This window comes from Hippichthys cyanospilos, chromosome 5 (assembly GCF_059441005.1).
Source record: "Hippichthys cyanospilos isolate Australia breed blue-spotted pipefish chromosome 5, RoL_Hcya_1.0, whole genome shotgun sequence".
In the NCBI taxonomy this organism is placed as follows: Eukaryota; Metazoa; Chordata; class Actinopteri; order Syngnathiformes; family Syngnathidae; genus Hippichthys; species Hippichthys cyanospilos.
Window position 1 is genome coordinate 18057804 of NC_142373.1, and position 208989 is coordinate 18266792.

General features: G+C 38.8%; 8 protein-coding genes and 1 non-coding gene across 15 annotated transcripts in view; 4 read left to right on the forward strand and 5 right to left on the reverse strand.

Annotated features, from left to right (window-relative positions):
- Positions 1-2394: 2394 nt before the first annotated feature.
- LOC148423848 (UPF0524 protein C3orf70 homolog B-like) lies at positions 2395-16709 on the reverse strand. Its single transcript, XM_088414246.1, has 2 exons — positions 15776-16709; positions 2395-3960 (listed from the first exon to the last, which is right to left on the reverse strand). The coding sequence occupies exons 1-2, from the start codon at positions 15957-15959 to the stop codon at positions 3338-3340; spliced, it is 807 nt and encodes a 268-aa protein (XP_088270372.1). The 5' UTR covers positions 15960-16709; the 3' UTR covers positions 2395-3337.
- Positions 16710-17429: 720 nt separating this feature from the next.
- On the reverse strand, positions 17430-27899 carry ehhadh (enoyl-CoA, hydratase/3-hydroxyacyl CoA dehydrogenase). Of its 2 annotated transcripts, none has more exons than XM_088416168.1 (7): positions 27682-27899; positions 27352-27455; positions 26616-26785; positions 26223-26334; positions 24933-25037; positions 21084-21425; positions 17430-19804 (listed from the first exon to the last, which is right to left on the reverse strand). In XM_088416168.1, the coding sequence occupies exons 1-7, from the start codon at positions 27753-27755 to the stop codon at positions 18570-18572; spliced, it is 2142 nt and encodes a 713-aa protein (XP_088272294.1). In that variant the 5' UTR covers positions 27756-27899; the 3' UTR covers positions 17430-18569. The 2 variants fall into 2 exon arrangements, with proteins under 2 accessions (XP_088272294.1, XP_088272295.1); XM_088416169.1 differs by having other exon boundaries at positions 27352-27450; positions 27682-27843.
- A 417-nt stretch (positions 27900-28316) lies between these two features.
- On the forward strand, positions 28317-33405 carry tmem41aa (transmembrane protein 41aa). Its single transcript, XM_088415319.1, has 5 exons — positions 28317-28574; positions 29337-29487; positions 29562-29723; positions 30118-30256; positions 31029-33405. Exons 1-5 carry the CDS (start codon positions 28393-28395, stop codon positions 31250-31252), a joined length of 858 nt encoding a protein of 285 aa, XP_088271445.1. The 5' UTR covers positions 28317-28392; the 3' UTR covers positions 31253-33405.
- Positions 33406-36258: 2853 nt separating this feature from the next.
- igf2bp2a (insulin-like growth factor 2 mRNA binding protein 2a) lies at positions 36259-87760 on the reverse strand. Of its 2 annotated transcripts, XM_088415317.1 has the most exons (16): positions 87411-87760; positions 86455-86515; positions 52891-52939; positions 51781-51832; positions 51452-51515; positions 51006-51299; positions 49736-49870; positions 47395-47517; positions 45634-45769; positions 43887-44024; positions 42189-42257; positions 40147-40263; positions 39993-40067; positions 39275-39406; positions 39074-39187; positions 36259-38091 (listed from the first exon to the last, which is right to left on the reverse strand). In XM_088415317.1, exons 1-16 carry the CDS (start codon positions 87583-87585, stop codon positions 37993-37995), a joined length of 1833 nt encoding a protein of 610 aa, XP_088271443.1. In that variant the 5' UTR covers positions 87586-87760; the 3' UTR covers positions 36259-37992. The 2 variants fall into 2 exon arrangements, with proteins under 2 accessions (XP_088271443.1, XP_088271444.1); XM_088415318.1 differs by lacking the exon at positions 42189-42257.
- A 4450-nt stretch (positions 87761-92210) lies between these two features.
- trnak-uuu (transfer RNA lysine (anticodon UUU)) lies at positions 92211-92283 on the reverse strand. Its single transcript has one exon. It is a non-coding gene; the product is annotated as a tRNA-Lys (tRNA).
- Positions 92284-92648: 365 nt separating this feature from the next.
- ankzf1 (ankyrin repeat and zinc finger peptidyl tRNA hydrolase 1) lies at positions 92649-101513 on the forward strand. Of its 3 annotated transcripts, none has more exons than XM_088415082.1 (16): positions 92649-92693; positions 93247-93382; positions 93466-93560; positions 94505-94607; positions 94683-94894; positions 94960-95069; positions 95634-95787; positions 96327-96549; positions 96651-96749; positions 97004-97177; positions 97242-97349; positions 97658-97931; positions 98040-98151; positions 98228-98395; positions 98464-98534; positions 98635-101512. In XM_088415082.1, exons 2-16 carry the CDS (start codon positions 93256-93258, stop codon positions 98759-98761), a joined length of 2157 nt encoding a protein of 718 aa, XP_088271208.1. In that variant the 5' UTR covers positions 92649-92693; positions 93247-93255; the 3' UTR covers positions 98762-101512. The 3 variants fall into 3 exon arrangements, with proteins under 3 accessions (XP_088271208.1, XP_088271207.1, XP_088271209.1); XM_088415081.1 differs by having other exon boundaries at positions 97001-97177; positions 98635-101511; XM_088415083.1 differs by lacking the exon at positions 92649-92693 and having other exon boundaries at positions 93251-93382; positions 98635-101513.
- glb1l (galactosidase, beta 1-like) lies at positions 96840-104967 on the reverse strand. Of its 2 annotated transcripts, none has more exons than XM_088415085.1 (16): positions 104757-104967; positions 104268-104382; positions 104029-104179; positions 103391-103451; positions 103214-103308; positions 102947-103127; positions 102809-102867; positions 102600-102721; positions 102024-102064; positions 101817-101935; positions 101671-101745; positions 101004-101090; positions 100817-100930; positions 100601-100732; positions 100184-100402; positions 96840-100109 (listed from the first exon to the last, which is right to left on the reverse strand). In XM_088415085.1, the coding sequence occupies exons 2-16, from the start codon at positions 104297-104299 to the stop codon at positions 99906-99908; spliced, it is 1692 nt and encodes a 563-aa protein (XP_088271211.1). In that variant the 5' UTR covers positions 104300-104382; positions 104757-104967; the 3' UTR covers positions 96840-99905. The 2 variants fall into 2 exon arrangements, with proteins under 2 accessions (XP_088271211.1, XP_088271210.1); XM_088415084.1 differs by having other exon boundaries at positions 104268-104434.
- A 73-nt stretch (positions 104968-105040) lies between these two features.
- Positions 105041-129074, forward strand: il7r (interleukin 7 receptor). The gene is made up of 10 exons (XM_088415086.1): positions 105041-105164; positions 106497-106627; positions 122818-123061; positions 123991-124114; positions 124240-124394; positions 124748-124899; positions 124974-125127; positions 125199-125304; positions 125377-125449; positions 126858-129074. Exons 3-10 carry the CDS (start codon positions 122929-122931, stop codon positions 127182-127184), a joined length of 1224 nt encoding a protein of 407 aa, XP_088271212.1. The 5' UTR covers positions 105041-105164; positions 106497-106627; positions 122818-122928; the 3' UTR covers positions 127185-129074.
- Positions 129075-164128: 35054 nt separating this feature from the next.
- The window catches only part of LOC148423856 (partitioning defective 3 homolog B-like), a 118281-nt gene continuing 73420 nt past the window's right edge, over positions 164129-208989 (forward strand). For both annotated transcript variants that reach the window (XM_088415659.1, XM_088415658.1), the window contains exons 1-14: positions 164129-164387; positions 165617-165822; positions 172591-172692; positions 181627-181780; positions 184936-185030; positions 188431-188483; positions 192983-193066; positions 193597-193722; positions 194411-194663; positions 194818-194926; positions 197239-197378; positions 197447-197575; positions 205988-206179; positions 206406-206564. In XM_088415659.1, the coding sequence (XP_088271785.1) occupies positions 165706-165822; positions 172591-172692; positions 181627-181780; positions 184936-185030; positions 188431-188483; positions 192983-193066; positions 193597-193722; positions 194411-194663; positions 194818-194926; positions 197239-197378; positions 197447-197575; positions 205988-206179; positions 206406-206564 (1713 nt within the window). In that variant the 5' untranslated portion in view covers positions 164129-164387; positions 165617-165705. The remainder of the gene's footprint in view (positions 164388-165616; positions 165823-172590; positions 172693-181626; positions 181781-184935; positions 185031-188430; positions 188484-192982; positions 193067-193596; positions 193723-194410; positions 194664-194817; positions 194927-197238; positions 197379-197446; positions 197576-205987; positions 206180-206405; positions 206565-208989) is intronic.

Consider the following 208989-nt stretch of genomic DNA (forward strand, 5'->3'; position numbering starts at 1 on the left):
TGTATGAATGTTTTTAGGGCAACAGTACATCTTTTATTTGCACTAGTTACAGTTCATTTTATAGTGTTTATAGGAACGTTTGCTGGAGCATCAGTTCCTTAACTGCAGTATTTCTGAAAAGGAAGCCTCATGAAGCACTTGTGTTATTTTTACACTCCTCTAGATGGTGCTCTTGGTTAAAAGATAAAAACTAATGCAGTGCAAATCTCACAAGTGGTTCATGAAGCTTTATTTGTCCATCACCAGTATACTTGATGCTGTAAATTAATTACAATGAAGTCATTTAATTACAGTAGGTTGTTAAATCCATTATTTCTGAAATGTCTTTTGCCTGACAGAAGTTTCTCCTTGTCTTGCCAGTTCTTGAATACTTTAAAAAGGTATATGATTTTTACCTGTGCTTCACTCACATTTGATCAGTACCATCATTCCCAAAATATAAGACAAGCCTGTGCCTGTGTTTACATGATCCTCTCCGTTTTTGTAATATTCCCTTGGGTGAACAAGGTCAGACTCGGACGTTGGTTGAGTCTGCTCGCTTCTTTTATTTGAAATAATGCCGTAACAATTTCAAGTAACATGAGCTGCTGTTAGCTTTTGGCCTTAATTTTTAGGAAAAAAAAAGTGAGCCTCCTGGGGGGGGAATTTACGGTATATGCTGTAAATAAGTCATTAAAATAGGCATATATCCATCTCTTGTGATCGGCTCAGTGAGTTATTTCTCAACTTGCTGATCGACGATCGTGGTGTATTCAGTGGAAAAAATGCTCAAGTACTTTGACAAAGCATTGATAAACCAAAGATATGATCATGCCAGTGCAGATGTTATCCCGGCCTCAATTATATTAAACTAAATCTCTTATTTTGAGGCAGATGTGCAGACCACTAGCGCACCATGCTGTCTTAAAAAGGAAAATATAACTGTACATTCTGATCACAAAAGACAAAATGGAAGAAAAAGGTAGTTTTATTAATATTTATTGATAAGAAAATAATATAAGCATAAGACCATAAAACTCCATTCAACTGTGGTATTGGCAGAAACCCAATTCACGTGAAAAGTAGTTTCTCCTATCCCCTTTACTTTGTGACTAACATAACATTATGTTAAGTGATTATTTTTCAGGTAAATATAGACATGCAAATTTTTATTTTTGATGTCACCAAGTTTTTTTCAAAAATAATTTCAAACAAATCCAATAAACTGAACAATTTACCAACTGTTTTTATTTAACTAAGAGGTCCACCCTGTTCATGTTATATATTGAACCCTAATATCATATGCATCACATAACTGTATCCAGAATCATATTAATCTCTTTAAATTGTGCACCGATTCACATTTTGCACGGTTCCATAGCACAAAGTAACATCAGCACTAGCCTAGCCTAGCCTAGCCTAGCCTTGCCTTGCTTGGTCTGGATGCCATAATCACAATCCTCACGATACGTTTTTGCTCCAAAGCTCAAAAAGCAAATGACAATGTTTCATTCTAATACAACTTTGTAATGTTTGGAGTGTCCAACCCTCCGGTCCGGCTGAGAATCGTCAGCGTTGTTTCATTTCTTCGTAGCTGATGAAGCTCAGAACAAGTCGTGTTTTGATTTAAGCCCTATTTTTCAAAGTGGGCCAGGTGAACTGGAGTGAAGACGGCGTGAGTCTTTTAAGAGAACATCCTAGGTCCTCGTTGGCAGGCACAGCGTAGGAATGTGCTTGTGTGTAAACTCCTTGATTGTCGAACACGGACCTCTCTGCCTAAATGGTCGTTAGCGTGTCGGGGTGGGTAAAGTGCGCACAAACGCGGCCCGGAAGGCTCAGCGTGAGAGGTAGCCGGCCTCGTCCTTACAATATGGAGAATTTTTCATCTTTGTGTGCGTGGGGTCGAGCAAAAGCTTTGGTCACAAGACAAGGAAGGACACCTTGAAGGATGCTCAAGTACTCATTTTCATCCAGGGACGCTCGGAATTGTTGCTGAGCACAAACAACATCCTTCATGAGTAGTGGGGGCCACACTGAAAAGAAACTATTATTAATGTGAAAGTAAAGACAATTCAATCCTATGATTATGGCCCTTTAAATATCGGCAAAAATACTGTAATAGGTTCAATGATTATTTTAACTTTTTCCAAACCATACACATCAATTGTATACAAATAAATCTATTGTCATGAGTCCATGTTCCATGTTTGTTCGGAAAAATACACAGTGCAATGTAAACTAAGCATAAATGTGTTAAATATCTGTATATATTTTATTTTGTAGTTCCAATGACATTACTTATATATATATATATATATATATATATATATATATATATATATATGTATATTACTTATATATATATATATATATATATATATATATATATATATATATATATATATATATATATATATATATATATTATATATATATATATATAGGCCAACTCGTGAGCATTGAAATTCCACCTATGATTGACACACACTGGGAGGAAACCAATGCTATTTTATTTACGATTATTTTTTTAAATTAATCAGTTGATTAATCAGTAATTGGTATTTTTTTCTGCTAAAATTGGCATCAGCGTAACATTTTTTTTTTCATTCGGCCCCTAGAATAAACTTGTTTTTTTTCCCCATTAGGTTTATGTGAAAATGTTTGAGGATAAAATGTAATTTTACTGTTATATCATTGTTGATAATGGTCACTATTTCATGAGAAATAAATTGTAATTTTCCGTGAAAAAAGTTGAATAGGTAAAAGTTGACATGTATTGCAGAGTAAAAAAAACAACAAACTCTACTACCCCTAAAATAACCTTTCGTAATAAAAAAAAAAAAATAAATCCAGCAAAAATGTAGTAAGTAATAGTACAGTTGTTTCTTTATAAACTCAACTAAATTACCATGAAAGTTAAGTATTGGTAGCATAAACCTGTATTCAAATAGTTGAGAACAGTTTGTGATTGTGTAAACATTTGCGTGTGTCCCTGAGAAAGAACTACACACACTCAACTCTGGTCCACTAGATGTGTTATTTTTCCCTAAAATATTGAATGATATCACATTGTTTAAACTGGTGTCGGAACTTGAACCTTGAAAAATCTTGAAAATCTAATCCTTTCCTCTTTCCAGTGTGGCCCCGACACGTTTTCCTTGCGACTGTCCTTCCTTTTTTCCGTCATGTGCTTGACGCTCTTGTGCTTCATTTTTGTGTCCTATCTGGTAGAAAGGTAGAGAAATTCACTCCATGCAGGGAATGTGAATAGAGGGCGTGACGTGGAAAAGAGGCAAAGCCCCCGTGCCTCACATTGGGGTGTTGACGGTGCAGGCTCATCTAAGGTAATTCCTCAGCGTCAGACGGTTGTTTCGATTTTCTCGATGATTTCAATGGTGGACTTGGAGGGCGAGAGCAGGGAGCCGTCGTCCTGATCCCACAGGCTTCCGGGACTGGAGTTTCCATCCGTACTCAGCTCGTCGTCCTCCCGCTCGCTCTCGTCCTCGCACGATTCCATACAGTGCAGGCCCAGCGCGTTGATGCCGGAGTCCTCGGAGCTGGACGGGGACGAGCAGTGCTCCATTTTGGGCCCCTTGACTTTGTCCAAGGGCGAGGCCGTTTTTTTGTGTTCGGCGTGGGCTCGCTGAGCCGGCGCCGCCTTGGCGACGGGTTGCGGCCGAGGTGTCGGGGGAGCGGGGGGTTGCGGCGGTTCGGGCAGCGCTGGGGGCAGGGGGCGCTGCACGTAGCACATCTTCCCGTTGATGCGCTTCACCACGTAGTCGTCCACAAAGAGGTCGGCGATCACGCAGTACCTGGGAGATTCTAGGTGAGGAGGCGAGCGGAAGCAGGGCGCGAGCTTGAGGAAGCGCTCGGCCAGGGAGACGGACAGGTCCATGGTGCCGCTGTAGTCCGCCGCCCCCGAGGGCACCGCCGTGCTGGGCAGCTGGCACACGTTGGTCATGGGCTGGTACACGTATTTACCTGGAGGAGGACGAACGGGATGTTCGTTAGTGACGTCCGCGTTGTATGTATTTTAAAAATGTACAAAGAAAAAAAAAATCTTACACTGCAAAAGAAAAACGTCACCGTTTCAAAAGGAAGGCGTATTTTTACAAACAAAGGGGGCAAAAATGTCCCTTCTAATTAGCATCACGAGCCTCCTCAAACTTTTATCAGATGGCCTATTTAACGAAAATCACTATGCTGTTTGGTGACCATAAACATGGAGCGGAGGATGCAAAGAGAGAGAGTTGTCTCAGGAGATCAGAAAGAAAATCATAGACGCACATGTTAAAAGTAAAGGTTAAGGTTGCACCCACAGTAAATCCATTCTTTACTTGCTGTCTAATGGCGGAATAATTGCGACAGCTCGTGCACTCATAATAACGGTCGTCACGTTATGGCTGCCGAATGTTCTGTATAGCTGCAGAATGTTCGCTCTACTGAAGGCTCTAAATTGCCCTGAAGTGCCAATGTGTGTCTCTATGGAGCTACGGGCCTATAGAAAATGAACGGAGGGGCCTGCGGTGATGCCTGTCAGGCGTGCGGCCGGGAGACCGGGAGACATTTTGTTTAAGTGGCTCCCAGGAGGGGACCAGACAACTCAAGCTGACCAGCTCATACATCGCTTTCTTTCACATTGTATGTAAGCTACGCTGGCTAGAAAAGGTCTCCAACACCCCTTTTCCAATGCCAGGCCTTTTTGGTATTAGAAATGAGAGAAATATAAATAATTTAAAAACATCCTGCGGAATTTTGACCATTTTTGGGTCATTAAATTGATCATTCTCGCAGTATTTTAGCCAAGAGATAGCACGCTCCTGGTAGTGTGCTAACTAAGTGGTCATGGAACCCCTCCACAATAAGTTAGAAATTGCGAAGTACCGTCACCCACCCCCTGACAGAATTTTCATGCATATATATGTGGGTACCTGTTTTTGTAAAAAGTGCTTTACATATTAAAGACAAATATTACTGCAGTACACATATTTAATTTTTAAACTATTAAACCGTATACACGAACTGTATGTTATCCATTCGCTTCCCATCCCTTTGGCTGTAGTTTCACGCGTTTATGTTAGCGGCGCCCGGAAGTCTAATTAGAGTGAAGCATGTAGCTGACCGAACATGATGACAATCAAAATTCCAATTTATTATAAAAGAAATGAAGGTAAGAGATTTACAACTGCTCTCTCCTAGTCACCTTCGCGTCTCCCTAACAAGCATGTGTGAGTTTCATGAGGGAGACGGGTTTCATTGATTGATTATCTTAGTGAACCTACAAACACATTGAACATAATTCAGGGCTCAAGTCATGAGAAAAAAGTTGTGTCCTCTAGTTAAAAAAGTACCATATCTGTCAAATTCCCTCCAACTTGCCCCAGTTAAACATAAACAACGCCAATTCCTGGCTCTTAAGGGTAAAGTAGTTCAGCAGAACAGCAGGTTTATCGAAACTGGGGTATGTCTGGATTTCCGCAGCAGATTAATACACATATGGTTTAGCTCGAGTATTTTTGGTAGGAACTCAGCGTGCATGTGGGACCGAATCAAAACAGATGACAGCGTCCTTAGTCACATCACACACACGGCAGCCTCTACTCTTTATATCCTAATACGAACACCATAGGCATACATTTATCGAGCCATTATAACCTAAAGTTTCAAAATCAGTAGCTATTGTGCGGCCAACACAATGTCACAAGTGCCGGAGCGTGGCCAACGGTCTTCAACACCTCCTGTGTGTTTTGCAAGGCCGCGTTAACCGTAAAACAAAGGTCGCAGCCCGTATTGCCCGACTTGAGGGCCTTTCATCACATTTTTAAATGCCAGCGCCTGAAAGCAACACGATCACAAGAGGAGGATGATGAAAGGAATTGTGGGGGATGTAGGAAATGTAAATGAGGCACACGGAAGAAAAAAAAGAGGGAAATTACAGCTTCTCATTACAAAAATCTAATCACGATGCAGGATGCATAAAAGCTAAGGAGGTGACTTGTTCCCGAGGTAATGAACCTTGTCAGCGGGGGAGGAAAAAGAAAACAAAGATATGACAACAAAGAGACACAAGGTAATCACGATATTTATGAAGCGACTAGAATTCATTCAGTACTTTGTGTACTTCAGGTAGGTTTGGGATGGGAAATTAATATGATTTTTTTTTCTGAAGAAAAAAGTTCTCACTGAATGTTCTGAACTCATCTTTCTAATGTGCAAACTCTTATAGAGTGTTTTTATTATTTTTATTAAATAAAAATCTTAAATACTTAAGTCATCACAATTATGAAAAAATACAGTTATTGGTGAACTAAAATGTGGTCAAAATAAATCTATTACGCTGTCGTTGTAGGATACAACACAAGTCTCCAATGCTAGCGCTAGCCGCTAACTATGTATGTGGCGCATTCAGAAGCTGTCGGACATTTCAAACTCATAAAAAAATGGGTCAATGCATTGAACGTTTATTAACTGCAAATGTCTAAATAAAGCAACTTTGTATCAATCTTTAAAAGCTGACGTGTATCAAGAAGAATGATGCGGTGAAATTGCATCAAATTGCATTGAACATATAGTTCAATAGTTCATCTAGTGGATGCGTAATGCAACCCAAGCCACTACTGTAGCTTCTATTCTATGCACCTCATAATGTGGTTTGTCCTATATATGAAAAAAGTCTTAAAATAGGCTATACATTGATGGTGTGCCTTAAAATCCGCCTTATAGGGCGGAAAATACAGTATAAGTCTATTATTTATTTTATTTTGTATTTGATTTATTGAACATATGAACACATTGCAATTGGAAACAAAATAAAAAAAAAAAAACTAAAATTAAAGACGGAAAAAAGCATAGACGTTCAAGGAATTATTGGGTTCTGCCCCTTGTTTTCTCTGAAATTTTGCATGGTATTTACATACAAGGTAAATTATACATAGTAAAACAATGTGATATGTCAAAAAATATACAACAAAAATACTGACTTCTTAATTAATCATTTTCTACATAATATCAAGTTTTGTACATGATTCACATGCTTAAGTAACACTGTTTTTAAATGATTTTTCTTTGCTGCACATTCTTTTAGATTTATTCCATAAATTAACACCTTTCACAGAGACATTCGCTTTTTGTTGATTCTCTTCTTTAAAATCACTTGCGCCCCTCAGACTATAACATCCCTCTTTTTTTTCCAAAAAACACTTCTCAACTTCTTATTAATGTCAAAAAAAAAAAAAAGATTGCTTTTGGCCAAATAAAAACCCACAGCCTAGTGAGTTGAAGAATTAGCTTTCTCCATATCACATTCTTTGTCTGCTCTCTTCTGAGCACTGGCAGAGTATCGAAGAGGAAAAGCGCTACTGCGAATAACATGAGAGCACTCTTTCATCTCCCAGAGCGTCACGCCGGCCATGTTTGCGCTTGCCCTAAAAGAATGCAACCGGACGGAAAACGCTGGGCTCAGATTGTCCATTCAAATTGTTCTTGCTTCGAAGCGAAAAAATGAGTCTTGGGCAAAGCAGACTGAGAGTGACAAAGCCTCGTTGAGCAGAAACAAACATTTCACCCGATGATGTCACATTTCACACTAAAGCGCTGGCCTCAGCTCATTCTCTCGTGCGTTGTGAATGTCTTGCAGCTGGGCCAACACAGAGGTTCAGATTTCAGCAAAGGGGAAGGTCTGAGGCAGCGTCATGTGTAACAACGCCTTTCCTGTCTCATGACTTCGGCCCACGTCGACAGAATACGCGCACGGACTGTCAGAATCGTTCCTAATGGCACCCCCACACGCTGAAGGAAAACAAAAAGGAGCCTTTGTCACTTTGAACAAAGAAGGGGAAAAAATTGCTCGCTGCTCTGCTGATCTGCAAATCTCTTTTTTTGGGGGGAGACTTGCAACAGCAGGAAAAACATTGGCAGGAATTACAATAATAACACGAGCTGTAGCTTTGCTTTGTTCCGGCGTCTGGACCACTATGATAAATTAAGAAAGACTTAAGCGGCCTCGCCATCGGCTACAAGAACTGCCACATTATGGAATGTACTATGCACTTTCAAGTGCAGGCAATAACAGACATTTTAAAATCATTTCTGTGAAATACACAGAACATTAGTCAGAGTCTAACACTACTGTATTGATCTTTTTATAGTGGCTGAGGCTTTATATGATGGAGCTGCACAGTGGCAATTCTGCAAAGATCAATCTGATAAGCTTGCCTTGGGATTTATTCACGTCGACTATGAAGGTAACATTTTAGAACGGCGCTCACAACAGAGACATTGCATATCATTGGTGTTCTTTTTCTTTTTTTTTTTACATAATCAATACTCCATGCACTTTTAGTAGTATATAGTCAGAGGTGCTCAAAGCATCTGGTATTATCTGCTAGCTAGCAACACTCCACAACCCCCAAGACCAGTTGGATTGCAGTAGAATAGTTCACTATATATATATATATATATATATATATATATATATATATATATATATATATATATATATACACCGCACCCTCAATTAATTACATAGTTTAAAAGTTTTTCCAATCACAATACAGTAATACTCAAATTAATAACAACAATAATAATAACAATAATAACTCAAATACTCTAAATTCTTTATACCATAATAACTCAATGTCAATATGAACCAACCTTGTTCAAATGTAAACACAATCCCAATCTCAATATTGATCCATATATAAGGCACACCTGATTATAAGGCGCACCATCAGCTTTTTAAAAAGAATAAGGCTTTTAGGTGTGCCTTATAGTGCGGAAAATACAGTATATATATATATATATATATATATATATATATATATATATATATGAACTGTGTATTTCTTACTATGTAGCCAAATGCATGTTCCATAACTCCATGTTTAGAACAACTGTTCCCGTTAACATTTTCGGTGCCTTAGTTTTCATAAAAAATAATGATCAATCCTGATTAGAAAACGCTGACGTCCGCATTGTGAGTTAGATAAAGCGTAATCAAAACGCTTATTACTTTGCAGGCAGTTTAGTATCAAGTCGCTTAATGATGCATTGACACAAGTTCACCCTAATCAAGTGCACATCTGGGCATTTCAAATTATCTCCTCGGTTTGACAAAAGTATAAAAATTAGAGATGAAGGAGCTTACTGAGAGGACTGCTACTCATTAGGACTTTGATTTTCAGCTTAATGAGTAATTACCTTGCCTGGTGATTGTAATCAGTTAGCGAAGGGGAAAAAAACGGCCTTGGCATCCGTTGCTTTTTATTGGTGCTTGGAGCGACGTCTCTCACCGGACACGACATATTGGCGGGGACACTAAGCACAGCTAATTATGACTAATGAGAAGCTCGGACTGATGTTGTCAGCAGCTGCTGAACGGTCGCGTTCACCTCCATCCGATTTGACTCTACCTCATTTTCTGGGTGTTGAGCTACAAGCGTGAAGACAGCTGTGTGCATCAGAGAAACAAAACACGAGCTTTTGCTGTTTACATGAGTAAGTGTCTTTGGTGAACAATTCTTGTCATGCCAGTTTAGAAAGAACTTTGTGATTATATATATATATATATACACAAATTTGAAGCATTTCTCTTTTCCTCGATTATTACTTGTCAAAGGGAAGGTATTGTATGCAGCTCTACTTTTCTCCCCGGGTGTCCTGGTTCTGCCTGATACAATCATCTAAGCTGGTTTAGTCCCACTGTCGTGCGCGATTGTGCTGAGAGACTGAAATCCATTAGGTGCGTCGTTTTAGGTTTGGTTCTTTTGATTTTGTTCAGAAGGACTAGCCCAAAATAAATGATGGCTCCAAGGCTGTTTGTGGAAACAGAGCAGCACCACGTTAGCAACCGATTAATATTTGAATGCAAAAAGGAGGGCAAGGCAATGTTTACCGAAAAAAAAAGAACAGAAATGCCAGGAAATAATTCATTACGGGCGTGGCTTGAGCTAAACACAGAAAGGGGATTCTTAAATCCCCCGCCATGATCAGATGATTTCAAATCACAATGCAGGCACATCCTGAACCTCGCGATCCCGAAGATTACACCGCGCGCATATTAAGCCCCGCCGAGTAGATAGTGATTGTGCTCCGCGTTGATCTGTGGATTTCCGAGGCAGCCGGAGACGGGATAAAGCGCGGCGCGCCCGAGGAGAAGGACAACCTGTCAGGTTGGAGCTCAGCCGCGGTGATTCCTGCGGCGGTGTCAAAGTGTCAGGTCGGGAATGGAGTAAGAATCTGAGGAACGAGGGGAGTGAAAATATCCCCTGACATTTCTATACGAGCGAGAGAAAAACACTGACCTTTAAACGGAATGCTGCGCCCCGTCAATAAAAGATATCGCATGACCCTCGATGCTTGTCAGAAAAGATGCATCCTGCCTGAAAAATTGAGCTTTGAACTTCTAATGCCAGATTTCCTTCTAAATAGGCTTCCGCTGCAAAAAACACCATTGGGACTGCAGCCATCGAGTAATTTTGGTATTCGAAAAAAAAAAAAATTCTTCAATTTAAACTTAGCGAGACACTAGTTTCTTCCTCCAAAACACTCCCCATAATTTTTGGTCAATGAGATTCATTTACCGGCTGAAAGAGCGCACTTGAGTCGCCATGGTTTGTTAAAAAGTGATCAGTAGGAACAGCATCAAAGTGTGCAGTTTTCTTTACATCAATCACAGCAGAGTACTTATAGAGTACTTGTATGCTGCTAGCTCAAAGCTAATTCATGCTAGGTGCAGATGTAACTGAGTTTGAACCACTGGGAAACATTGGCAACAAGTCCTAAATGTCAATGTCAGCATAATTATCGTAATTCTTCTTCTTCTTCTTCTTCTTACTTTTGAGGTCAAATTCTGGTATTTTCTATGTTACCGTGTATAAGATGCACCAAATCTTTGGTAACAATGTAAAAACTATAGCAAAACAGAATAAATCTCATCTTTTGTAAACTATTCATACTTTCTTGTGTTCATAGCAGTAAGTTCGATATTTTTTTGCATATTTCAGATGTCCCACATTGTGAGTGGTCAGTGAACGCCTCGCCACTGTAATGTTGAATGCGCTCGAAGCAGTTGTTTTTCCTTTTTCTCGCGACACGGTTCGAGGTTATTTTACCATAAATACTTGAAATTGAGCAGCATCCGTGTTTCATCGAGTCAAATGGAATTCAAATGGAGTTCTCTAGCCAGTGCACGCAGAATTCCTTGCCACTCTTACATAAATCAGCTGGAGACAACATAACTTTTACACGATCCTCTCCGTTTTAGTAATATTCCTGTGTGTGAGCAAGAACGGGCTCTGACGTTGGTTCAGTCTGCTAATTTCTTTTATTGAAAATCATGCAGTAACCACCTCAGCTAACAGGCAGCAACAGGCACTGGCTGCTCACAGCCACTGACGTCCGCCCTCGAACCCGTCCCGTTACGGTAATTATTGTAAGTAAAAATACGGCCGATATGAAAATGCACATCTGTGCGTCAAAACTCAGCTTAAGTGGCTGACATATTAATCTTTAAATGACCATTTACAGGACGCACCCATACTTTTGGCCTCATTCTTGGGAATAAAAAGTACATCCTACAGTATATTTGAGGAAATATGGTATGTGTCCTGTGATTGGCTGGGGACCGCAGTGTACGATCCACCCGGAACTCTTTGATCTCACATGGTTAAAAACCCGCAGCCACAATATGAGAAGATGAGGGAAATTATTCAAGTGCAAAGCATGCAGTGAGACACATTCACGGCAAACAGTTATAAAAACAAGTCAAATGGAGTTTAAGTGCGCTGCAGAGCCCAAAATAGCTCGTGTAAACTCTACTCTAATTGAGGAACTAGCCGTCCTTGTCAAGGACTACTTTGGCGTGCGTAATGATACATGCTTTGCTGTGTTATTCTACCGTGCGTCTGCGTAGGTGGGACTGACTCAAACTGCAGCGAAATGAGAGAATGACTTGTGACTGACTGGGAGGCTTACTTTGAAGCAACTAACCACACGGAATTCTTTTGGAATGGCTGCGCTTGTGTTTGACACACTTTAAAAAAAAAAAAGAGTATTATTTATTCATAAGCGTGAGTTATAAAACGATTGGTCGTGAAGGATGGCGAGGATAGTTCCTCTCTAAACAAGCACATTTTGCTTCTGGATTCCCTCACGCATGCAAAAGCACATTCAGTGTTGTTCTGTCTAGTGGGAAAAGGTTGTTTTGAACCTATCAACCTTTCTATAAAAACGGCCTCAATCTGTCGAAGTATGAAAAAAAATGTGAGTAGTTATTACTCAAAATGTGAACGTTCTATATAAAACCAAAATGAGGATCACTTAAAATAGTTGAATAATTGTGGGGGTTGTCTTTTTAAAATATGGGAGCGTCCTCAGATTATGAGAGCGCAACATGACTTTTTAAAATAACAAACGGAGCACAATGAACTGCTTTGAGCTTCTCCTTTGTCAAAATAATCGAGCTCAATTGCATGGTCGTGCTATTCGCAAGTCGCTATGGAATTCAAAATGTGCATTTTTTAGCTTGCTCGCTGAGATGAAAATGATTGCGACTACATGCGCATGACATCACAAATACAGTGGGAGCCAATCAAATGTGATGTTAAACCTGAAGCCTTTGGGGAGTGGTGGGGAGGTTAACAGTATGAAATGAAATGAAATTCATAATGAAATGGGGGGGGGGTGGGGATCTTTTCACATTCTGCATATATACACACAAAAAAAAAAGATGATTGTATTACTACATTCAAAAGGATTCTATTATGGATCAAAGCAATTCCGAATTCTGTGATCTTGAGCCGTCCAGGAGTGGCGTTCATTGAACTAGATCTTACGTTCATTTTTTACAATATATATAGCTGTCTCACATCATAATACCAAATATTTTGCATTATATAGGGCACTGTTGATGTCCAGGCTCGCAAATCTTTGTTTTCTGTATCCCACAGTTGAGGCTCCCTTGAGCAAAGCACTTCACTCCCCAGACACTAATTAAGTTAGCCCACTGCTCCAGTGTCACTGTTTTTGCTTGTAAATAATGATGAGAAAACACAAAAATGTAAGTGTTTGGTGAAAACAACAAGCACAATAACAAACAGACGTCCATCTTTGAAAGCGCCATTGTCATTGGCATTAAATGTCTTGGGTAAAACTAACTGAAACGGCCCTCTTAAGTTTGTAAAACTTACAAAACAACAACGTAGTTTTGCAGCAAAAATGTCACGTTTTCATGTTAATCAATGATATTATACATTACATAAGTTTTTAGAGATCATAATAAATGTACAGTATATGGTGTTTGAGAATTATTGTTTGCTTTACTCTGCAATTCTTAATGAACTTTTTGTCAATCTTGCAACAGTAGGACTGAAACAAGGCCTCGGATAATTTGCGTTCCTTGGTTCTCGATTACACGTTATAAAAAATGTTGAGTCAATCGCAGCTACAACTGTTATTGCCTCGCACACCCAAAGGTCAACTTCAAAATAAACTTCTACCAATATAATAAGGACACAAACGTCTTGGCATGCTTTTATTTTGTAGTTGTGTCCGGCAACTGTTGCGCCTGACTCAAAATACAAACAACATCAATTCAAAAACCTAATAAATGACGTCATTACGCTGACATTGACTCTTATGCCTAATCTAGCACAAATTAGCCACTAGCTAGCAGCGCTCGAGTGCTCCATATAGGCTGGCAAGATAGACGTAAATGACTGCACACACTGATGGAAAGTAGTATGTTGCCAAACATCTAGTTTTTGTTTTGTTTTATCCGAATACTTAATATTTGTTTAAAATTTTCTCTAGGATAGCTGATTACCAAAAATACTCAATAGCCGCAGCCCTTCCCAGCATATTTAAAAAAAATAAAATAAAAAAAAAATAAACCCATATTAAAGAATCATAAAAACTTCCGCAATCCCCCCCAATTTAAGACGCGCCCTCAATTTTGGGGTAGAAATTCTGGTATTTTCTACTGTGTATAAGACGCACCAACACTTTGGCAACAATGTAACAAATCTCATCTTCCTAAACTCTTCATAGTTGCTTGTGTTTCGATCCGTAAATTATATATTTGTTGTGGGTTAAGTATGTTTGAGATTTCCCACATTGTGAGCGGTCGGTGAACGCTTTGCCAGTATAACGTTGAATTTGCTCAAAGCAGACGATTTTCCTTTTCCGAGCGACGCAGCTCGCAAATATAATTCCTTTCTAGGGAATACTTTCTGTATTTGGAAAGTGACAGTGACTCGATTTGGAATGTGCAAGGTAGCCGGTGTACCCAGAGAAAACCCACATCAATAGGAGAGGGCCCAGATTTCAATCGGCTGAGGCAGACGTGCCAACGCTGCTCTTCCAGCACAATCCAATAAGATGTTAGACTGAGACAATCTGGTTGGTAATATAAGAATATGTCTCTTGCAAACTCCACACTGGATGCACCTCTCGACTGTGATGCAGGCGTGCTACCCACTTGATCACTGTGCTGCCTCATCATTAAAATATTAATCATTTTTTATAGGTCAGCTCGGTTTCCTTTGAGAAGGTTAACCTGATTGTTTTGTGGAGCTTATATGGTACGTATGCACGCACCGTGTACACTTTCACTTGCGTGCAAAGCTGAAGGATTCTCTGTGGGATAGTCATGTTTATCTAGAACAGTGCTTCTCAATTATATTTTGCAAAAACCCCCTCTAGGAAAGAGAAAATCTTTTGCGCTCCCCTCCCCCACTCATCGCACTGACTATAAATTGTATACCTCAAACTGCGTCCTTTTGAACATTATCAAAAGAAACAGAGCAATACAAATCAACAATTATTCTTACAGACGTTATGCAGGTTACAGGTTAGTCTGAAACTGAAAAAAGTGCATCAAAATGCCTGGAAAAAAATTAAAAAGCTGCCAATCCGTATTTTATTGTAATTAAACTTCACATGACAAAAGCAAAATCGTCATTGCCTTATACTGCCCTCAAGAGACCCGCCCCACTATTTGAGAAGGACCGATCTGGAACAAAGTGACCAAGAGACATTACTGTACTTTCGTTGTTTATTAATCATGCTGCTGTACTCAAAATTAGCTAAGTGTGTGATGAACTCACACAAAATTTATTCATCTTATTTTCTCAATTGTCGGTTCTATCGTTGATTCCATCTAATGATGGGTTCAGATTTTACTGTGCCTTGAATCATCGGTGTCAAACTCAAGGCCCGATCCAGCCTGTAGCATCAATTTATGTGGCCCGCCAAATGCTGATTTGACTTCAAGTTAAAAAGCTAAAATACCAAACTTTGCAAGTTCTCTTCAACTTTTAATAGTTTTGGGTGAAAAAAAAACAAACATTTTTTTGTCCACAATCTCTCTTTTGCTTTCACCTGCCTCTAATCTCAAAACTAACAGTGTGTGACACATTCAAAAAGTATTTAACTTGACACTTGTTCCCTCCGTCTGGCAGAAACTATAAATACAATGTGGCTCCTGATAAAAATGATTTTGACACCCCTGCCTTAAATTATCTACCATGAAAGAAAACTGCGGAAAAGCTATGATTTCTAAATGAAAACAAATAATAAACTCCATTGGTAGCATTTGTTGTATTTCGTTCATATACTGCAGTAACACAAGCACATTGAAATCGTTTTCTGAATTGGGCATCTTAGAGCAAACGAAACACCGTGAAACATGCAGACCGATTGGCAGCAAAGCTTCATGAAGCTTCGTTTGGCCTTTGCTGGTTAAAACCTCAACAAAGGCAATGTTTGCACGAACAAAATGAAGCCACGAGCAACTCACAGTGGCACCATCCCAGGTGGCAGCACCAGTGCAGCTTGAAGCACTTTCCGTGGCTGTGCGTGGCGCAGATGGAGAGTCCGTCACACGGCAGGAAGTCTGGTCTCCCCGCGCAGTTTTTGGCCAAAGCTTGCGCCTCGTCCAACTTCTCACTCTTTGCACACTTTGGAACACCGGAGGCGGCCATAACAGCATCGCCCGAACTTCACTAACCCAACGCCGCCTCCCACCAAAAAAAAAAAAAAAAAATCAAGAACGACAATTTAGGAGAAAACAACTACAACATGACCGCGACCGAACACCGCGGCGGTCGGGCGAGGTTCCACGACGATCGCCTTCACTTTAAAAGCGACATGATCCGTTAAAAAAAAAAAAAAAAAGAAAAAAAGTGTGAATTGATTCTCGGCGGGCGAGGGCTGTTCTCGTGCTCAAAGGCTCCCGCGGTGGCGTTGCACAGCTGCCCCCATCGTGACATCCAGTCGACATCCAGCTCCACTCCTGCGTGTGTGTGTGTCAGCTCCTCACTCACATCTCAACTTCATCTCACGGCGGGAGGAGTCAGAAATACACGAAGGCAGCTGCCTACTCGAGAAAAAAAAAACAAAAAAAAAACACCACCGCTGCAAAAAAAAAAAAGAAAAAGAGAGAGAGAGAAAACGCGAGAAAGAAATAAGCCCTCCCACACGTTGAACATCTTACACAACAATCACACTCGTTGAGGAAGGCTGTGAATGGAAAAGGAGCGTTTTGAACGGCGGAGTACTAAAATAGTAAGATGCTGTAGTTCCGGTTGTGGAGGCTGCGGCCGCTAGGCGGCAGCACTCACCGCTTGCGCCTCCGAGGTGGGCGTGGGATTGGAGTCACACTTTTTTTTTATAAAAGGAGTTCCTGGCCAGCTGAGTCAGCGCAAACATCGGACTTGTATTCCCATTGATGTTACTATTTATAGAATAAACAGATGGGATGATAGATTCTAATTAGTGCTTTGAGCTGGAGCCATATTCAATGTTCTTCAATCCTGCATACAAGTGGCAGCACTTGAGATTTAGGAACAGGGGCGTCACAACAAAATATGGGCCTATATGAGTAATTTGGGGGGAAATAAAACAGATTATTCCAAACAAACTATCTGAAATTTGCTGCATGCGGTAACAGTATAGTGTCAAATACAAAAGCGTGTTTGTGACGTTTAAGAAATAGCAGTTGAATATAATGACAATATTGAATTGGTTTACAGTCAAACTATTGGATTGAACAGTTCTCAAATTGTAAGGCGGGCCCCTGTGGGGAGGCACGGGTGACCCCAGAGAAATTTTTTTATTTTTGCCATGTGAAGTTTTTTTTTTTTTCAGGCACTTTGATGCACTTTTTTTTCAGTTTAAGACTAACCTGTATCCTGTGAAAACATATAAAAAGTAGATGTTGAAAGTTGATTGACATTGTTTTTTTTTCTTGTGTTAACATTAAAAAGGTTTTATTTATAAAGGTACTAATACATTTTTTATAGATAATAAATCTTATTTATAGTCGCCGCAGTGAGTGGGGTGCACGAGGAAGGCTTTCTCTTTCCTGGGGGGGGTTTGCAAAATATAATTGAGACACACTGGATTAGATGGTGGAGCCATAAAAATTAAACATGCATGATTGAAGCCTAGCATCATATTAATTCAACAAGGTTTAATGTAGCTTACTATATCTGGAATGTGGGAAATTCTTACAAGATCAAATTGCAGATCGTATCCTGAGGGGTTATTCCAGGCCAGAGTTGCAGTAGATTTTTCGTTTTCAAACATGACTGCATGTGAGTTTGACATTTTTAATCAACTCAGACTGAACTTGAGCAGATACCGTGCTGCTCTTTCAACGGGCACCCACTCCTGCGCCAGTCAGACGGGGCTTACGCTGCGCCAACTGCATACGTCACAATTGTAATCTTTGCGGTGTAATCGTCGGATTTAGATGCCCGCCTCCATTCCCAATGAGATAAAAGTCAACGAAACACCATTTACAATGACATAATACATGCAAAGGCTCTAAATCCTCACGATTAGGAAAGAAAAGGGGGATTCATTTCTGCAAGAAAAATGTGCAGAAAACAATAAAATGGATACAAAAACAAAAATGATCTTTGGGGCAACCAATCTGGAACTGTAGCCATGTTTGGGGGTGGGTTTTTTTTTGTCCAGTGGAACATTTAGATTTAATTCACATTGGAAGAAAAAGACTGAAATTGCCCTATTCAACAAGCCGTAATTACCATATTTTTGAAACTATAAGCCACAACCTTTTACTCATGATTTGAGTCCTGTGGTTTATAGTCCAGTGCAGCTTACTGCATTTTATTTTTATTTTTTGCTAGCCACCAGGACACAATCCACCGCTAACGCAAATGTGTGTATATGTTCAAGCTGTCAATTTATGGATCAACTATGAAACAGAACTGAAAAGATGTAAATCAATGTCCATGCTCAAAAAGATGATTGTATATATGAATTGTGCGCTATGTGTTTATATTTTACTAACAATCAATCAATGAAATGAATCAATGAAATGAAATAGAAGAAGATGCTATGGGAGTATTGATTTTGAGTTTGAACTGTTATTGAACTCCGGAGTATTCTGTCGGTGTTATGTTGAAAATATCCATCCATTTTCAACAAATACACTGGTACTGGTGTGGGCATGTTCAGTCTGCTCAAGATTGTTGCCGTAAGCAGGCAATTCTAGTGCCTTATAGTGGGAAATTACGGTAATTTATAAGAAATCAGTCCGTTGCGGTGGTGATGACAAAATCTATCTAGAGGTGGCTTTGAGTGGTCTTGATGACGTCTCTCCACTTGTGGAGCGGCGGACTGCCGCCGGCCACCAGCCTGCGGAGCAGACTGCACGGCTGCCAGTAAGGTACATCGGGGTGGGCCCGCTGGTAGTGCTCCAACCGCTCCAAGACCTCGGTCAGGCCCACCATACTGGCGTAGAACATGGGACCGCCGCGGTGCTTGGGCCAGCCGTAGCCCAGCGCGTAGATGACATCGATGTCTTCGGCTCTAGCTGCTATTCCTTCCTCTAGGATGCGGAAGCCCTCGTTGATTAGGGCATACAGGCAGCGCTCCAGAACCTCCTGGGGTTGGACACGGCGTGCGGTCAGACCGTGCCGGGTTCGATAGTCCTCCAGAAAGCTGTGCAGCCACGGGTCGGGCTTGGCTTCGCGGCTGTCGTCATAGCGATACCACCCACGGCCCGTTTTTTGCCCGTAGCGTCCTCGCTCGTAGAGAAGATCTCCGAGGGGGCTGTACCTGCGGCCTTGTCGGACTCGAACGGCGCTGCCAGGCCGCGCCAGACCTTCTTCCTTCCTAACCCTCCATCCCACATCAATCCCAGAGAGGTCGGAGGTTTTGAAGAGCCCCATGGCAAAACCAAACTCCTCCAGCGCTCCATCCACCAACTCCGGCGTGGCTCCCTCTTCCAACAAGAACAAGCCTTGTTCCATGTACGGCTTCAGCATGCGGTTGCCCACAAAGCCGCGGCAGTTCCCCACAGCCACGCCCACCTTGCCCACGCCTTTGCCCAGATTCATGGCGGTGGCAACGGCTTCGGGAGAAGAGCGCGAGCCATACACCACCTCCAGCAGCTTCATGACGTGAGCCGGGGCAAAGAAATGCATCCCGACCACCTGCTCCGGATGGCGGCACTGCGAGGCCAGGAGGTCGATGTCCAACGTCGACGTGTTGCTGCACAGGAACGCTTCTGGCTTACAAACGGCGGACAGGTTCCGGAAGACTTGCTTCTTCAGGGCCAGGTCTTCAAACACGGCCTCGATGACAAGGTCAACGTCAGCTACCGCCCGGAGGTTCTGACTATAGGCGATGAGGTCAAATGCGGGGGCCACGCCACGTCTCTTGGCCCCCCGCTGTAGCATCCCCGATATGGCCCGCTTTGCCTCATTCAGCGGCTTCTCCTGGGCCTCCACGGCAACCACGGACAACCCCGCCTGAGCGAGGGAGACTGTGATGCCCCTCCCCATTGTACCAAGACCTACAAAGAGCAAAAATGTCAAATGCAAGGTGATTTAAGTCATTTATATTGTGCAAAGTTGGCTTCACACTACTTAGATGGCTTCCTGTTTCAATCTAGTACAGCACATACCGACCTTCTTTAGTTTGTTTTTACAACACTCAATATTTTTTTTTTTGCCTTGAAGCAGATTGTGGGGTTGCTTCCAAGTCTGCAATTTTAATGCGCAATCTGCAAAAGCTCAAAAAGAAAAACTCCCCGAAGGGAGGAAACTTTGACTTCTACCAGGTGGGCCAAAAAGGGTTCACATTACAGTACTTCTTTTTTGTTATTTTCCTTTTAATTAGGATTATTTTTATTATAATTATTACAACCCGCATAAAAAGTGTTTATCAAGCTAGTAGTTAATATTATTATAACTTCAATACAGCATTAGCGCAGGTTAGTGATAGAGACTAGTGTTATGACTGAATAAAAAATCAGGGTATGTGTGTCATAGGAATGGTACAGTGAATCAAGGTCCTGTTGTGCAGTATCCTAAACAGATATAAAAATACAATGAGTATGCATTTTTCCGACAAATGGCCAGAGTCACTTTAACACAGTTTAGCAGTAGGTTGCCTCATGTTCCAAATAATTTGCTTTCATTTTGAAAAGAAAAGTACCATATGGTTTCTTCCAGTGCATTAATAAGCATTATATTTGCTGGTAACTACAGTAACTCCGTTAAAACAGCGATGCCCATATAAGACATTTTGATGTTAAAACAGCACACGATGAACTCTACATGTTTTCAAGTCACTGTTATGTATGCTATTAATGACCTAGAAGTCTTTTTCATTCAAATTATTTTCATCAAGAGGGATTTACGACAACAGCATAGGTTAGCCCAGGTTAGTGTTTTGGCTAAAAGAGTTAGGTCTGAACCGACGACCATTCAAAAAGCTCAACAAGTCTATGATTACACATCTACTTGAGCGATGAGTGGTTTCCTCACCATATGGTGCTATCTTGACACACTTGGAAGCCTTTGTTACCAGGCCCAAGACAGAATAGGGCAGAGTGGTTATTTTGCCAACAGAAATGTCGCGAACAAGTAGGATCTAGGCAAATCTAATCAGGGCTTTAAATATTTGCTGAAGGGCTATTTTATATGCAAAAACCCTCGGAGGTTTCAAGCCTCAGGCTGTTCCGCTTTCTTTTTTGCTAAGACAGCTATTGTTCGACTGCTTAAATACAACCATACAAAATGAGGAGAAAAAGTCAGTTAATATGTTAATACTTAATGTTCTAATCTCACCTATGACCGCAGTTTTACGGATGAGCCTGGGCTTGCTGCTGTCCCAGCGTGCTCCACTGGGCATGCTCCACCTGGCCGCGGCTCTTTGAGCGAAAAAACTGTACTGCAGAGCTCGAGCTTGGCCCGAGGTGAACAGCGTGGCCATTAGCTCCTTTTCCCGCTCCATGCCCCGGGTGTAGGGTAGGGTGGCGGCTGCCTGCAGCGCCTGGACGCAAGCCACTGGCGCCATGGCTCCACGGGCGCTCCGGCGTACCTTCTGCATCGCTGCCTCAAATAGGGCATCCAAATCGGGCGGGCAAGGGCACGGGCGGGTGCTGAGACGCCGAGTGTCCACAGATCGTTCTGAAAGTACCAAAAAAAAAAAAAAAAAAAACGACTCGTATATATATATATATATATATATATATATATATATATATATATATATATATATATATATATATATATATATATATATATATATATATATATATATATATATATATATATAAAAGTACCTGAGATTGAAGGACTGAACTCTTAAAAACGTAAATTTACATATTTGGGATTGAATGAACTCTTTTGATAACTAAAAGGCAGATCAAGCATGCCAACGTCCACGGTGATCATTATGAAATTTGTTAGAGAACATTCAAAACAAAGCAAATCTTAATTTTTACAAGCAATAATTTGGTGTGCAATTCAAGGAAGTCGTGCAAAGTATCACCATTTTACACACAACCTAAAGTCCCAGTTTGTTTTTATAAAAAATTATAAGATACATTAGCGCAAGATTAATTCAGCATAATCATGTTAAATGACACCCATTCAACGACTAGCAACACAAACACATGGCCTGGATGAATATCCTTATTCTGTCATAAATTGTGCCATGCAATGCATTCTCTAACCCCAAAATTGATTTTTTATTGAGTAATAGTTCATGAGTAATAGTTACCAAGTCAGCTCATGAATGGTAAAAATCTGCATATAATTGACAGCTATTGGGTGGAAACAGATGCTATTCATTATCATTTTTAAATCCAAACAGCCATTGGATTGATTTCAACCAAAAATCAGCGTCAGTTCCAAAAAAAATCCATATTGGCCAGGCTCAAATATAGACAAAACGGCCCTCCAATAGAAACTGTAACAACAAGCGAAAAAAATGTGTTTCTTATCCTTTTTAGAGCACACATCGGGGTGAATTGACAGTTCCAGGGCAAAATTTGTCCCCAAGTTGAAGTCATATGCAGACTGCTAACATTTTTAATCCCAAAACTTGATGAAATCAGGAGGACAGTGATTATGTTAATATCCTGAAGTATAGTGGAACTATCAGTATTTTAAAATAGTAAGCAATCTTTAAAAAAACTGTATTTTGTTCATTTAATTTTCATTTGTTGAGTTAATGTTAAATACACGGGATGTGAATGACACTGTTGTAAGGTTTTTTAAAATTGTTCTATTAAAATGGATGCATGTGTTTTCAAGACATCCTACATTTTTTTTCTCTTATAAGGTAGATTATCAAAACACTCCATCCTCCTATTGGTAATGCCTTTTTGTCAAATTTTAGAAACCCCAAAGTAAAAATGTTTGCCCATCCATGTCGGAATGACACTTCTCAGTGGTGAATCAAATTTAAAAGACAAATACTCTACTTAGTGCATTCTTCAATAAGTAGTCACTGTGTGTCATTGCAAGCCCTCTTTTAATTTAGAAGCAAATTTCTTGGTGAGGGCTCAATATTACAAATAGGTCCAGTGTCTGTGCTGGTTTCAATTTAGGGGATATTTGCAAGGAAAAAAATCAACTCAATTTCTGATTTCTACCTCTCGACATGATTACACAAGAAAGCGATTCAAATCTTTGACAGTGGCGGTGAATTACACTGAGCTCCAGAAACTGGGTCACCATGGCAAAGATTAAACGGTGGCTCATCCACTCTCTCCAATTTGATCCAATAAGCAAATAAAACGACTATCAATCGATTTCTGGTTTTCATGTTTACATCCAGTCAACATTTAGCTGCTGGAATATGACCACAAGAGAACGTTACTTGATTCAGCCATTCATGTGTGAATGGATTTTTTTTTTTTTTTTTGTGCGGCCAGAGGTTTGTCCCGACAGATGTGACGGGCAGATGTCAGAACCGCTGCGCTAAAACACTTAATCCTGTCAGCGTGCGCATGTGTGGGCTGCATCAGCAACACGTGCGACCATTCAAATGCACACGCTTGGACTTTGACACACGGACGCTCTTCACGCCTTTCTTCACAAGCTCACTGGCTTCATGGTGGCTTTGTCATGTAAATTCCGTTTTTCTCGCGACCCCGCCAATTAAATCAAGGCGGGGGCATCCGTCCGAATAAACAAAGATTTCAGTTTGATGGACTCTCATCCTTGTTCTGCTTGTCTGTACCGTTCTGCCTGACTTGCGTCCTCAATTCGAGTTATATTTACAAGCAATCGGTACCTGTCAGAACAGAATATGTTATGTTATTTTTTTAGAATAAACAAATGAATACTGTCCAGTCACTTGCTTTATATATATATATATATATATATATATATATATATATATATATATATATATATATATATATATATATATATATATATATTTTTTTTTTTTTTTTTTACTTATTTCTACACTTATGATTAATAGTTGCCAATGTTGGGATGTGAGAGGTGTTGCTGGACTTTACAATTTAAACCTAACTGTCACCTGACAAGTAAAACGAACTTGAAAGCTGAATATTGTAAATGATTCAAGTACGTTATGAAATACTGTATGTTGCTAAACTTTATAGAATTGATTACATTTTTCAAATGGTTGTATAAAATGAAAACATCTGGAGTCATATACATTGCTTACGTTGTCATATATCGGAACATGCTTTTCTCGGGGGACTACTGAATCAACATAGTTGTCACAGGAAATTGGACAAGCTCCTACAGGAGAACTCATGCAATATTAATGTGGATTTTCCTTGTGTGTTCATTAAACATGGCAACACGTGAAGCGCTTCTGGACGCAGCATCGCTTCCTACGTCATCAATGACGTCAGGAATGAATCACGCTCCCGTTATGAGCTTCAGAAATTCCATCTTGGATTACTGGACACGCTTTGAAGCCTGGGCACACTTTAACCCATGACTAGTACACCTGTGTCAAGATGATGACTGACTGCGTGGCCTTTTCTCAGCTAAGTGAGCATAGGGGCAAATGTTTGATAATGTCCGTTTGCGTCCGGTGCTTTATTCTTTTTGTCTAAAGAGATGAAAATTAAAAATCAAGCTTATCAGTAGCAATGGACAAATGAAGCTTCGTGATGAACTTGAGAAATTTTTGGACTCTTCTAGATGGCACCGCTGGGCCAAGATGTGAGGGGTGTAAAAAGAAATAACGCAAGTGCTTCGTGAAGCTTCATTTTGTTTAAGAGAAAAACATTGAAATTGTGTAGTATTGGACAAAGGATGCTTCATGGAGAACTTGTGAAATTTTTGGACTCCTCTAGATGGCCCTGTTGGTTCAAAGGTGTTAAAGAGAGGTGTTAAAATATACGAGAAGTACTTTATGAAGTTTCATTTTGCCTAAAAACTTATTAGGTTTTGCCCACTCTGAATAAGAGAGCAAAAGGTTCAAAGACATCAGAGCACATCTCACATGGGCATCAAACATTCATGGCCGCGGCTGAGTATTCTCATCCCTTCACTTCATCAACAATTGACGAGGTCATTCTCCACGAATATATTGTCTTGTTTAAAAAAAAAAAAAAAAAAAAAAAAAAAACTATGCCACCACAGAGGGAATAGATATCATGTGAGTGGAAGTCAAATTGTCAGCTTTGCTTTATGTCTCACCTGCAACATTCTTGGCAAACTTGACAGCTGCATCCACGCCATTCTGATCAGTAAGATGATCCACTATTGAGAGTTTCAGCGCTTCGGCGGCAGAGATGTGACGACCTGAGACAAACGGAAAAGTTGCTTGGAAAACATACGTGACAAGAAAAAAAAAACTTGTTCAAATGTTCAAAATATTCTGTCCTTTTCTCCCACACTCACAAAAAAAAAAAAGTGGTGTAAAATTACACTTCTGGTGCAGGTACCATCGGTACAGCTCACACTGTAATAAGTATGGATAGTAAGTTTCCTCAGTATTTGTATTTTTTTGATTAAATAGATATAATCATTTTTAATTTTTAAAAATGTATAATTATGGAAAGAAAAAAAACGCTTATAACAAATCAGTAATTATGAATTTCCATGACATGGGTTACCTTAACTTTTTGTTCTTTAAAATTCTAAATAACAGCTTTGATCAATAATATCTTTGAAATAAATTAGTTAAAAATTCTCAAAGAAATCCCTTTTTCAAACCCAACTAAAAATTAAAGACTTTTCAGAAAGATAATGGCGTCTTGATCATATGCTTATTTTTATTGGAATAATGACTAGTTAAAAAATATGTAACCACAGCTAGATATTTGGCTACCAACAAAGTAAAAAAGGTATGATGAAAGAGTTTTCTAACTAGGTTTTCTCACAGCGGTTCAAAAATACCTTAATGTTTTGGATATTTGTAAATGAAGTCTATATTAAAACTATTGGCCAAAACACAAATGTGAAAAATGCAGAAGATACTATATTTGAGTGCTTTTCACCGTTTTGCAGTACAGTATAGGTTTATTTGTCTTGTATCTTTCCCTGGCAGGTGTTTCTTTATGTTTTTGTGTTCTTCGTTTAAAAAAAAGGCACGAAAATACACACTAAAAATCCTGTTAAAGACTGACATCTGCTGGCCATTTGAGGAACCACATTTACTTCAATTATTTTTTTGAGCAAAGTTTAAAAACAAAGTTTGAGGAGTTTAAGATAACATTTTGTACTGTAAAAAAATCTCTATGGAGCGTGTCCTTGTTGAGGTCCCAGGAATATTGGAGACTATCCCAGATAACTTTCCCCACCAATTGCAGGACACATAGACAACCATTCACACTGATGGGCATTCATCCATCCATTTTCTTGATTTATCATATTTCATATATTCACCCAGGGAGACCATATGCAAAAAAAGGTTTGCAAAATTAAGTCTTAGGGTTTAAAAACAGTCAATTGTGCACAGCAAGTAAAAGGCATGCTTATTGTTACCAGTGGTGATGAGATCTATTGCTGCCGGCAGTCCTGTGAGCCTCGGTAAACGTTGGGTTCCCCCTGCAGCAGGTAGCAGACCCAGAGTTACCTCTGGAAGTCCTAGTTTAGCCTGAAATTGAGCCCCGAGGTGTGGATGAATGGATAACATCAAACAAACCTTTGTTATTGCTGCTTATTGCACAAATTCTTGTATACTGTATAAACATCGGTTTTAGAGCTCTGCAATGATTCGTCAATGGGGAATTATTACCTTTTAATCATTACCAAGGTGGTGGAAAGCTTACCTTATATTAACAAAATAGTGGTTGTGATTCTGTATTCTGAGTGTGTTGTACTTTGAGAGGCCTGAGAATTGTATTTACAGTACTGAGATCTAAAAATGCAACTAACCTTGGAGTGCGCTATTCGATAGTGGCAGCCAAGCGCCAACTCAAGGCCTCCACCCAGAGCAACCCCCTCAATGGCTGCCACCACAGGCTTGTCTGCCGCTTCTATGGCGTGGATCATTGGCACCAGCGGAGGCCCACTCATGGGGGTCCCAAACTCTCTGATGTCTGCTCCTGTTCATAAAGACACACAGCGTTCTGTCCCTGCAATATTGTCTTGTTAAAAGGGTGTATGGATATTCTGCGATGTAAACTTGCCAAATTCTACAAGAGGTTCAGTTTAATGTGAAGCAGGAGTATTTCGACTTTTATTTCAACGTCGCGTATCGAAATGAAGTAGATATATTACCGCCTTCCCTCCCCTTTCAGAATTGTGCAGATAAAAGATTGACCTGTTTTGCGTACTTTTTAACCGAATGGCTGGGCAGACACACCAGAGAATTAACCATGTGCATACAAGGAATTTTCCATAAAAAGTCACCTTATAACCTTGTACAGTATTTGGATCATTTTTGTCCACATAATTCTTGCAGTATTTAAGCCAAAGCATGCCACACTCCTGGTAATGGTTGCGCCATGTTGAACTTTGACAACTTGTTGCTACCAAATGGGTGAAATTTCAGCTCCCTCGTGTATTATTTCAAGGCTGTCCCTTTGATGTAAATTGCCTTTGATGTTAAAAATCAAACGACAGGATAAAATGCACAAGAGTTAATATGATCTACAGCAAATATACTTACCACCACAAAACACTCCATTCTGTCCACATATGACAACAGATTTCACCTCAGGATCACTCAGTGCTTTCTTTACAGTGTCCACAATGCCCTGGCGTACCACTGCGCTGCAAAATACACGCATAATTTATTTATTTTTATTATACGACTGTCAAGTCATTTATTATTATTGTTGTTGTCAAGAAAGGATGAGTAAACTCAAATAAGGAAGATTTGATGAATGAATGCAAGCTCTAATGAATAAATAACACATATTGGGACACATTACGTTGCGCAGATAAAAAACAAAAAAAAATATCAGGGCCAAGAAGGAAAAAATGCTGCACAACTCACCTTAGTGCATTTACAGGAGGATTTTGAAGAGTAATCAAGCCAACAGCTCCCGAAACGCGAGTATATTGCGCCATTTTTGCGACACGAGCAATTCACTCTTTTTTTTATTGCGCGAGGTGAACTTTGTCACTTAAATGTTTTTGCTGGCGAAGCTACTTCAACTTTAGCACACTTTCGTCGACTTGTAGCCATGATAGCGTCCAGCGGTAAACAGCTGGGTTTTCATCGCTCATTTCAAATGTAGTACAATACGGAGCGTTCGGGAGCTTTAGCCTCCTCTACCGGGCATGGGTGAAAAAAGAAACGCATTTTATTTTTTTATTCACATAAAAATTATCCTACCATGTATGGTATATTTTTTGCTAAAATATTTGAACACTGGTGAAAAAAAGTACATCTTTGGACTGATATATGACCAACTTTAACGAGCATTGTTTGGGAAGTGACGTCATGATCGTCTACATAGTCTGTTTCCTGTTACACTATACATGATATATAACACAAGTATGATATATAATATGTAAGTAATGATTCAAATTAATGATTTTTGTTCAACCTCGCATTTTGTTTAATTTTAGGGTCAAAAGACAACAGTATACACGCGTTGTTTGGGAAGTGACGTCACATAGTAGCGTTCTGTGCTTGTCACGTGACTCGGCTGTCTCTTAACTGCGTAAAAATCAAACAAACAAAACAAGGCGAGTGGGGAATATGCGATCACTTGTCGGACTTGTGTCCGTGGTCGTCGTTGCAACAGTGTACCTTTATTTACTGTCTTTGTACTTGCCCCCCGGACCTCCGACACCAGCTGATATCGCTGCCGATACCGAACATGCCGCCGGAGATGAAGGCTCACAAGTGGGCGCTGAGAGCACAGAGGACAAAAGGAGCAGGTTGGAGCCTTTTTAAAACAAAAGTAATCATCATATCCTCCAGAGACTTAGTCTAATAATTTGTATCCACTGTAGAGGACATTGTGTCTCAGATGAATGTAGTGTTACATAAGCATATTAGTTATCAGTTAGTTAGTTGGTAACCAGTTATAATGATGCCATATTATACATTTTCCTTCTCTGATTATTGAGTTTATTGTTTTGAGATCATAACGTTAGCCCATTGGCAGAATGACTTCATTTTTGGAATACAGTATTACCTTGTTTATCGCGGGGGTTACGTTCCCCAAAATATGCGCAGTAGCTATAATCCGTGAAGTACAAAGTGAATTGTTTTGTAGCTTTTATTTTGTGGCCATTAGAACAACACCTCTCACACAACAGGTGTTGGTAGAGGACCATATTGTCTTATTATTTTATTTGTTGAAATAACTTGTGATGGACATTGATGTTTAGGTTGGCTTCTTTTGTTAAAAACTTACAAATTAATAATGCTATTGTTATCAGTAAAACACGACTGAACAGTTTGAATATTTTTTGCTTTACTTCCCCTTTTAAGTTTGTTACAAAAAAACAAGACAAAGCAAACAAACAAACAAAAAATAGTGTGCTAAACCTGCAATTAAAAAAAAAACATGGTCATAAAAGAAAATCAAGAAGAAAATGTATATAATGTAAATCCTTTTTTAAATCCCTGGCCCAGTCTACGCAACAAGTACCTACATTTCCTGCCATTAGGGTTTTTTATTTATTGGTTTATAGGTTGAAGTTTCCCTCCAACTTGGAGGATCTACGAGAGTTGTCGGAGCTTCTTCAATTCTACAAGACCGAGCACACGGCTTACGTTTTGCTGCTCTTCTGCAGCGCCTACCTGTACAAGCAGTCCTTTGCCATCCCCGGCTCCTCCTTCCTGGTAAGATCAGAACACAAATGCACGTGTGGTGTTTTCCCAACAATGCAGATTTTTTTTTTTTTTGCATTACATAGAACATCTTAGCGGGAGCCATCTTTGGCTTATACCAGGGTCTGCTGCTAGCTTGCGTGCTGACCACGGTGGGCTCCACCGCCTGCTACCTTCTGTCTCAGGCTTTTGGGAAACGCTACATTGTCAGCCTCTTCCCAGATAAGGTGGCCATGCTCCAAAGGAAGGTGAATGTCAAATACTCTTCAATCATTTTACATTCCATTTATTTATTATCCCTTTTCTTTCACATCATTCTTGAAATATTTTTGGCAGTGTGATAACAAAGTGGTCGTGCTGTTGTCACCATCTGAGTGAAATTTCAGTTCCCTAGTGTCATCTTTCAATGGCTTCCTTTTGATGTGAGATGACTTCAATCAAAGAATTGGACAAAGTACTGTCCAAGGGTTGAAAGCATGGAACGGATTAAGGGGATTTCCATTCATTTCTGTGGGAAAAGATGATTTGAGATTTGCATTTAAGTCGCAAATGTTGTCAGTGAATGACTAAAACTTGTAAGTCAAGGCACCACTGTCCTGTATGTCCTTTTGACTTCTATGTTGCTGTGTCCTTCCTCCCCAGGTGGAGGACAACAAAGACTGCCTGTTCTTCTTCCTTCTCTTCTTGAGGTTCTTCCCCATGACACCCAACTGGTTCCTCAACATGTCCGCCCCCGTCGTCAACATCCCCGTCACCTTCTTCTTCTGCTCCGTCTTCATCGGTACGCGCCGCAGCTGATAGACGGCTGTCATGGCATCATGTACGATCGTGGAGTGCTTATGTCATGATTTAGCTACTATTTAGAATTCATCACTAGCTTGATTGTAACTTGATGTTTTTAAGTTTGTTTTTTTTAATTGCGTGGATGAGATTTTGCCTCTTGCTGTCAATAAAAAATGGCATTGTTGCTCAGGGCTCAAATAACAACCAATCACAGCTCAGCTTGCAAAGGTCTCATGACCAAATCCCCCAAACAGTTTGGTGAGCAATTTTTAGCCTTTAAAAAATTAAATGAAATTTGTTTTCAAAATTGCCTTTAGGTGTGTAAAGGATGTTGATACCAACTCCTGATCCGACTTTCCTTTGTGGGGTTTGCATGTTTTCCCCATGCCTGTTCAGGTTCTCTCTGAGCACTCATCCTCCTCCCACATTCCAAAAACATGCATGACAGGTGTATTGGACACACTAAATTGTCCTTAGGTGTGATTGGGTGCGTGAGGGGTTGTTCGTCCCTCTGTGCCCTGTGATTGGTTGGCAACCAGTTCAGGGTGTCCCCCACCTACTGCCCGAAGTCAGCTGGGATAGGCACCAGCAAGCCTGCGACCCTTGCGAAGATAAGTGGCTACAGAAAATGGATGGATGCGCTAATCAAAACTTTCTGTATTATCAGAACGAGCATCGATACTTGGTATCGTTTTGGTGAATACTCGAGTGATTACTCAATACTGGTATCAGTCTGGAAACAATGATGCCTTTTTTCACATGTCTCTTAGGTCTGCTGCCCTACAACTTCATCTGCGTGCAGACGGGCGTCATGTTGGCCGAAGTGTCCTCCTTGGACCACTTGTTCACCTGGCAGCGTCTCGCCCAGCTTCTGGCCACGGCGTGCGTTGCGCTGCTGCCCGGCGCCCTCATCCGCCGCTACGGTCAACGCCACCTCAAGGGGACCACGACGCATGAGCCCAACGGTCTCCCTGACAGCAAGAAGGTCCACTGACACATTGTGCGGATCGCTCCAATTGGACTGGCGCCCCCTGTCAGTAAAATCCATGACAGTTTGCCTTTGTGGACATATAAAGACGACGCAACTTTGGATTGTTTCAATTACCTACCTCGGATCAGTATTGGAATACTCCTGTTTTGACAAGGCAGGCTTCAAAGGATGCATTTTATTCGGAACCAAGTACAAACTAGCATTTGTAAAATCTAAGTACAAGTTTTAGTGTTGCATTGAAAAATCCAGGGTGTAACCTGCTTCTTGCCAAAGTCATGGAGGACGGGCCTCGGATCACACGCTGCCTCAATCGCTATACGTGTTTTGAAAAGCAAATGTCTGGATGGATGTTATGTTTCATTTTTTGAGAATGTAAACTTTACCCAGGTAGCAAAAACACCTTCAATTATTCATACAATCCTCACTTCATGTTGAAAGATGCAAGAGACTGCCAAGACAGTGTTTTGATCGAGACTAAAAGACCACAATATGAGAAATATCTGCACAAGGCCAAAACGCCCTTTGCAAAGATGATAACTGCTGTACTAGTGCGTCAAAAAGAGTGCTCTTATGTTTGTGGAATTACGGTATTTGTAATTTTGAATGCACTCCCAAACAACACTACCTTTATATGGACTATTTAAAAAAAGGCCCTGTTGATGCATTGCAAAATGATATGAAATGCAGGAAACCCATTTTAGGAGACTTACTATAGGACCTAAAAGCAATTTATAGCGGTATTGACCCCCACCTCTCCCCAAAATAAAAATGGAAACAAAGGCGCGTCTTTGAAATGGTGTTTATTGCTCAGATCCAGATTTGCTCAGCAATACATTTCACTGACAAGTCAAACAAGAGTACGCGGGGGGACCGAAAGGCACGGGTCCGCCACAAAAGCCTCGAAACGCGGATCCCACACATCATCCGTGACATTTTGATGCGTTTGAGACCTTTCGGCCTTGTGGGACATTGGAGGGTTTTCACTTGTCGAACACATACACACACACGCTTTCACGCACGCACGCACACACATACACGAGGAATCTCCCAAATGGTGAGATGTGTAAAACCAACTAGTAGAAGTTTTAGTGCTATATGAGGCATCTGGCATCCAAACGTCATTGAACAAAACACTGCTGCAGTCGTACTCATCCGAATGCCCTTTGCTCTACCGTGTCCTAATGTTCTATTCTTACACACCTGAATCCTCTTGTCAATCTCTTTTTGTTTCCTCAATACCTCCGCCAAGGAAGCTCATGCGGTCTTTCGTCCGTCAAAAATGACACGATACCAATGACACTGTTGAGGCCACGCTGAAGAGAAAGAATAATTAGAAAATAATTATACGCGAAAGAAAAAAAAAAGTTGTTTCTACCTTGACTTAAGAGCTCATTTTGCTAAGGGATCACACTCGTAACTCAAAACACAACTCCTCTTCATGTCATTACGGTCGGAAGTAAAGATTGTTAGTAATAGAAAAATGCAATCATCAGAAATACAAAAAAAGTACAATCCTATATTATGATTCTTTTCATAGTTTAATGTGTCAGAAAAATCGGCAAAAACGTTGATCATTGAGCAAGCAAGTTTTAATGACGAAGATAATTGATGCACTTTCATGGAGGACTACAGAAATTGGGTTGTATTTCTTAAGTTCTGACAATTTGAAATAAACAAAGGCTTTACATGATTGACAAAAGTGACGATTTTATGTCATTTTCTTCATATTTTTTAAAGATTTTGTGTAGTATGTTTTTTGTTAATATTTTCACTTTTGTTGTACAGTATTCCAACATGTTTTTTTAACCACTTTCATACTAATGCTTTTATTGTTAAACACTTTTTTTCCTTGCACACTGACTTTTCTATACTTTCTTCTTGAAGTGTTTCAACCTAATTCCTTTAATTTTTGTGTTTTTTTTTCTCGTTATAACCTGAATACTTTTTGTAAAAACAATCATTTTATTATTTTTTTGCATTACAATTGTCTTGTAATATTTCGTTTTTTTTTATTATTATTTTTTGTAATACTATTTGAAAAGTAACCATGTTTTTTTTCGTTTTTGTCCTGTTTCTAAAAATTTCCCACCTTTTTCCTCATAATTTCTTATCTTACTGTAGTATCTTACTATTGAAAATACATTTAAAATCTTTTGCATTTTGTCATTTTTTTAAAGGACAACTGTATAATTGTAATTTATTAGCTATATTGACGAGAATTTTACTTATTATTTTTAGTACTACTTTAAAAGACGAAAATTCTCGTCCATGACACTGAAGGAGTTAAAATGGGCAATTTAAATTCATGGAATTTCTTTGAAGACTTTAGTTTTGATGTAACCTTTTCAAGTATGGTCTTTATATTCTTTTATGGAAATTGGGCTCCTTAATGTAAAAACGATGTTCTCATAGTGTTATTTTCTCCCTTCAGGGTGGCCTTGACTTTCCAAACATTGAAAAAAAAAGTTAAACACTGAATTTTTGAAGACGTCTTGACAAAACACCGCAATGTTCTTTTTTTCTTTCTTTCTTTATTTTGCCTTGGCGGAGGTCCATACTGAACGTCCATTTTTGACCCGGACGTCGACTCGAGTAGTCGAAAGCCACGGCGGCGCAGCCAAGTCTCGGCAGCAGTCTAACCGAAATGAAACTTAAAGCTAAGAATCATCATCAAAACAGTGTCGGCGACGAGAAAACGCGATCGACAGAAGACCTAAGAAACCGAGAAGGACCAAAGAAAAACGACAACTATCCAACCACCATTTGTGTTGTGCCTAAAAATCGCTAATTAAACATCCTCAGTGACGTGTGTTAAGTGTGGTTTTCATGTATTGAATATTAAAAGTCTAGCAACGCCCCCAAAAACCTTAGCGCAATCGAAACTCGGCGCGGAAAAGCCGCACTTAAAAGAGCCCCGAAAAGGTTGCAGATGGGAGTCAAAAACGGGCTCGACTAGCAGAGCGCCCTCTACTGGCAGTGCTGCGCTTACCAGCTGAGATCGAGCGGAGGAGGAGGCGGCCTCAGGCATTGTGGGAGCTTACTGTTACTGTTACTGCGCGTGTTCACCGGGACTCCGTCGTGGTCGCCGGACGACCAACGACCGCTGGAGGAACTACAACAAAAAAGTCAGCCTTTGATTCAGAGAGGTAATTCTCAAAATGTACACAGCACAAAATTTAAGAAGAAAAAAATAAAGGATGAGGGCGAACGGCGGTGACGCTCGACTCACAACAGGAAACAGGATATGCGTGAGACGCTTTTTCTACACTTCTATCGTCTCGCAGCCACTAGTGTCACCAGCTACAAGTTCTACATTCTACGCATTTTTTATTTGTACACCATATTCAAGAGTCAGTGTTGTTTTTGCAGCTTTGCGTGTATTTTTGTCTTTTAAAAAATTACCAATGGAGAATTAGCCCATCGGTGTGTTACAAAATGTATTGTTCACAGGTGAATTTGCCCCCCCAGAGGAACAGTCAGGGGGGAGAAAAAATTGAAACAAAAAAATTGGGAAATTAAGACTGGTTTGGTTGTACTTCTTTAACTTCTGGAAAGCCTTTTAAATTCCCTTTAAATTTAAAAGCTTCATCAAAGAAGCCACCACAGGGGACGACTGCTTAGCAAATCTGCTTGAATCATCTCGCAGTATTACTGTACACAACAAACTGACGGCTTAGTAGATTTGAAATCAGAAGTGTGCGACTTTGTTGCAGATTGTCGCAACAAAAGCAACCAAAATATGAGCAAAATCCCAACATTATTCATCAGGCATTACAATTTAAAATGTTGGAATTGAGTTTAGCAAGGGCCATAAAAGTTGGCATTTGTGGGCCACAAAATGATGTGGCGGGCCGGATCTGACCCCCGGGCCTTCAGTTTGACACCTGTATACTCTCCATGGTGCTCAAACAACACTTTCTATGAGACTACTATTCAGTTTTAAGCCATAAAATGAAAACTATTTTGAGGTACATTTTAACTGAGCTACTGGATTTACTGGCGTTAGTGCAAGTGACAGCACATAGTCCTAACAAACAAGGCACCGATGAAAAAGGAATTCAAAAAGCTTTCCAAAGGAACAAGAAGCATCATCAGACCAACACAAATCACCAATGTTTGTTTCACATTTAGGAGGTACACTGGGTTTATTTCTATCGTCAGATTCGCATTTACTTTCCTCCATCGGTTTAGCGACGACATGGCCTCAAATCTATCCCACTTTACTCGAAACCGTTTCGAAACTCAGCAAAGATGGCGCACGGCAAAGACTACGTTTTACAAGAGACTGCATCTTGCTCTGCTTCATTTTTTTGTTTTGTAAATTCATTAAAAAAAACGAAAAGGGATCAAAAATCATCAGTTAACAAGGCATACAAAATGTCAAAAAAAAAGGGAGTGAAGGGGATATGAAAGATTGGACTGAGGTACCCTGAAGCCTGAGGTAGATCACAATACTGACATGCGCACTGTATACATCCTGCGGTGGTTCACTAGTACATGTTCTCCCATATTTTTATATTTTTTTTAAAATCATTTTCTCTTTATATTCATTTCCAAGAAAATAAACACTTCCCTTCAAAATAATATGGCAGTGTCCCACTGTGGGCAAAAAAAAAAGAAAAAAAAAAGAAAATAAGAGGACTTTTCATTTTCTTTTGTTTCATATCAATAGCTCTAATCACAAAATAGGAAAAAATAGATTCATAAATATTACTCTCTCTTTTTATATATATATATATATATATATTTACACACATACACACACACACACATACACACGCGGAGGAAGGTGTGGCAATAACCTTTGCGATGAAAAGTGATAAAATAAGGCTTTAGCGGGACCAGCATTAGAAATAAAACTCAAGGTCGCTGGCTGGCTGAAAAAAGGCGAGGGCTGCTTTGTTGTCTTTGTTTAGAATTTAAGTATGGAAAAAAGGCTGCATTTGATACATTCACAGCTGTCACCAAGCCCCCCCACCCCCCCTTTTTTGAAACAAAGCTTCCCGAACCCTGAGAGGGTTTAACACCAGCCCGCACAGGTTGTGCCATTGAGGGGCGGCCCCTGCCTTCACATTTGCCTCCAAAACCACAAAACACACACACACACACTCACACGACACCCTCTTAAGGCCGAGTGTGTGCACATTCAAATACGGTTTCACTGGGATGTCACTTCACTTCCTGGAGTGCCGCTTCGGTTTCAGCGACCTGGATTTGCTAATGGAACATGACAGAAAAGAGTGCCTCGTTGTTAGCCATGAGTGCATGGAAAAAAAAGCAGAAAACGTTCGATTGAAAAAGTCAGCCTGTGAACACCGGCTTAGCATTTGCACGACTGAGTTAGAGCGCCTCGTTGTCATAACAAGGTCAGATATATTTCAAGGATATGTCATCTACTTTTTTGCTATTCATATGTTTTTGTATTATTCCATTAGAAAACTCAGGAAGTGGAAGTGACATCACGTGAAAAGGTTCAACAGAAAAGTGGGACTAACAATTTTTAGCCCATTTGTTTGTTATGCTCTGTAAAAGTATTTAATAATAGGACCACGATTCTTTTAATGCTTGCGCAAACAGGTGCATCTCAGTCAATTAGAATATAAGCGAAAACTTCATTTGTTTTAGTTCTTCGATTCAAAAAGTGAAATTTGTTATATAAATTTTCATTATACAATCAGCCGAGCCCTCATAATTAATCAATGAATCAACAACTAATTATTAAATGAATCCAAAAATGTTTTAGTTTAGATTATACTGTAAAAATATAAAAAAAAACTAGTTTGCATTTTAAAAATGAAAAAATAAACTAAACAAAATAAAAATAAATAACAGAAACTATTAAAAAAATTAAAATAAAGAGTTATACCTATGAAAACAATGAACCATTACCGGTTCAAAAAAAGTCAATCCAATTCGTGTGATCGTTGGTCATTTTGTTATCACCGAGAAATGACAAATAATCAAAGTCAAAAGTAATATGGTGAAAAAAAACGTTTTGATTTCTACTACTGTGGTCACTGAAATTCTAGTTGACTGAAATGCGTATTTTGTATGTAGCACAGAACAGGCGAGAGGGGAATTTCACACGTTCAAATATTCTTTATCCTCCTAAAATAACTGACTAATGAGAGAGTGATAAAAAGGGAAAATAATTGATGAGAAGCATTGGCACACACACACACACACACACACACATTCACACACAGAGGCTTGTTACAAAAACACATTCAGCATATTTGCAAATAGGGCTTTTTGATTTTTTTTTTTTTTTCCAAAGTAGGGGAACTGCTCAGTGTGGTTGCTCTTGTAAATGTCAATAAAGTTGTCTACCCTGTGTTAATACTGCTAAGGATAGTTCATCTCCATCTTGTTTTTAATGGTGTGGTTAATACAGTCGCTTGATCCGCGTTAGGCCTACGGTATGTTAATCCAACTAAAGAGAACAAATACGCAGTGACATTTCCTGTTTTACCTGGTGAAGACGACGCTTCTCCGCCTTCTCGCGATATCCCGCTGTGTGTGCTGTGGCAGGGCTGGCAGTGCACACGAACGCCACTCGCCGCCTTTGGCTCTCGCTCGCTTGCCCTCCTCCATCAAGTTCTTTGGTAATTTATTTATTTATTTATTTTGATCCCGCCGCTGCTGGTCTGCCCTGCGCGTCCCTCTCGGGCCGCGGCCGTTGTCTGACTAGAGGTCTCTGTTCGTTTCGGGGAGGGCTACATTCATTGGCCGGCGCCCGCTGGTCACTTGGAGTGTTGCGGTGAACTGGCGGCGCCTCGCTGGTGTTTGTGTTCCTGCTGTTTGACCTGCTGAATGATCTCCCGGATCTTCCTCTGTGCAGTCTGGTAAGGAGAGCGGCGCATGCGGGTAAGGTCACTGAGGTCAGGTCAATGCCTTCATGGACATGCACTACACCGGTGCTTCTCAATTTCCGTCATTTCCCAACTAAAGGATGCAACTGTGTATCGGACGCAACCTTAGTTTTAGGGCCCACTTTGAGGAGCGCTGCTCTAACCGCTCTTAATTGAATCAGTTGGAGACGTCATAACCTTTACGTAATCCTCACGGTTTTCGTAATATTAGTGTGCGTGAACAAGGATGGACTCGGACGGTGGTTCAGTCTGCTCGCTTCTTTTATTGAAAATAATGCTGTAAGAATCTCAGCTAACACGAGTTGCTGTTAGCTGCAACATGCACTGGCTGGTACCGTTACGTTTATTGTCGTAAGTAAGAATACGGCCTATATAAAAATGCGTCAAAACTCGGCTTATGTGGCTGAAGGATCAATTTTCCTCGAATGGTGTTTTCGAGCTGCTTCCACAACCGATGAAAATCCACAAAGCTGAGAGACGACTCACTTTTTTTGCACTTCACTTCTTCACTACTTTTTAAACCCATGCAAACCTAAAACTGGGGGTGTGGGATTAATTTCAATCAGTTAATTACAATCATAGTTAAACTGTAATATTTTTAACAGTGTTATCTAACCTAATCTCTAACTTTATACTTTCTGTATGTTGATTAGATACATTTTAAACAAAGGTCAATCACAACCTAAAGTGGACACTGTTTGGATGTCATTGTGTTTGGCATTACCAGATGAGTGAGCTCATTCAGTTACTATTGTGTTGTTGCAGTATTCTAACAATCCCAGTGTGTTTGCGTTATGCTGAAAATATGTTGGCATTGCTCTTATTTCAAAACGTGCAGGCATGTTCAGTCTGTGAAGTGATGAAAACTCAATTTGGGTCAAACCGAAATGTCTTGATGAACGTTTAATGAGCACTGGAGGAAAAAAAAAGTGTTGATGACGTGTTAGCGTACCTGACTGGCGAAAAAATGCCCACTGATCTTCACAAACACTTCGTCGTTCTCATCTGGAGTTTGGTCCCGCGGTACGATGACCTCAGCGCTCGTAAGGTTCTGAAGCTCATTCACCTGAAATCAAAACCGTAGTCAACCACATCCCTTTTGCGAAACAGAAAACGGACGTATTGTCGGATGACAAATTGCCAGCGGGCTCACCGTCTTGCCACCTTTCCCGATGACCCTTCCGGCTGCCGTAGAGGGGACTTTGATGTGCGTCTCCAGTTTGACTTCCTCCTTCCCAGAGAAGAAATTCTCCTCTTTCAGTTTGCCAAATATTCGTCCTTGCGCCTGGATATCGGAGGATGACATGAGGTTCGTTTGATGACGCCATGAAGACCAATTGAGGAACTCAATTAAGTGAGTTTAGAATGCTTTAATATTAGAATTCTATCATGGGTTAGACTGCGGTGATTCAGGGCTATATAAATAAACTTGATTTGACTATGAAGTGAGAAAAAAAAACCTAACAGAAGTTTTATTAAAACTGGTTATGTGATATCAGATTAGATTGATTTGATCGATTAAAGAGCTTAATTATTTAACATTTTTGTCAGCGCAACTGCTAATCATATCTATCATGTCAAATTTGCACCCAAAAATCATCCAGTTAACCTATCTTTTGGAGTATTGTTTAAAAAAAAAAAACTTGAAGCAATATAATCATGCACAGCTTCAACATCTTGAGTCGGTTGGAAATTTGTGGCTATATGAACTATGTGTGACCCTGTTGACACAGACTTGAAACCCACAAAGAAATCTTATGAACATTAGCCAACGCTGACTTTTCTCAAGATATTTGCTAATGCCTAAATTCATGACAAACTGAACATATTTGCCAGAGAGGCCCGGTTTTCATATTCTTTGGTGTTTTTACCTTAAACTGAGCCTCTGGCGTCCCGGTAATAATCACCATTCTCTCGGTGACATCAGGGCTATCGGCTGGAGCGATCTGGATGCAAATCAGAGAAGAGAAGTTGGAGCGTCCATTTGATTCCAGCTAAAGTTATAGATTAAGTTCTTTGTGGAACCTTGATGGAGGCTCCAGCGAAGTGGGCCAGCTGCTTGATGTGCTGGCCCTTCTTGCCGATGAGAGCTCCCACTGCCTGAGTTGGAATAAAGAGGTAGACAACCTCCTGTTCTGGAGCCTGTCGATGGAAACAAAGACGCTTTAAAACAGACAAGAACAACTCAAACTTTTTATTTTTTTTTAACTTCTCTGGGAGGGAGACAAGCAACGATGACAGAGCGTGAACTCAACACATGAACCGAGTCTGGAGGCAAGACAGGCAAAAACTACAACAACAAAAAAAAAGTTGCTGTCAAAATTTCCACCAGAAGAAAGAAATCATGTAAAAGTTGCTTTCAGGAGAAGAAGTGTGTACTTCAGACAATAGTTAACTTTTGAGTTTCGCTTAATAGAAGTGCAAAGGCAGCAGAACAAAGTATATCGTACTTACAAATTTGAGATATTATTCTATTCATCATATTATTGGATGAAAAATTGCATTAAAAGTGTATTTTCTCATTGAAGGATTTTACTAATTGTTTTTTTTATATTTTGTATTGTTTGGTGATCAAAACAACAATTCAAGGCTGTACAACTAAAATGTAATATTTGATTTGGTTAAAACAAAATTAATACAAGAAGTTTATTTGAAAAACTAAATGAAAATCAAACATCATAATGCAGAATTTTTGAAGAAAATTAATAATAACACATTTCATTGAGTAACAATTTACAAATAAGCTATTTTAGTATTAAACAAACTAGTTCACATGAGCAACCTTTTTGCCTGCTTTGTCAACAACTGACAGGAACCATCTGTTGGATTTCAAAACGCAATCGCGAATGTTTGCCTTTACATGAAGCCGAGGTGTCCATCAAGTGGAACAATCCTGTAGGTTCTGACCCGCCGCCTGTCAAATCAAACACGGATTTGAGCATTTTGCCGTCTGAGCTCATGTATTTGTGTACTTGAGTGGATTTAATGAGCCCTAGTTTAACTGAGCTGGAATTCTCAATCCAGACATATTTGTGGTGTTCTGGTGGCGGTGGTGATGCTGCAATGCTGATGAGGGTCTCTTTTGGAATTTTTTGAGGCTTTTCTCCTTCCAAAAGCGCTCGCTAAAATGAGGTTTTGCCACACAGCAGAAAATGGCATGCTCTTTTGTGTTCACTTCAACTCTTGGAAGTAAATCCACTCATGGGCCACGACATTAGGTTGTCAGTGGTGTACAAGTGCACAGCATCATAACTGAGATGTTTGTTTACACGAGTGTTTATTCTTCGACCAAGAACACCATCTTGAGGAGTAAAAAAAAATATCACTTAATGAAGCTGCATTTTCCCACTTCTGCAAAACTAATGATTATGTCTCTTTTAATTATAATGTCAATCATAGTACCGTAAATATTTAGATTAGCTTAGCTAGCTTAGCTAGCAGCTCATGTTAGAGAACACAGAAAGGTATTTCGTTTGACTCGTTTACTAATTGCGTTTTTTTTTTTGGCACATGCACACAATCATAAACTTGATGTGGGAAAACTATTCTTAACTTACAACACATATACAACTTACGGATATGAACGCATGAAAATATGAAGAATTTACAAAAGATGAGCTCTATTCTGTTTTGCTAGAATTTATACATTGTTGCCAAACTCGGCCTTTACACTGCAACACAGAAAATACCAGAATTTGACCCAAAATTAAGGGTGCGTCCTATATTTGGGAGAATTACGGTCAATCGATTGTTACTAGTTAGGTGTGACATCTCTTAAGCTGAAGTTCGTGATCGATATCAATTTACTTTGTGGAAATTACACGAAATTTTCCACATCATCATGAAAACAAAAGTCAATTTTGCCTTCCGATATCCCCCAATAAATACCTGATACCCTCTGCAATGAATAAAAGAAATGCCCCTGGCCAAGAAATTAGGAAAGGGAATTAGGAACACATCTCAGCTTGATGCAGCTCACTTGGCCATCATTGCAAACAACCCAGTGTTGTGACCGGGCGTCGCCATGGCAACGGTCAGTGTGGTGCAGCTTTTTTTGGAGGACATACTGAGTGCTGGTGGGGGATGGCACTTGCTGGAGGAACCCCGTACAGGCCACTGAGATGTGAAGAGTGACTCTGCAAGTGAAGTGACAAGCAGGCGGATCAGGATGGTGCGCGTACGCACACATTCCCAGAAACACTCACACAGGCTCCCACCCGGGAGGAGCGGGGTGGGGTGGGAGGGGGGGTTTTTCGAGGCGTGAAGTCACAGCGAATCGCGCTCGAAGAAGCCCACCGATACGTTCGGGCCCGTTGGGTCTCACGCCGCTCGGCTCAGGATGCCGCCAATGAGTGAGGACTTTGTTTCGCACACACTGACTCATTTCTAGAGATTGTTTCTGTGCACACTGACTCATCTCTGGAGATTGAGGTGGGGTGCCGGGGGGTTCAAACTGCGTACCGCAAGGCTATCCTTTTATCGCAGAGAAGCAAAGCCTATCAGGGATGTCTGGTGCGCTGAACTATGACTTTGAGAACCTACAATCAGCAACTAGAATGAATAATATTTGAAGGCCTGAACAAACGTGACTGAACTGGACAAATCGGCGACTCCCGCCTGCACACCTGATGGCTTGACCCTTGTGGACATACAAAAGTACTTACTTGTGACCCCTGGCATGCTTATTCTTAAGTTTCAAGCAGCCACGTTAATAATATTATAAAATTGTTGTTTTGTTTTGTTTTTTTTTTTTGGGGGGGGGGGGTACAAGCTGCAGTTGTCAAGGAAAAAAAATACTGGGGCCGATCGATTAATCAGACAGTTAGGGCCCTTCGAACATCAACCAAAATAATTGGCCAAATGGCCAATATATGATGGTTATTTTAACTTTTTATCTTTATGTGCTCTAACCATTGATAGCAGTTGTATACACGTAAAGCATAGTCATGTATCACCCATAAATCCATACCATAACCTTGTATCCTTAAAAAAAAAAAAAATATATATATATATATATATATATATATATATATATATATATATATATATATATATATATATATATGAATTTGTTAAAGGGATAATGTGTAAGATTCAGATCGTTTTTTCATTAAAAAGGAATAAATTAAATGGTTATAAATTTCAAATGCTTGCAAATAAATGTGTTCTAAACGACCAACAGTAGGTTTTAAATATAATTGTACGTCTAGTTATCATTAAAAGATATTATATGGGGGGTGGCACTCACCGCTGCCATGTATGTTATAGCTACGGACAATGGTAAATGCTGTCCGTAATGAAAAATGGTCAAAATTTTAGACATTGTCCCTTTAAGGTCATTCTGCAGACCTGTCATTCAAAACCAGCATATTTGGATTTTTAAAGCAATGATTAGGTGAGCAATGTAAAAAAGTTGTGAAAAAATAATTGAAATGCAATCTTAAGTCATAGTTGTTGTTTTTTTAAATGACATAAAAAACAGAGCATCATAAATTAAGCATGAATGTATTAAATATAACACCCATTCAACTACTAACAGGGGTGTTTATACTTTTTAATCTTCACTGTAATTACTGTTACCTTGTTTTTGTGTGTGTGTGTGAAATCTTTGAATCACAGCAGATTGAAGCATCCGAAATGGATTTTATTTGTTATGACATAACAGGGTGGGTCGATCTCTGGCGTTTTGCAGGTTCCCCACCTTTGATCTGACCCCACCCAGCTTCTCAGCTTTGATGGAAGTGGATACGCAGAGGCAGACTTACTAAGAATGGGTTATATCCTGCTTGTGCCACAGGGGGGGCTGAGCCACGAGGTCCAGCGGCTGGGGGCAGCACCGGCAGACCGGATGAAAAGATGCCCAGAGCGTTGAGGTTCAAGCCCGGGATAAGGTTGGCCTGTTGCTAGGTTGACATAAAACAATTACAATGACTGGAGTTACTACAAAACGGAAGGAAGACAAATTAAGATGACAGAGTATTTGATGAGTAAAAACTTTACCCTGGCAATAGGAAAATTTGGATTATTTTAAGTGCTCGAACAACAAGAAATATTCTCTAAGGAAGATTTTGAAAAACAATTAAGATATCAAAGAAAAAGGTGGTTACAATGGCAATATTAAAGTTACTATTCTTTGTAAACAAAAGTTCCATCCAGGTAGTTTGTTCCTTGCGTGTTTTTGCTTTTTGTCCTATTTTGCACTCATGCGAAGAACGGACGACTAAATTATTAAAGGGTGTCATTAAGGTGACATTTCCTCATTTTATTTGAATGGCTCTTGTATTAATGTTCCCTTAACAACATAATTAATGCATCGATAGGAAATAGATGTGGCGCGACAGCCGTATGTAGTATCATCGGAGTACCACTAGAGAGCGCTCGCGGCTTAGTGGATTGGTGAGAGATCGTCTTCCTGTCAGCGTCAGCGGTTACCTGACCCTGATTAGGTCTAATAGACCTATTTTTATTTTTTGTCCTCATCAGGGTTGCGGGTGACTTTGAGCACGAGGCAATTAATCGATCACATGGCACGTATGAACAACCATTCCTATACACTTTTACATATATGAACAATTTAAAGCAATTTAAGTACAGGTGTTTTTTTGAAAGCTAACACCCAACAAGGGACCGCTGTAGTCCAGTCAATTTAAGATCTGAGAGGCAGAAAAAGCTTTTGGTTTATTGTAAATATCAACGTTTTTGTAAAAGAAATAAATCCACAGCTATTAAATCAACAAAACAATGTAGGTTCAATGTTGAATTAAAAAAATTACAGTAAGTTTAATATTTAATTGAACCATAATCATGCTCTTTTAAACCCTGATTCGTCTTGGAAGTGATCTAATCGGTTTTTAAATGTATTCTTTACCCAATTCTTCAGATAATACGTTCCACAAAGGATCTTTAGTCTTAATTTCTGATTGTCTATTAAAAAATACTGACTGACTTCTCGGATTGTTTTGTTGACATTCCCTTTAGCACAGCTCCATCTAGTGGATGCAAAATGCAACCCCAGTCTCTACTGTAGCTTCTGTTCCATGCACCTTATAATGTGGTGCACCTCATATATGAAAACAGTTTGAAAATAGGCCATTCATTGAAATTGCGCCTGATAATCAGTACATAAAAACAAGCTTAGACGGACCATTACACTTTCCAAGGGTTCTTGTTAATTTCTCATTTCGTTTTTTGGCACTCGAGAATAAAATTAGCAATGCGTGTCAAAGTGGTAAACAAACACTTTTGTTGCCCCCGATGATGTCATTGGGGGGATCAGATGAATGCGGGGAAGGAACTACATTACGGGGACGACTCACACGTGCACAGCGGGGAGAGGGCGGGTGTGAGTCACAGGCTCTGCAGAGAGCCAGACGACTACGAAGCGATCGTGTGACGCTCTCTGTTTACCAGCAGCTGCTAATTACTGAGCTTACACTGTCTCGTATACTATATAACACACACACACACACACACACACGCGCACATGCAAACGATGAGTGGACACAGACTCACATTTATAGCAGCGACGTCATTCTCATAGGCCTCCCTCAGTTTCTTCATGATTTCTGCCTCTGCTTTACAAAGCGCTTCCAAGATGCCCTTCACTGTGATGGTCCGTTCTGGGTTGTAAATGGTTAAGTCCTGTAACCTAGAGCATCACACAAGCATTGATGTGTACGTCAAAGCACTGTGCAAACACAGAAAATTTGCCATATTTTGTTCATCACAAAGGGGGGCGCGAAGGATTTTAATTGGATTCCAGTGTATCGCGAGCAGAAGTTAATGAATATGGGCCTTTCAAAACGGGCATAAACACTTGTGCTGATAAACAACATTATTTTTATTAGCACATGTTCATTAAGTCTCAAACACTGTGTGCAATTACATCACACAAAACAAATGTTCATAATTTCATAGCCTTGTTAACTCATTCGATCCCAGGTATTTATTTATATGTTTTTCCATTTTTATCAAGTGTTTGCAAGTAATAGGACTGAAGTAATCAATTACATGAGGCTTTCAAGTTCTAATCAATTACTTAAGTAAATCATTACATTGGTAATATTACTGAAAGTAATTAATACTTAATTAACTCAAGTAATTAATCCGCACTTAAAGGAATTACTTAAGTACTTATTAATTAATCGATTAACACTTAAATAACTAAAGTAACTGATTGCTTTAGTAATACTTTAGTAGTAGTTTAGAAATAAATCTATTCATTAGCCAAGATTATTCCAGCCAAGTTTAGACAATTCTTTAGCCAAAAAATAATAAAACTATGTAGAATTGAAAATACAAACAAACAAACAAAAACATAAATATATGTTTTGGGGATTGAATGAGTTACTACTGAATTACCATGAATTGTATGCTGCTGAATGGCGATCTTTTAAGTTAGGGATTACTGAATAGTGTAAGATATTGCGTTGGAAAAATAGCTTTGAAATGATTTATTTTTGGCAGCCATTAAATAGTGGTTAGCACACATTTGTCTCAAAGTCACGGGGTTCTGGGTTCAAATCTCTATAGGAGCAGTCCAATTCCTCCCGCTTTCAAAAAGCATACACGTTTGATTTAGTTGAAAAAAAATGTCATAGTGTGAACATGAATGGTTCTAAATTATGAATGAAATGATGGATTGATAACATAATACCTGTTTTAATCTTTTTTTTAACACAACATTTTACTATTTAATTTTAAGGCCAGATTTGACTAGTAATTAGTAAAACCAGTAAACCAGTTAACCTTTCAGACTCTGGTGTTAACTGTATGTAAATTCCCCTCCAAAATATATACAATGGGTGCATCTAAATTTATTTGAGTACTGTAAAAAGAGAAAATCAGTACTTAACATTCTCCAGGCAGATTTGCAACAATGAAATCAGAATCCCTAAACAATTCCACATTAATATTTTATGAGCCATTTTTTTATACTCTGGAGTAAAAATAAAAGACATACTTAATTTGATGGTTAAATTAAAAAAAGTAAGAGTTTTCTGAGTCTCAAGACATTTTAGTTGAGTTCGTTTTTCACCATACAGTAGCACAGCATAAACGTCTTTTAACGCATCTGTACATGGTGAAAATCCAACACTAACCCTAATTAACTTTCCTGAACCCTTCATGTCTGGGGACTGCATTACACCATTTGGATTGGCTCCACATGTTCAATTCGCTGTCATTTATGTTGCTTTGATGTGGCTGTGAAATTCCCCACTGACAAGCCGCAGCAGCTTGCGCGATCAGAGAAGATGAATGCAGGCCACTTACGAGGAGATGGTTATCTTGGTCCCGGTCTCCTCCTCGATCTTCTTCAGGTTGCGGCCCTCCTTTCCAATGAGGCGGCCCACCAAGCTGTTGTGGGCCAGAAGTTTCAGAGGGATCTCCTCCGGCCTGGACAAAGTCAACACGCACACATTTGTAGAGTAAATTACTCATCGTGAATTAGGTGGATGGGAAACAGTTGGATTTTTTTTTTCTTCTGTATTTTGGATTTGATTTCAGCATGTTCTTACATATTTTATGTTACGATTCTGCTGTCATCCTTTGGTACAAATTTGCATTGTATAAACAGGTTGGAAATGAAATGAATCGCAACATTACATGCACTGGATACATCATTGCACAATTTAACCATGAATTCATTATTGAGATTGTGAGTTTTAGTGGTTTAGAAGTGCTCTGTAAGATTCGAGATGACTCAGCTAATAAATGGCTTGAAAACATTCAAAACAATCTTGAAACGCTGTGTCGGTGTACCTAAATATCGTTTCACGTGAGTAAAGTTTAGACAAAATTTAGATATATTTACTTCAAAATGTCATAGTATTATACTTCAACTAAGTCGTGCAACTAGTGGCTTTGATAATATAAGAATCAATGGCAAAAAACTTTGGCTGCCCAAAAATGATCATCACACATATAACTAGCATTGGAAATGAATGCTAGAGCTACTTAGCATTAGTGTTGCCACAAGGTGAACTAAAAAGTTTAAAGTGAACGCAAGTAGCTCTAAAGATAGCTAACAATATGGCTAACGAGATTACATACAAACAACAAACAAAGATTAGCCGGGAGTGTCACTATCTTCAGTGGTTTTCATCAATCAAGTAATGTCACTCGATCTAGCATTAGCATCCATTTCACTAGCCACAATTTTAAATAGGCTACTAGGCACAAATTTACCGTATTTTCCACACTATAAGGTGCACCTAAAAGCCTCCAATTTTTTCAAAAGCTGACAGTGCGCCTTATAATCTGATGTGCCTTATACAATGGGTAAATGGCGAGTTTTCATCCATTGGGGGACGAAAAATTAAAATAACTAATAATCGCCATGTAAATTCTGAAGTTTTTGCCTCTGTATTTCAGTTATGAATGTATTTTTTACTACCGACATTTTTCTAACACCCTGTTTGAAATTGTGATATGCTAAATATGCTCCAACTTTGAAGCAATTTATATGGGGGGCATGGTGCGAAAACTGAGTTTTTGTAAAAGAAAGCATGATTTTATCAAATAAATCTTTTAACTGTTCTAAATCAACAAAAAAAAATATTTTAAGCTTTTTTTTGCAATTAAAAAAGAATCAAGTTTAATATTGAATTGAATCATAATTATCTTCTTTTAAACTTTTGATTCTCTTGGCATTGATCTACAGTTTTTTTAATGTAATAAAAAGGTATTTTTTCCAGTCTACTTTCCACAAATCATCTTTAGTCTTATTTTTTGTCTATGAAAAAGGTTTGATTGACCTTTCCGATTGTCTTGTTGAGATTCCGTTTATCGCAGCGCCACCTAGTGGATGCATAACGCAACCACAACCACTACTGTAGCTTCTATTCTATGCGCCTAATAATAGTGTGCCCTATATATGAAACCATTTTAATTGAAGGTGCGCCTTAAAATCCGATGCGCCTTATAGTGCGGAAAGAATGATACTTGTTTTGCATTCAAAGGCGGCTCCTTATGAATTTCTCATATGATTTTAATTCCGAGCATCCATTCAATCAAAATTCTCGTGTTTATTTATTTTATCTTATGATTAATCGTGCCATCTAAACGTGGAGCGCGAAAATCCAAAGAAAGCATAAAATTCAGTCTTGATGACAAGCGGCTATTAATTAAGCCACGTTTTGATGACCGCATTCCTTATGAGGAGTTTCCTCGAAAACATCTGCTTTCAAGATCCTAACAAGCTAAACGACGTGTCAGAAGTCTTAAATGAGTAACAAACGACATCATTATTTATTCCCGGAAAAGAACAAAGCGTGACTGATGAAAAGGAGCGGCGCGTCGACGATTTTATTGAAACGCATACAGTAGTAAACGAGCGGTAAGCGCGCAGCATTACGTCGAGATGTGACAGGTGATCACACAGAAAGGTGGTGTTAAAAGTCAAAGCCAATTAGAAATGCTGTCCGTCTTCCTCTAATGCTAAGCCGCCGTCACGTTTTAGCCTGCGTGAGGTGTGTGCTGTGTTTACTGTGTTAGTGGACCAGAGAATGCACGCTGAGATTAAAAACTGTGCCGGCAGGTTAAAGGATAAGATTATAGGATGTTGACGTTTATGGCTGATCGCCTTCGGGATGAAATGCCAACGCCGACTCACGCCTTGGTCTCGTTGGCCTCCTTCTGCATGATGTCCAGGATCATGCGGCAGGCCGAGGAGCAGCCCTCCGGCGATGAGTGGATGGTGATCGGTTTCTCGGCCGCCCCTGCGTTCTCCTTCCTATGGATGTCCACTCTGAATGCAAGACATGAGTGGGGATGGTTCAGACATGCAGTGTATATATATTCAGATGTTGTTCTGTGCATTGGTTTCAACTACAACATACGTATATACAGCTATACAACTATTATAGACGTGCAGAAATTTTGTGGGGTCCTATCAATTAATTGGCTGGCAAATGAACTCATTCAATGCCAAAGACGTTATTTTACGTTTTTGGAGTCTAGGCATTCATTCCCAAGCACTTGTATTATACTTTTTTTTTTCAAGTGTTTGGCTGTAGGTGGGTGTAAAAATGATTTGTAAATTAAAAACAAGTACGATAATCCCACAAATGTAGGACACAAATTTTCCCTCCCAAAATGAAGGTAATTATTTGGCATATACGCATAATCATAAACTTGGTGGAACACTGGTGGGGTGCAAATTCGGGTATTTATGTCAAAGTGAACGCGAGCTGTGTTGCGAAGAAAATGAAAAACAACTGTTTCAAGAGTACAGTACACAAAATTACATTGTTGCAGCGTTCACTACCACTCACATTGTGGAAAATCTGTAACACACTTCACTTAACCCGCTACAAATATATAATTTACAAACACAAGAAAATATGAAGGATTTACAAAGATGAGATTTATTCTGTTTGAATATAGTTTTTACACTGTTGCCAAACTGTTGGTGCGTCTTATACACAGGAACATAGAAAATACCAGAATTAAGGATGCAACCTCTATTTGGGGAATTATGGTTCTTAAAGTGTTATTCACCATAATTAAGTGCTGAAGTAATTTTGAGATACTAAAAATAATTGATTACTTTTAAGTATTAATCGATTACTTTAGGTAGTTTAGGAGATAATAATCCACAAAAGTAATTGTTTATAGGTAATAAGTATTAATTGATTACTTCAAGTACCTAATAACTTCAGCACTTGATTAGCAACTAAAGTGCCCAATGTAACTGATTACTTTAACATAATTGATGACTTTAGTTTTTAAAACCTAAGCCTAAAGTAAATGTTTGGTTATGTTTCGATAGCATAACCTTTTATCCGTTACTCTTGTGCAGTACTTTGATCATTTTGGGACATTTTCTTCCACATCGTTCTCGCAGTATTTTTGCCGTCGAGCTAGCTAGTCAAGCTGCTTACTTTGACTGCGTCTGCTTGGTAACGTTCTTGATGGTGAGTCCCTCCTTGCCGATGATGGCGCCCACAAACTGAGTGGGCACCAGCATGCGCAAAGGAAAGTCCTGTTGCTGTCGAGGCCGGGGGCCGCCAAAGCCTCCCGAGGGTCCGGGCTGAGGGGTCTCCTGGTCCCGCGACAACCTGCTGCCCCGTCGCCCTCGGGCGGCCTGGACGGGCGGAGCGGCGTCCAAGTCCATGATGTACGACACCTTCAAGGAGAAGTCGTCGCACTGCTGTCCCGTCAGCTTCTCAATGGCTCTGGAGAGAAGCACAGCAAATATTTATTCATCCATCGCTGGTTTGCGGGTGCCTAACCCAGCCGTACAAATTTGAAAAAAAAAACAAAAAACAATTAAGATGTTAAAAAATGGCAATGTGTGTTTTCTTGCTTCTGAATTGGCTGTACTCACTCTTTAGCTTCCTCCTTGGTTGCGTACGTAACATTCACCACGGCTGTTTCTGTGTCAGTGTTGACTGTCAGAGAAGAGGCATACTTTAAATGTAGATGTCATAAGATGTCATCATCATTGTATAATGATAATCTCCTGTAGCAATGCTCTCATTCTAACGTCTCAATTTGCAGTGGCAAGTGTGTTGGGCTGCTTTTTTTGAGCCAGCATCAATTTGAGATCTTGTACCTCTGATAAACAAAGATGCAACACATTTCCATCACTTTGAAATGTAAATGGAAAAGTGGTGCATGACTTAGAATAACATCACATCAAGAAGAGTTGTGTACCTTGTTCCACGTTTTCTACAGTACCATAGCGAGCTAGCAGGCCGTCAAAATCCTAATGGAGAGATAATAGTGTTAGTAACGATCAATTTGAGTTCATTTTGCCACAAATACCCGAAGTTGCACACCATCTGCGTTCATAATTGTGTCTAAATGCCAAAAGACCAAAATTAATAAACGAGTCGAATGGAATGTCTTTCTGTGTTCTCTAACCGGTGCACACAGTTATAAATCCTGGCACTCTGAATTGAATCAGCTGGAGAAATCATTAACTTTTACATATCCTCTCCGTTTTAGTAATATTCCCGTGTGTGAACAAGGATGGATTCGGATGTTGGTTCAGTCTGCTCGCTTCTTTTATTGAAAATAATGCAGTAAGAACCGCAGCTAACACGAGCTGCTGTTAGCTGCAACAGGCACTGACTGCTCACAGACATCTGACGTCCACCCTCTAGCTCATCCAGTTACGGTAATTATTGTGAGTAAAAATACGACCATTATAAAAATGCACACCGCATCTTATTCTAGATTCAAGATTCAAGATTCATTTCTTGTCATATGCATAGTAATACCACATAATGAAATTCTTCTTCCGTTCACTTCCCTGAGCAGACTACATTCCATAATCGAGCAAATAATAAGGTAGGCAACAACAACAACAAAAAAAAATAGAGCATAACGGCAGTAATACTAATTTTCACAATGCAAAGCTAATGGATGGACAAACTTGCTATTTTTTAGGTTTTCTGTAAAGTGGATTTTTGGAAATATGAAGAATATTTTTAATGATTTTAATATATCATGGGTTTAATCATTTTAATTACTTTAAGTATAATTGTATGAATTCTAAAAGATATTTAAAGGAGGGGAAGCAATGATTTTGCAACTAACCTCTACATTTTTGTTCAAGTTTGCACTATATATACATTTAAATCCGCATCATTACAACTTTATTTTACCATTTTCAGCTGATGTTCTGTCACACATTGGAAAAAAACAAAAAACAACTAGAACTTGAGGACATGCAAACAAGTGAGTCAGCAGTCTGAATGAGGCAAAACTGTGAACTTAATGGACTACTTCATGCTGTTTGGACACGCACACACAACTCACCTCCCACTGTAGATGAGGGGGGATGTTCCGGATCTGAATCTTCCGACTCCTGTGGGGATGGGAGACAGTGAATTTAACAAACCTGAGGCACACTCATAAGAATCTTTTCATCTTTTGGTTGTTTGATGTCATATTTCATAAATGAACCTCATATATGCATTTTCCCCCATTCCATAAATGGATGTGGAAACTATTTGAACGTTTCACACTTAAGTCTGCCTCAAAGGCAAAGTATTTCCTTAGGATGACGGCGGTGGTTAGCGATGCTGCGTAACGCCTTCCAGGTTGTTCTTTTTGCTGGGGAGATTAATTTTTTTTCACGGATAGTTACTCCTGTCTTGATACAACTCATAAGTGTTTCTAAGTTGTCATGGTTACACCTCAATCACATCACCGCCACGGTCCAGCAGCCTCACCGCCGTGCTGGGTGATCATTTTATGATACAATGGGACAATGTCAAACACCCGACTCATGAAATTTTTACTGTTCTGCTGTTTTTATGAACTAATTTTGATACATTTAATGCATTCACCACCAGCTCAGTTAAAATGGAGCTTTGAGTTCTACAGCTGTCAGTGGAAATCTGAAAAATCTTTGTTGTGTCTTGTCATCAGTGGCACTGAATATTTTAATAGAAGCTCACTTATTATATTACATATTGTACATCCATTTCACATAGGAGGCCATCAGGAACCGATCACAGTTTTAGAAAAAACGTGTTTTTTGCGCCTTGTCTCCATATGACTTGCTACAAAATTGGGAACGTATAACATATATAGCATATAAACATTTCAAACAGGGTTTTATTTTAAAAAAAAAAAATCATTGTAAAAAACAAAACAAAATTTATAACAGAAATGCAGGGGTAAAACTTGAAAAATGTACATGGGAATTAGGCTATTTTATCTTTCCGTTCCCCCCAAAATGACAACCGGCGATTTATGCATTGTATAAGGCGCATGGAATTATAAGGCACACTGTCAGCTTTTGAGAAAATTGAAGGCCAGGTGCATGTTATAGTGCAGAAAATACGTGAATCTGAATGTCTATGAAAATGCTTCATATATAGTCCTCAGTCGGAATGAGAAGGCTGAACCCAAATGAGATTTTCATCAGAATCCCAGGGGTGATATATTAAAAAAAAAAAAAAAGGCATCCAAACGACTTGTATGATATGCAGGCAAACATTTTCAGAGACCAAAAGAATGAACCAACACAGCAACTCACAATAGACTAATTTTTTCCCTAGATGGAGAAAAATCAACATCAAAATACAGTATAGTATAAAGTACTGTAATTAAGTACAGTGTACAGTGTTATTGTATAAACATATTGTTACTAGTCTTGTTACTGTATTTTGTTCCTATACTACCTGCACTGTATACTGCAGTTTTTGTTTTATAAATATTTTTTGGACAATATATTTTTGCATTTTGCTGCCTGTGTTTTTACACATATACTGTATTGAATTTTGTTAACATTTTGTCCAACATAGGGAAATTCTTACTGTACTTGTGACTTGTTTTTATCAAGATGCTGCTTTAATAAGAGTGTTAAAACAGTCTCAACTACTGTGCTAAATACACAAATGGACCCCGTCTTTAAAAAACACATGATCGACCTCGACCTGCCACACGGCTGATTTGATCAACAGAATGAGTCTTTTAAACGGTGAATCGTAAACTGGTTTCCATAGAACATCGTTCTAAATTATTTCAATCAGAAAGACAAAAACAGCCACTGCTGTCACTGAATAGTGTGGTGAATCCCAGCTGCCAGCACCAAAACCAAAGCGATGCTGCCTAAACGGCAAACTAGAACCATAATCGCCAACATATTTCACAAATTTCATCAGGTGAATTATCTCGAAGGAATGAAAGTCAAGCTTGTTCCACAGTAGCTGAATGTAAAAAGATTACATTCAGCTACTGTGGAATAAGCTTTTGAAACAGCTTTTGGTATCAAATTTCCGCATCATGTTGTTTTATCACAGCAGTCGTGCGTTAATGGCTCAAAAACCAAACCGCCGAGTGACCACAAATTGCGAGAAACAACACAAGCAGCGGCGCAGTCAACACCAGTGCCGTGATTTAAAAAAGAAGCAGAGGAACAGCGCGCACTGGCGCAAAACCCCAAAGTCCTTAAGCACACTTTGGAGGACAATTAACAGACATTCCAGAAGCTGAAGTGATGGACAGAGCAGGAGGAGAGGTGAAAGTGGGAGAAATTAGCGTCTGCGGTGGGCCGGCGCGCATTCCTCCCAAGAGGTTTTTTTGCATCTTTCCCTGGAAAAGAACGCAGGTCGGAGTTTCCGGGAAGACGCGCATGCAGGCCGAAGGACGTGAATGAATGGCTCTTTCTGATTGTGATCCTCCAGGAAAAATAGAACGGAAGAAGCGAAGGAGGAGGAGAGGCGGTGCGAATCACCCAGATTTAGGACATTCCACTACTCACCTCGTTCATTCAATACTGCAATCAAATTCATTTAATGTGTTTGACATCTGTGCCATCGCCTGTTAGCCGCTGTGCGGAGTTTTGACCGTTTTGGGTCATTTTTTTCCACATCATCCAGGAGGTATTTAAGCCAAGTGGTTGTGCCATGCTAAACTTTGACATGTTGCCATCATTTGGGTGAAATTTCAGCTCCCTCGTGTGTTTTTTCAGTGCTTTCTCTAAGGATTGGGCAAAATACTGTCCAAAGGTTGATGAATTTAAGAGGCATTTTTATTTAGATGTTTGCTTTCTTTGAGCAATATACATCATTTGTATTATCACATGTGTGTATGTACAAATATGTCAGTGTTCTAAATTTTGTGTTATGCCCCTGCCCAGGAAGAAGAAAACTTTTCTTGCCCCCCAACTCCCACCATGACTAGAATTTGTATACTTTGTCTATAGTTGATATAAGTACACCTCTGAATTCTATTATTAAAATATAAAAACACTGTAATTCCTCAATAATAGGACATACCTGTGTATAGGGTGCACACTTAATTTTAGGGTCGAATTTTTGTATTTTCTGTTACGCACTAACAGTTTGGCGACAATGTAAAATAAGCAAAACAGAATAATTCTCAATTTACAAAATTCTTCATATTAGCTTTTGTTCATATCTCTAAGTTATATACTTGTGGGTTAAGCTAAGTGTGTCTCAAATTTGCCACATTGTGAGAGGTCAGTCAACACATCACCAGTGTAACGTTGAATGCACCCCATGCAGTTGATTTTCCTTTTCCTCGTGACGCAGCTCGAGTTCATTTTGCCATAAATTCCCCAAATTGCACACCATCCTGTTCTTGCCAAGTTTAAGATTATGTGTACAGTATATGCCAAAAGACCACAATTAATAAGTGAGTGAAATGGAATACCTTTTTGTGTTCTCTAACCGGTGCACATAGCTTCATAATTTGCCACTCTTAATTAAATCAGCCGCAGATATCAGGGCCTTTACATGGCCGTCTCTCTTTTAGTAATATTCCTGCTGAGAATGGACTCGGATGTTGGTTCGGTCTGCTCACTTCTTTGATTGAGAAATAATGCCGTCACAACCTCAGCTAACACAAGCTGCTGTTAGCTGCAACAGGCACTGGCTGCGATCACCCAACTGGCGTCCGCCCACTAGGTCGTCCAGTTACGGTAATTACTGTAAGTAAAAATACATCTGATATAAAAATGTGCTAATGCGGCTGACGGATTAATCTTCCTTGAATGGTTTCGAATAAAAAAATTCAAATCTGTAGGATGCACCTATACTTTTGTGTGAAACAGCGAGTCCTATATTTGTGGAATGACGGTAGATATCGGTCAGTTCACATCATCTTTCAATGCATTGCCTTTGATGTGAAATGTGAAACGATTGGAGAAAATACTGAAAAAGGGTCAAACAAGGCTTCAAATTGATTCTGTGGTGTGAGCGGATGACATGCACAGATGCATGGCACTCTCCAAGTAAGGCAAAATTGTTTCGTAAACACCTTCTGGCCAACCTCAACCAAAATGTCAAAGCATGGCTACGAAGGCTCGATTGTGTCTGCTCGGATGCGACAAGGATTTCAAGTGAGGTCTTCCCTATTGATTGTGCTAATGGACACCACCGATCTGTGCCCGCGTGCTGCACTTGATGCCGTTTCTTCACCGGATCAAATGTCATTCGAGCTGAACTCCGGATAGAGACTCTCGAAGCCAAAATGCTAGAGGAGTACTGCGCTTCAAAACACAAGATGTCTTCTCCTTTTTCTCAAAATGGTCTTAGAAACAAATCCCGACCTGTTTGATTGAACACAGGTATTAGCTAGTATTTTGCGGTTTGGATTTTTTTTTTCAAACTAAGAATAATTAGAACATGCATCTGATTGACAAATAGATGCATTAAAATAGATTAACATTTTAATGTGTTATAGGGTCTGCTTTGCAAAACGTTCGGTTTTTATTTTGTTCAATTTTATTCTCATTAGTGACAGAATTTTCTGGCAGACAAGCCAGAAATAAAATGATGTTGCACAATCTATCTTCTGGAGTTGCTGTATGAAATAGACCTAGAGATAAATTGACACATATTGGATAGAAATGCTGGAATAGGATAGAAAAAAAAGTTTGTTTTAATCCAAAATGCTTTACAGTGGTTCGTGCTTATCGGCTGAAAAAATATTTCACAGGGGCTACACCATTTTAAAAAAGTTGAGAACTAGTGACATTAAGAATAAATAATAATTTTCTCTTTTTCATATCACTACTGAATAGTCACCCGAGGGGGGAAAAAAAGTGTAAATATGCCATCCACAGACTTGCTTTTTTTTTCTAGAATAAAGTGTGCGTGCGCAGAATAAGCAAGGAATGCTTAGAAGTGGAATAATGAAGGAAAATAATACTTTCAGTGTTTAGGCTGAGAAATCAACATTGTAACGTGATTAAAAGCTCCAAAATGTTGACTTTTTATGATAGAGCCCCTTTAATTAATTGCATACACACACATAGAGGTCCTGAGCAATTACCTTCATTTCTCAAATATAGACGAGCCTGTGTATAGGACATACTCTTGATTATAGGGTAAAATACTGATCTATCATGTTACTATGTATAGGACACACCAACAGTTTGGGGACAAAGTAAAAACTATCGCAAAACAGAATAAATGCCATCCTTGTAACGGTCATATTTTTTTGTGTTATATCGGTAAGTTATAAATTTGTTGTGGGTAAAGTGGGATTCAAATTTCCCACATTGTGAGTGCTCGGTGAATGTGTAACATTGAATGCGCTTTAAGCTGTTTATTTTGAGTTTATTTTACCAAAAATACCCGAAGTTGAGCAAGGACCGCCATTAATAAACGAGTCAAATGGAATACATTTCTGTGTTCTCTAACCGGTGCACACAGCTGTATACCTTGCCACTCTTAATTGAATCAGCTGGAGGCATCATCGCATTTACATGATCCTCTTGGTTTTAGTAATATTTTTGTGTTTGAACAAGGATGGACTCAGTCTTCAGTCTGTTTGCTTCTTTTACCGAAAATAATGCCGTAACAACCTCAGTGAGCAAGAGCTGCTGTTAGCTGCAACAGGCACTGGCTGCTAATAGCCAACTGGCGTCTGCCTTGCACAGCCGACATCAAAATGCGCATCTGTGCCTAAAAACTCGAATGGTGTCTAAAAAACTCTAATCTTAAAGTTACCGTTTATAGCAGTGCTTGTCAAATTGGGTTATTGTCAAATTGAGTTATTAACAGCAAAAGTATGTATATATATATATATATATATATATATATATATATATATATATATATATATATATATATATATATATATATATATATATATATATATATATATATATATATATATATATATATATATATATATATATATATATATATATATATATATATATATATATATATATATATATATATATATATATATATATATATATATATATATATATATATATATAGTTTATACTGTATATATATAAATATATAATATAGTCCTTTCTCCGTGTGCACACTTGCCACTTGTTGGCCCCGTCGCTCCTAAATACGCAGCTTTCTGAATCTTTTGGAAAATGTGACACTTGCCTCGTTTCATTTCAGGCATGCTTGCGGCTACGAGCAAAGACGAACATCCCCCACCCGTCTGTCTTTCTGTCAGCAAGACACGGGCGAGACCCGTGTGGACTGTTTCGTTGACGTGCACGCACACAAGGTGAACCCAGAGCCCTTCCTCAGCTCCTCCTTTTCCAGAAGCGGTACACTTGAGGAGGATTCACACCGAAATGGTCACTTAACGTTCGTTGAATGCCATCAAGCCGCCTGCCAACAAGGCGGAGGGGAGAGGCAGGAGTTAGGTCCAAATCCTTTCAATTTGGCCTTTAAATAGCCAAGGGTGTCCACGCTCATTTGAAAAGCTAATATTTACCGCTCACCACCTGTACCAGCTAAACGGCGGTGTACGCACACAAGCGCACAGGCCGGTCTCGCCCGTTTGGAAAGAAAAGAGGCTGCTCACTTGTCAACTTTTTCTGAAGACGATCAACATCTTCGACAGGAAATCTCAAGAGAAGTCCAGAGACAAATCACATGACCACTTCCAGTAGCTCTTATACTGTATGATTCACTCTGTATGGACAGCAATAATAAATGTACTCCCACCAACTAAATGGAGTCGCCTCACCTTGACACTCTTGTGAAATGAATGGAGAGGGTTTGTATTATTTGAGTTGTTTGGATTTTAAATTTTAATGATGACATTTGAATATGAGTCATTCCATGCTAGTGGATTTGTGTCTTACAACTTCAAATGTTAGATTTTCTTCTAATTGATACATTTAAGCTGACGCAAAGGCTTAATATGATATTGTACTGCACACAAATAATTGATGTACATTCATACAGATGGAGTTTTGCTATTATTATCATCAAGCGAACCATTATATCAAGAGTTAAAATTTCAATTTAATTAATACATTTGATCAAGAGTTTGACAGAATTTAATTGCTGCTGTCCTTTATGCATTTTTTTCTTATTTGTGGTATTTTAAATGTACTAATCGGGCTGTCAAAAATCTAAAATCTCAATTTTTTCAGTCGTTCTGGACAATTATGATTTTAACTAAAGTAAACTCCAAAAACATTTATTCAAAGTTATTAAAAGAATTATTACTGTGCAAACATTTCAGATATGTAATGTGTAAACAGTTTTTAAACAAGTTTTAACATAAACTTAACAATTGTTGATAAAAAAAATAGCCATTTATAACGGGCTATAACTTGCTTAAATGCCACAATTAAGTGGATAGTAAATATACACAAAAACATGTTTGTGAACATCCCATCACATATTCTGATTCTTGTGCAAAAGCATCATCTCACAAAATCAAATATTGATTTATGAAATGATGAAGTAATCAAAATAATTAAATTCATTGCCCAGCTCTACTTTTTATACTTTGTGAAAAGTGGTTAACTAAGAAAAATGATGAAGTTACTGTTATATTAATAACTGTTCAGAGCACAAACATTTTTTTAAACCTCATTATTCCACTAGTGCAGAGAACGGGAATGAAAGCAATGCAAATGTCACATTGCAATTTGACATTTATAACACAGAATTACATCTTCTCAATTGTATCGTCCCAAACGTTGCTAAAATTACACTAAAAAATAGTTCACATTCAAAAAAGTAATTAAACTTCATAAAAGAAGATTTTATATTGCAGTGTACTTAATGTCATTGCACTACACTTCATGTTGTTAATATTTCTCCAGTGCAAAAATCAATTGATTAGCAAATCAAAACAGTCAAATCTAAATGCAGCCTTTGTTAGACTGAAGAGAAAATGGTTTCTTTTCCACAACGGAGGATGAAAACACCGTTCAAGTAATTGTGTGTAATGAGGCCTCTGAATGTGTTGTTTACCTCCTAGTTGTGTGTGGAGGCTCGTTCCTGTCGCTGACGGCTAGCAGGCCCAGCGGGACGCTCACTTTGGATGAATAAAGAGACATCCCAAAGAGCCTTTCAGTCCACTGGGCCTGTCAGCGGCAAGTCTGGATCACAAAACGCCCTCCAACATAGCCTTCATCTCACGACTAATAAAAATCTAAATAATGATGATTGTGTGTTTTTTTTAATTGTATCCTTTTTGTTTTTTACCGACTATCCTGGAGACAACACAGGGAATGCTATGTTGACCACACTTTTCATCATATGTGATTTTAAACACCCAAATCACAACTTCTATCTTGTGGATTTGAATGGAGCTCAAGACACCAGTGACTTCAATTCTCCTCATTACCATTATATACTTCGTTTAAAAAAAAAAAAAAAGCACTATTGAAATTATTTGCTTCCCACGAAGAAACCCTTAATGAGCTATCTAGCGCAAGTGCTATAAATATCCATTTGAGGAACACACAATACAAGTGAATAACAAGACTCGAGAGCTGCAGCAAAAATCATTGTGTAACAACAATAAGGTATAAAAATTAAGGATGTGTAAAAGTATAGCAAACTATAGCAAAACAGAATCAATCTAACCTTTGTAAATACTTCATATTTTCTTGTGTTTATAGTCTTAGGTTCTATATTTCTTGTGTGTTAAGTGTGTTTCAGATTTCCCACATTGCGAATGGGCAGTGAACGCCTTACTAGTGTAACTGAATGCACTCAAAGCAGTTGTGGTTCTTTTTCCTCGAGATGCAACTCCAGTTCATTTTACCATAAATACCCAAAGTTGCACAGCATCCATGTTTCACCAGGTTTATGATTGTGTGTATGAGCCAAAAGACCGCAATTAATAAACTAGTCAAATGGAATACCTTTTTGTGTTCTCTAACCGGTGCACCCTTAATCATAACCTTTACATGATCGTCTCTGTTTTAGTAATATTCCTGTGTGTAATGAAGGATGGACTTGGACATTGGTTCAGACTGCTCGGTTCTTTTATTGGAAACAATGTCGTTAGAACCTTAGCTAACACAGGCTTCAACAGGCACTGGCTGCTAACAGCCAACTGACGTCCACCCTCCAGCTCGTCCAGTTACGGTAATTATCGTAAGTCAAAACTCGGCTTATGTGGCTAACGGAGCAATTCTCCTCGAATGGTGTCGAACAAAAAGAAATTCTAATCTTCAGTTTACCGTTTATAGGATGCACCCAGACTTTTGGCCTTCATTTTTTTGAAAAAACAAAACAAAACTGTGTCTTATATTATGGGAATCACGTTTGTTACTGCCTGATGAATGCCTGGTCAATGGCTCACTGGACGGAAGGTTTGTTTACGATGGCAGCACCAGTGGTGGTACCACAGAAAATGCGCCAAATACAAAATGTGACTAACAAGCATTTCTGTTCGTATCGCTTAATGTTCGTATGTGGAGAAGCGTCTGTGAATGAATTTTCGGTATCAAACGACTGATATACAATCTTTCAACTGCTGTAAGTGACTAAGTTTCGCATCCCATTCCTATCAATATCAAATTTCAGATAACGTAAACTTCAGTCTGTCATTTCAAATTAAAGCCTAATTGTAAACAAACCCACACACGGAAAATATTAAAAAAAGCTTCTGTTCCCTTTATAGATCCTTCCTTGACTTTCTCTCCACCTGCAGTCTCTGCACACATTAAAGGCTTGCACCTTCGCTACACATAAGACCGCAGCGACGAGGAAGCGGTCGCTCCATGGCGCTACTAAGCATCTCATCTCAGCAGGAAGCACCCGAGCGCCTGTGTTTGCCTTATCAAGCCTCTGCGGGTGAGAGCTCATCAGGTTGCAGCAGCGAGCTGAGCGGCCGCCTTCTTCGTCTCTCGGCTATGACAGCTCAAGAGAGGAAGAAGATGCACGCAACTCACACACGCACGCCGTCATCTCAAGGGCAAGACCTTGAGAGGGTTTGAAGTCATTAATACTTGAACAAATCGACTCTAACAGGCCAAAGTTGAAAGTCATGCATCCCTGCGTTTTCTGTAAACAAATGAGTGGACGTGGTAACATTACTCCGTCGGCAACATAAGACGAGTTTCGACACATAGATGTGCATTTTTTTTTTTATTGGTCATAGTCTTACTTACAATAATTACCGTAACGGGACGAGTTCTATGGCGGGCGTCGGTTGGTTGTTTAGCCAGTGCCTGTTGCAGCTAACAACAGCTCGTGTTAGCTGACGTTATGGCAATCTTTCCAATAAAAGAATCAAGCAGACTTAACCAATGTCCGAGTCCATTCTTGATTACACACAGGAAATAATGTATTACTAAAACAAAAACGATCATGTCAAGCTTACAATTAAGAGTGCATCGGTTACACAACAAAAAAAGGTATTTTATTTAACTCATTTCTTAATTTCGGTTCTTCAGCTTATACACACACATCATTTACCTGGTGAAAAACAGTTACTGCGGGTGAAAATATTAAAGATTACATTTATTCTGTTTTGCTGTAGTTTTACATTGCCACCAATCTGCCGGTGCGCCCTATACACAATAAATATACGGAAAATACCAAAATTTGAATCAAAGGTGCATCCTATATTTGGGGAAATATGGTAAATATGGTAAATACAAGTTTACTCTTTTTAGTCTTTCAAACTAAAATAGATTACGTTCTTCCAAAATTATTTATATAACTTTTGATCAAAAATCGGATTTACATGCCTCCACGATTGTGTGTTTTATTTTTTTTTAACAACTATAGGAGCATATATAGTTAAAAAGGGCAAAAATGGGCCATTGGGCCCAGCGTGGGCCCAGCGTGAATTTGCCAGAAGTCCAAATTACTCACTCCAGTACAGATATACAATAAATGCCTTTCACTTACAATTACTCCGAATGTAACCTCGCCTTTGACTTGTGTTGATAAATTAAACGTCACTCTGTCCAATTGTCTAATAGATCATGAAAACATGTGTCTTTTATTACCTGTCTGACATTTAGATGTATGTAAATATCCATCTGCCTATTCAAACACCCTATGTACAGTAAAATGACTGTCCATCCAAATGAACAAGCAGTGTGAACATCTGGATTTCCATTCACTTGTAGCCATCAAGTAAACAACTGTGTTCTCACACATACGCACACACGTAATGTGTAATAAGTTGTCAGCCTTTTCAGATAAACAGCCAATAGGAAATTGTTTGTCCCTTCACATAAAAAAGAAGTTAAAATGAACAGACTGAAACCTCAATTGACAAACTTTATCCCGTGACCCAAATTTGTAACCTGAAACGTTCATATATCAAGGTAACATTTCCCAATGAAATGAATGGAAACGTGATTAATACCTTCTGGGCCCCAAAAGTTATACTTAAATCTTATGAGGAAAATCATTGTCCATTAAATCATTGTCCATTCATGCGAACATCTGTCTGTTCAGCCACATAGAGATGACAAACGTTTGTCGAGTCAAACGCACAAAAACTTTAAAAGCAGAGACGCACACGCCATCTGTCAAACCCCACAGACACAAAGTATAAAAGCAGGGCGCATTGCCCCTTGATGATGCCTCTCGCTGTACAAGCTCACACAAAAAATGTCAACAAGAGAAACACGCTATGCTGCAATTACTCATGTCACGTTGACACCGTCATTATCTGTGTTTTGATTGCATAAACCCAAATAAAAAGAAACGGGTTACGTACAAAGCTACTTTTCACAATGCCGCGGATTTGACTTTCACTTCTCTGATGTCATCACTGCAAGTGAGGTTCCAGCGCACACACAAACCAACTGCCAACTCGTCTGAATTCCATTAAAGAAAGCAGTCGAAAGCGCCATTTTCTATTTAAATAAAAACAGCACATTCCACCGCAGACGCTACGCCTCTGTCGGCTCTTCCTTCTTGCAGCGTGCCCCAAATACATGTCAATGTGCATTAGGGAATTTCGACACAGGACAAGACAGTAGCTTGGTAAAATTCAGTATTAAGTTCATACCTCATAAAAGGTACCAGTCAATCATTTATGCTGTTGTGGAGGTTCAGGGCAGAAATGTAGACACTTCTACCTCATACTTCAGAAATTTTGCATTTGACTTTTTTTGCATCTTTTCTTTCTGCTTGTGTGGGTTTTCCACACAAGTCCACTACGTTGGGTAATATTTATCCATGTTAGGTCATCGCAGACATTTCCAGTCTCTTCTACACACAACTGAATTGTTCTGTATTAAACTACTCATGACTGGCTGTACCCCAACTCCAACCATCCATTTTCTAGAGACGCTTATCTTCACAAGTGTTGCAGGATTGCTGGTGTCTATCCCAGATATAGGCCAAATTGGTTGCCAGCCAATTGCACGGCACGCAGAAATAAACATTTGCTCATCCAATCACGCCTAAGGACAATTTAGTATGTCCAATGCAACCTGCCATGCATGTTTGTGGAGTATGGGAGGAAGCCAGGGTGCCTGTAGAGTACCCACGCAGGCTCGGGTAGAACATGCAAACTCCACACAGGAATGCCAGAGCAAGGTGGATTTGAATTGGGTTCCCTGAACTGTGAGGCCGACGAACTAACCGCGTCATCGAGCTGCTTACCTAAAGCTCCTCCCTTCTCAAATAGTGGGGCGGGCACACCTGTGAGGGAAGTGTAATTGCAATAAAATAAGGATTGGCATTATTTGTTTTGCTTTCAGGAACTTTGATGCACTTTTTTTCTGTTTTAGACTAACCTGTAACCTCCATAAATGCTGTAAAAAATGGGTAACATTTGGTGAAAGTTTATTTGTATTTGCCTTTTTTTAATATAATGTTAAAAAGTATACAGTTTTAGGGAAACTGTGTATTTACCCCTTTTTTTATAATCTTATTCATAGTCTGGCTGGCAAGTGAGGGTATGAGTGGATGAACTGGTTCATATTTACATCAATGGAGAATATCGCTGAACGGAATTGGAAACAATAAATCCCATTCGAATTGTGAGAGGAATCTAGTGTAGTGGAGAAAATCAAACACACAAGCATGGGGAGAACATGCATACTTTATTTCATTTTAAACCACAATCCTTGGAACTGTGAAGCAAAAACATGCTTGTACAAACTTGTAATCAGCAGATGCATGACTTCTTCTTTTGTCAGCATTGTTTATTGGTTAGATATGTCATGCTGATTTAAAAAAAAAATAAATCTGTCACCAATTCAAAGCCACAATGTCTGCCATAGTGTTGCATGCCCTAAGCAAGTCTGACCTGCCTCATACAAACGTACCTCATACCAATTTCTAGACCAAATTGTGGTGCACAAGCAGGTGGCAATCACATGCAAATGCTGAGAGAATCAACTTGACAACAATAATGCACGCTTTCAAAAAATGCCTTGCCTTTTTCCTCAGCATGTGTGTTTGATCAATTAAGAATGCCTGTGGTCTCGCAGGGCAACACAAGACATTTCAATCTCTTTTCAGCCAAAATGAGTGACAATGTTGACAAAAAGCCGCACCTTGCGTGCGCTCTTTTTAAAATGCCGTTAATAGCACAGTGTGTTCATGTGACAAAAGCGGGGAAACAGAACAAAAAGCTCTGCTTATATACACGAACCCCTGCAGCAAAATTACGGCGAGTCCTGAAGGCAACACGCTCACCAAACATGGCATACGCATGGACAAAAATCATTTAATTCGCCATCATTTTCACACTACTAAGACATCCATGCACCCATCATTGAAAAAAAGCGCGTGTCATGCAACACCACCAATTGTCGGAAGATCACATTGCATTATTTGTAGTACAAAGCCCGCTCTAATTCTCTACAGAAAACACCAGCACATTTGTTATGCTGTAGTGCGACATGAAGCATAAATGCGTTAAATACCGCCCATTCAACTACTAGTAACACAAACACAAATGGCAAAGATGAACACACTTTCAAATTCATTAATTTCACCATGCAATGCATTCTGTGAAATAAAAAGGAACGTTTTTGCTGATGGCTCATGCTATTTACAAGGAATAGGCACCAGCCTGGCCTCTTGAGCAATGAAACAGCATATAATTACAAACCGATTAATCGGTAATCTGAATTTTTTTCCCACCCTAATAAGTACTACAGAAAAAAAGTCAACTTGTAGTTTAGTCAAGCAGTATAGCATGCACCTCTAAACTTTGTGTGCATGTTTTTCTGTTGGTTAGCAATCTATTCTGCAACAACAACGATGAACACAAAATAGTTTGGCTATTTTTCTCTGAACAGCGACAACAAGCAAATCTCTCCCCGCCTGCAACATCCCTCCCCAAACACACTTGAGCGCCCGTCACAAAATACAGAGTCAGCAGTGCAGCTGAGAGGCCAAGCGTCCAACCTTGCACGCGAGTGACCTGACATGCAATTGCACACGCTAGCACCTCGACGCGGCACGCTTACCCCCACATGTGTGCGACGTGTCCCCCTCTGGCCGTGCGGGAGGTTGGCCGGGTGCACGGGCGCTGGCGCCGCCCGCTTGCCCCTAACGGACGCTTGCTGCTTTATGTCTACGCGTGCAGCTTGTTGGTCAGGTTTCAGCCTTTAATCTGCCCACCATAAGCTATTATAGCGGAGGTGGAGGGCCGAGGGCTGAGCCTTTCCAAGTGCCTGCCTGTCATAGGCGCAGGTCAGCTTACCTGGATCAAAACCGCACTCACGCATAGTCAACATGACATAAAGCCTTAAACTTCCTCTTTCGTTCTGCCAATGTAATGTATGTGTAAATGTAGAAAAGCATTTTGATACTGTTAGGTCCAAAAGTACCGTAATTCCCCAAATATTGGACGCACCTGTGTATAGGACGCACCCTTCATTTTTGGGGTCAAATTCTGGTATTTTCTACGTTACCGTGTACAGGATGCACCAATAGACTGGTGAAAATGGAAAAACTATAGCAAAATAGATCTCAATTTTTGTAAATTCTTCTTATTTTCTTATGTTCATATCCGTAAATTAGATATTTGTTGCATGCTAAAATAAGCGTGTTTCAGATTCCCCACAGTCAGCAGCTAGTGAACGATGATTTGTTTTAATCCAGCACTATTTTTTTTGTTGAAAACTGCAACACTGAGACAAGCATTAATGATTTCTTCAAGTAGAGTTGTATTCAAAAAGTCAGCTTTTACAAATATAACAATGCTGCAGTTTTGATTAATACTAACATATTATTTGAACAGTGTGTACATTTTTCATTTTGAACTGCAGAACTGCAGCTCTTATCCAGCACTGAATATACTGTATTGTCATGTGTACAGAATGAAGTGTCTTGGGAGTGCATATGAAAAGAAAAGAAGTTTCAGTTTTGCGTGGGACTGTTCTAACATCGGATTTTGGCCAGCATGTCCAACATGGTAAAAAGGTGAGCAATTAGCCCTGAGCTGGATCTCACAGGCTTGGCGGTATAGTGGGTGTATTTTGAAGAATCTTGCCATTAGCAAGTTACATCGGCTCACTTTATGAACCGCAAGCCTAGAAGTGTATCTTAAGCTTATAATTAATAGTAATTCGTCGTATAACTTTTTTTTTTTTGATTGACCGTTTGACAAGTAGTAAACAAATAAAGTCCATCATTCACTCAAACGCTGTTATCTAAGTGAACTTGTCAGTTCAAGGGCTGTTATATCCGCAAAAATGTCACGGCACATCACTCATAAAATTGGATGTATAGTAGGGATGCAAAAAAAACAAAAATGTATAGCTGAAAAATGAGAAATTCATGGTCAAAAATTGAAACACTGAAAATAACTATAACTGTTAAAATAATTGAAATTTGATTAAATAATTGAAAGTTTCCTGGGGCGAACCTAACTTCCTCAGCACACTCTTTTAGAGTTGAGAAACACATTTAAAATTTTGTTTTGTGTTTTTCAGTTATAAATGCAAATTGATTACCGGTACTTAAGATATTGCCTGCAGTTAGCTACCTTTATCATAGTGACAGTTTGACCCTGTCTAATTCCAATGACTAACAGTAATCTAGTAATCAAAATAATTCTCAAAGAGTAATGTGCCTGCAAGGTGACTTATTTAAAAATGTGTTTTTACAGTTTTAAATCGTATGAACAGATTGCTCCAAGTTGAGTGTAACATTGTTTTCCAAATGATGGATGACGATTAAAGCAGGCACGCTCTAATTCCCGGCCACCTGGACATTGACTAATTGTTGTGAATCAGCAAGAAAAAGTATTAGGTCAAGTTTAGGAATCAACAAATGATGAGGTTTTTTTTTTGTTTGTTCGTTTTCAATGCGAGAGTGTATCAACATCTTGCGGGGAGGGAGGGGTGTTAGATTTCAAATAATTACTAATAAAAGGACTTGCAGGAAAACAAACTGGATTGACCAGTCTCATCAGAGCTGAATTCCATTTTGTGAAGAATTGACTGTATTTCTCTGAGTACAAGGAGAGTTTCGGTTCCTCATTTTCAACCCCTATATTGGGGGGGGTTGACTTATACCCGCATATGTCAAAAACAGACCAATTTTCTCCACAAATCAGTTAGAAAAACATTAATTTGAATGTGAAATAAGTGATACTATGTAATTTATAAGTCTTAAAATTATTATATATCCCTCTAATTCGATATTGTATGCATTCGTTTAAGCAAGTTTGCACTTTCAAAAGCACTTATGTAAAGCAATGCCTTATTTCTCTTTTTTTTTTGTCAACGAGGCTACGAGGATCATTTTTCCAGTGGACTTTGACCCATTATGAAAAAGAAAATACGGCTTGACTTGTTCGTGCGCGACAAAAATGCGAGAGCAGTGACATGGCAAAGAGCAAGCGATCCATGCTCTGATCTTGCTACAGTCATCGCTTGGAAGAGGAAGGCTTCAGCAAAGTATTTGTGGAGACCTCCATTTAACAAAAAGCATTGAAATTTCAAATCGTTTTATTGTTGCAATATTGGTTTCAGCATCGCACGTGCATTGCCTCGCACTTGTCTCATTTCCGTCCCACTACCTCCCCCCTCATAACCGCAAAAGTAGTTCTTCGATATACGATGAAGAAATGAAGAAACCGTAATTTCGTCCTTTTAATAACACACACCACGTGTTTTAATTGTACAGCCATGATATGTGTAACCACTGAAGTCAGGGGTAGACTTATACTCACGTTTTTGTCAAATTCACCCAAATTTGAAGTAAAAAAGTGGGGTCGATTTATGCACAAGATGGACTTGTACACAGAGAAATATGGTAAGTGTGTCAAGTAGAATCTGATTGATTCACAGTGGACTTTTTTTTTTTTTAATTTGACATTTTACATTGGCGCCCAAGAAGTTTTGGTGCTGTCAATTGTTCAATTGATCAGGATTTGCACAGTTTGGTTGAATTGGAGTGGCTTTTCCGTTTTTGGTGAGAGACCGAGCAGGAATGCGAGACCACTGAGGAATGTGGACGACGGGGACAGGGACGGCTCAATAACTGATTGCTCCAAATTGAAGACGGGGATTACAAGGGGATTTAAGGAGCATTTTCAGCAGACTGCCCCCTCTTGTTCAACTTCTCAGCAGGCCAAATGCAATGATTACTTTTGATATCTTAATCTGAGGTGAAGGGACTATAATGACAAAGGTCTTTATTAAAATTAAGGTATTTTCACCGTTGCTCTGAACAAAGATGAAGAGTTGTCTTTGGTGGGTTGAATATTTATTAATTGACTCACAAATGCTTACTGGCAAGAAGATTGCTCGTTAACATTGCACAGTCAGATTTCATGTAAATGAAAAAATATTATTAGGTTGCCAGAAGAGCTGGAGCAATTCTCAGCTGATTTTGGGTACAAGATGTCGTACACCCTGGACTGGTCGCCAGTCAATCACAATGCAGCACGTAGGCAAACAACCTCTTATACTCCCATTCAGACCTATGGACAATGCGCAGCAAATTTAGGAGACAGCCAAAACAAAACAAAATAAAACAAAACAAAATCTATGCATACTCGTAAATTCCACCCAGAAAAGGAGCCATGATTTGAACCTTATCTCATCTTGATAGTTACTCTTTGCCCAGTCAGCTGGATTAGAATCCAAACCTTGCTGTGGCTCTGGACAGGATATGCCAGTCTAAATTTTTAAGTCTAAAAAAATCCGCTGCTACCATCATAATGTGCAGCATTACTATCATTATGACACGTTTTTGTGACAAAGGGCTGTAAAATACATCTTACAAATTCTTTCAAGTTTCAAGTGAATGTCATTTACTACATATAAATAATGGGAGTAGCGAAAAGTAACTTTAGCTGGCCTCTGTTTAAAAAAATAAATAAAATAAAGATGATTTTTATAATCTATTAAACCAGCGGGTCCCAAAAGTACTTTAATCCGCTTGAAGGGGTAATAACATTTTAACGGGGTTTGTGCAAGTCTCAGCAAATGTAATGTAACACTCTGTAATGCCAGGAAAGTACAATTTTCTTTTCAAATTAAGAGCAAATTGATTGGAACATAAATATGTCATTATAATCATAAATTGGAAATTAAAGAGATGCTGTAACATGGTCTATTTTCTGGAGTTGAATAAAATACACCATGGAGATACCAACACAGTAGGGGTTCCAGGATTCAGGGGGTACATGGCTGGAAAAAATATTATATTATATAATATTTCATGTGTATACTATTGAAAATTTTTGGCAAAAATAACACTAGGCCGTCTCTATGTTTAAAAATACATACAAAAATAAATTTCTATGAATGTATTAAGCGAGCGGTTCTCAGCGAGCACTTGTTTGCACTTGAAGGAGTAAAACATTTTAACAGGGTTGGGGCAGGTACCAGCAAGTCTAATTTAATGCAATGTAATACCAGGACAGTACATTTTTCTTTTCAAACCAACTGCAAATTGATTGGAACGTAAATATATAAACATACATTGGAAATAAAACAGATGATGTTACATGATCTATCTTTTGGAGTTGCTGGATAAAATACGCTTAAATATACCGCCACAAGGGGTTGCACAATTCAATAAATATGACATGGATGGCAACAACAACCTTTGAGTTGGTTAGGCGGCACATGGCTGAAAAAAAAATATACATTTTACATGCACGCCATTGAAAAATGCTTGAGAACCACTGTATTCATTGGAAAAATACCCATTAAAAACCATTAAGAAATAAAAGATATCATCATGTTTCTCTCCTAAACACTGGGCCTTGTGTCACGTGACTGAAAAGTGGCTCAAGTGGCATTATCTCTGCCAGACTTTAATCCGCTGGCTAAAATGGCTGCAAATCCTTCTGTTTAAAATGAGGCTGGGGGCTTAAGAAGGAAGCCGACTGGACATTGCTTGGGAGTGTGGAGAAATGTGTGCCGATGTCAAGTGGGCGGCGACAGGTGTGAATCGTGAATGATTGAATGATGAAAAGAGTGATTCTTTTTCTACATTTTCGCTGTGTTAATTGCATTCAATATATCGTGCAGATGCGCTTAATGTTATTGCAGGTGTACCTACAGTATGTTGTTCCATGCAGGTGCCTTCAAGCTAAGGAGATGCTTGGTAAAGCTGCAGGCGTGTGTTTCAGCACAATTGCGTGCACCTGCACGCTTGCGTCACAAATAAGACAAACTTGCATCACAGTAACACAACTCATGGTTCTATTTGTAGCCCCGCCCAGGCTTGAAAAACTCCCACTCTCCAAAACAAACAAAATCTGCCAGCATTTACAGGATGGCTTGCGTTCATCGTTATTCTCATGCCAAAATTGTTTGTTTTTTTTCCCCATGCTTATTCAGAAAAAACGGGGTACAATAACTGAATATGTGTGACACATATGATTTGTGACCACAGTTTGAAGAAGCTAATTTAAAAAGTACCTCAATTCCCCAAATAAGATGCGCTTTTTTCCCCCCAAAAAATGAAGGCCAAAAGTAATGGTGTGTCCAGTGGTTCTCAACCTTTTTTCAGTGATGTACTCTTGTGAAATATGTATTCGGCTAAGTACCCCTTAACTAGTGCAAACCATTTTGGGGTTAAAAAAAAAAAAGACTTAAAATATGCCATCAGTGTCTGATTTATTAAACTTTAGAACCTTTCAAACTTCATTTGTATTGGTCCACAAAACAATAATTGACAAAAAGTGTCTTCTTCTGGATTGTAGAAGAGATCTGTTATTAAAAAGAAAAAAACGACTTTATTAATAAATATTTGACCGCAAAAAATAATCAACATAAAGTGTAAGAGCTGTTCTCAAAAAGAAATAATTATAAATAAATATCTACCAAAAGAAAAATAATAAAGCGTCCTCTTTTGGGATTACAGAAGATATCTGTTTAAAAAAAAAAAAAACAGAATTATTAATCAATGTTAATTAATCAAAATAATCAACAAAAAGTGTCAGACCTGTTCTCAAAAAGAAATAATTATCGATATTCGTCCACAGAAAAATATTCAACATAAAGTATCAGATTTTGGGATTATAATATAGATCTGTTCACAAAAATAAATAATTAACTTGACCGGTAATCTGGTAACTCATTTACTAATTGAGGTCTTTTGGCATATTCACAAAATCATACACTTGGTGGAACATGGATGTGAGCAATTTTGGCTTTTTAGGGGAAACGCACAACTAAAGTTTCAATTTCAGGTAAGAAGTTTTAAAATAATTCCTCCCCCGAAAATTGTGTAGGCCACATAGTTGCATTTTAAAAAGAAATAGCACATCAAACAGGAAGAGACATGAGAGGAGTTCTCCCACTATGGACGGTTAGTACCCTACCATTTGTCCGATATAAAAAAAGCCACTAAAGATGTGTTTAGTCTGCTCGCAATTGAGTTTGCACTGACGTTCTGTGCAGGAGGTATTCCCTATGACGTAATTGCTGACTTTCTAGGATGAGTTGGGGGGAAAAATAAAGTCAGGTTCGGAAATCCCTCACTTGACTCACGCATCGGCGGCTATCACACAGCAACAAGCAAGCGTGCTTTAAAACAAGAGTTTCTCTTGTCGCGCGTCGCCTTCGCTACCATCCCGTTGACACTCTTTTGAAGCCCGTTCATATTATATGGCGCAACATCAAAAATACTGTGCCGCCTGGAGTCACTTCTCACACTTCTTGTCCAAAAGAGAGAGAGGAGAAAAAAATAAGCGCAGTAATTACCCGCCTGAGATGAACTGCTGCCTCCCACTCAGGGAACAATGTTAGCCGCATTACAGAAAGGACACGTACAAACATGCTACACATACTGTACACACGTGCGTGCAGGATGTGTGCTGCTGTTGAGGAACAGCAAGAAGGAAGCTGCTAAGAATAAAGTCTATGTTATACTACACCAATGCTTCTTGGTTATACTTTGCAAAACCTACACTATAACAAAATAACACGACATGTTTATACAGGTTACAGGTTAGTCTAAAACTGAAAAAAAAAATAAATCAAGCGCATCAATGTGCTTAAAATAAAAAAATAAAAAAAAATATATATATATATATATATATATATATATATATATATATATATATATATATATATATATATATATATATATATATATATATATATATATATATATATATACAGTATATATACAGTATGCCAATCCTTATTTTATATTGTCCCCCCCGACATGGCCTGGCACCCCTCCAGAGGGCCCTGCCCCACTATTTGAGAAAGACTGCACTATGCGATAGGGGGGGCTCATATTCGGCTTACAGTGCAAAGCATACAGTCGTATACTATTTGCACCCACTCATGCACAGCTGGCCTCATTCAGCGCTGCCACGCTGTGCCAGGAAGCGGTGACATTGTTAGAAAGCAGCTGGAGGGGGGGGCGGGAGCGATGTGCACGGCATGAGCCACCTTACTCCTGAGAAAATAGTTAAGGGTGTGACTTCCTGGAAGTAGCAGTCAGCCATTTGTTACTCGGGCTGCAGATATTGAATATAGATTTGAATATCAGATATCCTGATGATAAAATGATATCCACTTATCAAGTATTTGATTTTTTTTTTTTTTTAATTGGTGGTGGTTATACCTCCTAAATTGTCATTTGCAACCAATTTTGCAACTTGTCTTCAACAAATTTGGGGGGTTCCCAATCTCTGTTTTGAACAGTTTTTACCGGCCTCTGATTTCATAAGAACGTAAATGTGTACAACACACTTCAACTTGATGACCTCACAGTCATACTGGCCCTCTGACAGAAACCATAAAAACAAAGTGTCCCATGATAATGAGTTTGCCACCCATGCTCTACATTAATAGACGTGGGATTTACATGTTTTCTCTTTTTAACAATGGCAACTAATGTCTCCACATTGTTTAGGTGTGTAACCGTCCAAAAAATGGACTCACGCAACCAGTTACAATGTAAACAAAACACCGGTTCCTATTGGAAGACATGCCCACAATTAACACAAAGGGGGCATCGAAATGAGGCCGTGCTGCCACAAAATGTGCATACGTGTAAAAGAAAGAAGAAGGGGAAGAGGAGGAGGAAGAGGCGAATGCTGCAGTAGAAAGAGGGTGTGACATTCCCTGGAGAAGACAGGGAGGTGAACAGTAGCCTCACCATCAATGAAAAGACCCCCGGGTTAAAATTGTGGGACTGCAAGAACATATGCATGACTGCTTCGCCATCAAATATTTACTGACGTGCAAGTGCATCACCTACATCTCAGGGCAAAATGCGTGTCTCAGGAAATATCGGGAACTCCGTCCGATGCACGCCATACACACGCTGTGTGAATCAAATGACCCGTTACCTAGCAACGTCCACTGCATTGTGAAATCGTGCTCGGCATCATAGGGTAAAAAAAAATATATATATATATATATATATATATGTATATACACGAGAGTGATGCGATCCACCTGAGGCACCCGCGGGAATTCCTCAGCACAGGCGATTTTGAGAAATGAAAAATAATGTATTCTGCACCCCCCGGGGCTAGCTCGCTAAAGTGCCACTACACAACAGGTTTTGACAAACGTTTGCCTTCGCTCTATGCTCTCGACCTTGACAATAAAAGTCTAATGTATATTTTGTCTCATACACTACATACTAGGATGGGCATCGTGTTGAGAATTCTGATCATTGTGGGTCACGTTGGATGTGCTAGCATCGTGGACCATAGACTGAGCCATCGTCCACAGGAGTCCGTAAGGAGGCGGTAAATGTCTCCATTTTGCCATATCTGCACAGATTTTTTTTTTTTTTTTTTTAAACACACCAAGTGGGGAGAATTGGCTCTGGTTACGTGTAGGCAAGGTATAAATTTCACAATTTGCGACCAAGTCTAATACCTTTTCTCATCCACATTCAACTTGTTTTTGTATTCTCATATAAATGTATTTAGATTATGTTAATTTATTAGCGGGACATTTGGCCGCTCCACAAAGCATTAAAGGTACAACAACCTCAGTGAACAGACGAGTCGATGGCCCTCTGTTAATTAGAAGCCAAAAAACAAAAAAGTAAGCAATTAGCTACGACTTCCACGTTGATTTTAAAAGTCGCCTTGTCGACTCAACCCTAATGAGACACTGATCTAAAAACATACACACAAAACTCTGCCCTGGCAGGTCAGTTTAATTGTAGTCACAATTACTATTACTTCTACTCTCTGGCACGTAAATCCACAATCCAACATCTTTTACAGTAGATTGAAAGAAATTGCCTCTTATATTAGGTTATTATTGCCAAATATCGAATGACTCTCTAGCAGGAAGCGAAGGAAACAACAGCGGCCAAGACTGAGTCTTGAATAACCTGTTCACTTTGGTGTAAGAATACATGGATATTTGATATAGTTTTTGGCTAAACACAAAGTCACAAAGGAAATTAGGGGCTAATTTTTCCATGTCAGACAAAAGTTCCCATACTAAACTTACTTGCAGTTTCTGAAGGAGTGGATGACTACTGCTGATCGCCTAGCTTATTTTGAAGTAATTATTTTGTTCAGCTTGGTATGATCTGATGCAATTAGATCTAGAAAAGCAATTAGATCTAAAAAATTAGTATATAAAGAAGGGCTGCAGCTTTTGAGTATTTTTGTTATTCAGCTATGCTATAGTAATTCTAATAAAAAAAAACTATATTTTTTTGCTTGAAAAAAAAAAAAAAAACAGGGAAGACTAAACCAATTTCCATGACCATATATTTTGGTCTACGACACTACTGTGATTTGACATCTGAAACAACACATCTGAGTCAGCATGGTTTGTTAAAATGTGATCAGTAGGAACGGCATCTGTGTCAGGCTGTCAGCATTAAAGTGTGCAGTTATTTATGTCTATTTTAAAAGCCTATATGGAGCTCACATTTAAATTTGCTCCATTTTTTTTTTCAACAAAAAGCCATTACGCCAAAGGTCTTGCAAGCTAACTATTGACATAGCATTTCTATCATGTCGCAATTTCGCGCGAGCTACGTGTTTAATCCACACAGTGGATTGAACCGCTTTATTTGATACACAGAGACTTAACGTTAACACCAGATTATTATCGCGTATTGTGGTTAAAAAAGAGAGGAAACATCCTATTCTAAATCTAATTAGGTTTCCATCCATCCGTCAATCTGCATCTAGAGTTTGGTTCATACAACTCTCAGTAGCCTGCACGATCCGTCCAAACAAGGGGAGGCAATGCCGCCCTCTATCAGCAGTGCATCCTTCTCCTCATGAAGGAGCAGACGGGGAAATGGACACGCACCCCACACAAATATTCCCGTCTCTGGCTCTGACACTGCCTCTTTCGGAAGTCCCTCTGTGTGTCCTCCTCTTCTCGCTCAGATAACGGAGGAGGCACAAAGGCGGGCTTGTAGGTGGTTAGTTTCAGCTTGGAGCCATGCAAAACTGCGGAGGTCCCGTTCCTGTGTCGGGAGAGCATACATATGGAAAAGAACCAAAGCAATGTCTCAGAGCGGGGGTTATGAATAAGAAAGGTCGCAAAAGGGCTCGGGCTGTGACTCGCAATCGGACTCGGCGCTTTTTCCCCTTGTTGCACTCGGGGAACCAAAATGAGCACTGGTATTTTTACTTTGGCCGCTTGCTGCGATATGTATTCACTGTCAAATAAAATCAGCACTCTGACCGCTCGACAGCGAGTGCTCCCAACACGGCGGCAAATGCATCTCCAACCACTCAGCGCTCTCTGCTTCACTGAGAAATGACAAAAGTCTTAAGATGACACCCATCCATCCTATTTTTTTCCCCCATACCGCTTATTATGGTCTCAAGTCATGGTGGACGCTGGACTTTATCCCAGCTGACTTTATTATTCGAAAAAAAAGTTCAAAAGTATGGGTGCATCTGATGAAGAGTACTTTAAAGATTAGATTTTTTTTTTGACACCATTGGAGTAAGACTGACCTGTCAGCCTCATAAGCTGCGTTTTATGCACAGATATGAATTTTTTACATAGGCCATATTATTACAATAATGACTGTAACGGGACGAGCTAGAGGGCGGAAGTCAGTTAGTTGACTGTTAGCAGCCAGTGCCTGTTGCAGCTAACAGCAACTTGTGTTAGCTGAGCTTGTTACGGCATACTTTTCTATAAAAGAAGTGAGTGGACTGAACCAACGTTCGAGTCCATCCTTGTTCACACGCAGGATTATTACTAAAGTGGAGATGTTATGTCTCCAGCTGATTCAATTAAGAGCGGCAAGGTATACAGCCGTGTGCACTGGTTAGAGCGCGTGGAAAGGTATTCCATTAGACTCTATAATTAATTTTGGTCTTTTGCCATATACAAACAATCATAAACTGGGTGAAACACGGATGGTGCGCAACTTCAGGTATTTATGGCAACCTTACAAAGGTGTGGCATTCACAGACTGCTCACAATGTGGAAAATCTGAAATACACTTAACCTTCAACAGATACTATAACTTAGGGATATGAACACAAGAACACATGAAAGATTTACAAAAGATGAGATTTTGTTTTTCTCTAGTTTTACATTGCCGCCAAACTGTTGGTGCGCACTATACACTGGAACATAGAAAAAACAGAATTTTACCCCAAAATTCATGGTGAAGAAGTGCATCTTATATTTGGGGAATTAGGGTATTTAAAAACCGGTCTCAGAGAAAACCTTTTTGTGGGAAAATGTCACCTATGAAAAACAGACATGAGTCAACATGGCGTGTTGACTTTTCAGTGTAGGCATGCATGACACCAATGGGAGACCATGGGGCTTTTGTTGCATTTGTACTGCTCTGGATATTCACTTTGATAAGAAGACACACTATTTATGTCGGTCATATTCTCAACCCACGTGACTTTTTCAAAGAAGACACTGACAAATGCCTGTGTGCATGGGCGCAGTGTTTTTTTTTTCTGGCCTATATATTGCATTGTTTTTCATTGTTTTGTGCAACCATGTCAAAAATACTTTTTTCTCAACAAAGAACTACTTGTAATAAGTCCAAAAATGCAAATATATGAGAATAGCAAACACGGGAAGCATGTGTAAGGCTGCGTCCAACATTTATAGTTCAGCACTTTCAGCATATTTCCCCAAAATCTAATCAGCTGGTGGAGATTTCTTGGTTATATCATTGGAATCATTGATATGTAAATTAAAGACGTTGTTGTCTGTAAAACCTCAGATCATGCACTTCCATGTTATGTGCTGAGTGCAGGCATGTGCAACCACACCACAAGGAAAACAAGAAATGACCACAGCACTTTTCTTGTGTTGTTGTCCAGCAAAATGTGCATTTCAAACGCAAGCAATGTGTTCTGCAGAGTTCTATACAAAGTGACACTGTTGACCACCGTTTACATTATATTACAGTGGCAAAGTTTTCTTTTCTTAATCTGTAAAGCAAAAGGAAAAAAAACCCCACAATTTTTACTGGATCAACATCATAAACACATTTTTAGGGTAACAAACATCACCATGCTGAGCCATAGAAACATATGTTTGAAATGCACCTCACATGCCTGGATATAAAGAGGATCCCACGAAAGCTCAGGTAGCATGCACACTTCACGTGTAAATGTCAGAGCAACCACCAGATTAGAGGTGCCAACTTCTGTTTTTACCACGAGATGAGTAGCATGCTGAAAGGGATTAAACAGGCAGTTCTGATATCATAACGATTTTCAGCATGTTTAAGAATAACCGATATGATCTGATCACAAGATGAAGCTCTGTGTCAATTTAAATCACTTTATGCATTTACTTGTATATTGTTTCCAGAGCCTCCACAAAAAACATTAATATACTGTTTTAAAGTATCTTTACCATTGTTTAACAATATTTCCCATGCTCAAAACTGAAGAAAAAAAAAAAAGGGAAAACATCAATGACCTCTAGAAGGCACTCAAGATCTGGCCAGACACAAAATGAAAATGGAGTCAGGTAAAAGAAAAACAACTCAAGACAAAACCAGAGAGGATTTTACCAGAATTGAACTGCAGTATTGTAATTAAAGCACTTGACAGCATGAATGCTACAGATGCAAAACTGACGCTACAGCAAACAGTCCCGCAACTCAATAAAATGAACAGTCAAACTGCTACAAAATCAAACATACTTGTACATACAATTTGTGGAACCGATTGACTACTTTCAGCTCTCATTTCACCTGTTGGAAAGCCATCAGTGCGCAGTGAGGACACTGATGGCTTTCCAACAGGTGAAATGACACTGTGAGGACGAGTGCATAGAGTCCGGCCACCTGTTGTATACCCCAGCTGCCCGTAGAGACCACACCCTTGGGTGCCCTGTGGAGCATTGGCACATGAGTACGTTTACAATCCATCACATGTCTTCAAATGGAATTCACCTGTTGTCCTTAAGCTGAGTGTGAACATATCAAGTGCACGCAACCAAGACGAAAGGAAGCGGGGGCAGCTTCGGTGTCCGCTGAATTTTTTTTTTTTTTTTTTTTTAAGCCGTCACTACAAATACAGCTGTCTTTCCAACTATTTCTATATTGTCATTTAGTATCAAGACAGCTGCTTCCGATGCCTCGTGCCAACTTTTACTGGTATATATTTGTGATTTTGCTATGCATTTTTCAATGGTGAACAAAGACCACTTTTCTAAGCAGTCTGGTTTGGCATACACCCGGGTTCACAAAACGTGTGTCACACTTGACCAAATGAACCACGAGAGCGAAGCAATCAAAAGTTCTGAGTGTACATTCATATCTACAGTAAGCTTTTTCATCTACATAAGATGGGTGCATTTTTCCTCTGATTTGATTCCTTTCCATGCCGTAAACATTTCCCATCATTACTGGTTAACGGCAAGCACAAGAATGTCAAGAGGTATTTTTGTAGTACGGCGTGGAGAAAGAAAAAGAGCGAAAAAGGGAACAAGAACAGTATGCAGCAAAATTGCCTCATCGTTAAGGTTAATAATTATCTGGATAATTTACAAGCCCACACCACACCAGCAAATACCCAAGTGCACTTTACAAAAACATCTTGAGTAAATAATATGTATTTTAGAAAGTAACATGAAGAAACACTGCCAATACCTGACAATATACTACCGATTTTTTTCCTTATAAAGCACACCTAAAAGCCTTCGATTTTCTTAAAAGGCCAACAGTGCGCATTATAATCCGTTGCGCCTTATACCATCCATGAGTTTTCATTTTTGGGGGACGAAAAATAAAATAACTTGTTGACCATGTAAAATCTACAATTTTTACCTCAGCATTTTGTTATGCTACAAAGGCTCCAATTTTGAAGAAATTTATATGCAACGAGGCAAATGTAAAAATGGGATTTTTATCAGAAAAAAATCCAAACACTGTTTTTAAATCAACAAAACAATGTATTTTAAGGTTTTTGGTGTCAATTTTAGTTCAAAATTTAAGTTTAATTGAATCATAGAACTCTTAATTCGTTTTGGCATTGATTTAAACTTTCTTTTAATATAATCAAGAGGTATCTCCCCATTCTTTTAATTTCCATAAATCATTTCTATTCATATTTTCTGATTTTCTATTACTAAAGTTTGTGCATCTCCATCGTGTCAATCCATAACGCAACCCCAGCCACTACTATAGCTTCTATTCTATGAACCTTATAATGGGATGCGCCCTATGTATGAAAACGGTTTTAAAATGGGCTATTCATTGAAGGTGCGCCTTATAGTGCAGAAAATACAGTAAAATATGGTACACCAAAGTTGCATTCAGAAAGTCATCAGTTTCATCTGCTTATTAAATCACCATTTCGTCTTGGATCGGCTCTAGTCGCGCTTCATTTCTCACCACAATGGAAACATGTTGGATGATGTTGCGTACACTAAACCAAAACCACTGTTGAATAGTTAGGAGGTGTGTTCTCAATTTTCGATGAGTTCAAAGTAAGTTTATCTGTAAAGTCTGTGTATGTTTTAGGTTTGTCCTAAGATTTCACCTGGATCTCAATATCCCCCCCCCCCTTCTCCAAAAGAATCCTTAAAGAGCAGTAACGGAGAGATGTATTTAACACAGAGTTCTGCCAAACTAAATCACAATTAATCATCAGATTTTAACGCCAAGTTTATGATCGCGCCCTGCGACTTGCATTTATTAAGCTTTTCCCATCAGTTAAAATCTGTGCGGACCTGCTGGACTCTAAAGCAAATCAGCAGTCTCCACTGATCTGGGATCAGTCTATTTGTTCCATATCAAAGTTTGATTACTGTGTTAACACCTGAGAAATTGAATCATGGCAACAAACAGCAGTTCGATTAAAACAAGCCGAAAGGGTACGACAAGTAATTTACTATCTCCAGAGACTCAAAGACTCTTTTACTGTCTTGAATCAACGATTCCACTCATTATTGAACCAGAGTTAAACATCCACTGCAGGTGAACTTATCCCAGTAAAGCATGGACAAACATTCTGGTTTCTCCTGCAAATGCTGCGAATTCATAAAAAGGCATGTTTAACCCATTTTTGGGTCATTTCTTCCACATCATTCTGACGGTATTTGAGCCAATGGATAGAGCACTCCTGGTAGTGTGATAACTAAGTGGTTGTGCCGTGTTGAACCATGTTGGGCGGAATTTCAGCTCCCCGGTATCTTCTTTCCATGCTTTCCCTTTGATGTGAAATACCTTTTTATTAAGATCAAAAGATTTGACAAAATACTGCACCGGGGTATAAAAAAAAAAAAAAAAAAAAGGTGAGACAAGCCCTTAGCAAATTTCAATTTTGGCATTCGTTTCACCAGCGCAGCAGGTTGGAGTCAAATGAGAACACAGCTGGGAGAGACACGGGTGTGGATGCATCGGCATTAGTAAACGGAGATCTAGGAGTCCTATCAGTCTTGGAGCTGCACGATTCGCAAATCCCCCACATCTAAGCTGTATGTGCTCCAGCGCGCTACAACGAGTCCGCTTAGAGGCAAAAGAAACACTACGGGGCTTTTGTGGATAAATGATCATTGTACAAATGAAGCGGTGACAATTAATAAAGACCAACGTGAAAGATTTTTTTTAAGCCTGTTGTGGACCTCTTGAGCTTCAGATGAGAGGAGACGCTAAGTCAGGAACTGGTGGTCAGCCTGACCCAGAGCTTCGTCTACACCCAGGACCAAATGGGGACTTCTAATGGATTCGGATCTGATCAACTAATAGATGACCTGACGTGGTGCAATGCAGATGTTTACGCCTTCTTTTAGAATTTTCTGTTAAACAGCAAATTGGCCTTGTAATTTATCAAAGTTGCTGTGCATCTTAATTATTGTTTATTTGTGCACCATTTCACCCAATTGTGAAGCAGGATGAATTAAACAAATGTGTTGAATGTTCGTACATCATGCTCACATCAAAAAAATTATGCATAATAATGTCAGACACAAACTATTCATGTCCCTCTTGTACTCTCTGGCAAACATTTAATAGCTACAAATCATTTAATTAAATAAACAAGGGATGGATTCACACCATGACAAGCCTCATGGACAGTGCCTTGCTAGTACACTTGTAGGACAAACTGCCACAATTAGAAACAAACAAACTAACATTTTGTACAGTTATAAATAAGGGAAGATTAATTAATATCCTGCTGAAATCTAATTGCAGTCCTCTAATTACATTTTCAGCATATGGTTTGGGAAAAAAATCTGGAGGGGGAAAAATATGCTTGATAAATCAAATTTCTCTCCCTCAAGTTTAAAAGGCGGGGTTACAATTTAAACCTGTGCGTGTAAAATTGAATTAAATGTTTGAAAATAATATGAGAGATATATAAAAGTAATTGAGTCCAATTAAATCAAATAAAAGATTATTCAAGTTCACTCTGGTTGACACAAATGATGAAATCCATTGAATTATAAAATCAACAGTTAACAAAATGCAACAATTGTGGACATTATTCTGCTTTTATAATGACAAAAATGCAGCGTAAAATAAAAAATAGAGTCAAGTTTGACTGCCGACAATTTTTACAGTCTCTGTACTCAATTATTTTTTAACATTTCAAATGCAACAAAAACAACAACCAAACACATTTGAGGCAAATACAACATCTGAACCACAACTTTGAAGAAAGAAAGGGCCATAATCCTTAACAGAAAACAACTATCAAAACACATTTGAACAGAAAAAATATGTATTAGCTATTTTTATCTTCTAAAGACAGATTTAAATGTAATCCAATTATTCAAATAAGTAGAATTAAGCCATTGCCCCCTAAATCACCAAACCCAAAAAACAACAAAGCTCACAAGGCCTGGGGATAATGCACACACTCGTAAAAAAGCTACTTAGGTGTAAAACTACTCTAACCAAATTAAGTTTTCATACAACTATTAGAATGGAAAAAATATATATAACATAAGCAACAGGAAACAGGTATGTAATTATTAATCAAATTATCCTTATGGGTGTTTTGTTTTATTTAGTCGCTATTGTATTCCATTAATATGGGACAATGTATTTTATTAATTCATGTAGACGTACAATAGAGACGAATACAACAATAGAATGAAGTTACGAGAGCGTTTGCATAAACTTACGTCTTCATCTAATTATTATGGCCAAAGCAACGTCTTATTGGCGACTTTTTGCGGAAATCATTTCAAAATTAACGATTTGAACTCGTCGTTGCATTTCGCTAGTCAGAAAATGAAGTCACGGCGTGGAGGAAAAGACGAAGGCTGCAGCTCATGCCATTTCGCTCATACATGTTGCACCTCCCCTGAAATGGCGAGCGGGGGGAGAGTATGTACATTCACACACACGTGTGGGCCGGAGCTTTCCACCCACCAGCACACACACACACACGCTGTCTTTTTTTTTCCTTGCAGCTAGCACATATGTATGCACTTTCTTTTTTGCCCCATGTGATCCCGCCCCACGCAAGAAAAAAAGGCAATCGTGGCAGCCATTATGAAGCTCCGCAGCCATGATGGCCTACGTGCACGTTGGCTGTGTGGGGAGTGGCGCACCCATTGTGCGCCATATTGGCGAGCTCCTCGAAAGTGCCTTTGCACACCAAATGGCGTCTAAACGTCCAACTTTCAAACGTTTACGCCGATGATTTAATTACGTAGGGTGCCCCCCCCCCCCCCCCCACAAACATACACACACACACACACACACACACACACACAAACGCGTGGGTTGTGAGTGCAGGAAAGCGTGCACGGAATAAGAGTGGGGGTTGAGGCGCTGGAAGCCCATAGTGTGGGGTCACGTGTTCCTCCAACAAGGGGGTTGAATATTTACCTTTTTGTCACGCAATATGACTTCTCCCAACACACGAAGGGGAGCTTGCGCAATCTTAAGGCCCGGTGGAAGCGTCTAGAATGCGCAAACTGCGAAAAAGTGCAGTTATGGTGCGCAATTGACAAAATGGCGTGGCGGTGCAGGCAAAAAAAAAAAAAAAAAACGCACACACAAAGCGTCAACGTTGCGTGGGCGTTGCCGTTCGTTTTCCACGTACATTTAAGTGAAGAAAAGGCTCTTGGGTATGCTACTCGTTGTGCATTGCGGTGATGCAAGTATGGTATGGCTTGTGTGTGTGCGTGTGTGTGTGTGTGTGTGTGTGTGTGTGGGGGGGGGGGGGGGGGGGGTCTTAGTGTTGTCATGACCCAATTCAGGTGAAATGACAATTAGGCAAGACTTTTGTTTTATGTGCGGGGGTCATTTTGTCTTAAAATTTATTCCTTCAACAGCAAAATGTGTGCAAGTGTGCTGGGGGTTGCAATACGTGTTTAGCAACGTACATAGCTTCAAGGGTTTGTAGGCAGCGAGTCATGGGACACACACACACGTTTTAATCATACATATATGGAATTTCCAGAGGCAGTTCTCCCCTAAGGGGGTCCAATCTATTTATTCATAGAAGAAATACTTTTGCAAATTCTTACCACCTAACACCCACTTTTTCACAGTATTTGCCATTTTTAAGCACATAGCAAAATCAAAAGCAAATCCTAAAAGTGCAAAATATTTATTGAATACAGCATTTTCTGTGACATATGAATTGGCTGAAATACAATGAATACTCTAGACAATTATTTCTGAGGCGTTTTACGGACCTTTTAAACTTCTCATTGAGAACCACTGAACACTAGATGCATATGTGCGTGTGTCACCAAAAACGGCCTTTCTAAGCTCTTTGGGAACAGTAGCACTGAAGTGGACCTCTTTAACTTTTCATTGAGAAGCAAGTGTGTGTCTGTCACTGAAAAGGGCCTACCTAAGCTTCTTGGGAACAGAGTAGTCCACCTCGATCACCTTGCCGTGCAATTCCGCCTTCCCTGTTGAGCAGAGACGTTGCAACGTTAAAAAGCAAAATGCAAAGAGCATTGAAAGTTTGTATGAAGCTCGTGCAAAGCACTATGAGAATCCTTTAAAGAGCACAAAGCACGAAACGTTCATTCTGGATAGTGTGTGAGAGTTGGGGGGTGGGGGGTAGCCATGCTTCGCACTCCCACCTCGCACCCCCACGAACCGAACCTGACTCAACAGGGGGCTCGCTTCTTAAGGTAAAGGTGAACGAACACGAGGGTGTGGGTGCTCGGCAGAATCCTTCATTTGTGGAGGCGGTTCCGAGCGGCCCGGCGCGGCAGCCCCGGAATTATCGTCTCACCGCGTCCCCCTCCACCACCCACCGCCTCCTCTTTTCCAGCTACCTGTTTATGGGCCCTTTCCTCCGGACCCCCGCGACCTACCGCCAAGACACCTCGTAAAAACACGGCCAGACGTCCGAAGAACACGGACGTGATAAGTTTTCCGCGCGGGCGTCGCTCGGCTTCCTTCAATAAAATCACGAGAAAAAATAAGTGAAAAATAATTGCCCGAAGCATCATGAGCACCCCGTGCGCACACATTCCAGCGGGGGTGATCACAAAAAAATCGGCGCTTTCTATAACGGAATCTGGACGCATTTCATGCGCCTTGTGGCGCTTTCGTTGCTCGTGACATTAAAGCGCCTCTTAAAGAGGATGGGGGAAAAAGTGTCCGGTAATCGATCATCGATTCAATCAGTCCTGGCGCGCGCATCGACAAACGCGGGACACATTTGCACACGCGCGCATACATGATGAAAAAAAAAACAAGAACACACACAAATTCTTTGCGCGTACTTCTGTAACTGACTCATGGGGTTATTTTTAAAACGTGTCATCTCATCAAGCATCACTTCTCACTCACCCGAGAGACTCTCGATCGCCTTCACGGCCGCGTTCTGGTCGGGGAAGTCCACAAAGGCATAGCCGGATTTGACGAGGACCTGCTCGGCCGCGGGGAGCTTCCTTTCCCCGAAGAGCTGCTGCAAGTCCTCCACAGTGACCGAAGGACTTAGATTCCCAACATATAGTTTGTTCATGATCTGACAGGAGCAAGGGTGGTGAGAATTGGGGGGCGGGGGTCACAGAAATAAATCCCAAAGATCCGTAAGCGAAGCTGCAAAAAGAAATAGAAAATAATAATAAAAAAAAGAAAATAAAAAAGGTGGTGCGGAAGAGGGGGAAAGGCAGTAGTTAAACCCCCCTCGGAAAAGACTAAGCTATAAGCAAAGCAAGCCCCCCCTTGCAGCAACTCTGGCCCTGGCCAAACTCTTTTTCACGGGGACTCTGGGAGTTACGACAGACTCTGAAGCCAACAAGCACCGCCTCTAAAATAAAAGCGCCCCTCAAAAAAAAAGAAAAAAGAAAAAGTATGCTTGGTGCGTACGAGGGGTTCCCTGCTGGTTCGGAACCGCGTGGAAAACACCAGAAGGTGGCATGCTGAATTGGACTGCCCGAATTTAGGCTCCTCGCCAAAATGCGCTCGTTTTCATTATTGTGCCAGAAAAATGATCATTTTATCAATCGTAACAATGCGTTATTTTAAAATACATATTTCCAATAAATACACTTTAAGAAATGTTAATGCATTAATACTATAGCTGCAAATCAATGTGAAATATTTTTTAAATAGGCCAACATTTTTTTTCCATTTTTTTAAACCTATTTTTCATATTTTCATGTTTTTACTGTAAAATATTACACTTATCATATTAATTGCAATTCGCTAGTTGAAATGCGGAGGATTAATGAAATCGAATTCATGAGAGAGCATTTCATTATTAGTATGATGCTGCATGAAAATGCATGCAAATAGGCTAGGCTCAGTAGCCTATTTGCATACAATAGCATTTGCACTATATATTCTCGAACATTACATATACATTTCGTAACGTTTCGCTGCTGAAGCTTCAGGTTTTTTTTCGAATCAGCGAGAAGCAAAAACATACCACAACATTGAAAAATATCGACAAATACATCAATTTTAAATAATTGTCATTCATCATACTAGTCAGTGTTGGTGTTAACGTATAAATACACGTAGAACCATTTTAATAGTAAGCCTTGTGTTTTGTTAACTCAATTGTGTCCAATCGCCATGCTAGTCAACAATACGTTTGTGGTAAAAAATAATAATCTACAGGCGCATACCACCCCACCTCCCAAATAAAAAAAAGAGTGAGCCATTGTGTGTTTATCAATCGTCAAATCCATACACATTTTCAAGTGCTTTTGAAAATAAATCGTCAATCACCTTTGCGCGTTAAATAATTTGCATATGCATGAAACAATTATTCAAAACTGTTATGGAACGAAACTGGGAATTTTCCTCTTAGAGTCATTCCTTTGTCAACAAACCTGCAGTATTTACTCTTGATTATTCTTATGTTTACAATCGAATCTCCTTCTGCGGTGACCTGTGACTGGCATTGTGTGTCAACTCGTGAAACCACGTGATCCGCCTTGATTGAAAGCCTGGCAGCGCATGAGGAGCTCCTCGGTGGGGGCGTGCATGTTCACAAGGTGGAGCCTATCTAGAAAGGGGGGAGGGGAAGGGGGACACGCAAGAGGGAAGGGCTGTGACTGAGAAAGTAGTGAGCACTTTCTGTACCACACGCTGAAAGAGGGGGTGGGTCGCACGCCACGCCCACTCCGGGGTCCTCTTCACGTGACTTTTCAGCTCATCTCTACCCCACCCCCTGTGGAACAGTGCTGCCATCCTACAGCTGCAGATTGACTGTGGGGGAAGAAAAAAAAAGCCCCCCCCCCTCCACACATACACACACACAGAGGCCCAACTCAATGAAATGCACTAACGTTGATTCAAAATGGTTGCAGATATTCTATGTGATAAATTCAAGCCACTGCAGGGTTGTTTACATCCTAGACTATGTCCAAGTAGGTCAGCGGGTTAGTCTTCTAAGGCGCCGTCGGCAGTGGTGACGCCATCTTTTTTTTTTCAAGAGAAAAAAAAAGGCGTAAAAGACATCCATATTGTAACCCCCTCCTACATCCTGTATTTTCATGCAGACACAATTTTATTTGGGTTTGAATTATAAGGGACCCACACAATTTCCTTTTATCAGATCAAAACAGTGTTATAGTTTAACATCCATTAAAAAAAAGTATCCATATTTTTGTCAGATGATTGCATGTGACTGAATGTTTTTTTTTTTTTGTTAAACTCAAAACACATTCTAGGAACATAGCAAAATACACTTTCATGGAAATGTTTGCCGTACAAATATTTATCAGATTTTAGTAGTTTGTGATTAATTTTATGCATTGAAATGTGAAAACTATTTACGTTGTCTCACAAATGGCCTGCCTTTGATAATGCATTAATGCAATTGCAGGGTTATGGTAGTCTCTTTGTAATGTAACAAATTTAGTTAAAAAATGTACATTTACAATAATTGTGCCATTTCTTCAGAATTACACATGGTACTAAATGTACAGGCATGTTCAGTTTATTCCTTATACCATCTGTCTGCGTAAATACATGATGCTACGCCCTGCGAAGGCTTACCCATGGCAAAAACTGATTTTTTTTCTTTAAATTTTTGCTGCTGCAATTTATATGCCGGCGTGTCTTATATTCTGAAAAAAAGGGTACATGGTTATGATTGGGGTGTCCGATTAACAGAATTGCGGTTAATTATAGTTATGGTTATAATTTTTTTTCTTTTAATCACACCAATCTAATTTTTAATCACTGTGTTATTCTATATGATGATTGGATCACTATCTATGCATCAGGCTTCATGTGTTCGAGTTGTTGGGGGTTGGAAAACAAAGGTCAACCACACACTGAAGTAGAAACTGATTGCCTGTCTTTGTGTTTGAAATAATCTGTTGTGGGTGAGAGGGCAAGATGAGGGAAAGGAAGAGCATGTGAAAATTGTAACACAAACAAACGAACAAAAAAAATTCCCAATAGAACCTTTAATGAAGGTAGAATCTTCATTCTTTGTGAAACATGAATTTGTTTACCACAGAAGGCGCTCCAGTTTAGCCTACCACATAAATGTAAAGCACCCAGCTGTGAATGCAACCACAGCTAACAATAGCAAAGATGCTAATGTAGTGAGCCATTACAAAGCTCTTTGCCCCACGTTTGAGCAAGTCCGAACGGTGTCTTATTTCAACGTCATTATCTAATTGCCTAGTCTCAAATACAGAAGCTAAATGGTCGCAACTGCATCTGTTAAAAAAAAACAGACTGAAGCCACATTTTGTTGTATCCTGTATATCTTTTGATGTCGTAATAACATCATGTGTATAAATTAAAAAAAAAAAAAACAGGTTGAAGGATTTTGAGAATATTTTAGGTAAGAGTAAAATTAGATTAATTAGATCAATTAATTACAAATCTTAATTCATCTCAGAGAATTTTGTTTGGAATCCCCTGACAGGACGAGTTCTAATGATATTTAAATGAATCAGCAATTATATTGATCCCTAGTAGAGTTTATTTTTGCCTTTGGAAGTTGTGGACATTCCAAAATACCTGTAGATATAAATAAAAAGGGCAATTTGAGAAATGAACAGGATTTTAGACGTTTTAAAAATACGATAAAGAATAACATTTTATTATAAACCACATTTAAATTTGATGTTGCATTTTGTAACTTCAGCTTGTCACTTTGTCCTTCTATTCGGCTCATTTATCTTCATTACCGCTTTAAGGGAGCGATCAAAAGCAACATTTAACACAAGTACTTGTTATGCTCCTTTCGAAGATCTCAAGGATCCATAAACATGGGTTTCACTTCACACTGTTGTGTTGGGGAAGACGGAAGAGGTGCGTTTCAGTGGAGGGAGATTAGAAAAATTAGCAATTAGAACATTTCCATTCGTTTCATGAAATTTAAGAAAAAATGCTATTTGGGATGTATAAGTGAGTAAGAAGGAAATTACTTTATTTATTTTAGTTACTTTTTACTTTTCAAAAATATATTTACAGCTCCCGTCGCTTTTCACTATGAATTGGGACCAAGCCGGCGTGCATAGCAAAAATCTAAATATAATTGCCACTATTTCCTTTTTTTTTAAGTTAATACCATGATTTTACCGAAGAATAGATTTTCCTTCTTACGGTTTCCTGAGTTAAAATGATTTTGAAACCACTGCTGTACCTGTATACAGTTAAGATGCAGGATGTAATAGTCACCACTAGAGAGTGCTGACTCCATTTTAGCTGTTTACAAATATGGGTGGTCTGACTATGGTTACACGTTTGAATTGACTTATTGAATAGTTAAAGGGATCAGATTTTCGCTCACCTCCAGATGGACACGTGGTGTAGAAGCGAAGTAATTTCTTGAGTGTTAGCCATGTCTGACCCCCGGCATCACACTCTCAGTCACATTTGCACCGCTGCAGATAGCATGCACAAGCTGGATTCAACGGCTTAATCAATCATTAGCCAGTACCATTCCTCATAATTATAAAAGTGCTATTCGTTTATCTTCTTTCTCGAATTAGAAGCATTGTTTTGGAAGCAACCGTTCTAAAAATAGATTAATATGAGTCGAGGTGTGTCACTGTATAATGGGGAATACTAGATTTAAACGGAATTACATTTTAGGGATACGTTTGGCTTGAAGTGATGGAACTGTCTCTAAATGTTTTAGGACACGTCAAAAAAAGATCAAAAACATTCCGCCCGAACAGGGACTTGAACCCTGGACCCTCAGATTAAAAGTCTGATGCTCTACCGACTGAGCTATCCGGGCTTCGTGAGAGTGAATGTTCCTGTATCTTCATATATTGTAACATCCCAGGCCTATCGCCACCTGCTGGTAGTTTTCCATCAGGACATCGATTACGATTACGATCAAGAAGTGATCAAAAGCATTTTCAGAACAACAGCAAAAGTTAAACAAAGCGATCGATATTTTATAAAATGTTGTGACTTTAATCCTGCCTGTTATTGTGATTTTAAAACAGTTGTAAAAAAAACAAAACATAAACCGGTTAATGGATCTCATTTGAAGTAACGAGGTGACCATTAACATTCCGAACAGTGGAGACGCTGTTGCGATTTCAGAATTGCACATCAACACCGAACCCAAACAAGGAAGTGACTGCCGGTGTGTCAGATGACGTCATCATAATGCAATAGTGTAACTCGTGCAACTAAAAGGTAAGTCGCTTAGTTTCTAAGAATATATTGTATTCTCCGGTGAATATGAATTCATCAGCGAGTAGCTTCTTTTGATGTAGAACGTTATCTTATCAGATACACCTTAGACATCTCTATTTTTTATCATTGGCTGGATTCCTCGCAACGAATTCGAGTTAAAATCTCTTCGTCGCTGGTTTCTTGTCAGTCCAAGATTCTTAAATCTTTGTGCTAGGCTACAAAGCAGCTCTAAATTTTCTTGAACTTAAATTACTGAAGACCTTCCAGTTTCCCATGAGATTTCCTAAACCTTGAGATAAAATATCGGGTGTAGCTTAATTGAGTCTTTTCCAGTCAACTATTCCTGGAAACTCGTATCTCAGGAGCATTTAAATACTGTATATCCGGAAAACCCTTCTTTCACGAGTCAAAATAATGATTTAATGTTTTTGCCATTTTGCTTTTATTTTGAAAATATAACATTATAACTTTTGATTTGTGGTGTTGTAATCACAACACCCTACAATTTAATTTTGGGATTACGTTTTAATGTTTCTTTGCCTTGTCATTCCAGGTGTTTGACATGAAGCCAACAAGCTTGGACCACTGCTCCATATTTGACTTGTCCTCCCGAGATGAAGCCTTCATAGGACTTAGAGAAGTTAACCCTATCGGAAAACAAAGTGCTGACCGAGAGTCGGCCGCAGAAAGTATGCAAACAGTTTATATTTGTGCAATTCATGTGTTATGTTCACAAAGAACGGGTATCATTGCTGAACTTGATTGCTTTCAGAGTTTGAGGATAAATTGCCCGAGGATGTCAGAGAGGTCTCGGATAAGATGGCCTGCTCTGCCTGCAGGTGCACCTTCATTAACCGTGAAGAACAGGTAAGTCAACAATCTTTTTATGCGTCTCAGCTTGCTGTTTTTTTTTATTCTTCTTTTCTTTTTTTTAACTTGAAATTTTCTCTCAGCATGGCTCCAAAGAAAGTTATGCGTTCCTAGGAAGCATAATCTTAGTACAGATGGCAAACAGACTTTTTTCAAATTATGACCTGGCTATATGCACTTTGGTGAAATCTACTATCTGTACTATTATCAAAGTAATCACAAATCTAAATTTCACAACATTTTTCTCAGCACATGAGAGAGACTAGTAAGAAAAAAAAAGAGACTACAAAAAATATATATAAATGAACACTCAAATCGTTGGTGAATTCACCTCTGGCAGTGAAGTCTTCCCTCCATGAAAGGAGCATCCTGCAAGTAGTGATGTTGATCGTTAACTGCACTGAGAGAAAGAAAAGTCCACCCAGGCTTCAGTCATGTTTAGAGAGCATGCTGTTAATCATTTGAACCAGGCTTTATGATCTAATGTTTCCCAGTAAAAACCCTTCCATTTCTTACCTGTTCACATGCCATATTTCACTGCATGGTCATACGACGTTGTTGACATTCACCATTGCTACTCCTCCAAGCTCAAAATGGCTACTCCATCCAACAATGTACAGAGAGCCAGAGATTGAATGAGAGGGGTGTCTCGTGAATGAACAATGACACGTTTGAGCGAGCAAAATCTTATTCTGTATTCAAAACCCACCAAATTCTGATGTCAAAAAAACAATGTGTCTGATGGACGGCCGTTGATTTGAAAGTATTCGTCCCTGTCATAAATTATGCGTTGAGGATGCAGGGGCGCTGGTAATGAGAGCACTGTGTATATAAAACTTCATTCCGGGACTTGAAATTTGCAAATCAAGGTTTTGCTATTCTGTCATACCATCGTAAACTTCTTTGAGTTCACATAACAGATATCTTTGCCAAAATTTCAGATGGAACACTACAAGCTCGACTGGCATCGATTCAACTTGCGACTAAAGCTGTCAGGAAAGCCGCCAGTTACCGCCGAGGAGTTTGAAACGAAGACTGGAGCTGGTAAGGAAAATCCGTCAATGTAACTTACTGTACAGTTGGATATTATTTGTCGCTTGTAATGTTTTTGATGTACAGGAGATTTGTCAAGTATCTCAGGTTCCGAGTCTGACTCTGAGGAGGATGACTCGGATAGGGATGAGGGAGAAACAAGTTGGAGCCCATCTGGTGGGGATGTTGACACCTCAGATGATACTAGCGTAAGGACAGGAAGGCTCTCCAGCCAAGTGGTGTTCCAGGATTCAGCAGGACAGTACCTGTCAGTCTACCGCTGCATTTTATATGGAAAGGTAAAGTTTTGAAGGATGGTGGAAAACCCATTTCAGGTCATTTAAGTTTCTTTTCATTTTCTTAGTCAGATGAAGAGCAAGACTTGGAGTCCTGCTTAAAATCCATCACCAAGAGGACACTGTGGATAATCCTAATGACTGGTGGTGGCCATTTTGCTGGGGCTGTATTCCAAGGGTATGCTTGTTTTCACCAGCTTTGGCTTATTACCTGATCAATCGTAAAAAATCTGACTGATTAACCCATTCAGCGCCACTTATGACTATAGATGTCAACGATCCATTTTCCTTGCCTCCACTCACAGCCGTGGAAACCAGTTACCTATTTTAACTGCGTTGGCCGAGAATGAGCTAATTACCTAAATGAGTTAACTCATTTAGTGGCAGATTTTTTGAGACGGATCGTTTAATTTGGGTATAAGAAAACTTCTAAATAAATGCTCAGAAGTGAATGCCTGGACTGTACAGACATATCAATGCGCACATCTTTCAGATTGATTGATTTAATTATGACTCAAAGGTATTGTATCAAATTGGAGTGTACAATGCATGCCTCTGGGCTACATTATTCTGTCACGCTGTTATGGAAATAAAAGGAGAATATTCATAGAACTCTTGCTCGTTCATCATTAGACTTTACTCATAGTCGCTTTAGGATATTTTGTCATACTTATAGCCATCTGTTTCTTAGACTAACACACTCCATTGTTTGCATACTAACATTATGGTTTTACTTCCACAGGAAAGAAGTCATTCAGCACAAGACCTTCCACCGATACACTGTGCGTGCCAAGAGGGGCACCGCCCAAGGACTCAAGGATTCTCAAAACCGGAGTCACGCGCCAAAGTCTGCGGGAGCTACTTTGAGACGCTACAATGAAGCGGCGCTCGTCAAAGTAACGACAGCACACATTATTATTCTTAACACAAATTAAGAATAGAGATTATTTGTGGAAAGTACTATCTGAAGAATGATTAAGAAATACCTCTTGATTAAATTAAAATACTGTTTAGATCAATGACAAGACAAATCAGTTTAAAAGATTATAATTATTATTCAATCAAATATTAATCTTAATTTTTTTTTTTTTTAAATGTGTTTTTTGTACTTTGTCCCCATATGAATTGCTTCACAATTGGAGCATATATAGATATCAACATTTTAAACAGGGTGTTTTTAATTGTAAAAAAATATATTTTTAACGGAAAAGTCGAGATAAAAATGGAAGAATTTATACTGTAATAAGTTATATAATTTTTTTGTCCCCCAAAAATGAAAATTTGCAGTTTATGCACTGAATAAGTCACATCGAATTATGAGGCGCACTGTCTGCTTTTGAGAAAATCAAAGGCTTTCAGGTGCACCTTATAGTGCGGAAAATACAATAGCCATTGTTTTCCTTTTCATAACTTCATAACTATCCATTTTTTCCAGGACATTCAGGATCTCTTAGTGAACTGGGGAGATCATTTGAAAGAAGCATCTGCCATATTCATACGAACTCCAAGCTACAACAAGACAATCTTCTTTGGTGGCCGCACGAGTCCGCTGGACAAAAAGGACAGCAGGATCCGGAGCATTCCCTTTGCCACGCGCAGGGCAACCTTTCGGGAAGTACAGCGGGTACACAATGTGCTTTCCACGGTTCACCTTCACGGTAAATTGAATTATTACTGACTTGTACTGTAATATATGTGTATATAACAAGTTTATCAGACTTGTATGATATGATAATATTGATGTCATGTCTTGATCCAGGGAAGGACACTGAAATGTCACATTTCAACTGTGTATCAAAGAAGGTGTGGAAGAAGACTGTCCAACCGGCAGTATCACTTAGGACGGAACAAGAGGAAAGTGAGTTACAATATCTGAAACTGCTTTATGTGCAACACTGTAGTTTCACACTGCTACAAACTGGACCTGCAATTATACATTTATTTATGTACATTTATTTATGTATTTATGTACCTTGTCGAAAACATTGTGGCCATCTTTAAAAATACATTTATACTTATCTTAATGAATGCATAATTGATCGAGAGCTTGCAGTGGATCATGGCTTTGTTATAGCAGTACCACTATGAATATCTTGTTTGTACCTCCAGAAGAAGATATCCAAAACAGCTCAGAGGAGGAGGAAGCAGGTGAGATCCAGCTCCAGATGGTTGAGTTGACCACTGAAACCCGGGACCTAAAGGAGTTTGACATCCAACCATCCAGACACAATAGGAGAAGGTGGAAGAGGAGGAAGGCGAAGGAGGAGGAAAACAAACATGAAGAAGGTGTGTCTCATTGTGAAAGGTTTTTGATATCAACGGTTGAAAGGAACAGATATTTTGATTTTAGATGTGGGTGACATCAGTAACACAGAAGGAGATGACATCCATGAGGAAGTTGATGTCCCTCGGCAGACACGACCAAAGAACAAGAGTAGGAGGAAGAAACCAACGAAAGGTAAGTTTGCACTTGTCATGACAGCGGGACCTTTAAAGTTGAATTGATGTTCCGAATGTAAGGAGACATTCAAATGTCTATTAATAAGGTTTGACAATCTGATTGTTTTGTTGATATTCCCTTTAGCGCAGCTTCATTACTGGATGCATAACGCAACGCAGCCACAACTGTAGCTTCTATTCTATGCACCTTATAATGCTGTGCGCCCTATATATGAAAGGTTTTAAAATAGACCATCCATTGAAGGGGCGCCTTATGATCCGGTGCACCTTATAGTATGGAAAATATGGTATGTTGTCCTCCAATAGAAGAGGAGGAAGACTCATGGGAGTACAGCCTGAGGGACGCCCTTTACACAGCCTGCAAGGTTGGGGACGTGGATGCCTTGTGCCGTCTCCTCCATCTTTCCGAAGACCCTCGAGAGCCATCAATTGGCGACGCTGTACACACCGCCGGTGCTTTGACTCTTCTTAACAAGCGCATTGACTCTTCGGGGTTCACTTTGCTGCATGTTGCATCTGCGGCTGCTCAGAAGACTGTCATTAGGCTGCTGTTGGATGCTGGAGCTGACCCGACATGCAGGTAGGAGGGAAAAAAAACATATATATATATATATAAAATCATTATTGAGTGTTCTTTCTACTGTAGAGGTTTGAAGTCTTAAGTTGCTGTAACAAGTTTTTCCCTCAGTGATAGGAAAGGGCAAACCCCATATAACGTCAGCCCGGATAAGGATACAAGGAATGTTTTTCGTAAATACATGGGTGACTATCCTGACAAATATGACTACAACAAGGCTCGGGTAAGAGGCTCCGCATGTCCACTTTGACAAATGCAAACAGCTGAAACAAGACTATTAGCGTCTGCGCTTCCCAAAGGTACCTGGACCGTTAACGGCAGAGATTGAATCAATGAAGACTGAGAAAAAAAAGGCTCAAAAGGCGCTGAAAAAACAGCGTGAAAAGACACAAAAGGAGGAGAAAAGGAAGCAGGAAATGGAATTGGAGGAAAAGAAGAAGTTTGCTTCTTTACCAGATCGGGAGAAGGTGCGTTTTTGTGCATTTGTTTTTTTAGGTAATACCAGCATGAAGTAAATAATTACTCTTAACACCAGAGAGCTTTAGCAGCTGAGAGGAGGTTAGCAGCGCAAGCAGCTGCAACTGGAGCCAGCCTCTCCAATGTCAAGTAAGACCTTTGTGTCCACATCCAGAAGCTGTCTCAGTATACAGTATCCACCAAACGTCTTTTTTTTTTTTTTTTGTGTTGTTGCATTATCCACCATCAGGAGGTGCTGGCAGTGTGGAGAGTCTCTGCTGGGCAAGATCCCGTTCCAGTACCTGGATTTCTCTTTCTGCACGCCTCGTTGTGTGCAAGCACATCGCAAGGCGAATGCTCCAGCAGCAAAGACCTAAAGACTCTAAATAGAGAAGCTATCTCTTATGGCCCTTTGAGGTCTGTAAAATGTCATCTTTATCACAGATCTGTGTTGAGCACAGAAAGTCCAAATTTAAACAGCATCTGTATTGGAAAAATACATTAGTATTCTTTGTAAAAGATTCAGCATTACCCTCATGGGGTAAAATAATTTGTCATTGCATAAATGTTGGACGAGCACTTAAACACGAAGGAGCATTAGGGCCACACAGAAGTACATAGCAAAATGTGAGGGGAAAAACATTCTGCTCAAAACAGCATTTTTTTTTTTTACCTCCCACATCCTACTACATTCTTTACCAAGCAACTCTCAGTTTACAGAAGTTCTGAAACACAAGTTATGACTTTTCATGGAAGCAGAACTGTTGAAATAAGTAGACCATATTTTTCTTATGAACAGAACTTTAAAAAAAATCCTCAAAGATGACAACTTCTCCAAAAACAATAGTTATACAATATCAGATTTAAAATGATGCCTTTGATTCTCCTACCTCAATCATTTTAAATCATTTTCAGAAAACAAGAAAAAAAGAAACTCCTCCCACAACACATTTAATAAACAAGAACCCAGTTTTCTCTATTTACTTTTTGTGGATTTGAACGACACAATTTCAGCAAGCACTTAGGCATTGTTTTTTCTTGATACAGTGACAGCACTGTAAGCTATCGAAAAGGTACTTGATGAACTGAGCGCCATTCACATGAAGGACGTCAATGGGAACCCTATTGATGAGCACCATCTATCAACATCAATTGACAGCTTTTTTATGGGAATGGGTAGAAAAAAGGTTGATAAAAAACACTTAACTATGGTCAGTCAGAGGGCTTGAAATTTGATGGATATTTCAGTTTTTTTTTCAATGGCTGGCATTAAAAGTGATAATGATATGCAACCTTTCTTTCTAGAAAGATGCAACTGTTTTCGTGTAATATTATCCATTAGTGTACCTCATATTACATTTTTTTTACTCAAATAATTGTAACTTCATCTTTTGACTTTATTTCATTTTCACTGTGGCCCGAAGATTTCTTTGTATGAAACAACAAAGGAAAAAGCAGAAAATTAATTTTAGGATCGCTTCTAGAAGCATGAGTTTCATGTTATTTTTTTAAACTTGAGCATCACGACCAATCAGCTGCGGCTTTGAGAAGAGGTCGATCCATGAAAAGCACCCTTAAATGTACTGGCGCACCCTCCAGCTCCAGCACCGTGATGTTGTTGGGCTGGGTAGTACTGAGCAGGGGTCCGGGAACATAAAGAGTCTGCTGCGGTCCCCTGGCTGGCCAGTACCGCCCCAGATTGACACCATTGATCCAAACCTGACCCTAAGAAGATGAAAAGTGGCTCAAGATAGGCATACTGAAATTACACTGCATTGTGTATGTTTTAACTCGATTACCTTTGTCCATTCATTCAGCTTGATAAAAGTGTCCCAGGCTATACCATTGGGCTGCAAGGTTCCCATATAAAAGCTTGGTCCAATAGAAGGTCCATCTGCTTGGTCGTGAAGGCTAATTGTGTGAGGCCATCCACCGGCAATGGCTCCATCGATGTCCAACGGGTACATCTTCCAGTCGGTTAGCACATCTTGGCCCAGGATTAGGTTGCTGATGAGACCCTGGAATTGACGCAATTTGGCATTGAAGTAATTGCTACTGTTATCTGAGTATGTGGTCTCTTCTGAAATAGCCACCATGCTCTTAAGGGTAATGGTAACCAGGTATCATTGCTTACCAAAACGGCAGCTTTAAAACACTCAAAAAGGCCTCAATTTTTCATGTTCATAGCACAAACAATGTAATGTGGTCTTTCTTGCCTTGTAGTCATTGATGTGGCTACCAAAGTTAACTCTTCCCATATTCTCCACAAGGATGTCCAAGGTATCACCCTGCTGTCCACTAACATTCATCACCAGTATGGTGTCTCTCTCCAAGAGACCCTGGAAAACCTGTTCACACATTTTGACCGAAGTAAAAACTTTCAATCCTGCTTTGGATTGGCATTGCTACGGACGTTCATTGCGAGGTCTCACCCCATTGACGGAAACGTATGCGCGATCACGAACGCCGTTCAAGGGGGAGATGAGCGGCGTGGGCTGGGCAAGGTCTCGGGGCAATGCGGTCTGATACATCACATATCCGTAGAACTGAGCACAACAGCCTGGCTTTTAGAAACTCCGGCAGCCAGGGGACTTTACTACACTTCAAGTGTGATGCTACCTGTTTGAGCTCCTCAAAAGTCAAAGGGTACTTTGAAGGAACAGGCTCCACAGAAAAAGTGTCCAATAGACTGCTGATGTTGCCCACCTAGAAGAAAAATCTTACATTGCTCAGCTACTACTTATCTATAAGGTATTTGAAGAAGGGAAAAAAGTTGTGGCTTATAGTTCATAAAGTATGGTAAACCGGCTATTTGGCAGAAGATTATCGTATTTCCCTCACTATAAGGCACACCTAAAAGCCTTATTTTTTTTAAAAAAGCAGATGGTGCGCCTTATAATCTGGTACGCCTTATATATGGATCAATATTGAGATTGGGATTCGTAGATGGGGAATGAACTGAAAGTAAGCTTTACCTGTTTCTTTTGTGTGTTTACAGTTGAACAAGGTTGCACATATTGACATCGAGTTATTATGCTATTGAGAGGTTAGAGTTATAGTGCGGAAATTACGGTATTTGAAGTGTGGCACATTAACGGATGTGTGGCAACTTTTGTAATAAAGGAGACGTATGGTATGCAATTTTGAATAGCTGTAAGTAAACTGTTCTACCATAATAAATTCATTGAGTTTCACATACATCAAAACTCGCTACTTAGAACTGACAATACAATTCATACTGTGGCAAGTAACACTGAAGTACTTGAAAAACGTATTAAAAATGTACCTTTCTTAGCATCACAAAGCCATAGGCAAATTTTGGTGTGGCAGGTGGCATGGGTCCAAGGGGAATGGCCTTGAACTGAAGCAAAATTAACACAATGCGTAAGTAGTATACAAACATGGCGGAGAAGGCGTATAAACCCATCATGCCGTTTTAACGACGTCTCTGATGGCCAACAGCTTGTCGGTGGGGTCCCCTGCCTCCGTTAGCGGGGCATCGTAGTCGTAACTGGTCACCACGGGACGGAACTTTGTGTCGTGGTCAGCACCTTGCAATGAAGAGTGGCCACATAAGTGACGGGAAAAACAGGCGTGATTTTGAATACTGTAATTAAAGGCGCTGAATTTAAAGCGCACCATTCCAGTAGCCAAAGTTGGTCCCACCTTCAAACATATACCTGGGGGGAGAAAGTAATTACAGTATCAGAAGTGGATCATGATTGCTGGACCTCATTCCATTTAAATATATGAAAATATTGTGTGTTGGGGGGGTGATAGTTTGGAGCACATTCATAATTGTTTTTGGGGGCAGGTAAACATTTTTGAGACCTCCGTGTCAAAATTACTGCAAATTTCGGACTATAAGCCTCTACTTTTTTCTCGAACTTTGAACCCTGCGGCTTGTAGTCCAGCGTGACTCATTGCCATTTTTTTTTACCAGCCCCCAGGAGGCAAAATCTCATTTTAGATAGTATATTGGAAGTATTGGATTTTGAGTTCCAACATCTATTTTACTCGCCATTGGGGTCACTCTCCATCAGTAAATGCAATCAGTTGTATTAATGTTGTGTTGATGCAATATTCTAACAATCGAAGCATGTTGGTGTTATGTTGAAAATATGACTCATAGTCCAGTGCAGGCAATGGAAGTCATCCAGATGTAATCTTGTTCTACTTTGGGCAAAAAATAATTGAACATTTGTGTAGACGTACATGTTGACGTTAGCGCCCATGCTTAGCATCTCTGCTAACCCCCTGCTGACCTTCTGAGTATCAACCATGGCATGCTCATCACCCCAGTGGTCCAACCATCCTGTGTAATACTCTGAATTGACCTGCAGCGTTATCAAAAACACATTTCACTCGTGTGCTTTTGTTCACATCACTAATTACTGCAACTGTCAAGTTCCATTACAACTAACCAAAGGTCCTTGTGGTTCAAACTGCCTTTGCCTGATGAAGGCTTCAGTTATGTTGTCACCTACAGAAAGGCAAACAGCAGGAATGGTGACTTTCTATCAAATGCGCTCTCGAAAAGACAATTCCCTGCTAATCTCAACCTGTGCCAAAATCCACAGTTGCATATAATCCGTCCAGGGTCCCGCATCTCATTTCCTTATCTGTGTTGCCATCTGTGGTGAACAGAACGGTGTCTTTGCCAAGAAAAACTCGCAGCAATGTCCGCAAGTGACGAAGGTAGTTGTAGTCGCAAGCGTAGTAGCTTCCATACTCGTTTTCAACCTGGAGGTGGCAAGTAGTAGCAACAATTTTGGAGCTTCCACTTCATTTGAAAATTCATATTCAAGGAATCTACAGTATTTCTTTACCTGGACACTAATGATGTTTCCGCCATTAACATACAACCAAGGTGCCATTTTGGGCAGGAGAACAGCAAACCAGTTTGTGACTGCCTCTAAATAAACTGGGGAACAAAAGTGATTTGAAGCTATGACACTAACAAAACAAAACAAAAGTAAACATCCCAGAAGATTTCTATGTTGTACCTGTATCAGCGGAGCGCACGCTAATGTTTTCTCTTAAGAGTAACCATGCAGGCAATCCACCCTGTAAGACGCAAATTCAAGAGAGTCGTGTGCAATACATGTGACAGTGATTCTCTACAATATTAAACTGTTTTATTGATATTACTGGTGATGAGAAAAACGAAGCTTCATGAAGCACTTAACATCACTACATCTTTGTGCCTCAAGTGCCATCTTAGAGGACTCCAAAAATATCACAAGTGCTTCATGAAGCTTCTTTTTTTAAGTCATTCAGTGCCATGCACGAGAATTCTTGTCTTTTAAAATAGTAATGACTAAAATTCTGGTCAAATGTTTTTAATGGTGAAGAGCTAACACTCTTGACTAATGCTTACCTAACTTTAGCCAATTGAGCACTGTAGTGCTAACTCTGACCATTGGATGGCAGTGTTTCCACACATAACACAGCTGTTATCTACATGCAAGTGTAACTCAAGAATGGAAGTCAAATGAGGGCAGAACCCATATTTACATAGACATAACATACAATATTCTGTTGGCCTTGAAAGGTGAGTGAAAATGCTAAATAAACTAAAGGTTTCCTTTTCCAATTACGCTTGGCACTGAAAGTGTTAACAATACAAACAACGATTTCTCACCATCTCCCATTCGGCACAGATGTAAGGACCGGGGCGCAGGATCACCAAAAGGCCCGTCTGATTGGCCAGGTTCAAGAAATGCTCCAAATCACGGTCCCCTGTGAAGTTGTAGATCCCCTCTACAGTTTCATGGAAGTTCCAAGGAACGTATCTTCATAGGGGGTGGAAAAAAATACATCTCGTGGTCATATAAAATCGTTTTTTTGTTTTGTTTTGTAACTGTAATTCTTTAGGCTTACATTTGGATGGCGTCAAGTCCTGCCATGTACATCTTGAGCAACCGATCCTTCCAGTAGAAACGTGGGATGCGGGAGTAGTGAATGCTGCCGGAGATGTACCGAAAGGGCTGCCCATCTTTCAAAAAACAATTGTTTTTATAGTCTATCGTGAAGGATCTCTCAGACGACTGCAAGACAAGAACTTCGTTTTAAAAGGAGGACTAACTTCCTATTAGGACTGGAAGTAAAAGCTAAATTATTTCATTTTCTCTTTAAACAACAGAGGAACGTATATCATGTTCTGCGTGTAATTAGAAATCATTTTCAGCTGCATCTTTGTGAAAAAAAAAAAAAAACTGATATCATTATCAGGGCACATTTTTAGTACAAAAGTTCCACCGTACTCACGTGTAGTAAAAAGCAATCAATTTTAATGATTATCAAATAGGTTCCTTAAATTTATTTATAAGATCTTTACGCTAAATGTACACGTTGCAAGTCAAATCTTACCCCATGGGCAGTTGAACACACGCAGCTCACTGCTAGGAAGAACAACATACTCGCGTACATTCTGGCTGCCTTTTTGTCTTCCCCCACCACAGAAGTTAAAACATGACAATTCCTAGTGTGTTTAGCATTATTGTGTTTAGAACACTTCGGCTGGACGATTCAAAAAGTATGAACATTCTAGTTTGTTGTAACCGAGTGGAGCATGCGCCGTCATGTGATTTTCTTTATGTATGTGGGCGTCATCGAGTTCGTAAATCAGGCAACATTTTACGGCTATTGAATGTGCGTCAATGTGGTCGCCATATTGGTTGGGTACTGTTGAGCGATCAGCGTATTCACATTCATTGCGTCTTGGAAATCTATGAGGCTTTTCAATGCGGAAACCACATCTCTTGGGATGATTTGCAGGTAACACAAAACAATTACTTTTAACGATCATTTTCAAGTATCTGTATTTGAATATGTTTTTTAAATTGCTTGCTTTGCCAAAATATATTTTCAGCATTCGCAGACGTAACTAGAGGAAAGTAACAAAGTAATTAAACTCAGCAATGGGCAAAGTTTTCAACGATTTTAAGAATGGGTCTTACAAAAAGAAACGGGTAGAGGTGGAAAGTACGGGACATGCAGGAACCAAATAACCAATTTGGAGAAGTAAGATTTTGCCCATACATGGCTATGTTTACGATGATTGTTAAAACTTGTTTTTACGAGAGTGATTTGTGGCAAGTGCTATACCAGAAAAAGTCGTGTATTTTTTTTCACAAGTTAGAATAAGGACATTTCCTAATGCAAGACCTGTAGCTAGTTGCACCGCATTTTTTGTGGGAAATGCCTGCAGTACAAAATAATTTACATTTCTTTTCAGTTTGAGTACTATGCAAGCATTGGGAGGGAATTCTGCTGTGTGCAAAGAAGCTTTTTTTCGTTTTCATGGTGAAAAATAAGAAAACAATACAAATGTTTATAATTATCACTTCAAAAATTCAAGTTGCTGTTTTTGTTGCCGTTTATTTTCCAAATACACCAATTTGTATGTGAACGGATGAAAAGCGGCATCAATTTGCGCAGTCAATTCCATGAACTCGCATTCGAGACAGTTGACACATTCAATATGGCGGACGCGCCTACGTGTTCTAGTGACGGGTTCTCACGAGCTTACAAATTAATGTAACCTGGTTTAAATATGTAAAATACACTAAACAGCCACCTCCTTCTACTGAAGTAAAATGGCGGAGTTGTTATCAAATTCACACTCATGCTTGAATAAGACCATAAACCCTGACGCCAGATGGATTCATTTATCCTTCATGGCCACAAGATGGCGCCACACTAACGCCAGTAACAGACATGATTGACTTTCTTATTGTGCCTTAAAAATAGTGGCTTCTTGAACGTTTTAGTGCTTAAATATGCCTATAAAACGTTGCGTCCTTTTTTGTTACGTGTCAGTTTTACAGTAAATCTTCAAGTGTGAGACAACACACGCTGGGCATTTTTTTAATGTGTGCAAAACCATTCATTTTCTAGAGCTGCTTATCCTCACAAGGGTCGCAGGCTTGATTTAATCTTGGGGAAAAGTAGTTGCGAAGTAGACATTTTCAAGACTTCTTTTTTTTTTTTTTTTTTTACGTTTTGGAGTTTACTAGCTTTCATCGGAATTCCCTCACTATGTTTCTGAGAAAAGTATCCAACATTGATGAATAATTTTAATATGTCTGTGTTTCACCTTTATTACAGCTGCATTTCATCATACAATTTTACGACCTACGGTTGGACTTGAAAAATGATTGCAGCTCCTGTCAGTAGAAGATCTGTGACTGGGTGTGGTTGTTTTTCCACGATTCCCGGTTCTCAAGCTCTCCAGCGAGGTACATGCCTGTCTTTTTAAAAAAAATCAAGATGAACTCTTAAGACCCCGCCCTTCATCCTTTTCTCACGACATTTTCTAAGAGCATATGAAAATGTGAAGCTATAGATTTGAACCACTTAAAATGGTGGTTACAATGTTTTATCCACCCTTATAAATCTGAACACCACATTAACATATTAGTTTTGTCAAAAATTAATTCACTTAAACAGAAAATAGGGGAAAACATCAGTTTAAATGACTCACAAGGACATTTTTTTATTTTAGAAAAAAGGATTACAAGATAGCAAGCTAAGTGCACCCATAAGAAAAAATGACATTACAGGTTTAATGTGTGAAAGTGTTTCATTACCAACATCCATGGATCATGTATTTTCCTCAGTTTTTTCCAAACATTGCAAGGTCGGCATCTTTTTTTGTCGTCATCTCCAGCTTTTTTTTTTTAAAAACGCGCTCGGAAAAATTCGGCGTAATTTCTGCTTCTGTTTTTGCGGAGTTGCATTTCCCTATTTGTGCTTCATTTTCAACCTCTGAAAAAATCCCCGCAGAAGCATCCCAGTCTGTCTTCACTGATTCTGTCTCTGCCCTCATCGATTCCGTTTCCATCGATCACCGTTTTCTTCCATTTTAATCTGAAAAAAACATTACACTATATTTGCAAACTGTATTTGAAACGATTTAAGCTTCCTGGTAGTTTCAGGCACTGAAAAGAAACTGTATTCATACGTGACACATAAATGTAGATAACACAAAGTGTATATGTGTAAATTATGTGTATGTATAAGAACATAGATCATTCGCTGAACAACCCACCTGTTCGCACCTAACTGCCAATTATTCAATAATATGAAAATTGTTTTTGTTAAACTGTTTAACAGGACCTAAAGTGTCCTTAAGTGCCTGTTCGTATAATTGAAAGAAGCATTATATTTTCACTGAAATTCTCTTGAGGACGAATGAGCCATCCACTCTGAGCTCAACTGTGACGTAATCAATAGGCGACTGCGTTGTAGTCTTCAACGATGAGAAGCAAGAAAATAAGAGGCGTTTAAAGGTGAAAAAAGGTGACTTGATAAGCGCTTGGAATACTGTTTATTCAAGTTTAGACAATTAAAAACAACTTTAGGCAAATATTTGCTATTTGTTCATGGTCAATAACCAGAGCAAAAAAAGTACTCATACAAAACCAAATACGTGCACGACTGTCAACATTAGCCAGGTTTGTCGTTACTTGAAAGCCGTTTACGCGTTTATTTTACAACTATAAAGAACTATTTAAGAAATAGTGATTACCCGGTGACTTTAGCGCTAACGCCATCTCTTTTCGTGCTTCTGTTCGTGTATCGTTCGTCCGTACAATCATACAAAAACGACCATGCACGCCATAACGCGATCAACTTTTTCTCCTTTTCTTCCGTTGTTTGTTGTCGATATGTCTTTTTCGCGTTCGATTTGCCCGGCGACTGGCAAACCTACATTTAAGTACATTACTGCTATCTAGCGGACTGGGGTGGGATCTCGCAGTACGCTGCAAATAAAGGCTGCAAAACAATCTCCATTCTAAAAGCGTGCCTATTTTAATACTAATGGGGTTTTGTTCATATTATAACCAAGACTTATACAATATACTTGTATTCCTACACATTAAGACAATCCTATAGCATACAAATGTTATTAGTGCCCCATCATTGTCAATGCAGTGATTCTGTATTTATGTGTGCTTGGTGTTGTTGTTCCCTCATTTCTGTTTGTCCGAGACCTTCAAATCCCAGGAACGTCTCTGCTGCTTTAACTATTTATTTTATAACTTCATTTTGTTTTTGCTGTTTTTTTTATTTTTGTCAAATACAACAACAACAAAAATCGGACTTCCATTTGTTGCATTCATTTCATAGCCGTGCCTGATTATTATTTGTTGTGTTGGCTTATTTACTTTCTTGACGGATTCAGCAAATGCTAAATTTCAATTCACTGAAACTCGTCGTTTTTACTTGCGCTCCTTCACAGTGACATTTTAGCTTAGCAGTCTGAGAGAAGACATTAAAATAAAAACGGAGAAAAAGACGAGGCACAACCTCACACCAATCATTCAGTCAGCCACAAACCATCACTGAGAAGTGGCTGGACCATCTGTGTCCCACCTGTGACTGACATGTCATCATAACAGGAAATTGCCAATATCATTTCAAAACACTTTTTTTTTTTTTCCAATGTGATTCCTCTATATGTAACGAGTTGAGAAGAAGCTGAAAAAATGCCTGGCTTCTGTGCTCGGCATTTATCTATGTCATACTTTTTCCATGAATCCACTCGGGTTCATCAGCACTCAACTTTTTTTTTCCCAACCGATAGGTGGCACTATTGAATAGCGCAGGGCTCAGAATCACAGTTTGACAATAATTTGATGTCCTCTGTGTAATAGAAGGAAACTTTTAAGATACGTTTCCTATGCACAACTGACATGGATTTAGTGCATAAAATGTATCCCAAATAATTTATAAATCATTATTCAACTAATAAACCCATGATTCATTCAAATAGAAGCTCAATTTCCTACTGAAACGGCAATCTAATAATCTCACGCAGGCTGAAGCTTCTCAATGAGTTTCTTGTTCCTAAATGTGAGATGTATTACATTGCCACATTTATACATACATTTCTAATTTGGTTCTAAAAATGCGAGTCATGCACAGAGAATATTACGATAATCAATATTCTATAATTGTTTCGGACCCAATTTGCATGAGGCATTTTAGAGGGGGGGGGGGGTCATTTACTGTATAAGTGCAGTTTTTCATCCTAGCGGCCCTACCGGGAAACATTTTTAAAAAGTGTGAGCCCTTTAATTTGTGCTGTGTTCTGTATTCACGACATGAGGTAGAGCTAAGTGCCTGGCTCCACTCCACAAAGGACAGAATGCAAATTCCAGCTAATGACTTCATGGTGTTCCGCTGATTAAGTTGGTTTTGCAGAAATGCACCAACAAATATTTACAGTAGGATATCATTCAAAAGTTTCAGTTGCTTTAGTCAAAAAGTCAAATTCAAATATATTCATTAAGCGGATAAAAAAAAAATCCAACATGATTTCTTTATGTTTTTATGACACAGCCTATTCATTTGTGTCCACTGCGGTGGACATTTGTTTTTGGTTTATATCTTTGCACTCATTCAAGCTACCCAACTAAATCCTAGTGTGCTCAGTAGAGGACATCCTGGTCCTTCCATTGACATGTCATGTGTTTGGATGGGATGCAATTAACGAGACAAAATGGATGCGACACTGGACACAAATGAATAGGCTGTGTTTTTGGAGGATTTTACAAAACACTGTAGATCCTTAATTTTTTTGTCAGTTTTAGTTTATACGTATTAAAATAGTGATGCTTTGAAATATACGTTTAATTTATTCCATGCTTGTAACCTAAAACGTGTGTCTCTCTAATAATCTTTGCCCACTAAATGAATGAAAGCACAATACTTTTAATCCATTGACGCCTCCTAATAAAAGAACAACACCAATTATTGTTGTAGTGTGGTATTAGTTTGGAAAACAGCATTCCGTAATCTTGTACTTGAATGCAAAGAATAAACAGTTTGTACATCATGATGAATTCCCTTGCTACTTGCTTGAGTTCTTATAACATGGCTGCAGTGGAAGTCGGATTTTCACCGCTGCAGAAGCAACTCATAAATACTGTTATTTGAAGGAGATAAATAAGTGACCCTGAGCTGTTATATTGTCTGTTTTTGTGTGTTGCTTCATCAGTTGTGTTCATATATGCATTGCTTAACGCATCAGTATATGTTAGCAATCAGCTAGCAGCGTTTGAAGTTGTTTTTATATTTGTTCTACATATAGTTTTGTCTAAGTTTATACTGGGAGTGATATAAATTGTTTCAAGCCTTATTTTTTTTAAATTCAGTCGGCCAGAATGGTTGCTTTTTTTTATTAAATAAATTCAAGTTGTTTGGATCACTCATTTAAGAAAGCAACAACGTATTTAAAAAAAAAAAATCACATCTATTTTGTTAATTTCACTTGCATATATTAGTTCCACAATTTGAATTGAATGACTGAATAAAATGACATTTCCCACAGTATTCTATTTTCTTGAGATGCCCTTGCATACATGTGTAATGAGTGCATGTCCTTGTTCCACATCAAATTTTGATTTGGTTTGACCTGCAAGGTTCCTGAGGTGCCCATAAAACATACACATACACACACTTGGCCATGAATCCCTGGCACTCTCACTCATCATGGCACATGATAATGTGGTAAATATTACAGTCAGTGCAGGCTCACATTGCACATATACGAGACTGCTGAGGGTAGCTATGCGCAGCAGTATATTTTCGTCAGCCCCCTTGCATACATACGACCTGTTTAAAGAGATCATTGCATATCCATGGGTTCATATGCAACATAAGTGTGTGTGTGCACGTGTGTGTGTGTGTGTGGTAGAGAGGCATGGATGGCTGAAGGGAGCAAGAGGGGGAGGACAAATCTGTTGTGAGGAGCAGATGAGTATATCATCTGGATATGTTTATGGCCTAGCTAAAATATCATGCCTCAGCTCTTGCTGTATCAAAGATGCATTTGCATTTTTTTCACGATTCAAAACAGTTTGCAGGTGTTTAGTACCATGTTTACAAGGTCAAGCTCTATATACTGCCTTACCAATGGTGTTTATGGATTTTGTTGCCACGAAAGCAAAAAAATCAACTAAGAGACAGCTCGTAATTATAAAATTTTGTAAATTGGGCCACTTAGTCAAGGTACCACTGTCCAAGGTGTACATGTTTCATACTTGATGACTGAGCAGACACTGCAGAATATATTTTTAAAATAATAAGGTGGACAGGAAGAACATTGGTTGTCAAACATCGTATACCTAAAAAAAAAAAAAAAAAAAAAAAGCTTATGCTTACAAATAACACCATAACGGATCAACATTAAAATACTATAGTGTAGTAGGCCCTAGTATTTATTGAAATTGTGGCAGATTTTATCTATATAAAAAAATATTAATATTTTTGTTTGCCGGCATAAGATTAGTTTGAACATTAACTGTGTTTAAATAGAGGAAAATAAAATATAACATTTAAAATAATGATTACATTAAAATGCATTAAAAATATCTTTTGTAAACATTTACATGTTTGTTAAGCCATTTTCAACTGCAAACAGATATTATTTTGCCTACAGTTAAATTGATGACTATTTTACATGTACAAGCAACACTTTTTAAAACATTTTGCCACGTTCTGTCAACTGAAAATGACATCACTTGTGATCAGGGCTCATAACAACCAATCATAGCTGAGCTTGTGATTGTCACATGACCAACAAGTGAGCAATGATTGATCGTTATCCGCACCTTGAGCACATGTAAGGTAATTTTTGGTTGATAGCAAGTTAAAAAAATGTATTTTTGTACATGAAAAATAATTCAGTAAACAAATTAATGAAATACAAAAAAAAAATTACTGCTAAAAATGGAGTTGCCTTTTAAAACAAGCACTTCCAAAATATTAAATGCAAATATACTGTAAAGTTAACTGTAAACGAATGCACACTATACTAGATTTGAAAAAAAAACAAAACAACAGAGCCATGGTAACATGTAATTGAGTAATTCTTTCATAGACCACTAGATGGCGGTCACATCTCACTATCATATGCAACTGAAGAGAATCACTGGACTAGACACTAAACAAAGAGCAAATATTGCACATTTTACAAAATCATGGCAGCGGAATAAACCATGAGCGTGGGGATCCATAGGTTGATGAGTCGCTTGCGTGTTTTCATCAAAGAGAAAAATCCATAAATGGAAGCCATAATTGACAGAGAGCAATACAGGACAGGGTGTGGCAAAATAGAGATGCAGGGGTGATAAAGAGTAATGAAAAAAAACGTACGAGCGGGAGGCGTCTGAGTGAACCGATGGCTAGCGTGAGTAATAATATGTCATTGAGAGCGAGAAAGAGCGGGAGGAAGAAAAGGGAAGCGTGGCCGATGCGGGGTGATGTATGATGGCGGCTGCGAGAAGAGGGATGCTGCAAAAAGCCGGATGAGAGCTAGGAAACGAAAGTCACGGCGATAAAACGGTGAAAGGACTACTGATGCAGGATTACCCTCCCGCCTCAAGCGGTGACAAATATCAGTGCGGTGTAAACAACACATTCATTTTATTTTGACCGCAATAACACATGACACAAGAGCAACGTTGCGCTTTGCTCAAATTAAGATGCCAGGCTAGTTTTCATGTCATTGGACCTGCAGGGGGTAAAATAAAACAGCAACAAACACTTGCTAAAAAATAGCATTGGTAGTTGAACACAAACAGTGGCGCAACACATGTTGAAAGATAATATGGTAGTCATGTAGTCTTTATCCTTTGGAAAAAATGTCTAGTATGACTGAGGATTACTGAGTCTGTTGTGAAATTGTTGTGAATCGTTTTACTGCCCCCAAGTGTGCACAACAAACACAGCAGTGTCTATAGAATTGAAGCAAAAACATGACAAAAACTGTTTGAATTTCATTTATTTATGCCACGATGAGTTTTCGTAGAACGATTAACACTAGTGCAGTGAAAACTGTGGCGTCCGTGGTGTATTTTGAGCTAGTGAAAGATGTAACAAAAACATATTAAATTTCCACGACATCTTTCAAGCATCTTTGAGTGGAGTTCAAATATATCACAAGTGCTTCATGAAGCTTCGTCTGTGCATCACTATTAAAAAAGTGCATTTTAGAGTGTGTGCTATTTTAGTTTAATTTTTTTTATATATAATTAAGAAAACACACTTGGACCAAAATAACACAGACAAAGTGTACCGGGGCAGCACAGTTAAAAAAAACAAAACACACACACACACACGCATACAACGCCTGCCTGGAATAACACTAAACAAAGTCCGTCAGCAAAATGACAGACTGGAGACACATAAGTGTCTTTCTCCTTAATTCATATTTCCCAGGCCCGTTGTTCAATTCTCCTTGCAGAAATGAACTTCAGTCAATCTAACACAGTGAGACTCATTAGCAGCGAAGGGATAACCACTCCCAAAGCTAGCACTTGCATCCTACTAAGTCACATGGTTACTTTTCTTCCATGGTATCATACATCATCGTCATTAAAAACCCAAGGCAAAACATTAAATTATATGAAAGCAGCACACTTACACGTGCATAATTGTGACTTGCAATACCAAGTAAGGCGGACTGAAGGTAGCCACTTTTAATCAGATCGTATTAGCTGCATATTATTTGCTGCCGGGGCTGTCAAGCTGAAAAATTAAACGAGAATGTCATGAATTTATCTTTTAAATGATGAAAGCAGTACCCTGAAACGTATTACTTTTCACTGATTTCCCTCTTTATCAACAGGAATTCTGATATCAGATTGCCCAAAGCAATAATGCATACACACCTTTCATCCTAGCCTGCTGGCAATAGGCAAGCTTTATTATTAGAACACTCATCCAGAACAGAACTGAACCTGATATGTGCCTATTTGGGAGTTATACATACTGTATCTGGAAAAGCTACAATATTAACCCTTGTGGCATAATTTTACAAATTATAGCAATTCCCTTGATTTTTTTTATATCTTAAAATAACCAATGGGTAAAAAAAAAAAAAAAACACTAGGGAGCAAGTTTCAAAATGCAATAATTCTGATATTTCTATGTGATTGCAGCTGGACGTGCGAGTGTGTACAAAAATAACCACTGTCCCAATTTTGGACCACATGAAACCATTATAATTACAATTTTGGAGATGCATTTTAATAGGATTTATGGTATTGACTGTCCTGTGATTTTTGCAACATATCGTTCAGCGGGGGTCAAACTATGTCAACACAGAAAATTCTTTGTTGACTTGTGTTTAACCCCAAGACAGTAGGTGGCGATAGAGAACAGTTAATGGCTATTTCTTAGTGTCATCATCACTTCAAAGGCTACAAAGACAGCCCATACCATTTTTCTATTTATTTTTTATTTTTTTGTGGATGTTACTAAAGTTAACCTTCATACGCATGGATAGAACTGATGCCACCGAACAATTTGAGTGGTTGATGAAAAAAAATATTCACAAATAACTTTAATTATTACGCCTTGAAAAGCATTTACAAAATTGGGAAGCAATGCAATGTTTGAAGTTTGCAAAGTGTGTGCACAAGGGTTAAGCTAATAAAAACAAGGTTGGAGGCTCGGTAGTGCGGTGTTTATTACGCCTACCTCACAGTTCAGGGATCCAAGTTCAAATCTACGTCTTCCTATGTGGAGTTTGCATGTTCTCCCCGGGAACTCCGGCTTCCTCCCGCACTTCCTCCCGCACTCCAAAAACATGCACGGCAGGTGTATTAGACATACTAAAATTGTCCTTAGGCGTGATTGGGCGCATTGTCTCTGTGTGCCCGACAATTGCCTGGCAACCAGTTCAGGGTGTTCCCGGCCTAGTGTACAAAGTCAGCTGAGATAGGCACCAGCAAGCCTGCGAGCTTTATGAAAGCCAGATTTTTAAAAATAATATTTTGAGTCCCTCTTTATTTTTTCACCGGTACAATTTAATGGCATCCCACCGTCCCAAATGATGACAAAGAGCTCTTGTGTCTTGTCGGCGGGGCGCTTCAGAGCTGGCAGGGAGTGAGAACACGTTTAAGGGAGGATTCCCACGATGGGGCCGCTCGTGCCAACCGTCTGTGAGTAAGCAGCTGCCTCATGCGCCATCCGTGGTTTACCTGTCACTCAGGTCGGCTCCAACCTGCCTTTGCCACTAATTTACAATTCTGCCCAAGCCTCACCGATCTATAAAATAATTGAAGTACTTGTTTGTTCCCCTTCAGTTATGCTTAGGGCTACAGCTCAAAATTACTCAAATTTAAACTTGTCACCAAGGCTACTTTAAATAAGTACATGGCGGTGATGAGCAAATTGATCAAGAAAATTGTAAAATGGAATCCCCCAAATATAGGATTTTTTTTCCCCCAAAAGTATGGATGCGCCCTCTAAACGGTACCTTAAAGATTTTTGTTTTTGTTTTTATTCAACGCTATTTGAGAAAGATTGATCCATCAGCCAATTCTGAGTTTTGACACACAGATGCACCTTTTTATATTGGATGTGTTCTTACTTACAATAATTACCGTAACGGGACCACAACTGGCCACGTTTTTCAATCAAAGAAGCGAGCATCCTGTACCAACATGCGAGTCCACACATAGGGATATTACTAAAATATAGAGGATCATGAAAAGTTAGGATGTCTTGAGCTGATTCAGTTGAGAGTGCACTGATTAGAGAACACGGAAAGGTATTCCATTTGGCTCGTTTATTAATTGTGGTCTTTTGGCATATACACACAATCATAAACTTAATGGAACACGGTTGATGCGCAACATCAAGCGTTTATGGCAACATTAACACAAGCTGCGTCGCAAGGAAAAGAAAAAACGGCGTCAAGTACATTTAACGTACTGTACTCTGGCCCTTCGTTCACTGACTACTCACAATGTGGGATATTTGGAACACACTCAATTTAACGAGCAACACATATATAATTTACGGATATGAGCGCAAGAAAATATGAAGACTTCACAAAAGATGAGCTTTTTTTAGTGTTGCTTTAGGTTTTACATCCTTGTCAAAGTGTTGGGGCGTTTTATACACTAACACAGAAAATACCATAATTTGACCCCAAATTTAAGGGTGCATCCTATACACAGGCGCGTCATTCTTTTGTTTTTGATGTAAGAAACGTTTGACCAGAGCGCATTCAGGTTTCAAATTTCTTGCATCCAATAATTCCTTCAAACTGAGCTCAAATATGTCAGTTTCCCATCTACCTCCCATAGTCAAATGTTTTTGCTTCCACTTCCAACGTGATGTGTTACACTGCAGATGTTTGGATTTTAATTGGTTGTCCTATGAAGGACTCATAAAACGCCTCGGTCCATCTGTTTTTGTGCTATTGTCACACTTTAAATGAAGCAAACCGCCGTCGCCGACGGATCCATTCACACCTGCAATTTTGACTTTGATAAAATAATGAAGCTAAAAAAAGAAATGTTGGTTATCATGTTCCTTATTTAGAATACTGACTGCAACTGCCAAAAGAGGACAAGCCTCATCTAAAGGCATATCATTTTGTTATATAGGAGATTGAATTTTGAAACATGACTTTGATGATTGTATATAAATAACTGACTCTTGGAGGGTTTACCTTCCCATTAACATGAAATTACACAATAAAAGTCACATTTAATAAGTGCTCCTTCGACACCAAAACGCTACCAAAAGGTAAGCAGAGCTGCAGTGTTAGAACAGATTACCGTTACTTTTACCAGTCTCCAGAAGTCTTCGATAATATTTTGAAAAAGTCACTCGATTTGTGGTTGTTTTCATTCATGTATTTTAATATTCACAAAAAGATGCTGAACAAAAAAGCAAAAGCCTTAAGTTTGCCAACTTGTTTCATCGCTACCGCATTTTACGAACTATAAGGCGCATCAGATAATAAGGCGCACTTTCAGGCAGGCGCACAGCATTATAAGGTGCATAGAATAGAAGCAACAGTAGTGGCTGGGATTGCATTATGCATCCACTAGATGGAGCTGTGCTAAGGAGAACGTCAACAAAACAATCAGATAAGTCAAACAAAAAATTAAGAATAAGGATGATTTGTGGAAAGCCCTGTGAAGAATTTGGAAAAAATACCTCTTGATTACATTAAAAGACTGTTAAATTAATGCCAAGATTAATTATTTCAAAGAGTATAATTATGATTCAATTAAATATTAACCTTAATTTTTTTAATCAATTTGGCACCGAAAACCTTAAAATACTTTGTTTTATTATTTTAAAAAGGGTTCTGGATTTGTTTGATAAAATTGTGCTTTCTTTTACAAAAACACGCTTTTTTTGCGCCTTGTCCCTTTATGAATTCCTTCAAAATTGGCGCATGTATAGCATAACAAAGTTTAATAGTAAAAAATACATTTATAACTGAAATGCAGAAGTAAAAATGGAAGAATTTACATGACGAAGTTAGTTTATTTTTTCTTCCCCCCCAAAATGTAATCGATTATATTTATATCGTATGATATCATATGATATGATGAATGTAGGTGTATCAGTTCATAAGGCTTTAAATGGAAGGCTTGAAAGTGTGCCTTATAGTGCGGAAAATTTGGTACATCCTCCCCCGAAAACAATATTTTACATTTGCGATACTTGTCCTACCCTCCAAAACCAAGTGATTTCAACAGTAGTGTCGCAAGCAGCTGTTAAGTGTGCTACAATATTGAAATATCGCTTGTAAACGAAATCGCCCTCGGCAGTCTTGAGCTTTATGAACATTTGCATAATTAAATAGAACGTAAACAAAAAAGTGAACAATTTGCGTCCCACAATTTCATGGTTCAACGCCCAGCGAGATTGTCGAAGCGTTTGCTCAAATACGGAACCAAAGCAACATTAACTGTAAAATCATCAAGTGCACGTCAGCAAAGGGGGGAGTTTAAATGAAAGACAAATTAAGCAAGAGGATGTGGTGACGCCCTGCTGAAGCTGCTCACACGTTTGAGGGTAACTGATTTTGACTGAGACAAGACAAGTGGGGGGGGGGGGTGCAGGGGCAGCAGGAAGTAGTTTTCACACACAGCACCACGCACTAACGCCACGTCCATGCGGCTGTCTGAGCGTCAACTTCAAAGGCTCGCTCAGTTTGGCGAGGCTTCTCGAAAACCAGTTAACGTTGCGGTTTTACGGTACAGACGTCAACAAGAGAGCTGACTGAAATAGACGCAGAATGTGAGCACCGAACGCCATCCGGAACAGGATGCAGCTCCATGACTGCACGCCGCTGCATTTAAAGTCTAAATAAGGCTTGACAGCATACAGGAGCGTGAACGCGCTAAGGCACGGGTGTCAAACACAAGGCTCGGGGGCCAAATGCGGCCCGCCACGTCATTTAATGCGGCCCGCAAAATGCTAATTATAACTTAAGTTTATGATTAAAATAACAACTTTACAAGTTTTGTTTCAAATTGTTTTTACCTGCCTCTGATTTCAAAATTATCTAAACATGTGACTATCACAGCCATAATGGCCCTCTGACAGAAACTAAAAGCACAGTTTGGATCGTGATTAAAATGTGTTTGAGTCTTCTAGTATAGTGCTTCTCAATTTTTTTATTTTTTTTTTTTCCAATGATGTGCCTCCTGTGAAATATTTAACAAGAGCAAACATTTTTTGATGGACAAGAAAGACTAAAAACAGTGTTGTGTCATGTGTCTGACCAATTCAACTTGGAAACCATTTTTTTGGTTGTGGTTTCTCAAGTTTATCCAAAAAATTCCGACACAAATGACGATGCACATCCAGATCAAATGTATCAAAACCAATGGAGTTATTTTAACACATTTAGCAATAAGGAGCTTCATGTTCCAGTTCATTTGCTGTTAATTTAAAAACAAAAATGGACTGTTCTTGTCACAGCATTAATAAAACATTTTAAATATGTTGCAACCGACAGAAACCCTTTTAAAATCTCACATACACCTTCACTCGTACCCCATATGAAAACAACTCTTCTAGTAAAACCGCTAAATTGAATTTGTCCTGAAAATTGTGACAATAATGAGGATGTGCATCCATCTAAAATTTTACAAAATAAAAATCAAAAGGAGTCCTAGCACAATTTATAAGTAAGGTACTTACAGTTAATTTGCTCTTAATTTGAAAAGGAGACATTACTGTTCCTGTCAAGATATGAAATGGGATTTGCTTCTACCTGCAGAAACCTGTTAAAATCTCACTCACACTCTGGAATGTATTATCATACCCCCATTTGAGAACCACTGTTTTAGTAGACCGCTAAATCAGTTTTGGATTTCAGAAAATACAATAAACCAGCACTCTGACTCAACATAACGTGGCAGATTGTGACACATCTCTTGTAGCATATTTCCAGTCTGCGTGTGGTCTTTTGGATCTAGGTCAGTAAAACCTTGCTCCGGCTCCCCCATGTTTTTGAATGATCGCCTGAACTTGGCCCACTGAGTGCATTCAATAACTGAGGTCGGAGTAAGTCACGAGTAAAACTTTGGTCTTAACCCTCAGGTTTCAAGCAAGTCACTGTGTCGAAAGTCAAGTCGAATCCACAATAAAATTTCAAGCAAATCAAATCATTACAAAGTTGGAGCAATTTGTAAGTCAATCCTTTTTTTTGTTTTTAATTCAAAGGAGGCTTTTCACGTGGACATTCTTGCACATATGTAACTTTCCTGTGTTAAAAAGAAAAAAAAAAACGTGTTTAGAACAAATCAGCAGTTTTTGCTATGTGGCAATTTATACAGAGATCTGATTTGTAATGTTTACTCTATACTGCATAGATAGTGTTCATGCTGCTTCCTGTAACGCTAAGGGTTTGATTCTCGGATTCTGCATCAATATCTAACCACTGCCGGTCCCAGGCCCTGATTTAGCCCTTGTGCGGTATTTTCTCCTATCCTTTGATCTTTACATCCAAGGCTTTCTCATAAAAGAGAAAGCATTGAAAAAGGACAGCAGGGAGCTGAAATTTCACCCATTTCAACATGTCAGTGTACCATCCATTGACTAAAATACTACCAGAATAATGTGGAAAAAAATGAGCCCAAAATGGTCCAAATACTACACAAGGGTTAAAAAAATGTGTTGGTAGCACAGTAAGTCACTTTTGCTCTCCAAATAGTGACCTCCTCCTACCTTCTACCACGTGACAGAAATATTATAATTTCAAGATGCTAGATTTTCAGTATTCATGCATTCCTCGACTCTCGCCATACGCCTGCGATTCGTCTGTCTCAGCGTGTTGAGGCCACCAGAAATACGGCAGGCAGTCTAAACAGGTGGCTCATCAGATTCCTATCAATGCAAGGGAAGCAGGCAACTAAACACTAAAACCACAGCTGAAGATGTTTTGCGATGTTGCGCTGAGATACAAACCTCAGGCGTGTGTGGTTTGGCGGGGGCGGCTTTATGGAGTCTCTTTGCTTTGCTGTAAACTTTTAGATGCAGTTTTCTTCACAAAACAAGCAAAATATGTGTGTGTTGTATTTGGGCTTTTTCCATAAATCGAATTACTTTTCATAGCAAAACGCCATCAGGAGTAGACAATGAACATCAAAACTGCTGGCTAGAGTTTTTGAATCGTGCTAAAAATGTGTATAAGATTCAAGAGTTTTATTGTCATGTGCATAGCAACACTACACAATGAGACAGTTAGATTCCACATAATAGAGCAAATAATAAAGTAGACATAAGTGGGGAATTAAAAACAGCAATCAGGCGACGAGGGCGGTGGTAATGAGGCATATTTTATCCAACTTCACCTACCCTTGATTTCCTTTTGAGCTGAAGCTCCTGTCACAACCATCAGGTGACCATCAGCTGACGTAAATTTTGACAAGAAATCAAGTATCAATTAACACAATCTCGAGCAGTTTCTACACTCATCACACATGATCAGAAGTAAGCAAGCAAAAGGTGTTGGTGTTGTGCAATTATTTCCAGCACATTGCTTTTTATGCTGTCGATACCGAGTGAAACGATACTTAGCACCAGGTCCAGGAAACCGTGGTAACCAAAGCTGGGGCCATCACCTTTTTTTTTTTTTTTTTGCAACTTGTGAGTTGATAGTTTCCAAGTAGATTGTCAACAATACAAAAGACAGCCCGAAAACAATCGGGTATTGTTGTTTGGACGTAATTTGGACCAGAGTTGCTCTGAGATTTGCCTGTGATAAAGAAAAACTTAACTCCACGTTACAAATCTTAGTAGTGACTAAGAATGAGATGATCGATTGAATTGAATGTATTTGTCCTGGCCATTCTCACTTCCGATGTGCCTGAGCTAAGATATTTATGTTGTTCTCTATATATTATCGATAAATAAAGCAAGACTCAAAAAAAGGCTGCGGTTAGCACATCCAGCTCACAGTTCAGGTATCCGATACCCGAGTTCAAATCCACCTCACTCCGACCTTACTGTTTGGAGTTTGCATGTTCTCCCCAAGCCTCCATGGGTTCTCTCTGGACACCTCCCAAAAACATGCATGGCAGGTGTATCGGACATATAAATGTCCTTCGGTGCATGAATGGTTGTTCATCTGTCCGAAATCAGCTGGGACAGGCATCAGCAAGCCTGCGACCCTTGTGAGCATACGCAGCTATACAAAATGGTTGGATGGATTGATGGTATGGTTGCTAAGTGACATTTTGAAGTTGCTGTCTGTCCAAAGACTAAGCTGATATTGCTAACGCTGATTAGCATGCATTCTATTTACCGTAATGCCCCAAAATATAAGACTCCCCTATGTATTGAACGCACACTTAAGTTTAGGGTCAAATTCTGGTATTTTCCATGTTACCGTTTAAAAGACGCACCGCCACTTTGGCGACAGTGTAAAAACTAGAGCAAAACAGAATAAATCTCATCTTTGAAATTAATTTTTTTTCCTGGGTTCCTATCCATAAGTTACTGTATATATTTGTTGCGGGTTAAGTCAAGATTCTTTCAGGTTTCCAACATTGTGAGTGGTCAGTGAACATTGCGGCAGTGTTACGATGAATGTACGCCAAGCAGTTGTTATTTTCTTTTTCCTCGCGATGCAGCTCAAGTTCATTTTACCATAAATACTCGAAGTTGCGCACCATCTGTGTTCCACCAAGTTTATGATTGTGTGTATATGCCGAAAGACTGCAATTACTAAACAAGTCAAATGGAATACCTTTCTGTGTTCTCTAACCGGTGCCCTCTTAACTGAATCAGCTGGAGACATCATAACTTTTACATGCTCCCAACCTGGACACATGGTGGTGTAACCTCCGTCCACCTCAGAAAACGATTACCATTAAAGCCTTGTTCATCTATCTATGCTAGTGATGTATAGTGACTGTTAGAACAAATAAATGATCGTCCATGAGATAGCTGTAGGTCTCACAAATGCGTATATCCACCGTTTGCTTTCCGTGCTAAATCTGGTTAAAGATGGCTTGAGATCTGGGTGCCGTGAGTCGCGTGCATGGTCACGGGACAAATTCAACTCACAAGTCAATGCATCACTGTATCCTCAAGTCAAAAAAGATTCCGCCGAACTTGCCATCTGATGTTCTGAACATCCTGTGTGCAGGCTGAAGCCGTCCTCCCTCGGAGCATCTCAACTCCTCCTCTTCCTCTCTGATGAGAAGCGCTGTCAGCCGCAGTCAACTCATCTGAGAACGAGACGGAGACGACAGAAGAGATGCTGTTTGGCTGGCATATGGCCCAGCCGCCGCCGCCGCCACCGCTGTTGCCGATGCTGCCGATGCTGTTGCTCCTGTTGCTGCTGCCAGCGGTATGTCTGGCTCAGAGTGGACAGGGAGACGCTGACCTGGGTGAGACCAACCACAGTTTGATCAATACAACCAGGCACTTGCACGTTATCCCTCACGCTGTACGACTTCACCCTTTGGTGTTGAGAAAGGGAAAGAAATGAATAACACACAATGAGGAAAAAAAAATATTATTGATAGTGTTATGTTTTTGGAGATGCAGGTGTGCACCGGTGTTTGATTTTAAGCATAAAGTCAAAAAAATGATAGTTTGATCCATCTTCATCCTTTGTAATTGGCATTTTCCATCGCCTGATAAACTTGCACAATTGTAAACATACCACAATGCATTTGAACCCTTGTGCACATACTTTGCAAACTATACACATTGCGTTTTTTTTCCTAATTTTGTAAATGTTTTTAAAGGCGTAATAATTAGTTGCTTTTTTTTTTCCTTTCCTTCAACCACTCAAATTGTTCAGTGGCATCAGTTTTATTCATACATATGTAGGTTAAATTTATTAACGACCACAAAAAGTTGAAAAATCGTATGGTCTAAGAGAGCACTTTAAGACATAGCCCTTAACTGGTCTCTACTACCACCTACTGCCTTGAGGTGAAACACAAGTCAACAAAGAATTTTCAATTTGCGGACATAGTTTGACCCCCGCTCAAGGGAATGTTGCAAAAATTGCAGGAAAATCAATGTAATAAATCCTATTAAAATGCATCTAAAAAATTGTATTTACAATGATTTTATATTGTCCAAAATTTGGACAATGATTACACATCCAGCTGCAATCACATAGAAATGTCAGAATCGATGCATTTTGAAATTTTACACTCTCGAGTGTTTTTTTTCCTCATTCCATCATTTGTAACATACATTTTGGTTTACAAAGTTGCCTTGGAAATATTTCCACCCGGTAATGGGTACCCGGACAAACACTTAGCATTTCACTGCATAAGCAAGTTTTTGGCTTTTTTTCCAGAGTCGAGAATCAGCTGCACCTCTCACATTACTACAGTAGTAAGCAGTCTAACCTGCAAACTAACTGCCAGCAGGAGTGAGGATGACGAAGATGAGGATGACTGCGTTGAGTCAATTACAGCTTGGTAAATGTTTTGGCTGAAAAGCTGCCGTGTCTTGACATTGTCTGCATTTGCAATAATAATCGATGTACAGTATGTTTTTATTCATATACAATAATCAGTGATCATGTACTGTACTTTACTTTCAGTTTCACCTATATGCTGGAAAGCGAATTAAAATGCCTGACAGGGTCGGGAGATTCCCTCAACTCTACCAAACTCCACCCACTAGCCATTCTCAATCTGACCATTCGCCTGAAGCGGGGAGCCACCATCAGCAAAAAAGTTCAACTAAAGAATATGGGTAAAAAAGATCCCGTTAGACCTGTAAACTTGTTCATATCTGTCCCTTTTTTATTTGAAAACAACCTGAGAGTTTTACCTGAAGGATTTGATGGCAGTCAAATCTTAGTTGTTGCACTATTATCACAATTTGAGTCAACAGCAACTGCCAAAATTGCATCAATGAGATGGAAAAAAAGCACAATTTGCCGCTTAATTCATATTCCATTAATACAATATTAATCCAAATGCTGTGTTCACAGAACATTGTAAGTACAATTTCTTGGTTGATTTCCCTATAAAGAAACATGTCCCCTCATGTCTTCTTCCTAAACTACGTTTCTGACTCGGTCGTGTACAATGTGTCCTTTGCAGTTAAACCTCGAAGTCCCGAGGTGTGGAACGTAACCGTGAAGCATGAGTCAAATCAGGCCGTGTTCTACATTCGGACTCCTTACCAGAAGGACTACCTGAAAGTTAAGAATCAGCTTTTTCAGCTGCTCATTTGGACCTCCGGCAAGAGTATGGTAATAGCGGGTTAGCGTGTCCGTGTTCCGTACGCGTTCATCAAGGTAATTTCCGTCACGCTCTTATACTGCAGATTCAAAATGTGTCGGCCTCAGATACGATGGCCGTCAGCATGGAGCACCTCCATAAAAACTCGAAATATCACGCCAAAGTGCGAGCAATACCCATTTCTCTGAGGGGCAGCTGGAGCGAATGGAGCAACACGGTGACTTTCTCCATTCCCGATGGTGAGAATTGCTCCTTAGACTTTTTACTTTTTACCAGGACAAGAAACAACAACACTTCCATTGATCCTCAGCGCAGGAAAACAATCAGGAGAGAGAGAAAGCGACAAGGAAGCTGATTGTGTGTTTCCTCGCTTTGGTGATGCTGACATTCAGCTTGGGCTTCCTCTGGAAAAAAAAGTAGGAATCTCTGAATGGATTTGCTCTTACTAATGGTTTCACAGATAAACAAAGGCAATTTTCCTCCCGCAGAATCTTTTCTTACATGTGGCCCAGCATTCCGCATCCTAAATCCACACTGGTACACAACTGCAAACCCAATAGTGTGAGTATTGACGAGAATTTTGTTTCTTTGATATCTCTTGCCCCAAAGACAGAGGACTGGGAGTGAGATTATTTTGAAAGATTAGCTGACTTCCTCACAATGTTTGGCTTTGACTACGATACCGTGGCCTAAACCAGTGGTTCTCAAATGGGGGTACTTGAAGGAGCTTCAGGGGGTACATGGGATTTTAAATAAAACAAACATTCAAAAATAATTTAAAAATCATTATTGAATTAATTCATTGTTTCAGGTTTATAAAACAATAAATGTGAAGTAGGTTATTCAATTTCATTATTGTAAAAAAATAGATTCTCCCCTATACAAGACTGCTTCGACCCAACTTGTTCGATGCCACCGCTCGTTACCTGTCAAGTTAATGATTTATTTTGTGAATACATCTCTACTATGATCCCTGAAGTTGAAGATTTTTCTGTGGACAAATATTTATTTGTAATTGTTATTTTTTGGAACAGGTTTGACTCTTTATGTTGATTTTTTTTTGTGACGAGATCTCTACTGTAATCACAAAACAGGACGCTTTATGATGAATATTTTTCATTGGAAAAATGTTTATTTATAATTACTGTATTTCATTTTGAGAACAGGTCTGACACTTTATGTTGATTATTTTTGTGGATGAATATTTATTAAAAATTGAGTTAATTATTTATTTTCGTGAACAGATCTCTACTGTAATTCCAAAACAGGACTTTTTATGTTTAATATTTTTCTGTGGAGAGATATTTATTTATAATTAGTTTTTTAGAACACTTTGGGCACTTTATACTGTTTATATTTGCTGAAAAATATTTATTAATAATTAAGTTATTTCTTTTTGATAACAGTTTTCTACTATGATCACAAGAGGACATTGTAGGTTCCTTTTTGTGGACTAATACAAATGAAGTTTGAAAGGGTCTAAATAGGATTTAATAAATCAGACACTGATGGCATGTTTTACGTTTTTGTTGTTGTTTTGTTTTTTTTTTTTTAAACCCAAAAATGCTTAGCACTGGTTAAGAGGTAGAAAAGATATTACACAGAGGATACACCCTCCCGGAATAGTAGATCTAGGATGTCTTGACACCTCATGGGGGCTGACCCCATAGCATTCATGAAGGGATGACTCATGATTCAAGATGCATGGGAATTTCCGAATCAAATTGTATCAACACAAGCTTGTACTCTCTCCTGTGTTCTGAACCACAAAGCTCCTTAGAGCCTCAGGGACTTTGCGTTCCTGTCCCTCCATGGCCTTTCCAATATCTTGGTAGACCTTAGCAACACTTGAGTACGAAGAAAAAAAACAACAAAGAAACGCAAATCCCAAATTGCAAAAAATGTGTCCGTTTTTTTTTTCTGAATCATAGGCTTTGTGTGAATTTCTTGTCATTTTTTTTCTTTTCAGGTTGCCCATCTACTCAATCTTAAAACAGAGGAATTCAGTCCACTTAAAATCTACCCGGTGGTGGAAACAATTGGGCGAGAAACAATATTGTCCGTTCCTTGTGGAGAGGCCAGTTACGCCCATTCCTCGCAAAACTCCGCTTGCAGCACCAACACGGAAGAACTGGAGCTTTCTATCTCACAAAACAGCAGCTGCTCGGATGGTGATGACAGCCAGAAGAACGACACCGCTGCGCCCGGTCCGGGGGACATGATGTCTCGCGTGCTAGGAACCCTTCAAAAGGAGGAGGATTACGTCACTATGGCCAGTTTTTACCAAGTCAAGTAGGACAAAGGTGGAGGGATTGGGATCAGTCTAACCTCCAAATGGAAACCATCTTTGAGTAAGCCAGAAAGGAAGCGTGTGGTAAAAGAATAAGGTCCTTTCACCAACTTTGGTGTATCTGTGCGTAATGACAAACAGGCTATTCTGGCATCACTATGAGTTTGATATTTGACGTAAGTAATTTCGCAACTGTGGCCTCAAATTCTTGTCACGCTTGCTCGGCGATGTGGGTTGCAATTTTCTGACTCGAGAAATACCAGATTTTGCCATTATGGCTTCATTTTGGTTGGAAGTACTCTGCAGGTCCACATGCCCAATCTCAAAGTGGTTGCTAGAGTATTTTTTGGATTGTATTTAGAATAAAGCTGCATAAAAAACAAAAAAATAGCATCGCTGCATCAGGCCTGACAGCGCATCAGTCATTTTGGTGCATTTCATATTACCATATTTTCCGCACCATAAGGTGCAAGGAATTATAAGGCGCACCTTCAATGAATGGCCTATTTTAAAACTGTCTTGCTTACCACAGAACATGGTCAGGTTTAGCCTATGGCATCAATGCAAAGCACCCAGCTGTGACTGCAACCACAATTACCAATTGTGTTGGAGATTCCACGAGTTATGACACATACCTGAACTGGGCCCTATCACCATTTAGCATAAATACAGCTTTGGTGTCATTCTTCATCTGAGATTTTTTTTATAATACATGTAGCAAATGTTTTACAACTGTAATTCTCACTGATGCTTTGTAGCAGGGAGAGACGACACGAGGCAATGGGAGTCTTCCAGAGGGAAGCCCCTTTTGGATTTTTGCAAAGCTGCTATTTTCCCAAGGTATTTCAGCACATTTCTTCATGCTTTATTATTTCAGACGGTTTCGTTATTATTCTTATTGGTGGGACAGGATGTGGACGTATGGAACAGGATGCATTGCTGTAGCGATCGCATCTACTCAAAGTTGCAACTTATACCTCGTGGTTATGCCGCTGTAAATATTTATTTCATTATATGACAGTTCATTTTGCTGCTGCTATGTTCTGCATCCATTTGAGGTTTATTGTGATCAATATTTTTTCAGGCCTACGCCGAATACGTGGAAACATGACGATTTTGTATTCTTTGTTTCATGCGCAAATCTGCATCTGCGGTTTGGAAAATGAGCTTTTTTATTTGATTTCCCTTAGGGGTTGAAAAAAATCAGATTAAAATAATAAAGAATTTCATTTGTAACTATAATTAATCGACGTCATTTGCATCCATTCAGTAGGAAATATAAAGAAAGCATGAAGAGGAAAAATTTAATTCTTATGGCATGTCAGAAAAGATATTTTTAAAATATCTTCTTTACCATGTCATATAGGTGCTGCTGGTCCTTTGTTTTTTTTGTTTTTGTTTTTGGCATTGACGTGCTATATATCCAAAATATTATGATTGCTGACATGAAGCTGTTGTGCCTTACTTTTCAAATTTGATTGAAGTCATTTAACGAAATTTTATTTGAATCATTTTCTAGTTGTTAAATTGTACTGTAACACAATGAGAGCTGTGTGCATTTTTCTATTATTTGTATGTTGTATTTGTAAATTGCTCCATTTTGCCTATAATTGCAATTTGCAATCTGGCAGACAGGAAATGCACAAATGTGTCAGTGGAAAACAAGCGTGATCTCTGACGTCTGTCACCAAGATATACAATGATTCATCTTAGAAATTACAGGAATTTTTCTTGATGATTCCTTTTATTTTGGGATTTATTCTTCATGGTGAGTAAGCATGTTTTCTTTTGTGTGCGCGTGTGTCCGCAAAACACAGTGACCTTTGTACTGTAGATTCCAAGAATAAAAGGAGAACAAGTATATACATTAAAAAAAAAATCTACTATGTTCTATGAGGCCCCACTATTTTAAAAATCTGCATTCTGATTTTTATAATGTTTTCTTAATATTTAATATTTTTATCACCTCAATCATTTTGTCACTCAACTTGGCAGCATTCAAATTTCTGTAGCTTTGCTGAATATGAATTAAGAAGCATCATCCATTGTTATCTTTTTTAAGGGGCGGCCATTTTGCCAATCAACTTGTCAGCATTCAAATTGCTCTAACTTTTTAAAATTTTTTTAGCTAAACCCATGCAACATAGCCTATATCATTCTCAAGGGATTTGAGTGTGTGTATATATATATATATATATATATATATATATATATATATATATATAGACAGCATACACATATTCACACACACACTTGACATACACACGCACACAATGGGGAAAAAAAAAGTAAACAATGAAAAAATAAAGTAAAACAAACTGACACATGCATACATACTCATGTATGCATTACCAAAAAGCAACATGCAGTACATACATATACACACAGACCAGAGTAGGATGTTTATTAAATAACATCAAATACTGTAAATTATTAAAATAAACAATAATATTTAAAAAAAAAAGGGTCGAGCATTCTGACTGAGCAAAGTATTTCCCCCCATACTTTTTTGCTGCCCATTCCCACGTAAAAATATGTATTTGATGTCAATGGTGTTCCTTGGCTGTGTTTCTTTGGACGTCTTTTCATGTCAGTGGCGCTCAAAGTGTTAAATAGTCATTAATAGACACAGAGTCACAGCTGTAGGGTGAAAGCCTCTGAAGCTGGGAGATTTACAACTCTACTGGAAACATAAAAAAGTTTGTTTTGTGACAAATTACAAGAACTATTTGTTGCTCCCTGGAATCTTAGCGCTGTGCAGTAACTTGTTGTTTAAACAGAGGCCCCTTGAACCCTGAAAGGCGATATCTTTATATTGTGCTCACAAATCATCTGGATCACAAACCAACACCAGCAATAACACGTTGCTCATGAGTAAATAAGATTTATCTGAACAAAACAAGGCCATTTTTGGACTATTTGCTTCAAGGGGGAAAAAAAAGAACGTATTACAGCCTTTTACACGAAAGGTTAGCCGCTAGTTAGCATCGTCCCCATCTTGTTTCTAAGTATCCCTTCCTTTACTCTTCAGTCATCATCCATCCTTGACTCCCCTTTTTCCTGTCCCATTGCATCTCTGCTGATGGCGGCTATTATTAAAAGCTATGTCACCCATGGCTGTTATTGATGACCTTTCATTACTCATTATGCTTGAGTGCCGCCGTTAGTGCTGACAGGCCGAAAACTGGCTGACACGACAAACGGGAACAACTTTTAACAGCACGCACGAGTCACACATTCAAATGCAAATCACACTAAGGATTTATTGAATGCAAGGCCTAATACGCCTTTGACTCCTCCTGTGTGCAGAGTCACGATATTTCTTGATTGTTCAGTGGATTCATAGTTAATAGATTTTGTAATAACGTTGCGTTAACTTGTTTCACCGCAGTTTGGAACCAATACATCGAGTATGGTGGGGTGTAATTCCACTTTCTGCCGCTCGGGGGCGGCAGACTCATGTTCAACTTTAATTTGGGTTTTTCAAGTATTCGTCAAGATTTTTCAAGGTTTTTCAAGTTTTTCCAGGTTTAGTCTCCTCCATAAGAAATAGATGATTGAATGTCTCTATCCGCTGTTTTAATAACGTCAGAAAAAGCAGGTAGAGGTTCATTTTATAATATCCATATTCGGGCAGGATTATTGAGGGAAATTGGGGAATGAGAAACATTTCTTTAAGTCTTTCTCAATGTTGCTTTTAAAAATGTGTGTAGACTTTTATTTACAAAAAAGTGCAATGAGGGTGGTAATGTAGTTATTAGGTAGGTATGGGCCAATAAAATAGGACCACTTCAATTGTTGTTTTTTCATCATTGTACATCAAGAAATAACGTGCCAAAAGTCCAAGGTAAAGATCTCAACGAATTTTTTTTTTAACTCCCTAGCTCCGGGAACCCCCATTTTGAGAAAAACGCAAACCCCACTTTTGCAGCACAATATTCAGTTTTATTCTGTATTTCACACTTCAAAATGGTGAATTTAATGGAAAATTGCATAATAAAATGAACTCACGCTCCTCCACTGTCTCAAAACTGTAAAATTTGCCTTTTCACCATGTGGCCCCCTTTTATTGGCCCATACCCAAATGTTAAATGCCCTTAACACGTCTACAGCGTTTAAATGTTGTTGACAGAATTTTCCTCAAATAGTGTTGCCGGGTGTTTGCGTAATGAAGTGCAGAGTTAACGGTTTTTATTACATACACCCCCACAATTTGCAAGCTAAGATGCAACTTGTAAATTATGGCGCTCATAGGACCAACAATCCAAGAGTAGGACCTCCACATACACCAACATCAGTCTGAATAACCTCTTTATCATCTCTGTCAAGGATAAGGACGTTCTCATCGTAGCTTGTGTTTATATTCGCAACTTACTGGCTAAAGTTTTTATGACATTATTTTAATGATGAATGGGTCTCCTTGCAAGGATGAACCAATGCAACATTTCTCATGTTGTAAAAATGCTAAAATCCCACTCCTCCTACAAACTATTTTGCATGTACACATCCTGGTTTTATTTGTCTTCTAGGTAAGGTTATTGAACTTGTTGCCTCATTTACATGTGACAAATGTCTTAACTTTGTGATATATTGTCGCCAACCCAAAGATTTTCATAGCTATAATATGTTCAATGTGTCCCCACTAGTTTTAACATGGCATTATGATTAATATTGCATTTGTGGGATATAAATTAAGCAGCAAAAATCCACCTGTTTTAATCTATCTCAAGCCGCGGCCATTTTGCCATTTGCTGTCGACTGAAAATGACATCACAGCTGCTTGGGGCTCAGGTAACGGCTCGATCCTGTCACATTCGCAACGGAAGCATTACATAAAATACGTTCATATGTCACTGCTCATTTGAAGTCATTTTCGGTTTAAGCCACTTAACACTTGCTGATGTCTTTGTCACGCTACGAATGATAGAAAACTTCCCATTATATCATCAGTCTGCTTGTGCCGTTCCACTGATTTATAGGGCACATGATACTGTGTGAACTGTTTATATGCTTGACGGTTCTTCTCGCATGAAAACCACGCAGAGTGGAGAAAGTTGTGTGACAGATGCCTGATATGAGCTTGGGACTCGTATCAAACCACAATGAGGCATATGGAAATACTTTTTGTTGTTTGTCCATGTGCTTGACTTTGTTGTTCTAAGTTCTGGTTGCGTACCAAAGGAAGCTGCGGTGTAGGGCCTCTTAGCACATAACCCTTCAAGGTTCATCGACTGGACTTGTCAAGGGCGGGTAAAGACATGAAGGATTTCATATACATCAGGGGAATGTGTCTTTTAACCATGATGGTAATGGAAGAAATAATTCTGTAGAATTTGTAGAATAAATCTGAGATCTGAAGGAGGACAAAATAAAAACAAGTTGTTGGCCAAATCCCCAGCAAGTGCTTCGGTATAAGCCTGGAAAAAAAAAATCCTGGCATGCATAAACAAAAGAGACATAACCACAAATCCTGGGGCATATATGTAGGAGATTGGGGTGGGGGGCGTTAAGTGTGTCCTTTAGCTGGTGCGCCAAGTCCATTTAGCAGTTTGAGCAAGCATTTGTTGGAAGGAGAGAACGAGACTGTAGCATCTAGCAGAATTCTTCCTCCAGGGGAAAAATCCAGATAGCAGGCGTTTTGGGAACAGGCTGACAAACAATAGCTGACCCTTGAGTCTTCCGCATGACTTCAATTAGGGCTTTACCGTGATTCCCCAAATGTAGGACGCGCCCGTAGTTTTAGGGTAACATTCTGGGACTTTCTTTGGTCACAGTGTTTAAGACGCACCAAGAGTTTTCATATTTTCTTGTGTTTATATACATAAATTAAACATTTGTTGCATGTTGTGTTTCAGATTTCCCACATTGTGAGCGGTCAGTGAACGCCTTGCCAGTGTAACGTCAAATATGCTCAAAGCAGTTATTTTTCCTTTTCCTCGCGATGCAGCTCGAGTTAATTTTGCCATAAATACCCGACGTTCCGCACCATCCGTGTTCCATTAAGTTTAGGATTGTGTGTTCATGCCAAAAGACCGCAATTAATAATGAAATGCAATATGAATACCTTTCCGTGTTCTCTATCTAAAATAATAGTTGAGACAGAGGACAGCACAGGACAAAGTCAGCAAAGCATGGAGACGAGGGCTGAGAGAGGAGCAGAGCAAAAATCGTCCAACTCCGTTGAGAGTCTGGCAGAAAGAAAGGACCGTTGGCACTGACAACATCGACAGGTCCTACGAACATCGACAGGTCTTACGATACACAAACACACACCGAATCTATACTGATTAGCGCAGGTCTGAAATGTCAATGTTCATCTTTCAAAAGTGACAAGATAACTATAAAGCATTCGGACTTAACGGGCCAACGGCACTAGCTGAATAGCTAACGTAATAAAGAGATTGCGAAGTTGCTGTGTTGCAGTCTAATTGCGGCGTGATGAATTTGTTTCGGAACAAACGGCGTCATGGCGATGCTACCTCTTCTCCTTGACTGATTGCGCCGAACAAGCTTGGCCCGGCATCCATCACGCGTCTTTACGGCCTCTTTGGGGAGCAGCCTCGCTCGCTTTGTTCGCGGCCGTAATACAACACGCAAGTGTCAAACACGGAGTCGAAGAAAGTATGCGAGTGTCAGGATAGGCTCGGTCAGGCAATTAAGCAGCTGTGCTAATGATTTTGGCGGTTTACGGCCATACGAGCCTTTACGGCCTTTGTTGTCATTGTAATTTAGTGCTCTCGGCTATAATGTGCCGAGTGCTTGGTTTGGCCCATTGAGCTTGCCTTTCCTCATAAACACCCACCTTCACGCGCAAAATGCAAATATTCCTTCCCTCTTTTACATATACGCACACACACATTACCGCTCTTTTATGGCCTGCTTTTTTTTTATGACGGGTGTCGAGTGATCCACCCCGGGAGCAATCTCCAGCCGTAGATCTGGATGATCATCAAGTGTTGTGTGCACTAACACTGTGGAGGCTCTCCATTGTGCTTTGAGATGGCCTCCGTGAATACAAAGATGCCATGCGGCATCTTTCGTCCATCCCTTCTTTATAGCGTTTGTCGCAGATGAGCTGATTCCTATCCCAACTGACTCACCTACCAATCGTACGGGCATACATTCAAATTATAACGATGATTTCGTTTTGCTGAATGTTTTGAATTTTTTTTGCATAGCCTGCATAACTGTTGATGCGATAATAAAGAGGACGTTTTTGTAGAAATCCATCTATCCATCGATATATCTGTCTGTATACAGTACATACATCAGTGCTTCTCATTACATTTTGCCAAGTCCCCCCCACTCAGGGAAGAGAAAACTTTTCGTGCCTCCCCCACTTGACACGCTATCTATAAAAATTGTCTATAAAATTCATAAACCTGTATTCTTTTTAAAATTAATAAAATAAAAAAAAAAGTACAGCGTTTATACGGGATGCAGCTTAGTCTGAAACTGAAAAAAATAACCAAGTGCATCAAAGTCCTTAAAACAACAAAAAAAAGGGGGGGGGGGGGTGAAAATTCTAATGTTATTGCAATTACATTTCACAAAAACAATAAGACAATAAGGCATATATATATATATATATATATATATATATATATATATATATATATATATATATATATATATATATATATATATATATATATATATATATATATATATATATATAATATGCACAATTTGTTCAGCTGTGTAGCTTTGTTTGGCGGGCCTAATGACAATAATCGCTACAGAAAAAAACGGACGGATGGAAAATGCTGTAATATGTGGGGCAACATTGCATAATTAGAAAATAAATCAAGAATACAATACTGGATATATTGGATTATATAAAGCGATGTAGATTATTAAAGAAATAATTCAGCACACCCACACATGCATACAAATACGCAGCAGCACTTGGCCCCTCACTGCACCAGATGCTACCCCAAGTAAAGCATTAGTGAAGCATTAGCGCCTCAATAAACAAACCCTTGAGTTAGCTGACAAGCTCCTCGCCATGTTACGTTCAACCCCGCTTGATGGCTGCAGCTCTTGTTGTCAAATCAACTCTAATGTGACGTCAAATCACCTGTGTGTCTATTGGAAACGAGTGTATCCCTCCCTGCACAAGCGTGTGTGTGAATAGCCCCTGCCATATTGTGTGTGTGTGCGTGTGTCGCACGGGCTCTTAATTAATCTTTGTCATTAATAATTTAATCATGGCTTTTTGTTTAATAAACAGTCTGGCAGTGATGTATTGCGGCTGGGTCAAGTAATTTGATTGGTGGCGGAAAGGAGCTGGCTATGCATATCTCTCTCGCTCTCTCTCTCTCCCACACACACACACACTTTCTCTCGCACTCTCTTTCTTGCCCTAGCACAGAAATGATGGCATTCAGGGTCCCCGCCAAGTGTGCACGCGCAACAGGGAGAGGGCAATTACCCTAAGATGCAATAATGATTAGTGATGGATGTGGAGAGTGGAGGTTCTTTCACAGCACATTTCAACTAATGGAATAAATAGCATGGGCGGAGGGGCAAGAAAATCCAAAATATTCTATTAAGTACATTTCCATCACAGGCTCAACATTTTACAATTATTCGGGGACTCCAAATGGAGTTGGATGTGAGTTTCTGCTCTTTCCGAGCGCATTTATTAATGAACCTGGGCCGCGGGGCTATATTTCATCTTGTCAACGCTAGGTGGCACTATTGAACAGGTGGCGTCACAACGTCCTCTCGATTTTTCTCCAGCCTGTCACGTTCTAAGAGAATCATCTTTTAGCATGTCAAAGGTAACTCGGCATTGGGATGCAGGCTGTAGGATGTATTATAATATAGAAAAGCTTCATCTTTCTCGACTTCACAACGTGATTTTTCATATAATACAGAGCAGAGGTCTTTTTTGACACTGAATTGCAGTTCAAGGCGAGGTAGTAAGAATGTGGTAAAGGATACACTTGACTGGCCAACATTGCCCGGCAAGTTTCACAACGTTGTGACCTCTCTAAATTACTTTTCAGGAAGTTTTTGTTTGTTTGCGTAAGCTTCTAATGAAAGAGGTTCGTTCCTGGTGTCACTTTTAATCCCTATGCAGTAATTTGACCATTTTTGGTCATTTTCTTCCTCATCATTTTCGCAGTATTTTAGCCAAGTCCTGGGAGTGTGATAACTTAAGTTGCACATTGACATGTTGTCTCCATGTCGGTGAAATTTCAGCTCCCTGCTGTCTTCTTTCATTGCTTTTACTTTGATGTGAAGTTTAAAGAATTGGGTGATACTATAATTGGACAATAATACTGCAAAAAGGGTTCAAGACAACAAATGGTTAACTTTCTCATTGCGGTTTTCTTCTTTTAACATTATTTGCAGACTTAATGTCAAGGATGTGTAGAGAGGGTAGATGAAAATGTTACATTTAGTAAGTAAGAGTTCTGTTATTTTAGAACAGTGGTTCTTAAATACGAGTACATGACAGAATTTCAGTGTGTGGGTGAGGCTTTAACAGGTTTTCTGCAAGTTTCAGCAAATTTATATATATATATATATATATATATATTTATTTTTTCTTTTCAAATTAAGAGCAAATTAATTGGAACATGAAAATCTACTTCTAAATTGTGCTATAGTAACCTGTTAGCAGAATTTTACAGTATATGATTTTTATTTACTTGACATGTCACAATTTGTCACATCATGTCAACTCAGATTGCTGGTCCATTGTATTTGATCAAATCTAAACTCGATATAGCAGTCTACAAGACCAGTGTTTCTCAAATAGGAATTCGAAAAGGCTAATCAAATGTATTGCTTTTTATTACCACGACAAAGACAGTCAGTTCTTTTCAACTTGGGACCAAATTAATTGGAACATGAATGAAGTTATTGAAAAATTGTGACTCCTTTTTTTTTTTTTAGCCGGCAAGCAAAATCTGGCCCTCCAAATATGTACCTAAGTATTCAATGAAAAACATACCGACCTGTGTCAAAACAACCAAAAGGAAACACCAATGTTGCCCAGCAATATCATAAAACAACCAACATAAAATAAAACAAAGCAAATTTGCACAATAAATAATGAAGTTTTTTACTCAATGAAACAGCACAATAGGCTCACCAGGCAGAGATAATTCATTCTTATAATTTGACTATATTCAACTCCGGCAGATGGATTCACATTTATAAGCAGTGTTGACATCTGTTTCAGGAATCATAAACACCTCCAATTCTGCCAATTTATGTCTTTATCTACCTTGAGTGCTCTGCATACATTATGAGTTGCTTTTTCTTCCAGCCCAGCTTTTTATTGTTTTTTCAGGTTCTTCAGTAACGTTCTTGTAGGTTGAAATGTGGACATTTTAAAATTCAGGTTACTCAAGTCTCTGATTAAACAAAATTGATTGTGCAAGCAATAACAATTACACAGTAAAAAAAAACTAAACTCAAAAACGGACCACATTTTCTATGAGTTGTAAAACTTGCGTTGATACTGTTGATTTTACAATTACAAAAATGTACCGTGCTATAAAAAAAGCTGTTTTTACGTAAAATACCGGCAGAAAAGTACCATATTCTAAATTTACAATCAAAAAGAATTTCCAATAAAGAAAATAATATTGATACTTTTGATTTTACAGTTGCTTGCCGTAATTTACCATTTCTTTTACAATGTGTGTGAAACAATCAGTATCAATACTTTTTTTTCCCTTAAATGTAGAATATATGTTACCATAATTTAACTGTATTTTTCTGGCAACCAAGTTGCTGGTATTTTTCGGTAAAAACACCTTTTTTTACGGTATACAGTAGCTATCACATAATCACAAGTTACCATAAGTTTCATGAACAGTTATTAGCTGTATTTTCGTCCCCAAAAAAGCCAAAGAAAAAGCAATCCAAATATTTTAGCTGCTATGTAAGAGATTTAAAAAAAAAAAAACCTGCTACTGAAACATACCCTGGATTTCTCCAACTACACACTAGCTTTATGATAATATTTATAAACAAAACAGTCTTTATTCTAGAAAGAACCGCATCCCGGGAGAGGCATGTTTATTTGATCAACATTTCAATAGCACTCCCGTGTCTTTCTTAAGTAAGCAAAATGGAGTCAAGGTTACCACTTAGTCCAACAACGTTTCAGACTTTGTCAAAAATCCCTCGACTGGGTCTCAACCGAGGTCGCAAACCAAGTCGCTTTTTAATAAAGTACTTACAGTATAATAAGAGTAAAGCAGATGTCCTTCTGACTACTCCTCTGCCCTATTGTCTCGGGCAATTCCAACGTTGACTTGATGTATCGTTTCTATAACAGCTCGCTTGAAAGATTAGAGAAGCCTTTTCTTGTAATTATCTCATTCATCATCCATAACAATGATAAAATACAAGCAAGCACTATTCCTTAATACATACTTGCAAACTGTGACTCCCAATCAGACTAGTGTAGCTTTTAAATTTATAATTGCTTCATACAATTTTACTTGTCAATGTCAGACTAATTACACTTATTCGTACACACACACACACACACACATATATATATATATATATATATATATATATATATATATATATATATATATATATATATATATATATATATATATTTTTTTTTTAGTTTTTCTTCTTCTGTGGTATGCAGTTAGGGGTTCAACTGCTGTCACTCACACTGGCCCGCCCCCTTCTAAGTCGACCTAAGTGATTTCTAAATGTAAGCCTTATTTCAATTTGCGTGGTATGCTATTATGAAGAATCCTGAAGGATTTTTCCTATAACACTCTCATGCTAATGCGTAAGCCGTGCGTATCATTCATATTTTGTAAATATTTAAATTACGTTATGTGTATTTTAGTGGTGTGTCTTACCGAATGTACGCCTTTCTGCTCACTAATTCATTGCGTGAGTCCAACCGAGCATGCTTTCAATCCGCATCTTATACATGAATATAATTATATACATTTTCTATGAAAAAGCTAATGGGGGTACCATCCACTTAGGAAGCACTTAGGCAGGCTACATACCAGGAAAAAAAGTACTATGCCCTGCTGTTTGGTTTGCATTATTTTTAACTCTTAAAATGGTAAAGCACTGTGCAACACAGACACATTTAATTCATAATAATGATAATAAAAAAAAAAAACATGTTGCAAAAATGGCAGACAGAAATGGCAGCTGTGTGTCCCTTCATCCATTTTATTCAGCATGTTTCCTGTCACATCAGTTTGTACTAGGATGTTATTCATTTTCTTATGCTTGCTAATACAATATTGTTGCTCTTGTAAGCTAAGATAAGGTTTGTTTGTATGGAACAACTGCATTGTTTAGTACTGTCAAAAAACTATAAAACATGAGAGATTTACTCATTCAATCCCAACGACGTATTAATTTCAAAGTATATATTCAAAGTACCCGAATGAATGTCTTAGACTCTTGAAAATTATGGAAAAATACATTTGTAAGATCGAATAACTTAATCAGTTAAGATCTGTAATTAAATGACCAAATCAGTCTTTATAACCCGTGTGGGATTATGTTACAAATTATGGACTTTCGTTTGATTTTTTATATCATAAGAGAATCAATGGGAAAAAAAATTATAGGGAGCTGAAATTTCCAGCAGATGATTAAAACGTCAAATTTTAAAATGCAATGATGCTGACATTTCCATGTGATTGCAGCTGGATGTTCAAGATTTTGTGTACAAAAATGATCATTATCCAAATTTTGGATCATATAAAACCATTATAATAACAATTTTTTTAGATGCATTTTAATCGTATTTTTAAAACGGCTTTTCCTGCGATTTTTGCAACATTCTGTTTAGCAGTAGTCAAACTATGTCAGCAAACGAAAAATTCTTTGTTGACTTGTTTCACCTCAAGACACTAGGTGGCGGCAGAAACCAGTTCATGGCTATGTCTTAAAGTGTCATCATCACGTCACAGACTACAAAAATAGACCATACCATTTTTCAACTTTATGAGAATGTTAATAAATTTAACCAACATATGTATGGATGGAACTGATGTCATTGAACAATTTGATTGGTTGAAGAAAATTAATATTCATATACAACTTTAATTATTACGCCTTTAAAGCCATTTGCAAAATTTGGGGAAAACTGCAATGTGTATAGTTTGTGCACAATGTTTCATAAAAACAAAATAAAGATTTTAGCTTTAGCAGGATAGCCCCAGTCTTTTGTAATGTTAGGACAAACTGGAAAAATGTTTTTAGAACCATATAACAAATTATTTACTTTGTTGTTTACATTAATTTCACACTTGACAGGACTTGTGCAGAATCTCTTATTGTAAACAGTGAATTAATAGTCAGTAGTTAATAGTCAGTTTTCCATAAAAGGCCTCCATCAAATCCCATGACGTCTATTTCCTATGATAACTTTTAACACTTTTGAGTCACACATTGGAGTGAAAACAAAGCCTTTTCAGGGGCAGTAGCTGTAATTTATTTCTTTGCACTTGTCACATATGAAATGACACATCCCTCCCTTGGGCAAGGTTTGATTAATTAGACAAGCAAGTGCATTGCGGCTGTGACGCTGTTAGCGGTGCATGTAACATGTGCTGCAATAAACACACTGACTTACCCCTCAAAAGTATATTTACTGATTCCATTAGGGATTGGCTATTAATGCAATTACTTATGTAGCATGTGTCTCTCTTTTTAATGTGCATATATATATATATATATATATATATATATATATATATATATATATATATATATATATATATATATATATATATATATATATATATATATATATATATGGGACCCTTTTTTGGAGAAGCGCACAATTTCAGACCTTTGATTGAAGGTCAAGACTTTGGATTTTGGCAAAAGTTGGCGTAAGGGTTAGTGTTTGGCAATCTGGTGTAATGGTTAAGGTTAGGGACTAGAAAATGCATTATGTCAAGGGACGTGTGTGTACGTGTGTTCACTCAATTGTATTATATTAGTGCGTCTGTGAGACAGGCTCATTAGCTGGTGCTATCACAGCGGTGGGTCGTGAACAAGTCCAAGTGCCCCCCACACAAGACTGAACAGATGTTTACTATGAAAGAAGTCTATGACATGACAGGACACCGCACCCTCACCCACTACGGTGCTAATCACCTCTCTCGCTAAGCTAAATACACACCAACTGGCCGCAACATTATGACTACTACTATGACTACATTATAATGAGCGTCACTTTATCGTCTTGTATAGATGCTTTGGAAAAAAATGTTCAAAGGAATACATTCTCTGGTTACATTTAGTGTGAGATATATTAGCAGTGATGGGGAGAGTGGACTAATATACAGAATGCAAATTCATTTCCTCGCCTATGTATAGATCAGACCATTACTTACATTATTATTCATCCCAATTTCCAGCTCAACCTGGCTTCCTAGGCCCATATATAAAACAACAACAAACAAATGACAGATATCACAAAGAAAGAAAAAAAACTTTTGTTAGTCCTTCATTAAAATTCACACATGCTGGGTGATGCTAAGAGCCACTCTGATTGTCTTAATTAGCTGATGAAGTAGGAAATTACCCCTTCAATAAGATTGTATGATTTCTGGCCTCAAAGAGAATAATTTAATCAATTATAATCACAATGGAATAAGTACATTTATTTAAAACAGCAACTACCATTTTATGGCTCAACTACTACTATATTGGAAACACTAAAACTGCATGTTGTTGGTTTTTTTAATATGCACTCTACACACACCATTTTTCACTATTATTAGTGTATAACTGTACTGGCACCAAATATAGGTACCTCAAAAATGATCTAACTCCTGTGTTTTCATCAAAAATGATTAGCTCTTTCACTGCCATTGACGACTACAGACGTCAAAGTCACATTTTAACTGGGCTGGCAGTAAATTAGTTCAGTATTACTTAATAAGATTAAATTAAAGATTATTGTAAGCCACTGTGCGTTACACAAAATTTGGATGATAAAGTTTTCAACCCCCTTACCCCAAATCACTTTTTATCAGTGTTACCTCTACTTACAAATGCCTCTTGTTACGAAAAATTCAGGTTACAAAATGCTGTCTTGGGAAAAAATATTGTCTCTAGTTACGAAAGAAAATCCAAGATATGAAAGGTGACGTTTTTGGTGTATAATATGAGACACGAGACCCCAGCGCTCACTCGAATAAGACTGTCATGTAATACATCACAACAATTTAATTTCGTAAGGAGAGGTACCACTGTAAATAACCTGACAATCAAATATAAGAAAATATATCTTCAGGAATAAAATAATAAATCTAACTTCAATTTTAGTCTTCTACATGTATGTCTCAAGATTTGTAGGGATGTCTATGTTGCATGTGCAAGGTTTTTTTCCAGGCTTATACTATGGCCCCCATTGGGGACATTTTGAGTCTTTTTTTTCTTTCTCTCCCTTCTCCCTCATGTGTTTCCCCTCTCGTCTAAGATCTCAGGGTGCATTTCAGCGAGTACCAACCAGACATTTTCCGCCGTCTCTCCCTCTGTCGTCATTGTCTTTGTTCATATTCACGCCAAGTGAAATTTCACTGTGCGGTTATAATGCCAAAACCTTGTAAATGTACTTGTCGAACGTGTACCACACTTTGAAAATGACTAACATATGCCATAAATCTGACTGGATCATTGACCTGACAAAAATAGAGAACGCAGGCACCATCACACATCCAGACGTGTAGCGGTGACAGCAGTGGAAATGCGAGGGAACCGTTTATTGAACCAGCCGAGGTGCTTCCAGAGGCTCACTCACACTCACTCGCACACGCACACTCACCTCCTGTTGTCATGGGGACCCGACTGACTAAAATAACTTGTTCTTTGTTCAAACACCTGTACAGTGACTAGCCTTCCTCCACTCCTCGTTTTCACCGTACCGCAAGGTGTGTAAGGCATCATGTAAATCATGCCCAATGTCAGTACTGTATGTTCTCCACTAAATGCCACGAAAATTTTAAATGCATTGCTCGTACAGTACCTTTACACTATTAACTACTACATCTACTGTAATACTACTGTAATATCCGTTTAGCTCTTGATTATAATGAACAAGCAATGCTTCTCATGTAAGTGGACAATTTGTTTTATTTGAAGTGACTGTAATAATGAGCTAATTGTCTGTAGCCGTAGAGCTACAAACTCAATTTGTTGTAGTTCATTGGTTCAGTGTTAACAATATATCACAGTAGTATTAACGTTGATGGAGAGCATCATGAACAATAGCTGTGCAGTATGTGATTAATGAGACTGGTGTAATTGTACACAAATCCATTTTTCCCTCAAACAGGGGCCTTCACTCTTATAGACAAGTGTGGCCATTAAAGGCCCGAAGCAAATAAGCGCCTGCTTAAATAGATGCCGCCTTTGCTTCTTGCGGTTTCTCTGCATTTTCACTATACTAATCACGATATTTTTAAGCACTTTTTCCGAATATGGACAAAATGCAGTATCGTTATTCATCTCAATGTTTATTATTTTATCTCATTTTTTATCGTTAATATTATTTTTTTAAGCCGCTATGTCAAATACTACGGAAATTTGCACGTAAAGGAAGCTAGTCGAAATCATCAACAAACTTGTAAATATGTTCAAACAAGTTTGCCAATCTAAAATGTGGACCCCACATTGGCAGCTCCACCCTTTCCTAAATCATGTACAGTACCTGATGCAAGGCAAGAAAATCCATTCAGAAGATATTAGATTCCATGCATATTATTTTCTATGTATCTTCCTTGACATATATCCATAAGTTGAGGCATTTGAGAGAAAAAAAAATCTGAACTTTCTACCGTGAATCCTGCAAAATAACACCAATATGCAACTTTCCATTAGCATCCATCAGACTTTGGATGACTAGCCATTCCTACTGTAGTTTCATGTGAATACATGTCTCCTATCATTTCTCTAATATTCCAACATTCATTTTTTTTTTTTTTAACTCACCTCCAATCCAATCAAATGAAGCCACTGACACCAACGTCTGTTTCATTTTCGAACCACTCTCGACCCAGTGGGTACACTACCTTTATTCATACCTTCACGTTATGTAGCTCAGCTTCAAAACTGGGTTAGATCTCTCTGACCGCACTTACACACATGCACAGGGCATAAGTGCAAAAACTCACAAAGACCACCCCCACACACACACACACACCAAAAAAAAGATCCCACACAGAGCACACACTGTGCCAGTCCACTTAACCAAACCACTCTCTTTCTGAAAATGGCTGATTTGAGCCCCTGCAGCCCTTAATCATCCAATCAGGGACAGGCCAATCTCCTCCCCACTGGGCCTATCAGAACCTTTCGCTCAGGTTCTACTGCTCCCGCGGCGATGGCAAACCAAGTTGTGTTCAGAGCGCCCTGCCACTCATTGTGTGCTGCATTCAAAGCTTTTTTTCCCCTTGCACTTCATTTTTTGTAGCTGTCGCAGGTTATCAGCCACAAGTCCAAAGTGCATATTGGCAGCATCCACAAAAGGTCACACATTTCCTCTTTAGTTCATTACTGCTTTCGTCACTCTTCATTCCACCTCTCAAATATAGCGTGAGTAATAACGATTCGCAGTTATTAGTCATCACTCGCTTTTTTTTTTTTTTTTTTGTAGCCGTGCTGCGTGATTATGCTGGAAACATTCGACTGGCAAGGATATTCTGTATGTCTCCATTGTATTTGAAGCGTAATCCATGCTGTGTCCAGCCCTTTGTGCTCTGATTGTCATCATTAGCATCAGACGAAGGAAATTACCCCTTCAATGAGATCTGTGATTTCTGAGGGTGTGAAAATGAAGATTCAATCAAATGTAATCACAATGGAATAATTGGGACTTTTATCTATTGTGAAATGTTATAATAGGAAATGCCCAAGTTATGGTTTGAAGTAAGATGGAGGTGATAGCATCTATTTTCATATTTAATACAACCTTACGCATTGGGAGTCATCGTGCACTTTATTTGACTTACGCTTGTTTGATTGCTGCTGAAATAATGAATGATACTCCTCTGCTTGGTTGAGAACTTTGGTAACGAAAATGAGGTGATGATTTCACCACAAATCAGTGGCATCTGATTTTCCATGCCAATGTGCTCGAGTAATTCCAGTAACTTGATTCAAAAAATGCTCAAAGCATTTTTTTCTTCTTCCATCCGGAGAAAATGTGAGGAAAATTGCAGAAACACTTGTCAATGCTCTTCATGGCAGTAAAACATGCCGGAATCGCTGTGAGAAGGCAAACTTCAAAATAAACTTTAGCTTACCAAATATTATATGGCTCTGAGTGCCTTGAAACTGTTTCCAGGAGAAAAAAAAAATCTTTAGCCATGCCCCATAGAGAGGGCATGGCTTAAGTCTGGAAAAAAATGTCCGCACATCCATCCATTGATTTTCTAGAGTCGCTTATCCTCACAAGGGTCGTAGGCTTGCTGGTGCCTAACCCAGTTGACTTCGGGCAGTAGGCGGGGACACCCTGAACTGGTGGATTGAATAACAACACCTGCGATGCCTTAAGGCTTAAGGCTTAAGGCTTAAGCTTTGGTAGGTTCAGAAATTGTCGGAATGCGTAATCAAAACCTGGTTTTTATTCGAATTATGATTGACAGCTTCCTAGAAGTGACGTATTCAAAGTTAACAAAAAGAATTTTAACAGAATGTACGTCTAAAATTTTTTTTCAGTGGGGGGGGGGGGGGTGATTTGAGATACAAGCGATATGTACCTGTAGCTCAAAGCGCCATTTCAGAGTACAGTTCAACACCGAGGAAGTGCGCGCGTCTCCATAGTAGCCGAGGGTAATGGCGTTGTGACGCAGGCTCCGATAGGTGGACCCAGACAGACAAATGGAAAACGAAAGTTTGCCTTTCACAGTAGCAAAGTGCACCATGGCGGTCGAGGGTAAGCCGGCAGAAATGCGTCTTTTGTTCAGGCCATTATTGGCATGTGTTCATTTGGCACCCTGAAAACAGACGCGGCATGTGAAAGGGCCAAGAGAAAAACAAGCGTGTGCTTTTAGAACTGTAGTGGGAATGGGAAGAAGGGCAGGTGGAATTAGCTTTCTATCTGTCTCCGTGGCGGTGAAAGGGGGACGTAATTAGAGAAAAAGCAATCTCCCTTCCATATCCATCTGTGTCTTTCTCGACCTGTACTCTCACTCAGCCCTCATCTCCATCACTTTCTCGCTTCCATCTGGCTGTTTTTGGCCATTTGATTTTCTCCTTTTGATGCTCCATAATGGATACATTCAGAATCCTCATCCCCGTCCTCCTCTTCTCTTCCATTATCCCCCTTTTGTCATCGGCTCTTTCCCTCCTCCTCCTCCGGCTCCTTCCCGCCTGCCCTTCTCCTCACTTTTCCACCCCGCTCTCATTGCCCCAAGTGGGCCTCCACGCTGCGCTCCCGGCCATCGGTAATGGATCGTGGCCTCGGCTGACGGCGGACCGCGGTCGCGGCGCAGATGAAATATTAGGGGGTGGCGAGATTCTGTAAATGATTGGCTTACGAAGGCGGAGCGGGCTCCTTGGTGGCCCCGGCGCAAGCTCATCGGGGCTCGGCCTCTTCTTGCTATTATCTTGCCGTGGGTGACCCGCACTTTTTGTGTTGGTAAATCATACTGTCGCCATTCTCTAGTTCTATCACTTAGTCATCAACACCAATCTATTTTCCCCACTGTTGAACTGAAAAGAAGAAAAACAACTCTCACCTTCCACTGTGTCCCTCTCAATCCGATGCTCTCCTTCGTTGATGGGATTTGATAATGAGCCCCGTGACTTGCTCTATTTCATACCCACTTTTCTGTCTTCCGTCACCCACGTCTTCCTCTTATCTGCCTCTCTTTATGGTAGCAGGTTGATAATGGGGATCAGAGTGTGTGTCTTTTCCATTAAAGCTCCGGGTTCATAAACCAAATCGCAAATCAAACAAAAGTGCGGCGCTCGGGCATGAAGGACTCCGCGTTACACCGAGCGGGCCCTCCCAGTGCCTTGTAAGTAATGTCTGCTTGAAATTAGAGAGGGAAACATCCAAATGGCATTTCAGAACAAACACACGGAGAACACAAATAGCTCTAATGGGAGCCGATGGATTCGTTTGTACATGATGCGCTTTAGGAGGTAAGCGTTAGAGAGCAAAATATATGAACTATACGAAGGCTTCGGTGATGTGCATGATTTTAGCTTCGAGCTAGTTTGTAATGCTGCCAACCGATATTTCTTTTCTCATTGTCATTTTCTCTTCTTTGTGGGTGTATACGTGGCAAACTAATCCTTGTTCGTATGTAGCAGGATGGGTCAGCGTCCTCCTCAAGATCCTTGCTCGGACTTGCTTGAATCAGTTCTTACACTTTGGGCCTATTTTCATGCAGGGTGCAAGTCTAGTGCAAAGCAGTCTGCAGTTTCCTGTATTTTGCGCATGGTAGAATTGAGCGCTGCCGTGGTGGCACGGAACAAGTCCAGTCCAGGCTAAACTTGGCGTTAGCTCTCATTTGGAAGAAAAAACAGAGCATGCAGAGCACAGGAGGAGTTTGATGTGGCAGAAGTAGAAAGAGACACCGACCTGGACGTGTTTTTCGTACCAATATGTGTTGTTATTATGACTTTAGTTTTTGCAACAGTGTAGCATTCTGAAGCTCACATAGAGCTCACCGATGAGCGACCATGATTCCCCAAATATATGTTGCACCTATGTATAAGGCGCACCCTTACTTTTGAGGTCAAATTTGGGTATTTTCTATGTTACCGTGTATAAGAGGCAGCAGTACTTTGGCAACAATGTAAAGACTATAGCACAACAGAATACATCTCATTTTCCTAAACTCTTCATATTTTATTGAGTTCATATTTGTGAATTATATATTTGTTGTGGGTTAAGTGAAGTGTGTTTCAGATTACCCACATTGTGAGCAGTTGGTGAACATAGCATCAGTGCTGCGCTCAAAGCTGTTTATCCTTCTTCTCGCGATGCAGCTCGAGTTCATTTTGCCAAAAATACCCAAAGTTGTGCCGCATCCGTGTTCCACCAAGTTTATGTTTGTGTTTATATGCTAAAAGACTGTAATTATTAAATGTCAAATGGAATTCCTTTCTGTGTTCTGAAACCAAAGCAATCGGCTGCGTATCTTACAACTTTTAATTGAATCAGATGGTGACATCAAAACCTTGATGATCCTCTCCGTATTAGTAACATTCCTGTGTGCAAACAAAGATGGACTCGGATCTTGGTTCAATCCGCTTGCTTCTTTTATTGAAAATAATACTGTAACAACCTCAGCTAACATTAGCTGCTGTTAGCTGCAACAGGCACTTACTACTTAATTGACTTTCGGCCTCTAGCTCATTTTCGGTAATTATTGTCAGTAAGAATACGGCCGGTATAAAAATGCACATCTGCGCTTTCTCAAATGGTGTGGAAAAAGATAAAATGATATGTTACCTTTTACAAGGACGCACCCAGACATTTTGGCCTTCGTATCATTTGAATCAGATGTGCTGCAGAGAAAGATTGGAAAAACATGTTGGACACTGGTCATTGTGGATAGGAGTGTCACGGTTCAGGACTAAGATGGTATGGACCCTCTTTATAAAATTCAAAAAACAGCTTGGAGATGGCCTTCAAAGTGTTCTTGTGAATGTAAGAAGATGAATTCAACAAATGGTTTTGAGCGCCTACAGACCAGCTACCTCAACTTTCCCTTGCTGGAAGGTAAGGGAAGGTAGCGATGCGGAATGGGTGATTTTAGTCACCCCGGGCTTCAGGCACAGTACCAGAGGCGTAAAAGGGGCCGAACCGCGACCACGGAGTGTCAAGTTTAACACCCGAGTCGCACTGTCACATGCCCCTTTGTGTTGAAAGTGACGGTAGCTGTCGCGCTGACAGCTACAATTGATTATTTCATTGCACCAAGCCACATGGGCTGCGTGACACGGTAATATCCCGCTTCGGTGAGTTCTGTCTGAAAGGGACAGGCGAATAAATCCCGGTTCTACTGTCACGACTCTGATGCGCCACTTTACCGGGTAGCCGGTGTGAAAGCAGTTTTGGATGAAGATGAATACCCCTCAGCTATTAATATCCACCCTAATAGAGGCCGTGCCTCAATTAGCTGCTGGGTGTGTTAGCTTCTTGAACAAAAACACCTCTCCAAATAGATGTCCCGGGAGAGAATATCAAGAACGTCTTACAAAGAAGCTAAGTATCCAGTTACAATGGCTTTTTTGGCTCTATTGGCAATGACTAACCTAGCAATACTATTTATCGTATTTTCCGCACTGTAAGGTGCACCAGATTACAAGACGCAATGAATGCCCTATTTCAAAACTGTTTTCATATACTGTATAATGTGCACCACATTATAAGGCGGATAGAATAGAAGCTACAATAGTAGCTGGGCTTGTGTTATGCTTCCACTAGGCAATGTCAATAAAACCATTAGAAGTCAGTCAATCTTGATTAATAGACAATCAGAAATGAAGAAAAAACAATATTTGTGGTACGTGAAGAAAGGGGGGAAAAAGGTGATTAGGTACACCTTATAATGCGGAAAATATGGTATAAGCTTTTGGCTCAGTTTATTAAAAATAGTTGTTCATATCTAATAATACCAAGGACACCCAAGAGGGTTCAGTTCACAAGCGACGATTATCCTTTGATGAATTAAACAATATCCATCCACCTTAACGGGTACTCGGTTTATGACAGATTTCTGTCCCCACGGTGGTCACGTGACCCCCATTTGTACACGAGTCGGAACGATCACGATTCAACCCGTTTCCGATGTTTCCCTGATTCAGATCATTAGCTCATCAGCATGCTCCGCAGAATCCCTTAACGAACCTGATCATTTCAATCAGGTGTGCTTGTTGAAGAGAAACATAGAAAACGGGCTGGATCATGGCTCTCGAGGACCGGACTGAGTAACCCCTGCACTAGAGTAATTTTGATTTTTGGCCCATCCTTTAATCTTTACGTTAAACATTTCACATCAAAGAGAAAGTATAGAAAGAAAGCAATAGGGAAGCTGAAATTTCACCTAGACGGTTGCAACATGCTTTCCTCCAAAAAGCCTTTTTTTTCCACAAATCCATTAGTTATAAGTTGGCGTTTAACTAGTACTCAATACTGAATATAATATTAATTGTAAATTATCCCTTTGTTTTGCTTCCCTATAAAATAGTGTGCAGCAGTTAATTATCCAGGACACTGTGCTTTGCATAATTGAGCAATAATTAAGCAATTGTGGTTTTACATAAATGGACCTCATTGCCACTGCTGCTGCCTGTGTCTTGCAGATACATGTTGAGCTTTAGTGCAGGCAAAGCTGTTATTTCCTCATTTCAGGATTTTGTGTTTAGAGTCATTTTAGGTCATGGACATTAAGTGTATACTAAAATTATTTATAGCGTTTGAAATGGAAGTTAGTGGTCGGTTAGGTTTGGTATATTGCGGACATTAAATAGTCATTTGTAAAATGTTACCATTCACAATGGCAGGGACACAGTCGGTAAATCCCTGCAAATGTCAAGAAAAGACATTTCCATTAAATTCTTACTAAAGAGCACCAACTTCTAAACGCTTAACTGTTTGACACATATTATAAACTCTTTATTTATGTATTATTTCCAACAACTTTCAAAGAAAAAGGAGAAATTCTAAATCAAAACAATGGAATGTTATCGCTTGAAATATTGACAAATATGGTACTCATTGAATGGGTGCATTTGGAAATATGACCCCCTTAATGTTTTCCCATGCTAACTATAAAACGAATCCTATATCATTGCACATTTTACAATAACTTTGAATCTTTGAATTGGCTTGAGTTAAAATTATATATACTGTACAGTATATATATATATATATATATATATATATATATATATATATATATATATATATATATATATATATATATATATATATATATATATATATATATATAGCACACCTAAAATCCATACAAAATAAATACTTGTAACAGAGGGTTCAAAACTACCAAAGTTATGTTGTTTCCCAACTAAGTTGACACTACTGCATCGTCATCATTTTACCTAGCAAACACTGCAGCGTTAATCGCTGTATAAATCAGTCATGTATCTTTCAAACTGCCTGAAAGATCATTTCTATGCAAATGAATGCATCGCTGCATCATATTTTGTCTGTAGCTGGAATCCAAACATGGTTTATCATGGTTAGAGTCATCACGCTATGACTAGTGAGCTTTGTTTATGAGATGTTGTTTGTGTCTGCTGCCACATTGTTGCAGATTCAGCGAAGTACTAACATTATGTTATATGCGTGTTTAAGTTCTTGTTTTGCAAAATCTGCTTTGCTTGAAGTTGTCGAATGAGGATAGACAAAAAAATCTGAAAAATCTTTGCAATGCAAATGTTGTGGTTGATTTTAATTTCTGGCATCGCTTTCTTTTTAAAAAGGATTTCCGTTTAGAAATATTGAAAGATTCATATTTACGAATGTCGGCTCACATTTTTTCCTCGGAAATTCCCCCAAATTCCTCAAAAATCAGTCTTCGGGAAGGAAAATCCTGCCCCGTGCGCCAAGGGAATCTCTCAGGATAATGTTTTGTAGATATCAATCGATGCCTTTGCTGTATATGATCGTAAGAGATGAAAGTAATCAAAAATATCAAATTAAATTTACCTCGATTTGGTAGTGTAAAATGTTCTATTTTCCATCATACCGTCGGTCTCCAAAATATAGGCCAGGGGCCATGGTTGGCCCTCAGTTCATTTTAAAGCGGCCAATGGTATATTCTAAAAATAATATTTCCTTCTTCTAAGTTTGTTTTACATGCTTCAGAGCTTTTTTGCATATGAGAATATGCAATAAAACTTTTAACATTTCTGCCACTGAAGCGACTGGCTACCTCCACATTAGTCTCTTTGTTCAAGTATTTTGTGCTTTAGTAAAATGAATGATGATGAACAATTCAAGTGGCCCTTACACGCTTTGATTTTTCTAAAAAAGTTTAGACACTTATGCATTATAAGTAGGCGGAGTACACTTTTGACTTGATGGTGCCTTCGACAGGAAGTGAGGAATCAGGGTCAAAGGTGTCAGAAAGGATCCCTCAGACAAACTCAGTATCAGTCATGCACTTTATTCTATTTCTGCCTGGTTCTAGATTGCTTTCTTTTGGTTCATCCGTCATTCTCTGTCTTTCACGTCCCCGCTCGCCTTCTACTTCCTGTCCCCAGTGTTCATTGCCACACTGAGTTTTCACAGTAATTTAAGCATGAATCTTTAATTAGCAGCAGCTGTTGTTCTTCTGGGTGTGTTGTTTTGCTGTATGCAAGCGTGCATTTGTGTATATGTGGTGTGTGTGTGTGTTTGTGATGCTAACTATTCTTAAGGGCTCGCTGTCACTTCAATCCCAGCTTGCGCTTAATGAATACACGTGCCGAAGATGTGCATGCGTGCACGCCGCACACAACCGCGAAGGTTAGCAACAATTGCACGCACTTGCACTTATTAGCAGGCATTACGACGTATGTACACGAATGAGCACCATAACTTGCATCTTTCACTCACCACACTGAATGCATACATTACATACGGAGAATTTTTAACTTCTTTGGCTTTTTCAGTGTTTCCCTCGCATTCCCGTTTTTCTTTCTTTTGTCCTCAATTGCTCAGCTGTTAGCTGTGAATTATGTATTATTTCCTTATGGAGTGTGAAAAGCTTAGCTCGGGGCTATCGTTCCTCAGTAAACGGCCATTAGTTGTGTCTTTGCTCCATTTACAGTTTGATGACTGATCAGGATCTGCTCACAGCCATAAAACTTGTATTTGCGGAAAATAGCACAAAGAACTGACCCTGTTTTGATACCAGTATGATACAAAGAAGGTACAATAGATTTAGAGTATGTTTAACACATACATACATCTGATGTCACATTCTGTAGTCTGCAATTAGCCTTTGGTGTACTGAAGCAAATATATGTACTGTAGTAAGCTCTCAAATATGTAAAGTATAAATATGTTTCACATTTAAAACATTCTGGTACTCACATGCACATGCATGGGGGGAAAACCGTACATTGGATCCAAAGATTCAAAGTGTTTACAGTCATGTGCACAGTGCAGAAACAGGATTTTCCGTACTATGAAATTCTTACTTTTCTTTCCGCACGAATGTCAAGTTAAGAAAAAAAAAGGTATAAACAACACATAAGAGGCAGAGCACAAGAATGAACCATAGGTGGATAGGTTATGTACAGATTCCTACTGTGCAGGTCTGCATGGTTGTTAAAAAAGTACATGTGTGCATGCTAGGTTAGCTACTGCTATTTACAAGTGGTGTGCAAGAGAAGGAGCAGCATAAATAGTGCAAAACAAAATCCCAAACTTATATATTGATTCCATTTACATGGCTGCCGATTTCACTTTTTGAGTGAGTGCAAGTCACCATTTCAGATTTTTTTTTCCATGATGGTTCATTTCAGTTGCTTTGGGTGATGTTGCTCAGTTCGTAGTGAGGCCTAAGGCTGAAGGATACGAAATTGCTATAGTGCTAAATATGCAGTGGCGTGTTATAGAAACTTTGCAAAGTTTGCTTCCTCATGCAGTGTCCTGGAAACGCTATCGATTGTTCGTGCCGATTTCTTTAAAATTCAGCGCATGTCAGTAAAATAGATGCCAATAGGCCACTGAAGCCGAGGTTTGTGGGCTGAGAATAACAATAGCTAAAGGGACATTCATAATACGGCGTCATTATCACACCTTTTACATTGTGGCTTGTTTTCACATGAGAGGTTAACCCAGTTTTTTTTTTTCGTCCCCTTTTTCACTCTTGTTTGTGTATATCTTTCTATCAATGTGTTTGTAGGTTTAATTTAAAGAAAATGACCCTGGGCTAATGAAGAGAAAAGCGGAGGAGAAAATGTAGAACGCTTTGAAAAGGTCAGTGTGTGTGTGTGGGCGCGTGCATGTGATTTCACCCAGCGATCACACTTGAATGCCAAATAAAATAGATTTTTTCTTGTTTTACTTTGTATTGTTTAAAACCAGGCAAATCCTTCTTTTACGCACAGTTTCTCCTCCTTCCATCTTGTTTTCTCTTTCCCGCTCTCCTTTCTCCGAGCCCCGTGGTGCCCTGTGACCTCCTCAAACCCCGTCTTGCTGAAAATTCAATCTGAGCGCTGTGATGTATCCCTCCAATATCATAGCCCCCCATTACGGACTAAAATGTTCGCCAAACCCCCATTCTGCACATGCGCACGCACACACACGAAAGCAAGCAAAAAGAAAACATGACAGAGACGTTTTCTTTACAAAAGCCAGTCTGCAGAGGGATGTGATTGTGAGTGGATTCAGGGGCACAATAGTCTCAGGCCAATCATCTATAATTCATTTTTCCAAGGCATACAGTAATATCTCAACCTGCCTTCTATTTCATCAAAGTGAACAAAGAAATGGAATTTTATATGAGGGGAGACTATGAAAATATTGTTCCTAATAAATAAATCTGTGGCTTTTTATCTGAGGCTTACTGAGGTTTGGTTGAACAGTTATGAAGTTGGATATATAGGGAAAGAAACAGCTTCTTAGTTTCAATCAGAACTGAATGCTCCGTTTATTCATTTTTTTCTGATCCGCTTCATCGTTTTTTTTTTTTTTTTTCACTGATTTTGGTAAATATAATTTCCAATTTTAGAGCCTGTTACTTCAGTCAAACCATGTTTTTTGTGATGAATCTGTTTTAAATGATCTGACTTAAACTAATTTCAACAAAACTGAGGCAATAGTTTTCATAGGAAACATTATAATTTGAGATAATCCATTACAATAGGATAGTCCATTTAGGGGTGCTCAATGGGCTGTCCGATTGCAAAATTTATACCCTAATTTCTACCCTAATCCCCCAAATAAAAGACACTTTTTTCCCCAAAAATGAAGGCCAAAAGTAAGGGTGTGTCCTATAAACGGCAACTTCAAAATTGTATTTATTTTTTAAATTTAACACCATTCGAGTAACATTCTTGCTTACAATATTTAAGTAAACGGAATGAGCTAGAGAGCAAAATTCAGTTGGCTGTTAGCAGCCAACAGCAGTTTGTGTTAGCTGAGGTTGTTACGGCATAATTTTCAATAAAAGAAACGAGCAAACTGAACCAATGTTTGAGTCCATTCCTGTTTACACGCAGGACTATTACTTTAACTGTGAGATTATTGTTAAAATTATGATATCTCAATCTGATTCAGTTAAGAGTGCAGCGGTTAGAGAACACCGAAAGGTATTCCACTCAACTCCTTTACTAACTGTTGTCAACGTTACACGGGCACAGCATTCACTGACTTGTTCAATCACCTTTGCAAGTTTTGGAGTCATTTCTTCAATGTGTGTCAGTGTGTCAAGGCAATTGTATTTCTCTTTGTTGCTGAAGCTACAAGATAAAAATTGATGTACAATCTCAGTTGTGACATTTTAAAATCAGTATTCCGTGGAGTCTTTCATGATGCTTCAATCGAAAGAAAAAAAGCACACTAGACACTTTTCCTGGTCTGTAGCTTTCCTAAGACTCCACCATTTAGCTGACATAAAAATGCCATTGCGATGCATGAATCACTTCAAGTGACGATTCTCGTTCTAGAGGTGCTGCAATTGTCTTGTCTGAACTCCTCACCCTAATTCTATGACCAAGACTAGATCACATTCTTCTGGTCATTACCCAAAGTTCCCAAGCATAGGTGAAAGTGTAATATTCATAAAATGAGAGCCTTGCCTCGCAGCCCCATTTTTATTTTCACAGAGCTATTCATTCCCCGATTGCTACCAATGCTGGCCTCATCCCATTCCGTCCTCCAATTTTCACTCATGGAGACACACTCCAAGATAGCTCCATCTGATGGGACTTCCGTGAACTTCCACCTGGATTTAAACCCCCGCTGTTGTGGCAGAGATCCACAACCTCTGACTTGCAAGTGTTGACATTCATCCCGATTGGTTCACATTGGTCCGACGTGTGCCCCTCGCGGTGCTTGTTGGAGGTCACAATCTGATGAGGCCAGCGAAAGCAAAACTCATCTGCATAGAGCAGAGGCCACAAGCCTCCAAACTGGACCCTTGCCAGCACCTGATGGCACTTTAAGACTTTGCATTAAACAACAAGTCTATCTATCTATCTATCTATCTATCTATCTATCTATCTATCTATCTATCTATCTATCTATCTATCTATCTATCTATCTATCTATCTATCTATCTATCTATCTATCTATCTATCTATCTATCTATCTATCTATTTTCCGTCCGTCCATCTGCAAAATCTGACAGAAATGCTACACTAAAAAGTCACAGGAAATGAGTCAGTGACTCTCAAACATAGCAGTTATGAGCGATAATGCCTTGGCATAAAATTCAAAAAGTGGATCTTTGTCACAGCCGAGTCAGTATTAACAATGTCTTTTTTATGCGCGGTCATTGGATTCATTGTCGATGTTAATGCAGCGAAGAAACACTTAAAATGGGTGTGTGGATACTGAAGTAGTGAAATACTGCAAATACAAATTGGATTGTGCAAAGGTTTATCCAGGTCTTGAGGACCAATTGGTGTGAAGGACCCTCTATCTCTATTATTTTTCTTTGTGGTGAATAAATCATTTTTTGGGGCGCCTTAAACTGCCCAAAAACGCCTGACAAGAAAAGTGAAAAATATTAGAAACTAATAAAAAAAAATAACACAGGCTTGAAAATGTGAAACAGATTACTTGGCATTTTTCTATTGACTGTGTGCAAATGTGGTATTCGTCAAGCATGATGAACCATTTGCATACAGGATGCACAAAATGAACGGTCTATTGTCGCTTATCTGACACGGCTTATGAGTTTGCAGACTTACGGTCGGTCGATACGGAGGAATCCATACCCTGTACCATATCACACTTATATTATTACCAGCTTATAGGAAGCAACGCATTGCATTCTCACAGATTCTTTGAACTGCTTAGGGATTAATCCAAAGAAAGAGTCAGTGTCAATCTCTGCTATTCTGCACAATGATAATGTTAAAATGAATAAAACAGGCCAAGATGATGGTGTGTTTAACATAACAAAGGGGTTTTGCTTTCCATTGCTTCTCCTGCTCTGGAAAACCTTGACTTCATTCAGGCTGCAGTCAGCGGTAGTCAGTCTGCTATAAGCTCGTCTTTTATTATTTGCCTTGTTCTTTAAGCTGCTCTGGGTTTCGCTCTATTCCTTAACCCTCGCAGCGTATTTTCGGTCTCCTCTATGCTCTCTATTTCCATGTTGGATTTCCTTTCTTACACTATTTCTTATCTCTCCGAGTCTGCTGGTCCTCTCAGGATTGGGTTTTGCAACTACTCAAATATTTTATTGCGACTTGTTAGGAGGTGTGATGATACCGTATAGCAGGGGTGTGAAACTCATTTCAGCTTGCGGACTGCAGGAAAAGCTATTCCCCGTTGGGCTGGACCAATACATATAGTTATGTAACTTTAAAACAACAAATTCAGATGTATTATTCTTCTTTTATACGGTCCAAAGCGCAACATCATGATTAATCATAAAACATAATCGTTCCTATTCACCATAAAACATTTCCAGTTTTGTCATATATTGAAAACAATCAACTCATTTTTTTATACTTCACATTACAAAATCATCTCGCGGGCTGGATTAAACTCATTCCTGGGCCAGAACCGGCCCCCGGGCCGTATGTTTGACACCGCTGCCGTATACTGTACTGCCTGTTGAGAACCGATAGAAAGATGAATGTTGTGATTGTTGTCGGGTTTGGCTTAAAAGTGTAGTATATTTTTGAAGGAATAAGTACTTTTCAAAATAAAAAAAAGGTGTTCACAATCACCGTTACTTTTGTTTTGTGTTTTAAGAATGACCACATGGCATACGATTGAATCCAAAGTAATTCATGAAAAAAAACAAAAAAGTTATAGGTAAGCCACCTTGAGCATCCTTTCATATATTTTTTTATGGTTGTGGAGAACTTTAGCCTAACTTTAGCCGAAAGGCATTGTTTTGGTTGCTTTTGGGATTTTCTGTTCTTTTCTATTCTGGATTTTTGTTGGGTTTGGATTTGTCTTCTCACATTCTGGGTTGTTTGATCTTTTGTACATGTTCATGTTTCAGTTTCCCTTGTCAGTGACTTGTTAGTGTGATTGCATTCACCTGTCCGTGTTAACATGCTTCCCTTGTGTTGGCCAATCAGCTCCCTGTTTCAATTGTGTCTTGCCTAGGTGTTCCTTGTTATCACAGCAGTTTTGAGTGTATTTACTTTCCTGTTTCGTGTCGTTGTTGATGTTGCTGTAAGTTCCTTGTTGTTAGTCATATTCCTGTGTTTTTCTGATTTTTGAGTTAAGTTTTTAGTAGTAAGTTTATTTCCGAATATTTTGTACTTTGTATGCAGTCTTCACTATTCAACCTCGTTTTGTTTTTTGTCATCTTCATTATTAATGACCACTTCTGAGCGCAATAAAACAGACTACTGCGAAAAAAGACAACAAAAGAGCAAAATTATTCTCCGAAATTATGGCAATAGATCCACATCTGTGCTTGTGTTGGCTGGGGCTTCACAGTGCAAGAATTGAGTGGGTGTTGGTTTTCCATTAATGAATTTACATGAGGTAATAGGGCCTGCTTGCCAGACGGAATGTAATTCCCATTTTCCGAATGTGATCGGTAACGAGTCTGACCTCTGACAAGCGGACCGTTCAGAGACGCACGGAGAAAAAGAGAGCGTGACTGACCTCCGAAGAAAAAAAGAATGATCTCTTACTAAATTTCAGAAACATTAATTTACAGAGGCTTTCATGAGAAAAGAGCGATGGGGAAAAGATTAAATAGTTTCATGCATTGATAATATCCCATATTTTGTATGAGAGCGAAAAAGGACGGACCCAAGGGGTGAGCTCAACATCTTTTCTAAGGGCTGGTATTCTTAATTTCACAGACCCTCATTTACAGGCATTTTCATAGAAAAGAGGAGGGATTAAATTGCTCCATGCATTGAAAATGTCACAATTTCTGTAAAAGAGAGAGGAAGGAGATAGAGGGCATGAACTTGGCGCTCTTTCAGTCTGCAATTCTGCTTTTTTCGCTTCATTGTAAGACTGCTTCCAAAGCCGTTGCTCTGTTCATAAGCTCACATTCAATTTTCACCCCGCTGAAAAGGAAAATATAACATACTATATTGATTTGTGGTGACATTTAGGGGTTTTGCTTGCATCAACATATCACACAATAAATGAATGTATTTTGCCCGGGTAACTAAAGCGCAGTGTAGCTTACTTGTCTGAGCTGTAGGAGCCAGTTGTTGTCCAAAACAACACTTTAATCAATCAATCACATTGTGCTGTATGACGTGCGTCTCCATTACAGGCAACACGGGCCGCGTTGTTTATTTTAAATCAGTTCCACCGATGCCCTTCAGTGCTGATTTGGCACAGGGTTGAAATGAGCCTACAACATATCCAGACCAGTTTGATAGATGGTAACAACACTGTGGGGCTGTGTATGTGCACGAGTATGCGCTCGTGTCATCGTTCAGTGAAACGTACTCAAAGTGAAGAAGGAATCTTCTTGTGTTAGTTTGGGTGTTAAGTTGGACTCAATCTGCATTTACTATTTGTTTACCATTTAAGTAACAAATCTCGAGTCAACTCGGATAGGAGAGTAATTGTACTTTGACTGAAAAAGAAGTCACAGTCCAATAAATGGGAAAATGCGATTTGGTCATTTGGGCCGCATTTTTGGTATTTATATATCCTATGGAAAATTTTAAATGAATATCAATTATTAAATAAATGACAAAAATAATAAATACATCTCAAAATTGGTCTAAAATGTGATTTTTCCGATGAAAACAGCAAATTTGAATCAGCGTAGTTTGCTAAAATGTGATCAGTGTGAACGGCGTGCAGAGCCATTTACCTCTATCATGCCAGCCCACACATGCTCGCACATCATGTAAAAAGAGCTCGACGGGCTAACAAATACCTGTAGCATTGTGTTGTGCTGTTGTGTTTCTGTGATGAACAAAATGTTTAGCGATGTTGACAGAATAGCACACTCACTTGAATGTATTCTTTATCCTCTGTGGAGAACAACTGATATACTACACCTTACTGATCTTTTAAAGTATATTATTGTGGCTTACTGAGCACAAAAAAAGTGTCTTTATAGACAGTATTTGCATGTATCTCTTATACTACCTGGTCTACACATCTGTAGTTTTGTTTCTTCATCACAAAAGCAGGTGTCACAGTTGAATACAGAGATCATCCCAGAAAAAATGATGGAACACATACATGCAAACACTCATGCTGGGTGCCCATTAAGTTTCCGGAGCCGTCGGATGTATTCCCTGCCTGTTATACACACGTAATTAGCTTTCAAAGTACTGCTCTGTGAATAGTATCAATTATTTTCTTTCACTTCATTTTCCTCCTTGGAGTCAGGTGGATTTATTCCCATTTTCTGATATGACAGTGTGTTAATTGAGCCATTAGCTGGAGGTGTCAATGAGAGAAAGAGACACAAAAACTCTTTGCTTAGGTTCACAAGTGTGTGCATCTGCTCCTTCAAAGGTGTTTTGTATTTCATTCAGATAGCACCTGTTAATTAATAACAGCCTGATAGTTCCACGTGCTTTTCTCCCTTCCAAAATAACTTTCATGGTGTTTGTAACGACGCGAAATGCTGATTGTTAATTTTGCAGATTGTTAAGAGGTGATATCAAAGTGTGTTAAAGTTCATCTGGAAATAAATCTTTGTAGCTGTGGCTCCACCACCCTTCATGCCAATTAATTAAGAACAACACTGTAGCAATGAGCACATTTTTTACATTGCCAAATGTAACTTATCCCGCAACAATTTGAACAGCATTGAAGAACAGCTCGTTCCAAAAATTACTGCATTACGTCTCACATATTGTGTGCATTAAAATAATTTTCGTGATCATGAATGGAAAAGAGGGACGAAATATAACATGAAACTACAAAGTTAGGTTTTGCATGTTCTTGAGATACGAGTGATCCGACTAACATGTTTTTGAGATATTAGCAGTCAGCATTTGTTTTTTTTCTTTGACTTGCTGACAAAAAATTGAGAAAAAAGTGATCAGTGTGACAGTAAACTATCACTTTATACAAGCAGTAGTTTGGCGTAAACAATTCTTTAAAAAAGTGAAAAAGCAGCAACCTGTTTAATGCTACTCCAGTGGCAAAATAGGAGCTACATAAGTAAAAAAACAAAAAACAAAACATATAGTGTATTTAAAACAAAAATAACAGCCTTGCCTGAGAGGTGGGCAAGCTTCATCCTAGCACATAACAGGAAATTGCATAGCGGGGCTTACGAATTGCATCTATGTGTTGTTTTATAAGCTTCAAGCAACTGATAGTTAAACTCAAATGGTGCAGCAACACACGTTGACAATTTAACAGTACTTACTTGCATATTTCATCCATTCTCTGTGAAAAAAAAAATTACAGACACTTACAGTTGTAGTGACTTTTATTTTTTTCCTTTGTATCTGCATGAAATGTATTCTAATTAAATTAATTCGATTAAAAGCGACTCTGATGGCTCAATCATTGATGCATAAACTGAAATTCTTTACCTTCTACTTAATTATGATAGTATATGTTTTAATCAAATACATTAAGCACTACTGTATTTTTTGTTGCTTCAGTTAGCATGAGAGCCCCCAAATATGAACAGCCTAGTAGTTCGTGCATTTATGGCAGTGGCGATTCTGGAGTGTGACTGATCAAATCTCCCTGCTGAGATGGTATCGATCCGTCTATTTCTGTGACCGACACATGGCCCCGCTCAACACCCGTCTGCAGGCTTTTGGAAAAATCTTTCGGGGACCTGTAATATATCGCCACACTAAGGCAGATTGTTTCAACTTAGTCGACTTGTTAACTGCCGGCAGAAAAATGGATATATTTCTTGTTTCGTGTCACGTGATCATACGTGCCATGAGATCGCCTGGGTGTACAAAATCTGCCTAATAAGGAGAGGCGCTATATAAAATGGATGGCTGGTTTTACAAGGTCCGTGAATTTACCATCCATGTGTTCAGTCCGCATCGGTCAATTTTCCGCTTTCCCACTGTGCATAGCATGTTCTTCCCGACACACTGATTCATTTGTCGAGGTCTTGATGGATCAGGCCCACCAGCGGGGAGCATTCACATTTGCTCGATACCGCTGACAATGGGACTTTTTCATGTGGAGAGGCAACGGCAAGGAAGAGAGGATGACTGACCATTTAGTTACGCTGAGTTTGAATCTATATGGAATGGTGCTCGTCATTAAAAAAAAAAAAGTTTCGTATCTTTATATATATATATATATATATATATATATATATATATATATATATATATATATATATATATATATATATATATATATATATATATATATATTACATTTCTTTTTATATTTACAATTGTCATAATAACAACATCAATAATAATAATAGGACATCATCAGTATAATCAGTCAATAAAAATATTTGCAACTGAAATTGGTGGTCATGATAATGTTTGAAAGAAATACAAAAAAAAAAAATAAAAAACAATGACACATAGTGAAACTTTCTTCAGTTCTTTTCAACGCTTCCAAATATTCAAATATTCTAAAATTAGCATTCAAGTGTACTCCTAATTTTAACCGAAGAAAGAGGTAAATTATGCATGTGTATTTTTCATGCCGTCTCCCCTGTGGTTCATTAGAAGCAATGGAATTCAATGACCCAGAAACTCAACCTAGTCCAAATCAATTAGTAGTAGACGTAAACATGCATACATTTGAGCTGCTAATTACAAAGGCGAACTCCGCCTCTCAAGGAGGGGTTTCATCTTTGAAGAGCCCGTCAAATTGTGTATGATGTTGTGCTAATGAGAATATTTTGGTTGGCTTCAATGGTTTAATGCTTGTGGGGTGACAGTATGAGATGATTAATATGAGACATGGGGTGTTATTTCAGAGGGATTTTCAAGGTTTTCATCACACAGATTCTAATGGAGGCCTCCTTATTTTGGCAGAAAAAATACCAGCAAAATCTTCACAATTCACACAAAAAACAAGTTTCGCTATTCAGAAATGACAAATGCTAGCTAATGCTAATCTGAGCATGTATCATAAATTGCAGGTTTGCTTACTTTGTGTGAAACCATTGGTGAAATCAACCACACACACACTCACTTAAAGTGAGATTATCAGAAGTAAAAAAAGAAAAAGTAACGTTAGATAATCCAGAATTTCTCGAGGGTGGAAGGTGGTCTCCAAGTGCCCTTCCTGCCCTGAATTTAAATGAAATGAGGAAAGCTGTTTTGATTGGCAAGCTGACTGACTGTTCCCTCCCACAACAGCGCAAACACCCACGATCTCTTGAATCTACAAGGCTTGTAGTTAGGTTCTTTCTGCACTGAATTTTAAGGATGTCAGGGGAGCCGTTTTGATTGGCAGGGAGTTGGCTGTGTTCCCTCCCACAACGGCCCAAACATTCACTGTCTACCTGTGCTAGTCTAGCAAAATACCAAAAGAACAAAACTCAATTTGTGCACACAGTTCGACTGTGCCTCAAAGTAACAAACGACAGACCAACAGTATCTCTTTGTGAAAAGATATGAAACGACCCTAAAGGTTTACAATGTTCTTTTTGTTAAGTTAATAGATTTTTTTTTGTTTATTAATCATCACTAAATAATACTGATTATCCCTTTAAACCAATCTTGAAACGTGGATATAGTTCCGAAAACTAGAAAATAAATTTTCTAAACTCACAATAACGAAAATTTAAATAACACTATACTGTTTACAGAATCAGAACTTGAACGCACCTGTGCCAATCGACTATACTGGGTCATGTAGCGGCTGGCGCTTTTGGTGTACTGTCTCTTTAAGAAAGTAGAAGGCAGCAGCCTGCTGTTGAAGCGCTGGCCAGGAACTGGACAGCAGAAGAGGACGCTTGGGAAGTAATCCCCAAAACTTTTCCACAAGTATTTACCTCTCGTTTGCCCGTCACTTCCACTTGGTCTCATTTTGAAACTCCTTGTAATCAAGTGACGATCGGCGATGAAGCGGATGCCACCGAGGGCCTGGAGAGTGGAAATGTGAGAGAGGGGAAAAGTTGTGGAATGATGCCTGAGCAACTGCACGCCTCCCTACAAAGTTCGGCTAAGGTAGCTAACCTGAGCTAGCTCAAGAATCTCTCCGCTGAATCGGATGGGGAAGTTTTGAAAAGACGCGAAAGTCCCCCCTTCTAACATTCTTTTGAATAGTAGACCCGAAGAGCAACAGTTCATGTAACGGAATGTTGTCTTGTTGGATTTGTTACGTTAACGCTGCTAGTTTCCAGTTGCGTTACTGAGCTAATGCATTTAGCTAAGTAACAGCAGATGATAACAAACCTCTGCCAAGGCAACTCGACAGAACACTTATGAGCAGTATTACGCTGTTAAATGTCAAGAAAATTACCTGCTCTGCACCTCATCGGTACACAAACTAATCAAGACGTTTGTTCCTGATCAATAAGTTTAAAAAGTATTTAATTGAGATTAGAGAGTGCTGTGCACGTCAGTGTTCAATTAATTTGATTGAGTCAAGGCATCTGCTGCTCAAAAACTACTTGATCATAACACACGACTAGTCACATGTGGACAATGCTTTATAGGCTAATAAATCCATGAATTGACTTTTTGGGCAAAGCACTATGAAAGGTATGTTTGGTGCAAACACGTCATTGCTCAACACCATACCTACAGGGAAACGTGATTGCGTCCATTTGTCTCATCTAAGAATAGTGACAGGTGCTGGTTTCCAGCCAATATGGGTTTGAATTCAATTGGTGAACACAGCCACATCCCAGTTATGAGGATGTGCAGTTGTTTTTTTTTTTTTTTTCTCATTATGAGTGAGCATGAAGTTATCAGACTTTAAAGCATAATTATATGTATGCACGTATTTGTCTTAAGTTTATAATAGTGTGTTCAAAATCAGAAGCCACTTTTTGAAGAATTGCTTCAAAAAGCCACCACTTTGCATCATTTTTTTTCTAATGTGTCTCAAGTATCTCAATTGGCTTCTACATTTATGTTATATGTCGCCTCGCGAATTGTTGAAAAAAAGTTTTGAAATGATTTTTGTTCACAACTCTACAACCTGTTTTTTGTGCAGGGGTGTATAAACTTTTTACAGCCACTGTATGTTATACTTGGAGCCGATTAACATTAACCTGCAGCTTTAAAAGTCATGGTTCCTATTTTAGACGTCAACCACAGTGTCTGTCAGAAGTACTGTTCAGTGACACCTTTTGCATTAGCTCAGTTCATTTTGCTCAGCGTTTGTAGTTCCATTTACACCTCGAATCACTGACTTTCGCTTCCACTTGCTGCGTATTTGCTTCCTTCAGGCTTTCAGCATTCCGTTCTACTCTACAGTCATATCCAGTAGGACACAGTGCTCCTGCAATTGCCCAAAATCTTAGGGAAGAGTCCCACAATGAAAGTGACAGTGACGTTTGGGAAGACGGGTGTGGTGGTGCCTTGTAAAGAAGGATGGACTGTAAGGGACCTCATCCAACAAGCCACCCAGAGATATAGAAAACTACTGGAACAGGTACTGTGGAAAAGCAACTTATCATTTTGAGCATGTACAGTCATGACATATAACAACAGAAACCTTAAAATAACTTCCTTTGAATGGGGAAGAAGCAGGTTCCTCTTTTGACTGCAACTCTTAACTTTATTACGGGTGCATCTTAGTACATTTTAATTATATGAAAAACTAATTTGGTTTCAGTAGTTTAATAAAAAAAAAGTTAAAGTCATAGCGTAATGTAATCATCAAACAAGCCTGGTCCGTATTCATTGAGAGACCGAATAGTGGCGTTCAACTTTATATACCGAATTTTCCACACTATAACGCCTTCAATTTTCTCAAAAGCTGAAAGTGTGCCTTATAATCCGGTGTGCCTTATAATCCGGTGTGCCTTACACTGTATAATGCAAAGTTTTCAATTTGTATGCGAAAAAAATGAATAACTTAATCTCCATGTGAATACTTCAATTTTTACCTTTGTATTTAACTTCATAACACCCTGATCGAAATGTTGATATGCTATTTATGCTCCAATTTTGAAATGATTTATATGGGGACAAGGCGCACAAACCACAAGTTTTTTTAAAAGAGAGAATTTTATAAAATAAACCCAGAAACTTTTTAAATCAACATATATATTTTAAGCTTTGTGGTTGCAATTTGATTATAACAAAAGATAGATATTTAATTGAATCATAATTAAATTCTTTTAAACTCTTCATTCATTGACATTGATTGAAGTGGTCTTTTAATGTAATTGTGTATTTTTTTTCCTCCCATTTTTTAAATAGTACTTGACACAAATCATCTTTATTCTTCATTTCTGATCGTCTATTATGAATAAATAGAATATGTAAGGTATAACAGACATCTGATTGTTTTGTTGACATTCCCTGTAGCGCAGCTCCATTTAGTGGGTGCATTAGCAACCCCAGCCAGTACTGTAGCTTCTATTCTATGCACCTTATAATGCGGTTCACCCTATGTATGTTTTAAATTTGGCCTTTCATTGAAGGTGCGTCTTACTATCCGGTGAGTCTTACAGTGCGGAAAATCCGGTGTGTGTGTGTGTGTGTGTGTTACCGACAAAATCTTGTTCAAATGTTAACTTCTGATGCCTCTACTAAGACTGATGTTTTTAGTACAGGACCATAAATCACTACCTTCACTTGTTGAAGTAATTGCTTTGAGTTCCTCTGCATTATCCACACTAACTTCCGTTTACAGCATTTGGTCGCATGCATTACTTCACCTTTTTGTTTTTACTTCTCACTGCAATGAAATCTCGCCGGCTGTAATTAGATTAAAAAGACCAACAGAAAGATTGACTTTGTTAGACCAGCGTGGGATATAATTACGTTAAAGCCTCAATGGAAAATTGATTCATCCCTAAATTTGCATACATAACATGAAGTAAAAGAACGCTTGTGTGCAAACATCAAAGTAAAAATGTTTGCATATAAATGAGTGAATAGATGCGATGCATTTGTGTATACGGTAGACTACCTGCACAGTAAAAATGCGTAACTGAGCCATAACAGTGGTGGGCAACTATACATACTTGTGATGAAATATGTCCAAAAATATTTTTCCTGACAGTGGAGACGAATGAGTCACTTTGTCTTGCAGTAGTGTGTACTGTAGAAGATGAGGATGAACTCTGTTGAGTCGCTCATCTGATGTCTCTTGACTCATATGTCTCCAGTTGTCTTATAGTACAAGTACAGCCACAATACAATCTCCACACAATACAATCTCTCCTACAATTCCCCCTATTTTTTTCTATGCATGGGGGAAGAGGGTATTCTTACTCGACATATTGAAGTAATTTGTCGTAATGGCAAAACTCAACATACAGTATATATAATGTACAATGTTGGAAAATAAAATCAATTTGTGGAATGTGTGTAATTCCTGCAGTCACACGATCTGGAGTAACTGAATGCATACTCTGTGATCCATGTATTCATTTTTTTTTTTTTTTAAGTCATTGAAGTTATGTAGATAACACTACAGTATTGAGGAGGCAACACACATATTCTGGTTTTTAGCTGATACAAAATTTAAACAGACAGTACTTGCTTGCATCCTTAAAAGTGGTGTGTCACACAAACATGATGTCAATTTGAATTCACATTAAAAATCGATTCCTTAAATGCATAATACAAAACATTTGTCATTGGCCTTAAGATAGTTCAAATTTAATGTTTATTGATTTCAAACACTCCAAAAGGTCCACTTGGCTGAAATTGCATTTCAGCAATCACATTTATCGTCAGTTTTATAATACCAATTTTTATGAACTATAGGAATCGTTATAAAAATAGCTTTTTATGAAGCAATATAACTTTAAGAATGTTTAGAGTCGCCAGCCTACCCCTCTCCCTGAAGCCATACAATTATTAAAATCTTTGTCATATTTAATATCACAAAAGAACCCTATGATTTCCACATCGGAAAGTCTTTTGCAAAGCCGCAGAGGGCCAGCCTCCATAATTGCAGTATGAAAAATTTAACGCATATCTGATTTGAATAGCAACGTGCCAGGCAGGAGGCTGCATGACTCTTTTCTACTTAAGTTGTGAATCAGCACAAAATGCAAATGTCTTCCTCCTTCCTGATTTCTTTATGACATTTGTCGATTCTCAGGACAGCCATTATGCTTCTCTCATCAGACAGCCAAATCATCTCAATGACCTCTGTAGTACCAGCTGTTGTTTAAACAATACACCAAACCGTATGTACCGCATGGCTACATCAGTTGGGCTTGACATTGAAATGTAAATGTGGTGTGTTCATTCTCTTCCCCATTCCTGTTTTCGCCTCTTCATCTCTTTTCATCATATATCAGCTCTCTGTGCCCAATTCTGTGCCCAATGTGTTTCGTCCCGTCATTCTATTTATCATCCTTTCGCTTTCATTTTCTATATAGCCTCAATGCCTGGCCTACCCCCATTTGAACTTTGATTCTTCCTTAAATACTACTTGGTAAGATAACCGTGTACAATGTCTAATTGAAGATAAGCCCATTTTATTGTTAGGTCCTTAAGATTGATCAACATTTCATGGGGTTAATTTATAATACAGTAATGAGTCAATTGCTTTTTTTTCTTACATTTATTATTTCTAAGTGTTCTGGACTCCTTTTGTGGTGGAGGTGTGGTATTAACAGTGATATTGACTGTTAGACAAGTATAAAAGGAAATCAACCACTAATTAGGGCGAGGGAAAAAAAAAGTCGGCCAAATAGGGTAAGTCGACTTTAAAAAATAGGTCCACTAAAAATAAATGTCTGGAAGCTACACCAAACTATGTTTTTGCTGCAGTTTTCTTCACTTATCTTATTTGCAGACAGATGCTTTGTTGCAATAGCGGGTGGCGTCAAGTGAGAACGACTCTATAGATAGACGCTATAGTGGCTTGGTTCCAGAAGTTCAAATTGTAACCAGTTAGTCAAGTATGAAATGTGCCCAGTCTGCGTGGCAATGGCTACATTGTGTGTCATGACACTAAGACACTATGTTTTTTTTTTTTCCTCAATTGATAATCATTTAACCACTCGTTAGCTAGGTGCTACTGCGTCATGCTAATGCAGTAGCATATCCAATATCTTCACATAGCAACTCCTTCTTGAAGTGCAAACAGATCAGGATTAGAGTGCACAGTACCGGTCACGCATGATCTAAATCCATAGTCCATTGTTCACAGATACCTTCTCAGTACTGGATGTGATTCCTGTCAAGTCCTTGAAAATGGAACACAAACAAGAAGTAGAGATTTGCCAAAATAAAACCCAACAATGGAGTGAAAAAAGCAGAAGCAGAATTCCTGCAGTTGTCCAAATAGTTTCTGGCCATCATTCCCCATTATGGTTTGACATACTTGTCAGTCAAACTTTAAACTTCACAACATGTTGATGTTAAAGCTACCATAGATAATAGTAACAGTTGTTTTTGTTTACTGACTCCCCAAACGCTACTGAAGTGTCATTTTAAAGACATCTTGAAGCTGAAGAACATCCATGGCCAGAAGCTGCAGGCAGCAGCCGAGCCAATGAGCAATTGTGTTAACTGCTAACAAAATGTGTCAACAGTATAACACCAGTTGTCTAAATATCATTTTTTTTCTAATGTAAACACTAAACCAGCACAAAAAAAAACAACGTCAGATATGGACTGTAATATATTCCATTGTGGGTTGCCGTCACAGGCACAGCTTTGCCTTGAAAGTGCTGTTACCGGTCTATCTTAAACTTAATCCATCTCGTAAATGACATCTGATGAAAGTGAAAGCAGCATGGCACTCTTGTGTAATTTTTCAATATTATTTCCTGCAGGCTTCAATTTTCTGTGCTTTTGAACTTGGTGGTTTTACTTGGTCATGTTAATTAATGATGCGGCCGTAATTTTATATTCTCATACGTTGATATTATTATGCTTGATGAGTGTAGACTGATTGGGTGTTACTGAAAAAAACAAACAAACAAAAAAAACGAAGACTGACTACATTGTTTCCGGAGACGTAAATTCTCCAGGTGTGTTTTCCTGCAGCTTTTATTAATGACTTCGCTGTGGCTTGTATTGATTAGATCAGGGTCTTGTTACCTCTCTGTCTTGTTGAATGTAATTCGTAGTTAGGCACATGCACAATCTGAATTTGCAGGATTTTTGCAGCAATTTTGTCTCTTTGGTAACAACAATAGTTATTTTTTTAGCTTAGCCGAATTTTATAAGGTCGGTGGTGCAAAACTTGCTGAGGTATTCCTGATTTCAATTTCGGTCTTTTCTTTCTCTGTTCTCAATGTTATGCCTTGATGGAATAAGGGTTGATGCTGATTTGATTCCGGAAGCAAACTTATTGTTGATCTTTTTTTTCCATATTTTTTTTCTTATTTTCACAAATGTTCCTGCTGTATGTAGTTGATTTAATCTGTGTAAACACTGCTTGGCTGTTGCTATGTGCTTGAATGTGGGTGTACTGGCCAACCTTTTCTCCCTTGCGGTGCTATGCAAATCATCTTATTTTATAAAGGGTTGCAGAGACAGCTTGTTGTTTGTCAATTTTCACGACATCTGTTTCTGTGATTCATCATAGTTCATAGTATTTGTTGCAAGATATTTTAAATTCCCCCACCCTCGCCTTACATGCTAATCAGCTACATTGTTAGTCAATGTCACATCCGGACAGTAAAGGCAACTTTTCTTTTTGTTTTTGACATTGGAATGTAATGGAATAAATCATCACGACAATATCATTTTGTGTCAGTGGAATAATGCACACTAACTAAAATCCTAAAGCAAGACCTGTATTCTTTTTTTGTGGAAGAAGAAGAAAAAAAGGGATGGTCATTCAGTGATGGACAGGTGGTGGAAGAACAGGAAACGTTATACCAAATATTGGTATATAGAAGTATTAATGAGCCAATTCCATTTTTGAAACAGCAAAGATGATAAATGTCAAGAGTTTGGGATGAAACATTGCTTGGAAGACAGAGTTTGTTTTTCTGGGGAGTTGCCAGGAAGTTCAGTGCTTGTTGGCACACTACATAATTACCTTCATCCAACAGATAAAATGGTAGTTGTATGCCATTAGAGGCTTTTATCTAGCTGGCTTAGCGTTTTGCTAGAGCGTTGCCCAATTTCAGTTGCCTGAAAGTATTTAAACATTTGCTTTATGCATATTACAATGTATCTATAATTATTCTTTTGAAAACACAACTGCTAATTCATTCATGCGTTTGTAATATCTTTTTTATTGGTTTATGCTATCCGAATGTGAGGGTCCTGACAGACAGGAAGAAGATACACCTATGCTCTGTTGCTCAAGCTTTACTTACTATTTGCATGCATTGCTTTTTACAAAACCTCAACGACAGCTGTTTTACTACATTTGTCTTCCTCTTCATAGTCAATTTTGCGCTAAAACCGAACGACGACTCACTGTGTGGTGATGGCTTGTGGAATGTTTGGATGTCTGGTGAGCAATCGTGAGCAATAGTTCCCATCTTATTTTCCGACCCCACAGTCCTAACAAGGACTGTCTTGAGTGTCACAGAAAACATGTTTGTTAAAGATAGGTCATGCGATGCTCAAATTCCAATTCCGCACTTACTTCAAACATCTTCCGTATTTATTTGGGCAGCGAAGATGCTCATTCTGTAATACAGTTGTGATGTGGATACTTGAGACTTGCTCTAAGAACTTCTTTACCTCAGGAATTTCATGAAAACCTTTGAGATCTGAGTCGGAAAAGGGATTTAATTACCCACAACAATGTAACATTTTGATTTATACATGCTCTTTGGTTATTCATGATTTATTTTGTGTGCATGTGAGGGATACAGTATTTGCCAATTTGTGCATTGTCGCACTATGTTATTTAACAACCAACTATGCGCAGACGGCCGTCTAGTTCAAGCGTCTCTGTCATCAATCACAGACCCAACGCTGCGGATAAAATGAGTGAGGAAGCTGCACAAGCAGTCTAGGATGTACAGCAAAGTTGTTGTACTCTGTTGTAGGTGTATAGCAAAAGATGCCAAATATGTAAATGAGAAACATATGGAATAAGAGTTTTAAAGAGGGAGATACACCAACGTTTCAGAAATATATGCCAAGCCAATTTTTTTTCTCATCATAGAGCCCTGAAAATATTGGAATATTGCAGAATTGTGGAGATGGCACGTTTCCCGAACATTTACATTTCAAAACCATAATGTTTTTGTCTTATACACAGAGGCAAGTTGCATATTGTTGACTTTCTTTTATGTTGCTTTTTGTCTTATAGGAAGGGGGATTTGTGGTACGGACACACCATGTTGAATACTGTGATGGAGGGATTCTAGACCCTGATGACATTCTTAGTGATCTTGTGGAAAACAAAGACAAGGTAAGAACTCGCTTAGTTTAAAAACATTTTCAACATTGTCACAGACATTTTTTTTCACACAGACATCATTCTCATAGACTTTGGATGGTACTGGATTTGTGATAACGTGACCATAATGAGCACATCAAACCATTTTTTGACTGGAAGAGATTTATTGGTTTGTACATGGTGCGAATAATGATCTATTTAAAAGGAAACTCTGCTGAGAAAACACATACTGCGAGTCGTTATATCAATATATGAATTTTAGGCCGCATCACCGATTCATACACACAGTCAAATATTCTGTGCAAAAAATAACCATTGCTGCAGTTTGAGTCACTGTGTTAAAATTTTTTTCTGAATTTGCGTAGGGGTGTATAATACTACCACCTATTGGCCAAGGCATGCACACAACACAATACATACGTTAAATCATGACCATGTGTAATTTAAATCAATCTTTGTTTTTTTGAAATGCAATATTGGACATTCACTAATGCTTTTTTTTCAATTAAAAACAACCGTATGCGTGTCAGTGTCGTCACGGAAAAAAAATCTAACTCATAATTTATGTACAGCTGTATTAACCTAGAGAGCGATCATTTTGCAAATAAGTGGTGCCAAATACTTGTCTTTGTAGCCGTTTACATTGCAGGGTAGATTTAACAGCAAAAAAGTGAAAGCTTTAAGTCTTGTTTACAATTCACTTCTAGTACTAAACCATTTTATATACTGACCATACTAAATCCTCTCAAAGTGTTTACTTTCTCTTCTTCTCTCGGCATCTTTTGTCATAACATGCAATCAGCAAATGAACTGCTTTAAGGGTTTTTTGGAGGACACAGTTTTTGCTTAGATTTCATAAGCCTTTGTTCTGGGAGGAACAAAGAAATATCTGTTTTGTACATTGCATAAAATGTTGGTTCATTATTTCTTTGCAACTCCTTACTTTAAGACATCAGAATTTGCTATCATTAAATAATTTCTCGGAGATCACAGGAACTCATTAGCATTTTTGTAGCATCTTTCCATACTCTTATAACGTTTTTTTTTTTTTTGTCAAGCATATTCCTGTCATTCCACTTGTGAGGTGAGTGTTGTGTAGTTGACAAGCTTAAAATAGGTGGGTTATGCACATGACTCCGACTTAGTCGTACAGTAGTTCCGTGCACACCAGTAGGCGCTACTTCAGGCTATAATTTACATAATGATTCTCCTCTCGCTGTAATTCCACTCGTACTGCCTTTGCTTTTAATGTATAGTTGTTTTCTCTCATTCTTTTGTCACTCTCCTTGCTAAACCTCAGACTGAAACCCCCCGTCTCTTTGGTTTGCCTCCTTTTGTTGAAAGATGGCATTCCAAAAGGGATACGTTGTTTTACATTCCGAGTCTAGCGTGTTTTAGTTTCCTCTTTCCAAGAGTGGCATACCTGACATTACTTCTGATTCCGAAGCACTTTGCCACTGTGATCTTCTCTGCTTTTTTTATGTGTAATAACCTAATTTCCTGTTGTTTTAAGAAATAGTGAGGGTTCCCAAAATGTATAATCTTCACATGTACAAAAACATGACCATGGTTATATTTCCTCTGTTTTCCATTTAAACTGCTGAAGCAGTGTTACAGGCTATCATAATCCCCAGATGGATCAAACTTTTCCTTTGCAACAGTTGTGTTTGGGAAGAATGATGAAATATGCTAATTTAAGAGCAAAAACATGTGCACAATGTAAATGTATCTTGCTAATGTCTAAAAACGTCACTCCACAAGTCTGGCAACTGAACAAAAACATTTGCTCTGGGTTACTGTGGACCCCATACCAAAAACATATTCGAGATTTAGCAGTTTTTAAAGAATTCTGGGGTTCATACATTAAAGTACTGGTTTCTAGTGGTCCATTTTAAAATGCTTACAAGCATATACTGTCACAGCCCTTTTTTAAGTATGACAATCTTCACTCCTTTTAAACCTGTTGCAATTTAGTGCCTGTTATTTGAGATCTTAGTAAAAGACGGTCTTAGTCGATAACACACAATGCCCATCATCAACGCGCAACCTGTTAGTGCAAACACAAAATTTAATGCCTGCTATTTGGGATCTTAGTTAATCACGCCCTTAATGTTATTCAATCTAGTATGTTGGCATTGTCCATTTGATTTGGCTAAGCATCGCAACACTTCTATTTTGTGGCCCATTACAGGACCGAGCCATATCTGCGTAATAACAATCTCATTATCTGTGTGCTCTTGCACACATAATGCATCAGTGTGCGACCACATATTTTGAATTAAGGGTGAACACTGGGCTAAATTCACTCATTATATGACATGTCGGTCTTGCGCGCTGTGACTTTTTTTCGCATGTGTTAGGGCACATTGAGAGTTGTTAGCGCCTCGTGAGGTGACGTGTGCAGCGCTATTCGCAATTACTGCGTAATTGTGTACTCACCTTGCAGTGCAAGAAGGCTATGAAGTAAGCATATAACGCACCGATATTAGCTGCCGGCGACACGATTGGAAACCATTTCATTTGCATATCGCACAAATACTGAAGCTTGTAAATTGCGTATTCTATTAAATATGTATTTTTTTGTCATAATTGCTATTTCCTTTTGATGTATGCATACTATTTCGAGTCCAAGCTACTGAATGCTTACACACAAAGACCAATCGTTCTTTATCGACTTGAGAGGAAATCTCTCATAGCAAATAGATTCAGAGATGTTTATTTTTCTATGGTGTAATGTCAGCTGCAAAAGTTAAGTGAATGAACGTGAAAGACAAACACACTCTAAGGTTTCTGTCACACACCCAATGTGTGGCTATGCAAACATTTTCTTGCTCACCTTTGCCATCTCGGCCCTCCATGTGAGGTGGCCAGTCGGTAAGAATAATATTGACCTTGGATCAAAAAAAGCAGTATACCTTATTACTCCCACATGCTGGAATGGTTTCATTTACAGAGATTCACAGTGTGTTTTGTATATGCATGGGCTACAAACATGCATGCACATTCTATTTTGTACCATTGTTGAGGCATTGAAGTATTTTTTTGAAAGGTATGTCTAAATAATATCTTGTACCTGTCACGAGTATATATAAAAGCAAACAACACAGGCGGTCCTAAAATAATAAAACTGAATCTCGTTTTTTTCTTTTTAAATAATAAAAATGTAATAATAAAATGTACTGTACGGTGAGTGTGCACCTAATATTGCCCTTTACAGGAACCACAATTTTCTGCGTAATCTGTTCTTGGGACTCAGGTGCTACTTTTGTCGTTCCATTCTTGACAGTTTTTTCCATTCCATTATTTCGATGTCCAAATGTAATTGGACGTCCTTGTTCACGGCGGTGTATGTGAGTGGAGAAGGGGTTAGGTATTAGTCCTTGAGAAGGATAGCTTGGCCATAAATGATGGACTATTTCACTCACTGAGATCATCTATTAGCTGAATTGTGAATTACATCTGATGGGGCTGTGGCCTCATTGGTAAACTGCGTTTCAGTGGATCATTTATCAGTATGTTGGCAGTATATATATTTACAGATCTCCTTTTATGTTCTTGTATTTTATATACAGTGTGTGCAAATGTGGAGCTGAACGATAATGCCTGGTGGTCATATTAGTTATTCTTCAGTATTAATTTTCAAAATAGTTTCTCCGTATTACCAGTGCTTTATGGCTCTAAAGTAATTAAAAATTCAGTGCATTTTAACTGATTTTTACCTAGTGGATGTATAACGCAACTCCAGTCACAACATGCAGAGTAGCATCTGTTCTACGCACCTTATAATGCGGTGTGCCATATATATGACAACAGTTTTCAAATAGGCCATTCATTGAACGTTCACCTTTTAATCCGGTGTGTCTAATAGTTCGGAAAAGACAGTAGCAATTTGAATCATTTAGTTAGTTTACCCTACTGAATACATCATCAATGATAGTCTTAATAAAGTTGGTTTATATTTTTTATAACTTGCCCATTACCTTCGATCGGTAGCCTGATTGACAGATGGGTTGATTGTATAAATGACCAGTTCTTTGTCATCTTTCTTAACAAGCCCCACTTTCAGATACTTCATTATGATATAATTAATCATCACAATGAATCCATGAGGATGTGGGCTTCATTATGAAAACAATTTGCAAAATACACACACATGCACACCCTAACTGTATTTCCCTATTTCATGCATTCATCAATTACGGGTGGACCTCAGGTGCAGCTGTGTTTCCTTAATTAAGCGTTAAAGTCCATGAAGAGTAGAGGCTTCATCGTTTATTATACTCATAATTAACCGTTTCCTTTCCACCCTATCAGCTTCTCACTCCTTTTCATTTCAACCACCCTGTTAACCCCTTCTACTTACCACTTAAAATCAATCTCCCATAGCTTGCTGATTGGCCCCTTTTTGCCATCACCTTGTACCCAACGCACACTCGTTGTCCCTATCAAGCCCACATTTGACTCGATTTCACTATCTCCCCCTCACTTCTTTAATTACCCGCCTCGCAGTGTGTTTCATTCCATTCACACCGGCAATTAACCCCTTTTTCCTCTTGCCCCCACCTGCTACGTCCTCTCATATGCTCTTACAAATTGCACCTATTTGTCTCATTCTGACTCTTTTAATGCACCTATTGCCACTGTCTCTTAATCTCTCTTGCTTTCTGGCTCATTCTCCCGTATAGTAAACGCCTTGACTCAATTAACCCGCCCATGGTTGCTAGCTAAAGGTCAACATGTATCAGGACTGGTCACACCAAGATGTGACTCAAGCATGATTGAATTCATTAGAAGGTAGGGTAAAAGAGAATGGTGAGTGAAGGCGGAGACGGCTGGCGTGACTCGGTGAGGAGGCCAAAGCGTGATCAAATGGGATTCAGGCTACATGGAGAGAAATCGCTTCAAATCATATTGAATGACAAAAAAATGAGAGCATAGACGAAAAGCTTGACTATTTTATTGAGGAAAGTAATTTTGTTACTTTTCTTAAAAGCCTGGCAGTTTTATTAGGGCAGGATGATGCGTAGTTTTGAGTTTCCTAAGAGTTTCCAATCTGAGCACAGCACAGTTGACACAATGGCATAAAATCTAGAGTCTGACAGATCTGGATTTTATTTTTAGTGAGTTTGAGTAGTTTTGAAACAAACTGTGACTGCTGGTGTACATACTGACATCCAAGTCACTTTGCTGTGCATCTTATTTGCATTGCTCACTTCATCATTACCTATAAAAATGAGCATTTGCTTTGTTTTGAATGTCAAGTCCACAGAATGAGCTTATCAACAAATTTCATGACTATATATTTAAAGTTACAGGGTTATGGTAATGGATTTATGTGTAAAAAGTAATGACACGAGCATTGCTTGTACACAACTGCTACATCATTGTTTAAAATTTGTAAAGGTGAAAAGCTAAAATATTCGGTTGATATCGGCCATTTTGGCCAATACAATTTTTGGCGCCCTCAAAAAATGTAGTATCGCAAACAGGCTAGGTTGTCGTTTGAACTTGAATGATTGTATTTCCGGTATTTTCTGGTTTCTTGATTTGATTCAGATTTCTAAAGCATGCTTGATGCATTAGAAATCTGCATGACTTGCATGTTTTAAATGAGGGCACTACCCAGTTATTTTTAAATGAATTAATTTAAAATTATTAATTTTTTCAATTTCCTAAGGTTTTTACTGCTAATCGACATTACTATGACTTTCTCATGGAGCTATTCTTTGCTATGTTTTGTTATCAAACCTACAAAAGTATACGTTTTCATTAAATATTTGTGTTTAAGAAAATACAATAGAGAACACAAGGTTGGAGAAACCTAGTGTTTTTTTTTTTTTTTGCCTCTACAAAAATACACGTGAAAAGTACAATTTGACATGTGTTATTCCATGATGAATTAAATAATTATCACAATAGTTGTGTGTATAATTTAAAAGACATAATAATCTCACAACGAAGCTTTAACTTTGTATCACTGTCCTTGCTGCTGATATGATTAGCCGCAATCCCGACTAGCCACAAGATGTTAGCTTTTGGCTAACGTGGGACTCGTCAGCTAGTTTCCACTGCTCGTGAGTGAGCAGTATTTTGACTAACGTACACATTTGGGGTAGGTTGACGGAATGGAACCCTGTCATAAACCCAGGACTATCTGTAGTTGTTGATTTATTGGCCTAGTGGTACACATTGCTGACACAGCCAGCATGAGATTGATTCACTTTGAGTGACTGTCGGTGAGAACGTGAATATGACTGGTTGTCTAAGAAGTAGAAAAATTATAGGAGGGTGGATACATTCTTGAATGCATTGCTCATCCTAAATGTATGTTCAGTTTTAAATCCATGAAAGCTGCAGAAAAAGGCACACTGCATGTCATCATTCGTGCGGGTTGGGAGGTCGTTCTAATCAGTGACACCTGACAGAAAGCAATTCCAACTTCAAAAGCTACTCAGACATACATTGTTGTGCGGTGAGGTAATTGAATGAGATAAGGGGTTATACAAAAAAAGAGCAGATTGAGAAAAGAAATGCTGGGTAAAATGACTTAGAATAGGATTGCGAGATGTAGACTAAATTAAGATAGAACATTAATTAAATAAAAAAAAAAAAGAGAGAGCAGGTTAAGCTACATTTAAAAAAAAAATGATTGATTTTTTTTCTGCACTAGAGTTCATTTGCTGTGGTTCCAAGTGAATCAAACCAAGTGGTGGAGCGGACTCGAGTTCGCTTTTGTGAAAGCGCCCTTAGATGCCTTCTGTTGAATCTTCGGATCAGCTGCAATTGCCTGCACAGAATGTGTCCATCTGGGCAACATGATTCTCCATAATACTCTTCCATATGGCCTTTTCTTTTCAACACACACTAGGATGTAGTTGTTTGTTATGTTTACATACACACACTCCCAGATTACCTATTTCCTTTTATGACACAGAATGCAATTAGTATTTCTAGTAAGAATAGTACGTAATAGCCATGTTTTTACGTTATAGTTTTTGAAAATTGGTAGATAACAGAGTATATAATAAATTGGATGGATGCTGGATTTTTTTAAGGATGCATTTTGTTTTTTCAAAGTTGCAAATAAGGTGGGCAAAAACGGAAACAAAAAAAAATGAAAAAAATGCCAACTAGGTGGTGCTATGGATCTTTTCTATGTGTGCCTGCGTGCTTGTGTGTGTGTGTGTGTGTGTGTGTGTGTGTGTGTGTGCGCGCACATTTACTTGCTTATGGCACTGAGTGGTAAAACTGAAGACGTCAGAACAGGAGTTATTTTCTTTCTTTGTTGTGTTCGGATCAATGAATTTAACATTTCCTTTTAATTGAGATGCTGGATCGAAAAATAGATGCACAGGGGAAGTAATCATATTAGATTAGCAATTTGCAAACTGTTGAAATTTGCAGTAAAATACAAAAGCTGTTCTTTATTAATGAAAAGATGCCAATGACTTGACACTTCAGTTTAAAACTGTTCGAGACCCCACAGAACCTTGAAAGTCGATTGGCAGCGAACCACTACCTATTTGACCTTTTTCAAGCTTTTGGTAACAAAAGGAACATTTGCCACTTTATTATTTCATAAGTATGTTCTAAAAGTTTGGTTTTCCCCTCTGGTTCAGCTTTTTTTTTTGACAATGTTAAAAAACAGTACAAAACACAAACTGCATAACCACGTGAGGTGAGAACACTTTTTAGTCACATTTTGAGGGGACTACCGTCCTTTATGCGGTGAAAGAAAAGGCATGCTGTACATTAGCTGTGCAAGATGGATATAAAAAAAAAATACACCCCCCAAATGGTGTTTTTGGTCATTAAAAATGAGACCAATACAAGGAATTCCCCCTGTTAATGACCTTTCCTTAATCAACACTTTTCTGATCATTATTCTAATCAAACAAAACCATTTTATGTTTTCAGTTAGTCTTAACGCAATCAAATTCCTGAAACTGAGAACCGGATGGAACTTGAATCGAACAGAAGATACCAAATCCAAACCGGAATGGTCCACATTCAAACAATACGCAACCCTAACCGTAGGTCTGTAAAACCAAGTTCGAACCTTCCGGCCAAAACTTTATCCGGTACGTCTGGTGCAAACAACGCTGCTCATCACCAAAAGAACAACGAAGCAATCTCAATTCTCAATTGAATTCAAATCTCAATAGATAAATAAAGGCGGAAAAGGTTTTGAAACTATTTGGCGTGTGGAAAAGTTGTGACAGTATGTAAACGCTCCATTTGAAGATATTCTGATGGCTGTTGCAGAGACTGTATCTTGGTTTTATTTTGAATTGTCATACATAAACGTCAGCATTTCATACATACAGTACATACAGTAAGGGACACAGTGTACCTTGCAGTGCAGTGACCCTGATCTCAATGGAGTGTACTTTAGTGTCACAGGAAGGCGCTGGCTTTACTGGCAGCCTCTGCTTTCTTTATTCTTTACCGCTATATTGTGTCTATGTCACAAACACCCAGAACCACATACGTACACAAACACAGGTCTATTCAGCGTTTGTGTGGAGGCCCCTGGAACCTAGTGTTGACGAGCTCTGTCCCATGTTTAGCTAAACGCAGACTCAGTGCTATGTTCAATAGATGGGGATTCCACTATATAACAAGGCGAGCAGCAGCCGGGTGTCACACACATGAAGAGGCGGGACACAAATGGAGGTAGTTGTTAAGTAATAGTTATACACACTCTGGTTGGAATGCTGGGCTCCTTGGACGTCCTTTATAGTGTCCTCATCCACAAGGTAATTTAATCGAAAGACAAACACTTTTCTTTCAGCATGTTTCTATTCTCATGGTAAAAGCTTCTAAAACCATAAAGTTGCTGCTTTCGGTCTTCGACAACAAATGACTTGGGAGAACCGAGTATCTGAGCAATTACGGAAACATATCAGATGCCTTATGTCTTTTTTCTTTTTTAATTTGTACCAGCTGATGGCTGTTTATGAGGAACAGGAAGCCCAGGAGAGGGATGCAGCCAACGCAAGCCCTTCCCCCAGCCATGATCGCCACCAAGCCGAGCTGTCTGTCTTCCAACCAATCACGGGAGGAGAGATAGAAGTCAATTCATCAGCTCTCAAGTCAAGTGAGTACTGGGGGAAGAATAAAAGACAGTTTGACTAAGACACTAGTGATGCACCACTTTTTTTCAGGCCAACTTTGAGTAAAAGTATTTGAGTACTCTCCAGTATTAACTACTGCCATATGATCATACCATTATGTCTTACAATCGTTTAAAAACATAATCATATTTTTTCTGTGGGAGAAATTACATTCTTTTCTTGAAATCATTTTGAATGTTTTCTGAAACAAGAAAACAAAACTAATTCAACAATGATTCCACTTGACTTGATTCATATGTTTAGTACCATGACCTCAGTGACTGAAAAATAGATACCTAATTCTTAGCTGGCACATTCATATTTTTATTGATGTTGTTAGAGTAAATAAAACTAGACTTGAGCTAGACCAGTGCTATTAGAGTAAATATATTTTTCATCTAAATACGACACTTGTTAAAATAACAACCTGTGCTGTAGAATTCAAATTGTAGGATGTGGTGTCTCATTCTGAACACTAGGGGCACTCTCTAATAGGTGTACACATTTATGAAATAAAGTGAGTAAAAAGGAGTACTGAACAACGTTTTAAGAATACAGGCTAGAAATAAAAACTGTAAAGACAACTGAAGTAATACTTAGTCACACCAGTGTTTAAATTCTACTTCTCATTACCTAATGTAATGTAATCCCATAGCTTGAAGGGAGAGAGTAGTTGGTTGGCTGGATGAAAAAAATGGTGATGGACGGATGCCCCATCCGTATTGTTGATCCTTGATTGTCCTTTTATCCGTGGAGCCTCCCTTTTTGTTTGATGTCTCCTCAGACGAACCTTTCATTAATTCGGTTGTTTTTTACGGCTCCTGACATGACTGTTGAAATTGGGTATGGCCGTTGGAATCGACTGCCGTCTTTCTAACGAATGGCAAAAAGTGATGTATGCTGTTTAGCTATCATCACTTTAGTTGTTTTATTTCTGCGGCAGGATTCCTGAAAGAAATCCAGAAAGTGCATCTCCAATTGCTTGCGTTGGATGTACATGCCGTCTGATTTTAGTCTTGGAAGAGAGATGTTTTGAACAGGTAGAAAAAGTCACACTGAACATGTCATGACGCACTCTAAGAAATGTGGCTTTTTCCCTGACGTCTTTCTCCGACTTCCCTAAGAGCCTGGCATTTGAGGATGTCAAACTTCCCTAGGTTGCAAAGATGCCCTCACTGTTCGATCCAGACTCTGTTAAGACAGGAAGTTTAGTCTGTTTCAGTATGGTTGCCTGGCAGGAGAGATTAGAGGTAATGTGCGGTTGTCATGGAAGATTAGGGGTAAAAGCGCTCTGGAGACTATTACTGTCAGTTGAGAAGGTCAGAGTTAGGCCCCTGTCTACTACTCATACTACAGAACAACTTCTGTTCTAAACAGACTTTCTCCTTTTTTGTCTCTTCAAACGTTGTCTTTCACCTTTTTTTTTGCGTGTCGTTGGTGTGTTCCCGTGGAATTTTCTGAAACCAACATTTTATGACTAACCCACAAAATCGATGTGTCTCAGATAGTCCCCGATCATAAATACATCAAACTTTTGTCCCATGTTAGCTACTCATTTGCGCTGTTATCACACTAGATGTCTTGTCAAATTACTCCCGCTTTTCCCCCTCATTTTTTCTCATGCTGCAGCCGACTTGAGCCAACTATTTATGCCTCTTTTGTCCTCTTCCTTTATCTGTCTTTCATTGCCATTCAGCGGGGGAAGGACGCATTGATTATGGCATTGATGTAATCCTTACCCCCAGACAGTCTTAAGAGCACCAGGGGTCCATTTTGTCACGATCAATACATGACCCTACAAATATCATTTGTCATTTGTTCACGGCAGTTCACTCACATAATGTTCCCTCGTCCAAACCTTTGTCATGCGATTCCCAATGGGACCACCAGGCCCACATCACCAAGGTCTTAATGTATATACAGTATCTCAATTGATTATGATTAAAGCGGCCACATATGAGAGTAGGGAGTGTACTAAACATTAAAATAGCCCTTTTACCGTTTTGCATTTCTACCTTTTTGCTGGGCTCGAGCAGCAATAGTCAACAGAGGAACGTTTCATTCATCATCTTCCATTTAATGATTATTTTATGCAGTGGGCTGATGAAATGTGCAACGGAAGATGCAATCATATTTTACCTAGGTGTACACAGTACACAGATTTGCAAATCACGTACTTGTCGACCATTTCGACCAATGAGAGACAGCGTGTTCGAGTTACTGTATGAAGCGAATTGATGATTCATGTAATTTATGTGTAGAGTGGAGCTTTTATCTGTTCACTGCTGATTGCGAGGAGCTAAAATGGAGCCCTGTACCTCTTCACATATATAAAACACAATACAGTTGCCCTCTGCTGTTTTTCAGTAAAATACTCTTATCAATTCATTGATAAAATATAAATGACTGTATTTTTTCTAATGATGAGCCGCACCATCTTATAAGCAGCAGCAAAAATCGCGCAAAGAAAAACAAACAATTTTCGGCACGAATAAGCCGCACAACACGATAAGCCACAGATAGTAACATCCGATATTTACGCAGAAAGATGGTAACGTTTTTAAAGTGTATTTTTTATTTAAAACTTTTTTAAAAATTGTCTGCTTGCAGCAAAATCCTATCTTCAATAGATTTAACACACCTGTTTTTTTAGCATCAACATATTTATAGAAAATGGAAGGATGAATGAATATTCTCAACATAAAACTGACAGAAGACTGCAGTCAAATAGCTGTTCACATTCAAAATCAATATTTCAACAGTGTCTTCTTCTGTCTTCCTGCTTAATTGATTCTTTTAGTGACGATATAAACACATAGCACATAATTCATTTAGGTTATACAATCACACATATATACATTACAATCATGCATACGTGTGTATCATGCATTCACAAGAAAATAGTTGCTGTTTATAGTCCCTAAAATACGGTACAGTACTGTATTATGATTTGTGTAATAATTTTTAGCGGGTAGAACATGGCATGGAAAATGTTTTGCAGGTACCTATGCTATCTTGCTTTCTATTTTATGCTAGTATAGCACACACGATTTAAGCCACAGATTTAACTTAAGCTCAGCACATCATATCTATATACTGTATATGATGATATACATAATGTGCTCTTGTATTTTCACAGACACCCCCCTGCTGGTGAGAAGCAGCAGTGATTCAGCTCTCGGCGCTCAATCAGCAGAGCTTGATTCCTCCCGCCATGAAGACACCTCTGAGATGGTAGGACACTGACATCGTAAAACGATGTTTGCGAAACCTTGACCTTCATTTGTGACTTCACAATCTCAAAAGAGCGAATCACTTTTTTGGACTAAGGATTACTCACATTTTTGAGGTGCATATTATCTCAGCCTTTTGCCTTATAGTCACATTTATCATAATTATACTTTGTCTGTAATGATTTAATTCTTGAGAACTTATTTCAGTGTTACACTTATCACCCTAACATGGTTGGACATAGCAAATCCCCCGAGAAGTCTTTTGAAAGGATCTCCATGCCTGATTGGACTCCTGAGTGGTGACCCTCTTGAGATTTCTCTCTGGACACATTTTTTTAATGCCTGTAGAGCAATATGTTCATGCGGTTTATATTCTTCTTAAACATGGTTACATCTACATTGATTTTGGGTGGCTGTTTTAACATGTTTCTGATTTTAACAGTAAATCATGTTAGATCTTTTTCTTTGAATCGCTGGGTTTATGATTGAAATGGAGAGTCTAGTATAGACAAAGTGTGCAGTCATTTTTCGAAACGGTGGATATTTTTTCCTCACGTTCATTTGTGTTGTCGGCGACGGGGGGCGCGGGTGTGCGATTGTGTATATGTCATATTCAGACAAGGTAAATCTCACATCGATGCGGTGGGCTCGATTTGCGCATTTACTCGGCAGTCACATTGACAGATATCTGACGTGTTTTGGATTTTTATCCACATTTGCGAGGGCCCAGATACAAGACTGGAAGACATCCAATTCCAGTCATTATTCTGTTTACACTGCCTTTGACATATTTCAGAATTTTGCCACTTCAGAATTCAAGATTGAATTTGCGTCACTTGTAATTCCAGCCAGTGCTTTAATTGTGTATGTGTGGGGGGTGGCCTCCCCTTATTTGACTGTTGCCGGGTAAACTATGCGGTGAGTAACAGCTGATCGTGAATTTAACCAATTAATTGATACACTTGTAATAAGCGATCGTGGTGGCACATTTTCAGTCTGGTTCAGAGGTCGGCGGTTCGCTTCCGGCTTCAAGCTTGCCGTGTGGAGTTTGCACATACTTCCCCAAAAACATGCATGGTTGGTAAATTGTACACTTTAAATTGTCCTCAGGTGTGTTTGCGAACGTTTGTCTTTGTGTGCCTTGCAAATGGCTGCTAACCAGTTCAGGGTGTACCCCGCCCAATGCGCGAAGACCGCCGGGATAGACCAGACGTCAACACCCCCGTTAGCAGCTGTTTGTCTCTTTTTTTTTTTTTTTCTTCTATCAATTTGGTGGAGATGAATTACTGTGCATTACACGGTGCACAAGAGAAATATAGTAGGAGCGTGCCCGCTTTTTCGTAAAGTCTTGCTGTGCTTAAGGCTAAAATTTAGAAGTGCATATCGCTGCACACTGGCCCACGTAAAACACTGGATCCAACCAAATCTTTTTCGTTTCCGACCCAATGTGACGCACACATAACCAAAACCACATTAACTATGGTTATTCACACCATCATATCACATCTGCATGTAATTCTAAGGCTAAAAGCAGAAAATAATCAGTGTAATTCTTCATACAGAATTTTGTGCATGTGTGGTTGGTGAGGGGAAATAGATTTTGCCATCATAGAGGGTCATTCAGTGTGCTGTGAAGCACAATAACCTTGATGACTATGAAAGAGAGAGCTAAACGAGGGGAGGGTGCTCGCCTTGCACGTAGACTTGAATGGATTTTAGCTTATCCCTTCTTATAGAACTGCTTCCGCTCAGGGATGTTGGTGGACGGCCTGCATCAATTCTTGCTCTGCTGCCAAAGTCTCTCAGAGGAGCGATAAAAACATGTCTTTCTCTGTTGGTTTTATTTGCAAATCACATTGTTTACATGGGCTTACATTTTTTTTTTTTTAATGATTATTATTTGATTTGATCCTGGTCTTCATATTCCGATATAGTATTTATATTCTTGCAACACTGGCATCTCTTTTTTTGCACTTTCTCTTTGTGTGTGTCTCTCTGTCTCTCTCACACACACACACACACACAAAGTCAATTGTCCATCTGCTCTGCCAGTTTCCGATGGAGGTAATGGCCCTGTGTAATTGTTCAAAATGTCACTTGGCCTTTTGGTAAGAACAGCGAGAGGAAAAAAGTAATTGTTCTTGCACTGAATCCCTTTCTGTGTTCTGTGTTCTTTGTTTTTTTTTTTTTTTTTAACTCTTGCTTATTTTGTGGCACAGTGGCAGGCTAGTTACACAGTGTTAATCAGACTGGGACTATTTGCTCTTGCCTGGAATACTACTGGGGCTAGAAGGCTCTATACTACTTTTTAGCCATCCAGCATCTTCCTTAAAGTACCTGTCTGGGTGTTTCTATTTACATTTCTGTGTGTGTTTTCTTTGAATACTTTCAGCCAGTGTGGCAGTAAGACGTACCTAAAATCTAAAATAATATACAAGACACTGCATTATTTTTGGGAAAAAAAAATCGTATATGTCTTTTTGTTTTTTTTAAATCCACTTTCTGGTTGACCCAGAAGACATTTGTGTGCATCCCATTTCTCTTACATTGTTTTCTCAAGATCGTGATATCCATTGATTTAAATATCCGCACCTGCTAATATATATTGACTGTGCAGTTAATGGATTTTTCTACACCTATACAAATAAAACAGTTTGGGAATTTTGAAAGTGCAAGCTCTATATCTCAAACTGCCATACCCGATTGCTTTAAATATGTAGTATTTTTTTTTTTTCAGTACTTATAAAGGAATTCAGTTTTGCCTGCAGTATACACCTAATGCTTTATGAGCTTAATATGACTCATGTGGCACTTCTGTTCATTGGCATTTTATACAAAGTACTGTTTGTTTCAAAACTAAGTTATTGGCCCTCAGTAATTACCTCTGAGAGCTATTTTTCGATTAAATGAGACATACAATTATGCACTGATAGACTTTCCAATTAATACTGTATTTCAGCGGTTCTTAATATGATGGAGGTGTTAGGATAATGAATGCTACCTGCCACTCTGACAGTAATTAAGCTAATAAGACAGCATCTGCATCTTGGCCAGGGTAATCGTTTTTCAAGTCACCATAACATAAGCATATGTAGTGCATGTGTAATCTGTCAATCACTGTCTGTGGGGTTCTTGCCTTTTCAATGCTCATCTTTTGCCTCGCTCCGCAGTTGTTTACTGCTTATATTTGCACGTGTTCTCTAAATGACCAATAATGGACACGACTCACGATAACCTGTAATAAAAGTGGATGGACAGTTGAGCAATACCTCAGCTAATTTTCTTACTCAGTACAATCTTGTAATGTTCGTTGTTTGTTTGGTCCGTCTTTTCTGCTTTATCAGGATGTGATTTTTTTTTGCCTTTAACTAAAACAAAGTGTTGGTGTGCTTTCTTACCAGGCTGCAAGTCCTGCTGTTGCGAGACCTCAAGTCAAACATGCTTTCAATGACAGGTCAGTATAGCCGTATAGCATATTTATAGAAATTTGTGGATTTTACATTGGCCTATCCTCAATTTTATGACTACTACACACAATATAATGCCTCTAAATACAAAAGCTCCATTTAATAATCTTCCAAAAAATAAACACAATCAAGTTCATGTCGAAGAAAGGTCAACATAGCTTTGTTTACGTCAACATGTATGTTTTTTTTTTTTGTGCGTGTGCACATGTTTGTTTTTGTGTCCTACTTGGCCATCATCAGTCGTCATTAAATGTAGATCAAGGCCTTTGGAGCAATAGTTAGTATAAAGCTTCCTCATCATTAGCCCACTACATAAGAGCAAAACAAGGTCGTGCACAGACACACTCAAGCATACGCACACACACGTGGATCAAAAAAATTACCCTTGGGAGACATTTAATATTCTGTACTCCAAATGCTAAATTGGGCATCTTTCATTTGTAATCAAATGAGTATGGTTGCTTTGCAAATTTTAGTTCTAAAAAAATCCTGTCCTTTTTGTCCAGCCATCCCTCCATATTTCTGGGAGTGCTGTTATTTTTTGAGGGCGATGTTAAATATGTATAAACTTCTCCCCAGTCATAGTAATTTGATTGTCAGGAATTGGTATGCTAATTTTCACTACGACTCGCACTCACACACACTCAAAACAAGACAAATCTCACAGCAAGAAGTAATGTATAAGTGATTTAGCGGGTTCTGTGCTTGTCGGTGAAACGAGCCTTGAAATTGCAAAAAATCAGAAACTATGGACCTTGACTGGCCGTAAATACTCGGACAGTAAAGTGTTCCTTCAATCAATGTTTATGTGTTTGTGTTTGAATCGCTGATGTGCTGCCAAACTGTGTGCTTGCATATCTGTACCACCTACTGTAAGTACTGTAATAGCTTATCATAATTTAAATCACAGAACCAAGAAGATGATGACATTACATTTGAATAAAAGCGTCATTTTCATCCAGAGGATGAGATTTACTGCAAATTGTTTTTTGGAATGGGTTTCGATAGCGCCACATATTTCTGCCTGAGAGCTGTTTCTGGGAAAACAGGAGGTGAAGGTCTGCAGTGCTTTATAAAAACTCGATTTCAAGCGATTTTTCAGATTTGATGTGTTTTCACGTCCATTAATCATTTGAAAGAAAAAAAAGAAAAGAGCCAGTCCTTTGTAAAGTATTTGCAGAGTTTTTGTCGATTCATCCAGAAGCATATTTGCAAGGTCATGGTGATGTTTGATGAACGACCCCGGATCACAAGATCCATACAAGTTCAACCCAGAACTGTTTGATGAGCTTGAGGTCACGTTAGTCAAGTTCTCCCACACCAAATGCTTCCTTGCTTTGTGCTTTTTTGCCTATTCCTGTTGCAAGTATAATTTCTTTTAAATCAATTCGCCTAGAATCCAAATGGAGGCAAGCTAAAATGGTAGTACACATATGTATGGCAAATTTTACTAACTGATTTTCGATGTGTGAAACAGACTTGGGGAAGAAGCCACAGTGCCACATGACACCCAGATACAAATTACAAACAAAAAAAAGAACCGTATTTTCCGCACTGTAATGCGCCCCTAAAAGCCTTAAATTTTCCCAAAATCTGACAGTGCGTTTTATAATACGGTGCAGCATTTTTGGTTGATGGAAAAATAAAATAACTTCATGGCCATGTAAATTCTTCAATTTTGACCTCTGTATTCCAGCTATAAATGTATTTTCTACAATTTAAAATGTTTATAAAACCCCGTTTGGAATTTTGTTATGCTATATATTCTCCAATTTAGAAACAGAATTTATGGAGACAAAAACAACCTGAGCAAAAACTATGGGTTTTAGCTCAGCCCTATCTAGTGGACGCATAACATAACCCCAGCCACTTCTGTAGCTTCTATTCTATGCACCTTAAAACGCGTTGTGTCCTTTCTATGAAAATTTTTAAATTACCCTATTCATTGAAGGTGCGCTTTATAATCCAGTGCGTCTTGTAGTGTAGAAAATATGGTAGTTTAAAGACAAAATAGAAGAAGCTAAGCTAACTAGCAGGCTAAGGTGTCCAGCATAATTTGTTGTTGGCTTACAAAGTATTTTAATCTGTGTTGATCTTAAATGATCTGGTCTACCTACTCTGAAGTATGTCAGGCTGCTGAAGACGTGCCATTGTTCGGTAGTATCGGGAGATGTTTCCAAGTCAGAGTTTAACCTAAAATTAGGCTTCAAACGTGCCTATTACCTTTACAAAAGATGCACTGAAATGTCTCCAAAAGCTTGGGAATCCACCTGGGTATCCAGTGATCCACGCATCATCACACGAGAGGTAGAAAAGTCGAGAAAACTCTTTCAAAAGATAAATTATTCAATTTTTTAGTCTTTATTTTTGTATTTGCATACATTAACATTTTGCATAACATTAACATTTTTGCTACTTTGCATTCACTCCACTCCTTATTTTGTGTGATGCACTTTGAAGATCAGCTTGTAAAAATGTTGGAGTGCGAACGGAGAATGATCTATTCAATCCATTAGAAAATAGATGACAGGATGAAAATGCTCCATTTTGTCATAGGCATCCTTTTGGAGGTAATTTCTCCTACATGTGTCAGTCTTTCATATCCAGCATCAGTGAAGTGGCAGGTGGAGAACACCTGCTCTTTTCATCTGTCTGTGTGTGTGCCCTGTGAAGTCTATTGTCCTTTTCCTTTTGCATCGGTGTCCTTTCTCTTTTCACACCTAATCTCTCTATCCCGTCACACCACTTGAGGTTTTTTTTTGGGTCAAACATACCAAACATCGAAAAGGAAACGTAAATGAATGCAAGTACTTGAATCTGAATTTTGCTATGGGTGTAAGAAATCAGAGCTGAGCTACGGGAAGACATGGGGGGTTGGGGGTCTTTTTCCCTTTCCTCATATTAATGCTACTCATTAGCTTTGTCTAATTAATTCAGTACTTTATTTCACTTAGTTTTCACTTGCTTCAATTTTTTCCCTTTCTCTGCTTTTTTCCCGACTTTTCTTTATACCATGCTCACATTTTTCTTTTGTTCTATTTCTGTATTTTCCTCACTATAAGGCACACAGCACTATATGGCACATAGAGTAGAAGCTGGAGTAGTTGGCTGGGTTTGCATTATGCATCCACCAGATGGAGCTGTGCTAAAGTGAATGTCAACAAAACAATCAGATAAGTAGGTCAAATTGTTCAATCAGATATTAAAAATAAAGATGATTTATGGCATGTACTATCTAATCTCGCAGATGGTCTAAATAATATGAATATGAAATTTTTTTTCAAGAACAGTTAATAACTTTAAAAACACATTTTGCCACTAGCTCTTGACTGAGCAGCCAATCACAGCTCAGCCTGTCTCATGACCAAACTCAGAAAACAGAGCCATGATTGGTTGTTACCTGAGCCTGGAGCCCATTTAATGTCTTTTTCAGTCACCAGCAAGTGGTGTTTTTAAAGTATTATTTGCACATAAAAAAATGTGAGCCTATAGACAAAATACTGTGTTAACATTTTACTCCTAAATAAGTATCTCTTTCCAGTTATTCAAATGGGTTCCACTGGAAGTTCATCTCAGGTATCCCTTCCATAACTAATGGCCAAACCATCCGTTCACTTTTCCACCTTCTTCAAGTTTCACCTTGACTTTCTTCAATAATGATCAGACAGCACCAGCTTGATATCTTTTGTGCTATTGTGGAGGAGAGGCAAAAGATAATGAGTGTGTATCTTTCATCGCTCGTCCTTTTGCCAGCCACCATGATCAACAGTCCTCTCTCTGAAGTCTATCACTGTACCTACTGCTCAGTTCATCGGGTGCTTCGGGACGGATGGAGGGTTTTAAGAGAGATCAAGACGAAAGGAGCAGATGGCATTAAAGAAATAATTGAGGTTGTCGCTACAGAGCGCAAAACTAAGTTGATGCAAACTTCTTAAAAAAAAACAGACACAGAAGGGAGTAGCGAGAAGGGCAAGATGGGATTATTGGCTGCGCTCTGATAGATAAACTAATCAAACACAGACAAATAAGCACCCCAATTTAAACAACATGAACCAGATTCATATGTGAACAATCCCATGTAGAAAGACATTCATAGATGACCAACAAGGAGGAGATAAGAAGAAAATCGTTGACTAACTTCCACATGCAACAATTGCGCTGTTTGGATGACTTTCAGTATAATAATCCCATCTCTAAAGACAAGGTTTGCACTCGTGGAATAACTTCACAATACATCCTTTAATTCAACCACTACATTTGTGAAAGTAATGTATCAGTCTAGCATTGTATTCGAAGAGTAGACACATTTCTGTTTATTCTTCATACAGTAAGTGCTTCGGGAAATAAATGGATGGATGTTTCTGTGAGAGAATTTTCTGCTATTTTCTTCCTACTTATCACATTTCCAATGCATGCATTTGTGTTCAGCTTCTTTTTCGGAAATCGACAAGCTTATTATTCATATATATTTTCATTATTTGTGTAGCCTGACCAGAACGGTGGAGATCCTGGGAGGGGACAGTCCTTTAGGAATCCATGTGGTTCCATACTGCTCATCTCTCAGTGGACGGTGAGTTTTATACATTTAGAAATCTAAATGCAAAACTAAAGAAACTTGCTTTTAGTCCTACGGTACTTGTTTTATTGCCTTATGCAAGTGTGATATAAATTGATGCCTTCACTTGAGTGCGACTAGAAAAGACATGCCCGTGAGCATTTTTACAGTAAGTTGTCTGTCTACATGTGTTACTGCACCATTGTTGTTATTATTTCCATAGTTGAAAAGGTTGTAACACCATGACATTGATGCATATGTTATTAGCCAGCTGTTTTGCATTATGTGTTAGCATTAAACGAACAAACCTTCTGTAAAACAAAAGTCAAGTGGTGATTGCCTAAGGACAACCGTTTTTTGCTTTTTATCTGCCAAACTTCTTCAGGTACTCATAACTCATATCTTTGCTTGCAAGATAAATGAAAAATCCCAGAAATTCCTAATTCAAGCCACTGCTGTATCTGTACATTATAAAAATGTATTTTTATAGTTACTATATAAACATATGACAATAATATTCATTATTATATATGCTCCTCTCATAGGTCTCTTGGATTGTTTATCCGTGGAGTGGAGGAAGAAAGCCGCTCCAGTAAGGAAGGTTTGTTCCAGGAGGATGAATGCATCGTCAAAATAAACAACACCGACCTCATGGACAAGACTTTTAGCCAGTGAGTTTTTGCTCTTTAGGTCTAAAAAAAATGCTAATTGGTGATAGTGCAGTAATCAAAAGCAAAACAACTAATTAAATAATTTTATGTTTTTTTTTTTTAAATTTATTTAACCTAATGTATGGGGATGTTATCCTTTCCAAAATTTTGAACAAGGTATGAGGGTACACTTTGATGTTAGGTCTGATTTTTCTTCCTGTTAGCACTGATGTTGCCTTTCTCTTGTCAGAGGGCTAATTTAACATGTTGCAACATCACAGAACAATACAAAAGATACTTGGCAGATGTCTGAGGGGTAATCCACGGAGAGCACATTGTGTTTCTGCTCATTCTGTTGTATTACTTTCAGAGAAGATTTGTTCAGGACTCATTTGAGACTCGATGTTTGTCGGTGTTTATTACAGCAGTGAAGTACGCGTCAAGTAGGCTAACTTGGCAACATTTGGGGATACCGTATAATCTAATTATATAACAATATAGAACATAGGAATTTGCCAGCGCAGGGAATAAACAAATGAATGAGTACGTTTCATTAATGGCTCTCACCCACCAGTTTCGTGTTAACACATTTCTCATAATGTGACATCATTTGTTGGCCTATGTATGTATTTTAACATTTCATCTCTAATTATGTGTTATGACTATGCGTATTTTTATATTAGTATTTGTCACTCTTCCCATCTCTCAGAGCCCAAGAAATCTTCCGGCAGGCAATGCACTCCCCTGTGGTCTCTTTGGAAGTGCTTTCTTCATCCAACAGAGAACGCTTTGAGAAGAGTCTGATAGGTCAGCTGTTCAGCAACAATGCCGGTCCTGACAGCAGTCCTCGAATTCCCAAAACCAAAGAGCCACCTCCGCCTGTCAAAGCCAAACCTGTGTTCAAGCCTCCTGAGAGCGCCATCGTGAGAGCGGCAGAAGAAGATGGCTCTCTGGAAACTGCTGTGAGTCTTTGCGTGCCTTGGCTCCAAGATAACCTTATTTCACGAGATATCTTGACGTGAAATAGGATATAAAAAACATATACAAATAAGTAAATGCAGTTTCAAATACCTGAGAGCTGTGAAGTGGAATTTGATTGTAAACATCTCTACCTAGAGATCTAAAGCGGGAAGTGAGAGCTCGCTCTGTGAAAAAAGCCCTGCCCTGTCCGGTCTGCTGGCCGGTAAGAAAGGAGGACGGAGATTGAGAATCGACCTTAAAAAAGGTAAGTCAAGTCATACAACATCATTGTAACATGAATTTGCATTCATTTGCAGGATTTTTTTGCTCACGATAATTTAAAAAAAAAAGTGTTATTTTAGGACTAGGAAGAAAAAAAAACATGACTTTTGCAATCATACCATACTATGAAATTGTGTGTTAAATCCGTATTTTATTAAGAATCTCGACTCAGTATGTGATTATTATTACTGTGATTGCACAATCTGCTGCTTGTTGATTGCTGCTGTCTCCAAATCCAATTAAAGTTAAGTTTCGGAAGATCTTTTTTTTTTTTCAGTTTTCAAGATTATACAGTAAATCATTATGTACATTGCTCAACTCTCAACCTCCCTTTTGATGTCAATTCAATAAAAACAAAACAAAACAAAAAAAACATAGGTTTACAAGTACCACTTAGTGTTTGTTCATTGACTCTTCTCACTTGGAGCACTCATAGTGCTTATACAAAATGAAGCACCTAAACAAACTAAATTCAAATCAAGTTATATATGTATATTTTGTAATATAGCTATGCATGCTTACATGTTCTTTCATGTGTCTTTTAGAGAACAGGATTTGATTGAAATTTTGAATCTAATCTCATCTTTTGGAAATATCCCTCAACTAATATGTTTTGAGTGGGAATTTATGTTACAGAGGCATACCGAATAAAAATACATGTAAATATGAGTGTTTCTAAACAAAACAAAAATATAGTCAAACCAAAAGAAATATCTTTGAGTTGACTTAGGTGAATTAAAGTATGCTAGCACCCCTTTGATCTTAAGCCAAATCAGGACTGCCCCAAAGTATACTTGTATTTTCTAGCCATTGTTTTTCGAAGTACAATACTTGCGAATTTCATTTACTCTAATGTTGCTGTTGACTATATCTCGCACATCTCAGGTCTTAGAATGTATACAATGGAGCTGCTTTTTTTTTTTTCCCCCTCTCTCTCTTTCGCTCACCCTTTTCCCTTTCTAGCTCTCCTTCTTCTCTCCATCTTCTTGACTTGTTCTCTTCAAGGTCTATTAAGTCTTTATTGATCTGTTCATTTCTGCTGATATGAATTCATAGCGGACCAAACTGCTGACTTGGCACTGCTAAAGAGACCAGACTAAATGAGGTCTATAAAACACACAACCAGTCTGTGTATTGGGCACTGGCATTCATGTTTGAGTGCTTTCGTACACATTGTGTGTGTGTGTGTGTGTCTCGCGTGTGTACGTGCACAGTATGTGAGCCTGTTTTTCACTGATTAGTATTTTAATCTTCCTCACTTCTCTTTCCAGAACATTCACTCTTCTACTGCGTTAGACTTACACCTCATTTCCGCTTCACTGTTTCTATACTTCACCCCCCCCGCCCCCCCTATTTTGCCCCACACCTGAACTCTTTGCAGATACGGGCCTACGTTTTAAAGCGACGCACACACAGAGTTCTATCTTATATGCGGCACAAAGGTGCTCAAAGCCCACAGTGTGGCATTAGTTTGTTTCCGACCAACGCCAAAGTCATTTTCTCCACATTTCGCCTATGTGAATGTTTGAAACGAGGCGTGGTCAGTTGCAATGTATGTCTTGTGTTTGCGTTTTTGCCCATTGATCACTTCATTCTACAGTCGAACTTGACAGATTGGAGCTTACTATAGTCACTACCCGCCAACTGCTGGCTGCTTTTATCATGCGTTATCAAAGGAAGGAAGTTGCATTGATTCTTCAGTTTTCCGTGATTATTTGCAATACTTACACTTGGTTGTCAACTGACCTATAATATTACCCTTTTTCACTTAACTTTTGTCATTCATCAAACAAGTTAAGAGACCTTTAATTCAATGGTTCACCTGTCATTGAAAGTAGCCATATTTCCATAATGGTTTTTCACAGAATATAAGCGATATTTTTACTCAAGTACAATTTCGACTTGGAGATTTTTTTTAATTGAGGAGTTTTTCACGTGTAAGGTGCACAGAATGCGCTTGAAACACGGATTCTGCGCAACTTCGGGTATTTATGGTAAAATGAACTCAAGCGCAACAAATATATACAACTTACTTTTATGAACACAAGAAAATATGAAGAGTTTAGGAAGATTATGCTAGTTTGCTATAGTCTTTACATTGTTGCCAAAGTGCTGGTGCGTCTTATACACGGCAAAATAGAAAATACCACAATTTGACGCCCAAAATTAAGGGTGTGCCTTATACATAGGTGCGTCTTTTGAGAAATTACAGTAATTAAAAATGATTGGAGTAATGTAGGGAAAGAATGTACTTGAGCGTAACGATTAACAAATATTTCCATGTCGCTCTTCTAGGTTCAGATGGTCTTGGCTTTACGGTGGTAACCAGAGATTCGTCAGTTCACGGTCCTGGTCCAATTCTTGTCAAAAATATCCTGCCGCGTGGGGCGGCTGTCAAAGATGGACGCCTGCAATCGGGAGACCGCATACTGGAGGTATGAAAAATCGCAAAGGGTTATATTCTCGATGTTTACGAGATGTTTAATGGCGATGTTCTTTCTAGGTAAATGGCGTGGACATAACAGGTGTCGGCCAGGAGGAACTGGTGTGCATGCTGCGCAGCACGCGGCACGGAGAGAGCGTGTGCCTCGTGGTTCTACGACAAGAAGACATGTTTCTCCCCCGCGAGATGGTAAGGTCCAGTTAATGCTTTGTCTGGGGACCAAATGACTTCCTCACCCAATCATACTAATAATATATTTTGGGTCAACTTTCCATTTCATATCATGGAGGTTTCCTTACTCTGATTAAACGGTCATTGTTTTCATTGCTTAAAAAACCTGTGCCGTGATTGTTGAGCCAATCATCAAGGTTTTCCGGAAGACTGCCAGGTCAGCAGCCTATAGGAATGAATGCAATTTATTGGCATTTCATCATGGTATGATAGATGCAAGGTGATTGCGTGGTGAATAGTGAGCACACTGTAAAGCCTCACATTGAAGGTAATTTTCTTTCTTCCATCTCTGGCGAGTTACCATTTAATAAAATGCATATCAATTCTGTTTCTGATTCTCAGTCTGTCTTCTTCTTCATTGCTTTTTCTTTTTCCGTTTTCAAATAAAGCACTTTTAATTTGTATTTCACCCAGGGCTTAATTAAAACCGTTTTGAGCTACCAGACATTACATACAAATTAAAATTATCATGAATCATAGCATAGTATTCGTTAGCACACTAACACAGCCTTACATTAGCATTTTGATCAAGTTCACACTGTTGTCCTGAGAGGCCAAAGCCATTCAGTTAATGAATCTTCTTCAGATTTCCTTTTCACTTGTACGGAAGTAATTAATTAATAATCCATTAACACGGTGTGTCAGTTAATAGACGTCATTTTTCTGCACATGAGAAGTTTCTTGTAGTCTTACAGTCCTTTGCCCTTGCGGTATTGGGTGTGCAATTATTTCAGCATCTCTTAGTACTTCCGAGGAGGTATTTGGCACCTGGTGCACAAAAGTAATCTAGAGTCGAGTTTCGACAAATGAGAATGCAAATGTTATCTTGGAAAAATGGAATGCGGCGATTGTTTGAATTGACGAAAAAGCCAGATCGATGAGGCTCCGGCTCGACGACTCGGAATTGAAGAAGGAATGAGAAAAATGAACGGATTGACTCTCCATTACAGTTAATCGTGAGAACTGATTAATTATACGGGTGAACTGCAATTTCTCATAGAAATAGCTTAGCTCAGCTTGAACATGTCAATAAAGTAGCAATGCGTGCGTGTGTATGTGATTTGGACATGATTATTTAGTGACCGTGTACAATCTATAATGCACACAAATAGGCCGCAGAATACAGGATTCAACCATTATACTTGTGTGTGTTTTCTTAAACAATTAGATTGCTCGGTGATGCACACTACACAGGAATATACCACATCGGTATTTTTTGGGGTCAATACTACTGTATCAAGTTTAAAGGTTGGGCATTCATTATCATAAATGTGAAGTTCCTCTCCAAATTTAAAATGCAGAATACAAATTATTTTATCAATGGAGTGAATGAGGAATGTAAAAAAGTCACAACTAATAAACCTGAGTAATACATTGCCATCCATTGGTAGACATCTCTAAATAAATGATTTTGTCTTCAAATAGGGCTTTTCCTTTCTTTCTTTTTTTCTTCTTTCTAATTTAAAGGTCCACGGTGCCGTAACAGCCAGTTCGTTGTTCTGATGCCACCAACGTTTTTGTAACGGAGTGCTTCTTTGGAGTAATACGACTGCTGGTTTAAGGCACACTTCCAAAATGACAAATCTGCTCAAGTTAGCTTAAAAAATACAGTTATATATATATATATATATATATATATATATATATATATATATATATATAAATTAAGGGGATAGTCTACTTATTTTGCCATTTCTGGCAGTAAAATTTTATGCTTATAATTTGAAGACTAATGTACACTTCATACTTCTAAAAATCAAAACTTTCCTCTAGCTGTCATGAAAACGAGATCAAGTGCTGAACGTTGAACACCACATGACTAACAGGTGAGCTGTGATTGGTCATTGCCTGAGCTTTGAGCACTAGTGATGGACAAATGAAGCTTCATGAAGCACTTGTGGTATTTTTTGACTCCTCTAGATGGTGCTCATTTGAAAGATATTTTGGGTGAAACTGATCCTATTCTACTGCTTACTCATTACTTAAAAACAGAAAAAGCTAGAAGCACCCATTTTTTCCAGGGTAAAGAAATGTGCACCCCATCATTTTGTGTCTTGAAAGAACCATCAAAACGCTTTAAAAACACTTGCAACTCTGCTTATGAAACGACTGGCAGTGAATGAGTTAATTCCGATTGCTAGTGCATGGGAGGTTGGTTGCTTACGGAACATCGAGCCAGAAGAACCACGATGAAATAATGGATCCTTCTTGCAGTTCTCCTCCCCCATTGGCGATGTTTCACTTCAAACCACCATCTGCTGTTGTATGTTAACATCTGCGCTCGGTCTAGTACAAACACATGACTATATTTCTACCGCAAAACACACACACAGTCACCTCTACCTGAGCATGTAATCATGCTAATGAGCATAATGTACAGTATGTATAAAAACGTGTTGTATACCGATCGTAGATACCAGTTCTGCATCGCGCACACACACAAATAAAAATGATAGATTCAATGTTTAAGATGGTTACCACCTTGAAAGGAAAAATCTATTCAAAGGGGTCTGATAAGCTTCAAAGATATTGATTGCAGCAGATGGGCTCTTAAGCATATCCTGTCTGTATTAAGACAACATATTGAGTTGGTTGTGCTCTCCCCTACCTGACACCGCTGCTGTGTTTGTGTGTCACTTTTCACTGTGACCGTCACCATTGTGACCCCGTACAACCATCCTTATACATTTCCCCATCTGTTATGCCCTCAGAGACTTGTTCACGCACACGTATACACTCACACACAAACTCCAAGGCAGCTTCGTTTCTCTGTAGGACTTCCCAACATCTCAGGGGATGTCTGCTAAGAAGGTTTCTCTTTTTTTTGTTGTTCCTTGTCTCCTCAGTTTCATATTATCAGCATATTCATCATAGACGTTTGACATTTATAAGTGTACGAGTAACAAGATTTTAACCCCTATTATAAGTCCAACTTCGAAACAGCCGAGAATGTAAAATGAAACACTCACAAAATGTAGTATAGTTTATTTGATAAGCTGAATATGTTTACATACATATATGAAAGAATAAAAACTGCCACCTTTACTTGAAGAAACAAGTGAAAACTGCACAAAGTAACACGGGTGCAAAAATATTTCTGCTGTCACAAAAACAATATGTTCAGAATACTCATTGCAGATATTTTGGACTATAAGCGAAAGCAGCAAAATGTGAGCGAAAAACAATTTTTGTTACAGTAAACTGCACTGGACTAAAAACCGGAGGTCGTAACATCAGATATTTAGGCTGAAAACTGGTATATGGATGGTTTATTTTATTATGTTTTTAATACTTTAAAACATTTGTGTGTTAATTTTTCTGTCGACATCAACATCCTGTCTTCAACAGATTGAACAGAACACCAACTTATTTATAGAAAATGGATATTTTCACAATAACACCAACAGTATACTTAAAGAGCAGCTAGCATCTTCTTCTGTCTCCCTTTTGTTTAATTGATTGATTACTTTAGTGAATATACAAATAATTATAGAATCCATCTATGCAATCATATAGACACATATGTGCGAGTTGAGATTTCTAACGCCTGGCTTACTCGTTTGCTCGCATATATATATATATATATATATATATATATACACACACACACTATATCTTATTCAATGTATACATCATTTTTATACTTTTAATACTATATTTTTAAATCTATTTTTGAGCACAGTGATTGATTCACATCTTTTGAGTTCTTTTTCATAGTTCTTCCATAAATTCACTCCTAGTGGCTAGAAACAAAACAAACAAACAACAAAATGCAGATCAGCTGCACTGGACTATAAGCCATAGGGCTCGAATTATAAGAAAAAAGTTGCGGCTTACTGACAAAAAAATGCGGTAATTTATTCTACTTGGTCCTAATTGCTGACACTACTGAATTGATTTGTCTTCGGAGAAGCAAAGCAGCTTCCTTCAGCATCTTATCACTGGCTTGGGTAGGATGGCGTGCGTTTGTGCAGAGCAAATCTGGATATATATCCAAATACTTCAACAGGTGATCTGTTTCTAAAATGTCTATAGCTAACACTAAGCACATGGAGTGACACAATTGCTTGCTTGAAAAAAAAAAAGACTTGGAACACAAGGAAAATAACACGTGGCACTAAAAACCCACAATTCAGTTAGAAGGCTTAAAGTTGGGTGAAAAAAACCCACTGTTTATAATCTGAAATTCGCGGTATATTTTCTGTTCTCTGTTCTTTCTTGCATTCTTCTCAACATGCCTTAAAAGGGATGCGCTGTCTTTGCCCTTGAATGCCCCTCTGTGGCCTTCTATATAGCGGTGCATTGAGATACAAGTTTATTTCTTGCTGTGACCATCTCATAACAACACTTGTATTTCAAATGGTTGCTTTCCATCTAATTGAATGGAAAATCTGTTGCACTTGGAACAGAATTAGTCAACTGTCAGAAAGGCTAAGCTGTGTTTTTTTTAAATACACAAGATATATTTCTTTTGTTTTATTTTTACTTTGATAGTCAAATTTGAACTTGGAGTAGCAATAAACACCTTGTCGTTTCTTTTTATGTAAAATATTTCATGATTTGCCAAGTTGGGTTAATCTGCAGCAACGTAGTATCGTAATAATATCGTGGTAACGTAATATCTAAAAATGGGGCAAATGGCGGCTGGTAGGTTGAAAAACTCTTAAGTTGACTAACTCACATCTCAATGCACCCCTGTAATGATAAGTTATCTCATCGAACCTTTTTGGTCTGCCTGTTGTTTTTTTCTCCTGTAGGGCATTCAAACTTTTCCGTCTTCCCACCATTAAATCGGTCTTCTGGTTGGAGCCTTTACCCTTTAGCATTTAGGCGATCGTGGGAGAAGTATGATGAGTGATTTGACAGCAGGGGCTTATGTTGAGTAGGCACAAATGGGATAGTTATTTCCAGAAGTCAAGAGCATAAACACTTTAAAAAACAGAGTTGCTGATTGCAGTTGCAACTGCATTATCATCTAAATGCACATTTAACAGTAGGTAATGTTTTAGCAGTATTTTCAAGTATTTATCCTTGAAGGAAGACTTGTGGTGGTAAAACTCAGTTATTTTGATGCAAAGTTTTTGTAGTACTGGCTGTGTTATTACCTTTTTTTTTTCTATGTATATCTGGCCTTGACACGTGTAAATAATTTGTGTGCGCATGTTTTATTTGACTACCGTAACTGCAATTTATGCGGAGCCAGTCATGCTTACTTTAATAAATCAGAAGCACACCAATAGACACACTGAGACATGTTAATGGTACATAATCCGGTTGATCCATCTTTGCAGGAAGCCATTTAAATGGTAAACGACCAGCATGGGGAGGTTCATTTGCAAACATCTTTTTCTATAATGAGATGCATTTGATAGAGTACCAAAAACAGCCAATAGAAAATCACACAGGCATACCGTACTGGTGTTTATTATTTATGTATTCTCAAGTGATTTGACCGATTTTTATAGTCATTATTAAACAACAGTTGGCCATCAGACATACTGTATATCTCACCTTAATGTGTTAGATATCTGGATGGACTCATTCCAATGGTTTCATATTTCAATGCTAAGCTTTATTTATTATTAATTTCTCACACAAACACACACTGATTAGTAGTGCTGCTTCTGTCTGCTCTCTTCTCTTGAAACCCACTGAAGAAGTCACTAGAGATTGTGTTATGCATCGTGCAACAACGAGGTGGAATTAATCAGCTAGATAAACAACATACCATGCTTTGCATTTGTCAGATTTTTTTATGAACAATATCTGCCAATGTCAGGATCCAAATCTGCTGCGAAGATCTGTTGTTTTAGGTTTGGTACAAAGTACCACCTTTTTCTCCAAACTGAATGCATTCTTTGTTATTATCGTAACATGTTGAACTCTTGGAAATGATCGGAATTAAGGATGTTGAAATAAAATACCGTCGAAATAGTAGTAACACATATGATAAGTGGTAAATTATACTCAAAGGTCTAAATCATTTTCAGTTCCATTATCTGTCAGCAGTTCTTCCTGGTGTTTATCTTTTGTGTCTGGGGTTGTGGTGCCTCCTATCCTGTCTGGACTGACAGTCTGATCGGAGCACAGTGCACTAACCAAAAGGATTTGCCATCCCTACGCGCTACAGTATATCCACATACAAGAAATATTACAATTTCTTAATGCCCCTGTAAAGTGAAATGAGATGTCTTATTGTCAACATGCCAATTTAGAATGACCAAAATATAAGCAAGTAGATAAATTGGAACTTAAAAATGCTAAACAATGAATTTCTTATTAATTCACAATCAAAAACTGCAGTCATCTCTTCTGAATTTGTGAAACTGTGCCCCGCTGACTTACAGACTTTGTCGAGCTCTAGCTAGCATACAGTACCTTCTCTACTTTCTTTTGGTCACACATAGTGTGGGGTGTAATGCATTACAAAAGTACTGTAATGTATTACTTTTTGCTGTAATTCGGTAGTGTAATTATATTACACACAAAAAAATCGTAATATTGCACTCGTTACAAATGAGAGTAGCGCAATGCATTACAATGCATTTTTATCCTGAAAGTAGTGGTTTTTTTGTTTTGTTTTTTCATCCCAGAATTCAACAAAAACACAGCTAGATTGGAGGAGAAATGTCCAGGGCAAAATGGTTACTTGCTGTTGATTGTACAGCAGAGATGAATGTGGCAGCTATAGACGATAGGTTGAATATGGACAATACACACACAAGATGGACATATGACCATTACTTTCATTTAGTCAGAGATGAAGACAAGAAGAATATAATCTCTTGCTGAGAGATATCACTTTGACCTCAAGAGGTTAGGAGATTCGTGGTCGAGTATGTCATACGTAGAAGATATGCTGCCACTTCCCACAGTGGATTCACCAGCATTTCAAAACCTTGTCAGCAAGAGCCCTTTCGACACTAGCAATAATGACAAGGTAAGCTAACACTAATTTTCACTGTTCAATTGCTATTAATAATAGTCTATAAATAGTTCTGGTCAATGTGTATCAAGATGAACCATGCAAAACTCATGCTAAACACAATAACAATGATGTAAGCTACCTGCTGATCAATCTGCAGATCAATCTTCCTCGAAACACATCTTTAAGTTATTGCATATAGGACACACCCATACTTTTTATATTTGGGGAATTAGGGTACCTTAATTTTCACAATTCGGCATTGCATTGTTCCCATCCAATACAAGTATTGAGCAATTATCTTCAAACGTTCAACGTATTTACCAACAAATCTCAGAGTTCACTCCAACAGGGTTTTTAATTTTGAAGACCAGGCTGTTATATTTTTTTACTCTCCTTGTTGTGGGTCTCTTCTTTGGTGAGAGCTCTTACCTTGCTGATAAGAGCCATCTTAAAATTTGCATGTCTTATTCGCCGCTGCTTTAGAGAAGATGCCCGTACCCCAGCTCTATTTCTAAGGCTCTGTTCAACCTGCGAGTCCCCGTAGCCCTGGAAACCGGCCCATCTCGCATCTTGTTGAACCTTTTAGCTGTCATCACGCATTCCATTTGCAATTGCTACACGGATCATGATGGATGCCTATTATGTCGGCGTTCACCTGAGGCAGACGACTGACAGATTATCCCTGTACTGGTTGTAGCCGCAGGCAACTTGCAAATGGGAATGCTTCCGTTGCTTGGGAACATGCGCTTACTGTACTTTGATGATGAATGTTCTGCTCTGCTTTGCCCGGCTTTACAGAATGATCAGCATACATCCTTTGTTGTAGCTTTGGAGAAACCTTGTTGATAAAAGCAAACGTGAAACCAGGAGGAAAAGACTTTTGCTGTCAGTGATGTTCACATTTTTTTAAGGGGGGACTTTGCACTGCTAAAAACGCTAGCAGGATTTGATTGATGCTTTTGAGACAGAAGGATGGGCATTTTATTTATTTTAAGGAAGTGGATGTTTCGCAGTAGTTTTATTCAGGCTCCTAAAACCCAAGGTAATTGGCAAATGATTGATGATAGATGTTCACATCTTCGGTCTCCAATTGGTTGATTTTCCTTGGGTGTGGTGAGTTCTTATAAATCAACTTGAGCCATGAGCAACTCTGATGTCGTTTTCAGTCGACAGCGAGTGGCAAAATGGCCACCCCCTGACAATGCTGCTTAATTCATATTCCACACCCAATAAGAAATAGGACTTCGAGTCTTTTGACTAATTTGGGCTCATTGAACCTAACGTTTAGAACATTTTTGGGTTGACTTTCTCTGGAATGTAATTTGCATATGTTTTGAGTAACTAACAGCATCAAATGCTGTCAGCAAAAATGTAATATTAATTTGATGGGAAATTGGAAAAGAGTAGAATTTCAATATTCCTGTTTTTCTTTTCTACTTTAGAAAGACGAGGGTTCCCGTGACTCTGGCTTAATTTTGGAGAACGGAAAGGAGCAGCTCATGTTCGAGGTGCCCCTCAATGATTCTGGCTCAGCAGGTTTGGGTGTCAGCCTCAAAGGAAACAAGTCAAGGGAAACTGGCGAGGACTTGGGGATTTTCATCAAATCTGTCATTCATGGAGGAGCTGCGTACAAGGTGACAGATCCACCCTGTTCTCCAAAACCAGTGCATTCATTTTCAAGTCATCATTCCTCTCACTCATTTCAGATGGGTTTTTCTTGTGTTCTTTCCAAAAACGTTTGTGTTCTGTTTTGTTCAGATTTAGATGTAACATTTCTAGTTAAAAAAAAAATAGCGCTTTTTAGCCTCCTCTATAACAGCACTGATGACAAGCCTATCCTCTTGTCTGCTTTTGGTCCAGGATGGACGCCTTCACGTCAACGATCAGCTGGTGGCTGTGAATGGCGAGTCTTTGCTCGGACGCTCCAATCACGTGGCCATGGAGACACTCCGCCGCTCCATGTCGCATGAGGGAAACGTAAGAGGGACCATTCAACTTGTGGTGATGAGAGTCGTGAAGGTACACACACGTGCGCACACATGACTTTTTTGTAATGGTATACATGGCTGGAGAACATGCAAAAGGGCTGGCAGTGGAATTCAAAACCCAGATCCATAGAATTGTGAAGCAAATATTAGGGATGCACAAAACAATACATCTTAAAATTAACGTTATGATGACGCAAAAAACAGTAAGGGTCTGTGTGGATTTCACACAAACACACAGGAGATGGAGAAGGGGCGTCGCAAAAAATTTGAAGCATTTTAGCTGGTCAAAAATAGAACCTTGCCTCAAACCTTACCACTTCTTTCCTGAGACTACGGTCAAGCAAAAAATAAAATAAACTCAACATCATGTAACATAGCAACTGCACGTCTGAAAAGCCAACTACAAAGTAAACACACCAAATAATACATGAACGACAATGCAATTCTCACAGGAGGCTTTTATTTTGAAGTTGGCCTTTGTAACTGTTAGTTTAGTAGCTAGCTTGAGCCCATGCGACTCTGATTTTTTTATTGGTTCACATCAGAGTGACCAACAATCGACACACCGCAAATAAAAAGAAAAAAAAAATCAAAGGAAATTGGTGATTAAAGACGCTAAGAAACCGCTAGCTGCCACTCACTATGTTCGCAGTGCATGTGGTGCGTTCAAGCCCAGTCAGACATTTTGTGGAAAAAAAAAAAATGGAACATTAACATTAAAAGTGGCCTATTGTAAATAGGTGTTAAAAAATGGAATCACAATACCATTCCCACCATCCATAGTATGCAGTTTTATTGATTTTTCTTCAAATCATTGACAGAACTGTGCTGGATGCAGCTTGAAATGTTATAGTTTGTTCCCAGAGTTGATTTCTTTATTTTTTTCTTTCCTTTTTTCGGGGTAGTTAGCCAGGGTAAGTTTTCAATTTCGGGCAAACATTTTCACTTCGATGCATCCCTAGCAGATATGTTAACCACTATTGAAGCAGCCGTGTTACTTAAAACTTCACATGCGCCCGTATTCTATTCATCATAAAGCATAGAAACCCCAATCGTCAATCATTAACATATTCAATTTTCCATCAATTTGATACTTATTTCCAAGACTGTTTCCTGTCTCCTTTCTTTGGCCCTTGTGGAATGAAGTAGAATTCTTTTTCACAGGCTATTGACTTTGCCTCTTTCCAGTCTGACTTTTCACTGCTTTTAGCTCCATTTATACTTGACACTAGTCTCCCCGCTCTCTTTTCTGCTCTTACCAGCTAACTGCAAAGGAGCATTTGCGCTGGTTTTGTCCTTGTGCTTTTGTGGGAGCGCGTGTGTGACTTGGTGTTCATCTCTCAGCTGTATCTCTTTTCTTTATAAGTAAAAAAGGTTCTTTTCATCCTGGCTGCTATTCAGCACATCCACTTTGCATCACTCTGTAGAATCTATCAAGGGCTTTGTGCCCGGTGAGCTTGACTCGAATGTAAATGGATTTTTTTTGCGTCGTATACTGTTAATGGAGGGGAAGTACATATCATGGATGTTCTGTCATAATGCAGAAATCTCTAAGATTTAATTGTGTGCTTTTTGTTGGACAGATTTTTTTATGCATCGTGCTGGTTCGTTGTGCTAAATTGTCTTTGATAGTCTGTATATACAAAATACATACTGACCATATATTGACCAAAATAAACATTTTTTTGTCATTTTTTTCTTTTCATTTTTTTACGTTTGTGGGCTTTGTAATTCAAGTCAAGTTTGTTTATGTAGCCCCTAAACACCACATTAAAAAAATGCTTGGTGAAAAAAATTTAAACACAGAACACTAAATAACACATTTTCACTGCATATGCGTGACCAAGTTTTGTTATTTTTTGTCAGCTTTTTCTGACGTAAACTGATTAGCAGCACACTATTTACCTCTCTTTGAACATAAGCGAGATTTGTGACAATTCTCTCCCCAGAAATTTTGGACTATGAGACTAAGTGACATCAGAATCATGACAGCATTGTTGCCAGCTGAAATATTTGTCAGCCTTTTTTTTTTTTTTTTTTTTTTTGTGATCAGTAGGAACGGCAGGCTGTCAGCATTAAAGTCTGCAGGGTCATTTATATCAATGAAACTGCCTTTGAAAAGTAATCCGACAGCGTTTATAAGCTCATATATTTGCTATATGCAACTTTTTTTATGTTAACGGTTTTATCATGCATTATATGTTTACACTAGTGCTGGATAAATTCTATTAATTATTTTTTAGAGGTCACGCATCATTGACATATATGAGCACACATAATGTCTTTCATTGCTTCAGACATATTATTGTATGTACCAGTGCTTGAAAACAAGTGTAAAGGCTTTTCGAGCTCTTTGGTTGCAGCTATCATGTTTGCTTAAGAAATATGGACTGTGCATATCAAAGGCTATTACACATTAACATAACAATGTTAAGATCTGAACCGTGAGCGTAGAT

What these genes read in the sequence shown, in the direction of transcription:
- il7r (XM_088415086.1), top strand. Translation starts at nt 122,929, where the DNA reads ATGCTGTTTGGCTGGCATATGGCCCAGCCGCCGCCGCCGCCACCGCTG. An exon ending in AGTTCAACTAAAGAATATGG is followed by an intron (nt 124,395 to 124,747) that starts GTAAAAAAGATC and finishes TGTCCTTTGCAG; the next exon opens with TTAAACCTCGAAGTCCCGAG. An exon ending in GACTTTCTCCATTCCCGATG is followed by an intron (nt 125,128 to 125,198) that starts GTGAGAATTGCT and finishes ATTGATCCTCAG; the next exon opens with CGCAGGAAAACAATCAGGAG.
- ehhadh (XM_088416168.1), bottom strand. Translation starts at nt 27,755, where the DNA reads ATGGCGCAATATACTCGCGTTTCGGGAGCTGTTGGCTTGATTACTCTT. An exon ending in ATCGAATAGCGCACTCCAAG is followed by an intron (nt 26,335 to 26,615) that starts GTTAGTTGCATT and finishes GCTCAATTTCAG; the next exon opens with GCTAAACTAGGACTTCCAGA. An exon ending in CCGTAAAACTGCGGTCATAG is followed by an intron (nt 19,805 to 21,083) that starts GTGAGATTAGAA and finishes TGCTCTTTGTAG; the next exon opens with GTCTTGGTACAATGGGGAGG.
- glb1l (XM_088415084.1), bottom strand. Translation starts at nt 104,816, where the DNA reads ATGTACGCGAGTATGTTGTTCTTCCTAGCAGTGAGCTGCGTGTGTTCA. An exon ending in GAAACATCATTAGTGTCCAG is followed by an intron (nt 103,128 to 103,213) that starts GTAAAGAAATAC and finishes TGCCACCTCCAG; the next exon opens with GTTGAAAACGAGTATGGAAG. An exon ending in TTGAACCACAAGGACCTTTG is followed by an intron (nt 102,722 to 102,808) that starts GTTAGTTGTAAT and finishes ATAACGCTGCAG; the next exon opens with GTCAATTCAGAGTATTACAC.
- igf2bp2a (XM_088415317.1), bottom strand. Translation starts at nt 87,585, where the DNA reads ATGAACAAACTATATGTTGGGAATCTAAGTCCTTCGGTCACTGTGGAG. An exon ending in ATGACGTCGCTGCTATAAAT is followed by an intron (nt 44,025 to 45,633) that starts GTGAGTCTGTGT and finishes ATGTCAACCTAG; the next exon opens with CAACAGGCCAACCTTATCCC. An exon ending in CCATCCCCCACCAGCACTCA is followed by an intron (nt 40,264 to 42,188) that starts GTATGTCCTCCA and finishes TTCCATCGACAG; the next exon opens with GCTCCAGAACAGGAGGTTGT.
- tmem41aa (XM_088415319.1), top strand. Translation starts at nt 28,393, where the DNA reads ATGCGATCACTTGTCGGACTTGTGTCCGTGGTCGTCGTTGCAACAGTG. An exon ending in TCCCCGGCTCCTCCTTCCTG is followed by an intron (nt 29,488 to 29,561) that starts GTAAGATCAGAA and finishes TGCATTACATAG; the next exon opens with AACATCTTAGCGGGAGCCAT. An exon ending in CTTCTGCTCCGTCTTCATCG is followed by an intron (nt 30,257 to 31,028) that starts GTACGCGCCGCA and finishes CATGTCTCTTAG; the next exon opens with GTCTGCTGCCCTACAACTTC.
- LOC148423848 (XM_088414246.1), bottom strand. Translation starts at nt 15,959, where the DNA reads ATGGCCGCCTCCGGTGTTCCAAAGTGTGCAAAGAGTGAGAAGTTGGAC. An exon ending in CCACCTGGGATGGTGCCACT is followed by an intron (nt 3,961 to 15,775) that starts GTGAGTTGCTCG and finishes GTCCTCCTCCAG; the next exon opens with GTAAATACGTGTACCAGCCC.
- ankzf1 (XM_088415081.1), top strand. Translation starts at nt 93,256, where the DNA reads ATGAAGCCAACAAGCTTGGACCACTGCTCCATATTTGACTTGTCCTCC. An exon ending in GGAGCTGACCCGACATGCAG is followed by an intron (nt 97,932 to 98,039) that starts GTAGGAGGGAAA and finishes TTTTTCCCTCAG; the next exon opens with TGATAGGAAAGGGCAAACCC. An exon ending in CTTTACCAGATCGGGAGAAG is followed by an intron (nt 98,396 to 98,463) that starts GTGCGTTTTTGT and finishes TCTTAACACCAG; the next exon opens with AGAGCTTTAGCAGCTGAGAG.